General features: G+C 41.6%; 1 protein-coding gene across 3 annotated transcripts; it reads right to left on the reverse strand.

Moving 5' to 3' along the window:
* Positions 1–79,495: 79,495 nt before the first annotated feature.
* Positions 79,496–243,497, reverse strand: sncaip (synuclein, alpha interacting protein). Of its 3 annotated transcripts, XM_080188957.1 has the most exons (12): positions 243,438–243,496; positions 195,421–195,492; positions 186,150–186,257; positions 173,332–173,435; positions 147,596–147,668; positions 136,005–136,882; positions 112,432–112,611; positions 108,183–108,296; positions 99,291–99,416; positions 96,059–96,228; positions 93,082–93,171; positions 79,496–85,638 (listed from the first exon to the last, which is right to left on the reverse strand). In XM_080188957.1, the coding sequence occupies exons 4-12, from the start codon at positions 173,386–173,388 to the stop codon at positions 84,546–84,548; spliced, it is 2,781 nt and encodes a 926-aa protein (XP_080045083.1). In that variant the 5' UTR covers positions 173,389–173,435; positions 186,150–186,257; positions 195,421–195,492; positions 243,438–243,496; the 3' UTR covers positions 79,496–84,545. The 3 variants fall into 3 exon arrangements, with proteins under 3 accessions (XP_080045083.1, XP_080045085.1, XP_080045084.1); XM_080188959.1 differs by lacking the exons at positions 186,150–186,257; positions 195,421–195,492 and having other exon boundaries at positions 243,438–243,497; XM_080188958.1 differs by lacking the exons at positions 186,150–186,257; positions 195,421–195,492; positions 243,438–243,496 and adding an exon at positions 242,960–243,140.
* Positions 243,498–243,793: the final 296 nt, after the last annotated feature.

Raw genomic sequence — 243,793 nt, forward strand, 5'->3', positions numbered from 1 at the left:
CAAAAGGTCCCTCATGGCAGACTGGAGCAGAAGGTGAAGTTGCATGGGATCAGAAGTGAGCTGACAAGGTAGATACAAAACTGGCTCAGTCATAGAAGATAGAGGGTAGCTGTGGAAGGGTGCGTTTCTGAATGGAGGGCTGTGATAAGTGGCAATCCTCAGATTAATGCTGAGACCTTTCCTATTTATAATATGTATTTAAATGATTTGGAGGAAAATGTAACTGGTTTGATTAGTAAGTTTGCAGATGTCGCAAAGGTTGGTAGATTTGCAGATAGCGATGACGACCCGTCAGAGGATACAGCAGGATATAGATCGGTTGGACACTTGGGTGGAGCGATGCAGATGGAGTTTAATCCGGACAAGTGTGAGGTAATGCATTTTGGAAGGTCTAACACAGACAGGAAATAAACAGTAAATGGCAGAACCCTTAAGAGTATTGATAGGCAGAGATCTGGGTGTACAGATACACAAGTCACTGAAAATGGCATCACGGGTGGGGGGGGGGGGGGGCGGCGGGGGGAGGTAGTCAAGAAGGCAAACGGCATCAACGCTACTCCTTCATCAGGTGAGTCAGTCACCTGACTGACACCTGAGTGCATTAGCTATGAGGAGAGGTTGGAGAAGCTTAGTTTATTCTCACTGGAACGACTGAGGTTGAGGGGGTGACCTGATAAAAGTCTACAAGATTATGAGAGGCATGGACAGAGTGGAGAGTCAGAAGCGTTTTCCCAGGGTGGAAGAGTCAATTACTAGAGAGCTTTGGTTTAAGGTGTGAAGGGCAAGGTTTAAAGGAAATGTATGAGGCAAGGTTTTTTTCTCTACCACCCCCCCCAAACCCCCACAGAGGGTGGTGGGTACCTGGAACTCACTGATGGGGGAGGTAGTGGAAGCAGATACAATAGTGACTTTTAAGGGATGTCTTGACAAATACATGGATAGGCTGGGAATGGTGGGATATGGTCCCTGGAAAGGTAGGGGGTTTTAGTTCAGTCAGGCAGCATGGTCAGTGCAGGCTTGGAGGGCCTGTTCTTGTACCGTAATTTTCTTTGTTCTTTATCATGTTAAGGAGAGACATTTTAACCTGAATGATTGTGTTTATATCAGGAATTTTGGCAGTAGCCAGCACTGGCTACCTGGGCATATCCTTAACCAAAGTGGTCCACTACCTTTGGTGGTGAAATTGAACAACAGAAGAGTTTTTGCAGAGACCAAGATCGAATTGGTCTATGCCATGATTCAGACAGCAAAAGTTCCAGATAACACAACGGAAGGAAATGCTGCTGTGGAAATTAAGAAGTGGTTCCAATTGTACCAAGACTTCCAGTGCACTCATGCACTCAACCCACACCTGCATCCACAAGTTTAGCTGAATTAAGTCAAGCATCACCAGAGTTGAAAGAATCAGTGATACTGCACAGATCATAGCATCGTCACGAAGCTCCTGAAAAACTGACATATAATTAAGGCATTAGTTTCACTGTAATTTTCAGTCTTTAAGGTGGGGGGGGGGGTTGAAATTTAAGGCGGGGGGGGTGGGGAGAAAAAAGTGTTGTAGAATATTATTGCCATGTATCTTATTTAAATTTCATTGTTGGGGTCATCAATAAGTGCTGTGGTTTACAGCATGAAAATAGGCCCTTCAGCCCAACTTGTCCATGTCGCCCTTTTTTTTGAAACCCCAAAGCTAGTCCTAATTGCCCACATTTGGCCCATATCCCTCTATATCCATCTTCCCCATGTAACTGTCTAAGTGCTTTTTAAAAGACAATATTGTACCTGCCTCTACTACTACCTCTGGCAGTTTGTTCCAGACACTCACCATCCTGTGTGAGAGAAAATTGCCCCTCCGGACCCTTATGTATTTCTCCCCTCTCACCTTAAACCTATGCCCTCTAGTTTTAAACTTCCCTACCTTTGGGAAAGGATATTGACTATCTAGCTGATCTATGCCAGATCCCATTGGCTTCATATCATCCTTCAGCATCGTGCACAGCTCTAACACCGCCCGCCTGCACAAATGCTATCTTCGTACAGATTGAATACTCTGACAGTTCCATGAGGTACAGCCTGTAAGTCCATCACCTGAGTTATTTAAATTCCACTTAATGTCTCAGCTCAATGACTTCTTTTAAAACTGTTCAATTTAAATATTCTGTCCAAATTTGTGGAACTTCCAAAATCCAATTAAAAAGAAGTTTCCATCAATTCATTTTGGGAAATCTTTCAAATCTTAGTCCTAAAGAGTGACATTTTTTTTTCACTTTCTATATCCAGATCAGGCATTGCATGACCAAAATATTGCTAAAGTTCTACCTATTCTGGCTTAACAATATACCTTCACTTCAATGATAATAATGTTAACGCAAAATACTGTGGATGTTGGAAATCTGAAATAAGAACAGAAAATCCTGGATAAACTCAGCAGGGCTGGCAGCAGCAGCTATGGAGTGAGAAACAGACTTTAAAATTAACTCTGGATGTACAGGATCTAGGAAGATTCAGATGCTCGTCAGCTTTCAGTAGGTGAGAGCTTAGTGGTAGCTGAAGAGTCCGTTTGACTCTTCTTCAGAATCTTAAATTTATTTCAATATTCAAATTCCTTATGATATTATTTTATGTCAAATGATAGAACATTTTTGTGTGATGAACCCATCCCAGCGAGGAGCTCAGATAATGTTGCCCAAACCTATTCCAAATAAACCCCTTACCAGCCAAGAGGTATTGATAGATTGAACTGGATTAGAATCTAGAACCACTCTGTATAGTTTTTTTTTAAAACTAAATTGACTACACAATGTGGCACTTGCCATTCAAAGCAGGAAAGTCAGTGCAGATTAGCTGAAAGCAGTTGAAGCAACAGTGAGGGTTTAATTATCACTGGGTTAAGAGTTGGGGGCAGGGGGGGGAATGAGTTATTACTGTTTCCTATCCTCAATTGCTTTCCAATGGCCCTATTAAAAGGTGTGTAGATGATGTCAGATAAACGCAGGATTAAGCTCAGCTATGTATGCCTTACACATTTGAATAACTTAACAATATTAACAGCCTGGATTCACACAAAGAATAAATATTTAGTTTCCAGAGCTTATCCAGTTGACAGCTAAACTATACAGATCCTGAACTTCTATGTTTAAACTTTTATTTATACAGAATTTCCTAATCTCAGATCAGGCAGGACTCAGGTGCTGAAATTGGTCATGGAGCTCATAGGTTAGGAGAGAAAATTCTGATTACGTATTCTTAGCGAGGACCACTGTTTAAAGTGCTCTGGGCTGAACAAAAAATAAAGAAAGAAGGTTGTATGGTGATGGCTTCTTGCCCCACAATTACCCATGTTGACACTCACTGCCAAAAAACTCCAAAATAAATAATGACCACCAACCTGAGGGATCAAAGGGAATCTATCATCTCTAAAAATGTGCCCAAGCAAATGTTGTGTTTTATGATGAGTTACATTATATAAAAGTCTAGATGCATTGGTGAATATATATAGAAATCTTACGAAGACTTTAATTGAAGTACTGGATACAGCTTTTAGTTTCATATATGGGGAGAATGTTGCAGATCCACTTCAATGCTGCCTGTGTGACTAAATACAAAAGATAGAGAGACAATTGAAAAATGAGGCTGATTACTTAGATCTGGGACAATTACAGGACAATTTGATAGTATTATTTAAAATTATGAAGGAGTAAGTATGTAGAAACAGAGTTTCCAGCAGTTGAGAAAAATTGAGCAGAACCAGAAGCCACAGATTAAAGCTGTCAGCCTCGGCTTACAGGGAGAACTCTCAATCTTTGAATCAGGAGCTATACGTGTTCAACTCCCAAAATGTCTGTACACAAAATCTAGTCTGTCTCCTCAGCACAATTCTGAAGGAGTATCACATTGTCAAAGGTATCATCGTCTGAATTAAGAACCATATTGAACCACCAAGTCATGGTGATTCAATATGGCTAAAACGGTTGACTAACACCATAATTGGCAATGCTAAATTTCCCGTAGTGTCTCGGGATGCATAGGTTAGAGGGATTAACAAAGTAAATGTTTGGGGTTGCGAGGATAGGGCCTGGAGTGGGATTGTTGTCAGTGCAGACTCGATGGGCCAAATGGCCTCCTTCTACACTGTCATGTTTCTACGATTCTACAAAACACTGGAATGAAGTGCATAACTGCCGTCTGGATAGCGAGCATTCACTAACATGGTCACACGCCAACTGCAGGTTAAGGGAATGGGATGAATTGCAGTTAGAACATAAGAACATAAGAAATAGGAGCAGGAGTAGGCCATCTAGCCCCTCGAGCCTGCCCCGCCATTCAATAAGATCATGGCTGATCTGTCGTGGCTCAGTTCCACATTCCTGCCCTCTCCCCATAACCCTTAATCCCCTTGCTCATCAAAAACCCATCAACCCGCGTCTTAAAAATATTTAGCGAGGCAGCCTCCACCACCTCAACGGGCAGAGAATTCCAGAGATTCACCACCCTTTGAGTGAAGAAGCTCCTCCTCAACTCTGTTCTAAACCGCCCCCCCTTTATCTTGAGGCTGTGCCCCCTAGTCCTACTGTCCTTTCTGAGTGGGAAGTGTCTCTCCACCTCTATCCTATCCATCCCACTCATCATCTTATATGTCTCAATGAGATGTCCCCTCATTCTTCTAAACTCTAACGAGTACAAGCCTAGTTTATTCAGCCTCTCCTCATAGTTCAACCCCCTCAACTCCGGAATCAGCCTAGTAAGCCTCCTCTGCACTCCCTCCAAGGCCAAAATATCCTTGCGTAAGTGCGGCGACCAAAACTGCACACAGTACTCCAGCTGCGGCCTCACCAATGTCCTATACAGCCGCAGCAAGACCTCCCTACTTTTATATTCAATCCCCCTCGCTATGAAGGCCAGCATCCCATTAGCCTTCCTGACCACCTGCTGCACCTGTAGGCTGGGTTTTTGCGACTCATGCACAAGGACCCCGAGGTCCCTCTGCACCATCGCCTGCTGCACTTTTTCGCCACGTAAGTAATAGTCCTTCCTACCATTATTCCTACCAAACTGGACCACCTCGCACTTGCCAACATTAAATTCCATTTGCCAGTTCCTGGCCCATTCGCCCAGCCTATCTAGATCCTTCTGCAGACTCTCCACACCCTCCACGCAATTTGCCGTTCCACCAATCTTGGTGTCATCAGTAAATTTCGACACCATACACTCGGTTCCCTCCTCCAGATCATCTATATAAATGGTAAATAGCTGAGGCCCCAGCACTGACCCCTGGGGCATTCCACTAGTCACCAACCGCCAATCCGAATAGCACCCATTAACCCCCACTCTCTGCCTATTTGACAACCAATCCTCTATCCACACTAACACCCTACCCCCAACTCCATGCCCCCTTACCTTCTGCAATAACCTCCTGTGAGGCACCTTGTCAAACGCCTTCTGAAAATCAAGAAAGACCACATCCACCGGCTCTCCTCTATCCACCGCCCTAGACACATCCTCATAGAACTCCAATAAATTTGTCAGACACGACTTCCCCTTAACGAAGCCGTGCTGCGTCTGCTCTATCACGCAATTCCCCTCAAGATGCCTCGCTATTTCCTCCTTGATGACGGATTCTAACATTTTACCTACAACAGACGTTAAACTAACCAGCCTATAATTCCCTGCCTTTTGCCTGCCACCCTTCTTAAACAACGGCGTAACATTAGCCGTTTTCCAATCTTCCGGCACTTCCCCGGAATCCAGCAACGTTTGGAAAATAACCACCATGGCATCCACTATAACCTCCGCCATTTCTTTCAGTTCTGGTACATATGTGGGGCTGCAGAGTCACATTCATGCAGTCAATAGCTCCCTGCTCAAGGAGAATCCCACCACCATGTGTCCACTCATCCTACTAATAAAGTTCCCTCTCTTGGTGCACAGGGCCTCAGTTGCCCCCCTGGTGCAGTGATTCTTGGGAAACTATGATATATTGGCAATGTTGCCCACAACTCCAGAAGGTTCCACTTAGGTAGAAATTTAATGTTAAGATTTGCTCACTCTGCATGCTTCCAGTGCACAAGTGGCACCCTTGCACAAACACTCTTCTATGCATGGCTCACCAAGCCAAGAGAGGCGAAAGTAATTTGGGCACCATTTTCCAGTGTCTGGATTTCCTTAGCACCATCAGCAGCACAGACATGTGATTTGCGGCTTGAATCATTTCATCCACTGTGAACAACATGGGAAATATGCTGACACCATTTGGAAACCATACAATTAAAATATGAAATATATTTATGTAAAAAAGTAGGGGAATGTTATGGTGGATAATTAATGTTGAAAAATTCAACATAGTTTCTAAAGCTATGTTTGTGCAACATACAATGCTAAACAAGATCAGGCATGCTTAAGTGTACTTGATCAACAATATTGGCAGTTTTTTTTAAATGGAACAGTATGTTTTTTATAATAGCCACATGAGGTCAGTCAGAACAGATTAGAAAGTGAATCTGATTACATTGTCCATTATGTTCTCTAAACCTTAGTGTATAAAAAGGGAAAAACAAACTTTCATGAAGGTTCAGCAATGGATGATTGAGGAGACTAAATTACTACAGCCAAAAACCTTATAGTAAAACTTTCAAGATCAAGGCTTATGAATTTTACTGTGCAGTGCCAGTGTTCTGATGCCAATTGGCTTACTAAGATCCCAATCTAGACAGTAAACATGTACATGTTATCCAGTCCCAGAAGCCTGTCAGGGGCTAGTGATGGTGTCAGGATGGCCATCCTTATTATTTTATTTAAATGAGGATCGAGCTTCTCGTAGGACCCAGTACAATTTTTGAATGCTCTATCATCTGACTCGTTATGAGCAGAACTCACACAGCACATTGGATCCTTACCCAGCAGGATGGCCCCCTCATCAGTAATATTTAAAAGGATTAAGCAGTGCTTAATGCCTAGCTGCTAGTTTCTTCCTTCAGGCTGCTGGTAAGCATTAGTACATTTGCACGGCTGTTGTTGTGCTGAAAAGCAGAGCAGCATTTTTCCAATATTGCACTTCATTTTGGGCTGGCACCACTGGTATTCTGCTGCCTTTGAGGCTGAAGGATAGAACACGAGAACGACATCAAAGAACAGGAGCAGCTGCCAGAAGAGGGAGACGGGGGGCAACTTATAAGACGCCATAATCACAGTAAATATTCAGGGAGCACCTGTGCTACATTAACCTTACTCAGGAGCAATATCTCCATCACGTTCACTTTTCCAGGGAAGTTAATCACAGACATTGTTACATACCGCAGCCACAACTCAAGCCTTGAACTCAGGGCACGAGCAGAGGATGGGCAAATGAGGGTTGTAATTGTCTTGACTGCATGAGTATGAGAAGGAAATATGGTGAGGAGTGGTGCAGTGGTTGCTGGAGAGTGAAGGGAAGCAAAGGAGCAAAGGTTATCCCTTACAATTCTGGTGAAATTATTGAACATTTTCCTGCTTACATTCCTGGATGTTAGTCTCCTGGCAACACATACTTCTGCAATCTTTTCCCACTGTTACTGGAGCTGATACTTGAAGGGCTTCTTACATCCTGTGTGGAAGGAGGCACATCTCTTCCTCCTGTCACCTTCCTGCATCAAAGTCTCCAATGTCATATTTGATCATTATTGTGCTCTCTCAGTATTTGCTTCAGCCATGTTTCTACTTTCAAGCTGTTTCTTTGATGTCTGCAGAACGCACGTCCCTTTCACAAAATATGGCTGCCGTACTTTGCATAATACATGCTCGCCATTTATGTACCCTTTCAGCCAATCAGCAGCATGAGTAACAATAACTGCATGCCTGTGTAATTCTGATCAGCAAGCACAAATATTACATATGTCCGCTGTGATAGTATAATCCTGCTTTTACACACCACGAGACTCAAACATTAACAACTTAATGGCTCCCATTCACCTGTTCTGTTGACCCTCCATTTTACCTTCACGAAACTATCAATATGCTGGTGAGAAGGGAGGAGGTAAGTAGATGATGTAACAATTAAGAACGCTACAGTAAAGTATGTAACTGTCAAAACCATTCTGCATGGGGCCTGCTACTCCCAGCGTACCATCTCTAATTTATATCACCCTAAAGAAGAGGAAAGGTCTACAAAGAGTATTTCCTCTCCAAGGTAAATATATCTTTATGCATTATTGAAATAATATTGATTTTATGCATTACAATTCATCTGGATCAATGACATCTAGAGCACAGTGCTTCTTGTGGAACACAAAATGAACACAAGCGCACAGCTTATTGGTACATCTGATGTTGCTTTGTGGCAACACTGATTATCTAGAATTTTGCATGGTTTGGGCAAATGCGCACCTGACCCAGAAGCATGTGAAATCGCTCAAAAAGGCATCGGGTGTGCATCCAGGCATCATTGTGCACTCAATGTTTCATGTGATGGGCACGCACAAGAGTCAGAAGCATGCCCACTGATAACCAAACAGGCAATTTAACCCATTAGGGCACAAGTGAACACAATTTGACATGGCCCATCTACTTTTATAGTTGGCAGTGGGCCAATTGGCCAGACCGCCTTTATGTTTCAGCTTCAACCTCAATCCTGAAGGAACTGTCTAGGCTGAAGTAAAATTTAAAAACATGTCTGGGGACTGAGATTTCAGTTTGAGTGTGTTGCTTGGAAACTCTTTGCTTAGTTTTTCTATTACAATTTATTTTGTACAGGTCTGCAGCTTCCTGAGACAGCTCCACAGTGACCGTTCCCCTGAACGAGCACATTGCAAACATCAGCCTGCACATTCCCTTTTCTCAGCACATGCCCTCTTCCCAATCTCTCCAGCAGCTTTCAGTCCTTCCCAGCATGTTTCACCCTGGCTGCCTGTTAGCTTGCCAGCCAGTGCGAAATCAGTTTCCGAGGCCAACCCGAGTCGGAAGCATATTTTCACCTGCTTCCAGGTCTGCCGAGCGCCTGCAGCCAATGGACAAAAAAATTCAGGTCATGGGTCCTTCCAGGAGACTCGTAGGGACAGGTTAGATGTGTCCTTTTAGTTCAGATATCCTGAACCAACAATGGAGGTAGTACTTAATCCAGTTCAATGCAAAAATATATAATAAATGGGAAAAATTGAGAAATGTATTCTATACCAATGTAAAATTGCAATTTGTACATTAGCTCCTTACTTGCTGATTTTTTTTGCCTATTTTGTTTGCTCTCTTTATGTTAGCCAAAGTATCTGGTGTTAAAATTTGATCTAGGAGGACAGCTATTTTTCTTTTTATAGTCATGCTTTGAAAAGAACAGATAAGTATGTTTTGCTAGAGGTTTATCACCTGGTGTTAATACCTTTGGTTCTTGGGAATCCTAAAGAAGAGAAGAAAAACAGACTGGATGTTTAAATAACAGAATGTTTGATTTTCTGTGCAAAAAATCCAAGTGAAAGCTACCAAAGGGCTAGTGACTTTCTTCAAACATTTGCGACTTGATTAGAAAGAACTTAGCTGGGGTCACACAAATTGGCCCTGGAGCTTTATAAAACATGGGTGTAAAGGTTGATTTGCAGGACCAGTTATATACAGCTCAGTGATGACATTTTCATGTGTGTGTTTTGCATGTGTTTTCTCTTAACAAGCTGGACTAAATTCCCATGATTTGTGGAGGATATGGAATGAATACTTATAGAAATAAAGACCTATAAACAGAGTTATGATGCACTGTGAGGCACAGTTAGAAAACACTGTCCCACAGCCTATTGGGCTCACCTTTATGTGAGAACACCTTTAACCTCCATTAAGGATTTCCTGGCTATGGCTGCCTGGTTTTAACATCATCCAGATGTGGGATATATTAACTTGTTTAAATCTGATTTATGACACAAAGGCACCTTTGTAATCACCTGTGAGACCATAAATATTTAAAGAATGTTTTAGAAGCCTCCAAGAGCTGACAAAAATTCCCCAGTTTTTGAAACAAATTTGGCTTCAATTTTAGTAAACGGCAATTGTTATGGTTATTTGGGCATACATCAATAAAAGGACAAAAAATGTTACCATACCTTTAGTGATTATAGCACTTCCTTATTATCTTTGTTTGAAACTGCAGTGTTAATGTAGTTTATTATCTCCTGAATCAGACTTGCTAAGTGCTGAGTCGCATGCTGAGCAGAAAAGCTTCATCCACCTTCAGAAAAACAATTTCATTTTTAACATGCAAGAACAAACACAGATTCAATGGTTTCCAGAAGGATGTAACCGGTAGGAAAAATACTGAACGTTCTAAAAGGGTTAATTTATAGGCATCAACTTCAAAAATCTATGATCCAAATCAGTGCTTTTGCTCCTTTCCCAACACAAGAAATTATTTTATTTGCCATTTTAAAGGTAAGATTTTTTAGGAACAAGTAAGGGCCAAGAAGATTCACTTGCTTTTCAGAGATTAACAGTCTACCCAATTTCTCACTATACCCTCTTTCTTTCACCTCTTCCCATTATGATTTATGTTAGGACTTTATTAGCCTACGATTCATAAGAAATTCCACCTGACTTTACTTCTTATTCGTAATTTTCTAATTGTTAACATTTAGCCCGAGTATTTGCATCCTTCATCAAAGTGAACAATTTGCTTTATCTTTATCACTTTTCTTACTAATAATGAAAACATCAACTACCTTGAGAACTAAAAATCTCCTTTTTGAAAAGGGTCATTTATCGTAATTTAGTCAGAATCATTGCAAACTAAATTCTATAATGTTATAAAAACATTCAATTGCTATATAAAGATGCCTAGATCAGATCTGATTCACAATTTCTAGAACATATTCCCTATTCCAAAACCAAACAGATAATTAGCTCATGTATTAAATATCCATTTAGCATCAATTTCAAATATAAGCTAATTTTAATCACATGATGCTCATGTTAGTCATCTCATGGTGTGTTCTTAAATCAATAAGCATTCAAGAGTTAACATTTAATCATCAAATAGGGCCCGACTTTTGATTTAAGAAATTACTAGGATCGTTAGAAAACATACCCTTTCAGAAACCTCTTCATATTCAAACTCATCAAGTTCAGTCAGATGTTCTTCTTCTGACATGAAGAAACCTATATGCTTACTGAAAAACTGAAGGAAAACAAGAACAAAATAGTATTTGTTCGTATCTTGATCAAGATATTAATGGAGGAGCAGATTTCCCAATGCTGGATTGTCCGGATACAGTACACAAAAGGAAAACCAGGTAGGAAGGTGCATCCACCTGTAAAGGCAGGCTGTCTGGTTTTATGTCCATGCATACTTTACAGATAATAATACATGGTCCATGGGAAGATAAACAAAATAAAAATATGGAGGTTTAATTAAAAATGCAAAAAACAGCTGACGCCAAACTAACCTTCCCTATTTACACACTCTGTAAATTACATTATTCGGTCTATTAATTCTCCATTGAACATTTAGAACATTCATCTCATTTATAAACTTGAACTTCACCTAACACGTATAAGGAGAGATTTCCTGCGTTGGCACTCTGGGCACATATCAGGAACATAGCTCCAGTCTAGATCATGGACTTGGGTTATGCAATCTTCCAACAACCATTTCCTGTGTTCATCACAACCACTGAGAGAAAACATTTCTCCCTATAATAAATTACTTTGTGTACAGTATCATAAAAGTAGAGTGAAATTGCATACTTCTATTTATTACCTCAAAGATAAGAACATAAGAAATAGGAGCAGGAGTAGGCCATCTAGCCCTTTGAGCCTGCCCGCCATTCAATAAGATCATGGCTGATCTGTCGTGGCTCAGTTCCACATTCCCGCCCTCCCCCCATAACTCTTAATCCCCTCGCTCATCAAAAACCCATCAACCCGCGTCTTAAAAATATTTAGCGAGGCAGCCTCCACCACCTCAACGGGCAGAGAATTCCAGAGATTCACCACCCTTTGAGTGAAGAAGTTCCTCCTCAACTCCGTTCTAAACCGCCCCCCCACCTTTATCTTGAGGCTGTGCCCCCTAGTCCTACTGTCCTTTCTGAGTGGGAAGAGTCTCTCACTAGAAAGCTTTAGATTGGCTAGGAGGGAGTTGAAGAGTGAGTTGAGAAGGGCTAAAAGAGGACATGAGAAGACTTTGGCTGATAGGATTAAGGAGAATCCTAAGGCGTTCTATAGGTATGTCAAGAACAGAAGGTTGGTCAGGGCAAGATTAGGGCCAGTTACAGACAGCAGGGGGAAGTTGTGTGTGGAACCGGAGGAGATTGGAGAAGTATTGAACCAATATTTCTCTTCGGTGTTCACGCAGGGGGACATGAATATAGCTGAGGAGGACATTGGGTTGCAGGGGTGTAAAATAGACAGTATTACGGTTGATAAAGGGGATGTGCTGGAAATTCTTGAGGGGCTGAAAATAGATAAGTCCCCTGGTCCGGATGGGATCTACCCTAGGATTCTCTGGGAGGCTAGAGAGGTGATTGCAGAGCCTCTGGCTCAGATCTTCAGGTCGTCATTGGTCTCTGGTGTAGTCCCGGAGGATTGGAGGATAGTGAATGTTGTCCCATTGTTTAAGAAGGGGAACAGAGACTTTGCCGGGAATTATAGACCGGTGAGTCTTTCTTCTGTTGTGGGCAAGGTTTTAGAAAAAATTATTAGGGATAGGATTTATAGTTATTTGGAGTATAATGAATTGATTAGAAATAGTCAGCATGGTTTTGTAGCGGGTAGGTCATGCCTTACTAACCTTATTGAGTTTTTTGAGAAGGTGACCAAAGAGGTGGATGGGGGCAAGGCAGTTGACGTGGTATACATGGATTTTAGTAAGGCGTTCGATAAGGTTCACCATGGTAGGCTTCTGCAGAAAATGCAGATGTATGGGATTGTGGGTAATCTAGGAAGTTGGATCAGGAATTGGCTATCAGATAGGAGACAGAGGGTGGTGGTGGATGGTAAATATTCATCATGGAGTACAGTTACGAGTGGTGTGCCTCAGGGATCTGTTTTGGGGCCACTGTTGTTTGTAATTTTTATTAATGATCTGGATGAGGGTATAGTTGGGTGGATTAGTAAATTTGCTGATGACACCAAAATTGGAGGTGTGGTAGATTGTGAGGAAGGGTGTCATAGTCTGCAGGGAGACTTAGATAGGTTGCAGAGCTGGGCCGAGAGGTGGCGGATGGAATTTAATGCAGAGAAGTGTGAGGTAATTCACTTTGGTAGGAGCAACAGATGTGTCGAGTATAGGGCTAACGGGAGGACTTTGAATAGTGTGGATGAACAGAGGGATCTAGGTGTGTGTGTACATAGATCCCTGAAAGTTGGGAATCAAGTAGATAAGGTTGTTAAGAAGGCGTACGGTGTCTTGGCGTTTATTGGTAGGGGGATTGAATTTAGGAGTCGCAGTGTAATGTTGCAACTGTACACTACTCTAGTGCGGCCGCACTTGGAGTACTGTGTGCAGTTCTGGTCCCCGCATTACAAGAAGGATGTGGAGGCGTTGGAGAGGGTGCAGAGGAGGTTTACTAGGATGTTGCCTGGTATGGTGGGGAGGTCCTATGAGGAGAGACTGAGGGATTTAGGGTTGTTTTCGTTGGAAAGAAGGCGGCTAAGAGGGGATCTTATTGAAACATATAAGATGATTAGAGGTTTAGATAGGGTGGATAGTGATAGCCTTTTTCCTCGGATGGAGAAAGCTAGCACGAGGGGGCATGGCTTTAAATTAAGGGGGGGTAGCTACAGGACGGATGTCAGGGGTAGGTTCTTTACCCAGCGGGTGGTGAGGGATTGGAATGCCCTGCCTGCTGCAGTTGTAAATGCGTCTAGTTTGGGGGCGTTTAAGAGATCTCTGGATAGGTTTATGGACGAAAAGGGATTGGTATAGGCTAGTGGGTCATTGTTTTTGTAACTGGTCGGCGCAACATCGTGGGCCGAAGGGCCTGTTCTGCGCTGTAATGTTCTATGTTCTATGTTCTATCCTATCCATCCCATTCATCATCTTATACGTCTCAATGAGATCTCCCCTCATTCTTCTAAACTCTAACGAGTACAAGCCTAGTTTATTCAGCCTCTCCTCATAGTTCAACCCCCTCAACTCCAGTATCAGCCTAGTAAACCTCCTCTGCACTCCCTCCAAGGCCAAAATATCCTTGCGTAAGTGCGGCGACCAAAACTGCACACAGTACTCCAGCTGCGGCCTCACCAATGTCCTATACAGCCGCAGCAAGACCTCCCTACTTATATATTCAATCCCCCTCGCTATGAAGGCCAGCATCCCATTAGCCTTCCTGACCACCTGCTGGCTGGGTTTTTGCAACTCATGCACAAGGACCCCAAGGTCCCTCTGCACTGTCGCCTGCTGCACTTTTTCACCACTTAAGAAATAGTCCTTCCTACCATTATTCCTACCAAACTGGACCACCTCGCACTTGCCAACATTAAATTCCATTTGCCAGTTCCTGGCCCATTCGCCCAGCCTATCTAGATCCTTCTGCAGACTCTCCACACCCTCCGCACAATTTGCCATTCCACCAATCTTGGTGTCATCAGTAAATTTCGACACCATACACTCGGTTCCCTCCTCCAGATCATCTATATAAATGGTAAATAGCTGAGGCCCCAGCACCGACCCCTGGGGCACTCCACTAGTCACTAACCGCCAATCCGAATAGCACCCATTAACCCCCACTCTCTGCCTCCTATTTGACAACCAATCCTCTATCCACGCTAACACCCTACCCCCAACTCCATGCCCCCTTACCTTCTGCAATAACCTCTTGTGAGGTACCTTGGATTACAGGGGGCATTGAAGACTTGGTCAGGAAGAAGAGGGAGGCGTATGTTAGGTCGAAACGACTGGGTACGGAGAGTGCGCTGGAGGAATATAGAGAGAGCAGGAGGGAGCTAAAAAGGTGAATTAGAAGGGCATGAAATGGCTTTGGCTGGTAGGATTAAGGAAAATCCAAAGGCATTTTATTCCTATATTAGCAGCAAGAGAGTAGTTAGAGGGAAAATTGGTCCTCTTAGGGACAAAAGTGGGGAGTTATGTATTGAGTCGGAGGGAATGGGGGAGTTCCTGAATGAATACTTTGCATCGGTATTCACGAAGGAGAGGGGTTCGGAATCGTGCGGTCTCTTGGAGGGAGCTGAGGATCAGTTGCAGGAAATATCTATTACGAGGGAGGAAGTGCTAGGACTTTTAGGCAGCGTAAGGACGGATAAAGCTCCGGGGCCTGATGGTATTTATCCCAGGCTGCTTAGGGAGGTGAAAGATGAAATTGCTGGGCCTCTGGCGCAAATCTTTGTCTCTTCTTTGGACACAGGTGAGGTCCCAGAAGACTGGAGGGTAGCAAATGTGGTACTGCTGTTCAAAAAAGGTAGTAGGGATAACCCTGGAAATTATAGACCGGTGAGTTTGACATCGGTGGTAGGGAAATTAATGGAAAAAATACTTAGGTGTAGGATGTATGGGCATTTTGAGCGTTGCGATCTGATTAGGGATACGCAACATGGCTTTGTTAGAGGGAGGTCTTGCCTTACGAATCTTGTGGAATTCTTTGAGGAGGTGACAAAAACGGTTGACGATGGGAGAGCCGTTGATGTCATCTATATGGATTTCAGTAAGGCGTTTGACAAAGTCCCTCATGGTAGGCTGGTAGAAAAGGTAAAGGCGCATGGGATACGAGGTCAGGTAGCTAGGTGGATTGAGAACTGGCTGGGTAATAGGAGACAGAGGGTAGTTGTGGAGGGGACCTTTTCGGGCTGGAGGCCAGTGACCAGTGGTGTGCCGCAGGGCTCAGTACTGGGACCTCTCCTCTTTGTAGTATATATAAAATGACTTGGAAGAGAGCGTAGGTGGTGTGATCAGCAAGTTTGCAGATGACACCAAGATGGCAGGGTTGGCGGGTACTGAAGTGGAATGTCAGGTGATACAACAGGATATAGATAGGTTGGTACATTGGGCAGACAGGTGGCAGATGGAATTTAATCCTGACAAATGCGAGGTGATGCATTTTGGAAGGAATAATGCAGAGAGGAGCTATATGATAAAAGGTAGACAGATTAGGAGTATAGAAATACAGAGGGACCTGGGAGTGCAGGTTCACAAATCCATGAAGGTTGCGATACAAGTGGAGAAGGTTGTTAGGAAGGCTTATGGAAGGCTAGCCTTTATAGGAAGGGGTATAGAGTATAAAAGCTGCCGTCTAATGCTTCAGTTGTATAGAACGTTGGTTAGACCGCATTTGGAGTACTGCGTCCAGTTCTGGTCACCTTACTACCAGAAGGACGTGGAGTCTCTGGAAAGGGTGCAGAGGAGGTTTACCAGGATGTTGCCTGGCATGGAGGGGCTGGGTTACGAGGAAAGGTTGGAGAAACTGGGACTTTTCTCCTTGGAAAGACGGAGATCGAGGGGGGACATGATAGAGGTATATAAGATACTGAAGGGAATAGATAGAGTCAATCGTGAGAGACTGCTCCCTAGACTGGGTACAAATACGAGAGGTCATGATTTAAGGGCGAGGGGGGAGAGGTATAATTTGGATATGAGAGGAAGGTTCTTTACACAGAGAGTTGTGGGGGTATGAAACGCGCTACCGAGTAGGGTGGTGGAGGAAGGAACGTTGGACTCGTTTAAGGTTTAGTTAGATAGATACATAAGTGAAACGAGGATGGAGGGTTATGGTAGGGGCTATTAAATAAGGTCTGAACCTCGGGAGACACCGGAAATGCAGACTTGTAAGTTAACGTTTCTGTCTTTTTATTCCGCAGGTGGAGGTCCACCTCGTTGTCAAACGAGGGGCATGCACACGGTGGGTCGTGCGTGGGCTGCTCTTGGAGGTTCCGGGAGTGGCCTAGTACTTCGTGTCGGTGTGTGTGCTTGATGCTGGACCGGTAGACAGGCGCCGCAACAGCTCAGTGACTAGCACTGCTAGCTGTGCAGATACATGGATTTGGGCCTGTGTCTGTGGGAGTTTGTGCATTCTCCCTGTGGTTGCGTGGGTTTCCTCCGGGCGCTCCGGTTTCCTCCCACACCCCAAAGATGTGCTCTTAGGCTGATTGGTTTTACCAAATTGACACTATTCTCCCCTGAATCTGGCTAAGTTAGGGGTTCCATTCGTAGACACGCAAGGTAGAATAGGTGTAGGGTGATGCGGCGGCACGGGCTCGTTGGGCCGAAGGGCCTGTTTCCCGTGCTGGGTTGTTCTTTGTTTGTCAAACGCCTTCTGAAAATCAAGACCGACCACATCCATCGGCTCTCCTCTATCCACCGCCCTAGACACATCCTCATAGAACTCCAATAAATTTGTCAGACTCGACTTCCCCTTAACGAAACCGTGCTGCGTCTGCTCTATCAAGCAATTCCCCTCAAGATGCCTCGCTACTTCCTCCTTGATGACGGATTCTAACATTTTACCTACAACAGACGTTAAACTGGCCTATAATTCCCTGCCTTTTGCCTGCCACCCTTCTTAAACAACAGCGTAATATTAGCCGCTTTCCAATCTTCCGACACTTCCCCGGAATCCAGTGACGTCTGGAAAATAATCACCAAGGCATCCACTATCACCTCCGCCATTTCTTTCAGGACCCTCGGATGCATTCCGTCCGGTCCTGGGGACTTGTCCACAATCAGTCCCTCCAGTCTGTCGAGCACCACCTCTCGAGTAACAACAATGTCATTGAGACCCTCCAGTCCTACTACCTTTCCATCGCTAACACCCGGCAAATTATTCACGTCTTCCTCCGTGAAGACCGAAACAAAAAAGTTATTCAAGGCCTCAGCCATTTCCCCATCCCCTACCACCAAGTCCCCCCTCTCATCCCCTAAGGGTCCAACGTTCACCCTAGCCAGCCTCTTCCTTTTTATATATGAGACAGTATTAAACGTCTTTCACCACATGCTTTCTGATAGCCAAAAATAAAAATAGTCACTTGGTTTTGATACATTTGCCATTCAATTGAATCCAACAAAACTTCCTTCAGTTCGTCCTGAAATAAACATTTGAAAAGTTATACATTTTTCAATTGTTAAAAGTAAAGAATTTCATGCTTAATACCAAAAATGTCTACGTTTAAATGAAGTTAATGCATTTTTTTTCTTTACAGCACTTGCATTCAAGAGCTCCTGTGTGAATCTGTTTTTTGATCACTCCACTGATATAGTAATTCAAAGTCCAGTGACCCACAAACTGCATGATACCAAAGCAATGTCAGCAGGAGTTAAGCAAGGTAGGGCAGAGTCTGAATCCACTGGGTCCCACCCTTTTTAGAAAACTAGTACCATTCAGAAAAGGAACTAATTCTTCCCATTCCACTTACGGTACATTTGTGATACATTTGGAGGCAATCATGAGAACTCTACCCCCTGGTGCATTCCCTAAACTAAACTTGACCAATTTGAACTGACTTGTCTTTTTTGAATTTAAATACAAGCTTAGGGGATAACTGTTCCCTGTTACATTCATGGCTGCACCACAACTAGAGTCCATTTGTTAATCAATCAGCACCCATTTTGTATTGCAGAATAAATCGTTGCTTCCTTTGAAATTTGATATCCTTGCATCCGTCCTGATGAGTGCAAGACGAAAAATTTCAACAGCACTTGAGATACACATCCAGATAACTTTTAACGAGTTGAGGGTTTCTGCCTCTACTGTCCTATCAGGCAATGAATTCCAGACCCTCACAACGCTCTGGGTAAAAATATTTTTCATCTCCCTGCTAATTCTTCTGCCAATCAATTTAAATCTATGCTCCCTAGTTACTGACTTCTGCTGAATTAAATAGGTTCTTCCCATTCACTAATCAGGTTCGTCTCAATTTTGCACATCTTTGTCAAATCTTCTGTAAGCCTCCTCTGTTCCAAGGAGAATAATCCCAGCCAATCCAATCATTCCCCACGGCTGGAATTTTCCAGTCCTGGCAATATCCTCATAGATCTCCTCTGCACCCTCTCTAATGGAATCACATCCTTCCAGTAATGAGGTGACCAAAACCACACACAATATTCAAATGTAGTCTAAATAATGTTTCATATAGTTCCAGCAAAACCTCTGCTTGAATATTCTATACCTCAGCTAATGAGTTAAAGAATTCCACATATGCTTCCTTAACCACCTGATAAACTTGTACCGCTACCTTCAGGGATCTGTGGACATTCACTCCAAGGTCCGTCAGAAATTAGTGTTCAAAGTGCAGGTGGAGAAAGGTAGGCATTAAGTTGGAGAAACGTATTGTGTGTTTTACATGTTCTATTGTATGGTCTGGAGATGCACAAAAATCTAGGACAGGATTTTCTGTCGATCACCAGGAATGTCTGATCATGCTGAAAGTCAATTGACTTTTGACTGGGCCACTGAATCTCCTACAGTGAGTCCCACCATGACAAGGCAGGAAAATTCTGGACTTGGAAGCAGAGAGAGAGAGAAAGAGCAGCAGTAATGTTTGAGCTATTCAGCCTGATTATGAGGTGGACTGTTCTATCGTACATCATGCACGCTCTAGTTACAGATTATGAAATTGGAAGTGTTCAGCTAAATCAATATACTAGGGAAAGAAATCAGAGTTGGGAATCTGGCCAAGGACTGGTTAAGGGTAGTTATTGGGAAAGGATCAGTGGAAGCATGGATGTTGGTGTGGTTACAAGCCATTTTTCTCATCTAACCCAGATACTTGTCCCTGTGGGGGTCCTGTTCCCATATTTCCTTTTTCCACTTTAACTACTTATAAATGCTGTCATGAGTGCTGCTTCAATTATCAATTCATTTAAGGTAATCTATAAAGCGGAGCGTAGCACCTTGATTAATGTGATAAAGAACAATAATAATCATAACTTCAAGTATTATAAGTTCAAACTCACCACATCATCCACAGACTCCAACTTTGCTTGACAAAATACAGCTTGTACTGGTTTTTTTTTCTCTTTTATAATCATCCATGACCTACCAGTAATAAATAAAGGATTTGAGAAAATCGTTGACATGTTGTGAGATAATGACTAATCTAGTATCTGACTATTTCTAAGTATGCTCCTCCCGGTCACATTTGGATGAATACGGTGTAATTTCAGGTGTACATCAAAATGTGGTAATATAAGGTAGGAAGCGGATCATAATTGGACCCATGTATATTAAAAGGTGCAAGATTGAGAAGAAAGTTTGACATGTTTTAGATGGAAGGATAACACACAGTTCAACGAGAAGTCACATTTTGAGTGTGTCTGATATCGACTTACTCAAGGGTCTGGACAATCCCACTTTAAGGAGAAACTTCTTTACCCAAAGGGTTGTGAATCTGTGGATTTCCCTGCCCAGTGAAGCAGTTGAGGCTACCTCATTGAATGTTTTTAAGGCAATGATTAGATAAATTTTTGAACAGTAAAAGGAATGAAAGGTTATGGTGAGCGGGTGGGTAAGTGGAGCTGAGTCCATAAAAATATCAGCCATGACTTTATTGAATCGCAGAGCAGCTCGAGGAGCCAGATGACCTACTCCTGCTCCTAGTTCTTATATTCATATGACAAAAGTGAAAATTAGCAGCCTGGGGAGTGAAACTCTGTATTTGTATCATGAACAGACCACATTTGTTGCTGACGTCAGTGTAGATAACACATCTCCAGACAGCTGATTAAGATTTGCATTCCACGGGTACTGGCATAACCATGAGCTTACTAATCTGTACCATATTTGCAGTGATACAAAACAACTCAAATTACTTCACAGGAATGTTGTCAAATAAAATTTCATACCGAGCCAACTGAGGACAAAATCTTTTTATTATTCGTTCATGGGATACGGGCGCTGTTAACTAGGCCAGAATTTGATGTCCATCCCTAATTGCCCTTGAGAAGGTGATGCTGAGCTGCCTTCTTGAATTGCTGCAGTCTATGTTTTTTCCCCCTTAATTCATTTATGGGATGTGGGTGTCACTAGCTAGGCCAGAATTTATTGCTCATCCTAGTCACTCGAGGCAGTAGTGAGTGACCTTCTTGAACCACTGAAGTCATTTTTCCTTCTAGGAGCTAGCCTGATCTCCAGCCAACAGCACCATGCAACCCACCTGAGTTCCAGGGGCATGGTCTTCACCTAAAATGGCACGTTTGCAAAATCTTCTCATCTTGGTCTGAATGGTGTCGATCCACCAATATTTTCTTCAAGTAACAAGCAGCTACAGCAACTAAATCTTGCTTATTCTCAGCTTGTGGATTTAGCTTCCTTGTACTTCACCAATGAACTCATCAACTTCTCCTGAGCTCTGATAGTTCTGTCTCCTCTTATTTACTTTCAACCAGAAGTTTTGGCTTCCAATCTCAGTTTCATTCTTTGTTTCCTTAGCAACTGGGGAGATTCAGTTTCCCTTTTCAGTTAGGGTCTGTCTCAGAAAAATGCCCATAGGTTCTGTCACAAAAAATAGAATTGAGCATGGAATATTTGCCCAATTCCTAAATTCAGCGAGGAAGAGCTTGAAGTTTACTTTGTCACATTTGAAAAGGTTCCTACAAAGTTGGATAATTGGATTATGAAGTCATTTGGTAGGAAAGTGTCGGAGGTTTGTTTGACACTTTTGGATAGACAGTCCATAAGCAATTATACATTTCAGAGTACTATGCTCAGTCCAGAAATTTATAGCAAAAGTTTAGAAATCTGAGGAAGAGACATTTGTAGAATTTGCTAAAGAAAAACAATGTTTGATTGATGGCATTGGCTATGAAGTTTGATCAGGAGCTTGAAAACTTTTGAGAGGTGTTATTAATGTAGGAATAAAACAGTATTCCTTTAGGGCCATGTCCAAAGAAAACCATAATGTTTTCTAAATAAGGAAAATGACAGTTTTGCATTATAGTTATGGATTAGCCCAGAAACAAGTTGGTGGCAGCAGACTTTTGTTTGAAAAACAAAACAAAAACTGCAGATAAGAGAAGTGATAGGGAACAGGACACTAATGAGGGAGATGGCAGAAATGAAAAGGCAGATGCTTTTAGAATACTGCAAGAGGCAATGAGAGAGATAAAAATAATTCAAGAGGATCAACATGTTCCTTTTCTCATTAGAAGCAGCATGAGAAGGCAGACCGCAGGAAGCTGAAGCTAAGTAGGTTGTGGAGGGCATATCCATGTTTTTCCAGAAAATGAAGTTTGTAATAAAGTATTATAATCCAATGTAAGAACATAATAAGAACATAAGAAATAGGAGCAGGAGTAGGCCATCTAGCCCTTCGAGCCTGCCCCGCCATTCAATAAGATCATGGCTGATCTGAAGTGGATCAGTTCCACTTTCCCGTTTTCTCCCCATAACCCTTAATTCCCCTGTCTATCAAAAACCTATCTACCTGTGACTTAAATATATTTAGCGAGGTCGCCTCCACCACTTCAACGGGTAGAAAATTCCAGAGATTCACCACCCTTTGAGTGGGCGTAAAACAGAACATAAAAAGAGCATGGAATTTTAACATTTGAGTGAAGAAACTTCATTTTTGTCCAATAAAGGAGCCAAAAAGATCATTAGTCTAAGAGATACTGGGGAAATTTTCCTGTCTCATCTACTATGGAAATTGTAGCAGGCAGAGCAGACCGTGGAAAGGTCTGTGACCTCAGGCAGGATTTCCTGGTTTTGGGACAAGACCAACTGGAAAATCCCACCCACTGGGTCAGCTCAAACTTTTGTGTTTGGGAAAAAACATGAATTTCTCTGAGGCCGTTACTAAATAAGAGTATACTGATGGAAACTGTTTACCCATTCTGTAAAATGAATTTACACTGTCGTCAGTCGGTCTGTTACTTGGGAATGGCATCCAATTTGCCTATCGATAATGTTGATCTTATCTCGGGAAATAATCTAACTGGAGACCATGTCCTGCCTCTAGATGTTTCCACAAAACCCATTGAAATGGGTAAAGTTAAGTTAGGTCAGTGAACTTTGACAAACATACGATTGTCTTTTACGAAAGGTTCAGAGACAGTGGTTTAACTTAAGAGGTGCTGAAGGAATCAAGGCTCAAACTTTTGAAATTGAGAAACTGAGGGGGTTTGAGTTTAAGAGCCGTGGTGTTATGCTGCAACTAGTCAGGACCTTGGCAAGACCACATTTGGAATGTGTGTGCAGTTCTGGTCACCTCACTATAAGAAGGATGTGGAAGCATTAGAGAGCGTGCAGAGGACATTTACCAGGATCCTGCCCGGTTTGGAGTGCAAGTCTTATGAGGAAAGGTTGAGGGAGCGGGGGCTTTTCTCTTTAGAGTGGAAGAGGATGAGAAGTAACTTAGAGGTTTATAAGATGAGAGGGATAGATAGTCTCTGCACATCCACTATTTCCTTGGGTGGATGTAGCTGTTACTAGGGGGCATAACTATAAGGTTCATGGTGGGAGATATAGGAGGGATGTCTGAGGTAGATTCTTTACTCAGAGAGTGGTTGCTGTGTGGAATGCACTGCCTGCTATGATAGTGGAATCGGACACTTTAGGAACTTAAGAGGTTATTGGATAGGCACATGGAGCACACCAGAATGATAGGGAGTAGGATAGCTCGATCTTGGGTTTAGACATAGCTCGGCACAACATCGAGGGCCGAAGGGCCTGTACTGTGTCGTACTGTTCTATGAAACCCAAGGTTGCTAGTAAAAAGATAAAACCAACTGATAGAGGTGAATCTCCCTGAAGGCCTTAAACCACAGGTGTCAAAACAGAATACAGCAACAGAATTTCAGACTAACGAACAAACAAAAGAAATGGTGCTTTAAAGCAAAATGACTAGGTTTTAACTGAAACTGAAGGAAGCTTTGGCACTTTCTTGGAAGGAATCAAAGTTTGTACAGTTGGAAGACAAAAAGCAGAAATAATGTACAAGAATGCAGCAGTTGATTAAAAGTGATTAGGCTTTTTTATTGGAACATTGCATAACCTTAAACAAGATCCTTTAAAGCAAAGGAAAACTATAATCTTGAACTTGAAAAAAAGAAAAAAAAAACAACAGATGGTTGGTTAGGCTGAAGCATTTTTTTAAAAAAAAAATGGCCATTAAAGAACTTATAGCTCTAAAAGAGAAGGGTGATCCAAAAACAGTTTTTAAAATGTCAACATCCTAAATGACAATGTACATCCGTTTCTAAAGAACTTCCAAAGGAAATACCAAAAACAAGGGATAAGAAGCATTATGTCAGAGTATTTTTGATTGACAATTTACAGCTGGTCAGTTAGTATTCAAAAGAAAAAGGTACTATCAGAACTCTAACGTTGGTCTTGACAAAGTAAACCAAACCAGACCAAGGATACAATTGTCTAACCAAGCATGTGGAAACAGTGAAATTTAATCATCATGAGAAAGGATGTTTACTGCAATGCATCTTGAAAAAAGTCACTAATAGCAAAACAAATTCTCGTCGATACGAGAGGAAGGACTTTAAAAATCAACCACAAGTGGACTTTAAATCCTAACTATTATATTAATTTGGGTTGGTGAAAGGTAAACATAGTGATGCTGGCAAGACGGAAAATATGACAACGTGGGGCAAGCTCATTATTTCGAACACAGAACAGTATAGCACAGTACAGACCCTTCGGCCCTCAATGTTGTGCCGAGCTATATCCAAACCCAAGATCAAGCTATCTCACTCCCTATCATTCTGGTATGCTCCATGTGCCTATCCAATAACTGCTTGAAAGTTCCTAAAGTGTCCGACTCCACTATCACAGCAGGCAGTCTATTCCACACCCCAACCACTCTCTCAGTGAAGGATCTACCTTGGACATCCCTCCTATATCTCCCACCATGAACCTTATAGTTATGCCCCCTGGTAACAGCTACATCCACCCGAGGAAATAGACTCTATCCACTCTATCCATCCCTCTTATCATCTTATAAACTTCTATTAAGTTGCCTCGCATCCTCCTCTGCTCCAAAGAGAAAAGCCCCAGCTCCCTCAACCTTTCCTCATAAGGCCTACCCTCCAAACTAGGCAGCCTTCTGGTAAATCTCCTCTGCACTCTCTCCAATGCTTCCACATCCTTCTTATAGTGAGGTGACCAGAACTGAACACAATATTCCAAATGTTGTTTCACCAACGTTTGGTATAGTTGCGGCATACTCCCACTGCTCTTAAACTCAAGCCCCGTTAATAAACGCTAACACATTATAAGCCTTCTTCACGGCTCTATCCACTTGAGTGGCAACCTTCAGCGATCTGTAGATACGAACCCCAAGATCTCTCTGTTCCTCCACATTCCTTAGAACCCTGCCGTTGACCCTGTAATCTGCATTCGTTTGTCCTACCAAAAATGAATCACCTCACAATTATCAGGGTTAAACTCCATCTGCCACTTTTCAGCCCTGCTCTGCACTCTATCAATGTCTCTTTGCAGCCTGCAAGAGCCCTCCACCTCATCCACTACTCCACCAATCTTGGTGTCATCAACTTGTGCTCTGTGTGTGTGTATGTGTAAGATAATTCTTAGAATGTGCAGAATGTTATAAATTGTTATAATTTGGACAACGGTTACAAAAACTCACAGGGGTATGTTGTTTTGGGACTCTGTCTTGAAAGTACAATGAAATGGATTTCAAAGTTTACCTGGGTGATTTGATTTTTAGAGATTAAGGGGGACCTATATTGTTTTATTCAGAAGGTGCACAGCGTTTACACTTGGAGACAATGGCAGCAGCCTGTGTACTAACAGGACAGACAGTTTCCAATGGCTCAGCAAAGTATTGAATGTGTTGTGTTTTGAATTGTAAATTTCCTCCCAAGATAGAAAAGAGTTTGGGTCTCATAACAAATCATTTTTTTTTCCTGGATACAAGGCCTAGATGATTTACATTGCCATGGAGATGGACTTTAAGGGTTTTTAAAATATCCCTGAAAACTTTGCACATGTAGTTAGTCTGCTGAGAGAGAGAACTATTGGCAGCAAGACATTATGAGGGCTCACCATGCAAGATTGCAAATGATGCTTGTGCTCAGATTGGAAAGATCAAATTTGCAAGGGAGTGTTACAGTAATACAGTTTCTATGTTTTGGGACTGAGTCTTTAAAGTACAACAAAACAAGACTGGAAGATTTACCTTGCACCAGACGATGAAATTCTTGGTTGGGGTGAGAACCTTACTGTGAAAAACAGTTCTGAGATTAAAAATTCCCAGGCTGACAAAGAAAAAGAACAGAAATAAAACTTTTGGAATCATCTTGGGAGGGGGTCCAGGAGAATGGAATGTCTACTCAGAGAATGTCTATTCAATGTTTACTTGATAATGGCTTTTCTCAGTTATGTTAAAGTTCTGTTCTCCGGTTTATGGTATAAGTCACTTACACAAGTTCAGTTTAGTCAGTAATGTATTTAATCAGAGCAAACATCTTAAAAATGTGAAACCTTACCTTGTAATCCATTCAGTTATTAACTGGAAATTAGAATTTATTTTTAAAAATATTATTGGTCTGTGAAGAATTCATCACAGCAGAGATTCAAACATGGAACTGCAGGAGAGGGGATCCCAATTTGGGGGACTATAATACTTCCAAGAGTTTTGGGGAAGGAGGTTTTCAGGAGACAGAGGTTTGGAAAACCAGAGGATTCAGAGTGAGCTTTTTTTGAGGGCTAATGAAACCAGTTTTGAAAAGCAGAGGATTGTTCACAAGGGACCATTTTCTATGTCAGCTATCAGGAAAATGAAGGGAAGTTATGGGGTCTCAAATTTATTAGAAAGTTTGGTTAAGGAAGCGGGAGATATGTCTTGTGGGCAAAGTGAATTTGGAAAATGAGAGAGGGGAGGTAGCTCAAACTAGAAAAAGCAAGGGGTTCAGAAGTATGGCAACAAGAATCTTAAGAGAGATTTGGCTTGGTGTGCTCAGCGGAGGAGGTGTCCCACAGCAGAATTGAACACAACACTGGAAGTAAAATAATACCAGCAACCCTCTTGCACTTGTTGTTGATTCTCAGGGTGGAGGACAGGAGAAAGATTTTAAGGTGGTGCTGAAAAAAGCCAGGGTTATCATTGCATTCCAAGGTGACATTACCTACAGTACTTGATGCAATGTAGCCAGATCTAACATTGCCATATATAATTTAGCCACCCAATGTGTTCATGTTTGTGTCCCTTGACCTTGAGAAAGCAGGTCTAAACTGCTTGATTTTTGAAGTGCAGGACTTCACTGATGGAAACCACATAGCCAGCAAAATATCTGACACAATTTCAGCAGTAAATATGAATCATAAATGATTCCAGTCAGCTAACAAAAAGTAGATCATAGGCTACAATACAGAATAATAGGCAACTGCAGGATATACTGACAACAATCATAATGCTTTCATCTCACAGTGTTGTTGTCGGGTGTTTATGGGACATATAACTAACACGCACGCACAGGACAAAATCAACTAGATCACATGAATCTGAGTTCAAGTCTCAAATTGCCCTGGCTTGTGTAGTCTAATCCCACATTATGAAGTACATTTACAGAGAAACAAAGGAGCAAGTCTTCATTGTATACTATTATCATTGTCACAAAGAATATGATTATCAAATTAACAGAACATTGGAGAATTCTTACGAGTTTTCAATACTTACAAAGCCAACTCTCATCTTTATCCTCTCCAGTTCCTCCTTCAATTCTTCAACTTTCCTACACCTTTGAATATGTAGATGGAATGCAGCCCACGCTGGTTCATCTACTCTACATAAGAATTCAACCTCCTTCATGGACTTCTCCATAGTCACTAGTGATATGGTGGTGGGAGTGATGTGCTTTGAGCAATGTGCCTGTTTAAAAAAAAAATTAAGTAACTTATCATAATAGAATGAAAAGGCAAATACCGTAATTATATTTAGTTTTACTAAGAATGTCAGGGAAACCAACACAAAAAAAAAATCACAAACACATCTCTCTTCAGAGGCATCCCCTAATAGCTATGTTTAAGTACCTAATCTTGTTTCAATTTTACAGAATGCTGGTTGGCTCCTATCAGGGGGTTGCACAGATATAACTAAGAAGACAAGTGCCAAAAGCAACTTCAGTGCCTGCACTCAATTTTTAAAAAAGGTTTAACGACTTCAAAAGGAGAAATAAATATCATTGCACCCTAACATCTCTCACAATACCACTCCTGACTTCTCTACCATTTTCAACTGTTCCCTCTCCACGATCACATCCTTCAATATGCAATCACAAGGCCAAACAATAATGTCACTCTTGCTCCCTAAAAACACTTTTTTCCTTAATAGCACAAAATAACACCAGCGTCGCTGTGGAAGATGGTCTTGTTTCTGCATATAATCTGAACAAAGAAAAACTGAGTGAATTTAAAGACCACATTGAAAGGCAGAAGGGTAAATATCTAAGGTAAATGAATGGGATGTGTGAGGTTGGGAGGAAGTGGGTTGGTCAGGCTCAGTTGAGTCGGAGGTTGGCAAGTTGGTAGGGAATCCTGTGCAGGTGAGGGGTGGGGTACGGCCTGTGTGGGGCTCAGTTTGGGTCAATAAAATAGTTATTCTGCAGTTTGAAGTTTTTTTTCCCCTTTCTCTTTCAGAGATTAACTACAAGTGTAAAACTAGCAGAACTATCCAAAGTTATCAATTTAAAACTGCTCTATCAGATGTTCCCAGCTCAGCACAATTGTCCAAGGGAAATGTGTTCACATGGATTGAAAACTGGCTGTCACATAGAAAACAGAGTTGGAACAAATAGATCATTTTCAGAATGGAAAGATGTAATTAGTGGAGTACCACAGGGATCAGTTCTTAGCCTGCAACTATTCACTATTTACATTAATGACCTGGAGGAAAGAACAGAATGTAAGGCTTCCAAATTTGACGATGATACAAAGAAACGGGGGAGGGTATGTTGCGATGAGGATATTGTGATTCAGCAATGGGATATAGATAGATTGGTGAAAACCTGACAAATGAAATTTAATATGGGGAAATGTGAGGCCATGCATTTCAGGAGGAGGAATCAAAAGGCAGAATATCTAAATGAAGAGAGACTGGAGATGAGTGAACTACAGATGGATTTAGGTGTTTGTGTGCATGAATCACAATAAACCAGCAGGCAGGTCCAACATGTACTTAAGAAGGCAAGTGGCATTTTGGTCTTATTGCAAAGGGGCCAGAGTTTAAAAATAGGGATGTTTTGTTACAATTGTACAGGGTGTTGGTGAGACAACAACTGGAATACTGCATATAGTTTTGGTCCCCTTACCTTAAAAAAAAAGGTATAGTATCATTGCAGGCAGTCCAAAGGAGGTTCACCAGGATAATTCCTGGGATGAAAGGGTTATCCTATCATTCCTCAGAGTTTAGAAAATTGAGGGGTGACATTATTTAAACATATTAGATCCTTAGGCATCTTGACAGGGTGGATGGTAGGAGGTTTTCACTCGTGGGAGAGTCTTGAGCAAGGGGAATTAGCTACAAGTTAAAGATCATTTAAAACTGAGGTACATAGAAATTCCTTACATAAGAACATAAGAAATAGGAGCAGGAGTAGGCCATCTAGCCCCTCAAGCCTGCCCTGCCATTCAATAAGATCATGGCTGATCTGAAGTGGCTCAGTTCCACTTTCCCACTTTCCCCCCATAACCCTTAATCCCCTTGCCTACCAAAAACCTATCTACCCGCGTCTTAAATATATTTAGCGAGGTAGCCTCCACCACTTCAACGGGCAGAGAATTCCAGAGATTCACCACCCTTTGAGTGAAGAAGTTCTTCTTCTCACAGAAGTTCATGAATTTCTGAAATTCTTTGCCCCACTGAATGGTAGAGGCTGGATTATGAGTATTCAAAGTGAGGGCGAATAAATATTTGATAGAGTGAGGAATAGAGGACTATGGGGAAATGGCACAGAAAATGAGTTGAGGCCATCATAGATCAACTATGATCATATTGAATGGCAGGGCAGGCTTGAAGGGCTGATAGCCTACGCCTACTTCCATTTCTTATGTCATCCTTTAGTCACCAAAACTCAAGATTCAGCTGGACATTTCAGTACAGTACAGGTTGATCAATATTTCCTCCCTTTTCCCGATGGACGCTGTTAAAAACATATTTTGAAAAAACATTATTTGAGGGTTAAAAGTGGGTCTTCAAGACCTCCAAATTACATAAGACTGACTTTTCTGCTCCTCTATGAGGTCTAGGGTACAATACAGGGTGTAGCTCTCATTAACTGCGACTCTTATTTATTAAGGTTTCTTATTCAACTCTGTTGAATTTCATAATTCTCATACTGAAACTGGAAGAACTTCCAATTCACTCAAATCTCCCTTCATCTCCATAGAGCAGGTATGGAGATATTCAAATGAATACTGACTCACCCAACAGTCAATGTCTTGTACAAAATTGCAGACTGAAGTTTTTTTTGCTTTTATTTCATCTGCTGTCATTATAAGTGTTGCACTGAAGTGCCAACTTTGATTTTGTGCTCCAGTATTACAGTTAAATTTGAGCCAATAGCCTAACTCAGAGGTGAGTGTATTACCTAGTAAATCACGGTTTACAAAGATCTATGGTACTATCTAAAGAGGAGGAGGGGTGCTAACCTGGTATCTGGGTGAATATTTTATTTATCATCTACCAAGTGCAGATTATCTCCTGATCAGTGTGATAGAGAAAACAATTCCAAGCATCTCAATCATTACACAATTAGATGTGTGACAGGAATGACATGTATAATCCAATCACACTAAAGCCCTATCATGTGGGATCCACCGTGGGGATTTGCAGCAGGTCAACAAAAATTCCATTGACTTTTAGCAGGCTAGATGATTGCAATGGCAGGTCAAGCTAAAAATCCCACCTAAAGGCTATACTTTGTGTCAGAGATAGATCTGCATCCCTCCTAGATGAACAATCAAGCTGAGTTAATAGTTAACTCATTAAACGCACAAGATTCTAAATCATTCATTTTAATCCCATCGATTAAACTATCACTAAGCATATAGTTTGAGGTGAATTATAAGATGTTAACCTATCAAAGTGCATCATTAGCAACAAAGAACCCAAGCAGTTAATAACACCTGAACCCCATGCCAAGAATTTATTCTTCATTAAAGATAAAACTAACATTTCTTACCCTACCACAACCATATTGAAGAAAATTGGGCAAAGTAAATGACTCTGCATATTCATCATCTCCCACTTCATTTCCCAGAAATGAGTAATGGGACCCAATTTGCTATGGTAAGGCACATAATGTGTCTGCCATTAGTCAGGTTTAGTCTTGTCTGTTAAGTTTTTTTTTTAAATAGCAAGTTGCTGAAAGTACAAGTGGATAATATTGCAACAAGGAAAGTAGGACATCTGGGAATTGAGTGGGACAGAAAGCCACAAGTTACTTCCATAACCAATCATATATTGAAGGACTCTAAAGTGAACAGTGAACAATAAAGCGTACAGTCAGAATGGATGAATGCGATTGCAGGTCAAGCAAAGTGGTTTTGACAAAGACTACATTAAGAGAGGGGGAAACGTGACAGAAAGGAAAATAAGCTAAAATCTACGTGTTAAAAATCTCTAACACTATCTGCAAAAATTAATTTTCAGTGTCAGAGAGGTAACAATTAATATTTTTCACATAGTTAAAAGGGCTGACATTGGAAATGGCCAAGACAATGACAAGTTTAGTTTTTATCTTGTATGCAAATAGAGAATTTCCACATAATTTAGTGCATTTCAATGGTGAGGCAGACAGCAAAATGCCATTTTCACAAAATTAATGTGCAACTGCCCATCTCTGCCAATAATTTTTGGACTTCCATCTGTTTCTTTTAAGTTCCTGTATAACTAATAGCGAGCATCATTAGTGTCGCCATTATTTTGCTGGCAATGAGCCAATTTCTTAGAATACGCATTTAATGTAATTTTTTGATGCTTAATTTTTTTTTAAGCATATCCAATACTTTCAGATAAAACAATTACTAGATAGCAAGCTAATTTAGAAAACTCACTAGAATTGTTAAATATGGAAAAATATCAAACCTAATGGCCTGCACTTTATAGCAGTAATGAACTGTTAGCACTCACTATCATTACGGGACTGAAAATGACTGCATCTTTGGGAATCTGAACATGCACAGAATTATGAAAAAATCCAGAAGCTGTTGTCAGTGATTCAATACTACTCCAGAAGGTGCATTGATAAAGTCCCTCAAGAGTTCAATCCGTCAGCAGTAAGTCCATTCACAAAATCTTCCACTCTTATGCAATTAGTCACACAGTAAAAGCCCTCAAGAAAGTTATACATTGCTGATGAGATGGAACTGGCTTCTTAATAGTGTAATAGCTTCATAATTACTATTAAACATGCTCATTCACCCTGAAAAGCTAATTTTGATGTACGGAATATTGAACTTCTTCGTTGGGATAACAATTTGCACAAATTATAAAAAAGTTGTTTGAATTGATACTTAACCCTCTATTTATCTGAAATTTTAAGTTGAAAGTGAAGGACAATTAACTTGCTGGTCCACCTTGCTTGCTGTCAATGTTGTTACACACCCACAAATCTTTAGACTTGCCATTCATCTCAAACTGCTGTTGGGAAAGGAGAAGCCTGTGCCACAGTGATCACTAGATCTTTATGGATAGCTTTCTTCATGGGTCAGTGAGAGCATTGCTTCAGAGCTGATCTCAAAATCTAGCTCAAATACAAGATTACTGAGAAAAGATCAATGACCCAAAATGTTAATGTTATTTCATAGATGCTGCTTTACTTGCAGAGTATTTTCAATGTATTCTGTTTTTATTTATAATTCATATAAAGCATCCTTTCAAATGTTCAGAAATCTATTGAAACTTTGCTATTGTTTCTATAGAGAAACATAAAACCATTGTGCACATGGCAAATCTCACAAAAAGCATTTGAAACATAACCCCTAACCTGATTTTGCTGGCAATTGTTGAACAAAGAATTATGGTCAGGCCAACAAAAATACTCTCTGCTTTCTCCTGGATTGTTTTAGCTTATGTTTCAGATAAGGCACGTCTTACTCCTTTAAGTTCCATAGAGAATATTCTTACCTGGCCGTATCTTTAAGTTCGTAGAGTGGCGAAGGAAGGAAAAAAGTTTAGCTTTTATTTTATTTTAGCAACTGTTTTTTCACCTTATCCTCTTGATATTGCAAACAAAACAGACGATATTTGAGAAGTGGTTAGGAACTAGCTAAATCCATGTAATAGTTTGAAAGACAACCTTTACCGCAGATATAGCATTGTATTTACAAAGACAGCATTATTTGATTATTTACATTGTAGCCTGTGGGGAAATGGTGATGGCATCCTTTTGGTGATTTCAAACATAGAACATAGAACATTACAGCGCAGAACAGGCCCTTCGGCCCACGATGTTGCGCCGACCAGTTACAAAAACAATGACCCACTAGCCTATACCAATCCCTTTTCGTCCATAAACCTATCCACAGATCTCTTAAACGCCCCCAAACTAGGCGCATTTACAACTGCAGCAGGCAGGGCATTCCACTCCCTCACCACCCGCTGGGTAAAGAACCTACCCCTGACATCCGTCCTGTAGCTACCCCCCCTTAATTTAAAGCCATGCCCCCTCGTGCTAGCTTTCTCCATCCGAGGAAAAAGGCTATCACTATCCACCCTATCTAAACCTCTAATCATCTTATATGTTTCAATAAGATCCCCTCTTAGCCGCCTTCTTTCCAACAAAAACAACCCTAAATCCCTCAGTCTCTCCTCATAGGACCTCCCCACCATACCAGGCAACATCCTAGTAAACCTCCTCTGCACCCTCTCCAAAGCCTCCACATCCTTCTTGTAATGTGGGGACCAGAACTGCACACAGTACTCCAAGTGCGGCCACACCAGAGTAGTGTACAGTTGCAACATGACGCTGCGACTCCTAAATTCAATCCCCCTACCAATAAACGCCAAGACACCGTACGCCTTCTTAACAACCTTATCTACTTGATTCCCAACTTTCAGGGATCTATGTACACATACACCTAGATCCCTCTGTTCATCCACACTATTCAAAGTCCTCCCGTTAGCCCTATACTCGACACATCTGTTGCTCCTACCAAAGTGAATTACCTCACACTTCTCTGCATTAAATTCCATCCGCCACCTCTCGGCCCAGCTCTGCAACCTATCTAAGTCTCCCTGCAGACTATGACACCCTTCCTCACAATCTACCACACCTCCGACTTTGGTGTCATCAGCAAATTTACTAATCCACCCAACTATACCCTCATCCAGATCATTAATAAAGATTACAAACAACAGTGGCCCCAAGACAGATCCCTGAGGCACACCACTCGTAACCGAACTCCATGATGAATATTTACCATCAACCACCACCCTCTGTCTCCTATCTGATAGCCAATTCCTGATCCAACTTCTTAGATTACCCACAATCCCATACATCTGCATTTTCTGCAGAAGCCTACCATGGTGAACCTTATCGAACGCCTTACTAAAATCCATATATACCACGTCAACTGCCTTGCCCCCATCCACCTCTTTGGTCACCTTCTCAAAAAACTCAATAAGGTTAGTAAGGCATGACCTACCCGCTACAAAACCATGCTGACTATTTCTAATCAATTCATTACACTCCAAATAACTATAAATCCTATCCCTAATAATTTTTTCTAAAACCTTGCCCACAACAGAAGAAAGACTCACTGGTCTATAATTCCCGGCGAAGTTTCTGTTCCCCTTCTTAAACAACGGGACAACATTCGCTATCCTCCAATCCTCCGGGACTACACCAGAGACCAATGACGACCTGAAGATCAGAGCCAGAGGCTCTGCAATCACCTCTCTAGCCTCCCAGAGAATCCTAGGGTAGATCCCATCCGGACCAGGGGACTTATCTATTTTCAGCCCCTCAAGAATATCCAGCACATCCCCCTTATCAACCGTAATACTGTCTATTTTACACCCCGCAACCCAGTGTCCTCCTCAGCTATATTCATGTACCCCTGCGTGAACACCGAAGAGAAATATTGGTTCAATGCTTCTCCAATCTCCTCCGGTTCCACACACAACTTCCCTCTGCTGTCTGTAACTGGCCCTAACCTTGCCCTGACCAACGTTCTGTTCCTGACAGACCTATAGAATGCCTTAGGATTCTCCTTAATCCTATCAGCCAAGATCTTCTCATGTCCTCTTTTAGCCCTTCTTAACTCCCTCTTCAACTCCCTCCTAGCCAATCTAAAGCTTTCTAGTGCACTACCTGAGCCCTCAAATCTCATCCGAACATAAGCCTCCTTTTTCTTTTTAACCATCGACTCAACTCTTTTAGTGCACCACGGTTCCCTAGATCTACCAATTCCTCCGTGCCTGACAGGGACATACCTATCAAGGACTCGCAGTAGCTGCTCCTTGAAAAAACTCCACATTTCGGACATTCCCAGTCCCTGTAATCTCCTAGTCCAATCTATGCTTCCTAATTCACTCCTAATAGCCTCATAATTACCCTTACCCCAGCTAAAACTACTGACCCAAGGTTCATGCCTATCCCTTCCCATCACTAAGGTGAACGTAACCGAATTGTGGTCACTATCACCAAAATGCACACCAACGTCCAAGTCTAGCACCTGGTCTGGCTCATTTCCCAGCACCAAATCCAATATAGCCTCACCTCTAGTTGGCCTATCTACATACTGAGTCAAAAAACCTTCCTGCACGCTTTGTACAAACACTGACCCCTCTAACGAGCTAGAACTATAGCAATTCCAATCAATATTCGTAAAGTTAAAGTCCCCCATTTCATTCCACTTCAGCCCACAGAACGAACAGCAGAAGTCTGGTGAAAGGGAGAGTGGGATGGCTTAACAAAGTTCTTGTTATCTGCCGACCTTTTCAGTTAGTATCTTTTCAAATACCGATTCTACCCAAAATATCAAGGTAATATTGTTACTTACATTAAATTAACACGTACAATAATTATCGCGCAACATTTAGTGGGTCAGCTTCTTGGAAGAGTGTTTGTAAAGAAAAATTCTAATATCCACCATGTAATCAAAGTTACCATGACGATGCTTGTACATGCCATTAGGATAAATAATAGTCACTCTTTCTCCAAGAATTGCTTGCTAAACATTTATGAATTAAAACTACAACAGTGGATTAATTATTACGATAGATTAGAAAGTGTATTTTGATTCGTGTTTATTGTTTCTGTTCTCAGTCGGCGAGAGGTGCGTTTTACCCGCACTAAGCACCAGTCGCCAATTTAGGTTATACATGCTGTTCGTACTGTAGACAAAATATTGACATAAAACATTAATAGTCCTCGATATTACCATACATAGGGCCTAGACGTGGTTTGTAGGATGCTCAAACCTTAAACTAAGCTATAAATGGGTTACATTCGTCCACAGTAATTTTCCCCTGATTCTTAAAGCGAGTTTCTCTGCACAATGAACTTTGCTCATTATAAGTTTACTTTACAAGGTGTTGTAATAATTCTGCTCTTCAATCTAGTTAATAAGCTATTCTTCAAAACCGATCGTTTATCAAAGGCAGTAAGATTTACTGTTATTTGTGACGTTCTGTGAAAGCTCTTCCCCAAATCTGTGTACTCACCTAGCCGACTTCAGTGACTGGTGGCCGCCCCGTGACCCGTGTTGCTCAGTGACCAGATGCAGAATGAAGTGGTTGCTGGGGCGCGGTTACCTTCTTGCTGCTGTAGTTTCATTCACAACGCGGGGAAAATTTTTCATCGTTGTTTTGAGCAGGGTGGGTATGCTGACTCGTAATATCTTTATGTGTTAAAAACAAATCTGTTCGTTCCTTTGATATTTGTCTTAAATTTAAGCTCTGTCACAAACTCAACAACAGCTTGCATTTCTGACTTGATTTAAGGATTCCCTCCGAACTCTGCCGCAAGAGAATGTGCACCTCTTGTGAACAATGAGTGTGGTCGATAGTCACATTAATTAACTAAAAAGTTCAACAGATTTTCCTTAAACGAGTCGTTAGAGGGCATGGAAATTGAGGTTTCTGGAAGAATGTTCTAGTCTTTAATTGTTCTGGAGGCTGTGGACAACTTGCAATGCCGACTAGCTGTCCGTCATGGTGCTTAGTTGTTAGTACCTTGGCAGTTAAATATTAAATAACATGTTTGTTGTTGTTTGTTAAGTACATCTTTATAATTGAGATGACATTTCCTCTTAAATAGTGTAACTTCTGTATTTGTATTTTGTAACTTTTGTAATAAAATGACATCCTTAATTGTTCTGGGGGTAAGTGGCGAGGTGTTACTAAAGAAAGCATGTTGGGGTGTATGCAGTTACGAACTCTTCCATTTTGGTCATTTTTGGATAATGTGTTGCTTAGAAATATTTAATCGGCATTCAAAATTTTGGATAATCTGGTGGCAATTTGTTGACTTTGAACATTCCACTTTAAATTATTGTGGATTGGGACCCCTAAATAATAATATTCTTTAGAAACTTCCAGGAAAGATTGCCGCATATTGAGGCAGTAGCATTTTCAAATACTTTGGAGAGGAAAGGGAAATTAAGAGGGGGCAATGCTCTGCAAGGACATAAGGATCAGGGTTTCTTTTTGAGGAGAGATGGTAACAGATTCAAAGAAGAAGGAGGCAGTAACTGAAGAGAGAAAACGATGTCAGCTAATATCAGAGGCAGGAAGGGAAGTTGCTGATCAGTTTAGTGGGAATAGGCTTGAAGGAGCAGGAACTGAGAACCCACAGGTGATGTGAGAGTGACCACATGTGACACTGAATTAGCATGAGTGTGGTTTCAAGGAACCTTAGCAAAATTGGAATCAGTGAGGATTGGGGGAAAACTCTGTTGACTGGAGTCATACCTGGCTCAAAGGAAGATAGTAGTGTTTGTTGGAGGTCAGTAATTTTAGATCCAGGACATCACTGCAGGAGTTCCTCAGGGTAGTGTTGTAGGCCCAACCAACTTCAGCTATTTTATCAATGACCTTCCTTCCATCATAAGGTTGGAAGTGAGGATGTTCACTGATGACTGCACAATGTTCAGCACCATTCAAGAATCCTCAGATACTGAAGCAGTGCATGTCCAAATGCAGCAGGATCTGGATAATATCTAAGTTTGGGCTGATACATAACAAGTAACATTCATGCCTCACAGTTGCCAGGCAATAAGAGAGAATCTAACCATTTCCCCTTGACATTCAATGGCATTACCATGATATCTCCACTATTAAATGTCCTGGAGTGGTTACCATTGAGCAGAAACTTAACTAGCCATATAAATACCATGGCTACAAGAGCAGGTCAAAGGCTAGGAATCCTTTGGTGAGTGACTCATCTCCTGACTTCCCAAATTCTGTCCAGCATTTCCAAGGCACTAGTCAGGAATTAAAGGAACACTCATTACATGTCTGGCTGAGTGCAGCTCCAACAATACCAAGGAGGAGTGACCCCATTTAGGACAAAGCAACCTGCTTGATTGGCACCCCATTGACAAATATTCACTCTCTTCACCATTGATAAACAGTGTGTACCATCTACAAAATGCACTGCAGAAACTCACCAGTTGCTTAGGCAGATCCTTCCAAACCCATGACTACTATCATCTAGAAGGACAAAGGCAACGGAAACATGGGAACACCACCAACTAGAAAGTTCCCCTCCAAGTCACTCACTGTGCTTGGAAGCATATCTCCATTCCTTCACTGTCGCTGCATCAAAATCCTGGAATTCCCTTCCTAACAACATAATGGGAATACCTACACCACTAGGACTGCAGCAGTTTAAGAAGTCAGCTCACTAGCACTTTCTCTATGGCAATTAGAGACAGACACCAAATGCTGACCTCGTCAGCAACACACGCATCCCATGAACAAACAAAAGAAAGGTGAATCTCAAGGACCAGATGAAATCGGAGCGGGCACAAGGAGATATAACAGAGAAACTAGAGAAATATTTGTGTCCAAAGCTACAACAGAAGGGATTCTTTAAGCCAGTTTGGCCTGGTGGGCACAGAGAAGACAGTGAAGTGGTTGAGGCAACAGTTTGGATGGTCTCAGTCATAGTGACAGAGAAGTCCATGAGCTCTTCATGTAACGAAGGAAGTGAGGATGGAAGACATAGAAGAGGAACTTAACTTCATAGTTGAAGAAAGAAACTGTGGGGTTATTTTTTGCATTTCACTAAAATAATTTTTCCCAATTTACTTCATCAAAAGCTGGGGCAGATTTCCATCTTGTAAGACAATGGTATGTCCATGGTAGTCTAGTCTATGTTGAACATTACCTGGTGGTGCTCAAAGGAACCATATTCTAACATGGAAATCCAGACTTGTGTATACAAGTAGATGGAGAGCTGTTCAGAGCTTCTATTTCTGCTCAAAAATTCTAACTCAATTTAAGAAAATGTACAAAGGTTCTTCATTTTGGTACCATCATTCAATTGATAAGATTTATTCGGCAGAGAATACACATCATTAGGAATAATACTAAAAATAAAAAATTCTAATGCATTTCAAACATTCATTTTTATTAGAATGTACAATACAGACACTGAATGGATAAGCTTTATTCTGTATTATTGTAGTTTTAGGTATATTCACCAACAGAAGAATGATCAGTGGCCGGCAATTTTATAGACAAAATATCAAAGATATAGTCAGAAAACTTGACAATATTAATACACATTCTGATTTTAGTTCATTTACAAGAAAAACATTCAGATAATACCCAATAGATCAGGTAGTGCAACATTGTTACAAAGTTTTTAAAGATTATTTATTAGTCATAGGGAAGTTTTTATGTTAACACTACAATGAAATTACTGTGAAAATCCCCTAGTTGCCATACTCCTGCGCCTATTTGGGTGCACTGAGGGAGAATTTAGCATGGCAAATGCATCTAACCAGCACATCTTTTGGACTGTGGGAGGAAACTGGAGCACCCGGAGCAAACCCACGCAGACATGGGAAAAACGTGCAGACTCCGCACAGACAGTGACCCAAGCCAGGAATCGATCCCAGATCCCTGGTGCTGTGAGGCAACAGCGTTAACCACTGTGCCACCTTGCCACTTAATGATTGTGTGCATCATTATGGTCATTTTCTTCATATTGGTTTGATTATAGATTGCAGAACAAGATAATATACCGTTACAACCACAGCTAATGTCAATACTGAGCAAGCCAAACCCGAGTGAAGTCTGTCTCTCTGATCATAAACTTCCTTAATTGTGAAAATGAGGAGGAAGAGCTACTGATCCCAAAAGCATAGAATTCCAGTAAAACCTTTATTATTCTGAAAATTAAACTATCAACAAGAGAAAAAAATTGAAGCACACAAGGTAAAATTATACAGTTAAAGCAGTCATAGAACATTACAACGCAGTACAGGCCCTTCGGCCCTCGATGTTGCATCGACCAGTGGAACCAATCTAATGACCCTCTAACCTAAACTATTCCAATGTTATCCATATGCCTATCCACTGACCATTTGAACGCCCTTAAAGTTGGCGAGTCCACAACTGCTGCAAGCAGGGCATTCCACGCCCTTACTACCCTCTGAGTAAAGAACCTACCTCTGACATCCGTCCTATAACTACCACCCCTTAATTTAAAGCTATATCCCCTCGTGTTAGCCATCACCATCTGAGGAAAAAGGCTCTCACTGTCCACCCTATCCAATCCTTTGATCATCTTGTATGCTTCAATTAGGTCACCTCATAACCTTCTCTCTAATGAAAATAACCTCAAGTCCCTCAGCCTTTCCTCATAAAACCTTCCCACCGTACCAGGCAACATCGTGGTAAACTTTCTCTGCACCTTTTCCAATGCCTCCACATCTTTCTTATAATGCGGTGACCAGAACTGAACGCAATACTCCAAGTGCGGCCGCACCTGAGTTTTGTACAGTTGTAACTTGACCTCTCGGCTCTGGAATTCAATCCCTCTACTAATAAAAGCTAACATACCGTACGCCTTCTTAACAACCTTATCAACCTGGGTGCCAACTTTCAGGGAGCTATGCACATGTACCCCGAGATCTCTCTGCTCATCAACGCTACTAAGAGTCCTTCCATTAGCCCTATATTCTGTACTCCTGTTACTCTTACCAAAGTGAATCACCTCTCACTTTTCCGTATTAAACTCCATTTGCCACCTCTTGGCCCAGCTCTGCAGCTTATCTATGTCCCTCTGCAAACTGTAACATCCATCCTCACTGTCTACAACTCCTCCGACTTTGGTGTCGTCAGCAAATTTACTAATCCATCCTTCTACACCCTCAAACGGTCATTTATAAAAATGACAAACAGCAGTGGCCCCAAAACAGATCCTTGAGGTACACCACTTGTAACTGAACTCCAGGTTGAATATTTCCCATCAACCACCACCCTCTATCTTCTATCACCTAGCCAATTCCTGATCCAAACTGCTAAATCACCCTCAATCCCATGCATCTGCATTTTCTGCAGTAGCCTACCATGGGGAACCTTATCAAACGCTTTGCTAAAATCCATATACACCACGTCAACTGCCTTACCCTTATCCACCTCTTTGGTTACCTTTTCAAAAAACTCAATAAGGTTTGTGAGGCACGACCTACCCTTCACAAAACCGTGTTGACTATCCCTAATCAATTTATTTCCCTCTAGATGATTATAAATCCTATCCCTTATAATTCTTTCCAAAACTTTGCCCACAACAGAAGTAACGCTCACTGGTCTATAATTCCCAGGATGGTCTCTACTCCCCTTCTTGAACAAGGGGACAACATTTGCTATCCTCCAGTCTTCCAGCACTATACCTGTAGCCAATGACGACATGAAGATCAAAGCCAAAGGCTCTGCAATCTCGTCCCTAGCCTCCCAGAGAATCCTAGGGTAAATCCCATCCAGCCCATGGGATTTATCTATTTTCATACTCTCAAGAATTGCTAACACCTCCTCCTTATGTACCTCAATCGCATCTAGTCTACTACCTGGTATCGCAGTATTCTCCTCAGCTACACTGACTTTTTCCTGTGTGAATACTGACAAAAAATACTCATTCAGTGCCTCTCCTATCTCTTCAGGCTCCATGCACAACTTCCCACTACTGTCTCTGACTGGACCTAATCTTGCCCTAACCAATCTTTTATTCTTGACATACCTGTAGAAAGCTTTAGGGTTCACCTTGATCCTGTCTGCCAAAGTCATCTCATGTCCTCTTCTAGCTCTTCTTAACTCTCTCTTTAGCTCCTTCCTGGCTAATTTATAACTCTCCAGTGCCCTAACTGAGCCTTCACGTCTCATCTTTACATAAGCCTCCTTCTTCCTCTTCACCAGAGATTCAACTTCCTTAGAACACCACAGTTCCCTCGCTCGACCACTTCCTCCCTGCCTGACAGTATATATTTATCAAGGACTCGCAGTAGCTGCTCCTTGAATAAGCTCCACATTTCAGATGTTCCCAGCCCCTGCAATTTCCTACTCTACCCTTTGTATCCTAAATCTCGCCTAATATGGGGGATTTCAATCTACATATTGATTGGTCAACCCATGTTGGACGCGGTGGGCTTGAGGAAGAGTTCTTAGAATGCTGCCGGGATAGTTTCCTTGAACAGTGTGTGCTGGAGCCGACGAGGGAGCGAGCTATCTTAGATCTGGTGTTATGCAATGAGGCAGGTAGAATTAGGGACCTTGTGGTGAAGGATCCTCTTGGGAAGAGTGATCATTGTATGGTGGAGTTTTTGATGCAGATGGAGGATGAGAAAGTAGGATCCTGGACCTGTGTCCTTTGTTTGAACAGAGGGGAGTATGATAGGATGAGAGAGGAATTGGCGAATGTAGATTGGGGGCGCAGATTGGGAGGTAGGTCTGCTGAGGAACAGTGGAGGATCTTTAAGGAGATCTTTCTTGGTGCTCAGCAGAAATTTATTCCGATGGTAAAGAAGGATCGTAGGAGAAGAGATAATCAGCCGTGGATAACGAAGGAGATAAAGGAGAGTATTAAATTAAAAGCTGATGTGTTTAGAGTGGCTAAAAGTAGTGGGCGAGTAGAGGATTGGGAGTGGTTTAAATATCAACAAAGAATGACGAAGAAGTTGATAAAGAAAGGAAGGATAGACTATGGATCTAGGCTAGCACTAAATATAAAAAAGGATAGTAAGAGTTTTTATAAATATATAAAGAGGAGGAGGCTGGCTAGGGTGAATGTTGGACCCTTAGAGGATGAGAGGGGGGGATTTAGTGGTGGGGGATGAGGAAATGGCTGAGGCCTTGAATAAGTTTTTTCCTTCGGTCTTCATGGAGGAGGACACGAATAGTTTGCCAGGTGTTAACGATGGAAAGATGATAGAAGTTGAGGGCCTGAATGAGATCATTGTCACTAGAGAGGTAGTGCTCGACAGACTAGTGGGACTGATGGTGGACAAGTCCCCAGGACCGGATGGAATGCATCCAAGGGTTCTGAAGGAAATGGCGGAGGTGATAGTGGATGCCTTAGTGATTATTTTCCAGACCTCGCTGGATTCCGGGGAGGTGCCAGAAGATTAGAAAACGGCTAATGTTATGCCGCTGTTTAAAAAGGGTAGCAGGCAAAAGGCAGGGAATTATAGGCCGGTTAGTTTAACGTCTGTTGTAGGAAAAATGCTTGAATCCGTCATCAAAGAAGAAATTGCGAGGCATCTTGAGAAGAATTGTTTGATAGAGCAGACGCAGCATGGATTCGTTAAGGGTAAGTCGTGTCTGACGAATTTATTGGAATTCTATGAGGATGAGTCTAGTGCCGTGGATGGAGGGGAACCGGTGGATGTGGTGTTTCTTGATTTTCAGAAGGCGTTTGATAAGGTGCTGCACAAAAGGTTGTCACAGAAGGTTAGGGGGCATGGAGTTGGGGGTAAGGTGTTAGCATGGATAGGGGATTGGCTGTCAAATAGGAGGCAGAGAGTGGGTGTCAATGGGTGCTATTCGGATTGGCGGTTGGTGACTAGTGGAGTGCCCCAGGGATCGGTGCTGGGGCCTCAGGTATTTACCATTTATATAGATGATCTGGAGGAGGGAGCTGAGTGTAAGGTGTCAAAATTTGCTGATGACACAAAGATAAGTGGAACAGCAAATTGTGCGGAGGGTGTAGAAAGTCTGCAGAGGGATCTAGATAGGCTGAGCGAGTGGGCGAGGACCTGGCAGATGGAATACAATGTTGGCAAGTGTGAGGTTATCCACTTTGGCAGGAATAATAGTAGGAAGGACTACTACTTACAGGGCGAAAAGCTGCAGCATGCTACGGTGCAGAGGGACCTGGGGGTCCTTGTGCATGAGTCGCAAAAACCCAGCCTACAGGTGCAGCAGGTGGTCAGGAAGGCAAATGGGATGCTGGCCTTCATAGCGAGGGGGATTGAATATAAAAGTAGGGAGGTCTTGCTGCAACTGTACAGGGCACTGGTGAGGCCACAGCTGGAGTACTGTGTGCAGTTTTGGTCGCCGCTCTTGCGCAAGGATATTTTGGCCTTGGAGGGAGTGCAGAGGAGGTTTACTAGGCTGATACCGGAGTTGAGGGGGTTGAGCTATGAAGAGAGGCTGAATAGACTGGGCTTGTACTCGTTAAAGTTTAGAAGGATGAGGGGGGGATCTTATTGAGACATATAAGATGATGAAAGGGATGGATAGGATAGAGGTGGAGAGGTTCTTCCCGCTTAGAAAGGACAGCAGGACTAGAGGGCACAGCCTCAAGATAAGGGGGGAGCAGTTCAGAACAGAGTTGAGGAGGAGCTTCTTCACTCAAAGGGTGGTGAATCTTTGGAATTCTCTGCCCGTTGAAGTGGTGGAGGCTACCTCGCTAAATATATTTAAGACGCGGGTAGATAGGTTTTTGGTAGGCAAGGGAATTAAGGGTTATGGGGAGAAAGCGGGAAAGTGGAACTGAGCCACTTCAGATCAGCCATGATCTTATTGAATGGCGGGGCAGGCTCGAAGGGCTAGATGGCCTCCTCCTGCTCCTATTTCTTATGTTCTTATGTAATAGCCTCATAATTACCTTTCCCCCAGCTATAACTTCTGCCCTTCGGTATATGCCTATCCCTTTCCATCACTGAGGTAAACGTAACCGAATTGTGGTCACTATCACCAAAGTGCTCACCTACCTCCAAGTCTAACACCTGGTCTGGTTCATTACCCAGTACCAAATCCAATGTAGCCTCACCTCTTGTTGGCCTATCTACATACTGTGTCATGAAACCTTCCTGCACACATTGGACAAAAACTGACCCCTCTAACGTGCTTGACCTATAGCTTTTCCAACTGATATTTGTAAAGTTAAAGTCCCCCATAACAACTACCCTGTTACTTTCGCACCTATTCAGGATCACCTTTGCAATCCTTTCCTCTACACCTCTGGAACTTTTTGGAGGCCTATAAAAAACTCCCAACAGTGTGACCTCTCCTTTCCATCTCAGCCCATACTACCTCAATAGACAGGTCCACATCAAACATCCTTTCTGCCACCGTAATACAGTCCTTGACTAACAATGCCACGCCTCCCCCTCTTCTACCACCTTCTCTGCTCTGACTGAAACATCTGAACCCCGGAACCTGCAACAACCATTCCTGTCCCTGCTCTATCCATATCTCTGAAATGGCCACAACATCGAAGTCCTAGGCACCAATCCAGGCTGCAGGTTCGTCTACCTTATTGCGTATGCTCCTCGCATTAAAGTATACACACTTCAAACCACCCTCCTGCCTGCCAATACACTGCTGTGACCTAGAAACCTTATCCATGACCTCCCTATTCTCATCCTCCTGTACATTGGAGCTACAATTCAGGTTCCCTTCCCCCCTCTGAATCAGTTTAAACCCCCCTGAATAGCATTGGCAAATCTCCCCCCCAAGATATTAGTACCCCTCTGGTTCAGGTGCAGACCATCCCTCTTGTACAGGTCCCACCTACCCCAGAATGAGCCCCAATTGTCCAAGTATCTGAACCCTTCCCTCCTGCACCATCCCTTTAGCCACGAGTTCAAATGTTCTCTCTCTCTATTCTTCTCCATGCTATCCCACAGCACAGGTAACAAACCAGAGATAACCACTCTGTTTGTTTTACCACTAAGCTTCCACCCTAACTCTCTGAATTTCTGTTTTATATCCCCGTTCCTTTGCCTACCTATGTCACGGGTGCCTACATGAACCACAACTTGGGGCTGGTTCCCCTCCCCCTTAAGGATCTCGAACACTCGATCAGAGACATCATGGACCCTGGCACCTGGGAGGCAACATACCAACCGCGAGTCTCGCTCATTCCCACAGACTCTCCTATCAATTCCCTTAACTATGGAATCCCCAATCACTAATCCTGTTCTTTTCTTCCCCCTTCCCATCTGAGCATCAAGGACAGGCTCTACTCCTGAGACCTGTACTCCATGGCTTACCCCGGTTGAGTCTACCTCCCCAACAGCATCCAAAACAGAGTACTTATTTTGGAGAGGAACAGCCTCGGGGGTTCGCTGCTCTGACTGCTTCTTACCCCTTCTAGCAGTCACCCATGTATCACTTTTAGGAGTAACTATCTCCCTGTAACTTTTGTCCAGAGCTGCCTCTGCTTCCCGAAAGATTCTTAGTTCCTCCAGTTCCAGCTCCAGGTCCCTAACACGGTCCTCAAGGAGTTGGAAATGGATGCACTTCCTGCAGGTGTAATCAGCTGGGACACTACCAGTTTCCAATTTATGGGGGTCCAGAGGGAAAAAAAACTGCTACCCAGGCCTCCCTGTAACTACTTCCTGTATCCGGTTTAAAACTGAAAAAAGACTACAGACGTTAGTTAAAAAAAAACACAGTAACTTACTCACAAGCTCTCTTCTCACCAGTCGCTCCCTCTCTGATGCGCTCTCGAGGAACAATGAGGTCGATTCTCCAAGGTGAGTAACTTTTACAAGTGAAAAAAGATCTATTACCCAGGCCTCCCTGTGACTCTCACCAGTCGCTCCCTCTCTGATGTGCTTCCAAGGAACAATGAGCAATGAGTCCTACAGACCAACCCCAAAAACATGCTTAGTGAATAGCACACAATTAAACTGCCTATTTTGCAACAATCCCTTAGACGGTTTAACCATAACAATGAAATAAATATTGGCCAAGTCAAGGAATTGGTGTCAATTTAAAGGTATGCCTCTGGACTTCTCAGACACTTCCACTCTGATGTGAAATTCCAAAAGGAAGTTCAGAAACAAACTTTCTCTAAAACAAAGGCAGAATTCTCTATTTTGAGACTATTGGTGCAATCTTACCAGTCATTCATGCCACACTGCTGCTGCAGCGAAGGCGGAGAATTTTGGCACTCAGCCAAACCTCCATTCACTGCAGTAGGATTGGAAAATCCCACTTGCATGAATGGCTGTAACATTCTGCTCTAAGTTTGGTAGCAGGTGGTTTCACCAATGCCAGTCCTGTTGTCCAGAATGGTGATTCCCACACCAGACTCAGAACTTGGAACCTCAATAGCTATGCACAAGGCAGTGCCCATCCTACTCCCCTGGTGATCATCCACCCACCCTCAGCTGATGAGTTTGCCCACCATATTTAATCACCAGTCCAGTACACTCATATCGAGCTCTCCAGCCCATCTATCTTCACCAGACTGTGCAGAACATCAGCAATCCAAAGGGAAAAGGATAGCAGCCTCAATATTCTGTTCCTCCATTCAACTGCCAGATCAGCTGCCAGATGCCCATGCCCCACTTGCACATCAAAGTACAGTATCTGGAGTCTGTGTGCATCCTTTGCCAGTAAACAGTGTGGTATCCCTTTGAGCCCCTTGATTGTGAGTTTTCATGCAGCCCTGGTTGAGGTCCAGCTTCTCACCCCCTGGTCTTCCCTTTGCCTTTCATTGTTCAGCTTCTTTGTCTACCTCCTTACCCCTCTGCTTGTCATTGTGAGTCATCGCCCTTACTATTTCCACCCCCCCCCCCGTCACCTCCTTACACAGCTGTCCTTCCATATTGTCCTTATCTCTTCATCAGGCCACCAGAAATCCACATGAATCACCATCTTCTCGCACTACACCCTGGTCAAACTGTGGACCTTTGTTGCAGTGACTACATGAGTCCCACAGCACAGTTTAGTCCAGATAGACACTGGTGTGTGGCACCAGAGGATGAAGGAGACCCCTGTGATCCCTAACCCCAAACATAGCACTGATATGAGCCTTCAGCCTTTATCAGTTGAGTCTGACACTGGCCTTTTTGCCGCCAAGCAGCGGAGGTCTTCAGTGGAGGTCCCTCTACAGAGGGATCACCCCCAATTATCTTGGGGATTAGGGGTGGAGGGTGATGCAGGCAGCAGTTCTGTACAACTGTAGGTTACACGGGTTCATGGGCTCCCAAGACTGCCCTTTCTGTGGCCTTGTGGACTCCATGGATCATGTCTATGTTAAATGTTTTAGATTGCACACCCTTTTTGTTTTCCTGAAGAATCTTTTATTGATGTTTTGTTTGCACTTCAGTCCCACACTCCTGATCTATAGGCACCTGGTGCAGACAGGGGCAGGTCAGGATGGTGACCTCCTCGTGAATCTGCTCCTGGGCCTGGCAAAACATGCCATTAACAAATCCAGGCAGAGGACGATCAACGGGTCGTCCATCCTGACTGTCTGCCCCTCTACTACAGCTATGTTCGTGGCCAGGTGTTCCTGGAGTGGGAGCATGTGGTGTCCACATGCACAGTTGACGCCTTCCACAAACATTGGGCACTGCAGGGGCTGGGGTACATTATAGACCCCGATAATCACATTATGATTTGATGTTTTAAGTTTCCTTTGCACTTCTGTTTGGGCTACTCCCCCTCCTTTTGGGGAGCTGCCCCTTTTGCCTTATCCCTGAGTTAATTTGAGTTGGTTTATTTGGTTTGCCCTAAAAGAAGAATCGAGTCTGACACTGAAGTACGTTCCCGCTGATGGATGCAAGATTGGAAAGCCTGACAGCTCTTTTAATGAAAATTCATGAGATGCAAATAAACGAAACATCTTCACGTGAGCTACTTGTGGGAAGACTGACTCGCCATTGACCCGTCATTGAGAGAATTGCGACATAATTTTATACGGCAGATTTCCGACTTTATGGCTCCCGTCAGAGTCACCATACCTGCTTGTCAACAAACCTTCCACACCAGCTATGGGACAATTCTGACTATAGACAGTCCTGGCTGCCTGTGGTAGTCAGCAGAATGTGATATATGGCAGTAGACCCCGATCCGAGAGCACAAAGTGGCAGTTCAACATAAGTCCAATCTTGTGCCCTGTGATGGTGAGCATGAGTCCGAGTTCACGTTGCAGTTGTCGAAAAGCAGTGGTTGGAGATCAGCGGTCGAGCTCTGACATTTTACCCTTGGGATTTGAAGAGTGAAGAGGTCTTTGTTGTCTTCCTTTGTACATAGTTTCCTTTGAATAAATATTTCAATTACTTTGACCTGCCAAGTAATTGTACAGCTTCACGATTATTACATTTGCCAATGAGGTAAATCGGGATTACAGTCACCAGCTCCTGGTATCAAGGGGGAAAGATTTGACTATTATTTAAAAAAATCTCTTCAGCACAGGAAGTAAAACAAAATAATGCTCCTTTTTGGAAAAAATGATCCTTTTGACCCAGAGACTGAACACTGGGCTCAATATATCAAAAGACTCCACTATTTCTTTGCTGCTAAAGAAATTAAAGATAAGCAAAAAGTCATTCTACTTATGGTAAGTGGACCTCAGACTTGCAATTTTATTAGAAATTTAACATTCCCAGAAACTCTGGGTACTAAGTCTTTTGACTAACTTGTAAGTTTGGTTAAGGATCATTATAACCTCAGACTATCTATCATTATACAGCGTTTTAAATTTAACTTGCTGTAACAGACCCAGGGGAGTCGATTGTTACATACATGGCAAGGTTAAGAAAATTGGCAGAGCCATGTGAATTTGGATTAAATGACATGCTGCAAGACATTTTTTTATGGCGTAAATAACTTAAACATACAAAAATACTACTGGCAGAGGATGAAAATTCATCTCATGGAAATAGCTCAGGCGATTGAGCGCATGGAGAGAGGCGCTCACAAATTACAGTGTGTGCGTACCAGCAAGGTGAATCAGCCAAGGTGCAAAACTTTGGCAAGTTAGGAGGACAGGGTTGAGTGTGCAAAAGAGACAGAGCAGAAATTCAGTGAAGAAGACATGGCACAGAAGAAATAGAAGGTGAGTCAACAAACCAGAAATTCTGATGAATGTTATAGATGTGGGGGACATCAACCCCAGGAAAAATGTAATTAAGGGATTCTATGTGTTTTGATTGCAATCGGGAAGGCTACATCCAAATTAAGAGCTGAGCCAAACAGAATGCACCTAGCTTAAATTAAAAAAAATGTCCCGGAGCACAATTTTGAACATAATTCAAAATCTGAGATGTCAATTGAATAATGTAAAAAGGAGTAAATCAGATTCTACAGTGATACTGCCCTTGATAAAGTTTGGCCACTAAGTATGGAAGTTGATACCAGTGCTTCTGTTACCATTGTAGAGGAGCAGACATTTAAATACCTTCAAATTGAGTTCAACCCCTAAAGTTACGTATTTCAACAGCTAGGATGGCTACACATACAGGAGAAATCCTAAAAATTTTGGGAACTACATCCATGCCAGTGACTAATCAGCACTAGTCTACTCAACTACCCATCATTGTCACAAAAGGCCAGGGGCCTAGTCTCATGGGCCAAGATTGGTTACATCAGATAAAGTTAAATTTGCTAGATATCTTCAGTATATCCGATGATAGTTTACAAGAAGTTTATAAAAAATTCCCTGAGGCTTTTCAAAACAAATTAAGCAGAATTTGGGACATCAATTTTATATTAATTTGGATGCTATCCAAAAATCATTTAGCGCTCACCCAATGCCAAGACAGAGCTTAAATGTTTGGAAGAATTAAGAGTCATTAGGCCCATGTAGTTTCCTGAATGGGCTGCCCCTATTATACTCATACTGAAATCAGTTTAGCTCAGTTAGCCGGACAGCTGGTTAGTGATCAGATTGATGCCAACAGCACAGTTTCAATTCTTGTACTGGCTAAGGTTATTCATAAAAGCCTGCATTCTCAACCTTGTCCCCTTGCCTGAGGTATGGTGATCCTTAGTTAAACCACTGCCAGTCAGCTCTCCCCCTCAGAGGGAAGAGCACCTATGGACATCTGGGACTTTGGTGACTTTATCTTTTACTTTTATTGAAATCAAACAGGGCATCCACGTTTGTGGGGACTGCAAATTAACTATCAATCAAACAGCCAAGTTGGACAGATATCCAATTCCAAAAATTGAGGATCTTCACGCAAGGCTAGCGGAAAACGTATTAGATATGTGGGTTTCAGTCAAGATCTCCATTATCCCTGGTGACAGAAGACTCAATGAAAGCATTCTCCTCTTGCTTCCTGGCCTAAATTAGCTGTGAATGCGCACTGCTACACTTTTCTGTGTATAAAGATAGTTATGATGTGGAGATGCCGGCGTTGGGCTGGGGTAAATACAGTAATATCAAATAAATTGGTTGGCCACTTTAAGACTTGAATAGCAGGTTAGGTGTAAAGATTCACATTCTAATCAGTAATCTGTAAACTGTCTGTGCTGTTATATGCTCTGTCTGAGGCCAGAACTCTCCATTCGCCTGACGAAGGGGCAAACCCCGAAAGCTTGCGAATTTACTATCAAATAAATCAGTTGGACTTAAACCTGGTTTTAGAACATAGAACATAGAACATTACAGCGCAGAACTTGTCAGACTTCTTACTGTATAAAGATAGTTGCCACGCAAACATTTTGCTGCATGTTGCTCCCTCTTCCCCTCCCCCCAATAAAATGGCATTAATGCATACATTATACAGTGTTCTATAACACTGTGCTGTATAAAGATAGTGACCATTAGCCAAGGCCTGTCACTGGGAGAAGCCCCAAATTGTCACCCTACTTGGTGCAAATGCAGGACCAGTAGCTTCTCATTCAGGGCTTGTGGCCTATGTAAGATCTTTATCTTGCCCACCTGCTGGATCCATTGCTCTCCTCTGCCATGCCTCAGAGGAAGATCAAGGCAACGGAAGGCCCAAATGTGTGCCAGGGCCTCAGGATTGCTGTCGGCTGCAATCTCAGAGGAGGGAATGTCTGCAACCCCATCTGCTGTTTCTGCAATCCCACCAGAGATCGCAACCCACAGCATGTGAAGCATAGGTCAGAAAATTGAATAATAGACCTTTCTGCAGTCTACACTATAATCATCTCATCTGACAAAAGATGAATGACCTTATTTTTAAATCTTTAAAAGTAAAATAAGATATAGCTGTACTTTATTTAGATTAATGAACTACTCCTTCAGGAAGGACCTGAAGTGAAATGACCAAGCACAATTTCTCAGAGGTAATGATCCCCTAATTAAAATTCCAGAGTTCATTCATTCAATAATCTCAAGTTACCTCTTAAACAATTGAGCTTAAATGTGATTTTTTCCTTTCCTCCTGAATTTATTATTCTGTTGAATGATGGGGTTTAGTTCCGATGAAGAAGAAAAACCCCTGCTATATATTTACTAATTATAAAATGATATTACCTTAACCATGAACCTTTTGTCAAGGATCTTAATACTAAATAGTGTCCTGAATATCTTCAATGCCTCAAGCCTAGAGCTTCCAGAATGCTACAGTACACTGCACCATGAAGTTACAGAATTCTCTCCTCTGGAAGTTGCCACGTGGTGGTCAGTATTATCTTTAAGAAAAAGACCTTTTAAGATCAACAGTTGTCAGTCTCTCTGTGCTTTTTCACTTGCTGTGCTACCACTTGGAAAATCCAACTTCCCAATGGCAGTCTTTTGTCTCCATTTGCCAAAGAGCAAGTCATGTCTGCCTTTTACTTAACTCCCTCTCTGTGATTGACAAGGCATTCAAACGTGTCCTATCCATCTGCCACTCCTCTTCCTTTGCCCATTTCCCTCCATCCTAGAATCATGATAGGTCCCCCTTGTCTTTACTTTTCACTTCACCAGCCTTTGCATTCAAAGGATCTTATTCAATCCAGCCCATGATACCACTGTGAAACACATCTTCCCCTTATCACCTTTCCCCCCACCACCTGCTCCCTCAATGGTACCTTGGTCCACTCTTTCATCACCCTTACCTCTCATCCCCTTCTGACAGCATCTTCCCATGCAATCATAGACAGTGCAAAACCTGCCACCTTACTCTTCATGATCACAAACACTCCTTTCAGGTGAAGCAGCATTTCATTTGCACCTCCTTCAATTTGGTCTACTGTATTGCTGCTCCCAGTGTGATCTTCTCTATGCCAGGGAGATTAAACACAGGCTGGTGACCACTTCCAATCAGTCCACAAACTTGATCCCAAACTCCTTGCTACTTGACATTTCAACTCACTATCTTGTTCTCTTGCCTATAAAACTATGAGCCCCAGCTGATAGCAATAGAAACCCGTGTAACTTAATCAAAGATCCATTCCATCTAGTTTAAAGAAAACCATGCTAGTAAAGTAAAAATGCAACATGATATATAAAGAAAAATGGTACAGAAATGTGTAATGATACTGTGTTATTTTGATATCATTTAAGTTTAAGGTAGGGTTGCTTTAAAAGGCAGTGTTACAAAAGTTAGGTTTTCTGGTAAGCATGGCAACAGATGATAAGAAGGCTAATAATTGATTTTGCCAAGGGATATGTTTCTTTGTAGAGTTAATGTTTTGTTTCTTTAGGTTCCTCTGGCATTTCAGACTAGGTATACTGAGTCAAGTGGTTAATAGGAGGAGCTAGGTTTGCAGAGAAGAAATACTATTTTAGTTTCATTTTAACATACAAGCAGTTAGTGCTTGGGCTGCTGGAAGAAAACAGGTGGCTTTCTGTCTCTCTCTCCAGGACTGTAAACTTAAGACAAGCAAATGTACCTAAGTTTTGCTAACTAATTTTAAAAAAGTTAAATTTATAAGAGAAATATTGCTTGAATTGAAACTCATGGTGATAGGTTAACAGGAAAGAATTGTACATTTTATTGTTTATGTATTGTTCAGAAGTTGTTATTTCATTTGTTATACTTGAACTGTGTTGTTAAATAAAGTTTGCTTTGTTCAAAACTCAGTTTGTCAGTAGAATTGCGTTTGGACTGAAACATTTTATCCTCACACTAATGCCCAAAAAGAAAGTAAGTTATTAGGTTGTAGTCTGGCTGCATAATATATCTTGGGGTTTCTGATCAGGTATCCTAACAATTGGTTCTCTCAAAGAACAATCATCAAGCTCACTAAAGAATGTAGAAGAAATACTCAGGATCTTGCTGCTAAGTATAAAGGTCAGAATAGCTAGCTGCAAAGGCATAGAAAAAAATCTAGAAACACATGCTGACAAAAGGCAATATTTATTCTCTACTTCCTTTTATGGGAAACTAATTTCCAAGGAGAAAGGAATTAACAATCCTTAACTGCAAATCCTGATGCAAACTAAGGCCATCATGAAAATAATTAGTAAGGGGTTAGAGGTAAAGAGGTAGAGTGAATACTGGGGTCAGAACATTTGGTTTAGACCTTTGAATAGATATAGTGAATCATTTCAAAATGAATGTGACCCTACAATTGGGATATGTATATGTTGAACGCCACTGATGAAAGCACTGCTTCTATCAAACATGTTTATAATAGTTTCTTTACTTGCTTCATGCTGGAGTCACCCCTCTAGAGAGATGCTGCCAGCATAGGATGACTTATCCTAAAATTTTCATATCAAGCAAGGTCTAGTCAAAGCCTCATACCCTAGAGGCTGTAGGTAACAAAATATAGATGGGATCATATGATGGTGCACAAGTCACATATATGGAAACTGTAGAGAAGACCAACCATTGCATGAAGCCCAATGTTCTTTTGGATCATTGCCTTTCATAAACCAACAACACTGTCACTGCTTGTAATTATGTCATTGCATTAGAAAGGGTACGGAAGAGATTTACAAAGACACTTCCAGGAATGGAGAATTTGGAGGAAAAATTGGATTGGCTGTTTGTTTTCTTTAGAATACTGGAAGCTGAGATGATTTTAATTGGAATGTCTAAAGTTATGAAGGGGTTATAGTAGATAGGAAGAATTTATTTAATAACCGGGGGCACAAATTTGAAGTTATTAGTGGAAAGATTAAAGGGATGATAGGTATCTGAAATTCATTCCCTGATAAGGTGGTTCAAGCAGAATAGCTTCCTTCTGTTCTGTAAAGTTTTCTACATTTCTATATAGGGCGTATGGTGGCAGTGGTGACAGCACCAGGGAGCTGGGTTCAATTCCGTCCTTGGGTGACGGCCTGTGTGGAGTTTGCATGTTCATCCTGTGCTTGCATAGGTTTCCTCTGGGTGCTCTGGTTTCCTTCCACAATCTAATGATGTGCAAGTTAAGTGATTGGTCATACTAAATTATCCCTTAGTGTTCCAAGATATGTAGGATAGGGAGATTAGTGGGATAAATGTGTGGGGCTACAGGGATAGGGCCTGGATACTCTGTTGGAGAATCCGCACAGATGTGATGTGCTGAATGGCCTCCTTCTACACTGTAGGGATTTTATATGCCCTTTCTTCTCCATCAAATATCATTGAGACACTTGAACACAAATTTGCCTCAATATTTGTTGTGAGAATTCCAAAGAAAGCAGACATGATAGAAACATAGAAGATAGGAGGAGGCCATTTGGCCCTTCAAACCTGCACTGCTATTCACTACCATCATGGTTGATCATCCAACTCAATAGCCTAATCCTTCTTTCTCCCCATAACATTTGATCCCATTTGCCTCAAGTGCAATATCCAGCCACCTCTTGAATACATTCAGTGTTTTGGCATTAACTACTTCCTGTAGTTCAGCATTCTTTGGGTGAAGAAATGTCTCCTCACCTCCATCCTAAATGGTCTACCTTGAATCCTGACCCCTGGTTCTGGACTCCCCCACCATCGGAAATATCCTCCCTGCACCTACCCTGTCTAGTCCTGTTAGAATTTTACAACATAGAACACTACAGCACAAACAGGCCCTTCGGCCCACGAGTTGCGCCGATCACATCAACACCTACCAATCCATAGACCTATCTATAACCCCCAATCCCATTAAATCCCATATACTCATCCAGGAGTCTTTTAAAAGACCCCAGCGAGTTCGCCTCCACCACCACTGACAGGAGCCGATTCCATTCACTCACCACCCTCTGAGTGAAAAACTTACCCCAACATCACTTTTGTACTTGCCTCCCCGCACCTTAAAACTGTGTCCTCTCGTAGCGACCATTTCAACTCGGGGAAATAGCCTCTGAGAATCCACCCTATCTATTCCTCTCAACATTTTATAAACCTCTATCAGGTCGCCTCTCAACCTTCGTCTCTCCAGGGAGAAGAGTCCCAGCTCCCTCAACCTAACTTCATAAGGCATGCCTCCCAGTCCAGGCAACATCCTTGTAAATCTCCTCTGTACCCTTTCAATAGCTTCTACGTCCTTCCTATAGTGAGGCAACCAGAACTGCGCACAGTACTCCAAGCGAGGCCTGACAAGGGTCTTATAAAGTTGCAGCATTACCTCCCCATTCCTGAACTCAATCCCTCGATTAACGAAGGCCAGTACACCATACGCCTTCTTGACCACATCCTCCACCTGCGAGGCCGATTTAAGAGTCCTGTGGACCCGGACCCCAAGATCCTTCTGCTCTTCAACACTACTAAGACTCCTGCCCTTGATAGTGTACTCGTTCATCCCATTGGTCCTGCCAAAATGGACGACTACACATTTATCCGCGTTGAAGTCCATCTGCCACTTCTCCGCCCAGTCCTGCATCCTATTTATGTCCTGCTGCAACTTCTGACATCCTTCCAGACCATCCACAACACCACCGACCTTCGTGTCATCAGCGAACTTACTAACCCATCCCTCCACATCCTCATCTAGGTCATTTATGAAAATGACAAACAGCAAAGGTCCTAGAACAGATCCCTGGGGCACTCCACTGGTGACTGACCTTTTATAAGTCTTTATGAGATCTCTCCTCATTCATCTGAGCTTCAGCAAAAACAATCCTAACCTAGTCAATCTCTCCTCATACATCAGTCCCATCATTCCTGGAATCAGCCTGGTAAACTTTTGCTGCACTCCCATGAGAGCAAGAACATCCTTCCTCAGAAAATGAGACCAAAACTGTACACAATACCTAGGTTTGACCTCATCAAGGCCCTGTATAATTGCAGCAATACATCCCAGCTCTTGTACACAAAACCTCTCGCAATAAAGGCCAACATGCGATTTGCCTTCTTTACTGTCTACTGCACCTGCATGCTTATCTTCAGTGACTGGTGCACAAGGACACCCCGGTCCTGCTGCACACTTCCCTGTCTCAATTTGCAGCCACTCAAATAGTAAACTGCTTTCTTGTTTTTGCTTCCAAAGCGAATAACATCACATTTATCCAAATTATACTGCAGCTGCCATTGATTTACCCACTCACCCAACCTATCCAGAGCATTCTGAAGGATCTCTGCATCCTCGTCACAGTTCACCCTCCCACCCAACTTGGCATCGTCTGCAAACTTTGAGATGTTACATTTTGTTCCCTCATCCAAATCATTAATATATAAATAGCTGGGGTCCCAGCACCGATGCCTGTGGCATCCCACTAGTTACTGCCTGCCAATTTGAAAAGCATCCATTAATTCCTACTCTTTGTTTTCTCTCTGCCAACCAGTTTTCTATCCATCTCAATATGCTTCCCCCAATCCCGTGCGTTTTAATCTTGCACAATAATCTCTTGTGCAGGACTTTGTCAAAAGCTTTCTGAAAGTGAAAATGTGCCAGATCGACTAGCTCCCCCTTGTCAACTCTACTAGTTACATCTTCAAAGAACTCCAACAGATTTGTCAAGCATGATTTCCCCTTCATTATTCCATGCTGACTCTAGTCTGATCCTGCCAATGTTTTCTAAATGCTCTGCTATAAAGTCCTTGATAATGGGTTTGAAAATTTTCCCCACTACCGATGTTAAGCTGACTGGTCTATAATTCAGTTTTCTCTCTACCTCCCTTTTTGAATATTGAAATGACACCACATATCCTCCAATCTGCAGGGATTGTTCCAGAATCTATAGAATCCTGGAAGAAGATGATCACCAATGCATCCACTATTTCTACAGCCACTCCCTTAAGTACTCTAGGATGTAGATTATCAGGCCCTGGGGATCTATCCACCTTCAATCCCATCAATTTTCCCAGCACCATTATTCTACAAATATCGAACTCCCTCAGTTCTTCCCTGTCACTAAATCTTGCATTCTCCAATATTTCTGATGTTCATAAAGTGTCACATATTTGGCACACTTAAAAATATCCCCCTTGTAATGTATACCAAACATTGCTTATAGGTGTATATTACCATTCCCTTTGTCCCACCATTTGCAGCTGTGCCTTGAACCACCACTGTCCCACGCTCTGGAAATCCTTCTGTAATACTTTACATAAATTGCTACTGTACATAAGGAAGGAGGTTTCGTAGTGCATAGGTAGTACCCCTGCCTCTGAACCAGAAGCTCAGGGTTTGAGTCCCTTGCCAGGTTTTGATGGCCAAGGAAGGTGTGCTCATAATGCGGCCAACAAATTGAGTACCAACCCGCAAAATCTTTCCAACATACCAATACCAAGCAATAGCAGTGGCAAGAGTGGGAAACGTTCATGTTCAGTCATGCTTGATGTGGAGTGCCCCTGCCTTCACAAGCTACAAGCCTCTGGCAATGGACTAGTGACCTGTTCCAGGAAATATCTCGCAATGGGAACAAATAAAATCTGTCTTATACACCACTAAGTGCGGGAACAGAAACAACAACAAACTACATAACCTGTAGACAATAGTACAGCACGTTTAATGTGATAAAGTCGCAAGGCACTTCAAAGGCGAACAACATTAGAGCAGGTGATCCAAACCTTGGTCAAAATACTACTTTTTTAAGGGGCATGTAAAAGGAACAGAGATGTGAGGAGATTCTGAGAGGTAATTCCAGATGCCTGAAGTCACAACTAACAATGGGTAAAGTAAAATAAATAGATGATGTACAAGCACCTTGGACCAAAAAGTTATGAAAGGGCTATAGGACTGGAGGAAGTGTATACAATCTGAGACTTTGTATCGCACGACTATTGGGGGGTGGGGGAGGGGGGGGGGTGTTGGGGAAGAGAAGGGGTGGGGGAGTAGGGGGGAACGGGACCTTATTGCCCAAGGACATATATGAACCTTGTGCATGGTACACTATAGTTTCTTGTGAGATAAATAAAACAAAAGGCAAAATAATTCAGTAGTGAAATCATAAAAAGGAACATAAATTGAACTGGGAAGAAAAGTGGAGAAGATACAATGATGAATGATATATATAAATCATGCTTCATTTGTGCATCATCAGTGAGAATTCATGACGGCGCCTCCAAAGACATTATTGCATATTAATTTAAGAAAATCTGATCTTTCTTTGTTAGAGGCATTCCAAATGGTGGCTTTTGTTTATAAATCCTGGCAAATGGCAAGGATAGAGTAGTTGATCCTGCAGCAAAGCCTATACCTGGGATAGTGACAGGTCCCACACATTCTCGTGGTGTCCTCTCTACTGTGTTATCAATCACTTCTTCCCTGCTTTTGTGGTCAAGCATTCAAGGTTCTAGAAGTAACTGAGTTATCTTAAGGTTTCTTTTTGTATTCTATCTGTGCAAACAAAAGTAAAATCTCCTGAATTGTCATGTAACATCCACTTAACAAGGACGAGATTGAAAATTCAACAATTTTCTGGAATGTGAGAAACATGGGTGACCATTCCATGAGAATAATGGTTCGCAGAGTAGGGTATGGGTACATCTGGGGGTATGGCAGATATCTGTATGGGGTACTTAGGAGAAATCGTGTAATGGCAGATTTTGTTTTAAAACAATTTTTGTTTAATGATGTATCTCTTAGGTAGTAAATGTTTTATCAAATTCCTGATCAAAATTTTGTAATTAGCTTCTTCATCATAGCATGTAGCTTGATTTAATTTTAATTTCAAATGTACCAATAAGAGTACAGAAAATACACTAACTTGTTTCCCTGTTTTTGTTCAATGAGCATACAACATGGCGTCAAATTGTATACCCCTATTAGAGCTTTTCAGATGTAACTTTTCCACTTGTATAGAGTAAATTAAGGACATGGGAATGTAACCTTCCAACCTGGACAGTTGGCTAGTGTTTAAACAAAAACTGCCAGCCATGAGAATTGAACTATAAGCATCAATATGACTGCTGTGGATATTGCATAAGTAATGACTGATTCCATGTGTGAGATACACTGTGGACTTATTAAGTGAAATAGCTGAAGTAAAACAGGATGTATGTCAATGAAATGTAAGTATGATGAAAAGTACATTTGAGATTAAATTCACTTGGACGGTACCCAATGATTATCCTCAACCCCAGTGCATGCTAAGCAGAAAAATGCTTTAGAATAATAATTTAAAGTGATCACTTTTACGCAGACATTTGAAAATACAACACAAGAACATAAGAACATAAACATAAGAACATAAGAAATAGGAGCAGGAGTAGCCCCTTGAGCCTGCCCCGCCATTCAGTAAGATCATGGCTGATCTGATAGTGGTTCAGTTCCACTTACCCGCCCACTCCTCATAAACCTTAATTCCCTTATTGGTCAAAAATCTATCTACCTGTGACTTAAACATATTCAATGAGGTAGCCTCCACTGCTTCAATGGGCACGAATTCCAAAGATTCACTATCCTCTGGGAGAAGAAGCTCCTCAACTCTGTTCTAAATTGACTCCCCCTTATTTTGAGGCTGTGCCCTCTAGTTCTTGGTCTTTTCTAAGTGGAAATAATCTCTCTGCTTCTACCCTGTCTAGCCCCTTTATTATCTTATATGTCTCTATAAGATCTCCCCTCAGCCTTCTAAACTCCAACGAGTACAGGCCCAGTCTACTCAATCTCTCCTCATAAGCTAACCCCCTCATCACCAGCATCAACCTGGTGAACCTTCTCTGCACTCCCTCCAAAGCTAATATATCCTTTTGCAAATAAGGGGACCAAAATTGCACACAGTACTCTAGTTGTGGCCTCACCAGTGCCTTGTACAATTGCAGCAAGACCTCCCTGCTTTTCTATTCCATCCCCTTCGTGATAAAGGCCAACATTCCATTTGCCTTCTTGATCACCTGCTGCACCTGCAAACTGAGTTTTTATGATTCAAGCACAAGGACCCCCAGGTCCCTCTGCACAGTAGCATGTTGTATTTTTCACCATTTAAATAATAGTCCATTTTACTATTATTCCTTCCAAAGTGGATAACCTCACACTTGCCAACGTTATACTCCATCTGCTAGATCCTCACCCATTCACTTACCCTATCCAAATCTCTCTGCAGACTTTCCACGTCCTCCACGCAATTTGCTTTCCCACTCATCTTTGTGTCATCCGCAAACTTTGTTACCCTACACTTGGTCCCATCCTCCAGATCATCTATGTATATGGTAAACAGCTGAGGCCCCAGAACCAATCCCTGCAGCATGCCACTAGTCACCAACTGCCAACCGGAAAAGCACCCATTTATTCCAACTCTCTGCTTCCTGTTAGACAGCCTATCCTCAATCCATGCCAACACTTTACCCCCAATTCTGTGTACCTTAATCTTATGCAGCAACCTTTTGTGAGGCACCTTTATCGAACGCCTTTTGGAAATGTAAAAACACCACATCCACCAGTTCCCCTCTGTCAACTGCACTCATTACATCTTCATAAAAATCCAGTAAATTTGTCAAACATGACTTTCCCTCATGAATCCATGCTGCGTCTGCTTGATTGAACCATTCATTTCCAGATGTCCTGCTACTTTTTCCTTAATGATAGACTCCAGAATTTTCCCAACTACGGACATTAAGCTAACCGGCCTGTAGTTACCCGCCTTTTGTCTACCTCCTTTTTTAAACAGTGGCGTTACATTAGCTGTTTTCCAGTCTGCTGGCACCTCCCCAGAGTCCAGCGAATTTTGATGAATTACAACTAATGCATCTGCTATCACTTCTGCCATTTCTTTTAGTACTCTGGGATGCATTACATCCAGACCCGGGGACTTGTCTACCTTTAGTCCCATTAGCCTACCAAGCACTACCTCTTTTGTAATAGTAATCATTTTAAGGTCCTCACCCCCTACAGTCCCATGACCATCAATTATTGGCACGCTATTTGTGTCCTCTACCGTGAAGACCGACACAAAAAACTTGTTTAAGGCCTCGGCCATTTCCTCGTTTCCCATTATTAAATCCCCCTTCTCATCTTCTGAGGGTCCAACGTTTACTTTAGCCACTCTCTTCCATTTTATATATTTGTAAAAACTTTTACTATCAGTTTTTATATTTTGTGCTGGTTTAGTTTCATAATTTATCTTTCCTTTCTTTATCGCTTTCTTATTAGTTCTTTTTTAAAGCTTTCCCAATCTTCTAGTTCCCCACTAATTTTGGCCACTCTGTATGTATTGGTTTTTAATTTGATACTCTCCTTTATTTCCTTAGTTATCCACGGCTGGTTATCCCTTTTCTTACATTCCTTCTTTTTCATTGGAATATATTTTTGCTGAGTACTGAGAAAAATCTCCTTAAAAATCCTCCACTGTTTCTTAGCTGTCCTACCAACTAGTCTGCACTCCCAGTCCACATTAGCCAACTCTGCCCTCACCCTATTGTACTCCACTTTGTTCAAGCAGAGGACACTGGTTTGGGACCCTACTTTCTCACCCTCTATCTCTATTAGAAATTCAATCATGTTATGATCACTCATTCCAAGAGGATCCCTCTCAAGAAGATCATTAATTTTACCTGTCTCATTACAGAGGACCAGATCCAAGATAGCTCGCTCCCTCATTGGTTTTGTAAAGTACTGTTTGAGGAAACTATCCTGACAGCATTCTAAGAACTCTTTCTCAAGTCCACCGCATCTGACTTGAGTTGAACAATCAATATGTATGTTAAAATTCCCCATGATTATTGCTATTCCATTTTTACACACATCTGTTATTTGCTTGTTTATAACCCGCCCCACCTCGAAGTTATTATTTGGGGGCCTATAGACCACGCCCACCAGTGACTTTTTCCTTTTACTATTCCTTATCTCCACCCACATTGATTCCACATTTTGCTCCTAGAGCCTATATCGTCTCTCACTACCGCCCTGATGTTATCCTTAATTAACAGAGCTACTCTGCCTCCTTTTCCTTCCTGTCTATCCTTCCAAAATGTCTGATACCCCTGGATATTCAGTTCCCAGTCCTGGTCACCCTGTAACCACGTTTCTGTAATGGCCACTAGATCATACCCATTTGTATGGATTTGTGCCATCAACTCATTCTCTTTGTTTTGAAACTCATTCTCTTTGTTTTGAAACTCATTCTCTTTGAAGTAATACAAGATGTGGAGATGCCGGTGTTGGACTGGGGTGGCACAGTAAGAAGTCTCAGAAAACTAGGTTAAAGTCCAACAGAATTATTTGGAATCACGAGCTTTCAGGGCGTGCTCCTTCCTCAGGTGAGTCATTTAATCATTAAGTCAATTAAAAGCAATGCATGACAAACCTTCTATGTATTCTGTTTCATGGAGACGTGGCTCACTCCTGTTTCACAGGACAGTGCCCTACAACCAGAGGGCTTCTCAATCTGTCGCATGGACCATACAGTGGCCTCAGCAAGGCTAGGGGAAGTGGGGTCTGTTTCCTAATCAAAGCCTTGTGGTGCCTAGATATAGCAACACTGGCAACTTTCTGCTCCCTAGATTACCTGATGCTAAAATGTCATCTCGACTATCTTCCTTGGGAGTTCACCTTCATTATCTTGATGGCAGTTTACATCCCACTCCATGCCGATGTGAAGGTTGCACTGGACGAAATATACATCACTACGAATAGCCTTGAGACGAAACATCCTGAGGCCTTGTTCATTGTGGCTGGGGACTTCAATCAGGCCAAGCTCAAGAGCGTATTCCCAAGTTACCACCAACACGATCCTGCTCCACCAGAGGCCCAAACATCCTAGACCACTGCTACACAAATATCAAATATGCTTACTGCTTTATTGCCCGCCCACACTTTGGTACATCAGACCACAAGGCTGTGCTCCTGCTCCAGCTTACAAGCAAAAACTGAAGCGGGAGAATCCATCACAGAGAGTCGTGCAATGTTGGTCTGAGGAATTGGATGATCTCCTACGGGGCTGCTTGGAGTTAGTGGACTGGTCAGTATTTAAAAACCCTGCGACCAGCCTAAATGAGTACGCCACTACAGTAACTGACTTCATCAGTAAGTGTGTAGAAGACTGTGTGCCAAAGAAGCAAATCCGTGTGTTCCCCAGCCGGAAATCAGGGATTAACAGCGATATCCACCGCTTGCTGAAATCCAGGTCTGAGGCGTTCAAGTCAAGCGACACTGACCTATACAAGAAAGCCAGATACAATCTAAGGAGGTCCATCAAAGATGCCAAAAGACAGTACCGGTCTCAGGCTGGCCACAACAACCCCCGCCGACTATGGCAAGGTCTGCATGACATAACAGGCTACAAGGTGAAGGCAGGTAAAATCGCCCGCTCCAATGCAACTCTCCTTGATGAGCTCAATGCATTCAATGCCCATTTTCCTAGAGACCCTGATGAACCTGTATCTGGGGTCACCATTGCAGATATCAGAACAGCTTTCTCGAAGGTCAATCCATGGAAAGCAACTGGCCCAGATAGGGTTCCCAGACGTGCACTCAGATCTTGCACGGGTCAGCTGCGAAAGTATTCAGAAACATCTTCAACTTCTCTTTACAACAATCTAAGGTCCCTATCTGCTTCAAGAAGACGACCATCATCCCGGCACTTAAGAAAAACCAAGTAACGTGCTTTAATGACTATCGGCCGGTAGCTCTGACATCCATCATTATGAAGTGCTTCGAAAGGTTAGTTGTGGCACAGTCAATTCCAACCTCGCGGACTACCTGGATCCACTACAGTTGGCCTACTGCTGCAACAGATCCACAGCAGGTGCCATTTCCTTGTCCCTGCATTCAATCCTGGAACAGCAGGATAACAAGGACATAGAACATAGAACACTACAGCACAAACAGGCCCTTCGGCCCACGAGTTGCGCCGATCACATCAACACCTACCAATCCATAGACCTATCTATAACCCCCAATCCCATTAAATCCCATATACTCATCCAGAAGTCTTTTAAAAGACCCCAGCGAGTTTGCCTCCACCACCACTGACGGGAGCCGATTCCATTCACTCACCACCCTCTGAGTGAAAAACTTACCCCTAACATCACTTCTGTACTTGCCTCCCCGCACCTTAAATCTGTGTCCTCTCGTAGTGACCATTTCAACCCGGGGAAATAGCCTCTGAGAATCCACCCTATCTATTCCTCTCAACATTTTATAAACCTCTATCAGGTCGCCTCTCAACCTTCATCTCTCCAGGGAGAAGAGTCCCAGCTCCCTCAACCTATCTTCATAAGGCATGCCTCCCAATCCAGGCAACATCCTTGTAAATCTCCTCTGTACCCTTTCAATAGCTTCTACGTCCTTCCTATAGTGAGGCGACCAGAACTCCAAGCACAGTACTCCAAGTGAGGCCTGAGAAGGGCCTTATAAAGTTGCAGCATTACCTCCCGACTCCTAAACTCAATCCCTCGATTAATGAAGGCCAGTACACCATACGCCTTCTTGACCACATCCCCCACCTGCGAGGCCGATTTAAGAGTCCTGTGGACCCGGACCCCAAGATCCTTCTGCTCTTCAACACTACTAAGACTCCTGCCCTTGATAGTGTACTCGTTCATCCCATTGGTCCTGCCAAAATGGACGACTACACATTTATCCACGTTGAAGTCCATCTGCCACTTCTCCGCCCAGTCCTGCATCCTACTAATGTCCTGCTGCAACTTCTGACATCCTTCCAGACCATCCACAACACCACCGACCTTCGTGTCATCGGCGAACTTACTAACCCATCCCTCCACTTCCTCATCTAGGTCATTTATGAAAATGACAAACAGCAAAGGTCCTAGAACAGATCCCTGGGGCACTCCACTGGTGACTGACCTCCATGCAGAAAAAGACCCATCCACAACCACTCTCTGCCTTCTGCAGGCAAGCCAGTTCTGGATCCACAAGGCCAAAGCCCCTTGGACCCCATGCCCTCTCACCTTCTCAAGAAGTCTTGCATGGGGGACCTTATCAAACGCCTTGCTGAAGTCCATGTACACCACGTCCACTGCACTTCCTTCGTCAATGTGTTCAGTCACATTTTCAAAGAACTCAACTAGGCTCGTAAGGCACAACCTGCCCTTGACAAAACCATGCTGACTATTTCTGATCATGCCAGACCTCTCCAAATGCTCGTAAATCTTGTCCCTCAGAAGCCTCTCCATCAGCTTACCAACCACTGAGGTCAGACTCACCGGTCGGTAATTTCCTGGGCTATCTCTGTTCCCTTTCTTGAAAATAGGAACCACATCCGCAATCCTCCAATCTTCTGGAACCTCTCCCGTCTCCATTGACAACGCAAAGATCATCGCCAGGGGCTCTGCAATCACCTCCCTCACCTCCCACAGTAACCTGGGATACATCCCATCTGGTCCCGGCGACTTATCTATCTTGATAGAATTCAAAAGTTCTAACACATCCTCTTCCTTAATATCCACATACTCAATCTTTTCCATCTGCTGCAAATCTGTAGCAAAATCTCCCAGATCAGTTTCCACCGTGAATACTGAGGCAAAGTACTCATTAAGCACCTCTGCCATTTCTTCTGGTTCCACACAGACCTTTCCCCCTTCACCTTTTATAGGTCCTATCCCTTCTCTTCTCATCCTTTTACCTTTCACATATTTATAGAAGGCCTTGGGATTCTCCTTAATCTTACCCGCCAAGGCCTTCTCATGACCCCTTCTGGCTCTCCTAATTTCCCTTTTAAGCTCCTTTCTACAATCCTTATACTCCTCAAGATCCTTACCATCTCCTAGCTCCCTGAACCTTTTGTACACGTTCCTTTTCCTCATGCACCACGGTTCCCGCGACCTACCAAAACCTCCCTGTCTCATTGGAACGTTGTCATGCAGAGCTCCAGACAAACATTCCTTGAATATCCGCCACCTTCCTTCGGTACTTTTCCCTAAGAACGCCTCCTTCCACCTTATTTGTCCAATTATCTTCCTGATGTCTTCGTATTTCCTCTTACTCCAGACAAACACCTTCCTAGCCTGCCTGATCCTATCTCATTCCAATGCAATTGTGAAGGAGATAGAATTATGATCACCATTCCCAAGATGCTCTCCTACCGAGAGATCCGTCACCTGTCCTGGTTCATTCGCCAGTACCAGGTCAAGTACAGCCTCTCCTCTCGTAGGCTTGTCCGCGTACTGTGTCAGGAAACCTTCCTGAACACACCTAACAAACTCCTCCCCATCCAAACCCCTTACCCTTGGGATATTCCAATCGATGTTTGGGAAATTGAAGTCTCCCATCACGACAACTCTGTTATTACTACATCTCTCCAGAATCTGTTTCCCTATCTGCACCTCAACTTCCCTGTCACTATTGGGTGGCCTATAGAATACACCCAGCAAAGTTTTCGACCCTTTGCTGTTCCTAACTTCCACCCACAGAGACTCTGTAGATAGTCCCTCCACGACATCCTCTTTCTCTGCAGCCACGACACTGTCTCTGATCAACAGTGCCACTCCACCACCTCTTTTGCCTCCCTCCCTGTCCTTCCTGAAGCATGTGAATCCTGGCACCTGCAGTACCCAGTCCTGTCCCTGAGACATCCAAGTCTCCGTAATGGCCACCACATCTATGTGAGACTCCTAATTATTGACTACAGCTCAGCCTTCAATACTGTTATTCCCAAGAAACCCATCTCCAAACGCGTAATGTGGGCCTCAGCACCTCCCTCTGTTATTGGGTCTTGAAGTTCCTAACTCACAGACCACAATCAATAAGAATAGGCAACAACACCTCCTCCACGATAATCCTCAACACTGATGCCTCAACACTCAGCCCCTACTATACTTCTTGTACATCTATGACAACTGTGCGGCCAAAGTCTCCTCCGATTCGATTTTCAAGTTTGCTGACGACACCACCCTAGTGGGTCAGATCTCTAACAATGATGACACAGAGTACAGGAATGAGAGTCTGGTGATTCTGTTAACAATAATTTCTCCCTCAACGTCAACAAAAACGAAGGAGATTGTCATTGATTTCAGGAAGCATAAAGGAGAACATGCCCCTGTCTACATCAATGGGGACAAAGTAGAAGGAGTCGAGACCTTCAAGTTTTTAGGTGTCCAGATCACCAACAACCTGTCCTGGTCCCCCCATGCTGACACTATAATTAAGAAAGGCCGATGCCTATACTTTTTCAGAAGATGAAGGAAATTTGGCAATTCAGCTATGACTCTCACCAACTTTTACAGGTGCACCATAGAAAGCGGTCTTTCTGGTTGTATCACAGCTTGGTATGGCTTCTGCACTGCCCAGGACTGCAAGAAACTACAAAAGGTCGTGAATGAAGCCCAATCCATCAAGCAAACCAACCTCCCATCCATTGACTCTGTCTACACTTCCTGCTGCCTCGGCAAAGCAGCCAGCATAAATAAGGACCCCATGCACCTCGGATATTCTCTCTTCCACCTTCTTCCTTCGGGAGAAAGATACAAAAGTTTGAGGTCACATATCAACCAACTCAAGAACAACTTTTTCTCTGCTGCTTTCAGACTTTTGAATGGACTTACCTTGCATTAAGTTGATCTTTCTCTACATCCTAGCTATCTCTGTAATATTACATTCTGCACTCTCTTTTTTCCTTCTCTATGAACAGTATGCTTTGTCTGTATAGCGTGCAAAAAACAATACTTTTCACTGTAAATACATGTGACAATAATAAATCAAATCAAAATCAAATTTAAAAAAATCAAAAACCATGAGAATACTTCGATGAGCACTGTCACAAAGTTTGGCAGGCAAAAATTTTTCACAGTCATGTTTGGCAGATGACAATGCAAAGACGCTTGAAGAATAATACCTGGTAAGTTACAGAGTGGCAAGGTCAGGGAGGCTCCATACAAAAGGCAAAAAATTAATGCTATTTGTGGCTGCAGACATAGTTAGCATTATAATTGGGAAGAAAGCTGTAAAGGCCACTCAGATTGTACAATTGTCAAATAACACCATGACCTGTTACGCCAATGACATGGCCAACAATCTGACTCCTTACGATCCTAGATCATACCCCTCAAGCTCTTCGTATGATCTGGTTAGGGATCAGTAAGTTTTTGTTTGCAGTAGGCAAAGTCTGAGATTCAAGACAGCTGCTAAAAGAATACAGCCATAAGATTTCATCATTTTTGAACAAATAAACTATAAAAGATGAGAAAGATAAAACAACTTACAGTGGGTGGGACTCTTTGGCCTCCCAGCTGTGTGTTTCTTGGCAACAAGAGGCGGCATGCTGTTCACTGGCAGTGGGATTCTCTGGTGCCACCACTGTCAATGGGTTTCCATTGTAACCAGCCAATGCCACTGGGAAACCTATGAGTGGGGGTGTGCTGCCAGAGGGATCAAAGAAGTGCCACCTAATATCCAACTTATACCTTCAAAATCAGGGTTAATAAGTGGTAAATGTGAATTAACAGGCAAACTGTTTATATCTATCATCCATACTAAACATTAAACAGTAAATGCAACCAAGACAGATTTCTCAGCAACCCACCCAGACATCTGTAAACAGTATGAGTCAACCAATCTTCTTGAAACTCTTGCTGGAATTTTACCGATTCAGCCCCCCGAGGCTTGTAAGATCCCACCGGAGGCCAACGGAGAATGCCGTTGTGTGAGCTCGCCGACTGCAGTAAAATTCCAGCCTGTCTCTCTCACAAGAGCTTCTAGTCTTCACCTTCGCAGATCTAGACTTGGAATTCTCTCCAAAAGTTACTCTAACTTGGATGACTTCAATGATGGCCCACCTTGCAGGGTTTCAATCTCACATTCCATTCCCCTGGATTCCTGAGTCTGCACTCCAACACTTATTCACAAGCATCTTATTGGGATGTGTGTGGTTTTCTTTTTGTACAGGCGCACTGGATCTTTCCTCGGCCCAAAGAACTTCAAAATGCTGGATTCTACATGTGCCACTGCTCCAATGCTCTTGAGATCAGTTGAAACTTTAAATTCCCTACTTGTTGATAAGCTAATTTTGGATCTTATAACATCTGAATGAGTGAACCAAATAATTAGTAGCAATCATTTGCTCGGCAACTGGATGAGCTTACAGTTGTGGCAAACCTATCTCATTTCTTACTTTAAGTAAAGTATATTTTTGAATACATAAAAGGATATTTTATTTTGCAAATAACTACCTAATTGAACAATCGCTTGGAAATTCTCTGGTTGCTTGACAGCTTCAACACTGAACAAGGTCAAAATGTCTGACAATCTGCACTGATGAAGCTAAATCAATAATAGTGGATTGGTGACACATATGAGAGATTGCCTCAAATACAAAATGGGTGTATTGCAACATACAGTGGGAGGCACATGCATATCAACTTAAGGTAAGTGATGGACAATGCTGTGAGAATGGCTAGCTTTATAAAAATCTTCGTAAAAACCTGGGCAGCACAGTGGTTAGCACTGCTACCTCATAGCTCCAAGGACCTCAGTTTGATTCCCGGCTTGGGTCACTGTCTGTGTGGAATTTGTACATTCTCCCTGTGTCTGTGATGCTCCAGTTTCCTCCCACACTCCAAAGATATGCAGGTTAGGTTGATTGCCCATACTAAATTCCCCCTTAGTATCATGAGATGTGTAGGTTAGAGAGATTAGTGGGGTAAATGTGTGGGGTAATGGGGGTAAGGCCAAGGAGGGATTGTTGTTGGTGCAGATTTGATGGGCTGAATGGCCTCCTTCTGCACTGTAAGGTTTCTATGCTTCTGTCTCTTGAATTCACACCCTTTCTACTCTATAGAATGAAATGGGAAGTGTAATAACTCAAGAAGCCCATCTGGAAAGGAAAATATTTTATTGCAAAATGCAAAATAAAGCCACCACTGCAGTGTACACACACTCATCCCTGCCCTCTTTTGGGTTGAACCGAAGAAACTAAAGTAAATAATCTGAGGGACAAAGCAAAAAGGGCAGCATCTTAAAGAAGGACAGCCCAAAACAGAAACAAATAATAAATGAAACTTAAAACTTTAAATCAAACTGTGATTGAAAGGGTCAACAATGCACGCCAGATTTTGTGATGCCCAACATGCATGGAAAGCCTCAATGTTGTACATGCTCCCTTTCCAAGGATCCCAGCTATGAATTTAGCTGTGGTAGAGGAGCAAATTGTCTGGTCAGATAACACGCTCAGGCACCCACTGCCTGGGCCTATTGACGGTGAGTTTGGCCAGGTGCAGATTCACGAGGAGGTCCTCTTCCTTCCCTGCCCCCCCCTTTCGCACCAGGTGCCATATTCAGGAACATGGGTCTGAACTTCAAATTAAACAGCAACAAAAATATTTTTGAAATAACTAAAAAGGGAGTGCAGTCTAAAGCAATGTAAATGTGGTCCATAGACTCCACAAGATCTTAAAGCGGGCAGGTTTCTTGGGAGTATGTGAACTGTTGCAACCTGCAGTTGTGTGGTACTGCTGCACGCAACATCCTTCACCCCAGGTCCCCGGTGTTAAGGGGGAAGATCTCTCTGTAGATGGACCTCCGTGGACAGACAGCAACAATGCATGCCAAAGCATGTCGGGATAATGGGAGACTGCAAAGTGTGCAGCAGCAGCCCACACAGGAAACCCCACCATGCTGCAGCAAAGGTCACGGAGGGCATTTCCATGGGATGGCTCAGACTGCAGGGCTCCAGCCCCCTCAATTCCTGTCTAGGACTAACGTTCAGCAGGCCCAGTCCTGGTGAGCTTATAAAAAGCATAGGCAATGAATTCCTGCTGGGCAAGCCATTGTCTGTGTCCAGGGGAATTCATATTCAATGAGCCCATGGGAAGATCAATCAGGGATTCCCTGTGAATCACATGGGGGCTAGCACAGGAAGCAAACAAGTCAATCTATTGATCCAAGTGGATATTCATTGGCTGTCCCATAATCAAATGTTGTTTAGGCTCATTGAACTACACAGATCACCTATTCTCTCTTTGTGCAAGTCTGCATGATGTGGCCTGGCTGTCGTGTTTGAACTGCCATTGGATATTTCTTTCACCCAAGTGAACTAAATATAAAAGAGTCTAAGGCCTGAACATGACAATATTTATATGTCCAGGACTGCTGCCTCAGAGCGCCAGGGACCTGGTTCAATTCCTGGCTCAGATCACTGTCTACGTGGAATTTGCATGTTCTCCTTGTGTCTGTGTAAGTTTCTTCCAGCTGCTCTCGTTTCCTCCCACGGTCCAAAGATGTGTGGGTTCACTGGCCATGCTAAATTGACTCTAGTGTCAATGGATTAGCAGAGTAAATATGTGGGGTTATGAAAATAGGGCCTGGGTGGAATTGTGGGTGGTACAGCCTGGATGGGCCAAATGGCCTCCTTCTACACTGTAGGGATTCTAGGATAATATTGAGGCCATGGATAAAAAAGTTCATGATGTCGAAAGAAACACTCCACTGCTTCTAAGCTTGCAAATGTCTGATGACTAATGAACTAAACTTCAAGACAGCATTAAAGGTGACATCTAGCAACCTAACGTTGAAGTGGCACAACAATTACATAATTACTTCCCCCGGATGGACAACAAAAAAGATAGGTTCACTATCTTTCTGAATTTTTTCTGTCATTCTGTCATAAGAAGAGCTGACCATAGAAGAACTAGTGGACTTCTTAGACATAGCAACTAATGGCATGTTCAATGTTGAGTTCCAACAAAAGGAACTGATAGATTTTTGGATTCAAATACAAACAGAGTATATCCTCAGCTGACAGTGCTGTTGAATCTCTGATGCCATTCACCATAATGCACTTTTATGAAAGAGGATTTTGGCACTCACTTGAATAAAATTAAAGCATCATTATCATGTGTATGTTGAAAGTGGTTTGAAACTGAAACTGTCACCTATTTCCCTCAACTTCATGCACTTATGCTCCCACAAACTAGTGCATCCATCACATTAGTGGTAAGGAAAAAATTATTATAAACATATTTTTGCCTGTTATATGTAATTATATAATGATTTCATTAGTGGATCAGTTAAAAAGCAAACTGCCTATAGGAGTATGGAGGAAATGGATAAATTTGAATAAGGGTATTCAACCAAAAAGCTTAGGAGACTACAATACTAGAATAACCTCATGAATTTTCACATTACTCATGCATAAATTATAAATAGTATCCAGGGAGTTCATCAATCAAATAATTTACTGAATTATCCTTTCCCTCTTCAATTCTAGATATTTCAAGATTTCAATACTCAACTTTTTTTTACTATTTTTGGCTTTCCTTATCCATATTCTCCTTTCATGAATTGATCTATTATCTCAATAGCAATAAGCAAACGTGCAACTGAATTTTATGAAGTAATTAAAAATCTTGTGTCCTGCTGATTTTGTGCAAGTATAGCTGAAATCTGGTTATTAGCAGAATTATGCCTGGAACTGTGTTTTCTGAAAGCAGAAAATGAATCCAGTGGTGGCTGCATTCATAATATCACCCCCCCAAAAATAACAGATGTCAAGCTCAGTCCAACAATGCACATTATCTAGGGTAACCTCTGGTCAACTTAACTCCCCTAGCTCCCAGCCCTGAGCAACATCCCACTCCCTCGTATAAGGAGAGATTGCAACAAGAAAGCTCCTGGTGAAATTCTACATCCACCCAAGTGTGCCACAAGAATTTTACCAATCCACCCATAAGATTACAATGATCTAATTTTAACCTCAACTTCATATTCCTGCATGTCCCTAATAATCTTTCACCTCCTCACTTATCAAGAATCTATCTACTACTGTCTCAAAGATTCTGCCTCAACCACCTTTTGAAGAAGAGAATTCCAAAACTCTCGATCCTCAAGAAAAAAAAAATCCATATCTCTGTCTTAAGTGGGCGACCCCATATTTTAAACAGTGGCCCCTGGTTCTAGATTCCCCCAGAAAAAGAAACATCTTTGCACATACACCCTGTCAAGTTCCCTCAGGATCTTGGTTTTGATTAAGTCACTCTTAATCTTTTAAACTCAAGCGAATACAAGCCTAGCCTGTTCAACCTTTCCTCATAAGATAACGCACCTATTCCATTTAGCAAACCTTTTCTGAATTGTTTCCAATGTACTTACATCCTTCCTTAAACGAGAGCAGTGTTCTACACAGATGTGATCTCACCAATCCCTTGGAAAACTGAAACATAACCTCCCTAACTCTCCTATTCAATTCCCCTTGCAATAAATGATAACATTCTATTAGCTTTGTCTAATACTTGCTGCACCTGCATATTAATCTTTTGCAATTCAACCACTGGGACATTCAGATCCATCTCAAGAGCTCTTCAAACTCTCACCATTTAGGTAATATGCTTCTTTTTCATTTGTCGAGCCAGATACCCTCACATTTTTCCACATTATAATCCATTTGCCTAGTGGGTGGCACGGTGGCACAGTGGTTAGCACGGCTGCCTCACAGTGCCATGGACCTTGGTTCGATTCTTGGCTCGGGTCACTGTCTGTGTGGAGTTTGCACGTTCTCCCACGTCTGTGTGGGTTTTTCTTGGGTGCTAGTTAGGTGTATTGACACAAGCAGGCGCCGGAGCATGGAAACGAAGAAAATTTCACAGTGGCTTCACTGCAGTGTTAATGTAAGCCTTACTTGTGACTAATAAATAAACATTTAATTTTGCTCACTAACCTATTTCCTTTTGTAGCCTAAGTCTCCTCTAGAATTCATTTTCCCACCTATCTTTGTGTCATCAGCAAATTTAGCAACCATACCTCCAATCTTTAATGTAAAATGTAGAACTGAGGCTCCAGCCCTGATCCCTGCAGCACAGCACTCATCACATTAAATTTACAGTAATAAATACATTGTTTTGATATATTTGTTTCATCAGTGCACACATTATATTGCTGATCTTTTGTGGATAAATAGCTATAACATTTAGCTGTGAATTATCCTAAAGTTTGTGTTTTTTTGCATACAAATATTCATTGCTGACAGTTTAAAATATAAAACTTATTTTTCAAAAGATTGTGCTTTCATTTATTAATATTGCATATGGTGACTTGATTACCACAAATTTGGTGAGCATTGAAATTCTACTCAATACAACTAGCATCAATAGTCTTGAAGAGAAATGTGGTGTAATCTTCCTCTACCTGCAATTATTTATGCAAGCACTGAGTTTTCAGAAAATGACTTAACACTCTGATGGAAGATTAATATAAAATTCAATGCAACTTGTATATTATTCAAACCATTCTGTGCCATGCGTTCAAAAATGTTTTATCAAGTTAGGATAAAACCCCCTCACCTTTTAGTATAGTACAAACAGCTGACCATTGTCCTAAGCACAATATGTTGTCAAAGGCTAAATCAGTAACTACTAGTGTTTCTGCATCATAAGATGGCCGTCCACTCTTGGCTGCACTTACTACAGAAAGCACACCAATATAACTTAATCTTATTCAGGTGACAGGATTTATTAATTAACTCTTGTATTTAGGAATGCAGCATTAGCCTACAGGCTTCTCGCTGATCTTTTCACAGGCTACTGTTTGAAGATATAATTACTGTTGTTCTAGCTTTTGATTAAAAACCATCTTTTGAACAATTTGTTAAATTCTATGTTTGGTTCACATGAGGCTGAATTACAGACATCAGAATGCCGATGCTCCTCCATTGAATGGCATTTACAGGAAGAATTCTTGTAACTCTGTCATCTCAAAGATCAAAGACATTCTTCAGCATGGGATTCTTGAGCTGGTCACTAAAGTGACTTTGCCTACAACAACAAAATTATTAAAACACAGTTAGAAAGCTACACTTTTAATTTTCGCGAATAAAATTACTTTTCAAAAATATTTGCAAGATACAATATTATCGCACCATTCCTAAAAGAAACGAATTTAGTTGTTTTACAGCATTTTCATTGATTTTTTTCTTTTTCCCAGTTTACTATCCCCACCTTCTTTGTGCAAATTCTTGAACAATATTAATCCAACACAAAAGCAGAGAAAGCAAGTTGCCCATTTTAAGGCAGGCTAAGCTAATGCTCTGAGGAAAAAGTTATTTGCCTATTGGATTATTTTGCCTTTCAGCTTTAATGAAAAAAACCCAGATCTTTTCAAATGGATCTTGATCCATTCAAATTAACCTTCCACAATTTTTTTCACTAATATTAATGTTCTTTGGGATTTAACTATAATTTTAAAAATAAGGGGTCTCTTATTTAAGGTGGTGTTGAGAAGAAATTTTTTATTAAGGTCATGAATCTTTGGAACTTTCTTCCCCAAAGAGTGGTAAAGGCAGGGTCAATTAATATTTTAAAGGCAGAGATAGACTGACTGTTTTATTAGTCAACAACCTAAGGTTATCTGGGGTAGATGAAATATGGAGTTGAGCCCATAATCAGATCAGCAATGATCTTTTTGAACGGCAGATAGACTTGAGGGGCCAAATGGTCTACTCTTGCTCCTACTTTGTATGTTTGTAAAAGAGAAATCTGGAAATGAAGATAGAACATAATAATCATGTACTACAGTTTTTAAAAAAAAAGTTTCAGATTAATACATATCCTTTTTTTCCAGCAAAAAACAAATTGTACCCCATTGAAGACAGGGTATATTCAAACATACTGTTTGGAACAATCACTTCATTCATTTAAAACATCATTCTGTAGACTCTTGTTCATTACAGATTGTTAACAAAGTAATCTGATCGATACTGAAGAAAGATGTGTTTCAAATTCATTGGACAGCCGTGTCACAAAAGAATAGCAAAGAATATGTTCGAGTAATGTGCAATTTATCATGTGGAAAATTAGCAAATTTTTTATTATTCCATTGTCATGATTTATTGCAAACACCTAAATCAATGTAAATCTTTGTAGCCTATTCTGAAATTTTCAGTTGAAAAAGGTTTCCATATTACTTTAACTTTAATCATATTACATTTTTTCTTTTGTTTAACATTGCTGGAAGAAAACATTCAACTGGAAGTCATATTCTGAACGCAAGGGGGAGCATTTTATCAAAGGGTGGAAGTGATTATTAACTCTAACTTCTGATTAAATACTTAAAAATTGCAGAATAGATGATGCAGAAGAGAGGTTTTAGAAACTAGGATTTGTATGTTATAAATAATTAAACGGATTAAAGTTAGAATGGGCATTATTTAATTTAATTTAAGATTTCATGATGACTAAAGAGTTAATTCCACACTTGTTAGATTTATGACACAAAAGATGAAGTTAATGCATAATGTCCACCACACTTTATAGCATTAGCCAATGATCCACAAATCAAGTTTGTTCCTTTTGGGAGTATTCAAACATACCATATCCCAATTCCCTTGATCAGCAAATATGCCGAACGAATACTGTTGCTGTGAATGTCCTAGAACGGTGAATACTCATTCAGATATGCATGCAAATAGACAGGAATAAAATAAAACCCACAGTTACCAAAAGATGAATACATGCAAAATTATGAATATGCTATGATCATGCAACATAATTAGAAAATTATTTTTTAAAAATAAGCATTTCACATCTTTCCTCCCTTAAACCAAAAATAGACCAACAATTAACTGGTTTCCATCTTATAAATCAAGAACACCATGGCACTAATTTCTAGCTGTTCATATAAGATCTTATGGTGGCTGGCTCAACAACTGTTGCCTGGTGGCTGCTTTACAAAGGTCTGTGCATGGAACAATTACAACTATAGTACCGCATATTAATTTCTTTTTAAGTTCCAAAATAACAAAATAAAATCACAACCAAAAGCTATGTTCCCACCCCTGTTGTACTCAAAGTTTGTCATCCAATTTTAAGAAGCTAGACTTAATTTATATAACTATGATTCACATTGATCCTTAATGCTACTTAGATTTTTTATTCATCTATGGGATCTGAGTGACGCTGACTGACCAGCATTTATTGTTCATGAACTGATTGGCTTGCTGGGCCATTTCAGAGGGCAGTTGAGAATCAACCACATTGCTGTGGATCTGGAGTCACATGTAGGCCAGACTAGGTAAGGACAGCAGATTTCCTTTCCTAAAGGACATTAATGAACCAAATGGGGTTTTTTCTGAAAATTGACAATGATTTCATGGTCATCAGTAGATTCTTAATTCCAGATATTTTTCATTGAATTCAAATTCCACCATCTGCTATGCTGGTTTGAACCCGGGTCTCCACAACATTAGCTAAGTTTCTAGATTAATAGTATTGCGATAATGTCACTAGGCCTTTGCCTTCCCAGTGCCAACTCACAAAACATAACTATTCTTTAAACTCAGTCAGAGCAATAATTTTGTTGAGAAGCCATTTTGGAGAAATAGGAGTAGATGGTGTTGATGTTTTAATTAGTAATTAGCTGAATGATGGGTTAAGATGCGCTGAGGATCAAATGAGAAGATTCTTTGATATCAGAATTCCTGGTATGCATCATGATATAAACACATTTTCTAGCATGTCTTATGAAAAATTTGATCAATAATGCTGCTTGGGTTTTTGTAATAACACATTAGAAATTAATCACTTTGATATTTTTGAAAAAAGGCAAAACCTGAAAGAGGCATCTGCCAAAAAATTCTTAATAGATTATTACTAATAACACATTTCGAAGTGTGTTTCTGCAGCTTTACGTAATGGTTCATGCTTTCCTTTTAACCATATAGTGTATATTTTCAGCATAAACATAGTAAAAACTAAACAGAAATACCCTCATGGCTCAATGTTCACTCTGTACCTATTAAGCAACCACTGTCAAAATATGGGTAATTAATATAGAAGCAAATATTCTCTTGAGTAAAATCAGTTATTTTAAGTTCCTTTATTTATTAGTGTACATATTTTTAAACAAAGTGCATGGAGGATTTTATTCCTGGACCTATTACTATCCCAATTGTAAATGATGACCATTAACTTAATGAATTTCAATGACCTTGGAGGCAATTCTCCCAAAAAAATTCTAAGTGTTGAATTTGCACGAAGACTGGAATAACACCCGCCGATTCTTTTAGTACGATTTTGAAAATGAATCTCCCATATTCTGAGCACTGCAGAGGCCCTACTGAGATTCACATTGAAAAATGGGATGGGGCCCATTCCCGCCCAAGAGCCTGACAGTATAGGGCTAAGTGGGCCACTGTGCATGTACTGATCTCCTGATTGCTGGCTACTCCCATAACCTTGCATCACTGGCCTTGCAGATCCCTCCACTGTCCCCGATTGCTGGCCTCCTGAACGTCCTCAGGCCAACCCCAATGTCCCCCTCCCTACCCCCAGCCAGCCCCAATCTCCCCGACAGTGTAGCAGCAGGAACCCTAACCCCCACAGGTTGCCCCTTTAGGCCCTGTCCCTTGGCACTACGCAAATCCCCAGGGGGGACAGATACACTAGCTGGCCCAGAAACTTCAGTCCTGGGCCCGCTAATCGGATGTAAATTGGAATTAAATATGAAAATTATTGCGCTAAAAATCTTTGTTTGTGAGACACATGGAGGCCTTGGCACCGAGCACGTTAAATGGCCTGTGCTGACGTGTCCCAGCCCATTGCACTGCTAGTGTGCTACAGCACAGTGGGCTGGGACAATCACGTTTCAGTTTTATACCTTGCAATTTGAATCCATGGGAGTGCTGAATGCAAGGTTATTTTCTATCAACTTGTGCTAAATTAACAATCTTACAAGACAGATATCGCTGTTTAGTCAATTTGATCCAGACTATGTTTTGAGTTCTTTGACCAGCACAATACTGCCTTTTTCTGCTTTCTCTATTTCTCTCTCTTAAGTAAATTAGTCTATTTCACTTTCTGTAAATGCTAATTTTAAATTATGCTCAATAAAGAAGTTCTACTTTGAACCAGTTGTGCCTATGTCTTTTCTAAGGAAGAGAACAGACCTTACAGCAAGTATCCTTGCATTTCATCTGCCCATCCCTAGATGACCTTAGTCTTATTTACAAAAAAAAGAAAAATTGAAAAAAATTTTTTTAAAGAGACATACATTTGCTTTCTAAATGTTACAATGACATAGCCCCTCTCAAAAAACCCTTAATTTTCCAGTGTTAACTTCTGTAGCATTTGCTTGAACAGGAGTCTTTTATCCAATATTCAGGATTGCATTATCATTTTATTTGTATGAACAATAGTGCCATGGGATTCTAAAGAAAACATGACTAAACAAGTGCAAATCAAAGTTGTAACAGGAATTAAATTCAAATTCCAATCAAACAATAAGCAAAATAAAACTTCAAACATGAATAATGTTATCCAAATCACATGGAAGACATTTCAGGAAAAAAAGCGTTCTGATGAAATGGTTAACATTTGATTGCTGTTCCTGCATTAACAAACTAATTCAAAGAAAACAAACTTTCAGTTCATTTCAAATAAGATTTAAAACATTTTCATGACAGAAATAAAATCATTGTAGAGAAAAATTCATAGTATGAAGCTTTTAGATCTCCCTTCAGTGACAAATGTTATCAACCAATCATCTTATGTAATCATTAAAATTCATGACTTAGATTTTCATAAATTTACAAACCAAAAGGAAAATAAAATTTTGTGTACAATTGTGTAAACTTATATGGCACCTTCAGGATAAAAAAATTCCCAAAGCATTTCAGAAAGGCCCATGAAAAAAAAAATTGGTGTTGAACCTCAGAGATTGTTGGCCAAAAGCCTGGTCAAAGCTGTCTGTTTTCATGAGATTAGTAAATAATAGGTGAGGGTAAAGTGCAGAAGGGTTTAGAGAAGGAATCTCAGAGAGTACAACCTGAACAACTGAAGGCTTGGCATCATTGGTGAGGTGGAGGGAATGGGAAATGCACAAAATGCTAGTTACAAAGCTATGTCTTCAGGTGGGGCAGAGTGACTTTGGGCAGGAAGAGATTACAAAGTTAAAATGGAGTGAGACCATAGGGTTTTTTTTAAGTATTTAAACTTTAATGTTTTTGGAGGTAGGGAACCAATGTTGGTAAGAAAGCACAGGAATGAAAAGGGAATAGGGCCTATATAGGACAGGATGCCTACAACTGGGTTTGAAACAAATTGGACTTTATGAAAGATGCAGCCCACAAAGGGCAACATTACAGTATGCAGGTCTGGGGGATGCAGAGGCAGATATGAAGGTTTCAATATTGAAGTGGAAAATCCAGCCTTTAATCAAGTATAAATGGAATTGCATTTTACATACTCCCGCTGGGCATGTTTTCAATAGGAGAGGAAATGGATTGGCCAGTCGTTTCTGTGAGCTGGACCTCCTCCCACTGGAAGGGGGAAGTCCCATGCTCAACCAATTTAGCACTCCGCCAGTGCGTTATGGTTGCAGGATGGGCTTGTTCTGGTATGTTGGTTTCTGACCAACATTCCTTCCACGGTGATGTAAGCAGTCTAATCTGCCACCCTGTAATGTACAGCTCATGAAACCTGAAATAGCACTCATTGTTGAGCACTGCAAATCAAAGTTTTAACAGGAATTAAATTCAAATTCCAATCAAACAATAAGCAAAATAAAACTTAACATGAATAATGTTGTCCAAATCACACGGAAGACATTTCAATAAAAAAGTTGTTTTGATGAAATGGTTAATGTTTGATTGCTGTTCTTCCTCAAGTTACAAGAAATTTAGTTCAGCTCAAAGCACTAGTCGAGAAGTGGAATAGAATCAGTGATAAGAGAATGTAGTTTATGTGGGAACAAAGATGATGGCTATGATCATCCCAATTTTGAAGTAGCAGAGGGTTTGACTGACTCAACAGAAAGAGACAACACTGAGGGATTTTAAAGTTCATGCAAAACGGTGAGACTGAAGAGGTGAAGCAGAATGTCATCAGCATTCAGATGGAAGCTGCCCTAACGCTTGAGATGAGATCATCAAACATGTCACTGATGATGCAGGTGCGGCCATGAAAAGTTGCAGGGTACTCTGGGGTGATGGTGTGAGAAAGGAAGGTGGGAAAAAAAAACTCACTGCAAGGGAATCATGGCTATGTTTGGATAAGCAGGGGATGAACTATAAGAAAACTGTTCCTCAAAGCTGAAGAATAGAAGGGAGGGGTTGGAGAAGGAGCATGGTTGAACATTCTGAGATGCCAAATCAAGATAAAGGATTATGGTCACAGAATGTCATTCGTGACTTTAAAAAGGTTAATTCTGACATTGGAGTTAGAGGGTTTTGAGAAGAGAGAACCTGGTATTAACCTTGTAATCTAGGATAATCCTGAAACAATGGCTGACTTTGGTTCAGTTGGGTGCAGCATTATGGTATAGGTCAATTATATGTCGGGTAGACTCAAGTCTTTAATTAACAGACTTGGAGTGAAGAAAGCAGTTGCATTAAAGGAAATGCCAGAATGTACAGGCAGTTTTGCTGGGAGTGAGGGCAAAAATAGAAACAAGAGCATGGTTAAACAAGCTAATAGTAGCAGAGGATTGTGGCAAGTGACAGATCAAGTTTGAGCACCAGAATATAAGGGTCCTGCAGGAGTGTTTTGTCTCCATTGTCAGATACTGAAGGAATGTGGTTGAAGGGGGATGGTTATGCAGTGGTAATGCTACTGGATTAGTAATTCATGGCAAATGCTCTGGAGACATGGGTTCAAATGCCACACAGTTGGTGGAAACTAAATTCAATTAATAAATCTGGAAAAACCTTGTTTCAGAAATGCTGATCATGAAACCATCATTGATTGTCATAAAAATCTATTTGTTTTGCTAATGTCCTTTAGGGAAATCTCCCATCCTTATATGTGACTCCTGACCCACAGAAATGTAGTTTACGCTTGAATGCCCTCTGAAGTGGTTGAGCAAGCCACTCAATTCAAAGGCAATTAGGGATAGAATTACCATCTACGCACGCATCCCATGAAAGAATTAAAAAAGATGTCGTCAGAGATTGTGAGCATGGTGGAAAAGGGTCACAAGATACAGTGAGGTCAAGAGGTGTGCCAAAGACATGGGTTTAAGGGGAGTTTATACAAAGATTGAAAGTGGACAGGAGGGTGGTGGATTCAGATGCAAGGAGATTAGGGAGGTTGAGGTGAGATTGCAGGCACTGGGTTGTACTGCAATTCAACTAGGCCCAATGAACCATTAGAATATTTTAAAAATGTAACAATCATTTTGTGCTCTTTAATTTGAGGATGTCACTGTCGGGGAAATGGCAAACATTTCCACTTTTTCTACTTACTGATATCATGTCTCACTCTCTAGTCAGGTTCAAAGAAAACCTTCTTGAACATTATCTAAATACGCCTTAACTCCTACCTCAAAGAAGCTTTACTGAATATGCCTTGATCCTTATCTCAGAAAAGGTTTTCTTTTTGAGTACAAATTGAGTACAAATAATGATCTATAGCCAAAGGAAGTGTATTTTTTGAAGATCCTTGTATGTGCCATTGCTAGATATTAAATCTGTTCATAATCATTAGATTTACGTGGGGATGGCAGCAGAATTTAAATCTAGTCTCAGAAATACAAAGAAAAGTGTTTCTGTGCCAGTCCTTTACACAGTTCCTAAAAAGCTATCATTTCTGAGTTCCTTCAGTGGTTCAGCTAGATAAGGCATTTAATAGCTCACTCATATGAACAAGGTTCATATAAGCCAGGGTGCAATCGTACTTGGTAATTTTTGTCAAAAACATCATAGCCAGAATTCTCCAGCTGTTCGTGCCCTGCTGCCACTGCCAGTGAGAACAGAGAATTTGGCACTTTGCAGCAGGACCAGAGAATCCTGGCTGCAGGCAAGGTTGGAGAATCCGGCCCCATGTTAGGTTGATAAGGGGACAAAACAGCATTCAGCTCCTGTTCTCAACTTCTATCTGACAACTGGATATGGGTAAGGATGGGATCACATACAGTTTGCAGACAAATATTCTCAACCTTACATTTAAGAATACTTACTTGATCAAGATATTAATGCCATAAAAAATAGGGATGAAAATTGGCACAAGGGAGAAATCAAAGCAAAAAGATTTTCTAGTTTATCTAATTTTAGTAGTACAATTGATTTAATACAGAACATCAATCTCATAACCATTCATCTCTCACTCTCCTACTCTACACTTATATTATGAAATACCTGAATATTTATAATGCAGAAACAAATCACAGCATATCTGCAAGTGTTTTAAAAACTATTCTCTATCTCTTTTTAGTTTACATTAGGATCTTTTTAAAAAAAATGTAGAAAGAACAGTCAAAAATATTTTTAAATTTATTCAGCTAAGTTTCTTCTATACAAATGTACATATAATTAAATCTGGTAATATTTTGTATTTTTAAAATGTTAGATTGGATTTTTAGTATGCATCAAAAAACTGAAAAATGGATTGTTTAGTAGATTTACCACACTCACTGTCTTGGTATTATTGTTTAGTACATTTTACCACACTCATTATCTTGGTATTAACTTTTGTGGGAGTTACTAAACTTCCTTTTGAACCTCCAGGTTTCTTTGCTGTGGAATTCAGTGGTAAGTTTGGGGCAGATGTCATGGTTAAATGGATAGCTTGTGGATTATTGTTGTTCTGGTTATTGTTTATCGATTCCACTGGTGATCGAAACTGTCCAACATATCGCTTCAAAGGTTCACCCATTTCTAAACTAGATGGAGACTTTGGTAATGTTCCTTCGCTTTCCGTGCCCTTCCTGCTACCTATTTCACAAACTGTTTGTTCAATTTCCACAACAGGCTCCTCAAAAGTCACTCTCAGTTTTAAATTCTGAGCAGTTCTACTTTTTGAAGATGGGGACTTAAGAGCACTTTTAGGACTGTTAGTAGTTTTCTGTGTGGTAGAATTGTCAGCACAAGGCAGAAAATGTTCCTCAATAGACTGGGTTCTGGCTGGACTTCTTATCTGATTCTGACGGTCAGGAACTTTATCATTGCTTTCAGCAGTAGGAGAATAGCTCTGTTCCTCTGATGTACCAGAGGTTTTAAGGGAAAAAGGAAACATTCTCCCCACTGCTGAGGCATGCTTTTTAATCATGAAGTGTACTTTTGGAGTGTATTCCTCCTTTTCAACAATGGGCTCTGGTCGTGGTTTGTCAGCTCTTTTAATGGGAGTGTTCTTCTGATCTTCACTGATACAGGAGTCAGTGTCTGACTCACTAGAGGATCTCTGAGAATATCTCAGTCTGGTCAGTTTCAGTTCCCTTTTGTCTCTCAGGACTTTCCTTGCAGACCCTGTTACAACACTTGCCTCCTGCCCATCTTGAAATTCCAAGGAAAGTTTTTCTTGTGTGCACACATTTCCAGAAATTTCTTCTCCTAAGAGTTGGCGGAGAATTTTGTCTGCTTCATCACCTTTTTGTTTCAGCAATCCCTTTTTGGCAGTCTTTGGTTTGGTTTCAACATTGTAAGTAGCTGCATTCCCGTTTGCAGTTGTGCCAGTCATCTTTTGTTCACAGGATATCTGAATTTTCTTCTTATTGTTGTTTTCAGATGGTGTAGAGGAACTGGTTATAGTAGAAAATAACAAAACAAAACACAGGATACATAAGAATGAATTAAAGATGGGTTCTTAGCACTGTACTATACATTTCCAAAAGTTTTCAAACTGTCTTGTTGAGCTAATATTTAATCAATTTCATCTTTAAAATGCTAAAGTTATTTTAAAATTGCAACATTAATAGAAATAGCTGGTCAGCCTGCGAGAGCATATTTCTCACAAACAACCACAACATTGAGTCAGTTTTTCAATACTATTTTCCACTTTTTCAATGATTTTTAAAGAGTTCCTGGGTAACCTGAGAAATAGAGTGGATGAGAAATACTTCACCAAAGTGTGACTTGCAGTTTCCGTGAGATAATGTCAGAGCAGCACAAATGTCTATTGCAGAAAATCCACTGCTCCAGATTATCCCAGTTTCCCACCTGAATGGTAACAGATGGTGTGGAGTAATCCTCAAGGGTACTTTTTCTTTACATGGTTTATTTTTTGAATTTATTCAGTGAACAAATGTTCCCAACTCCCTTGATTACAGAGAATAATAGTCCCACCATTCAAAACTGCATTACATTATTTGTACAGATGTAGCAAAAAAGAATACAATAGTTGGAAAGTTACAAGAAAGTCAAGGTCTCATTAATCTGGCTGAGCAAATGCTTTTAGAATACAGCACTCTGTTCCTTCAAGTAAAGGCTATTTTTTATGTCTCCCAACAAAGTTAGCAATTTGGTACACATCTTGCATGCCAACAAATAGTTAAATATTAAAATTGCTTCTAAAAATACAGCCCATTAAAAAGAAAGAGATTTGGTCTATGCCACTGATGTGCACTGAGAATAGTATCTTTTTCATGGTTAGAAAATACAGGATTATAAAAAGAAATATGAAGCTAATGGAAGAAATTTGATCAATGGTACAGCATGCCTACAGTCAGATATTAATGTGTTTGAGTCCAAAGTTGGCTCTCTGTTTACTTGGGGATTGAATTATTCTGTTTTTTCTTTGGCCAGGATATAACTAAGATGCATTATTCTGTCTTACTGAAAATGAATGTATCGCAGCACAATGTTTATTGATGAAGGAGTCAAGATAATAGTTAGCAGATCCAATGGACGTACTACAGGTTTATAAGAAATGCCTTTTGAAAACTTTACCACAGTTTTAATTTACTGAATACTCCAGGATAAATATCCATAAGAGTTTTCTCCCAGAAATTGTTTTACCAAGGCTCAACTTCGGTTTTAAAAAATCTTGTACCATGAAATTGATTTTAAAATACAAGGACATTCACCTACCATGGTCTCTTAATGACAGTTATCATGTTCACTCCAACCCAAGCTCAAATGAAGGCACTAGGGGTGGGGAGAGGAGTGGGGGAGGTGGAAGGGGAGGAATTGCTTGGGGCATCAGATGGATTTGGAATAACTAGAACAACTTCTTTGTCAGCCAGCTGCCCGAAGCTTATTTTTTGCTCTTACTGCTGCCCCAGGGATATCAGCAAATTCAACACAAAAGGAAATCAAACTTAAGGTTTTCTCAGTCTATAGTGCAGAGCTATACAGTAATCAGTTCAGAAAGAAAGCCTCTATATGGAATAGAAATACATAATTTGCAACTCTAAAATTAACAAATTTCCTAAAATTTGCATGCAAAGAATTTCTGAAACTCAAATCGATTATTTTAACATTTATCTTTGCTGTATTTAGGTGTTAAACTTGACTCAACGGTAGCTTTCTCGCCCTGGTGGGAAGATTGTAGGTTCAAGCCTCAATTTAGAACTCAAATTCATAAGGTAAATTCACACCTCAGGGCAATACTGATGGAGTGCTGCACAGGTGCAGTCTTTCATGGTGAGCCATTTAACTAAGGTCCCGATCAAGTGGATACAGCCTTTTGGCTAAGATCAAATATAGGATCACACGCAATACCTGTTCTTGTCAGCTTGGATCTTTATGTCTCTGTTGTGGGGGGCTATGAATTGGATTGAATTTGAAGTGGTTTTGGAGCAAGCAAGGAGATGGATTAAGGGCTTGCCCTATCCTCACTGCGCATTGGCTTTGTAATTTTGAGAAAGTAATAAAATGTAAAATATCCCACAGCACTATTTGAAAAAGAGGAGGGGAGTTCTCCTGGTGTCCCAGCCAATATTTGTCCCTCAACGAACACTAAACGAAAATAACTCGCTGCAGGCTGCGAAGCTTGCTATGTGCAAATTGGCCACCAGTGGCAGAGCTTCCCCCCCAAAAAAACTAAGTGTCATAACGGCGAAAATACTGGTGCTAACTATGCTGGTCTGTCATGCGGCTCTGCATTACAATTGTCGCACTATCACACACTTTTTGGGAGAGTAGTGGGTTGCGAACATAAGAACATAAGAAATAGGAGCAGGAGTAGGCCATCTAGCCCTTCGAGCCTGCCCCGCCATTCAATAAGATCATGGCTGATCTGTCGTGGCTCAGTTCCACATTCCCATCCTCTCCCCATAACCCTTAATCCCCTTGCTTATCAAAAACCCATCAACCCGCGTCTTAAAAATATTTAGCGAAGCAGCCTCCACCACTTCAATGGTAGAGAATTCCAGAGATTCACCACCCTTTGAGTGAAGAAGTTCCTCCTCAACTCCGTTCTAAACCGCCCCCCCTTTATCTTGAGCCTGTGCCCCCTAGTCCTACTGTCCTTTCTGAGCGGGAAGAGTCTCTCCACCTCTATCCTATCCATCCCATTCATCATCTTATATGTCTCAATGAGATCGCCCCTCATTCTTCTAAACTCTAACAAGTACAAGCCTAGTTTATTCAGCCTCTCCTCATAGCTCAACCCCCTCAACTCCGGAATCAGCCTAGTAAACCTCCTCTGCACTCCCTCCAAGGCCAAAATATCCTTGCGTAAGTGCGGCGACCAAAACTGCACCCAGTACTCCAGCTGCGGCCTCACCAACGCCCTATACAGCTGCAGCAAGACCTCCCTACTTTTATATTCAATCCCCCTCGCTATGAAGGCCAGCATCCCATTAGCCTTCCTGACCACCTGCTGCACCTGCAGGCTGGGTTTTTGTGACTCATGCACAAGGACCCCGAGGTCCCTCTGCACCGTCGCCTGCTGCACTTTTTCGCCACGTAAGTAATAGTCCTTCCTATCATTATTCCTGCCAAAGTGGACCACCTCGCACTTGCCAACATTAAATTCCATTTGCCAGTTCCTGGCCCATTCGCCCAGCCTATCTAGATCCTTCTGCAGACTCTCCACACCCTCTGCGCAATTTGCCGTTCCACCAATCTTGGTGTCATCAGCAAATTTCGACACCACACACTCGGTTCCCTCCTCCAGATCATCTATATAAATGGTAAATAGCTGAGGCCCCAGCACCAACCCCTGGGGCACTCCACTAGTCACCAACAGCCAATCCGAATAGCACCCATTAACCCCCACTCTCTGCCTCCTATTTGACAACCAATCCTCTATCCATGCTAACACCCTACCCCCAACTCCATGCCCCCTTACCTTCTGCAATAACCTCTTGTGAGGTACCTTGTCAAACGCCTTCTGAAAATCAAGAAAGACCACATCTACCGGCTCTCCTCTATCCATTGCCCTAGACACATCCTCATAGAACTCCAGTAAATTTGTCAGACACGACTTCCCCTTAACGAAACCGTGCTGTGTCTGCTCTATCAAGCAATTCCCCTCAAGATGCCTCGCTATTTCCTCCTTGATGTCGGATTCTAACATTTTACCTACAACAGACGTTAAACTAACCGGCCTATAATTCCCTGCCTTTTGCCTGCCACCCTTCTTAAACAACGGCGTAACATTAGCTGTTTTCCAATCTTCCGGCACTTCCCCGGAATCCAGCGACATTTGGAAAATAACCACCAAGGCATCCACTATCAGCTCTGCCATTTCTTTCCGAACCCTCGGATGTATTCCATCCGGTCCTGGGGACTTGTCCACAATCAGTCCCTCCACTCTGTCGAGCACCGCCTCTCTAGTAACAATAATGTCATTGAGACCCTCCAGTCCTACCACCTTTCCATCGCTAACACCTGGCAAATTATTCACGTCCTCCTCCATGAAGACCGAAACGTACAAGTTATTCAAGACCTCAGCCATTTCCCCATCCCCTACCACTAAGTCCCCCTTCTCATCCTCTAAGGGTCCAACGTTCACCCTAGCCAGCCTCTTCCTTTTTATATATTTATAAAAACTCTTGCTATCCTTTTTTATGTTAAGCACTAGCCCAGCTTCATAGTTTCTCCTGCCCTTCTTTATCAACTTCTTTGTCAATCTTTGTTGACATTTAAACCTCTCCCAATCCTCTTCTCGCCCACTACTCTTAGCTACTCTAAATGCCTCTGCTTTTAATTTAACACTTTCCTTCACCTCCTTCGTTATCCACGGCTTATTACCTCTCCTCCTACGGTCCTTTTCAACCATCGGGATAAATTTCTGCTGAGCACCAAGAAAGATCTCCTTAAAGATCCTCCACAGCTCCTCAGCAGACCTACCTTCCAACGCGCTCCCCCAGTCAACATTCGCCAATTCTTCTCTCATCCTACCATACTCCCCTCTATTCAAACAAAGGACGCGTGTCCGGGAACCCACTTTCTCCTCCTCCATCTGCACCAGAAACTCCACCATACAACGATCACTCTCCCTAAGAGGATCCTTCACCACAAGGTCCCTAATTCTACTTGCCTCATTACATAACACCAGATCCAAGATAGCTCGCTCCCTCGTTGGCTCCAACACACACTGTTCAAGGAAACTATCCCGGCAGCATTCCAAGAACTCCTCCTCGAGCCCACCGCGTCCAACATGGGTCGACCAATATGTAGACTGAAATCCCCCATAATTATCGCCATTCCATTCCTGCACGCCGCACTTATTTGCGCGTTAACATCCTGCCCCACCTCCAGATCATTATTTGGGGGCCTATAGACGACACCCACCAGCGTCTTCCTCCCTTTGCTGTTCCTAATCTCCACCCACAACGATTCCACTTTCTGCTCTTTGGCTCCTATATCATCCCTTACTACAACCCTGATGCTATCCTTAATCAGCAGTGCTATGCCCCCCCCTTTTCCCTCCCGCCTATCCTTCCTAAACACGTGATACCCCTGGACATTCAGCTCCCAGTCCCTGTCACCTTGCAGCCACGTCTCTGTAATGGCCACCAGATCATATCCATTTGTGCTGATCTGCGCCACCAGCTCATCCACTTTATTCCGAATGCTTCGTGCATTCAGATAAAGTGCCTTCATCCCAGCCTTCACCTGGACCCTATTTGCCGTAACGCCACGAACCATACTCACGCCCCCTACTCCCTTTATTATTGGGACATCCTCGGCCTCTTCCCTTACCTGTACCCTCTCCTTAACTTTAGACCCCGTAATGTCGCCTACCCTCGCACCCTCCCACACTGGGAGGTGGTGCTAAACATGCTGGTGAGCCTAGCTGCAGAGTGCATAGGTGCCATTTTGCAACAGAGCCCCGATCTCACAGTGCTCTGAGAGACCTCCTCCCATCCCCTACCCATCAGTGGCATGTTCCCCCACCTCATTTTCAACAGGAGTGACCGATATTGAGGCCTTCCTGATGGGTTCCCTGAAATGCCCTCCAACAGGCCGTCCATCATGACCCCCCTTCATCATCCACCCCTGTACAACACCCCCTCTACGGCCCCCATTCAGGCCCCCCTCCATCACAGCTCCACTCAGGCCTCACCTCCTTAGCACTGCCCTGACATACTGGCAGTACCCAATTAGCAATATCAGGGTGTCCAGTGGGCACTGCCAAGGTGCCAGGTAGGCACTGCCAGATGGGCACTTCCCAGTCATATCCCTGACCACTTAGGCCTTCAATGGCCTCCGAGTACCTAGCATGGCCATTGCGCCAGTTTTCTTAGTGCAGACCAAAAGTGATTCTCGCCATTTTCTCGCTGCGCCCAAAGATTGGAAGATCTCAGGAGCTGGGAGAATCTGGTGTCGAATGTATGCATATTTAAATACTGCTTTAAATACACTAATCGACCTTGCAGCCTTTCTGGGTTCAACCCCATTCATTCCATTAGAAAGGGACTGGGACCATTGCAAATTTGGCATTAGCTTGGCACTAGGCACAGAACCAACTTTTAGACCCATACACTATTTTCTAGGATCCGTGCGATCTGTGCCAGGCAAGGTCGGAAAATCGCCCCTCCAGATTTCGCTATACTTCAAAAGTACTTAATTCTGCTTTTGGACATCCTGAGGTTAAGAAAGTCATCATGTAGATGGGAGTTAGTTTTTTCAAACTGGTTTTGACAATCACAGCTCTGACTAATTGTAAAGATATGTACCATGATTTTATCCCTAATGAATGGGCAAATTAACAAACTGCAAAAAAGAGAGAAAAATGTGGAGTATTGATGGATTAAAGGGCTGTACCAGAAGAAATAGAAGACTGAGAATAAAAAGACAAAACTATCCCAATCACTTAATTAGCAAAGGCAACATAGAGGATGGAAGTCTCTCAGATCTTTGCAAGGTGTGGCAGCAGGTGGGGAAAACAGCGTTGAAGCCACTGGCCTCAACAGCAGCTTCCTCTGCCATACTGATAAGGACTTAGTGTTAAAAAATCAAAGAGGTGGGTTTCACGATGTTACATTGGCAAGGCAGGCTTATTCCAGCCACTTAGGTTCTAAAAGGGCTCCCTGTTATCCTTTACTTTCAGCAGACTTATGCCTGTAGGTGAATTCCTTTCCATTCATTTTTACCCATCTCTTAGTAACTGTCTTTTCAGACTTTGCAACTGCAGCTGAAGAGTTGAGAAACTCCTTATAGCTTACCAAAAGCTATCAGAATGTTTGTAACTTTATTGTGACATTCATTTTTAAAAGCTTGTGTACTAATAAATCAATACACTTGCACACAATGGGCTGGAATGTATGTCCCCCTCCCATGCTGGGAATGTTTACGGAAGAGATGATCTCTGCCCACCGTATGTCAATAAATAATTATTCCATATTATAAAGAATATATTATAAATAATTATGCCAACATTACTCTGTCCACACCATAACACAGTTGGTATGGACATCCCATTCTTGGAGGGCAGGAAGGAAGTGGGGGTACTATCTCCAGGGAGTGCTTTTTGTGTATCTGGGCACCGCCCATGAGGGATTGCTGCGACTTTTTCTTCATCAGTTGATTTTTGACAGACCTTTTGGCTGGGGCAGAGTGGTGTATGTGTCAGCAGTGCACTCTCCAGTAAAATCCAGCACAATGTCAGATTTCACGCCTTCTGTGCTCTAATCCATCCAAATCTACACCTGAAATTATGCTAAGGTTATCAAGAAAGCAGCACACTTTCATTTTCAGTTTATCAAAATCCTGTCAATAGCTATTCAGGCCTATAATGTGTCAATAAAAGAAAAATAAAACAGCAAGCTCATGTCTCATCATGTTGGTACCTCGAAGATTGAGGGTCTGATCGTTCCGTCATCTGGTCTTGTAGGAAATGCTGAAGTTGGTTTTGCAAGCTGACTTGCTCTGCTGTTTGCCTGTGTGGAGAGACAGCCATATAACTACACTGGATTTTGCCTTTGCTATCAAGTTATATTTAATTATTTGAATAATGAATTATATTTATAGTAGAATAAAGTATAAATAATGAATGATTATTGCATTATAATCAATACCGATGTGCATATGAAAATTTTATACTTCCGGACGTATGTATGGCTCAAAATCTCCAGTATTTTTTAAACATAGATGTGAAAAGTCAGTACACATCTGGAAAAAACTGAAAATACGGTCACATCTGGTGAAGTATTACTTCAGAATTTCTACACATGTATGGGCTAAGTTGGCCACCACAGAAGATGAGCCTGGAATGAACAGCAGGACACTCGAGTGGAACAACTATTACTCATTTACCAAGCATTTTAAATAAGTGCAGCAACCATAAGTGTAGTGATTACCTCCCACAGAAAAAACACAGATCTTCCATACAGATGAATGAAAACTCCTGGAGGACATGTCGGGGGCGATTCTCCCAGCCGCTGCGCTGCTTTAGTAGCATTTTGCAGGCTCCCCACTGGGCACTACGGCTGCTGCGTATCTCCAGCACTGGATTTCCGGTGCCATCAGCTCTGGGCCAGAAATTGGCACAGAGCTGCATAAATTATGTAAATTGGCATATAAATCTATTTTAAATATCATTAGCAGGCCAGGAACTGAAATCAAGGCAGGCTGGGGGCAGGGGTCAAGGCTGGCCCAGGCACATCTGAAAGGCCAGCGGTCATGCTATGGTGGGGTCAGAGGGCCAGCTATGAGGGGTCACAGGGCTGGCCAGCAATCGAGCTACCAGCAATCAGGAGGCTGGCAGTCGGGCCACAGTGCATGCACGACCTTAGTGCTGACAGACTGGCACATATGCTGTTGGCCTCACCAGTGGGAATAGGCCCTGCCCACTGAATTTCAGCATGATTCACGCTCAGGCACTCTGCAGTGCACCGAGTGTGGGAGATTCATTTTAAAAGTCACACTGAAAAAAGCAGCGGAATTTACTTAAGTTTTTACATGAATTCGACACTTCAAATTTTTTTGGGAGAATTGTTCCCATCAGCTTTAAAATTTGACAATGTAAGTGGCAATATTTAGGACGAATAAATGATTGATTCTTCTTCCTTCATATGTTAATACATTGAAGTCTGCTTATATTGTATTGCAGCCTGACCAATATGTTGTATAAGCCAGCTAAATTAAAATAAATATTTCGGACTATTGCTACAATGAAATAGAAACTAAGAACAGGAGTAGGTCATTCAGCCCTTTGAACCTGTTCCACCATTCATTTTAATCATGGCTGATCCCGTTCAATATCCTGAACCCCCCCTTCTCCCTATATCCCTTGGTCCATTTAGCCCCAAGAGCTATATCTAATTTCTTCTTGAAATTAGACAATGTTTTGGCCTGAACTACTTTCTGTGGTAGTGAATTCCTCATATTCATCATTCTTCCGGTGAAGAAATTTCTCCTCACCTCAGTTCTAAAAGATTTACCCCTTATTGTCAAACTATGACCCCTAGTTCTGAACTCCCCAACCACTGGAAACATTCTTTCTGAATCTACCCTGTTAGAATTTTGTAAGTTTCTATGAAATCCCCTCTCTGTCTTCCTAAGTCCAGTAAATATAATCCCAAACAATTTAGTCTCTCCTCATATGAAATACCTGCCATCTCATGAAACAGTCCAGTAAACCTTTACTGTACTCCCCCTCTAGCAAGGACATCCCTCCTCAGATAAGGACACCAAAACTGCACACACCATTCCAGGTATAGCCTCACCAATATCCTATTCAATTGCAGCAAAATATCCTTATCCCATACTCAAATCCTCTCACTATGAAGGCCAACATACCATTTGCCTTCTTTACTGTCTGTTGTATCTGCGCACTTACTTTCCATGACTGATGCATGAGGACACGAAGGGCTCGTTGAGTATCCACCTCTCTCAATTTATACCCATTCAAGTAATACGCTGTCTTCCTATTAACACTACCAAAGTGGATAATCTCACATTTATCCACATTATACTGCATCTGTCATGCATATGCCCACACACACCAAATCACACTGAAGCATCTCTGCGTCTTCCTCGCAGCTCACTCTCCCACCCAATTTGTATCATCTGTAAATAACTGACTCTAATTTTACTGTGCAACCCAAGAAATAAAATGATTTTATATTTACAATGTTAGGTACTTATATCATATTACTGCAACAGTTGCTTGCAATATGCACAAACTGATCAAAATGTAAGCAATAGACAATGCTTTTTAGACAGGCGTAATTTACTACTGATTTTATTGACATTTTATATCAGTCAATTTGTAGTAATGAAGTAGAGACACATAATTTACAAATTTAGATCTATAGAATAAAGAATTAATGGAAACTAAGTAAACTGTATAACTCCAAGTCTATTTAAAATCTGTTAGAATGGTATCAAATCTCTAAATTGAGAGACTATACTAGGTATTGCAGAAGCAGTAAATCTGAAATGAAAATTTTAAAAAACTGGGAAACCCTGGTTCTGGCAGTCTTCCAGCATTTTTTGTCTTTATTCTGAATGGAGAATGCTGTTTTCTAGTGCTGAATGTATATCCTACTATACCACTTACTAATTTGATACATTGTACTTTTGGTCGTCTTTCTAAACTAAACTACTTCTAAAATACTGTGAAAGCTCTGAAGCTGAATTAAAATCATTAAATGCTGGAAATACTCAGCAGGTCTGGCAGCATTTGATATTTCAGGTCAATGATCTTTTATCAGAACAGTTATGTCATTAACTCTATTCCCCTTCACAAGCTAGTTACCTGACTTGTTGAGTATTTCTGCTTTTACTACTATATGTATTATTTTTGTAGCATTTATGACTTACTCCTTTAGTTGCTTTGTTAGCTTCACCACCTGTGATGCTAGAGACATGCAGGTTTCCACAACCACCAAATAACGTGAACAGGTGGTGTGTCCATGTCGTTCTGCACTCTGGGAAGGCTTCTCTCCTTCTTGGTTCTGTATTGTCACATTTGCTCCATATTCGACTAAAGTCTAAGGAAATAAACAAAAATACAAACCAAAAGTAGAAAAAAAATCCAATTTTGAACACTTAATCATTTAAACTTCTGTCCCAACATCCCAAAGAAAGGCAGAAGAAAGTCAAGGAATGAAAAGATCTAATTCCACTTATAAGACTTAATAGTTTCAACACATCACATATAACCATTTGTACTTTAACTACTTAAAAAAATACATAATGTAAATGTGATCTTGAGATTTCTGATTCTGTCCTTTTTTTGTCATTATTGTTTCAAATATAGAGGTACTAATTACATGACTGGTACAAGTATACCTGGATCTTATGTGCAGAATTCTGCCAACCAGACTGCAACTGGTTTAGTGGTGGCCAGGCACAGTGAATCTGGCAGAAGCCAAAAAGGAGACTCGCCAGTGTAAAAGAACAATGCAATTCCCTCAGTGATGGTTCGCTCTTTTGCTGGCAGCTGGTGCAAACGTCATTTGCATCTCATGAAGACTCAGTAAAACAGCTGCTTGCTGAATCCTGTCAGGCCTTTCAATGCTGCATCATACCCGCAGGGATTTACACTGGCGTCAAAGCCAATTGCTAATGAGTGGTGTATACAATGTGATCATCAGCTTGTCAGAGACTTAGGAATGAGTGCAACAAAGCCCTTCTGCCACAGTACTACACTGCTCCTGATGCGCTGTGCACCATTCTGTGGGGCCTGTTCCAAGACCAGCTTGGTGCTGCTGGACCCATGGACCCTTCCTGTGTCACTGAGTCAGATCAGTATTGTGTTGGGGTTGGGGAGTATAAGGGTTTCCTTTACCCAGATCCCACGCAGCAGCATTTATCTGGACAGAACTATGGTGCAGGACTCATACTTCTATTGCAATGTAAGTCCAAACATTGATTGGTGGGGGGGGAGGTGAGATGTCTCCATTGTGAGTTGGGCAGGGAGGGGGTATGGCCTAACAAAGGCGGGGGGGAGGGGGAGGCGGTGCAACGTGGAAGGATGGCTGAGCAAAGGATGGTGGGGGAAAGGGAGTGGTGGGCTGGTGATGGCAATGCAGAGGGGTAAGGAAGTAGATGAGGGTGACGAACAATAGAAGGCAGTGGGAAGACCAAGAAAAGTTGGGCCTTTAAAAAAGCTGCAGGAAAAGCTCACAAAGGAGTCAAAGGGATACCACAGTTTACTGGAAGGGGATGAATGAAGATTCCAGGTGTGATGGAAGTCCAAGTTGGGCATGAATGCCTAGCAGATGAGGGCTTTGGGATGGGAGGAGGAGGGAGGGAGGGTTGTTGAATTAGAAACAGACTTCTCATGAGGCTGTTAGCCCTTTCCCTCTGGGTTGCGAGCATCCTGCACAGTCTGTTGAAGACAGGTGGGATGGAGAGAGTGATATGAATGTGCTGGAACTGATATTTAAATATGGCACTGGAATCTTTGAACCCATCAGCTGAGGAGGTGAATGAATCAGCTGCCAGACCACCAGGAGAGTTGGAGGGAAACCCACTTGTGCATAATTAATGAGGTTCAAAGTGCAGGATCTAGTATGGGATCCCACTATTCTGGTCAGTGACAGAGGTGCCAGCTGAGCTCCAAAATGGGAGAATGGTGCCCTGTGCCTTTTGATACTGCAAAAAAATAGATCTCTCAGTTGATCTGTCCAATTTGAACAGCAGAACGTCGACCTTTACTTAAGGTGGAAAATGAGTAGGCGGCGTGTTGAATATATCTATTGGCCTATCTGTCATTGCTGTCATGAGCCTAAACCATTTTTGAAGGACAGGCCTCAATAACATGCGACTATTGAATTCAGATACCTAGCTGCAACTTATCAATTGTGGAAATGTAGTAAAACATACAGCTCCTATGCAGTGTGTATGCAGATCCTTCTGCAAAGTCTGCAGAGGGATCTAGATAGGCTAAAGTCTGCAGAGGGATCTAGATAGGCTGAGCGAGTGGGCGAGGACTTGGCAGATGGAATACAATGTTGGCAAGTGTGAGGTTATCCACTTTGGTAGGAATAATAGTAGGAAGGACTACTACTTACAGGGCGAAAAGCTGCAGCATGCTACGGTGCAGAGGGACTTGGGGGTCCTTGTGCATGAGTTGCAAAAACCCAGCCTACAGGTGCAGCAGGTGGTCAGGAAGGCAAATGGGATGCTGGCCTTCATAGCGAGGGGGATTGAATATAAAAGTAGGGAGGTCTTGCTGCAACTGTACAGGGCACTGGTGAGGCCGCAGCTGGAGTACTGTGTGCAGTTTTGGTCGCCGCACTTGCGCAAGGATATTTTGGCCTTGGAGGGAGTGCAGAGGAGGTTCACTAGGCTGATACCAGAGTTGAGGGGGTTGAGCTATGAGGAGAGGCTGAATAGACTGCGCTTGTACTCATTAGAGTTTAGAAGGATGAGGGGGGATCTTATTGAGATGTATAAGATGATGAAAGGGATGGATAGGGTAGAGGTGGAGAGGTTCTTCCTGCTCGGAAAGGACAGCAGGACTAGAGGGCACAGCCTCAAGATAAGGGGGGGCAGTTTAGAACGGAGTTGAGGAGGAACTTCTTCACTCAAAGGGTGGTGAATCTCTGCAATTCTCTGTCCGTTGAAGTGGTTGAGGCCACCTCGCTAAATATATTTAAGACGCGGGTAGATAGGTTTTTGGTAGGCAAGGGGATTAAGGGTTATGGGGAGAAAGCGGGAAAGTGGAACTGAGCCACTTCAGATCAGCCATGATCTTACTGAATGGCGGGGCAGGCTCGAAGGGCTAGATGGCCTACTCCTGCTCCTATTTCTTATGTTTTTATGTTCTTATGTGAGAGCTGAGCATTGGGACTCCTGACTATACAAGACCCAAACATTTCATGCAGGGCACTTATGACTGGCAAAAAGAGAAGAATTTTATGTTATTAATCTGGATGTTTCAAACCCAAGATTCTCAGATGAAAGGACTGCATTCAAATCCATTGTAACATTCACTCAAATTCTTTACTGCACGTTGCAAGTAAGTAAAATAATACATGGAAAATATACATATCTTATTCAAAGCCTGACAAAATCATGTTTATCATAAATCAATCAGCCATACCTGAAGGCAAGTCAGATGACCATGTTGGGTAGCAACATGAGCTGCAGTGTTTCCATACTGATCAACCTCATCTAAAGATATTCCTTGTTCCTGCATATATTGTAGAAGCCACAGAAGAACCTTTTCCTGGGGGAAAAGAAAACATTGTAGCAATTTCAGAATACAAGTGCCAATAATCACAATACCACAACCACTCCTGAAGAATGCCAAATATTTCAGCACTCAAAATGGCTTACTTTCCATACAAGCATTAAACATGAATCAATACATAGCAAATGGCTTAATCTTTAAAATGAAATTCTGCCACAACATTGGAACACTGAGTTGTTAAGTTATATTGCAGAACTGCTGGAATTGTACAAAAACTCACTATCGGACAGCTTTGACTGCCAATAATTAAGGACTTCATTAATCACATTTGAAACTATGATATTTTAAAAGGCACTATTTCTGTTTGATGACAGGAAGACATTAAAAAGTTGTATTAGGTGCAGTTAGGTCTATCTTTGGTTCATGAAGTACGCAAACAATTCTATTGTTACAAATCAAAAGAGGATCAATAATTAAGTAACAATGTTAATTTTCATAAATGGTGGAAATATAAAATAATGAGGAAACGGGAAGCCAATAGAAGCAGCCAAGAGAACAGAGTATTGGTTCCTCTCTAAATATAGTTCAATAAAGGATAATACGCAAGAGGTGGCATTTTGAGCCAGAGGTTACCGTAGAATGGAGCTGAGAGTGTAAATAATTACAGCACATTGAAGTTAAACACAGAGACATCAAAATTGTGGACCCAAGAATCTTGCCAGTCGTGGGTCTAAAGTAATAGTGAAGCAGTGAATGTCAACAGAATGGAAATATAATCTTGATTTGAGTGACATTTGTGACTTACAAAGAAAATTACAGCCCAGGAACGGGCTGTACGGCCCTCCAAGTCTGCACCGACCATGGTGCCTCACTGAAAAAAAGCCCCCTACCCTTCTGGGGACCATATTCCTCCATTCCCATCCTATTCATGTATTTGTCAAGGCACCCCTTAAAAGTCACTATCGTACCTGCTTCCACTACCTCCCCTGGCAGCGAGTTCCAGGCACCCACCACCCTCTGTGTAAAAAACTTGCCTCATACCTCTCCTTTAAATCTTGCCCCTTGCACCTTAAACCTATGCCACCTAGTAATTGCCCCTCGCACCTTAAACCTATGCTCCTCAGTAACTGACTCTTCCACCCTGGGAAAAAGCTTCTGACTATCCACTCTGTCCATGAACCTCATAATCTTGTGGACTTCTATCAGGTCGCCCCTCAACCTCCATGACTCCAGTGACAACAAACCAAATTTCTCCAACCTCTCCTCATAGCTAATGCCCTCCATACCAGGCAACATCCTGGTAAATCTTTTCTGTATCATCTTCAAAACCTCCACATCTTTCTGGTAGTGTGGTAACTAGAATTGAACAGTATATTCCAAGTGCGGCCTAACTAAGGTTTGATAAAGCTGCAACATGACTTGCCAATTTTTAAACGCAATGTCCAGGCCAATGAAGGCAAGCATGCCATATGCCTTCTTGACTACCTTCTCCACCTGCATTGCCACTTTCAGTGATCTGTACCAATATACCCAGATCCTTCTGCTATCTCTACTCTTAAGGGTTCTGCCATTTACTGTATATTTCCTATCTGTATTACACTTTCCAAAATGCATTACCTCGCACTTGTCCGGATTAAATTCCATCTGCCATCTCTCTGCCCAAGTCTCTAACCAATCTATATCATGTTGTATCCTCTGATGGTCCTCATTGCTATCCACATAGCCACCAATCTGTGTCATCCGCAAACATACTAATCAAACCAGTTACATTTTCCTCCAAATCATTTATATATATGACAAACAGCAAAGAACCCAGCACTGATCCCTGAAGAACGCCACTTGTCACAGCCCTCCATTCAGAAATGCACCCTTCCACTGCTATCCTCTGTCTTCTATGACTGAGCCAGTTTTGTATCCAACTTCCAGCTCACCTCTGATCTCATGCGGCTTCACCTTCTGCACCAGTCTGCCATTAAGGACCTTGTTAATGGCCTTACTGAAGTCCATGTAAACAACATCTACTGCCCTACCCTCATCAATCATCTTCTTCACTTCCTCAAAAAACTCAATCAAGTTTGTGAGACACGACCTCCCCTACACAAAGCCATGTTGCCTTTCGCTAATATGTCCACTTATTTCCAAATGGGAGTAAATCCTGTCTCAAAGAATCCTCTCTGATAATTTCCCTACCACTGATGTAAGGCTCACCAGCCTGTAATTACCTGGATTATTCTTGCTATCCTTCTTAAACAAAGGAACAACATTAGCTAATCTTCTGGGACCTCCCCTATAGCCAGTGAGAATACAAAAATTTCTCTCCAGGCCCCAGCAATTTTTCCCCTGCCCTTCTCAGTATTTTGGAGTATATCCCAACAGGCCCTGGGGCCTTGTCTACCTTGATATTTCTCAAAAGCCCCAATACCTCCTCCTTTTTGATCTCAACATGACTCAAATTATCTACACACCCTTTCCCAGACTCATCATCCACCAACCCCTTCTCTTTGGTGAACACTGATGCAAAGTACTCATTTAATACCTCACCCATTTCCTCTGGCCCCATGCACAGATTCCCTCCTTTGTCTTTTGAGTGGGCCAACCCTCTCCCTGGCTACCCTCTTGCTCTTTTTATATGTATAAGAAGCCTTGGGATTTTTCATGACCCCTTTTAGCCCTCCTTTCTCCTTGCTTAAGCTTCTTCCTACTTTCCTTGTATCCCACACATGCTTCGTGTGTACCCAGCCTCCTAGACTTGACAAATGCTTCCTTTTTCTTTTTGACTCAGCTCACAATATCTCTTGTTACCCAAAGCTCCCAAAATTTGCCATACTTATCCTTCATCCTTACAGGAATGTGCTGGACCTGAATCCCTATCAACTTACACTTGAAAGCCTCCCACATGCCAGATGTTGATTTGCCCTCAAACATCTGCCCTCAATCTACATTCTTCAGTTCCTGCTTAATATTGTAATTAACGTTCCCCAAATTTAGTACCTTTATATGATAGTTTCAAGTACTAATCCAAGCTCTAAGTTCATCTGCCTTACCGTTACACTTCTCGCATTGAAACAAATGCACTTCAGTCCACCAGACCCTCTTTGATTAGCAACCATACCCTGCCTGCTCTTTCTCTGAGTCTTACAGGCCCTACTCTCTGGTTCCCCTTTAGTTAATTCACCTTTGCTTTGGTTCCTACCCCCCTGCCAAACTGGTTTAAATCCTTCTGTGTGACACTAGCAAACTTTCCGGCCAGAATATTTATGCCATTCCAGTTTAGATGCAACTCATCCTTGTATAGGTCCCGCTTTCCCTGGAAGATCCCAATGGTCCAGATATTTGAAACCCTCACTCCTACACCAGCTGTTGAGCTGTACAATCTTCCTATTTCTAGTCTCAATGGCATGTTGCACAGGGAGTAATCCTGAGATTACAACCCCAGAGGTTCTGCTTTTTAGCTTTCTACCTAACTCCCTAAACTGTTGCTGCAGGACCTCATCACTCTTCCTACTTATGTCGTTCGTACCAATATGTACTACGACCTCTGGCTGTTCACCCTCTCCCTTCAGAATGATTTCTGCCCATTCAGAGACATCTTGAACCAGGCACCAGGGAGGCAATATACTATCCTGGAGTCTCTTACATGTCTTGCCAAAAGTAAGTCGCAAAACCCAGTTATATCCAAAAACCCGCACAGGCATCATGATGGACAATTCATCTATGCCCATTGTGTCTAATAAGCATGCAATCTTTGTGTAACTTGTTCATTTAAATGATTGCAACATGCAATCAATGCTAAGCACATTGTTGAACAGCTGCCAGCAGTAGGCACAAAGCTATAAGAGGCTAGCATGAGTTAAAGCCAGCTGGCATCAATTAAAGGGGTGCTGCATGTTGGCTGGGGCAGGTCTGAAACATAATCCTTCTCCACAAACCTAACCCCTGACACTCCATTCTCCCTTTTCAAACAGCTTGTCCTGCTGTGTGTCACTTCTGTTTATCATGTTGTAGTTTAAGGGGGATACAAACTTATACATGCAATCTTGCAGCAAGTGACTTGTAAAGAAACCATGTGTGCATGTGGCACACCATCTTCAGCAAATTTAAATAACTCTGGCAATAACCAAACATTCCTACAGTCACAGTAAGAGCCAGCAGAAATCAACAGCACTGTGGGCGTTCCTGCCACACATGGAATATATCAATTCAAGAGGGCAGCATACCACCACCTTCTCAAGGCAATTTAGGACAGGCAATAAATGTTGACCGAATCAGTGATGTCCAGATCCCATGAACCAATAAAAAAAAGTCAGTAATGAATCTGAATAAAGCTGATAATCTCTTTAAATTGCACTGGTGCTGGTGGGAAGTCTTCCTATTGCTGAATATGTATTCAGCTGTGCATGGTTAAGGGCACTGGTTAGATTAGTTAGAGCTTTGAATTCAAAAATGACATAACTAGGGTCAAATCAATGTTACATTTTGAGAGCTGCTGCTAACACAATGGACTGAAGGGCCTCATTCTGCACTGTAACAATTCTGTGATACATGCTGACTGATATCACAATTTGCCTACTCTAATGGACAATCCCTGCATGTGCCTTCACCAAAATTGAGTCTGTCACAGCCATTATTATAAGTGTACTGATCCCACAGATGCCATTTTGGAGGCAAAGGGGACGATTCTCCCATCCCACTGCACTAATTGTTTTAGCGCAGTGGGCCAGGAAAATCGCATGTCAGCCAATTCGAGGGGATGCTGGCTGAGGGTGGGTGGGAAATTGTCACTGCTTGAGGGGGGTGGGTGGTAGCTGAAGATTAGGTAGGCCGGGATGGACGGAGGGTTTGGGACTGGCCCATGAACAGATGGGGTGGGGGGGCTGCACTGCTGGAGTCATGGGCTGGCCAGCAATTCAGTGGCCAACAAAGGAGGATGATACTTCAGGGCAACTGCGCATGCGCAGAGGCCTGCTGGTTTCAGCCTCTCCAGTGTGAATAGACCCCGCCCCTTGAAAGCTAATAATATTCATGCATTGCACAGAATGTGGGCGATTCTTCTCTGAGCTCCCACTGAAAAAAAACAGGGTGAATTACTCCAGTTTTCCTGCAAATTCGACTTTTTTGGGAGAATCATCCCGAAAATGTCACCCGCAGAGAACACAGAGTCCCACATCAACAATGGTGGCTGGTGACCTTGCAACCCTAATGGCATTTTCAGATGAGTGCTTGGAGTACCATGGTAGTCAGGGAATCTGGCACTGTGCTTGGCTAGGCATCCACATGACTCCGGCTGAAGGCATCATTGGTGCATACTTGGTGGGTCGTAGGGCCCCTCTCGAGTTGAACAATACTCTGAGCCTCTTTGGGTACAGTTGGGGTTCGAGACTCCCTGTGGGAGGCGGTTCACAGACAGAGGAGTCACAGCTGTGGGGTGCAAGAACACTTAATAGTGATTGTTTATAGTACATATTACCCTATCCCTAACTACACTGACTGCCTTCACCGTGCCCTCTTGATAAACTTTTTAATCTTACACAACCTACCATTATGTCTAGGTGACCATCACCCAACTGCACCAGAGGTGGAGGTGTTCCGTGCTCCGTAGTCTGTGATGCCCTTGGCAGTTGTCCCCTGGTGGGCTGAGATCTGAAGAGCCTCATCCAACTTCAGCCCGCTGCCGGTGAGACGCACTGCTGTCAGGAAGGGGGGATTCGGAAGAGCTTAGGATGGCTGGAGCCTCCTGGCTGGAAGGCCCCGCATGGATTCCTCCTCCTTTAGGGTGTCTGTGGGCCCTTGGGACACTTCATGGGACAGAGGGGCAGCTGGAGTGAGCTTCAAAAGCCTCTGCGTCACCTGGTGCTGCAACCCCTGGAGGCCTAACCATGAATGCAGCATGATGTGCAAGTCCTCAGCAATAGCCCTGAGTTTGGTCCAACCTCTGGAATCCTTTAGCGATAGTACTCTGAGAATGGGTCAAACTCTGGAGCTCCTCAGCAATGGCCCATTGTGGCTGGGCCATGCTCTTGAAGTCCGCAGCCATGATCCTCTGTGTCTCCAGCATGCTCCTGGGGTCCTCAACAACTCAGCTTGCCTTGGACCTTGCCACCTATGTCTACCATTTCCTGCCCCAGGCTTTCCACTGCAGCCACTATCCTTGCAGTATTGGTCTGGGTGCCAAGCAATACCAGCACCAGCACCATCAATCTGTAGGCTCTGGAACTCCTCCAAACAGCCTGGTGTTTGCAAGAATGTTGCTGACACCCCCTCCTGCAATCCTCGGCTTTGTCTCTGCATCTCCAGCAGCTTTTTGAGAACTGGTCCCAGTGGTTTGGCAATTGGTTGGAGGCCAACTATTTCCTCAGCTCTGGCAAACCTCCACCTGCCTGAGCCCTCAGATGTTCCTGCCTCCACCTGCATCAATGGTGATGTGCTGCACACCAGAAAGTGTCCCAGAAGCCTCAGCACTAACATGTCCCACCATGGTCACTGTATCTCTGTTCGTGGATAGTGTGGGTGATGCCTGTGTCAACTGGTCAGTGCCTTCCTTGGAGTTGTTGATGGGGGGAGGTCTCAGTGGTGACTGCGGGGGGAGGGGGGGGGAGCCAGTCACACACTCGTGATGGCCCAGCCTCATCGGGTTTGTCTCCTGCAAAAGAAGACATATGGTTCAGTATCTGTCAGGGTTGGGGGCAATCGGGCGGGGCGGATATCAGGACCATGTCTCAGCAAGCAAGGGTTATGATAGTGGGTGCCAGGGGGATTGGAGGATGGCTCTAGAAGTTTGGATGCTGGAAGGTTGCGGGCTGTCAGGGAGAGGTCAACGTGGAGATTTCAGGTGTGATAGATGGGACTGTCAGATGCCACTACAGAATGGAGACTCACCCTTGCTGACCGAACGAGGTCGTACGTTTTCTAGCAGCACTGCCCATTGGCCCTCCATGTCAATGCACGAGCAGTGACTGCCGCTGCCACTGCTTCCCACGCCGCAATGCCAGCCTCACTTCTGGGCTGTCAAATCTCTCCTCTATGGTCCTTCAGTCATCCCAGTTCTCCCTCTGTGAAGCATTGGGCTGTTCTGGGGAGGTGCCATCTTCCTGGCCTGATTACCTGTGGCTGCAGTGGGAGCATTTAAATGCAGCTCCCCCTGCTTAACAGCGCACAGCTGTAGCCACTTCGGGTGAGTCATATACCTGGAGCCTCCATGATGACATGGAGTTTCTTTCATTGCATTGTTGAAAGATTGTGCTGTGGAGCGCACCTCAGAGACCTTCATGGTTCACTCCATTTTTCTCACCATTGTGAGACTTAGAAATATTTTGGGAAAATTCCACCCATTATCACCAAAAGTAACCAATTAATCAGCTGTACCTTTGAACATTTAATTGTAAATTACAATAATTTAGGGTGGCACAGAGGGCGGCACAGTGGGTAGCACGGCTGCCTCACCGCGACAGGGACCCGGGTTCAATTCCATCCTCGGGTCACTGTGTGTGTGGAGTTTGCACTTTCTCCCCATGTTTGCTCCGGTTTCCTCCCACAGTCCAAAGATGTGCGGGTTAGGTTGATTGGCCATGCTAAATTAACCCTAGTGTCAGAGGTATTAGTAGGGTAAATATGAGTGGTGATGCAGATAGGACCTAGGTGGGATTGAGGTCAGTGCAGACTTGGTGGGCCCAAGGCCTCTTTCTGCACTGTAGATTCTATGATCTATGTCCTATAATTTATTTATTTTGAAAATTACTATGAAATAATGTTGAATAGATTCAGAAAGCATAATTTTTAGTCTTCAAACCAAGGCAAGAACTGTGCTAATAGAACATAAAATTGTTGCATTGGAGTTTAGGCAAAAGGGACACAATGGACAGGATTTTCTGATCGTGTTTGCCCTGTCAACGAAAATGGAGAATTTGGCATTCAGCCAAAACTTCATACGCTGCAGAGGCACTGGAGAATACCAGCTGCAGGTGAGGTCAGAGGTTTGCAGCGAAGGTGAATCTTTAAAATATTCAAAAGCTGCTACCATGGACATATGCAGATTATTTTATTTGAATTTATTTCCATAAGGATCCAGGATAAATACTCATCAAAAAATAGTTAACACCAGACTGATCAACTCTTTAAAGACCTTATGATTGAAATATTAATTACATGGTAAAAGAAACATTTGCTAACTATGTACACTATCAAATTCCGTAACATATCCCCACACTTGCGATGGTATTCTGAACTATATTCCTGTATGGGGGCATAGCACTAAATTTTGTGTTAATTCCAAAACTAAAGATACACAGGCTGCATTTTAGAGTTATTTAGCTGATCCCACTGACCTCAGCAAGCCACTTTATTCAGGCAGGTACACACAGGATAGCTAAAATTGGTTATTATTTGCCACGTACCAGAAACAAGCCATAACGTTCCCTCACCTTCGTGCAGGGCATGAGGTAAACAGGAGTTTCAGTTTTAGCTTGGAGGTTTTACCTGTGGCAATTCACCTCTCTATGGAGGCTAAGTACTGAACAGTCACAACTATAGAAACTTCTATGGTCTATGCAAAGGGTCAGGCTCAAAAGCTCAAATTGCTTTTGTTTCACCATTTTTAATTTTACAAGCTTACAGCTTCCTTATGACCTAAGCACATTAATGGCTTTCTCTATAGCATGGCAAAAAGGAATAAACATATAAGTTTGGACAGTTACCCATTCATGTTAGAAAAATGTATATGTAACCTAAAATGGAATAGTAAAATTAATGGTATTCAATCAGAAACATTAACATTGACCTTTTATTTCCTGTATAGGTTTAGCTTACCTGTCCATAGCATGCAGCATAATGTATAAGGGCAGGGTAACCATCAGAAGGGCTCAGCTCAGCAATGGCTTCAGTCTCGCTCATCAACCAACGCAGACACTCAAGCTGCCCTTCCTGTAATCATATAATCAAAGAAAGATTAATTTTCAACACCTTAAGCATTCTGTAGTTATAAAACAAAACTACAGCCTTTTGAAAGACATGTGGTAGCAAATGTGCTTCAGTAGCTGACTTTAGACTTTTGTTGATGAACAAGGTTCATCTGAATGGCTTTAGGGGCTCCATATTAGTCTACTGGCAAAAAACATCAAGGAATAGAAGGACGTATCCTTTTTTGTCAGCAAACACTCCAAGGACAGAACATTTTTTGGAGTCTGCCCTATTTTTTTTAAAACAAGGAACTAATTGATGAGTTAGAATGTTCAACCTTGAAAAGAAACATGTCAGGTTACTGAACAGAGATATTCAAGATGCTTAATGAGATACAGAAAATAAACCAGAAAGTAATACTTTGAAATATTTAAGGGCAACAAGATCAAATAGGTTCGGAGCATATAATTGGGCGAGCTGAAAAGTAACATCTTTACAAAGAATGTGAATAACAGCTGACAAGACGCTAGGAAGAGTGGTTAAGGCATGAATTCATTTAACAAATTAAATGCAGTGTTAAAAACACAATGAACTATGCCCAATGACAATAAAGGCTCAAAGAGTTTCTTCCAAAACCAGTGTGTTCTATCCATTCTGACACTGACAACTGGAAGTGCAGCTCAGGAAGATTCTCCCACATCTTTTCTCATTCCTTGCCAGGAAAAAAAACCTAACATTCAGAAACTACATAGATGGATGAGCAAAATTCTAGAACAAATCCACCCGATACAATATTTTAGGGTACAATCAACATTTCTGTCAATTCTTACATTAACATTAAATTGTACTCTGGATCACACAGAGGTGGTAAGAGGAACACTTCTTCTGCCTATCTCACTTATAAGCTCTAGTATTTTGGCGCATCTAAGGGCTATCTCAAATTCCATGTAAAGCACCATTTATAGTCTCAGTGGGACCAAAATCCACTGGCAGCAGACTGGGGGCCTTTTCTGGGTCCAGAGAAAGCCACAACACTAAAGATGGAAACAGGAATCAATTCTGGAATTCTGACTCCCCTTGGCATTGCAAAAAGATGTGGAGATGCCGGTGTTGGACTGGCGTAAGCACAGTAAGAAGTCTCACAACACCAGATTAAAGTCCAACATCTCCTTAACCTCTGAGTGGTCTTGTGTTGGTTTGATTATTATTGTCTCAATGAAGGTACCTTCATCCTGGGCACCTCCATTGCTTGCGGTATTGGCGGTGTTAGCCATAGATCCTGTTCCCTTCATTAGGGTTTGGTAGGCTTTGTTGTAGAAGGTACAAGTAGTTATCACTACCTCCTTGGCTGGATGGGCAGTCCAAGCCGGCTCACCTACAACGGCCTTTTCGTCTGCACATATTGGGACGACAAGTTTCTCTGGCCTAGGACCCGAGTCTATCACTCAATAGTGCCCAGCGGTTAGGTTTTGCCTCAAGATCATCTCTTCTGTCTGGGTCGAGACTGATCTTGTTACTAACTCTTTTCAGTTAGTTACTGTGTAACCTAGCATTTTTAACTTTTCACAGAGAGCGGTTACGGACTCGTCTGCGGGGTTGTTGTTTGTCTGGTACGCAACCCATCCGATCACATGCCTTCTAGACAACACACTCATTTTTTTTGCTGATCTAGCCAGATCACAACCGCACATAGTTTTTCTCACTAGCTTTCGGAGTCTCAAGCTCCTTCATCAGGTGAGTGAGGACTTGTGTTCACAAACAGGGTATATACAGACACAAACTCAATTTACAAGATAATGGTTGGAATGCGAATCTTTACAGGTAATCAAGTCTTAAAGATACAGACAATGTGAGTGGAGGGAGGACCAAGTACAGGTTGAAGAGGTGTGTATTATCTCCAGCCAGGCCAATTAGTGAGATTTTGCAAGCCCAGGCAAGTAGTGGGGATTACAAATAGTGTGACATGAACCCAAGATTCCGATTGAGGCCGTCCTCATGTGTGCGGAACTTGCAAAATTTCACTAACTGTCCTGGCTGGAGACAATACACACCTCTTTAACCTTGCTTGGCCCTCTCTCCACTCACATTGTCTGTATCTTTAAGACTTGATAACCTGTAAACACTCGCATTCCAACCATTATCTTGTAAATTGAGTTTGTGTTTTTATATGCCCTGTTTGTGAACACAAGTCCTCACTCACCTGAAGGACCTTGAGACTCTGAAAGCTAGTGCTGCTACATAAACCTGTTGGACTTTAACCTGGTGTTGTGAGATTTCTTACATTGCAACAAGTACAGGCATCCTTCCAGAATAATAAAGTGATTTCCTCCATAGTATTTAAGAGGAAGCCAGTACAGGTAAAGATAATTGGGGGAGAGGGGATTTCTCTAGGCCCGCTAGCCCGGGCTGTGATTTGCGATGGCCTAGAGAATCAGGAGTCAGCGGGAAAGCAGGTTTTGCATCTGTTGCCAAAGCCAGCGCGACCCTCCCAGGCTGCGCTACTGTTCCCAATCAGGTTCCTGGCCAGAGTGGGCAGGAAGCCTATAAATATTTGAATACACCCATTTAAATGTCATTAGTGGGCTTGCAGCCTGATTCAAATGGCCCCCGCTATTCACCCACCTCATAAGCAAGAACCCCAAGGATCGAGGAAGCACCATCAACAATGAGAGACATCCTCCCCCCTACACCATACGAGTTTAAGGTTTGAGAGTGAGGACCCCCCACTTATCCCCTCTCCCCCATCAAACTCCCTCCCCGCTTAGGAGGCCAAATATCAATGACCCACTGTCAAAAAGTTGGGCCTCCTGAAGCAAGGAGTTGAGCTTTCTAAAGGAAAGTTAGGCCTCCTCAAGGAAGGAGTTGGGTCTCCTAAAGGAAGAAGATGGATATCCAGGAACATTCATGAGGCTGGAAGACGGACCTTCTTAATGACACTGAAGCTGGAAGATTTACCTGAGATGCTCTCCCTCCCACTGCACAGCCACCGCTATAGAGTTCCCTGGCAGGATTACTAGCTGCCTCCATCTAGATCACCAGAGGCAGCCCCAGGCTTTCTTCAATAAGTCTTGATTTCTGCACACCTCGTTGTTCCAGAAGCATTCTGGAGTGGCATGTTTTCCCACTGATGTTTCAGAGGATCGGGCGTTGGGCCTTTGTGGGATGCAAAACCACCAGCCACTAGCAGAAGATCCAGCAGGAAATTCATGTTGGCGTAAAACCAATTCCCCCCTCCCCACCATTGAGCTCATCATGGGAGCATGGAGAATTTGGTCTTTGATTTAAATATATGTGAGCACAAATTGATCAGTTGAGCTGTCTTTTCTAGGTGATACATTTCATTTAGTGACAATAATAAGTTGTCCAACCACACACTCAAGGTGATCGATGAAAAGCTCAAGTACTTGTACACTAACTTTAACTTGTACTGTATTATCAAAACTGCATTGAATCAAGGAAGAAGGACAATGTAATAGCATATGGAAAGTTAACATAAACTGGTCACTGAGTGATACAGTGGCAAACTTACAATTCTCCATTACATTGAGCTCATAATCTCAGCAATGTCAATGCAAAGAACAAAATGAGAGAATATAAATGTAATTCCTCACATTGAAAAAGGGGAAAATCAGAAGGAAATATTGAATTGTTCCAAATGGTAAAGGTCCAGATACCAGGTGGTGAAGGATTTAGCAAAATCAGAGGATAAAAAAGGAGAAAATTAAACGATAAGCATTCGAAAAACAGTGGATGGAGGGGGCAGGAGACACAGTTGGGATTAGTACCTAAAGTAAAATAGAGTTTATTTATTAATTGTAAGTAAGACTTATATTAACATTACAATGAAGTTACTGTGAAATTCCCCTACCCACTGTTTACCTATAAATTCACTATATACACCTACAACATCATGCTCTTTTGGTGCTGACAGCCAATAGAAAGAAAACCAAACTTATTTTAAAATATAATGGTGAGGAAGTAAAATACTTTGTTGTACAGATTTGCTCCATTTCACAAATTTACCACAAGACTGTAAGAAATAGGAACAGGAATAGACTGCCTTGACCCTGCTCCACCATTCAATAAGATCATGGCTGATCCATCACTTCTCAGTGCATTGTTCATGCAGCACTCACTGGTTAATTTTCATGCAACCTACCTTTACAGCTAATGAAGATGGGGTCAGTTTCTCATTATTCCGCTCCGTCAAGCATTCCTCTGCCATTAGGGTAGTCAGATGCTGCAAACACTCAAGGTGTCCTTGTGACGATGCAATGTGCAGTAGATTATTTCCTTTATCATCGTGAATCTTCTCCAGATTGTCAACAGTTAAATGTGGCTAATTTTTACATAAGAAACAGAAAGATCGACCAAATGAAACCTGGTGGATTTTATAATTTTTTTGACTCATAACTTTTCAGTTCAGCTTCATATTTTTGTGCATCTTAACAGCGTGTCAGATCAGAAATTCATGCAAATTGATTTGACTTCACCAGAATTTATTTGGCAACTACTTAAAACGAGTTATTTCAGATTGGCTCGGCGTGAATTAAACTTTAAATTATTTGAAATTTGTACCAAACAGCATAATTAAAAGTTGGCATATTTTGTACATATGAATATAAGAACTAGGAGCAGGAGTACGCCATCTGGCCCCTCGAGCCTGCTCTGCCTTTCAATAAGATCATGGTTGATCTTTTCATGGATTCAGCGCCACTTACCGCACCTGCCCAGTCACCATAACCCTTAATTCCTTTACTGTTCAAAAATTTATCTATCCTCGCCTTAAAAACATTCAATGAGATAGCCTCAACTGCTTCACTGGAAGAAATTCCCCCTCAATTCAACCCTAAGTCTGCTCCCCCTTATTTTGAGGCCATGCCCCCTAGTCCTAGTTTCACTTGCCAGTGGAAACAACTTCCCTGATTCTATCTTATCTATTCCCATCATAATCTTATATGTTTCTATAAAATCTCCCCTCATTCTTCTGAATTCCCATGAGTATAGTCCCAGTCTACTCAGTCTCTCCTCATATGCCAACCCTTTCAACTCTGAAATCAACCTAGTGAATCTCTTCTGTACCCCCTTCACTACCAGTATATCCTTTCTCCAGTGAGAAGACCAAAACTGTACACAGTAGTTCAAGTGTGGCCTCACCAGCAGCTTATACAGTTGCAACATAACCTTGTTGTTTTTAAACTCCATTCCTCTAGCCATGAATACCAATATGTATACCAATGGACATCAATCTGAATGATAGAGTCAGAGTTATTACAGCATAGGAGAAGATAATTCTGTCCATTAAATCCATGACAGCAATCTGTACAGCATTCTAATCAGTTCAATTCCCCATTTTATTCATGTAGTCTTCAAATTTATTTCCCTCAAGTGCCCATCCAATTTCATTTTGAAGTATTGAAAAAGCATTGGCCAGCAAGATTAAGGAAAATCCCAAGGCTTTTTATGCATATATAAAGAGCAAGAGGGTAGCCAGGGAGAAGTTGGCCCACTCAAGGACAAGGGAGGGAATCTATACATGGAGCGAGAGGAAATGGGCGAGGTATTAAATGAGTACTTTGTGTCAGTATTCAAGAAAGAGAAGAACTTGGTGGATGATGAGTCTGGGAAAGAATGTGTAAATAGTTTGAGTCATGTTGAAATCAAAAAGGAGGTATTGGAGTTTTTGAGAAACATTGAGGTAGGCAAGTCCCCAGGGCCTGATGTGATATACCCCAGGACACAGAGAGGCAAGGGAGGAAATTGCTGGGACCTTGAGAGAAATCTTTGTATCCTCACCGGCTACAGGGGATATCCCAACGGATTGGAGAATAGTCAATGTTGTTCCATTGTTTAAGAAGATTAGCAAGAATAATCCAGGTAATTACAGACCGGTGAGCCTTATATCAGCGGTAAGGAAATTATTGGAGAGGGTTCTTTGAGACAGGATTTATTTCTACTTGAAAATAAGTGGACGTATTATTGAGAGGCAACATGGTTTTGTAAAAGGGAGGTTGTGTCTCACAAACTTGATCAAGTTTTTCAAGGAAGTGACGAAGATGATTGATGAGGGTAGGGCAGTGGATGTTTCTACATGAATTTCAGTAAGGCCATTGACAAGATCCCTTATGGCAGACTGCTGCAGAGGTGAAATCACATGGAATCAGAGGGGAGCTGGCAAGTGGATACAAAACTGGCTAGGTCAAAGAAGACAGAGGATAGCAGTGGAAGGGTGTGTTTCTGAATGGACAGCAGTGATAAGAGGCATTCCTCAGGGATCAATGCTGGGACCTTTGCTATTTGTAATATATATATAAATGATTTGGAGGAAAATGTAATTCGTTTGATTAGTAAGTTTTCAGATGAGACAAAGGCTGGTGGATTTGCAGATAGCGATGAGGACCATCAGAGGAGACAGAGAATATAGATAGTTGGCAACATGGGCAGAGAGATGGCAGACAGAGTTTAATCCATACAAATGTGAGGTAATGCATTTTGGAAGGTCTAATACAGATAGGAAATATGCAGTAAATGGCAGAATACTTAAGAGTATTGACAGGCAAAGGAGTCTGGGTGTACAGGCACAAAGGTCACTGAAAGTGGCATTGCAGGTGGAGAATGTAGTCAAGAAGGCATAAGCCAACAGCCGGGGCATTGCATTTAAAAACTGGCAAGTCATGTTGCAGCTTTATCGAACCTTAGTTAGGCCGCACTTGGAATGTAAGTGTTCAATTCTGATCGCCACACTACCAGAAGGATGTGGAGGCTTTGGAGAGGGTACAGAAAAGATTTACCAGGATGTTGCCTAGTATGGAGGGCGTCAGCTATGAAGAGAGGTTGGAGAAACTTAATTTGTTCTCACTGGAACGACGGAGGTCGAGGGGTAGCCTGATAGAAGTCTACAAGATTATGAGAGGCGTGAACAGAGTGGATCATCAGAAGCTTTTTCCCAGGGTGGAAGAGTCAATTACTAGGGGGCACAGGTTTAACATGCGAGGGGCAAGGTTTAAAGGAGATATACAAGGCAGATTTTTTACACAGAGAGTAGTGGGTCCCTGGAATTTGTTGCTGGACAAGGTAGTGGAAGCAGATACAGTAGTGACTTTTAAGTGGTGTCTTGACAAATACATGAATAGCATGGGAATAGAGGGATATGGTCTCCGGAAGGGTAGGTGTTTTAGTTAAGTATGGCAGCATGGTCGGTACAGGTTTGGAGGGCCTAAGGGCCTGTTCTTGTGCTGTAATTTTCTTTGTTCTTTGATTGTCTCTGCTTCCATCACTCTCATAGGCAGCAGGTGCTGCTGAGAAAAGTTCTTCCCTGCATCTCTTGCCTTACATCTTAAATCTGTGTCCTCATCATTATTCAGCTCTCCTCAATCTCCTTTCCTCCAAAACAATTGTATTTTCTCCAACCTAACCTTCTAGCTAAAGTTCCTCATCCCTGGAACATTGTGGTAAATCTCCATGCCCAGCACTGATAGTAGACTGACTGGCTTGTTGTTACTAGTAATATTCTTACTCCCTTTCTCGAACAATGGTGTCTCACTTGTTACTAGAGAAGGTTGAAAGCTTCGTGAACGTCTTTTTAATATGCTACAGACTTTCCAAATAATAATCCATTTGCTCTCCTGTCCTGAATCTGTTATGATGTGGGTATGCCGGCGTTGGACTGGCGTAAACACAGTAAAAAGTCTGACAACACCAGGTTTTAGTCCAACCGATTTATTTGATAATAGACTCGCAAGCTTTCGAGGTTTCCCTCTTCGTCAGGTGAATGGAGAGTTCTGGCCTCAGAGCATATAAAGCACAGACAGTTTAGAGATTACTGATTAGAATGCGAATCCTTACACCTAACCTGCTGTTCAAGACCTGAAGCGGCTGACAATGTGAGTGGAAGGAGCACTGATCACAGGTTACAGAGACGTGTATTGTCTCCAGACAGTACAGTAAGTGAAGTTTTGCAAACCCAGGCAAGTCACGGGGGTTACAGATAGTGCGACATGAACCCAAGATCCCTGTTGAGACCGTCCATGTCGCACTATCTGTAACCCCCGTGACTTGCCTGGGTTTGCAAAACCTCACTTACTGTACTGTCTGGAGACAATACACATCTCTGTAACCTGTGATCAGTGCTCCTTCCACTCACATTGTCAGCCACTTCAGGTCTTGAACAGCAGGTTAGGTGTAAGGATTCGCATTCTAATCAGTAATCTCTAAACTGTCTGTGCTTTATATGCTCTGTCTGAGGCCAGAACGCTCCATTCACCTGATGAAGAGGGAAACCTCGAAAGCTTGTGAGTCTATTACCAAATAAATCGGTTGGACTAAAACCTGGTGTTGTCAGACTTTTTACTGAATCTGTTATGCCATAATATGTAATGCCTTTTATGGCATTAAAACTGTAGCTAACATTTTCTCTTCTATCCATATCTGACTTTAATTAATGCTTTACCATCAAAATGTCACTATAATCATTCTAAATAAATGATTCAGACAAATTCTATACTGTACAAAATGTCACCAAATTGGGGCTGAAGTATTAAATGATGAAATTGGTTGGCAAAAGATCACAAATACTTAAATTGCAACTCTAAGTTGTCTGAGCATAAAGTATTCTGCCAGCATGTCATTTTGTGCTCCATTTTCAATGTAATTTAACTTTGAATCCATACAGAGAATTTGCTGATTAATATAGCAAGATTTAACTAAAAAAACTTAATTTGTTGAATTATTTTTCAACACACTTCTGCAGTTCTTTGCTAAGTTATACGATGTGAATACACACTACCAGGAAATACTGAATGGTCTAAATATTTGGGTCGACCACATGCAAAGAGATTTCTCTAAATTTTGATTAAAATATGCATTGTGATAAAATGTACTTTTTAACACATCATAGAGAACATTCATCAACTTAATTTCTTTTAAAATAAAAATGATTTCTTTGGGCCATTAGTATCCCATGAATTGAAAGGAAAATTAGGTTCACATTAATGCCTTTTATCTTTGCATCTAGAACTTCAATTTAAAGGTAAAAGCATTCAAGGATAAAAGCTCTCTTTGAGATGTGTGTTTCATTGTGCCAAGAGCTTTGTAAAAGGAATTATTTTTAAAAGCAACAGTTAATAAATTCAGAAAGGTATATGTCCTATGGTAATTGACCCAGCAGATGTAGTTCGATATGAACAAGTAAAAAATATTTAGCATAAGAACAAGGAGTAGATGTTAAGTAAGATGAAATTATTTATAATATTCAACACAGAAACAGGCTATTCAGCATTCTCCCATCTGTCCTCATCTAACTCAAAATCATAGTTCTTCATAAGAACAGAATAAAGAGCAGAAATAGACCATACCATTCATCCATCCTTCAATATGATCATGGCTGATTGTGGGCTTGATCTCAAAATTTGCACCTGCTCTTGACAGTTCTTGCTTCCCTGAGAGATCAAAAATCTTTCTATCTCTGAATTAAATGTATCCAATGATAAGACATCCATAACGCTCTGGGATAGAGTTTTCCAACGACTACACCATTTGAATGAAGAAATTTCTCATCCTAAACCTAAGTGACAGGTCCCTTCATTCTGAAACTGTATCACCTTGTTCCCAATTCCCAAGCCAAGGGAAAAATCTTTCAGTTTCTACCCTGTCAAGTCCATTCAGAATTTTTAATGTTTCAATGATACCACCTATCATTTTTCTAAACTTGAAAGAATACAGACATAATTTACTCATCACTGGACAGTTCTCTCATTCCGGCACCAACGAACCTCTGCCTCCAATACAAATATATTCTTCCTTAAGTATGAAGCTTAAAACTGCATAATATTGTAGGTGCAGTCTCATCAAAGCCCCATACAATTGCATTCTTTATACTTTTCTCAGATCTCCTTGCAATAAAGGTTAACATGTCATTTGCTTTCCTAATTGCTTGTTGTATCAGCGTGCTCACTTTTTGTGTTTCTTATTCATGTATACCCCAAGTTTGTCTGAACATCAACAATTACAAGTTCTATGTCTTTTAAAAAATGTTCTGTTTTTCTATTCTTATGACTGAAGTGAATAACATCACATCCATATTACACTCCATTTGCCACCTTGTTGCCTACTCACTTAACCTGTCTATATCACTTTGCATCTGTGTCTCCATACAGCTTGCATTCTTAACCAGCTTTGTATCATCAGCAAACTTAGTATACATTATTGTGCCTCCTTGTCTAAATCATTGAAGTAGCTGAAGCCCCGACATGGATTCTTCTAACACTCCACTAGTCACAGTCTACCAACTTGAAAATGCTCCATTTTTCCCCACTCTGTGTCCTGCCTGTTAACCAATTTTCTACTTGTGCTAAACCATAAGACTATATCTTGTGTTAAACCTGTTGTCTAATGTCTTTTGGAAATTCAAGTATACCATATCTATTGGTTTTCGTTACAAGTTACATCCTCAAAAAACTTGATTATATTTGACAAACAGGATTTTCCTGTTGTAAAATCTAATCATAGTATGCTTTTCTAATTTACTACAGTAACGTATACCAGCTCTTTTCTGATTATTGATGTCAAGCTAACAGGCTTATTCTTCCCTGATTTCCCTCTCCCTCCTTTCTTGAATAGCAGTGTCACATTTGCTAAATTCCAATGTGCTGGGACCATGCCAGAGCCTCAAGAATCATGGATAATCATAGCCAGTGCATCCACTATCTCTTTTATATCCTTGGAATGTAGGCCATCAGGATCTATGCATTTGTCAGAATTTAGTGCCTTTAGTTTCTCCAGTACCTTTTCTCTGCTGATACTAATTACCTTATTTCCTCACTCTTATTAGTCCCTAAGGTTACCCTCTATTTATGGTATGTAACTTGAGAGTTCCATTCTGAAGACAGAAACAAAATATTTGTTCAATGACCCTGCCATTTCCATATTATCCATGATAGAAACAGAGACAGGAGAAACTCAGGGCCCAGCGCTTACTTTAGCTACTCTCTTCTGTTCTATATAGTTGTAAAAGCTCTCCCAATCTGTTCTTATAGTCCTTGGTACCCTTGTATTCTATTTTCTCTCTATCCCTTTTGGCAAACATTTTGGTTCTAAATAAGTCATATTGGACTTGAAACAATAACTCTCTCTCTCTACAGTCGCTGCCAGAGCTGCTGAGTTTTTTTGTTGATCATTAGCTAGTTTCTAAAACACTCCCAATCCTCAGACTTATTACCATACTTTGCAACATTATAAGCTTCTTCTTTTAATCTAATATTATCTTTAACTTCCTTAGTAAGCAACAGATGGATCTTCCTCACCAAGTTTTTGTTTCTCAATGGAATGTTATTTTTGTTGAACATTTTGAATTGTTTCTTTAAATGTTACCCACTGTTCATTTACCTCTGTACCTTCTAGTCTATTTACCCAAAAAACATTGGCTAGCTCTTCCCTCATACTTATGTAATTAGCTTTAAAGTTTAAAATTATTGTTTATGATAGGAATGTTTTGTTTTGAAACTTAACATGGAATTTTTGTTGTATTGTCACTATTTGCCAGTGGATGTTTTACTATGACATCATTAGTTAATCCTACCTCAGTGCACAATACCAGATCTAAATATCCATAGTTGGTTCCACAATGAATTGCTCCAAGAAATTGTCACAGAAGCATTCTATAAACTCATCTTCTAAACCATATTTGCCAATTTTATGGGCCTAGTCTATATGAAGATTAAAGTTCCCCACAACTATTACATTGCCTTTGTTACAAGCTCTAATGATTTCTTGTTTAATACTATACCCAACAGTATAACTATTTTTACAGAGTCTATAAATTACTTTTACTCGCATTTTCTGACCCTTGCTACTCTTATTCTTCACCCATACTGATTGTAATGTTGATTTTGAGTCAACATCCTTTGTCACTAATGTCCTTATGCTATCCTCTGTTACTAGGGCACCCATCTTCCTTTTCCATTCTGTCTGTATTTTTGAAATGCTGTGAACCCCAAAATATTTACTTACCAACTCTGATCATCTTGTAGCCATGTCTCTGTGATTAGATCCATCTGCGCCTTAAGATCATTTATCTTACTGGGGATTTTCCACGCGTTCAGATGAGTTGACTTCAATTTTTTTTATGCTATTCCATGCATAGATCTTTACTCGGATGCACTATTCTGTTCAACTCTCTGTCTCTTGTCAACAAGTTTTTACCCATATTGACATCACAGAATTATTATGGTGCAGGAAACCAGTTGACTCATTGAGCCTGTATCCACTCTCCAAATGAACATTATGACTTAGTGCCATTCTCCTGCCTTTTCTTCATACCCTCGCACATTGTTTCTATTCAAATAATCATCTATGCACTCTTGAATGCCTTGATTGAACCTGCCTCTACCATACATCAAGATCGTGCATTCCACATTCAAACCACTTGCTATTTTTTTCTCACATCACACTTACATTTGCAAATCACTTTAATCTGTGCCCTCTTGTTCTCGATCCTTTTATGAGCAGGAATAATTTCTCATTATCTATTCTGTCCAGCCTCCTCATGATTTTAAACATCTATCAAATCTCCATTTAGCCTTCTTCCTAGGAGAACAGTCCCATCCTTTCCAAACCACAATTCGGTTACGTTTACGTTAGTGATGGAAAGGGATAGGCATATGCCGAAGGGCAGAAGTTATAGCTGGGGGAAAGGTAATTATGAGGCTATTAGGCGAGATTTAGGATTCATAGGTTGGAGTAGGAAACTGCAGGGGCTGGGAACAATTGAAATGTGGAGCTTGTTCAAGGCGCAGCGACTGCGAGTCCTTGATAAAAACGTACCTGTCAGGCAGGGAGGAAGTGGTCGAGCGAGGGAACCGTGGTGTACTAAGGAAGTTGAATCTCTGGTGAAGAGGAAGAAGGAGGCTTATGTAAAGATGAGACGTGAAGGCTCAGTTCGGGCACTGGAGAGTTACAAATTAGCCAGGAAGGAGCTAAAGAGAGAGTTAAGAAGAGCAAGAAGAGGACATGAGAAGACTTTGGCAGGTAGGATCAAGGAGAACGCTAAAGCTTTCTACAGATATGTCAAGAATAAAAGATTGGTTCGGGCAAGATTAGGGCCAGGCAGGGACAGTAGTAGGAAGTTGTGCATGGAGCCTGAAGAGATAGGAGAGGCACTAAATGAATACTTTTCATCAGTATTCATGCAGGAAAAAGTCAATGTAGTCGAGGAGAATACTGAGATACAAGCTTTTAGACTAGGCGGGATTGAGGTACATAAGGATTGAGGTACATTAGAGGTTTAGACAGGGTGGACAGTGATAGCCTTTTTCCTCGGATGGAGAAAGCTAGCACGAGGGGGCATAGCTTTAAATTAAGGGGTGGTAGTTATAGGATGGATGTCAGGGGTAGGTTCTTTACCCAGAGGGTGGTGAGGGATTGGAATGCCCTGCCTGCTGCAGTTGTAAATGCGCCTAGTTTGGGGGCGTTTAAGAGATCCGTGGATAGGTTTATGGATGGTAAGGGTTTGGTTTAGGTTAGAGGGTCATTGTTTTTTAACTGGTCGGTGCAACATCGTGGGCCGAAGGGCCTGTTCTGCGCTGTAATGTTCCATGTTCTATAAGGAGGAGGTGTTAGCAATTCTTGAGGGTATGAAAATAGATAAGACCCCTGGGCCGGATGGGATTTATCCTAAGATTCTCTGGGAGACTAGGGAGGAGATTGCAGAGCCTTAGGCTTTGATCTTCATGTCGTCATTGGCTACAGGTATAGTGCCAGAAGACTGGAGGATAGCAAATGTTGTCCCCTTGTTCAAGAAGGGGAATAGAGACCATCCTGGGAATTATAGACCGGTGAGCCTTACTTCTGTTGCGGGCAAAGTTTTGGAAAGAATTATAAAAGATAGGATTTGTAATCATCTAGAGAGAAATAAATTGATTAGGGATAGTCAACACGGTTTTGTGAAGGATAGGTCATGCCTCACAAACCTTATCGAGTTCTTTGAGAAGGTGACCAAAGAGGTGGATAAGGGTAAGGCAGTTGACGTGGTGTATATGGATTTTAGCAAAGCGTTTGATAAGATTCCCCATGGTAGGCTACTGCAGAAAACGCAGATGCATGGGATTAAGGGTGATTTAGCAGATTGGATCAGGAATTGGCTAGCTGATAGAAGACAGAGGGTGGTGGTTGATGGGAAATATTCAACCTAGAGTTCAGTTACAAGTGGTGTGCCTCAGGGATCTGTTTTGGGACCACTGCTGTTTGTCATTTTTATAAATGACCCATTTGAGGGTGTAGAAGGATGGATTAGTAAATTTGCTGACGACATCAAAGTCGGAGGAGTTGTAGACAGTGAGGATGGATGTTACAGTTTGCAGAGGGACATAGATAAGCTGCAGAGCTGGGTTGAGAGGTGGCAGATGGAGTTTAATACGGAAAAGTGTGAGGTGATTCGCTTTGGTAAGAGTAACAGGAGTACAGAATATAGGGCTAATGGAAGGATTCTTGGTAGTGTTGACGAGCAGAGAGATCTCGGTGTACATGTGCATAGCTCCCTGAAAGTTGGCACCCAGGTTGATAAAGTTGTTAGAAAGGCATATGGTGTGTCAGCTTTTATTGGCAGAGGGATTGAATTTCGGAGCCGTGAGATCATGTTGCAACTGTACAAAACTCTGGTGCGGCCGCACTTGGAGTATTGCGTTCAGTTCTGGTCGTGGCATTATAAGAAAGATGTGGAAACACTGGAAAGGGTGCAGAGGAGGTTTACCAGGATGTTGCCTGCTATGGTGGGAAGGTCTTATGAGGAAAGGCTGGGTACTTGAAGTTATTTTCGTTAGAGAGAAGGTTAAGAGGTGACCTAATTGAGGCATACAAGATGATCAGAGGGTTAGATAGGGTGGACAGTGAGAGCCTTTTTCCTCGGATGGTGATGGCTAACGTGAGGGGACATAGCTTTAAATTGAGGGGTGATAATTATAGGACGGATGTCAGAGGTCGGTTCTTTACTCAGAGGGTAGTAAGGGCATGGAATGCCCTGCCTGCAGCAGTTGTGGACTCACCAACTTTAAGCGTGTTCAAATGGTCAGTGGATAGGCATATGGATAACACTGGAATAGTTTAGATTAGAGGGTCATTAGACTTGTTCCACTGGTCGGCGCAACATCGAGGGCTGAAGGGCCTGTACTGCGCTGTAATGTTCTGTGTTCTAATCTATCCTTATAACTGAAATTTCTCATCCCTGGAGCACATTTTATAAAGCTCCTCTCCAATATGTTCATATTCTGCTTATACCGTGGTGCCCAGAACTCTACTCAATACTCCAGCTGTAGTCTAACTGGTATCTTGTCAAAGTTCAAAATAACCTCTTTGTTCCTGTGCTATGTCCCTATTAATAAAGCCCAGGATACTGTATGCTTCATTAACTGCTCTCTCTCTCTCTGTTCATTAATTGTTGTCCTGCTACCTTCAATAATCTATGAACATTTATGCTCTTGAACTGCTTTAAGAATTCTGTATGTAAATATATTTTTTCTATTGTCTCAAATTTTATCTTGGATTTCCAAACTGTCCTTCACCCAAACTCTCTCCTCTCCCTCTGTTAGTTTTCGCCATTTCTCCCTGCTCTGGTCATAGTTGCTCGTGCACCCTAATGCCTGTATGCTGTAAAGCTGTCACTACAGCCTAGTTAAACAATTAGCCAGCATACTGGTCCCAGCATAGTTCTGGTGTAGACCATCTAGCAGTCATTACCTTTGTGGTTCTGCTTTTTAAATATAGGCCCTCACTATTCATACACTTCTCAGCAGAACTTCTTTGGGGTGTGTGCGTGTGCGTGCTTGTGCGTGTGCGTGCTTGTGCATGCTCGGGCATGTGTGGTGTGCGCGCGAGGAGTACAAAGAACAGTTCAGCACAGGATCAGGTCTTTCGGCCCTCCAAACCTGCGCCAATCATGATGCTGCCTAAACTAAACCCGTAGTTTAGGTCCATTTCCATTTCCATCCATTCATGTATTCATCTAGATGCCCCTTAAATGCTGTTATCGTACCTGCTCCCACACCTCCTCGAGCAGTGAGTTCCAGACATTCACTACCCACTGTGTAAAAAACTTGCCTTGCACATCTCCACTAAGCTTTTCCCAATGCACCTTAAACCTATGTCCCCTAGTACTTGACTTTTCTACCCTAGGAAAGAGCACCTGATTATTCACTCTATGCATGCCATTCATAATCTTGTAAACTTCTATCACGTCATCTCCGTCGTTCCAGTGAGAACAAACTGAATTCATCCAACCTCTCCTCATAGCTAATACCCTCCAGACCAGGCAACATCCTGGTAAACCTCTTCTGTACCCTCTCCAAAATATCCACATCCTTCTGGTATTGTAGCAATCAGAATTGTATACAATATTACAAATGATGCCTAAGGTTCTGTATAGCTGCAGTATGACCTGTCAATTTTTATACTCCAGGCCCCGATCGATGAAGACAAACAAGCCATATGCCTTCTTGATTACTATATCCACCTGCGTTGCCACTTTCAGTGATTGGTGGACATGTACACCCAGATCTCTTGGCCTGTCAATACTCCTAAGGGTTCTACCATTTACTGTATAATTCCTATATGCAATAGATTTTCCAAAATGCATTACCTCACGTTTGTCCAGATTAAATACCATCTGTCATTTCTCCATCCAAGTCTCCAACCATGTCTTGCTGTATCTTTGGATAATTCTCCTCACTATCCACAACTCCACCACTTTTGTGTCTGCAAACTTACTAATCAGACATTTTCTTCCAAATCACTTATATATAACATGAACAACAAAGGTCCCAGAACTGATCCCTGTGGAACATCGCTAGTCAGAGCCTTCTATTCAGAAAAGCACCCCTCTAATGCTATCCTCTGTCTTCTATGGCCAAGCCAGTTCTGTATCCATCTTGCCAGCTCTCCTCTGATCCCATGTGACTTCACCTTTCGTTCCAGTCTACCATGAGATATCTTGTCAAAGGCTTTACTGAAGTCCATGTATACAACATCCACTGGCTTTCCCTTAATATCATCTTCATCACTTCCTCAAAAAACTCGATCATGTTAGTGAGACACGACATCCCCTTCACAAAACCATGCTGTCTATTACTATTTTGTTTCCAAATGTGAATAAATCCTGTCCCTAAGAATCTTTCAAATAGTTTCCCTACCACTGACGTAAAGCTCACCGGCCTATAATTTCCCAGATTATTCCTGCTGCCCTTCTTAAACAACAGAACAACATTGGCCATTCTCCAGTCCTCTGGAACTTCACCTGTAGTCAATGAAGATACAAAGATTTCTGTCAAGACCCCAGCAATTTCTTCCCTTGCCTTCCTCAGTATTCTGGGATAGATCCCATCAGGTCCCGGGGACATATCTACTTTAATGTGTTTTAAGACACCCATCACCTCCTTTTTGATATCAACATGACCCAGAATATTTACACACACTAGCACAGGCTCCTCATCCGCTAAGTCTTTCTCTTTAGTGAATACCGAGGCAAAGTATTCATTTAATATCTCACCCATTTCCTCTGGTTCCATGCATAGATTCCCTCCACTATCCTTGAGTGGACTGGTATGGAAGGACTGGGTTATGAGGAAAGATTGGGCAAATTGCGCTGTTTTCCTTCGAAAGATGGAGAATGAGTGGAGATCTAATAGAGGTGTATAAGATTATGAAGGGTATAGATAGAGTAAACAGTAGTAAGCTTTTTCCTAGATTGGAAACAAATATTACGAGGGGCCACAGGCTTAGGGTGAGGGGGGCAAGGTATAATTCGGATGTTAGAGGGAGGTTTTTTACACAGAGGGTTGTGGGGGTACGGAATGCACTGCCAAGTAAGGTGGTGGAGGCAGGCACGCTGGAGTTGTCTAAGGGATACTTAGATAGGCACATGAGTGGAATAGGAATGGAGGGATATAGAAGACTGTTTTAAATAAGGATCAAGAGCCTTGGGACGTCCCTGGGAATCTATTGATTCCTATGGACCTTCCAACATATTTTCTGGCTCACTTGTTTTACTTTTGAGCTTCTGGGGATTCCCTTGAATGTTTGCATAAAATGTGCATGTTATTTAATCCACAGGTGCTTCGGTCCGCCTTGTTGTCCAACAAGGGGCATACACGCGGTGGGTCATGCGAGGGCTGCTCTTGGATGTTTCGAGAGTAGCCTAGTGCTTCATGTCGTTAGTGTACGCTTAAACTGGACCAGCTGATGGGCAACACGACAGCTCAGTGACTATCACTGTTTGCTGTGCAGATACATGGATTTGGGCCAGCGTCTGTGGGAGTTTGCGCATTCTTCCCATGCTTGCGTGAGTTTTCTCCGGGTGCTCTGGTTTCCTCCCACACACCAAAGATGTGCTCTTAGGCTGATTGGTGTGACAAATTGTCCCTAAATTAGTCTCCCCTCAATCTGGTTTCCAATGTGGAGTGCCATAAGCGCAGACAAGGGTCATGGGTGGAAGAGGGGACTCACAGTGTTGAAATGGCGGCGTGGGCTCGTTGGGCCGAAGGGCCTGTTTCCCATGCTGTGTTGTTCTTTGTTCTTTGGACCAACCCTTTCCCTGGTTACCCTCTTGTTCTTTACATATGTATAAAATGCCTTAGGATTTTCCTTACTCCTGTTTGCCAAGGACTTTTCATGACCCATTTTAGCCCTATTAACTCCTTCCTTAAGTTCCTTCCTGCATTCTTTATATTCTTCAAGAGTTTGGGAAACAGGTGATGGTGGTCAAAAAGTGAGAGGAAGAATTGGATGTTGGTCAAAGAAAGCCAACAGATTGTAGAGTTTGGGGAAGGGGTCTAACAAGTTGCTTGTTGGGCCAGAAGGAAGCACTCATTCTCCTCCTGTCTCAAAGCAGTGCAGTAAAGGCATGCATCTTATGAATTCAGTCGTTCTTACCACCTTTCAGCTGCTGGGGTTTCACTGAAGCATAGCTTGCACAACGTAAAAGTCAAACCATTGTCAAATTAAAGGCAGGCAGCCTTATTGTAATAATACAATATGAAAAATTGAAAAGCTGCTTTTCACAAGTGGACTGATCACTTACCCCTTAAGACCAGGAATGAACAGATAGTAGTCCTGGCAATATTCCCTCTAAGTTGCATGGATGTGTGACAAATCACACAAAGATCTTCGATAAAGATACATGTAATACGCTGTCGAATAATGTCAGAGCATGAAGAATGGGACAAGTAGCAAAATAGATAGCTATCCACTGAGGGAAGAGAATAGGGGTATACAGTAACTATTCAGAACTGCATAGAGTAACTATTCAGAACTGCAGAAAGTGAATGGATCACATGGATCAGTGCTGGGACTGCGGTTGCTTACAATTTATGTTAATAATTTTGACTCGGAGAGAAACACAATTTCTAAATTTGCAGAAGATGCCAAATTATTGTCGGGGCAGGATAGTCAATAATGAGGAAGAATGCAACAAATTACAAGATGTTAATGAAGATACAAAATGGACATATAATTGACAAATTAATTTTAATATAGATCAGCGAGGTATTACATTTTGGTATCTTCTGCAATTCTGAACAGTTACTCTTTACCCCTACTCTCTCCTATCAGTATTTCAGCCAGAAAACTATCCATTCTGATACTTGTCCCAACTCTTCATTAGGCTATTACGTGGAAACATTTCAAAACCCTTTTGTATGCTACACTTACTCTAGTATGCTTGTCTGTCATCTGTTAGCTCTTCAAAAAGTCAGTGAGGTAAATCAAGCAAGGCTTTCTCTTTTGAAATATGTGCTGACTATTCATTATTATATTTTTGGTTTCCATATGTGTTTATATTTTTTTCTTTAGTAGGAATTCCATTTTCTTTTCACGTTAAGTTGACTTGTCTATCATTCCCTGGATACGTTCTATTTCTCTTCATAAATATAAGTAGAATGTCAGCTATTTGTCAGTCTTCTGGAACTGCACCTTTTTCAAATGAATTACCAAATGTGTAATAGTGCCTTTTGGTTCTCAGAGTCATACAGGTTTACAACATGGAAACATGCCCTTCAGCCCAACTTGTCCATGCCGCCCTTTTTTTAAAAACCCTTAAGCTAATCCCAATTGCCCGCATCCCTCTATATCCATCATATCCATGTAACTAGCTTAATGCTTTTTAAAAGATAAAGTTGTACCTTTACTACTACCTCTGGCAGCTTGTTCCAGACACTCACCATCCTCTGTATGAAAAAACTGCCCCTCTGGACACTTCTGTATCTCTCCCCTCTCACCTTAAACCTATGCCCTCTAGTTTTAGATTCCCCTGCCTTTGGGAAAAGATACTGACTATCTACCTTGTCTGTGTCCCTCATTATTTTACAGACCTCTATAGGTCACCCCTCAGCCTACTAAGCTCCAGAGAAAAAAGTCCCAGTCATTTCAGCCTCTCCTTATAACTCAATCCATCAAGTCCCAGTAGCATCCTAGTAAATCTTTTCTGCACTCTTTTTAGTTTAATAATTTCCTTTCTATAATAGAGTGACCAGAATTGCACACAGTATTCCAAGTGCGGCCTTACCAGTATCTTGTACAACTTCAACAAGACGTCCAAGCTCCTGTATTCAATGTTCTGACCGAAGAAACTAAGCATGCTGAATGCTTTCTGTCCACCTGTGACTCCACTTTCAAGGGGCTATGAACTTGTACCCCTAGATCTCATTGTTCTGTAACTCTCCCCAGTGCCCTACCATTAACTAAGTCCTGTCCTGGTTCAATCCACCAAAATGCATCACCTCGCATTTGTCTAAATTAAACGGTCTCATGCCTTTTAAAAGGCATGGATGTAATCCAACCAAATCAGAGGTTTTATCTTCCTAGAGTTTGATTTGTTAATTTAATTTTTCTCCTCTTCAATTGAAATTGTAATATAATTTTGAATTTCATCTTCCATCTCCTTGGTAAATACAGAAGCAAAATAATTACTCAATATTTCTGTTATTTCACTACGACTGCCTGAGACTCTATCCTGGCTGTTCTTTTGGTGCTATTCCCATTCAAACTTTCCTTTATTTGTGTGTGTAGATTACCTCACCATTTTGTTTTATGTTCCTTCGTAAATGAAGTTCATAGTTCCTGTTTACTTTCTTCCTAATTTCTCTATTATTTCTTGTCATGCTCTCCCCTGCTGCCCATATACAAATTATATACAAGCAAATTACTGCCAATGCTGGAATCTGAATCTGAAACAAAAACAGAAAATGCTGGAAAACCTCAGTAGGTCTGACAGCATCTGTGGAGAGAGGACAGAGCTATTGTTTTGAGTCTGGATGACCCATCAATTGAAGAGCTCTTATCAAACCCTTGATTTTTCCTTCATACCTTCATTCATCCAAGGTGGCAGGATTTTGGTGCTGATAGTGACAGGAATGGAGGCAGGAAGATGGAGAATTTCCTGGTGCAGTGCCAAACCTTAGCTATTTTATTTGAAGCAGCAAATAATTTGTTACCTCAATTAAAAAAATCAGTTAAGTACATTAATCAACTGGAATTTTCCAGTCTGGCTGTGGGCTTCCTATAGTGTCTGGAGCCCAGCAGTTGTTTGGAAGTGGCCTGCTGGCACTAGACCAGTGGTAGGGTCAGTCCTCCAGCATCACTGAGGCTCGCTGCATCCATCATACCATGCTGCTCTCAGCGGCCAGTCACCCTGTGGAATGAATGGGGGGGAGAGTGGCAATGGAGGTGGGATCAGGATATAGATAAGTCATGATCAAAACGAACAGTGGAGCAGGCTTGAAGGGCCAAATGGTCTACTTCTGCTTCTATTTTCTATGTTTCGTACGTTTCAATGTTTCCTTTCCTCAATGCTGATCCAGAGACTGAGGCCATTACTTCACTTTTATAAGAAACAGTGAGAGTGCGCATCAAGATCAAGGTGCCATCTCTCTCTTCTGTTTACATGCAACTCCTGCTGCTGTTCCTTCAGTGCTGGAGGCCATGTTGTTAGTCCAACTTCGAGAGCTCACCCATTTTTCTTAATTTGATGGTGAATGCAAGCACTGCCAAATAATTGGCTAATCCAATAAACATCGCTGTTGGGTAGCTGTTCCTTTCACAGTGTGGGTGTCAGGAGTATTTGATTCCAGCTTCAGAGATCCTGATCCCAATTGAAAACCTACCAATGGACCAGAAGTTTACCGTCCCGCCTGCCACGGGAATCGGAGAGCAAGTGCGGGGTGGACCATGGAAAGTTCCATTGAGCTCGGGTGGGATTTTACAGTTTCGGAATGAGCGAAACTGTAAAATCTCGCTCCATGGTGTCTCATTTGTGTTTTCTTTGTTCATGTTTCTTAAGCAGAATTTGTGTTTTCTCTGTTCATGTTTCTTAAGCAGAATTTGTGTTTTCTCGTCTTTGTTACACTGTTTTAAAAGCTTCCCATTGCTATTCTACATCATTGGTTACCAATATTGTTGTCTGTTTTATTTTCATCCAAGTGAAAAGGGCAGCACGGTAGCACAGTGGTTAGCACCGCTACTTCATAGCTCCAGGGACCTGGGTTCAATTCCTGGCTTGGGTCACTGTCTGTGTGGAGTTTGCACATTCTCCTTGTGTCTGCGTAGGTTTCCTCTGGGTGCTCTGGTTTCCTCCCACAGTCCAAAGATGTGCAGGTTAGGTTGATTGGCCATGCTAATAAAATTGCCCCTTAGTGTCCTGAGACGCGGAGGTTAGAAAGATTAGGGGGTAAAATATGTAGGGATATGGGGGTAGGGCCTGGGTGGGATTGTGGTCAGTGCAGACTCGATGGGCCAAATGGCCTCTTTCTGTACTGTAGGATTTCTATGATTCTTAAGTCTCCATCAAGCTTCTTTCCTCAATTCTTATTCTCTCGTTCCTTAACTCTCAAAAATTAGCGTGCCTCTACTGATCTCTTAGTTATCTAGGTTGCTTCCTGGTGCTAGGGCTATTTACACTTGATCTTATCTAGATGTCTGCTATTCTTATTACTGGGTTTAAGGAGGCATCTCATTACCCTCTTTGAATGTTGGCTATAGCTGTCACCAGATCAGATGCAAGGTAGATTATGTATTATCATTCCCTTTATTAATTCTGGGTCCTGCTGTTACCAGCCAAATTCATTACATTACTACATTATCTTAAATCATACTGGTCACTACAACCTAGATATTTATCTACTTTTCAATAACCATTACTAGATGCAGCAATAAATCCTTCCTTGAAGGGATTCTTACATATTGAGTTAGAATGGAGTCCTATGCAAATTATGTGCACCATTGCCTTATTCCATTTACACAGCTCTGCTGGATAATGAATTCCAGGCTGATTGAAATTCCCCTAAAATTATCCTTTCTTTTTAAACTTATTTTCCTAATTTGGTTGCACATTTCTTGCTCTACCACCCTTTCACTAGTAGATGTTTTATACTCCACTCCTATTAATAGGTTTGATTTTTTATCTTTTTTTCTTCACATGCTATCTATTTTAGTCTTACTAATAGCTGTGCCACTTATTTCTTCTGTTATTGTTATTTCCATTAAATCATTTCAATTTTTCTTTTCTGAAGTTGCATGTCCTGCAATGTTTAGATCCCAGGTTTAACTTTTCTGCGGCCGTATCTCAGTAATCTTTACTGTATCTGCTTCCTCACAATATATCACTGTCTTGGATTTTCCTACTTTATTGCAGATATTGTATGCATTGTTGTAAATAGTTTAACTCATTCGTAATGGCAGTTCCTTCTACTTTATTTTTAACCTTTTTTTGATTCCTGTTCTATAACTATTATTTCCCTGGTAATTTTTGTTGAGCCTTCTGTTGATTGATAAGAGATCTTAGATGCATCACAATTAAACGTTTGCAACCTTTAGGCTAATGGTTGCCTGGAGTGAAAAAGGCAATGCTGATAAGAAATGTAAGTCGATTGATGTAAAACAAATTAAGAGATAACATTGTTTCCATACAAATTATCAGTCAGGCCTCCATCTGGAGCAGACCGTGCCAATCTGGTTACCTAACTAAAATTGTACTATTGCTTTCAAGGGAGCACAAAGACATGAAACCAGAATCATTGTGGCAACAGAATCAAATTGAGAAAGGTCAAAGAAATTGGGCTTATTTTCTTTGTAAAAAGAGTTCTGAATGACTTGAATGATACAGTCAAGATTATGAAAAGAATTAGCAAAATGAAACCCAGCAAATTGTTCAAAATTGTAAAAGGTTCAAATATTGGTGACACCGGTTAAAAGTAAGAAAGTTCAAAACGACTCCTGTTCACAAGTCAGGTTGTTGAGTGCTGAGTCTTCATTTTGGGTCCAAGGCGAACCATGGAAAAATACAATATCCTGGCTTTACCCAAGTTTATTTATTTAAAAAGTGGACCTTGCTGAACCAAATGATGGCTGCAACATGATTCACAAGTTGGCCAAAGTTTCCAGAAATTTCTAACAGCATTTACAGGACAAAAGTTCAACTGTCATCCTTGTGGAATCTCATTTTGAGGATATATTACAATCAAAGAGATCACAGGCCAGCAGACAAATTGTTTCGATAACAAAGGGACAGGCATTGAACCTTATTAAACCTGCAGAGGTGTTCAAAATCACCATCTATCTCCCAAGATAAACAATGGATTTTGACCAGAGGCACAAAAACTGCTTTCAACTCGTTAGCCTGCAACTGTCTAATTAATGGGCCACATCAAATGACTGAGAGTCTGGCCTTTGCAAAGTTTTAATGTTCCAGACTCACAACTGAGTCTGCTATTTAAACTCAAGCCTGCATCAAGACTATATTCCTTCCATTGCCTGTTGAATAGACTCCTTTGTCTGTCAAATATCTACCTAACTCATAAAATTAGGATGCCAACCTAATTTTGCTGTATCACCATCAACTTTAAAGGAATTCTGCAACGTTCTCTTTCAGCTAGCTAAACTGTTGCTCCTCCGTGAAAGAACCCTCACTGGACTTTTATTTTCTGCATTCTGGCAATCAAGTGAAATGAAAACCATATCTACCTATGGTGCGTTTTTAAAATTTACTCATAGGTGCAAAAACTCTTCTTTCTTCTCACTGTGTGTGTGTGTGTGTGTGTGTGTGTGTGTGTGTGTGTGTGTGTGTGTGTGTGTATGAAGTTGCAACCATTCCCCAGATTTGAATGTGTGAATAAACTTTACTTCTGAATTAAGTAAGTTTGAAAGAAAATAAAGGCATTCAGTTTTGTCCACGAATTGTGGCAATTTGAGCTTAAGTGAGCTACACGTGGAAATACATTGTGTGAAATTTTCTGTCCTCCAGAAGTCAAGGAAGAAGATGGGAGGGCCTGAAAATTAGGTTGATGTCTGGACCAATACCCAACACCTTCTTACCTTCTCTTGAAGTGTCGGGTTTTCCTTCCTTTAAGGAAGGGAGTCTGTTTTTCTTACCTGGTCTGGCCTACATGCAACCCCAAAGCCCACAGCAATGTGATTTACTCACAACTGCCCTTGGGCAACTAGGGATGGTGAATAAATTCTGGCCAGCCAGCAACGCCCATGTCCCATGAATGAATTGAAAAAAACTTGTGATTGGAAAGGTTCATGGTCAATTTTCTCGACTTGCTTTTACTCAAAGCCTTCAATGGGACAGAGGGTGGCCACTGACATCCACCTCCTGCCTTGCTGCTCACCCTCATGGCCCCCTCCACCCTGTGAGACCCACATATGGGATGGGGTGGGTGGATAAGAGAAGTCTGATTCCATTTCTCACCACTATACAGTTGACTCATTACTAACATTTTACTGAATATTTAAGGAACTATCTCACTGGAGTAATCAGACATATCCATCAAATGTCAAGGAAACTGCATTTCAATCACTGCTGAAACTTTAAAAACATTTTCACCAAGGTGAACAGTTAATCAATTTTGATAAGTGCATATTTTGAAATTAATGTTGATACGACAGAATTCAATATGCAATTACATACTGCCACAGAATCTATTGAATAATTACTATTTAAAACAAAGCAGAACACTATATCCAACTCATTACCTTATTTCAGCAGTGTACTATATATCAATTCAAAATCTATTTGGAAGCAGATTAACATGCTGCTTGATTGCATGGCTGGAACTGACAGATTATTGGACAAAGGTTAACTAATTGTGACACTGCCATAGTTCAGTATTAAGAACATAAGAACATAAGAAATAGGAGCAGGAGTAGGCCATCTAGCCCTTCGAGCCTGCCCCGCCATTCAATAAGATCATGGCTGATCTGTTGTGGCTCAGTTCCACTTTCCCGCCCTCTCCCCATAACCCTTAATCCCCTCTCTTATCAAGAACCCATCAACCCGCTTCTTAAAAATATTTAGCGAGGCAGCCTCCACCACTTCAACGGGCAGAGAATTCCAGAGATTCACCACCCTCTGAGTGAAGAAGTTCCTCCTCAACTCCGTTCTAAACCGCCTCCCCTTTATCTTGAGGCTGTGCCCCCTAGTCCTACTGTCATTTCCAACTCCTAGGGACAGGAGTAGGCCCTTTAGCCCTTGAAGCTTTCTCTGTCATTTAATAAGATCATATTTGTTCGGTTGCAACCTCAACTCCACTTTTCTGTTTGCCCCCAATAACCATTGACTCCTTTGTCTGTCAAATATCTACCTAACTCATAAATTCAATGATGCAACCTCCACTGCTTTCTAGGGAACAGAATTCCAGAGTAACAACCCTCCAGAAGAAAAAAAATCCCAACCTTATTCTGTCCCACAGTTCTAGTCTGCCCCACAAGAAAAATAATCTTCCCAGCATCTACCCTGTTAAAGTCTATCAGGATCTTTTTAATTAGATTACCTCCTATTCCTCTCAAGTCCAATAGATATACGTCCAACCTATTCAACATTTTTTCATAAGAACTTGATCTCAAGAATCAGTCGAGTGAACCTTCTCTGAACTGCTTTGAATGTAATTATATTATCTTTGAAGAGGAGTCCAAAATCATACACAGCATTCCAGATGTAGTCTCATCAAAGTCCTGTACAGATGCAGTAAAAATTCCCCATTTTTATATTCCATTCCCCTTGCAATAAATGGCAACACTCAATTTGTCTTCCTTATCACTTGCTGTATTTGCATACTAAAACTTTGTAATTCATGCACAAATTTCAATTCTTGTGAGTATTGAATAACAGAGGCCTTGTAGTGTTCTCTTCAATTTAGTCAGATTCACAACTGAAAATTAATTTGAAATAATTGAGGGTGAGTAAACCACAATGATGTCTTAAACTCTTAAGACTTTAATGCCAAGTGTTATCCTCTGAAAGTAACACAGTATTCTAAAGAAATGGAATCCTCTCCCTAAAAGGCTAATGTTCATTTGCAATTTTAAAAAAATGACTCACAACATACACAAGCTTCAGCTAACTTTTGTAACTATCGTAAAGCCTCACTGACCATCAAAAATGTTGCTTTCTCAACTGGATTTAGTGAAGCACACAAGGGTGCAGCATTTTCACATACAAATGCTAGGCAATCTGTTAGCTTTTTAAAAATTAATGATGAAATAGCTTTTAGCAATATAGTTTTGTTCTACAGCAAGACTGAAATTCCTTTGGAATCTCATTGGAAGAGAAGGCATAACAGGCATAAATTACTGTAAAAAAAAAGAGTAAATGAACAAAAATTTGACTCTGAAGTATGAAGAGAAAGTACCCAACCATTTTCCTTTTTTCCTAATCTCCATTTTTAAAACACTTATAAACGATTGCGATAGTTCACTTACCAGCAAAGAAATCTGTCCTTCTTTGACTATATTTAAAATGCTTTTAATCTTTTTTGCTTCATCACTGGTCTCTCCAGGTCGTCCCATACTAATTCCATTTTTATTGCTATTTCCTTCTTCTAGCTTGCTTTCTTTTGGGTTTTGCAGAGACAATGTCCTTGGTCGAGAGTTTGGCACTGTACCGCCAACCTTGTGTCCATGTGAATTAACAAACAAACTTGAAGTTCTGCTGGTCAAATTTTTACCCTCTACTTCAGCATTCTGTATTGTATCACAGCCATTTGTTGATTGGGAGTTCTCTACGCTGCCAGGTACATGTCTATGATGGTTTGTGACAACTGCTTTAGCTTTTTTTAACTCCAAGCTATTTACTGGTGACAGAATACAAAACTGTGTCAAGTTGGTTGGCGAGTTCCCATGTTTCACTGCTGAACAGATCCTGCTGCCATCATCTCTCATTTCCATGCCTGACTGATTCTCTGAGACAACCTTTGTTAAAGGACTACATCTCTGAGAAGGAAAGTGGTTTAATTTAATATAAGGCACATCCAAAATTTCATCCATATCCAAATCATAGTGCTCAAGTTCACCAAGCAAAGTGCTGCTGCCAGTGTCTTTGATCTTAAAACACTGTCCATTGTTGTGACACAAAGTCTGACGATCACTTGGATTTTCAGCATCATCTTGCTTTTTGTAGTCATCTTTGAGTTCATGCTGTTCAATATCTCTATCACTTTCAGTGGTTTCTGGTTGGTGCTTTAGAGGTGAAACTCTTTTCACAGGTCTGAATTTGCTATACACATCTGTGGTGCCTTTGGCTTTTATTCCACTGGTAATTGATGATGATGTACCTCCAGAAGGCCAGTTTGAACTAGAAACTTAACATGTGATCAAAATCATTAGTAAGCAAAAGAGTTCAGAAATGTTTTTTGGAATAATCCATTTTCACAAAGATTAAGCTCTCCCAGTGTTTTGTGTACAAAAGCCACTGCCTTTAACAACACTAAAAAAGATAAGTCTCTGCCAATATAAACCAAAGTTTCAATTTACATATATGAAATACTTAATATATTACATGTGTGAAATACTTAGGAAGCCACATAACACTTCCTGGCTCATCAGGCTGGTAGTGTCCTGAGCAATCTCAGCAAAAATTATATTTCTAATTGAATCAAAAGATTTAGTTAAGTTTATAACTGGATCATCTATTTTGTTAAACATTTGCGTCTCAACTGATAAAAAATATGATCTTCGGAAATGAGATCCAATTGAAACTACATATAAGCGTACAAAAGAAACAGGAAATCAAATAAAATATTGGAGTAAAACATAGAAAAAATAGATAGGTTTTTGGTGTCACTCTGTGAGCTGTAAGAGGTCCAACCTAGTCTTTTGTGTGGATCGATGACTTTTTATTAAGTAATTCTGCTCTAGCAACCCACTGCTGAGGTAATGGTGTGGTTAATGATTAGTAAATAAGCACTCTATTTTTGAACTTACGTGGAGTGCGTTTTCCACAAAATGTTTTCCTGGAGTTATGCTAAAATTATACAAGTTTTGTTGCTATAATTAACACCTGAAAAAAATAGTTTGTGTCTAAAATATAACTTTTTGCATGCACTTTAATGGATGTAGCATGAACAAATTAGCGCAAACAAAATATTTCAACAGATTTCTCCCATATGAATAAGAGATGGCACGGTGGCAGTGATCAGCATTGCTGCCTCATAGTGCCAGTGAGCAGGGTTTGATTCCCAGCTTGGATCACTGTCTGTATGGAGCTTGCACATTATGTGTCTGTGTGGGTTTCCTCCATGCGCTCCGGTTTCCTCCCACAGTTCAAAGATGTGCAGGTTAGATGGATTGGCCATGCTAAATTGTCCCTTACTGTCAGGGGAAGTAGCTAGGGTAAATGTAGGGGGTTATGGGGATTGGGTCTCAGTGGGATTGAGGTTGGTGCAGACTCGATGGGCAGAATGGCTACCTCTTGCAAAGTAGGATTCTATGAGAGGAATAACCATAATTCTAAGTCCTAATTGACTTGGCAAATATATCTATTTAAAAATGCAAAATACAGTATTGTATCTGAATTTTGTATTGGATGCAAGAATGAATGAATTGTCTTTTTAAACTTTTTATCAGCAGTTTTTAACTTAAAGCCAAATCTAAATACGGTCATAATGTATCAATGGACACTTGCCTACTGAACAAAATTTATCAGGTTATGGACAATAAATTGTCTAAATGTGTGCTTTAATATACCTCATAAACTATGCATCATTTCTTTTATAATGGAAAAATAACTTGCAGCTTACCAAACACATTGAAAAGTTATAGCTTACTAACAAATAAGTAACGTAGTAACTTTATACAAGGAATCCATTGTGGTTTTTAGATCTACAGTTCACAAGAACTATGGTTCATAGGGCTGTGCTTTTATGTTGGTTTTATTTACTTGTGAAATTCTTTCCTAGTGATATTGAAAAATGGATGCCAGATGTTTCCCAGCTGTTGTCTAATGACAGGAACCATTAAAGACCTTGATGCAGACAAATCCTGTCCAGGGTTTATGAAAACAATCCCTTGCAAAGGCAGGTCTAGACCTTTAAAAGCTGCCAACATTTTGAACTTTCTATTATGCTAGCATTGTTCTTTACCCTACCATATACAAACTGTTCAAAGAAAATCTTTGACATGTCTTCTGTAGTAAAATAGTTAAGAAACAATGGTCCACTACAAAACTGGCTCTTGAAAACTTATTTATTTATTCATTCAGCCATGGGATGTTTTGGCTAGCCAAAAAGTATTGCTCAGTCCTAGTTACCCTTAAAGTGGTGATGGTGAGCTGCCGTCTTGAAATGCCGCAGTCCACGTGCTGCGGTTTGACCCACAATGCCATTAGGGAGTGAACTCCAGGATTTTGGCCTAGTGACTAGAAAGGCTTTGATAACTAGACCAGGATTTATTGACCATTCTTAATTGTCCTTGAGAAGGTGGCAGTGAACTGTTGTCTTGAATTGCTACAGTCCACGTGGTGTAGGTACTTGGGATAGTGAGTGACATGAAGGCGAATTCCAGGTGGTGGTGTTCTCATGCATCTGCTGCTCTTGCCCTTCTAGGTGATAGCAGTCAAAGGTTTGGAACATGCTGTCTAGGGCACACTGGTGAGTTCCTACACTGCATCTTGTAGATGGTATACACTGTTGCTACTGCTACTAATATTTCCCAGATTAATAAGTGGGACAGATTTTATTTATTAAGATTGTATTTTATAGAAAAGTGGTTAGTCGTAGTCAAGAAATAGGACTAATATGACAACGTTAACCTGGTAAATTGGCTACATCACTTTCCTTCCATATTCTACTATTCATAATTGAGCATATAAACAATAGCTGAAAACACTAATATCCTTTTCCTTTTCACCTCAAGAGGTCTCAATCTCAGCTTCTGCATAACACTAGGACCAGGCTTTAATGGTCCTTCATGGGTGGGTTTGCAAGTTGTTGGGAGGGGGACGGCATAAAATACTGTGAGTGCTTTTCCCACTACCTACATGCCCATCAATCTAACCATGATTTAAGAGACAGTAGGCAAGTCCTCAGGCTGCCTTCCCACCCTGTGTCAATTGAGGCCTTTAAGTGGCCAATTAATAACAACTCAAAGGCCACTTCCCACCCAGTTGCAATTTTCGTGGCCAGAAGGTAGTGAGAGGTGGGAAGCTTGACAGGTGGAGCTTGGATGGGAATGAGGATGTGCCTCCTTCAAGGGTTCCCGTCTCCAAACACCTCCAAAGTGCTGTGTTTCTAGACTCATGGCACTACATAAATATCAGATTTTGAAGAGGAGTAATTCTATGAATTCAAAATTTCTTAAACTTCTCATTCTGCACAATCAAGATTTTGCAACTGTTGGATTACTATTTTTAAATCTTCCATGCAAAGTAGTTTGTTAGATTTGTCATCAAGCCCTTGAAAGTTTAACCTTAAAAAAGGCATATTTGAGATCAAACTCCATTTAAAGATAATTATTACTTTTCTGTATTAATCTACTACATCAGTGGTGGCAACCTCTAGCCCAGGAGTCACATACAATCCATCTGGGATCTGAGAACAGCCCGAGACGTTTTGCTGACTGTTGCCCATGCGCAGGGTTGCCATATTCCACTGATTTCCGTCTGTGTGAGTCTTTCCTGCCAGTATGACTGAAGTGATACGCACGTAAAGCAAGGACAAAGTGAAGTGAGATGCATGCTGATTGCCCACAACATTGAGTGTGAGAGTTACATCCAAAGTGCAAATAATTCTTTTGTTATTATGATTTGAAGTTGACGATAATCCTATCAATATATAAATGATTAAGCATTTTTGATAATTTGTTATTAAATATTCAGCGTCTATTAAATGTATTTAATCGTATTTAACCCTATTTAAGGGATCATAATTAATGAATAAACTTGATTTCAATTCTGTGGCTCACTGTGATGAAGGAAGGCCACTCACTAGCCTAAGTTGCCCATTACTGGTCTACATTTTACATGCAATTTTATACCTAACTTTTTTATGTGTAACTAAAACCAATTAAAAGACTGGCTTCCAATAATTCTTCTATTTTAATTGATTAGCCATTGTCAGCTAACCGAAGTATTGTAGAAAAGAACACCAATAATACCACATTAATTTGCATTGGACAGGTGTGTCATTGCACAAATGTCGTGAAGTACGTGAATTAAAAAATAATCATTAAACCACTTTATTTTATCACGAGAAAAGGCCACTCAAGTATCTGATCCCAATATAACTTCACAGAAGCTCTAAATGTCTTCCAAAATGCCATCCAATGTGGATAATGTTGATCATTGAGAATGTGCATCATTGATGATGTCCTACCAGAAGTTTCAACAACACAGTTTTGCAACTAAAGCTGGGATTTTCCAGCCTACCCGCAGTGGGTTTTCCGATGACGGAAGCGGCTTGCCATTGGTTGTTAGCTTTATAAGTCAATGGCCATTTCTGTTGATTACTGGCTACACTATTGGAAGATCCCACTGGTGGGAAGGGCAGAAAAATCCACTCTAAGAGGTTCTACAAATGAGTTAAGGTAATCTGAGTGGAAAACTTAACTGGCAAAATAAATTTCTTTATTAATACAATACTTTGCATTTTCCCTCACTTATTTTAAGATGATGCACCACAGCCTAGTCAATAATGAGTTAGAAAAGCTACTTACATAGATATTACTGGTTACAGTTGTGTGACCTTCCTGGTGATTTTAGTATCATCCAACCAGAAAAGATGGAAATTTATTTTAGTAGCACAATTATTAAACCAAGTTAAGTGAGTGCATTAGAAAAGATAGCATCTTGAATAAACATATATACTAAAAGGAATAATAGATAGTCAAAAGGGAGGGCAACTAAAGATCTTTAAGAAAATCTTCTGGTTGAGACAGAGGACAGGTTTTTTTTCATTTACTGGATGCGGGCATCGCTGCCTAGGTCAGCATTTATTGCCCATCCCGAGGTGCTCTTCAGAAGGAGATGGTGAGCTGCCTTCTTGAACTGCTGCAGTCCTTGAGGTGTAGGTATATCCTCAGTGCTGTTAGGCAGGGATCAAGGATTTTAACCCAGTGACATTGAAGGAAAAGTGATACATTTCATGTCAGGATAGTGAGCGACTTGGATGGAACCTTCAGATGGTGGTGTTCTTAGGCATCTGCTGCCCTTCCTCCTAGATGGTGTTGGTCATGGGGATAATAAATTTTGGGGTAATAAGGACTTTGCATCTACCTTCATAAAGGAGGAGGATGCTGCCAATATAACTGTAAATGAGGAGACAGAGTAGAAAATTGGAAAAATGAATAAATACAGATAAAGAAGGTACTTATAAAGTCAGCAGCTCTCAAGGTAGAAAGAACATCCAGTCCAGAAGGGGTCTGGGTGCAGAGGGAAGCAAGAGAAGAAATAGCAATGGCTGTCAATACAATCTTCCATATCTTCTTAGATATGGGAATGGTGCAGAGAATTGGAGGCTTACAAACTTCCAATCATGTACAAAATTCTATTGGCAATATCACTAGTTGTGCTGGCATTTTCTAATGGGACACCAATTCAAAATTGGCCTTCATTTCCCAGTTCTACTATGAGCTCCTGTTAGTGACTGGAGGGTTAAATCTGGTATCTGTAGGTCTGATATCCCAATGTCAGTGTGGGGAATCTTTTGAAGACAATAATCTGGTACATAATTAATTAGCATTTGAAAGAAATGAAATCTAGCAGATTTGTAAAAGTCAAATTATATCTGACAAACTTGATTGAGTCTTCATTGAAGTCATGGGGAAGATTGATGAGGATACTGTGGTTGATGTGTGTGTGAACTTTCAAAAGAGATTTGAAAAATGCCACATAATAGACCTCGTTAGCGAGATCGAATCTTCTGGTATTCAAGGGTCAGTGGCAGTTTATCTACAAAATTGGCTCTGAGACAGAAAGCAGAAAGTAGTGATAAACTGTTGTTTTTCAGGTGGAGGGAGCTATACAGTGATATTCCACAGTAGTTGATGCCAATGCTGCAAATCTTTTTGATAGACATTAATTAATTGAATGTGGGGAATAAAAGATATAATTTCAAAGTAAAGATACATGAGAAATGAGATTTGATGGATGCAAATGTTTTTGAAGGGAGAATGAGAAGCAAAATAATTTCCTCTACTTAAAATAGCCACGCTTGCAAAAATGCGAATTGCCTGCTATATGCAATTGCTGGTATAATGTTTGACAGACTTTTATGGTGAGCATTACTGTCATATACTAAAGAGCCATGAAATTAAAACTGATATACATATAACAAAATGAGAAATGCAAAAGATAAAACATTTCTGTAGGAGTGCATAGCTGACCAATCTTGGAGGTTCTGTATTTCATGCATGTTAGGAAAATTGTCATTTTTATCTGTATATGTAGCTCATCTGCTTTAATGCTGATTGAAAGAACTATTAACATGATCATTGAGCAACTAACAATCCTGTTCAAATTTGACCTGACATCACAATAGTAGCTCGTGTCCAGTGAGCTGACTCTTGCCTGGTTGAGTAAACTAGTGAGCAAGCACGACTACTCTGAACAAATGGAATATTTGAAATTGATGTTAATGTTGTTTTTGAAGGATATAAGTGATTGTCAATTTTAAATATGGATACTTTTATGGTGGGAACTGTAAAAAACAAAATGATATAACTTAAAAACAGTGAAGGAACAGAAAGACATAATATTTCACATACTCAAATCCCTGAAGCAGGCAGGAGAAGTTATCAGTACAAAAGCAAGAAGGTTATGCTAAAGCTTTATGCTGGAGCTTTTGTGTCCAATTCTTGGCATCACGCCTTAGGAATCAAATCAAGGTTTTGTAATGGGCCAAACTGGATCGACCAGAATGGCATCAGGGATGGGGGACCTCTGGCTATTTGACAAAATAAAGCAAGCTGTGACTGACTTCATTTTTGTTTGAGCAGAGGGGGGCTAAGAGAGGAGTTTGACATTATGAACTGCTTTGATAGAGTTGAAACTGTTTCTACTGGAGGGAAGGTGGGTAACCAAAGAATACAGGCCAATGATCGTTGGTAAAAGAACCAGGAAGAGATGAGTTTTCAATGCAGTGAGATTTTATGGTCTGGAATCCTGTGTCCAAAATAGTGGTGGATGCAACTTTTTTTAAAAAATTCTTTGATGGAATATGTATGCTGCTAGCTAAGCCAGCATTTAGTGCTCATCCTTAATTCCCATTGAGAAGGTGGTGGTGACCTGCCTTTTAGAACTGCCGCGGTAGTAGGCACTCCCACAGTATTGTTGGAAAGTGAATTGCAAAATTTTGAGCCAGTAACAGTGAAGGAACAGTGATATGCTTCCAAGTCAGGATGGTGTGTGGTTTAGAAGTAAATTTGCCTGGATGTTGGTATTCCCATGAATCTGCTCCCTATGTCCTTCTAGGTGGTAGAGGTCACAGGTTTGGAAGATGCTGTCAAAGGAATCTTGGTGAGTTGCTGCAGTGAATCTGTTGATGGTTGACACTACTGCCACTGTATGCCAGTGGTGGAGAGGTTGAATATTGAAAGTGGCGGATGGAGTGCCAATCAAATGGCTTCTTTGTCTTGGATGACGTTGAGACTCTTGAGTGTTGTTGGAAGTGCACTCATCCAGCTATATGGAGAGTTTTCCATCACGTTCCTGACTTGTGCCTTGGAGATGGTGGACAAGCTTTGGGGAGTGAGGAAATAAGTTGCTCAGTGCAAGATTCCCAGCCTCTGTCCTTCCCTTGTAGCCACTGTATTTATACAGCTTGTCCAGTTCAGTTTCTGATTAATAAGAAGCCTCAGGATGTCGATGGTGAGAGATCCAGCAACGTCATTGAATGTCATGGGGAGGTAGCGGAATTCCCTCTTGTTTGAGATGATTAGTGTGTGGTACTTGTATGCCGTGAATGTAATTTGCCATTTATCAACCCAAGCCCAAATGATTGAATTCTCCTACACATGGGTACAATCGGCTTCAGTAGCCGAGGAGCTGTGAAGGGAACAAAACACTGCAAATATTAGCCAACATGATACTTCTGACCTTATGACAGAGGGAAGGTCATTGATGAAGTAACTGGACTTGGTTTGGCTGAGGACACCACACAGAGGAACTCCTGTAGCAATGTCCTAGGACTGAGATGATTTATCTCCAACAACCACAATCAAATTCAGTTTTAACTTTGAAAAGGAAAACAATTGTAGAACTATGCAGAAGGAGATGAGCTGACAAGAGACCTCTTCCAAGGAGAGATGGCCTCCCTACTTTTGTGATATGATTCTATGATTCAAATCAACTATTAGCATTGCATGCTGCAATGCAGTTTGGCAGCACAGTCTACAATGATCTTAGAGAATTCGCTAAGATCATTGTGGACTAGGCCTTTTTCTATTCAACACTGCTAATGGTTAGGTGGATTGGCCATGCTGAAATTGCCCATTAGTGTTCCAAGATGTGTAGGTTAAATGAATTAACCATGGGAAATGTGTGACGTTATGGGGCTAGTGTGGGGAAGAGGGCCTGGGTAAGATACTCTGTCAGGAAGTTGATGCAGACCTGATGGTCTGAATAGCCTCTTCTGCACTGTAGGGATTCTTTGGGGCAATCCTACCTTCTCGTCCCACCAGAGGTTGGCAGACCAAGCTGGTAAGATCACATGACAGGCAAAAAAATCAGGTTGCACCTGATTTCTCACCTTGCTTGATATTACCAGCACTGGATATCCAATGAGATCAGCCTCATGACCAAAATGTGGAGGGGGGGGAGCTGGGAGGAGGGGGGAAAGATGGGCAATCAACTGGAACGGGAGGAGGAGTGACTGGCCGGTCCCTGTAGTATTGGCTTTTGGAGGCCAGCAATAGTTCTGGCGGAGAAGGCGGTGTGGATAGTGACAGATCTCTCTGTTCTATGCAATGTGCAATCTGCCATGAATTGCTGGCTTTCAGAGAGCTTAGGCCTCATCCCCTCCCCCTACTGATGGGAAACAGGTTTAACAATATTTAAAGATTATTTATTAGTCATAAGTAAACTTACATCAACACTGCAATGATGTTACGGTGACAATTCGCCAGTTGCCACCCTCCGACACCTGTTCTGTACAGAGAGAATTTAACATGGCCAATCCACCTAACCTGCACATCTTTGGACTGTGGGAGGAAACTGGAGCACCTGGAGGAAACCCATGCAGACATGGGGGAACGTTCAGTTTAAGAAGGCAGGTCACAGAGTCACTTAAGCCGGGAATTGAACCTGGGTCCTTGGCGCTGTGAGGTAACAGTGCTAGCCACTGTGACACCATGCCAACCTATATTTTTTGCTCAGCGTGTGGTAAGATTGAATTTTTAACTCGCCCAAAATAATTGGTGCAATTATCACCCATTTTCACATTCTTTTGGCACTTTGAACTTTTTTGATAGGATCACCCCCTATAATTCTATGCATTTCCAACCATTCAATACATAATCGAAGTTACATGTGAAAGCAGAAGCTCTCTCCTTTAGCATTCAAAAGCCTGATTTTCAAGCAACAGCAGCAATCAGGCAAAAGCAACTAGGAATATAGAGAGAAGACCAAAAAAGGTGATGTCAAGAGCAGTGATTTGATTTGGGAAAGGATAGCACCACTATTTACAATGCAAAGAGAGAGACAGATAATATTAAAGTTAGGAAGTGGTAAAAAAAACAGCGCCTAAAAGGGATGAGGAGAACTGAGTGACAGGGAAGAGAACAGGAGTACTTGCGTAACAGAAAACGTGACAGTTAAACTGAGGGAACTCAGGTGGGGTGCAAGGAGGTGGACAGTGTTCAAATTACACATTGGCAATAGGCAAATTTGCTCCAGAAAGTCTCCCAAAAAGGCTGAGACAAATTCAAACATTGAGCAACTAATGAAAAAAAGGTAAACCCCTCCCCCTATTCTGTACTAGTGAGAGACAGAAGCCACGAGGAGCTGGTCCTCCAATGGCAGAGGAAATAGGGTGAAGAGCATCAGTGTGGAATGGGAGATGTGACAGAGGATGATGAGTTGGATGAGAGACTGTACCTGTGAACTAGGTTGAAGGAATTAGAGTAACTGTGTTACGAGAGGAGTAGTGGTATGGGGAAAACATATTGATCATAGAAAAGTGACTTTTGAGGCAACTGGTAACTTTTCGTATGTTAGTTGAAAATACAATTTTCCTTTCTTTTTTAAAAATTTATTTAAAAGCTCATTGACCTGTTAAATGCTTTGGATGCAAAAAGGGTGCACAAGCATGCAATACATCAAGCAGACATAGGCAAGCACATCCCCTGCCAAAATTACATCATCCATCATTTTGGTAAAGGCTGAAGTATACATGTCTAGGGCCCAAGCCTGAAACAATCATTAAGCTTTTTTCCTACGGGGGGTGTTTATGGGGTAGTGTGTTGCAGAGGCAAGGATCTAATCGCTCCTTCAGGATCCCTTCTTGATGATGGCTGTCTCGAACGCAGCCAGCAGGAGGCCTGCTGCATTCAGGATAATCAAGCCTACTCACAATCTTAAAAGGACCATTCGAGGCTGTCACTGAAAAAGTAACTTCATTTTTTAAAAATGATTGTGGAACGAGGCAGAGTGCTCTTTTAGGTTCCACAGCAGCCATGAAGACCATTGCTGATCTCTTACAAATAACTCCTCCGCTCCAGAGACCAGCGAAGAATTAGACCAAAATTTAAATTCCATTCCAACGCAGGAGGTAGCATCCTTAGCTCACTGGAATGATGTAAATGAGGCCCTAGATTGTGTGCGCCTCAGGTCTAAACTGTGCCAAGTTTGTACCAGCAGGCTAGCACTGTTTTCAATCCCTTTGGCTCTTATTTTCTGTTGTCTTTGTAATCACTCAGCAGGACAGATGGATGTCTTGTGAGAATTTTAAATGCAAATATTTACGTTTGGAGTAATATATAGGATTAACATATTTTACCTAATTAATTTTTAATTTCAATCAACTACATATACACAACACAAACTAGGCAAAGCCAAAAATACATAAAATGAATATATGGAATACCTATTCGGCCTTCATTTTGCAAATCAGATCTCTTGTATAGTTCAGGAAGAGCTTTTGCTGAAGAGTTTCCAAACTAGAGAGACATAAAATGAGGAGAAAAATTAGAGAAACACATATTGTATGCATCAACTATTTTCCCCAGCTGCAAGAGTAAATAGTCCCTGCACACTGTAAGCTGAGTTTGAAGCCAGATATCCAGAATGTAGAATCTGCTTTTACAGGTTTCATTTCAAGATCAAAAGGCAGAAATGTTCTGCAGTAAATCATATCTCAACATCACTGAAAGTAAAAATATTAAACAAAACCTTTCAACATTTTGTATAATTTACCAAGAATGAGATACTTCAGGAGCAGCAGTCAAATTATCTGAATGCTGAACCAGCAATGCCTTTCCAAGTGAACTGTCAAAAATGCTTGAAGCATTGTCCACCACATTTAAGAGTGTTTGTCAAACTTCCAACTATGTACAAAATTCACCTGACTTGCCTCAAGTTAATCATGACTCTGAAATCTGTGCTCAGCATGCTCAAAACTCCCACGTTTGAATCCTTCTCAATCAAGTTTTCACCCATCACATCTGTGGAACAGTCTTTAAGGTTATAAATTATATCGTACATGTGTCCGTCTCACCCTCATCAACCTTCTTTATTCATCGATATAACAGACCACACCATCCGCCTACAAAACTTCTCCTCAGTCGTCCAGTTGGGTGGGACTGGATTTGACCAGTTCTTTTCTTATCTACCGAGTCGGAGCCACCTTCAATGGCATATTTGCCCACTCCTGCACTGCTATCTATGGAGGGTTGTAACCTTGTCTACACATGGCCCTTTGGCAACATCATACTAAAATATGTCAGGTACCATAAATTCACTAATAACACCTTGTACTATTTCACTATCAACACTCTTTACCTATTGATTGCCTCAAATTTGCCTTGCTATTCATCACAAGTATTGGATCAGCAGAAATTTACTCCAAAATATTGGATCAATTAAATTCTCTTAGTCTCTGTCACAAATTCTATTGCCTAGCCACCCCATCTCTCTACCTGATCACTCTCTGAGACTGAATAAGATCTTTCTCAATCCTGCTGCCCTATTAGATCTTGAGCTGAAATATTATCCCACAGCCTCTCCATTACTAAGACTACTTTTGGCTCACTACCAGCCTCATTTCATCTGATACAGAAACATTCATCCATGCATCTATTATTACCTCTAGATTTAACCGTGCTCATGTTTTAGCTAGCCTTTCATCCCGTATCCTCTGCAACTTTCAACATGGAAGTGAGAGAAAGGTAGAGAGAATACATGGTGTGCGAGAGAGAAACAGACGTGAGGGAAAGGGAAACATTGCCAATGCAAATCAGTCACTCTAAACCCATCCTCGCACCAGTGAAATTCATAATAGAGACTGCCTTTGTCCATATTTAGGATAGAATTCTTACAATCAGTACATAATGTACTACTTTAGGACAGCACAGTGGCACAATGGTTAGCACTGCTGCCTCACAGCGCCAGGGAACTGTTTGACAAACACTCTTTGAATGTGGTGGACAATGTTTCAAGCATTTTTGACAATTCACTTGGGAAGGCATTACCTGGATCAGCATTCAGATAATTTGACTGCTGCTCCTGAAGTATCTCATTCTTGGTAAATTATACAAAATGTTGAAAGGTTTTGTTCCTGGCTTAGGTCACTGTGTGGAGTTTACACTTTCTCCCTGTGTATGCATGCATTTCGTCTGGGTGTTCCAGTTTCCTTCCATAGTCCAAAGATGTGCAGATTAGGTGCATTGACCATGCTAAATTCTCCCTTGGTGTACCTGAACAGGTGCCAGAGTGTGGCTACTAGGAGATTCTCACAGTAACTTCACTGTGGTGTGAATGTAAGCCTACTTGTGACGAATAAATAAACTTAAAAAAAACTTTTCAGAATTGAGACGGAATTACATTTACATTCTCTTGAATGATCTTCTGAATTTTTATCCTGCTTCACCCGAAGACTACAAATAACCTTGAAGTTATGTGAAATGCAGTCAGAAGGCAACAAGCAGTTTATTTATTCCACAAGATATCTATTAGATACATCGACGGCATTTTCTTCCTTTAGACTCATGGCGAACAATCACTGAAACAACTATATGATGACATCAACAAGTTCCATCGCACCATCAGACTCACCATCAGACTGTGTAGCCAGTAGTATCTAGCTTTCTAGCTAGATACTGGCTACACTCCAGAATCGGTTGCACTCTTGGACACAATCATCTCCATCAAGGACGGTCACCTCAGCACTTCACTGTACTACAAGCTCACGGATAACCTCATGATGCTCCACTTCACCAGTTTCCATCCTAAACATGTTAAAGATGCCATCCCCTAGCGACAAGCCCTCTGTAAGCACAGGATCTGCTCAGATGAGGAGGATCGCAACTCTCACCTACAGACGCTGAAAGACGCCCTTGTAAGAACAGGATATGGCGCTCGACTCATCGATTGACAATTCCGACATGCTACAGCGAAAAACCTCACCGACCTCCTCAGAAGACAAACACGGAACACGGCAGACAAAATACCCTTCCTCATCCAATACTTCCCTGGAGCGGAGAAGCTACGACATCTTCGAGCCTTTACACGTCATCGATGAAGACGAACACCTCGACAAGGCTATCCCCACATCACCATTACTTACCTTCAGACACATGCGCAACCTCAAAACAGACCATTGTCTGCAGCAAACTATCCAGTCTTCAGGAGAACAATGACCACAACACCACACAACCCTGCCATAGCAACTTCTGCGAGACATGCCGGATCATCGACATGGATACCATCATCTCACGCGAGAACACCATCCGCCAGGTACATGGTACATATTCTTGCAACTCGGCCAATATTGTCTACCTGATACACTGCAGGAAAGGATGTCCTGAGGCATGGTACATTGGGGAGACCATGCAGATGCTATGACAATGGATAAATGGACACCACTCGACAATCACCAAGCAGGAGTGTTCCCTTCCTGCTGGGGAACACTTCAGTACTCAAGGGCATTCAGCCTCTGATCTTCGGGTAAGCGTTTCCAAGGAGGTCTTCAAGGCACACAACAACGCAGAATTGCTGAGCAGAAACTGATAGCCAAGTCCCGCTCACATGAGGACAGCTTCAACTGGGATCTTGGGATTCATATTGATTCAAATAGCGAGGCACCTAGAAAGGAATGGTTTGATACAACAGACGCAGCACGGATTCGTTAAGGGGAAGTCGTGTTTAACAAATTTTTGGATTTCTATGAGGATGTGACTAGTGCGGTAGATAGAAGGGAACCGGTGGATGTGGTGTTTCTAGATTTTCAAAAGGTGTTTGATAAGGTGCCTCACAAAAGGTTGCTTCAGAAGGTTAGGGGGCACGAAGTTGGGGGTAAGGTGTTAGCATGGATAGAGGATTAGTTGTCTAATAGGAGGCAGAGAGTTGGTATCAATGGGTGCTACTGTGATTGGTGGTTGGTGACTAGTGGAGTGCCACAGGGATCGGTGCTGGGGCCTCAGCTATTTACCATTTATATAGATGATCTGGAGTAGGGGGCTGAGTGTAGGGTGACGAAATTTGCTGATGACATGAAGATGAATGGAAAAGCAAATTGCACAGAGGGTGTGGAAAGTCTGCAGAGGGATCTGGATAGGCTGAGTGAGTGGGCGAGGACCTGGCAGATGGAGTATAATGTTAGCAAGTGTGAGGTTATTCACTTTGGCAGAAATAATAGTAGGAGGGATTACTATTTAAAGGGAGAAAAACTGCAGCATGCTACGGCGCAGAGGGACCTGGGGGTCCTTGTGCATGAGTCGCAAAAACCCAGTCTGCAGGTGCAGCAGGTGATCAAGAAGGCGAATGGGATGCTGGCCTTTATAGCGAGGGGGATAGAACATAAAAGCAGGGAGGTCTTGCTGCAACTGTACAGGGTACTGGTGAGGCTGCAGCTGGAGTACTGTGTGTAGTTTTGGTCACCACACTTGCGCAAGGATATTTTGGCCTTGGAGGGAGTGCAGAGGAGGTTCACTAGGCTGATACCGGAGATGAGGGGGTTGGACTACAAAGAGAGACTAAATAGACTGGGTCTGTACTTGTTGGAGTTTAGAAGGATGAGGGGGGATCTTATAGAGATGTATAAGATAATGAAGGGGATGGATAGGGTAGAGGTAGCAGGACTAGAGGACACAGCCTCAAGATAAGGGGTGGGCAGTTTAGATCGGAGTTGGGGAGGAACTTCTTCATTCAAAGGGTGGTGAATCTCTGGAATTCTCTGCCCGTTGAAGTGATGGAGGCTACCTCGCTAAATATATTTAATTCATGGGTAGATAGGTTTTTGACAGACAAGGGAATTAAGGGTTATGGGGAGAGAGCGGGAAAGTGGAACTGATCCACTTCAGATCAGCCATGATCTTATTGAATGGCGGGGCAGGCTCGAAGGGCTAGATGGCCTACTCCTGCTCCTATTTCTTATGTTCTTATGTCACACTATCTGTAACCCACACGGATTGCCTAGGCTTGCAAAATCTCACTAACTGTCCTGGATTGAGACAATTCACACCTCTTTAACCTGTCCTTAACCCTCTCTCCACTTGCATAGACTTGATTATGTGTTAAGACTCACATTCCAACCATTATCTTGTAAATTGAGTCTGCGTCTATATATGTCCTGTTTGTGAACCCAATCCTCCACTCACCTGATGAAGGGGCAGCACTCTGAAAGCTTGTGCTACTAAATAAACCTGTTGGACTTTAACCTGGTGTTGTGAGACTTCTTACTGTATCTATAAGAAGCTAGCAACTACCACAAACTAAATCAATCATTCAAAAATAAATTCTTCATTCCTTTCAGCAGTAATGCAATTTTTCAGTTAGCCAATATATACGGATGAAAGGTACAAATTATAATTCGACCTGAGTGTTTAAATAATTGGCAAAAAACTAGTCAATCTACAGTGATTTAAGACAAAGTAGGCAAAATGGAGTTAGAGAGTTAGGGATAATTGGGCTTGGGTGCATGTTAGAACTTGTTTGAGTCCTATCAAATGTAATTACATCTCAATGATTTGCGTTGACATCAGGGATTACTCAAAATTGTTGGAAATAGCAACTAGCTGCTTTCTAGCTAGATACTACTGGCTACTACTAAATAGTACGATTGATGGCAAAGAGAGAGGCACAGTTGATTGACTTAATAATTGGTAATTAGCCATAGTCCATGAAGGACCATAGGTACCCCTATGCATTCAAGGAAGACAATTGCTTACATAACTTGAGGGGTACCACTCCACTTCAAGTGTGGGAAAGGTAAGGAGGCAGGCCTCCATGAAATACTACAGAGAAATAAAGAAATGGCAAGGAATGAAATTTGTACTTTGCTTCAATCTTCACAAAGGAAGAAATGACTAATGTACCAGAAGTGCTGAGAGAAACATGTTTTGGTGGGGAGCTGAACAAAATCAGCATTAGTAGAGAAATAATTTTGTGGAAATTGATGGGAATGAAGGTGGATAAATCTCCAGGACCTGATAATCTTCATCCCAGGGTATTTAAGGAAGTGGCGTTGGAAATAGTAAATCCATTGTTGATTATTTTCCAAAATTCTTTGGACTCTGGAATAATTCCTACAGATTACAGGGTAGCTAATGTAAGCCTTCTATTCAAAAAGGGAGTTAGAGAGAAAAAAGTGAACTATAGACCAGTTAGACTAATGTCGGTACTGGGGCAGTTGCTAGAGTCTATTGTCAAGGATTTCATAACTCGGCATTTGGAAGGCAATGGTATAATCAGTCAGCATGGATTTACAAAAGGAAGATTTAAGCTTTGTGCACGTGAAGTGGGAGACAGCCTGAGTGAGGCAGCCAAAGTGGGATTGAAATTTGGCAATTTGGAGCTGTATAATCATTAAAGAGGTAAGTGGGAAATCTGTTTTTTTGGGTTTTTTTCAGTTATAAGTTTAGTGGTCTAGTTAGTTGGTAAAAGAGTAGCCCACACCCAAATATCTGTGCGCCAGTTCTCTGTCAATCACCTGAAGCCTGATCAGAGGCAAAAGCCGTAAATTGCATTCTTCTGTTTGAAGCCTAACTGGTGTGTGAACCATCTCAGTTAGCTGAGCTCTATATAAGAGAGATGCATAAGCGCACTTTTAGTGAGCTTTGCGCACCTGAAGTGGGAGACAGCCAGAGTGAGACAGCCAGAGTGGGATCGAAACTTGGTAATTTATAGTGCGGTAATTTGGTGCAGAGTGAGAGGAGGTGCTTTTTTCCTTTTTTATTTGTTTTCTTTCTTCTTGCTTTGTAACTGTTAATCTGCAGGGAGAGATCCAGACAGCATCCTGGGTAGGTAAGTGGTAATAAGACCTACCTCATGTATGTGCAGTGGCAAGTGAAGATAACAGGTCAATAAATTTTCTTTAAAAAATTAATTGGTGATAGAAATGTTAATCAGTGAGGTTAAGTGCTACGCTTGTGAGATGTGGGAGATCTGTGATACTTCCAGTGTCTCGGGCAACTACATCTGCAAGAAATGCACCCAATTGTAGCTCCTCACAGACCGCATGGTTGGGTTGGAGCAGCAGTTGGAAGCTCTTAGGAGCATGAAGGTGGTGGATACAGTCACAGACAGGAGTTTTATTGATGTGGTGACACCCAAAGTGCAGGCAGATGGATGGATGACCGCTAGAAGGGGATGCAGGAATCCCCTGTGGTTGTTCCCCTCCTCCCCAAATGTATATCGTTTTGGGGATAACAGCAGCAGCAGCTACAGCAGTGGCATCATGTCTGGCCATGTTGTTAAGCAGAAAAGGACAAAGAGCAATAGTCATAGGGGACTCTATAGTTAGGGGTACAAACAGGTGCTTCTGTGGATGTGAAAGAGACTCCAGGATGGTATGTTGCCTCTCTGGTGCCAGGGTCCAAGATGTCTCTGAATGGGCAGAAAGCATTCTGAAGGAAGAGGGTGAACAGCCAGGCATCATGGTGCATATTGGTACTAACGACATAGGTAGGAAGAGTGATGAGGTCCTGCAGCAGCAGTTTAGGGATGTAGATAGGAAGTTAAAAAGCAGGCCCTCTCAGCTTGTAATCTCAGGAGCAATTGTGGCCAGGAATACGAAGATAGTACAGCTCAACACATGGCTAAATAGCTGGTATAGGAGGGAGGGTCTCAGATATGTGGACCAATGGGATTTCTTCCGGGGCAGGTGGGACCTGCACAAGGAAGATGGGTTGCACCTAAACTGGAGCGGCATATATCTTCTAGCCAGGAAGTTTGCGTGTGTCACATGGGAGGATTTAAATTAGTTTGGCATGGGGAACCAAAGGTGAATTAACTGAAGGGGAACTAGAGAGTAGGGTCAATCAGACTAAGTAGAAGAGCAGCTGGGTGTGGTTGCTGGTCAAACAGGGTCTTGTGGACTGAAGTGCATTTGTTTCAATGCGAGAATTGTAACAGGTAAGGCAGATGAATTTAGAGCTTGGATTCGTACTTGGAACTATGATGTTGTTGCTGTTTCCGAGGCTTGGTTAAGGAAAGGACAGAATTGGCAACGTAACGTTCCAGGATACAGATGTTTCAGGTGGGATAGAGGGGTTTTTTTATTCATTCGTGGGACATGGGTGTCGCTGGCTGGCCAGCATTTATTGCCCATCCCTAGTTGCCCTTGAGAAGCAGGTGGTGAAAAGACGCAGGGGAGTTGCACTACTGGCTAAGAAGAATATCACAGCTCGACTGCAAGGGGACACCTCAGAGGGCTCATACAGCAACGCAATGTGGGCAGATCTCAGAAATGGGAAGGATGTCGTCACAATGTTGGGGGTTTACTATAGGCCTCTCAAGAGCCAGCGGGAGATAGAGGAACAAATATGTAGACAGGTTTTGGCAAGTAAAAGTAACAGGGCAAGTAAAAGTAACTGGGCAAGTAAAAGTAACTTCCCCTATATTGACTGGGAATCACTCCATGCTAGGGGGTGGATGAGGCAGAGTTTGTAAGGAGCATCCAGGAAGGCTTCTTGAAACACTATGTAGATAGTCCAGCTGGTCGACATTTCAGCAGGGGAGCAGTTCGGGAACAGTGACCACAATTCAGTCAGCTTTAAGGTACTGATAGATAAAGATGTGTAGTCATCAGGTGAAGATGCTAAATTGGGGGAAGACTAATTACAACAATATTAGGCAGGAACTGCAGAATATAAATTGGGGCAGATGTTTGAGGGCAAATCAATAAGTTGATAGGAATTCAGGACAGGCACATTCTTGTAAGGATGAAGAATAAGTATGGCAAGTTTTGGGAACCTTGGATAATGAGAGATATTGTGAGCCCAGTCAAAGAGAAAAAGGAAGCATTTGTCAAGGCTAGGAGGCTGGGAACACACAAAGCAAGTGTGGAATACAAGGAAAATAGAAAGAAACTTAAGCAAGGAGTCAGGATGGCTATGAGGGGGTCACAAAAAGTTATTAGTAAGTTTGCGAATGACACAAAGGTTGGCAGAATTGTGGATAATGATGAGGACCATCAGAGGATACAACAGGATATAAGTCAATTAGAGACTTGGGCAGAGAAATGGCAGATGGAGTTTAATCTGGAGAAATGTGAGGTAATGTATATTTCTCATCTGTATTAGATCTTCCAAAATACAGTAAATAGCAGAAACTTTAAGACTTTTGTTAGGCAGAGGGTTCTGAACGTACAGGTACACAGGTCACTGAACATGGTAAGGCAGATGGAGAAGGTATTCAAGAAAGCATATGGCAAGCTTGCCTTCATTAGGTGGGGCACTGAGTTTAAAAATTGGCAAGTCATGTTGCAACTTTATAGAACCTTAGTTAGGTCACATTATATAGTGTTCAATTCTGGTTGCCACACTACCAGAAGGATGTGGAGGCTTTGGAAAGGGTGCAGGCTTGGAAGGCTGAAGAGCCTGTTCCTGTGCTGTAATTTTCTTTGTTCTATTGGAACTTTTTGAAGATGTAACTAGTGGAGTTGACTGAGGAGAACCATGGATGTGGTTTTAGGCTTTCAGAAGTCTTACGAAAAGGTCTCAGATGACAGACTACTATGTAAAGTTAAAGCAAATGGGATTACAGGTAATGTCTTGAGATGGACAGAAAACCGGTTAGCAGGTAGGAAGCAAAGAGTTGGCATAAATGGGTCTTTTTCTGATTAACAGTCAGTGACTAGTGGGGTTCTGCAGGAATCTGTGCCAGGACTCCAACTGTTCACATTACATATTAATGATTTGGAAGAGGGAACTGAATGTATTCTCCAAATTTGCAGATGATACAACATTGGGTGGGAGGGTGAGCTGTGAGGAGGATGCAGAGATGCTTCGTCATTTGTACAGGCTGAATGTGTGGGCATCTGCATGGCAGATGCAGTATTACATGGATGAACGTGAGGTTATCCGCTTTGGTAGCATTAGTAGGAAGACAGATTGTTCCTTGAATAGCTGTAAATTGAGAGAGGTGGATACTCAATGACACCATAGAGTCCTTGTGCATCAGTCACTAAAAGTAAGCATGCAGGTACAGCACACAGTAAAGAAGGCAAATGGTATGTTGTTCTTCATAGCGAGAGGATTTGAGTATCGGGGTATTTTGTGGCAACTGGATAGGGTGTTGGTAGGCCACACCTGGAGTAGTGTGGGCAGTTTTGGTATCCTTGCCTGAGGAGGGATGTCCTTGTTATAGAGAGAGTACAGCGAAGGTTTCCCAGGCTGATTCCTGGGACGACAGGACTATTACATGAGGAGAGTCTAAATTGGTTAGGATTATATTCACTGAAGCTTAGAAGAGTGAGACGGGATCTCATAGAAACTTATAAAATTCTAATACGGTAGATTCAGAAAAAATGTTCCCAATGGTGAGGAAGTCCAGAACTTGGAATTATCGTTTGAGGTTAAGGGGTAAACTTTTTAGAACCGAGGTGAGCAGAAATTTCTTCATCCAAAAATTATTATCTGTATTGCTTTAGTGATCCTTAAAGGGGAGGGGAACCAGCTACAAATCATGGTCCACATAGGCAACAAATACATAGATAGAAAAAGGGATGGGGATGTAAGGCAGAAATCCAGAGAGTTAGGGTGGAAGCTTAGAGCTGGAACAAACAGAGTTGTTATCTCTGGTTTGTTACTCGTGCCACATGTCAGTGAGGTGAGGAATAGGGAGAGAGAGCAGTTGAACGTGTGGCTACAGGGGTGATGCAGGAGGGAGGGATTCAGATAACTGGATAATTGAGGCTCATTCTGGGGTAGGTGGGACCTCTACAAATGGGATGGTCTATATCTGAACCAGAGGGGTACCAATATCCTTGGGGGGGTGGGGGTGCGGAATTTGCTAATGCTCTGCGGGACGGTTTAAACTAATTCAGCAGGGGGATGGGAACCTGAATTGTAGCTCCAGTGGACAGGAGATTGAGAGTAGTGAGGTCATGAATAAGGTTTCAAGGTTGCAGGAGTGTATCGGCTGGCAGGACGGTGGTTTGAAGTGTGTCTGCTTCAACGCCAAGAGCATCCGGAATAAGGTGGGTGAATTTGCAGCATGGGTTGGTACTTGGGACTTCGATGTTGAGGCCATTTCGGAGATCTGGATAGAGCAGGGATAGGAATGGTTGTTGCAGGTTCTGGGGTTTAGATGTTTCAGTAAGATCAGGGAAGGTGGTAAGAGAGGGGGAGGTGCGACATTGTTAGTCAAGGACAGTATTACGGTGGCAGAAAGGACGTTTGAGGACTCATCTATTGAGGTAGTATGGGCTGAGATTAGGAAAGGAGGTCATCCTGTTGGGAGTTTTCTATAGGCCTCTGAAAAGTTCCAGAGATGTAGAGGAAAGAACTGCAATGATGATTCTGGATAGGAGCAAAAGTAACAGCGTGGCTGTTACAGGGGACTTTAGCTTTACAAATATTGACTGGAAATGCTATAGTTTGAATACTTTAGATGGGTCAGTTTTTGTCCAATGTGTGCAGAAAGGTTTCCTGATACACGATGTAGATAGGCCAACAAGAGGCAAGGCCACATTGGATTTGGTACTGGGTAATGAACCAGGCCACGTGTTAGATTTGGAGGTAGGTGAACACTTTGGTGATAGAAACCACAATTTGGTTACGTTTAGCGATGGAAAGGGATAGGTATATATCTTTAGCAAGAGTTACAGCTGGGGGAAAGGAAATTATGATGCGATTAGGCGAGATTTAGGATGCATAGGATATCGAAGGAAACTGCAGGGGAAGGGCACAATTGAAATGTGGAGCATGTTAAAGGAACAGCTACAGCATGTCCTTGATAAGTATGTACCTGTCAGGCAGAGAGGAAATGGTCAAGCGAGGGAGCCATGGTTTACTAAAGAAGTTGAATCTCTTGTGAAGAGGAAGAAAAAAACTTATGCAAAGATGAGACGTAAAGGCTCAGTTAGGGCTCTTGAGAGTTACAAGTTAGCCAGGAAGGACCTAAAGGGAGAGCTAAGAAGAGCCAGGAGGGGACATGAGAAGTCTTTGGTGGGTAGGATCAAGGAAAATCCTAAAGCTTTCTATAGGTATGTCAGGAATAAAAGATTGACTAGGGTAAGATTAGGGCCAGTCAAGGACCGTAGTGGGAAGGTGTGTGGAGTCCAAAGAGATAGGAGAGGCGCTAAATGAATATTTTTCATCAGTATTCACACAGGAAAAAGACAACGTTGGCAAGGAGAATACTGAGATATAGGCCAATAGACTAGATGGGATTGAGGTTCATAGGAGGAGGTGTTAGCAATTCTGGAAAGTGTGAAAATAGATAAGTCCCCTGGGCCGGACGAGATTTATCCTAGGATTCTCTGGGAAACTAGGGAGGAGATTGCAAAGCCTTTGGCTTTGATCTTTATGTTGTCATTGTCTACAGGAATTGTGCCAGAAGACTGGAAGATAGCAAATGTTGTCCCTTGTTTAAGAAGGGGAGTAGAGACAGCCCTGGTAATTATAGACCAGTGAGCCTTACATCTGTTGTGTGCAAAGTTTTGGAAAGGATTATAAGAGATAGGATTTATAATCATCTGGACAGGAATAATTTGATTAGGGATAGTCAGCACAGTTTTGTGAAGGGTAGGTCGTGCCTCATAAACCTTATTGAATTCTTTCAGAAGATGACATTTTTATAAATAACCTGGATGGGGGCGTAGAAGGATGGGTTAGTAAATTTGCGGATGACACTAAAGTCAGTGGAGTTGTGGACCGTGCGGAAGGATGTTGGAGGTTACAGAGGGACACAGATAAGCTGCAGAGCTGGGCTGAGAGGTGGCAAATGGAATTTAATGTGGAAAAGTATCAGGTGATTCACTTTGGAAGGAGTAACACGAATATAGAGTTCTGGGCTAATGGTGAGATACTTGGTAGTGTGGATGAGCAGAGAGATCTGTGTCCATGTGCATAGATCCCTAAAAGTTGGCACGCAGGTTGATAGGGTTGTTAAGAAGGTGTACAGTGTACTAGCTTTTATTGGTAGAGGGATTGAGTTTCGGAACCACGAGGTCATGTTGCAGCTGTGCAAAACACTGGTGCGGCTGCACTTGGAGTATTACGTACAGTTCTGGTCACCGCATTGGAGGAAGGATGTGCAAGCATTGGAAAGGGTGCAGAGGAGATTTACCAGGATGTTGCCTGGTATGGTGGGAAGGTCTTATGAAGAAAGGCTGAGGGACTTGAGGCTGTTTTTGTTAGAGAGAAGGTTAAGAGGTGACTTAATAGAGGCAAACAAGATGATCAGAGAATTAGATAGAGTGGACAGTGAGAGCCTTTTTCCTTGGATGGTGATGGCTAGCATGAGGGGACATAGCTTTAAATTGAGGTTGATAAATGTAGGACAGATGCCAGAGGGAGGTTCTTTATTCAGAGTAGTAAGGGCAAGGAATGCTTTGCCTGCAACAGTTCTGGACTGGCCAACATTAAGGACATTTAAATAGTCATTGGATAAACATATGGATGATATTGGAATAGTGTAGGTTAGATGGGGTTTAGATTGGTTTCACAAGTCGGCGCAACATCGAAGGCCAAAGGGCCTGTACTGCACTATAATGTTCTATGTTCTAGAGGGTAGTGAATGTGTGGAATTCACTACCACAAAATGTAGTTGAGGCAAACTTCTTGGCTGATTTGAAGAAGAAATTTGACATAGCTCTTGGGGCTAAAGGGATCAAGGCATATGGGGGGGAAGTGGGAATCAGGATATTGAATTCTATGATCAGTCATGATCAAGGTGAATGGTGGGACAAGCTCGAACGGCCGAATGACTTACTTCTGCCTCTAGTTTCAACGTAATCTGACTGCTATCTCACTCGGTATCCATTCAGGTTCCAAAACAGAGTGTCTGTTAATGTTTTAGCTAATACAAGGGACCAATTTACCAACTGTTTGTTCAGTCTTAGTAAGATATGTGATAATTACAGTTACATTGAAATGGCACTTTGCTTCTGCCTACACAGTCTTAACCTTTCAATGCCAAATATGTTAATATTACTTCTACTCATTCAACTTTTTAAAAAAATTACTATAACCTATATTTGCTCCTTTAAATATTTTATATGCAAAACACTCTCTTCACCTGATATTCTTCTCAGTTAATTGCAGTTTGAAAGGGAGGAGGAAGCAACTTTGGAAACACTAGCCACTGAAAACTGGATTCAAATGCTGGTCCATTATTAAAGCACAAAAATTACCTGGTCTTGTAATTTTTAATATATTTTTAAGCATTAGAAAGCCTAATGCAGAAAGTGTTGACTTGTGATTCTAGTGACATAGAACATAGAACATAGAACACTACAGCACAAACAGGCCCTTCGGCCCACAAGTTGCGCTGATCACATCTATACCTACCAAGCCATAGAACTGTCTGTAACTTCCAATCCCATTAGATCCCATATACTCATCTTTTAAAAGACCCCAGCTATATCGCCTCTACCACCACCGATGGCAGCCGATTCCACTCACTCACCACCCTCTGAGTGAAAAACTTACCCCAACATCTCCTCTGTACTTGCTTCCCAGTACCTTAAACCTGTGTCCTCTCGTAGCAACCATTTCAGCCCTGGGAAATAGCCTCCGAGAATCCACCCTATCTATTCCTCTCAACATTTTATAAACCTCTATCAGGTCGCCTGTCAACCTTCGTCTCTCCAGGGAGAAGAGACCTAGCTCCCTCAACCTAAGGCATGCCTCCCAATCCAGGCAACATCCTTGTAAATCTCCTCTGCACCCTCTCAATAGCTTCCACATCCTTCCTGTAGTGAGGCGACCAGATTGTTCCAAATGAAATCATTTTTTGCAACCCATGAGTAGTTAATATGCTGAACCATCTAATTTAACAAGTAATTGTTTGGCACAAGAAAATGTTTTCAAGTTTTGTATAAATTTTGGTGTTCTTTTAAGTAATAGACATCTACTACGCATACATTTTTATGCACTCACTGTAGAAGAGAAGCTTTATATGCTTTAATGATAGTAATCTAAATACACACTTTACCAAGTTTATCGCACTAAACCGGAAGCTGAAAGAACACATCAGTTGCCTTCTGCTTCACATCATGAATATCGAAAATATAAAAAAAGTTGACTTAAACAAACTTATGTTTCCAAACTGTGAAGATACCAAATGTGACCACTGATTTTCTTGCTACCATAAACTTCTGTGAAATTGAAAGTAAGGTTGATGCTACGCAGACTGCATTATGTATCTCACCATATGATAATTGAAGTGGTTTTAGCAATATAATACACACATCCCCCCCTAAAAGATACACACCACACACACAAAATAAACACATATACATTTCTGCCATAAAAGTTTGGGTGACTAGAATGTTTTATAAAGCTTTTTATTTTTCTATATTTAATCAGAACAATAAACTTCATATTGTTTCCAAAAGGAGTTCAGAATAATGTATGAATAATAAAAATTTCTGGATGCCTGTAGTTGAAAGATTACAATGATTGATTTTGTGATATTAAAAATAACTAGATAACATTTCAAGTTGGGATAGTAATCATCAGTTATGTATAAAATATGACTGATTACATTTGTTGGTTCAAGAAACTTATACAATAGGAGTCAATCTGAATTTTCTGGATAATTGCATAACTAATCCAAGTAAAGCCCAGAAAGAATGCAACTTTCAATTGGCCCATTTAGGGGATTTAACATGGTGGCCAAAATTCTTACATTACAGGAAAATCTTGTAATGGCAAGAGCATTAAACTACCCTCCATGGTTATAATAATCCCCAGTGAGGGTGGAGTTGAAGAAAAATATAGACAATATCAAGGTAAGGAAGTTGAAGATTTAAGATTATGAAGGAGATGGACAAAATATTATTTAGAAAAATATTTACAAAAGAAAATTACATGGATATAAGAAATTGCAGAGGAATAGGATTTTAAGTGGATATCTCTTCACGATCAGGCATAGACATGATGGATGCAATCTTATGACTCATGCCAATTAATTATTATTGTTTAGAATTCAAATTATAAATTAGTAAGTTAGAGGTAAACCAACAAATACTTCTAAAAAGTAACAGCAGAATAATTTTAGCTAGGAAATTAAATGAGCAATATAAATAGCTTGAAGGCAAGTGGAAAGAGAAGGGACTGAGGGATACACTACAAAAGAGGAAAGACTCATAGGGCAAAAACTTGATATACAGATACCCTAATTCTTTATCGAATTAGTACCCCTTAGTTAAGCTATAGTCTGAACTGAATATACAATAATTTGAAAGTATCATGAAATTTATTGCTGAGAAATATGAAGTGGGCAGATTAAATTTAATGCAGACAGGTGTGAAAAGTATGAAACTCACTTATCTAAAGCAAATGTATTGCCTAGATAGCACCGTTTTCAACCTAAGAAGATGGTAAGAAATAGCGATGGCATTAGTGTCAAGGAAGCAGATAGAATATAGTTCATCATATTCTGTTTAAGATGAAGATAATTGCACCTTCTCCACAATCAGATGTCAGACTGAGAACATGGAAATGTTTTTGAGGTTGGAAAAAGTGGTGGGGAGATGGAACTACATGTCATTAGCATGCAATTGGGAGATGGCCTTGATTCTGAATTTAATGTCACTAAGAAACAGCATACGAATGAAGTAATAAAAGTAAGCAAATTGGGAAAAGGAAATAAAATTAATGTGAGGGACGTCATTTAATAGCATTCTTAAATAAGCATACTTTTTTGTTAAAGGGCAGAAACGAATTGGTGACCACCAGGCACAGTAGAGGGAAGCAGACAGTGCGGGAGTCCCCTGTGGCCACCCCCCCTTTCTAACAGACATACTGTTTTGGATAATGTTGGGGGAGATGACCGTGCAGGGGAAAGCAGTGGTAGCCAAGTTCATGGCACATAGGTTGATCTGCTGCACAGGAGGGGAGGAGGAAGAACGACAGGGCTATAGTAGTAAGGGATTCGATTGTACATTTCTGTGGCCACTAAGGGGACGGCACAGTAGCACAGTGGTTAGCACTGCTGCTTCACAGCTCCAGGGACCTGGGTTCGATTCCCGGCTTGGGTTACTGTCTGTGTGGAGTTTGCACATTCTCCTTGTGTCTGCATGAGTTTCCTCCGGGTGCTCCGCTTTCCTCCCACAGTCCAAAGATGTGTGGCTAAAAACTATGCTAAAAATTGCCCCTTAGTGTCCTGAGATGCGTAGGTTAGACGGATTAGCAAGTAAATATGTAGGGATATGGGGGTAGGGCCTGGGTGGGATTGTGGTCGGTGCAGACTCAATGGGTCAGATGGCCTCTTTCTACACTGTAGGGATTCTATGATTTCAAGATGGTACGTTGCCTCCCTGGTTCCAGAGCATGGATGTCACTGAACAGCTGAAGGGGGGAGGGCAAACAGACAGAAATCATGGTATATATTGATACCAACAATACAGGTAGGAAAAGGAATGTGGTCCTGTACGCAAAATTTAGGGAGGTAAGAAATGGATTAAAAAACAGGACCCAGAGAATAGTAATCTTTGGATTACTTCTGGTGCCACGTGCTCATGAGTTTCATTACAGAGTTTAGAATCTGACGAACACAGCAGACGAATCTAGGGCACAATTTAAAACTTGGGGATACTATGTAATTGCTGTCTCTGAGACACAACTGAGAGAGGGGCGGGATTGGCAACTGAATATTCCAGGATGTAGAATCTTCAGATGAGACAGGGAAGGAGATAAAAGAGGAGGTGGTGCAATTTTGATCAGGGAATCAATTACAGTAGCAAGGAGAGACAACATCATACAAGGTTCTTCTAATGAAGTCATATGGATAGAACTTAAAAACTAGAAGGAAGCAATCGCATTGCTGGAAGTGTTTTATTGGCCCTCTAACAGTCTGAGGGAAATAGAAGAGCAGATATGTAGGCAAATTTTAGAGGAAAGTAATAGGGTCACGATTGTAGAGAATTTCAACTTCTCCAACATTAACTGATAGTTATAGTGTGAAAGGTTTAGAGGGAGCAGAATTCTTAAAATGCATCTAGGAGAACTTTGGAAGCCAGTATGTAGAAGGTCCTGGAGCTCATTTTCAGTAATGAAGCTGGGAAAGTGGTTGAAGTTTTCAGTGGGATAGCATTTTGCAAACAGCAATCATAACTCCATTAGATTCAAGATTGTTATGGAAAAGGACAAAAATGGGCCAGAAACCAAAGTTCTAAACTGGGGGAAGGCTGATTTTAATAACATCAGATACCATTTGGCCAGAGTGGACTTACACTTTTAGGTAAATCTGTGACAGAACAGTGGAACGTATTCAAGAAGGAAATAAGAACTGTACAGGGCTAATATGTTCCAATAAAGAAAATGGGGGGTGGGGGGGAAATCGACAAATCCAGTGAACCCTGGTTAGCGAGGGACACACAGCACTGATAAAGTTAAAAAGGGATGTATATAACAGACATCGAGGGCTCAAAATAGCAGAAGCCCCAGAGGAGTGTAGAATATGCAAGAGAGAACTTAAAAAGGAAATTAGGAGCACAAAAAGGGGACATTAAAAGATACCGGCAGGTAGAATAAAGAAAAAATCTAAGTTGTTTTACAAGTACATTAAAGGGCAAAAGGATATCTAGCAAAAGAGTAGGGCCCATTGAAGACCACAGTGGTAATTTGTGTGTACAGCCAGAGAACGAAGGTAGAGTTCTAAATAAATACTTTGTGTCAGTGTTCACTAATGAGTGGGACGAGAGGGTATAGAAATCAGGGAGAAGGATTGTAATACAATAAATTAACAGAGAGGAGATTCTGAATGGTTTGGCAGGCTTAAAAGTAGATAAATCTCCAGGACCAGATGAAATGTATCCCAAGCTGTTGAGTGAGGCAAGGGAGGAAATAACAGGGGCGCTGGCAACAATTTTCAATTCTTCTCTGGCCACAGGAGAGGTACTGAAGGACTTGAAGACAGCCAATGTGATACCATTATTTAAGAAAGGAGAAAGGGATAAATCAGGAAACTACAGGCCAATCAGTCTAAACTCAATGGTGGGGAAACTATTGGAAGCAATTCTGAGAAACAGGATTAGTCTGAATTTGGAGACACAGGGATTAATCAAGAACAGTCAGCATGGCTTTGTTAAGGGTAGGTCATGTCTGACTGACTTGATTGAATTTTTTGAAGGGATGACCAGGTGTATAGATGAGGGAAATGCATTTGATGTAGTCTTCTTAGTCTACAGAAGATTTTTGACAAAGTTCCACATGGGAGACCAGTAGCAAAGGTAAGGGCCCATGTAATCCAAGGAAATTTGGCAAATTGGATCCAGAATTGGCTGAGTGGCAGGAAGCAAAGCGTGATGTTTGAGGGGTATTTTCAGACTGGAAGACTGTGTCCAGTAAGATCCTGTAGGGATTAGTCTTGAGGCCCCTCCTGTTTGTGGTTTATATAAATGATTTAGATTTGAATGGAAAAGGGTTGATCAGTAAGTTTGTGGATGACAAGAAAATGGGTAGGATAGTAAATAGTGAGGAGGATAGCCTTAGGTTACAGGAGGATGTAGACTGGCTGGAGAGATGGGCTGATTGCTGGCAAATAGAATTCAATCCAGGTAACTGTGAAGTAAGGCACTTAGGCAGGACAAACAAGACAAGGGAATACATTAAGAGTGGCAGGACCCTGGGAAGCAGGGAGAATCAGAAGGACCAGTTATTTAAGGTAGTAGGACATGTGGATAAAGTGGTTAAGGAGGCATATGATATTCTTGCCTTTAGTAGCAGAGGCATAGGGTTTAAGAGCAGGGAGGTTCTGCTGGAGCTTTATAAAATGGTGGTTAGGCCATAACTAGAGTACTGTGTTCAATCTAGACATTCAAGAGGGAATTAGATGATTACTTGAATAGAAACAATATGCAAGGGTACAGGGAAAAGGTAGGGAAATTGCATGAAGCCATAATGCTCATTTGAAGAGCTGGTACAGACATGATGGGTCAAATGGCCTCCTTCTGCACTGTAACAATTCTGTGAAGTATCCATATCCATTGGTCAAAAGCAAATTATTTAACCCTTTCAAACCTATTGCAAGTTAGCTTGGGCAATTTTTGGAACATTTGGATTTTTTGGTGGTACACCTCAGTTTATATGCATTTAAGATGGCGTTTTTGGTTAATCTTTCAGTTGGATGAATTCTCATTAGAGTATAAGGAATAAACCTCATGGGCTTTTCACGTTTAATAAACCTCACGCTTTTCAAATAAGACAAAAAAATGCTTCCATAGCACCTTTCATTAAACATTGGCATCAATTGTGAGTACTTGAAGAACTTAACACTTGGTCCTGAGATAGGGTGATTTTCCTCTCTAGCAGTTCTTCACTGAGCACAGGGGACCTTTTCCTATTTAGTTTAACTTGCCCTTTGTCCCTTTCCTACTTTTCTTTCCATTTCCTGGAATTCTCTTCATCCTTTTATTCCTGTCTCACTCTTCTTTAGCACTTTAAACCACAAGAAAGTTTGTGTGGAAATTACTAAAATACTTCATGGAATCAATTTGACGTAATTATGGATGCAGCCCCCATATTTCAGTTATGAGCAGGTAATTGCAACAGGCTTTGATTGCTATTTCAATGACTGTTTAACTGTCTACATGCTGCGACTGTAAAAGACACAGACAGGTTTCCTTAGTTTTTTATAAAGAGAGCATTTCTTGTACTTAACCATCCAACTTTCAGACTCAAGTTTACATATAAATAAATTATAAATAGGGGAGACAGATAATGCAATTTATAGTCGCGTAAAATTAACAAAATATATGGTCCTGAAGATTGGTGACTTGGTTGGCTTCCGACTGAACTCGATTGACTTTCTGGATTTAATGTCGAGGTGAAGACGTTGATGGTTGATTTATCTTTCCTTCTAGTGACAACAGCTGCTAGGTTGACTCTTTACTCTGCCTGCTGCACACGGATAGTTAACAGCAGACAGGGCTTAAAATTTGTAAATTTGCTAGATAGAGAGAGTGCATGAGAGAAAGTACGCGTGAAAAAATGCGCTCAAGATTGTCCAGATGCTTTGCTAATGGGATAAATGACCCCATTCATACTCCTTCAAGGAAGTTGTTCCTGATGAGGCTTTGCTGACAGGTTGTCTCCATTTCAATTATTTTGGAATATAGAAGGTACAATGATCGTAACTGTTTTGGAGTTCAAAGGATCCTGCTGGACTACTCCCTTGGAATCACGCAGGTTTGCAATGACAGCTTGCAACTGCAGAAGTTATGGATGAGGCACTTTTGAGTGCTCACACTTGGAAATGTTTCAAGTGAAACAGAATGTCGCAAGTTATTAAGGATATGTACGCAAGGATCTTCAGACCAGCCCTGTGGTCAGCTCATTTCACCTGCTGTACATTGTGATGACCTGCTAAAGCTGCCAAGATGCAGCCATCTACATGGCTCGCTGAAGTGGATCTTTGCCCGTGAATGAATACTGTATGGATCCTCTACATATGTGTTAGTTCCAAACCTTCCTATGGAAGGCCCATGGGTGGACTATCTCTTGCAGCATTAACAACCAGTTGACCAACATTTACAACATTTTTTCAGATGACAGTATTTTAAAGTCACCTCCTACACAGCCTTGTAACCTTTTACCTTCATTTTTTCACACTGAGTGACTGGTGTCATTTTATATAGGGTCGAAGTTGTGAAAAGCTCGCCTCCACATTTGGGCCAGCCTTCACACTGTTTCCAGGGTTGGCATGTCCGACTCCAGCCTGTACCTGCCCCCACCCAAATGAAAACTGCTCCTCTTACACCTACTTTTTACTGAGGCAGCTTTGTGGAATCAGGATTTGTCCTGACTCCCGCTACCTACCTCAAAGATGAAAATCCAATCTATTTAATTCTCTGGGTCTTCTCTGCTTTTAAAGTTCCTATTGTATTTAGCTGCTACCATGCAAAAAAAAAATTCTCTGGTGCACAAAATTGTGCTGGGTTGATTCCAATTTCTTTGTTCCACAAATGCTTAGCAACCAACAAATTTTGCAGCTGTAAACAATCTTAGGAAGTCTGACCATTCCACAGACTTGTAAAATATAAACAATTCGCACTGCTGAATCGAAGGACGGACTGGTTTGATTTTTTTTGGGTATGGAAGCAGCTGCCCATTAAATCATTAAGTTTCAGCAATTATGAACTTAGCATACTGCTCCTTAAACATAGAAGTTGGGGTAGGCCATTCAGCCCACTCCGCCATTCAATAAGATCATATCTCATCTGGTAGTGGTCTTAATTTACCTGTCTGCTCCCCATAACCCTCAACTCCTTTGTCCATTAAAAATCTGAACCTATACAACGTAAAACTAGACAATGTTCAAGTTCCATTGCTTTCTGGGGAAGTCAATTCCACATACTAACAATCCTCAGAGAAACTAATTCTCTCCATGTCATCATATTCTTAAACTGTCTCCTCTAGTTCTATACTATTCCGTAAGTGGACAGATCCTCCTGGCATCTATCTATCAAGTACCCGGAGGATCTTACATATTCCGAAAATCACTTCTCACTTTTCTAAACCTCAAAGGGAGTAAGTCAACCTGTTCAACCTTTCTTCATGAGATAAGCCCCTTTCGCAGGAATGAGTCAAGTGAACATACTCTGAACTATTTCTAACTTTTTTTTCAAATAAGAAGACCAAACTGTATACAGTATTCCAGATTCTCACCAAAGCCCTATAAAACTTCCCAACTTCTATATTCCATTCACCTTATAAAACATTTATTGTCCTAATCACTTGCTGTACCTGCATATGAACACTTTGTGATTCATGTACCAGGATACCCAAATCCCTTTGTGCTACTGAGTTTTGCAATCTCTCTCCATTTATATGGTACACTGCTTTACTACTCACCTTGACAAGTTCTTATTTTCCTACATAATATCAATCTACTAATTATTTTCCCACTAACTTAACCTGTCTCTCCCTTTGCAGACTCTCTGTCTCTTCTTGATAACTTCTTTCCCTGTCTATCTAGGCGTCATTTAGCTACCATACTTTCAGTCCCTTCATCCGAGTCAGTGACGTAGATTGTAAATAGTTGAGAACCCAACATTGATCCCTGTGGTATTCCATGAGTTACAGGTTGCCAACCCAAAAATGGCCCATTTAGCCCTAGTCTCTGACTCTTGTTCACAATCAAACCTTTATCCATGCTGATGTGTTACCTCCTACGCCACGTAATCTTTACCTTGTGCAGTAACATTTGATGTGATGCCTTATCAAATGCTTCCTAAAAAAATCCATGTACGCCACATCTACAGGTTACCCTTTACCCACTTTGTTTATTATTTCCTCAAATTTCTGATAAATTTAGCTAAACGCGATTTCCCTTTCATAAAGCCATGTTGACTCTACCTGATCACTTTATGATTTTCTAAGTATTCTGTTGTAATATCCTTAATAAAGAACTCCAACAATTTCTTTGTAATAGATGTTAGGCTAACTAGCAGTTTTCTGCTTTCTATCTCCTTTTTTTGAATAAAGGTGTTACATGAGTTACTTTCCAATCTACCTAGGTCATTCCAGAATCTAAGGGATTTTGAAAGGTTATAACCAATGCATCCACTATCTCTGCAGCCACTTTTTTTGATATGAAAATAAAACTCCATCAATCCTCACTATGTGCACAAATCATTAAAGAGATCAGAGTAGATTGAGAAAGTAATGTTTGAAGCATACAGGATCCTGGCCTTCATAAGGAAGAGCACAAACAACAAAAACAAGACATCATGATAACCTTATATAAAACACTGGCTTGCCGTCAACTGGAGTGTCATGGACTCCAGGAAGGATGTAAAAGCCTTAAGATAAGTTGCAGAAAAGGATCACAAGAATGGTTCCAGGGTTGAAGAAGTTCAGCTCCAGGGACAGACTGGACAGGTTGGGGCTGTTCTTAAAGAAAAGAAGATTAAGAGGAGATTTGATAGAAGTGTTCAAAATCATGAGGGTTCTCGACACAGTAAATGGGAATATGCCCACTGGCCGAAGAGCCAGAGGACACTGAGTTAAGGTGATTTGTAAAACAGACAATGATGTAACGAGGAAAAACTCCTTATGCAACAAGTGGTTAGGATTTGGAATGTGCTGTATTGGGAAGGTGGTGAAGGCAGATTCAATCATGGTTTCTAAAAGGGAATTGGATAATTATCTGAAGAGAAGAGAAAAACAAAACAAGATGGGCAGAACAGCCTCTTTTAGTGCTGTAAACATTCTGTAACTCTACTGTTTACTAGAAATCTCTAGCTACAATGATCTTGAAGTCAATTCCACTCATTCTCCAATCCACCTTTATTTAAAACATAAACGTCAACATTACTTATCCATCATACAAAAAGAATACACAGGTCCACTTATGATATCAAATCAAACAACCTGTGGACAAGGTAGACATGTAAACATACAACTCTGTTACTGATAGATTACATACTTGAGTCTGCTTAGTATTTCAATGCATCTTCACACCAGGACCAAGTTTAGGGAAATTTCACAGCTCACTCCTGGACTCTGCTCATAGCTCTCTTGCTGTTGCTAAAGGTTGCAGCTAAACAATGGAATTGAGACTCTGATATTTACTTTGACTATGAAGAAAGCAGGAGTCATGATTTCCAGATGGGAAACCTGGTAGTATGGTTTTTCCAGATATCCTGTTGAAGTTAACTACTGAATATCTTTCAAACTTTTCTGAACAGGTTCGCCCCGATAGGCATAGAGATTAATAACCAAGGTTGGGGGAGGGGAACTAGGGGGTGGGGGCATGCAGAGATAGAGAACCACAGATCGCATGAGAAAGGAAAATGTCAAAGATTGTGCAGGGAGTGAAGTTAGTGATCATGGGTGTGTAAATATATTAGTTTTACCTGAACAACGCAGACACACTTAAACCAGGTTATTAGAATATTCTCAGCTCAAGAACAACTCAGAGAGATGATGCAATGCACTAACAAGAGGAATTGTTTCACTTCTATGGTATAGTTCCTTAAGAAAACTTATATTTACTATAATTGAGCAGGTATTAACATAATGGGTGAATTTCCTGATTTCATCTGTGGTTGTCCTGCTGCGAGTGAGAACGAAAAATTTAGCGATTCTGCTAAAACGCCATTCATTTTCAGTGGCACCAGAGAATCCCAACCATGAACAAGGACAGAGGGTTTTGGTGAATAATTCAAATATATATATTCCAAATTCTACCAATGTTATCCAGTCTGGTCTACATGTGACTCCAGATCCACAGCAGTGTAGTTGACTCTTAAATTCTCTCTGAAATGGTCTAGTTAAGCCACTTAGTTGATGGGCAATAAATCCTGGCCCAGCTAAACCAATCAGCACCCCTTTCTCCTTTTGTATAAATTGTGATCATTTGAAATTTGGTATTCTTGTATTTATATTAATAACTACAAGGCAAAATGCTTTGGTAACAGGTCTCTCATTCTAGTAAGATACTTACGTCTAGGCCTAGTACCCGAGACAGAAACTATATTTTCTTCATGCAAGTTGAAGTAAGAAATTCTTTACCGTTGAGGATAAAGGGAATAATTTATTCCTCATTAGCACAATCAAGCACTTAAAAAGAAAAACCTGAAATTACTGATCAAAAACCCTAAGGCAAATTTGTCTTTCACTTATAGGACTAATGATTTTGCAAATTTAAAATAAACCCATGAGAAATAATTATAGCACAATTGGTATTCCAGCTTTTGTGAAAAGAACAGAACATGCATTGACTATTCAATAACAAATTGCACAAATATTCCATGAAAATCTGACATTTGACCAATATCTTGTGCGTATGGATTCAAATGTCAGAATGACATCTTTAAGATCATGATCTGTAAAACCGTGAAGCATTTTTAAAACTACCTGGTTCCTGTTAAGTTTCAAGTATTTTAAGATAAATAATCAAAACTTTAAAAGTTGAAGCTGTCATTAATGCATCTTGCAGATCCTGAAAAATTATGGTTTTAAGACTTATTTTGTTAGTTTAGCAGTTTTACTTAATCCAGCATGAGTTGTGAATGATAAATGAACTCTGCAGATTTTAAATGAATTTGAGAAAAAGATAGTTGTACGCAAATAATGACATACCACTTTTCTGACCAAAATTTAAAAATAAAACTGATGACAAGCCCACCTTAATGTTCAAGTATTTCTGACAATGTAGTATTTTAAAACAGGATAAACATTATACAATAATGAAAATATTACTTACATTTACATCATCACTAAAATCTATTGCATCCAAATCTAAATACTCTGGAGTATCCATTTTTCGTCAAAGCACATTTTGGGCAACTTCTTACTGAGTACAATATCCTGGAAATACAAAAATCATACTGTAAGAACACAATTACAGATACATGACTAATCTTACTTTTTCTAAGATTTCGTGCGACCCAAAAATATTAATACATTTGAATGAAGTTAGGAGTTACAAACTGCAGACAATTCTAATTTTTTTCCAAGTATGAAGTATTTTTAGTTACTTGAAGGAATAAACATTGGCCAGGCCAAAAAGAGTTTCTTGCTATCCAAAAAACATGGAGCTGGACCCTTCATGTCCAACTGGGTAGGCAGGTGGGAGCTGGATTCAAGTTTCTTTCAAAGACATTGTAGATCTGTTGTGTGTAGAAATTTATTGTTGCTTAAAAGATGGCTATAAAACTTCAGTAAAAGACTAATTTAAATTTCCTCCTGTAGAAAATACATTCTCACTGTGCTTAAAAAATTAGTGGAGCAGGATGGGAGAATTGCAGCCATTGTATCTATCTTCATAGCAGAAGACACAAGTTTCATAGCAAAATAACCTCAAGGCAATAGAGAATGAGGAAAGTAAGGAAAGAAGTATCAGCAGAAAAAAAGCATTTGAGAAACTTAAGGACGAACATCTGACAAATCCTTGGGATCTGATGGTCTACACCCTAGGTTCTAAAACAGATGGCTGAAGGGAAGTGGATGTGCTAGCTACAATTTCCAAAATTCCTTAGATTCAAGAATGGTCCAATCAGATTGAAGGCTGACAAATGTTAAATGGTATTTTGAGGAAGGAGAGAGAGACAAAATAATGAGTTATGGGCCAATTAGCCTAAGATCAGTTGCTGGGAAAATCATTGAATCTATTATTAGAAAATTTTAACAATGCACTCAGTAAAGCATACTATGCTTAGAATAAGTCAACATGGTTTTACTAAAGGATATCTTGTCTGACAAATTTATTACAAGTTTTTTGAAGGTGTGACTAGTAGGATAAAGGGAAATGAGTAGGTGTAGTCTACCTGGATTCTCGAAAGGCATTTGGTAAGGTGCCAAATCAAAGATTAACAGACAAGAGCTCACGGAGTTGGGAAGCATTTTGGTATGGATAAGAGGGCAGGTTAAGGTATACAAAACACATAGTGGGCATAGATGGGACTTTTTCAAGTTGACAGACAGTGGATAGTGGAATGCTGGAGCCTCAGTGTTGGGTCCATTCATTCATTTGCACAGACAAGAGGACAGCACTTGGTATGAGTTTTAAAATAGTTTTCTTTTATTGAAAAAAACTTTAAAAAATTAACATGACAGAAGCAAAAGAAAAGTGAACTTGGAGACTGGCTTCTGAGCAGGCCCTCGAACTGTACTGAACTGAACTAAAACAAACAGTGCACTGAAATCCAAACGCTGTGTTTTTCGCAGGCTGTGTCCACCTAGAAAAACAATCCTTGCAGCTGCTGTTATGCTATTATTTGCCTGTATTGCGTACTATTCAGGATTACAGTCAATTTTTAGCTAACCTATCATGCCTTCTGATTCTGCCTGTAGTCAAGCCAACTACAATTAGTCAGCTTAGCAGAGTTGGTTAACCCCTACAGTCTAGCATTTGACTGTAATTGTGCATAGGCAGGAATATTTTAAAATTAAATCTTTGCATAGATTGAAGCAAACATGCACAGGATGCATGCATGCTCACTCAGCTATTTACAATCTTTATTTATGATTTATATCAGGGTTGGCAACCTATGGTATGAGTCCAATTAATGGCACAATTTGTTCTAAATCTAATATTTTGTCACTTATTTATCCTGAAAAGGTATTTTACATTTATAAAAGATGTATAGAATTTCAACAGTAAATGCTTGTGTTTTATTTATGTTCTATTTATATCATGTAATGCAGAACAGCACACTGTGTTTGACGTTGTCTGTCATTATCTTTTCCACTGTAAATTGAGGGGCACAATTGACAATATGTCAGCTCCTAAGAAAGCAAAGTTAGTTACCTAGTCAGCCTTCTTAGAATAATAAATTCAGATTGATTCAAAAGCAGAACCGTGCTGCTTGTGCTTTTCATTGTGAAAGTGTTGTTTGTCACACATCATGTATTCGATAACATTTTCAAACAAAGCAAGTGAAAACTTTTCTTGACAAAGTATATTCAAAGTTTAGAGATCTGCAGAAACTTGAAACTACGAGAGAGTGCATGAGGCCTCTATTCTGACCTGCTGGATGACCCCATCAGTGAAAGTTAACTACTATGCTGCTCTGTTGATGTTTAGTTTTTGCAGGACTAGGATCACATTAATTTACAGGACTTTTTTCATATACATATTCAATAACAGGGTGTGGTCGTCACTAGCAACTTGTTGCCCATCCCTAAATGCCTTGAGAAATGGGGAGTTAAAATGCAGTCAATTGAAAAATGGTTTGTAAAGACCTGCCATTGTCCTTTGCTTTGCATGTACACAATCCATTAAGGTTAAGTTTGGTTGCTCGTATGGACTTCATCCTGTATTACATGCACTAATTATACTAAATGCTGAGATTACTTTGGTGATTTTATGCAATGCATTGGTCCATAGTCTTGATGGTATCAGAAGGTAAACAAATGGAAGCTAATGTTTCTACCCACTTGAAGTCTAATAATCACACCCACTTGAAGTAACGTAGAAATATTTTCATAGCTGTATAAAGAAGTGCTTAGTTACATGACTTCCTGTCACAAAATAATTCAGGCCTTTCTGTCATTGGCCACTCTCATCCCTCTACATTATCCTCAGTCCCATAATCTGTGTCACTGATACACATTGTAAACATCAGGCAGCACAGTGGTTAGCATTGCTGCCTCACTGTCCAAAGATCTGGGTTCAGTTCTGCCCTCAGGTCACTATCTGTGTGGATTTTGCATTTTCTCCTTGTGTCTGCGTGGGTTTCCTCCAGGTGCTCCAGTTTCCTCCCACAGTCCAAAGACGTGTGGCTTAGGTTGATTGACCATGCTAAATTAACCCTAGTGTCAAGGGGATTAGTAGGATAAATAGGTGGGGCTATGAGAATAGGGTTTGGGTGGGATAGTGGTCGGTGCTGACTCAATAGGCTGAATGACCTCGTTCTGCATTGCAGAGATTCTGTAACCTGTGGTCTAAGCTCTGATCCTGACAATACTACACTAGTTACGCCCTGCCAACACAAAAATTACCCTTTTACTTCTATTCTGCTCACTGTCTTTCAACATAATCCTCAACCAATGCAAATATATTATGCCTAATCCTATGAATTCATAATGATTATTAGCTCAACCCACTCATTTCTGTATTATTAGCTCATCTATTTTACTTTGAATGCTTTGCATGTTAAGGTGCATTGTAATACCTTTCACTTCAATGTCTTTCCCGTCTGCAGCTTGGATGTTAATGCTTCATTACTTTTATTAAGGATTCTGACCCTTTCTCTCCCATTGTGCTTATTTTCACCTAAACCACTAAAAATCTCTACAGCCTTGAAATTTCTCTTGCTGTTTTTGAATTCACTCTTTGCTGAATCTTCCTCTCTCCCAACACCTCTCCCCCACCAATTTCCTTCATGAGTTTAAACCCTTATCGACTACAGTGATCATTCAATTCACTAGGATACAGATCCCAGCCCTGATTTTGTGGAGCATGTCCCATGGGAGCAGTTCTCTATTTCCCGAGTAGTAGTGCCAATGCCCAATAAATCAAAACTCCCATACTATTTCAGTTATTTTGACCTCCTATTCCTATTTCTGTCTTTTGTCAATGGGTCTCATATGAAAGACAACATGTGGATCTTGCTCAAGTGGATCAAGTTCTTCACCAGCAACAAGTCCTTAATCCTAGCAGGGTAATCTTCAGAACTTTTGGTCATGGCGAGGGACTCCCCAGAAAGTCACGAGCAAACCCAGCAGGGTTACTGATTGAAGACAATCCCGAATATACACAATCACGACCATGAGAACACACACACACATCATCATCATAAAGGTAGCATGCGTTTATGTTTTATGATTTCAAGCGTTTTTACTACACATGCTTTTCCTCAGGCTGAAGAATTGAAATAGTACAAGCCCGTAATCCTTTTAGCACACTGAAAAAAAATGTCTGGTAGTTTAGTGGAATTAATTTGTTGTTGCTTTAACGTCCACAGTATCCGATTTCTCTTGTTATACTATAGTAAAAGTGCAGAGCAGAGCTTTTCAGATAGAATGTTCAGGGCCAATCTTCACCTATATGTGGCTTAAGAGCAGATGTTCTTAGGCAATGTGTTTTCTCCTTGATAGCATAGATGTGTGTCTGTCTGACCAGACTATGCCTTATTAAACTTCTCATCAGAAACCTTGGGTGGAATTCTCCCAGCTGGGACTAAGTCTGCAGCAGGGGTAGGGCAGGGAGTGTTTCCCACTGCAGAGGCCAACCGGAAACAATGTCATATCTTCTATATCTGGCACAATTAATTAGGATGAAATTGTTATTCATCAAGTCCCTGGCTGTTGCCATCTTAAGGGTCAACAGGCTCAGAGCCAGGCAGTCTCCCGTCGTTTGTGTCCATGCTTTGTCAATGCTGGAGGTACTGCAAAGCCTCTGCTCACACAAGTTGATTGCCAAAGATAACAACTATGATGACCCATGCGCTTTGGGAAAATCCAGTAATTTTCATTTGTGCAACGTTCCCTTTTAAGATAAACTTCTTAAGATTTAAAGTTTATTTATTAGTGTTACAAGTGGACTTACAACAACACTGCAATGAAGTTACTGTGAAAATCCCCTAGTTGCCACACTCCGGCAACTGTTTGGGTATACTGAGGGAGAATTTAGTATGGCTAATGCACCTAACCGACACATTTTTCACATGGGAGGAAACCAGAGCACCTGGAGGAAACCTGTGCAGACACAGGAAAACATGCATACTCCACACAAAGTGTTCCAAGCCAGGAAACGAAGCCAAGTCCTCGGCGCTGTGCAGTGCTAAGCACTGTGCCGCCCATCAAAGTGTATGGGGAAGTATTTTGAAAGCACGTTAATTGGTTTGCTGAGTATGACATCAATAGGTTCCTGGAATTGCCATGGGGATAAACAACTAGGAAACAACAGGTAAACAGAAAGCCAATGGCAATGGGGTCCAGTTTTGTGGCAGACAATTCAGAAAACCAAATCTTAGTGAGAGGAAGCAAACCTCTCTCAGGAAAAGGTCAGTTTTTCTGTTTGGAGACAAGGAGACTTGGAGACCCTGTGCAAGTGGGTTAAAATGGTCTAAATTCTGGAAAGCTGTACGAGTAGCTAGAGACAATAAACAGCTGGGTAGATTTACCAGGAGTGCTCAAACAAAAAACCAGTGTGTTTCTCAGTCATTTGTTAAGTAGAAACTCTAGAAAGTTATGTCATCAGGACTGTTGTGATCCGAATGAGAAATGTGCACTTTATTATGCAACCAAATATGTATGTGTGTGTGCATTTTGTGTTAAGGAAGGTGGAGTAGTTTCAGTCCCAAGTAGGTAGGTAGCTTTGGTGCCCAAAAGTTTGGATGGCCCTGTGGCTGAAATGGGTTGAAAAGTGGTTAAACTGTTCAGTGATTTTGATTAAAAAAAACGAAGTAGAAAAAGCTGGGCTGTTGCCTAGACACAGTAGCCCAAGTGACACAGAAATACAGAGAAATACAGGGAAGAGTTCAGTGCATATCAGAGAAAGAAGGCAAGAATTTTTCAGCTTTCTCAGGAAAGTACAAGGTTAGTGGAATAGTAGTTAACAGAAGTTAGCTATAGGACTGAACAATACGATCAATTTAGTGGTGTTGCCATTGAAACGGTGAACTTAATGTGTGGAAGAAAACCATTTGCATGTGAAGCAGTCCCAGGCAGGATGCCTTTGTGTCAAGCTTAGTGGTAACTCTTCACTGGGTTATGTGTCTATAAAGATACTGCTGGGTAAAAGTAATATTAGGAAATTGAATCATCTCCTTGTGGTTTTATTGAAGTCTCTCTCCAACATTTTTGATTGGTATAATATAGTTCATTCATAAATATTTTAATCTCCAAGTTAAAAGTTCATCAACAGATTCTGATGAATTTGTTCAGTAAGTTACCTCCATGATTTCTAAAAATAAAATCTATCAAGCCATGTTTCACTCTGGGATCTGACTTGCCCAGTATTAACATCAACTGGGATCTCGTTGGCAATAACCATGTCTGCAAACTTCAGATGGAATAAGGCTGCTGCTGAATATGTGTTTGGATGATAAATATGAGATCCAAAACAAAGGTCTTGTCAGAAACGCTGAGATTTCTCGTGGTGCCACATTTGTGCAGGAAGTAATGTGAAAGTTTTTTTTAACTACACAGGGCATAAATGTAATTTTGTGGATTGACTATTTTTATTTGAAATATCTTTCACCTATTAATGAACTTTTGAATTATACTGGTTACAGAAAAAGTTTGGTAAAAATTAAATCTTGTCCAATAGTTTTCTTTCTAATAGCATTACAAGGATTTTTTTTTTAAAAGGTATCGGTCCTGATGGGGATCATAATGCCACTCACAAACACGTAAATTGTTGTCATCTTCTCCATCAGATGTTCCATGTTTCTGATCTGTAAATCTCTCTCATTGTGGTACCTGTTTTGGAAGTTCATTTTCTATTGTGACCCAAGGCTCAGATAATTCCAAGCAGAATCTTTTTCACTTATCCTGTCATAGCACATTTCATCCATCACCTACAAACCCAGGGGCTAAATGCAGAGGCTGTCAAGAAAGAGGTCAGACAGATGAATAATTACATATCCAAGAACTTACTAAGAGGCCAAGATCTGACAAAATGTCTAATATGTAAATAATGGGAATTTGTATTTTCTAGATAAAACAGATTACAGCTGTATTTTAACAGCTTTTTTAATGTGTGCAATTTAACTGTGCTTAAGCATTGTAACTTTTTACTTAGTTGCTTCAAACACCTAACCCACCCAAATCACACGCAGACACAAATATTTTTCCCTCTTTCGTACACCATTCTGATGTCTATTAGTGGTACTTATATGAATATAACGGAATGGAAGAGTTAAGTTTCTAGATTTCCCCTTTTGCAAGTTTTGAATTTGATATTGCCAAAGTTGAACAAGTTGATCTGGTCTGCAACGAATCTGCTAGTATCCAGCTGTCCCAATTCCCAGATGACAATGGCTCATGTTTTCCTACTTTGTTGTATTTTAATTAAGTTTTCCACACTTAGAACATTACAGCACAGTACAGGCCCTTCGGCCCTCAATGTTGTGCCGAGAAACACAAGGATTATCTATACAAACAAAGTGTTATAAAAGCAAATCCTTCAATTTCACATTTCAGTGAAGTACAAAACTAGACTGTTAAAAGGAGTAAGCAAGTACAAAGTCAAGCAATAACATTTTAAAGCAACATTTCTTCTAGAATTCCACATAAACGCAAGTCCTTGAGACAAGGTAGCACTTAGGCTGACAACCAAATTGAACAGATCTACCTTGTAAAGTTGGCCAGTTAACAAAATGATTTCAACAATTACTAAGTAGCAGAAGACAAAACAAAACATTCATCACAGAAAGAAAGCTTATAACTATAACTGAAACACACTTACAGCATAAAGTACATACAAATAGCTACTTTAGATAAACTGCAGAATCTCAATGCAAACAGCTGTCTTTATTCTTACTGCAAAATCTTCTGAACCCCATATAGTATGCATTCTAACCTACCAATTTTACTTGATAAGCATGATAGACGGGAAAGTTTTTTGAACTAAATGCTTTTATGCTTCAGTAAGTAAATGCCAAAGAAATGACTGAGAATCGACTAGGCTCCCAAAATGAATAACCACAATAATTTTGTTATTGCTCATTCAGAATAATGAAAAAATGAAACAAAGTTAGATTGCATTCAAGAGATGAAGCTAAACATAAGAACATAAGAAATAGGAGCAGGAGTAGGCCATCTAGCCCTTCGAGCCTGCCCTGCCATTCAATAAGATCATGGCTGATCTGTCGTGGCTCAGTTCCACTTTCCCGCCTTCTCCCCATAACCCTTAATCCCCTTGCCTATCAAAAACCTATCTACCCGCGTCTTACATATATTTAGCGAGGCAGCCTCCAACACTTCAACGGGCAGAGAATTCCAGAGATTCACCACCCTTTGAGTGAAGAAGTTCTTCCTCAACTCCGTTCTAAACTGCCCCCCCGCCCTTATCTTGAGGCTGTGCCCTCTAGTCCTACTGTCCTTTGAGCGGGAAGAGCCTCGCCACCTCTATCCTATCCATCCCATTCATCATCTTATATGTCTCAATGAGATCTCCCCTCATTCTTCTAAACTCTAACGAGTACAAGCCTAGTTTATTCAGCCTCTCCTCATAGTTCAACCCCCTCAACTCCGGTATCAGCCTAGTAAACCTCCTCTGCACTCCCTCCAAGGCCAAAATATCCTTGCGTAAGTGCGGCAACCAAAACTGCACACAGTACTCCAGCTGCGGCCTCACCAGTGCCCTGTACAATTGCAGCAAGACCTCCCTACTTTTATATTCAATCCCCCTCGCTATGAAGGCCAGTATCCCATTCGCCTTCCTGACCACCTGCTGCACCTGCAGGCTGGGTTTTTGCGACTCATGCACAAGGACCCCGAGGTCCCTCTGCACCGTTGCATGCTGCAGTTTTTCGCCATGTAAGTAATAGTCCTTCCTACCATTATTCCTACCAAAGTGGACAACTTCACACTTGCCAACATTAAATTCCATTTGCCAGTTCCTGGCCCATTCGCCCAGCCTATCTAGATCTTTCTGCAGACTTTCCACACCCTCCGCACAATTTGCCGTTCCACCAATCTTGGTGTCATCAGCAAATTTCAACACCATACACTCGGTTCCCTCCTCCAGATCATCTATATAAATGGTAAATAGCTGAGGCCCCAGCACCAATCCCTGGGGCACTCCACTAGTCACCAACCGCCAATCCGAATAGCACCCACTGACCCCCCACTCTCTGCCTCCTATTTGACAGCCAATCCCCTTTCCACGCTAACACCCTACCCCCAACTCCATGGCCCCTAACCTTCTGTAATAACCTCTTGTGCGGCACCTTATCAAACGCCTTCCGAAAATCAAGAAACACCACATCTAACGGCTCTCCTCTATCCACCGCCCTAGACACATCCTCATAGAACTCCAATAAATTCGTCAGACACGACTGCCCCTTAACGAAACCGTGCTGCGTCTGCTCTATCAAACAATTCTCAAGATGCCTCGCTATTTTCTCCTTGATCACGGATTCGAGCATTTTACCTACAACAGACGTTAAACTAACCGGCCTATAATTTCCTGCCTTTTGCCTGCTACCCTTCTTAAACAACGGCGTAACATTAGCCGTTTTCCAATCTTCCGGCACTTCCCCAGAATCTAGCGATGTTTGGAAAATAATCATCAAGGCATCCACTATCACCTCCGCCATTTCTTTCAGAACCCTCGGATGCATTCCATCCGGTCCTGGGGACTTGTCCACAATCGGTCCCTCCAGTCTGTCGAGCACCGCCTCTCTAGTAACAATAATGTCATTCAGGCCCTCCACTCCTACCATCTTTCCATCGCTAACACCCGGCAAACTATTCATGTCCTCCTCCGTGAAGACCGAAACAAAAAGTTATTCAAGGCCTCAGCCATTTCCCTATCCCCTACCACTAAGCCCCCTCTCTCATCCTCCAAGGGTCCAATGTTCACCCTAGTCAGCCTCTTCCTTTATATATATTTATAAAAACTCTTACTATCCTTTTTTATATTTAGCGCTAGCCCAGTTTCATAGTTTATCCTACCCTTCTTTATCAACTTCTTCGTCATTGTTTGTTGATGTTCAAACCTCTCCCAATCCTCTTCTCGCCCACTACTCTTAGTAGTGAGCTGAGAAGGAAGAAATGCGAGGTGTGAGAGGAACCAAGTGGAACAGAGTCACCAATAACCAGCTTGTCAATACTATTAGCAGTACAGCATTTAAATTTAAAGATGGATGTAAGAGTTGAAAGCCAGAAGAGTGATATCAACACAGCAATTATATGAACAAGAACAGGATCTACAGGCATTTAGAAAGGCAAGAAATGATTAGGGACAGTCAGCATGGCTTTGTGAGTGGAAAATCATGTCTCACAAATCTGAGTTTTTCGAAGGGGTAACAAAGACGTTTTGCAAACCCAGGCAAGTCACGGGGGTTACAGATAGTGCGACATGAACCCAAGATCCCTGTTGAGACCGTCCTCATGTGTGCGGAACTTGGCTATCAGTCTCTGTTCAGCGACTCTGCGCTGTCGTGTGTCGTGAAGGCCACCTTGGAGAATGCTTACCCGAAGGTCAGAGGCTGAATGCCCGTGACCACTGAAGTGTTCACCAACAGGAAGGGAACAGTCTTGCCTGGTAATTGTCGAGTGATGTTCATTCATCCGTTGTCGTAGCGTCTGCATGGTCTCCCCAATGTACCATGCTTCTGGACATCCTTTCTTGCAACGTGTCAGGTAGACAATGTTGGCCGAGTTGCAAGAGTATTTACCGTGTACCTGGTGGATGGTATTCTCACGTGTGATGATGGTATCCATGTCGATGATCCGGCATGTCTTGCAGAGGTTGCTGTGGCAGGGTTGTGTGGTATTGTGGTCACTGTTCTCCTGAAGGCTGGGTAGTTTGCTGCGAACAATGGTCTGTTTGAGGTTGTGTGGTTGTCTGAAGGCAAGAAGTGGGGGTGTGGGGATAGCCCTGGCGAGATGTTCGTCTTCATCAATGATATGTTGAAGACTCCGGAGAAGATGTCGTAGCTTCTCAACACCAGGGAAGTACTGGACGACGAAGGGTACCCTGTCCACTGTGTCCCGTGTTTGCCTTCTGAGGAGATCAGTGCTCCTTCCACTCACATTGTCAGCACTTCAGGTCTTGAACAGCAGGTTAGGTGTAAGGATTCGCATTCTAATCAGTAATCTCTAAACTGTCTGCGCTTTATATGCTCTGTCTGAGGCCAGAACTCTCCATTCACCTGACGAAGGGGCTAACCCCGAAAGCTTGTGAGTCTATTATCAAATAAATCGGTTGGACTAAAACCTGGTGTTGTCAGACTTTTTACTGTGTTTACGCCAGTCCAACGCCGGCATACCCACATCACGAGTCACATGTAGCCAGAGTGGTGAAGAAGACATTCAGTATGCTTGGTTTCATTGGTCAGAACACTGAATACAGGAGTTAGGACATCTTGTTGAAGCTGTACAGGACATTAGTAAGGCCATACTTGGAATAATGTATACAGTTCTGGTCACCCTAATGTAAAAAGGATATTATTAAAAGAGAAAATGCAGAAAATATTTACTAGGATGCTCTTGGGACTTGATGGTTTGAATTATAAGGAGAGACTGGATAGACTAGGACTTTTTCTCTGGAGCAAAGGAGGCTGAAGAGTGATCTTACAGAGGTCTATAAAGTAATGATGGGCATAGGTCATCTAGATAGTCGATATCTTTTCCCAAAGGTAGGGGAATCTAAAACTAGAGGGCATAGGTTTAAAGTGAGAGGGGAGAGATACAAAGGAGTCCAGAGGGGCAATTTTTTCACACAGAGGGTGGTGAATGTCTGGAACAAGTTGCCAGAGGTAATAGCAGAGGCAGGTACAATTTTGTCTTTTTAAAAAGTGTTTAGACAGTTACATGGGTAAGATGGGTATAGAGGGATATGGGCCAAACACAGGCAATTGGGGCTAGCTTAATGGTTAAAAAAGAGTGGTGTGGACAAGTTTGGTCAAAGGGCCTGTTTCCATGCTGTAAACCTCTATGACTAGTAATTCTGACAAGCAGCCCTGACAACAATGAAGTCCAAGACCCTGGAGATAACTTAAAAAATCATGGTGGCTGAAGTCATTCAATAAAACAAAAGGAAGTTAGCCCCAGGCATTTGCTACAAAAGCTCCTTAGGGCATTTATTAATGATCATCCTTCCATCATATGATTAAAAGTGGACCAATCCTGACCATTCCAGTGTTCAGCTCCAGGAAAAATTGTACTGATAAAGTACAATTCAAAATGTAAATGGCAATTTCCTGTTATATTGAATGAAGCCAAATTTCAAATAATAATTTCAATATTTTATCTACCAATAATCTACTGCACAGGATACCTTAAGGAATATATAACTTTGCTGCACAGCGTGTGAAATCAGGTGTTTGGGGAGTGAAGAAGTTTTTAAGGGCTCATTTCTCTCAAAAGTCTACTTTTTTCTTTAATTTAGCAATTAAGAGATCAGTTAAGTTTATTTCAATCCTAAGCAGGGCTATACAAAGCCTCAGAGTAGATGTAACTAGGTAATTAGGTAGTTGGCTTAAACTGTTTAGCAGAGCTTGTGGAAGTTGGAACCAGCTGTTAGCAGGTGAAGGGCCTGAGTCTGTTTTGCAGCATGAGTGGGTCTTTGAGAAAAACAGAATGTTCCAAGTGCTGATTGCTCTTGAAGGAAATCGATGTTTATTGAACAGTGCCTACTAAAAATGTCAAGAATTCTGTGCAGTTTGTGTACATGAATGATAAGGATGCAAATGAAGGATTGAAATAGCGCTCATTTCTATTGGTTCAAAGTGCACACCCAAATGTAAAGCTTTTTGGTGCTTTAACTGGCATGTTCTCTCTCACTAGCTAAAAAACGCTAGAACTGACACTGTTTGTAGAACTCTTGTTAGAACATCAATGAAATTCACGTCTGTTCTACTTGCTAGCAAGTAATAAAGCCTGGAAAGATTGAGTACTCACTGTGCATTGTCTGGTTAATTCTCAACAGCTTCACACATTTGTTTTCAGAAAGTTTCTCAGCACTGCTTGGTCTGCATTGAATGCTGCTTGAGTGCACTGGGTGTCAAGCTGGGAATTTGATAATTGAAGGAATTTGGTGAAAAGGAGAAGTATAAATTAATTCAGAGAAACAAATGTAATTAACACAATAAAAATAACAGGATAGATGAAGTGACAGGGTTGAACACATATGGGGGCTCTTGGGTGCCAATGCAAGCTACAGCAACCAGATCTATAGTAAGTATCTACAGTTTGAGAAGATTTAGCTCAAGAGTTAATGAGCTGCAGACATTGCGATATATCAGCAAGGGGTAAGGTGCCTAGTCATTTTGTTCCAAAAGGCAGTTATAGCCTTTAGGTTAGCATCATCCACTTTGGTCAGTAGTCAGGGACAGGAAGGTGTGACTGCAAGACAAGCTAGTAAGGGGATCAAGAGGGTGGGAGTAGAGGAGCCTGAGCCTTTGCCATTGAGAAACAAGTCCAAGGTACTTGCAGCTTGTATGGACAATAGCGAGGGCTGCACTGTGGATGAGCAAGCTGACCATAGCACCATAGTACAGGAAGCCATTCAAACGGGGTTAGTTAAAAGGAATGTAATGGTAGTAGGGAATGTAGTAATAGTAAGGGAGATGGACACTATTTAAAACAAAGAGGGAGAATCCAGAAGGCTGTGATATCTGCCTTGATTCAGGATGTTTGATCATGGCTGGAGAAGAACATGGAGTGGGTGAGGAAGGATCCAGTTGTTGTGGTCCATGTGAGTACCTACAACATAGATAGAACTAGGAAAGAGGTTCTGCATGGACAGTATAAAAGAGCTAAATTTAAAAACAGAACCTGAAAGGGAGTATTCACTGGATTATTACTTGGGCACCTTGCAAGTTGGCATAGGGTAAATAAAATTAATGATGAATGCATGGCTCAAAGACTGGAGTGGGAGTAGTGGATTCAGATTCATGAGGCATGGCCCCAGTATTGGAGAAAGTGGGGGCTGTATCATTGGGATGAACTTCACCTGAACCATGCTGGTTCTAGTGAGGTGTATAACCAGGGAAGTAGAGAGGGCTTTAAACTAAATAAAGGGGGAAAGGAATCATGTAGAGGAAGACTAAATAATTTTAAAGGGAAATAATAGATGGTAATAGATCAAGGTAGCAATAAAGGTAATGATAATCAGGGTATGGCAGGAAGGGACAGTGATTACAAACTTAAAAGATTGTGCCAGCCACAGTTCACAAAAACACTAAAAAAACTGAATTAAAAACTCTGCACCTGAATACCTACAGCATTCGGAATAAAACAAACGAACTGTCAGTTCAAATAGAAATTCATACTTATGGCTGGATAGCCACTGCAGAGACATGACTACAAAGAAGCCAAAATTGGGACCTGAATATCCAAAGGTATACAACATTCAGGAATGACAGAAAGCTGGGAAAGGTTGGTGGAGTTGCTCTGTTTATAGAAGAGGACATTAGAGCTGTAGTAATAACAATCGTTATAATGATCAATAGGCTGGAATTCCATGCCCCACTCCCCACCCTTCTGAGTGAAAGTCTGAAAAATTCCAGCCACAGAATCCCAATGTGAATCAGGAAATTACAGGTGCATGTTACAAGGGCAGTACAGTAATCGTGGGAAATTTCAATCTACATATAGTGTGGGTAATCCTTATTAGTACTTGGTTGTGGAGGATGAATTCTTGCAATATATGCAAAATGGTTTTCTATAGCAGTATGACTAGGAACCAACTAGGGAACAGGTTATTTTAGATTTATATTCTGCAATGAAAAATTGCTAATTAATAATCTTGTTGTAAAGGAGTCTTAATGAAAGACTAATCATAATATGGACATTTACATCAAATTTGAAAATGGTATCATTTAATCAGAGTCCAGTGTCTTAAATCTAAACAAAAGAAACTATGAGGAATGAGGGGTAAAGTGGAAATGGTTGATTAGGAAACTACAGTAAAAGGTATGATAATAGACAGGCAATGGCAAATATATAAAGAAGTAAGCCATAGTGTACAACAAAAATACAGTCCTTTAATGCGTAAAACCCCAGAAAGGATTTTGAAAGAAAATAAGGATTATATTGGATCAAAGGAAGAGGCATATAATGTTGCCAAAACAAATGGTAACCCTGGGAATTGGGGCATTTTAGAATTCTGCAAATGAGGACAAAGAAAAAGAAAATTAAGAAAATGTAAAATAGGAGAGTAAACAAGCGAAAAATATAAAATCAGACTATTAAAGCTTTGAAGGGTAAGTAAAAAGGAAAAGATTAGCAAAAAACTAATGTGGGCCCATTACAAGTAGAGTTGGAAGAATATTTAATGAAGAATAAGGAAATAGCAGAGAAACTAAACAAATATTGTATTTTTTTGCATAAAGGAAAATACTAGAAGCCTCTTGGAAATAAGAGAATCAAGTGAATAGTGGATATGAGGAACTGCAATATATTAATATTCGTCAAAAAAAAGGTACTGGAGGAATTAATGGGACTTACAAGTGGATAAGTATTTTGGATCTGATCATCTACATGCCAAATTGTTGGAAGAGGTGGCTGTACAGGTGGTAGATACATTAGTGGTCATCTTTCCAAATTCTAGACTGTGGAATAGTTCCTGAAGATTGGAAGCTGGCAAATGTGACCCTACTACTTAAGAAAGGAGGGAGACAGAAAACAGAAAACTACAGACCTGTCACTTTGACATCAGTGATAGGAAAAATGCTGGAGTCTTATCAAAGGATGTGCCAACAGGACACTGAGGAAACAATGGCAGGATTGGACAGAATCAACATGGATTTATAAAGGATGTAACTCGCAGCATAGATAAGGAAGAACTGGTGGACGTGGTATATTTAGATTTTCAGAAAACCTTCAATAAGGTCTCGTACAAGGGGTTAGTAAACAAAATTAGAGCACATGGAATTGGAGGGAATGCATTGGCATGGTGGTGGATGTTGTCTGCATGGACTTTAGTGAGGCTTTTGACAAGGTCCCTCATGGCAGGCTGATACAGAAGATGAAGTCACATGGAATCTGCAATGAATACAACAATATAAGAACTAGGAGCAGGAGTAGGCCATCTAGCCCCTTGAGCCTGCTCCACCATTCAATATAATCATGGCTGATCTTTTCGTGGACTCCACTTACCCGCCCGCTCACCATAACCCTTAATTCCTTTACTGTTCAAAAATTTATCTATCCTTGCCTTAAAAACATTCAATGAGATTGCCTCAACTGCTTCACTGTGCAGTGAATTCCACAGATTCACAACCCTTTGTATGAAGAAGTTCCTCCTCAACTCAGTCCTAAATCTGCTCCCCCTCGTTTTGAGGTCATGCCCCCTAGTTCTGGTTTCACCCACCAGTGGAAACAACTTCTCCGCTTCTATTTTATCTATTACCTTCATAATCTTATATGTTTCTATAAGATCTCCCCTCATTCTTCTGAATTCCAACGAGTATAGTCCCAGTCTACTCAGTCTCTCCTCATCAGCCAACCCTCAACTCCAGAATCAACCAAGTGAATCTCCTCTGCACCCCTCCAGTGCCAGTACATCCTTTCTCAAGTGAGGAGACCAAAACTGTTGACAGTAATCTAGGTGTGGCCTCACCAGCACCTTATAAAACTGCAACATAACCTCCCTGTTTTTAAACTCCATCCCTCTAGCAATGAAGGACAAAATACCATTTGCCTTCTTAATTACCTGCTGCACCTGCAAACCAACTCCTTGAAATTCTTGCACAAGGCCACCCAGGTCCCTCTGCACAGCAGCATGCTGCAATTTTTTTACCATTTAAATAATAGTCCATTTTGCTGTTATTCCTACCAAAATGGATGACCTCACATTCAGCAACATTGTACTCCATCTGCCAGACCTTCGCCCATTCACTTAGACTATCTATATCCCTTTGCAGACTTTCAGTGTCCTCTGCACTTTGCTCAGCCATTCACCTTAGCATCACCTGCGAATTTTGACACAGTACCTTGATCCCCAACTCCAAATCATCTCTGTAAATCATAAACAATTGCAGTCCCAACACTGAGCCCTGAGGCACACTACTAGTCACTGATCGCCAACCAGAAAAACACCTATTTACCCCCACTCTTTGCTTTTTGCTATTTAACCAATCCTCTATCCATGCTAATACATTACCCATAACACTGTGCAACTTTATATTATGCAGCAGCCTTTGGTGCGGCACCTTGTCAAATGCCTTCTGGAAATGAAATGAGATGGATGTAGAACTGGCTTGGTCATAGAAGACAGAGAGTGGCGGTGGAAGGGTCTTTTTGTGTTTGGAGACCTATGACCAGTGGTGTTCAGCAGGGATCAGTGCTGGTACTCCTGTTGCTTGTAATATGTATACATGATTTGGAGGAGAACGTAGGTGGTCCGATTAGTAAGTTTCCAGGTGACACAAAGATTGGGGGAGCTGTGAATAGTGAGGATAATTGCCAAAGAATACAGCAGAATATAGATAGGCTGAGGACTTGGACAGAAAAATGGCAGGTTGAACTTAATAAGAAGTCTCACAACACCAGGTTAAAGTCCAACAGGTTTATTTGGTGGCAAAACGCCACTAGCTTTCGGAGCACTGCTCCTTCGTCAGGTAAGTGGGAGTTCTGTTCACAAAGACACAAACTCAATTTACAGAATAATGATTGGAATGGAAATCTTTACAGCTAATCAAGTCTTAGAGGTACAGACAATGTGACTGGAGAGAGCATTAAACACAGGTTAAAAGAAATGTGTATTGTCTCCAGACAGGACAATTAGTGAGATTTTGAAAATCCAGGCAAGTGGTGGGGGGTTACAGATAGTGTGACATGAGCCAAAGATCCCGGTTGAGGCTATCCTCATGTGTGCGGGACTTTGCTATCAGTCTCTGCTCAGTGACTCTGCACTGAGTTGTGTGTCATGAAGGCCGCCCTGGAGAACGCTTATCCGAAGATCAGAGGCCAAATGCCCGTGACTGCTGAAGTGTTCCCCAACTGAAAGAGAACAGTTTTGCCTGGTGACTGTCAAGCGGTGTTCATTCATCCGTTGTCATAGTGTTTGCATGGTCTCCCCAATGTACAGTGCCTCGGGACATCCTTTCCTGCAGCGTATCAGGTAGACAACGTTGGCCGAGTTGCTAGAGTATGTACCACGTACCTGGTGAATGGTGTTCTCACGTGAGATAATGGCATCTGTGTCGATGATCCAGCACGTCTTGCAGAAGTTGCAGTGGCAGGGTTGTGTGGTGTTGTGGTCACTGTTCTCCTGAAGGCTGGGTAGTTTGCTGCAGACAATGATCTGTTTGAGGTTTGGCAGTTGATTGAAGGCAAGAAGTGGAGGTGTGGGGATGGCCTTGGCAAATGTTCTTCTGTATCAGTGACATGTTGAAGGCTCTGGAGATGTCATAGCTTCTCCCCAGCGGGGAAGTACTGGATGACAAAGGGTACTCTGTCCACCATGTCCCATGTTTGTCTTCTGAGGAGGTTGGTGCGGTTTTTTGCTGTGGCACGTTGGAATTGCCGATTGATGAGTTGAGTGCCATATCCTGTTCTTATGAGGGCAACTTTCAGCATCTGGAGGTGTCTGTTACGATCCTCCTCATCTGAGCAGATCCTGTATATATGGAGGGCTTGTCCATAGAACATAAGAAATAGGAGCAGGAGTAGGCCATCTAGCCCTTCGAGCCTGCCCCGCCATTCAACAAGATCATGGCTGATCTGAAGTGGCTCAGTTCCACATTCCCGCTTTCTCCCCATAACCCTTAATCCCCTTGCCTATCAAAAACCTATCTACCCGCGTCTTAAATATATATAGCGAGGTAGCCTCAACCACTTCAACAGGCAGAGAATTCCAGAGATTCACCACCCTTTGAGTGAACAAGTTCCTCCTCAACTCCGTTCTAAACTGCTCCCCGCCCTTATCTTGAGGCTGTGCCCTCTAGTCCTGCTGTCCTTTCTGAGCGGGAAGAACCTCTCCACCTCTACCCTATCCATCCCTTTCATCATCTTATACATCTCAATGAGATTTCCCCTCATCCTTCTAAACTCTAACGAGTACAAGCCCAGTCTATTCAACCTCTCCTCATAGCTCAACCCCCTCAACTCCGGTATCAGCCTAGTGAACCTCCTCTGCACTCCCTCCAAGGCCAAAATATCCTTGCGCAGGTGCGGCAACCAAAACTGCACACAGTACTCCAGCTGCGGCCTCACCAGTGCCCCGTACAGTTGCAGCAAGACCTCCCTACTTTTATATTCAATCCCCCTCGCTATGAAGGCCAGCATCCCATTTGCCTTCCTAACCATCTGCTGCACCTGTAGGCTGGGTTTTTGCGACTCATGCACAAGGACCCCCAGGTCCCTCTGCACCGTAGCATGCTGCAGCTTTTCGCTCTGTAAGTAGTAGTCCTTCCTACCATTATTCCTACCAAAGTGGATAACCTCACGCTTGCCAACATTGTATGCCATGTGCCAGGTCCTCGCCCACTCACTCAGCCTATCTAGATCCCTCTGCAGACTCTCCACACCCTCCACCCAATTTGCCGTTCCACCTATCTTTGTGTCATCGGCAAATTTCGACACCTTACACTCGGTTCCCTCCTCCAGATTATCTATAATAAATGGTAAATAGCTGAGGCCCCAGCACTGATCCCTGGGGCACTCCACTAGTCACCAACCGCCAATCCGAATAGCACCCATTGACACCCACTCTCTGCCTCCTATTTGACAGGGATGGCTTCTTTAATGTGTAGCTGGAGAAATGGAGCATTGTGAGGTTACCCGTGGGCTTGTGGTACAGCGAGGTGCTGAGATGACCATCCTTGATGGAGGTGTGTGTGTCCAAGAATGCAACCGATTCCGGAGAATTGTCCATGGTGAGTCTGATGGTGGGATGGAACTTGTTGATGTCATCATATAGTTGTTTCAGTGACTGTTCACCATCAGTCCAAAGAAAGAAAATGTCATTGATGTCTCTAGTGTATAGCATCGGTTGACGGTTCTGTGCGGTGAAGAAATCTTGATCGAACCTGTGCATGAAGATGTTGGCATATTGAGGTGTGAATTTGATCCCCATGGCTGAACTGGTTGCTGAAGGTGAAGTCATTGTGGTCCAGGATGAAGCAGATGAGTTGTAAAATTGCATTTGGAAACTGGCAGTTGTCAGTGTTGAGAACTCAGGCAGTTGCAGCAATGCCATTGTCGTGGGGGATGCTGGTGTAGAGTGCTGAGACATGCATTGTGACAAGAGTGCTCCCAGTTCAACTGCTCCATGTATGCTGTGTAGGAAGTCTGCAGTGTTGCGACAAAAGCTAGGGGTTCTTTGTACAATGGGTTTCAGGATGCCCTCGACGTAGCCGGAGAGGTTGTCACACAGGGTTCCATTGCCCAAACAATGGGACAGCCAGGTGTGTTTGCCTTGTGTATCTTCGGGAGGTAGTAGAGATCTCCAACGTGGGGAATACATGGAATGAGAGCACGGAGGGTGCTCTGAAGGTCCGGATGAAAGGTCTTGGTCAGAGTGTTGAGTTGACGGGTGCGTTCTTTGGTCAGATCTGCGGGTAGCTGTCTGTAGTGTTCCTCGTTGTTCAGCTGACGGTACACTTCTTTGCAGCAATCTATTCTGTTCAGTATGACGACAGCTCCTCTTTTGTCTGCTGGTTTGATGACAATGTTGCGGTTGGCCTTGAGAGCATGCTTGGCGCTGCGTTGTGCTTGGGTGATGTTCGGGGCTGTCTTGTGAGTGCGGCTGATGAATTTGGTGTTGACACACCTCCTGATAGCTTGGGCATACATGTCAAGTCAAGGGCAGTGGCCTTCTGGAAGAGTTAAATTTGACTTTTTCCTCTTCGATTGCTGCACTGCAGACCTTTCTGTTGGCTGTTCCGGTTCATTGCCTGTCTCATTGTGTTCACTGTTGACCTCTTGCGGTTTGTGGAAGAACTCTCGCAGCCTCATTCGCCTGATGAATTCCTCTGTCTGCTGCTAGACTGATGGGGTCTATTCTGGTGATGGGGCAGAAATTGAGCCCTCGGCTGAGAACTTCAATTTCATCTGGCTGGTGTGTAGTCCGACAAGTTGACAATGGACTTCCCTGTAGAAGGTACTGTCTTCTATTGTGGTACCAGCGAAGGCTTGGTTGCTGCTGGTGGTGATGCTGAGTTTCTCAAGCTTCCTGTTCTTGGTGTGCATGTAGATGGTGTAGTTCCTTTGTCTCATCTGCTTGGCAGAGTTTCGCAGCATGTCTGCGTCCTGAGCGCAAGTTGAGAAAATGGATTCTATCTTGGTTTCTGGATGTGGCGTTTGTTAGAACTTAATCCAGAAAAATGCGAGGTGATGAATTTTGGAAGGTCTAAGGCAGAAGGGAAGTATATAGTAAATGGCAGGACCCTTAGAAGCATTAACATACAGATGGATCTAGACGTACAAGTTCACAGTTTCCTGAAAGTCACAATACAAATGGATAAGGTGGTCAAGAAGGCATATGGCATGCTTGCCTTCAGTGGTCAGGGCATGGAGTATAAATATTGGCAAGTCATGTTGCAGCTGTACAGAACTTTAATTAGAACACATTTGGAATATCAGTACAATTCTGGTTGCCTCACTATCAGAAGGAAGTGAAGGCTTTGGAGAGGGTACCAAGAATGTTTACTAGGATGTTGCCTGATTTGGAGGGTGTTAGCTATAAGAAGAGATTGGACAAACTCGGTTTGCTTTCTCTTGAACGCTGGAGGCTGAGGGGTGACCTAATAGAAGTTTATAAAATTGTGAGAGGCATGGATAGAATGAATAGTCTTTTTCCAAAGGTAGAAATGTCAATTATTGAGGAACATAGGTAAAAGGGGGAAAATTTAAAGGAGATGTGAAAGGCAAGTTTTTTTTATATAGAGGATGTTAAGTGCCTGCGATACCACTGTCATAGGAGATGGTAGAAGCAACGTTTAAGACGCATCTTGACAGATACACAAATAGGCAGGGAATACAGGAATATGGACGGCATAGTTAAGAAAAGCATCATCTGTTCTGCAGCTTGGTGGGCCGAATGGGCTGTCCCTGTGCTGTACTGTTCTTTGTTCTTTAAAGAGATTTGGGTGTCCCTGTTCATTAATGACTGAAAGCTAACATGCAGATAGAAGAAACAATTAAGAAGGCAAGTGGTATATTAGATATTATTACAAGAGGATTTGTGTATAGAAAGAAATATATCTTATTGCAAGAGTCTTACCTAGAGTCTTAGTGAGACTGTACCTGGAGCTTCATGTGCAGTTTTGGTCTCTTTACCCAAGCAAAGATATACCTGCCATAGACAGAGTGCAATAAACGTTCACTAAGTTAATTCCTAGAATGGTGAGATTGTCCTATGAGGATTGATTAAACAGGCTGGGCCTTTATTCTCTGAAGCTTAGAAGAATGGAGGTGATTTCACTCAAAGATACAAAATTCTTACAGGATTTGACAGGATAAATGCAGGAAGGTTGCCAGGCTGGGGTGTCCAGAATCAGAGGACAAGTCTCAAGATAATGGGCAGATCATTTAGGACCAAGATAAGGAGCAATTTCTTCTCTAAGAGGGTGATGAATCTTTGGAATTCTCTGCCCCAGAGTGCAGTGGAGGCTCAATCATTGAGAATGTTCAAGATTCAGATTGATAGACTGTACATATTAAAAAGCACCAAGGAATATGGGAATAGGACAAGAACCGTGATCTCAGTGATTGGTGAAGCAGGCTTGAAAGGCTGAATGGCCTGCTCCTATTACTCATATTTTCATGTTTTTATTTCATTGTTTTGTTATTTTTTACTTGCAGCTGACTTAATGTAGAGGAACATTTCCAGAAAATTTCCTCCAGCTGGGATCATTTTTGCTCTTACCAAAAACTCCAACCACAAATAAGCCAGTTTGTATGCTGAAAGACAGCAAAATATTACAGCCCATGAAATTAAAACAAAAATGTCGTTAGAGTAATGCTAGCTTTGTCCCCCCCCCCAATGTGAACTCTAGTGGTGGGATTTTCCGGCCACGCTCGTCCCAAGATCGGAAAATCCCGCCCAAGGTCAACAGACCTTTGCAATGGTCCATATTCCGCCTGCTACGATTCCTGTGGCAGATGGGGCGAAAGATTCCGCCCCTCAATCTCATTTATTATACAATGATATAAGTAAAATCTGATTCCACTATAGAGGAGCTATGAACAATGGAAGAATAAGACGGCTGATCCAAGTGTAGTCTCAATTCCACCTTCCTGTCTGTCCCCCACAATCTTTAACTCCTTCTCTACCAAAAATCTAACTCAGCCTTGAACAAGTTCAATAACGCTGCCTCAGCTGCTTTGTGGAAGAAAATTTCGCAGACTTCCTCATCTTAAAAAGGGGATCTCTTTTTGTGTGTTGATAATGTCACTGGAATAGTAGTCACAGGCTTATGCTCTGGGCACACAGGTTCAATTCCTACCACGACAGCTGATGGAATTTGAAATCAATTAATAAATTGGAGTTGAAAGGTAATCTCAGCAATGCTGACTGTGATTGTCATAAAAACACGTCTGGTTCGCTAGTGTCCTTTAAAGAAGGAAATCTGCCATAGACAACAAATACTTGGCTTGCCAGCAGCATCCACATTCCATTAAATAATTTTTATTTTACAGCCATCCGTTCAAAATTCTACAATCTCCTTCCCCTGTGCCCACCCCATCAGAGCCAAAAAATTCAGCATAAAAAAAAGTCTTTAAAGTGAAACCTGGCAAAGATGGTCAAACGGGCAGATAAGTGACAGATGAAATTTAACCCTGAAATGTGTGAGGTGATGCACTTTGGAAAGAGTAATTTGACAAACAAGTATACTGACACTGGGAAGTTCCGAAGAACAAAGGGACCTCGGTATGTTTGTCCATAGATTTCTGAAGGCGGAAAGGCAGGTAGATATGGTGGTGAAAAAGGCATATGGCACACTCACCTCTATCAATTAGGGTATAGATTATAAAAGCAGAGAGGTCATGATGGAATTGTATAGAACTTTGGTGAGGCCACAGCTGGAGTACTGTGTGAAGTTCTGGTCACCGTATTATAGGAAGGATATGAACATACTGGAGGGGATGCAGAGGAGTTTCACCAGGGTGCTGCCTGGGATGGAACATTTAAGCTATGAAGAGAAATTGGATAGGCTTGGATTGTTTTTGCTGGAGCAGAGAAGACTGAGGGGCGACCTGATTGAAGTGTTCAAGATTATGAGGGGCATGGTCAGGGTGGATAGAGAACAACTGTTCTCCTTAGTTGACGGGTCAGTTACAAGTTAAAAGTGAGGGGTTGGAGGTTTAGCGGGATTTGAGGGAAACCTTGTTACTCATTGGCGGTGATGGTCTGGAATGCACTGTCTGAGAGGATGATGGATGATGCCTCACATCTTTTAAGAAAGTACCTGGATGAGTACTTGGCACGTCTTAACATTCAAGGCTATGGGCCAAGTGCTGGCAAGTAGGATTAGGGCATTTCATGCGTTGGTGCAGACTCAATGGACCAAAGGGCCTCATTCTGCATTATGGTAATCTGTGATTCTGATTCTGGCAAAGAAAAAGATCTATAAATCAGGGAAACTGAGAAAGGAGTTGAGTTCCACACAAAAAGGGCAAGTTTGCCCAGAAACAGCAGTGGAAAGCCACAAAGCAACAGTCAGCAAGACAAGCTGAAATAGGATCAGGAACAGAGGAGAGGGATACCAGCCACGCATCTTAAGAAGACAAAATAAATATTGGAGAAATCATTAAAGGGAAGCAGCTTTAGAAAAGAACCTGTGACAAGAAGTAGTAGCAGGTTAGTGATCAGTTGACCCATTACAAATTCACATCAGTTACCATTACAAGGGAACGTAACAGTCAAGTATAACAATTGGGTATTGACATTGTAACATTGGAATTTCCACAGGAAGCATTTTAATGGCTGTTGGCAATGGAATTGGTGACTCAAAGACTTTTTTTAAAGTGTTATGTATATACAAAATACTTTAAAAATTACCCATTTGAATTTCGTATGCGGCTTTAACAGAACTAAATCAAAGTAGATTTTTGCAACACAACACATTTGAAGTGTAGTCACTATTGTAATATGGGAAACACAGCAACCAATTTATGCACAGCAAGCTTCCATAAACAGCAACGTGATAGTGGTTACATAATCTGCTTTATTGAAGTTGACTAGCAGATGAACACCGAGATAACTCACCTATTCTTCCTTGAACCTTTTTGCCTACCTGAGAAGGCAGACTTGGTTTATCGTCTAATCTGAAAGACAACTCCTCCAATACTGCAGCACTTTCTCAGCGCTTTACTAGAGCATCAGCCTTGATGTTTGTGTAAAACCTGGAGTGGAACCTGAACCCAAAACCTTTTGATCCACAAACTGAGTCAAGGGTGACACCTAATAATATCCTAATCATAATTACATTAATTTTAGGTTAAAACTACATTCATGGGCTTCACAGCTTCAGGTGATTCTGCCAGTGTTACGAAAAATAAAAGCACTTCAAATTTCAGTTTCATTCTATTCAGCACCCAGACCAAATCCCACACGAGAAACTGCCAACAGCCCTGACCTCCCCAAGCATTCCATTGTATACCCACTCCTCTCCCATTCTTAAGGAATTTCCTAAACACCCGCCCCACCCACAAACTGAACACCCTCGCCACCTCCCCAACCAATACTCTCTGATGTCTGACTCCCCCTCTTCCCACCACGTCCAGCTCCCTCCTCACTCCAATGTCCAACTTCGCTCCCCCCATCCCCAATCTCTCAGCCCTCACACACAGCCCTTCTCCCGACCCCCTAACCTCTCCCCCAACTCCCTGACCCCTCATACATTCTCCCTCTTCCCTCATCAACACAATCATCCTGACCAGCTAATTTCCATTCACTTAACTTCTCGATAGCCTATGAATTACACTAGGCCCTTTAAACAAATCTGCTTTTCAGCAGCCAATGCAGTTTTAAAAAGGAGTGTGACCTCCCTGACTTCGCTAGAGTTGTACCACACTGTGGGCTTTGGGTGCTCTTTCACTGTAGGCTTCAAACAACTCCAGCCAACAAAATTTTCTAAAACAAACCAGTGTATTTTAAACTCTTGTAATTCCAATGGGGCAAGACTTTACATCATTGTAAGACTAATGTAAGACTTTACATCCTTTACATAAGGATGACATCAGGGCGTAGTGAGAGATGACATAGGTTCTATGGAAAAAAAGATTGAATCCATTTGGGCGGAAATTGGAAATAGTAAGGAGAAAAAGTTACTGATAGGCATAGTCTATAGGCCACCAAATAATTACATCATGGTGAGGCAAGAAATGAACAAAGAAACAACTGATGCATGTAAAAATGATACAGCAATTACCATGGGGGATTTTAATCTACATATCAATTGGTCAAACCAGGTCGGTCAAGGCAACCTTGAGGAGGAGTTCATAGAATGTATCCGCGATAGCTTCCTTGAATAGTGTGTAATGGAACGTACAAGGGAGCAAACTATCCTTGATCTGGTCCTGTGTAGTGAGAGAGGAATTATTAATGATCTTGCAGTTAGAGATCCTCTTGGAAGAAGTGGTCACAGTATGGTTGAATTTAAAATACAGATGGAGTGTGAGAAGGTAAAATCCAATACCAGTTTCTTGTGCTTAAACAAAGGATATTACAAAGGATGAGAGAGGAGTTGACTAAAGTAGACTGGGAGCAAATTCTTTATGGTGGGACAATTGAGGAACAGTGGAGGGCTTTCAAAGCAATGTTTCACAGTACTCAGCAAAAGTATATACCAGTGAAAAGGAAGGACTGAAGAAAAAGAGATAGTCAGCCATGGATATCAAAAGGAAGGTATCAAATTGAAAGAAAATGCATACAAAGTGGCAAAGATTAGTGGGAACATAGAGGATTGGGAAATCTTTAAATGTCAGCAGAAAGCCACAGAAAAAGCTATAAAAAGAAAAGATGGATTATGAGAGTAAACTAGCTTAGAATATAAAAACAGATAGCAAAAGTTTCTACAAATATATAAAACGAAAAAGGGTGGTTAAAGTAAACACTGATTCTTTAGAGGATGAGGAGGATATAATAACAGGAAATGAGAAAATGGCTGAGGCATTGAACAGGTATTTTGTGTCGGTCTTCACAGTGGAAGACATAAATAACATGCCAAAAATTGATGACAGGAAGGCTATGGCAGGTGAGAACCTAGAAACTATTATCATGAAAGAGGTAGCATTGGGCAAGTTAATGGGGCTAAAGGTAGACAAGTCTCCTGGCCCTGATGGAATGTATCCCATGGTACTACAAGAGATGGCGGGAGAAATAGCAAATGCACTAGTGGTAATTTACCAAAATTTGTTGGACTCTGGGGTGGTTCCCACAGACTGGAAAACATCAAATGTGATTCCACTGTTTAAAAAAGGAGGTAGACAAAAGGCGAGTAACTATAGGCCAGTTAGCTTAACTTCTGTAGTAGGGAAAATGCTTGTATCTATCATCAAGGAAGAAATAGCAAGACATCTGAATATAAATTGTCCCTTGGTAAGACGCAGCATGGGTTCATGAAAGGAAAATTGACTAATTTGGTGGAAATCTTTGCAGTGGACAATGGGGAACCTGTGGATGTGGTGTATCTGAATTTCCAGAAGGCATTTGACAAGGTGCCGCACCAAAGACTGCTACATAAGATAAAGGTGCCCAGCATTACGGGTAATGTATTAGCATGGATAGAGGATTGGTTAACTAACCAAAAGCAAACAGTGGGAGTAAATAGATGTTTTTCTGGTTGGTGATTAGTGACTAGTGGTGTACCTCAGGGATCGGTGTTGGGACTGCAATTGTTTACATTTTACATAAATGATTTGAAGTTGGGGACCAAGTGTAGTGTGTCAAAATTCGCAGATGACACTAAGATAGGTGGCAGAGCAAAGTGTGCAGAGGATGCTGAAAGGGATATAGATAATCTAAGTGAGTGGGTGAGGGTCTGGCAGATGGAGTACAATGTTGCTAAATGTGACGCCATCCACTTTGGTAGGAATAACAGCAAAATGGACTATTATTTAAATGGTAAGAATTGTAGCATGTTGGTATGCAGAGGGACCTGGGTTCCCTGTGCAGGAATCTCAAGGAGTTAGTTTGCAGGTGCAGGAGGTAATTAAGAAGGCAAATAGAATTTTGTCTTTCATTGCTACAAGAATGTAGTTTAAAAACAGCAATCTTACTTTGCAGCTGTATAAGGTGCTGAGGAGACCACACCTGGAGTATTATGTACAGTTTTGGTCTTCTTACTTGAGAAAGGATATACTGGCATTGGAGGGGGTGCAGAGGAGATTCACTAGATTGATTCCAGAATTGAGAGGGTTGGGTTATGAGGAAAGACTGAGTAGACTGGGGCTAAACTCATTGGAATTCAGAAGAATGAGGGGAGATCTTATAGAAATGTATAAGATAGAAGCAGGGAAGTTGTCTCCATTGGGGATGAAAACGTAGAACGAGGGGGCATGGCCTCAAATTAAGGGGCAGTGGATTTAGGACTGAGTTGAGGAGGAACTTCTTCACACAAAGGGTTGTGAATCTGGAATTCCCTGCCCAGTAAAACAGTTGAGGCTAACTCATTGACTGTTTTTAAGGCAAGGATAGATAATTTTTTGAATAGTAAAGGAATTAAGGGTTATGACAAGTGGGCGGGTAAGTGGAGCCCAGTCCACAAAGATCAGCCATGATCTTATTGAATGGTGCAGCAGACTGGAGGAGCCAGATGGCCTACTCCTGCTCCTAGTTCTTATGTTCATCATTAGGTGGAAGCTATGGCCCACTTTTTGTACTGTCTTACTTATCCTAGTGAAACGGCTTGCCCCAGATTTTGCTTTGGATGTGATATTGGAAATATCAAAATTCATTGTCATTATTTCACTGAAGCTTCTGGAGTTTGCATATGCACAAATTAATGCAGTAATCCAGAAGAATCTACCTCCTCCACAGGATGCACAGTAGAGGCTCCCACACATTGCAAACTCCCTTGCAATCCTGAATTGACAACTTCCACTCTAATGTTGATAAAAACTCTAGAAAAAAGTTGCAACTTGTTGAAAGAAGTGTAGCTGGGTTTTTAGACTGCATACTAACTTCATAATTATTGCTAAACAGTCTTACTGGCACTGAAAAGCTAAGATTTTACTTACAGAATATCAAATTTATCCACAATGATAAGAAGTCCACATATGTTTTTAAAAATTCTTAAAAGTCTGTTTATCTTTTTATTTGCTATCTTAATACAATTATTCTACAATTTAGAAATTAAAAGTGAATTATTTTAAGTGTTGTGTTTGAATACTTCAGTCTGATTGGGTACTTAATATAAAAGCGAAATACTGCTGATGCTGAACCTGAAATGAAAACAGGAAGTGCTGGAATAACTCAGCTGGTCTGGTAGCATCTGTAGAGAGAGAAACAGAGTTTACATTTCAAGTCCAATATGATGATTCTTTGAAACTGGTATTTATACCTGCTTGCTGACATAATTACTACTGCATACCAAGACACTCCTTGATTCAGCACCAGATTTACACTGCTGTGGTAAAATAGGAACTTCCCACTTAGAGATAATTAGATCTTTTTAGTAGGTTTCTTCCAAATCAGAGGTGAGCACTCTTGCACTGCTGACTGCAAAATCCATGCTTACGTTTATTAATATTTATGGCATCTACAAACAACTCGGTTCACAATAAATGTTATGCTGCAGGAGAATTATTTTGACAACATTGTTTTTACCGAAGTTTGCAGTGTGAAAAATGGGGTTTAATTCAAACGATGAGACAGGCAAATAGAAATAGTAGGTAGGTTTATACTAGCTTGGGTTGAAATAACTTGGTCAAATGTTCAACAGCATAGAGCTAATTTTAATATTCTAAAAGTGAAGTTTATGTGGGAAATTAATTTATAATTTTGGAAGCATTAACAAGGATATATCCAGGAATTCTAAGATAAATAACGTTTATTGCATCACTAACCAAGTTCAGATAAAATTTAAGAAATAAGGCATCTGCAACTCTCCCAATAATTAGAAGGTCAATCCAGTGAAGAACTACTGTTTTAAAAATTAATGAAATGTGGAGAATAGTTTCAAAGGCATATTTATTATCAGTTTCTCAATGAGCTATTCTGGTGAATGTCTCCTTGAGGTGCTGCTGTCATTATAGCAGTACAGCCTTCATGATACTTAGGTATGAAATTCCAGGATTTTGACTAGTAATCATGAAGGATTGGCAATATTCCAAATCAGGACGTTGGAAGGATACCTGGCTAAGTCCTATATACCAGCTCAGTCTCAAGTTTCATCTCTGGTTTCTGCCAAGTTAGTTGACAGTTACAGGAATTGGCAAGGAGGCCTGCTCCCGATTACTGTTCATTGATCTTTACTGAAAGTGCATGAGTGTGAAAATCAGCAGAGAACAAATTCACACTTGGCTATAATGTCCCATCCACAGCGATAGCCTACTGAGGCAGCCCATGCTCACACATAACGATCAGCAACGTGAGCGAAGGAAGACTAGTTCTTATATTAGCAAAATACAAAACTGAAACGCTAAATGGCAGTATAAAAGAAAGAGAGAAGCTAAAAATAACTAGAAATAAAAAACCAAAAATGTAAGCTTATCCAACAAGAATGTCACTATTGAAAGGTTTAATTCACTGCTTTTATTTGTTTTGGCATACTGCTGTTTCATGCTGAAAGTACATAAGTGTGGCAAAGTTATTCTTGCATTATTATTTAAATATAACCTCTTCCATTTTGCTTGGTATCTATAAAAGTGCAGATTTAAGGAAGAAGATATTTGCATTGGAAACAGCGCAGCCAATTTTCACCCCAGGAGGAGAAGGTTGTCCTCCAATAAGGCGCTGAGTAAATTGGGCCTATACTCGTCAGAGTTTACAAGAGTAAGCAGTGATCTCATTGAAACAACAAGATTCTGAAGGGGCTTGACAGGATAGACAGAAATTATTGCCGCTGGCAGGGGAATATAGAACACAGACAGTGTCAGGATAAGTGGTCAATCATTTAGAACAGGTAAGGAGAAATTACTTCTTGCAAAAAAAGTGTTGTGAATCTTTGGAATTTTCTACCCTCAAGGGCTGTCGATGCCCCATCATTGAATATATTTCAGGCTGAGCTTGATTTTTCATCTCTCAGAGTAACAAGGAATGTGAGCAGTGAGTGAAAAATTGGAATTAAAGCCAAGTTCAGCCACAATCATTTGAATAGCAGTGTAGGCTCGAGGGGGTGTACAGTCTACATCTTCTCCTGTTCTTAAGTTTGCCATGCACTTCTCTACATTATCAAATGTTGCTTTTACAAAATTGTGTATTCTAGACTTGTTGTAGCATTGCTCAGTGAGTTGCAGGGACTCTATAAACCAGAAGAATGTTATGCCTATAATGTTTTAATTAATGGCAGAGATTGATTACTTGAGAAATATTAAAATGAGGTAAATAAAGAGAGAGCGATGTGGAAATTAATTTAGATGGCGTATTTCAGGATTTAAAAGTGGACATAGAGAAAGATGGGAAAATGGAGATGAAGACATTAATGAATAAATAAAAATGAAAAAAGACAGGAAAGCAACCTTAAACAGAAATTTGGTCCAAAAATACAAATTTCGTATTGGATAAAACTCAGTAAAAAGGTATGAGATTCATGAAAACTTCTAAAGAGGCAATGACAGTACTAGCATAAACAATGGATGGAATTTAATGTGTGCAATGAGGATCCCACCCTCTGGTTGGAAGACTTAAGGAACCCCTTGTCACAAAGATACCCAATTCCCAGGAAATCAGGTGTTTATGTGGTCTTTCTGGATTTTCAGAAGGCGTTTGACAAAGTACCTCACAAGAGGTTATTGCAGAAGGTCGAGGGACATGGAGTTGGGGGTAGGGTGTTAGCGTGGATAGAGGATTGGTTGTCAAATAGGAGGCAGAGAGTGGGGGTCAACGGGTGCTATTCGGATTGGCGGATGGTGACTAGTGGAGTGCCCCAGGGGTCGGTGCTGGGGCCTCAGCTTTTTACCATTTATATAGATGATCTGGAGGAGGGAACCGAGTGTAGGGTGTCGAAATTTGCTGATGACACCAAGATTGGGGGAACGGCAAATTGTGCAGAGGGTGTGGAGAGTCTGCAGAAGGATCTAGATAGGCTGGGCGAATGGGCCAGGAAATGGCAAATGGAATTTAATGTTGGCAAGTGTGAGGTGGTCCACTTTGGTAGGAATAATGGTAGGAAGGACTATTACTTACGTGGCGAAAAACTGCAGCAGGCGACAGTGCAGAGGGACCTCGGGGTCCTTGTGCATGAGTCGCAAAAACCCAGCTTGCAGGTGCAGCATGTGGTCAGGAAGGCGAATGGGATGCTGGCCTTCATAGCGAGGGGGATTGAATATAAAAGTAGGGAGGTCTTGCTGCAGCTGTATAGAACATAGAACATTACAGCGCAGAACAGGCCCTTCGGCCCACGATGTTGCGCCGACCAGTTTTTTAAAAAAAAACACTGACCCACTAATCTAAACCAATCCCTTTTTGTCCATAAACCTATCCACAGATCTCTTAAACACCCCCAAACTAGGCGCATTTACAACTGCAGCAGGCAGGGCATTCCAGTCCCTCACCACCCTCTGGGTAAAGAACCAACCCCTGACATCCGTCCTATAACTACCCCCCCTTAATTTAAAGCCATGCCCCCTCGTGCTAGCTTTCTCCATCCGAGGAAAAAGGCTATCACTATCCACCCTATCTAAACCTCTAATCATCTTGTACGTTTCAATAAGATCCCCTCTTAGCCTCCTTCTTTCCAGCGAAAACAACCCCAAATCCCTCAGTCTCTCCTCATAGGACCTCCCCTCCATACCAGGCAACATCCTGGTAAACCTCCTCTGCACCCTCTCCAAAGCCTCCACGTCCTTCCTGTAATGTGGGGACCAGAACTGCACACAGTACTCCAAGTGCGGCCGCACCAGAGTTGTGTACAGTTGCAACATGACGCTGCGACTCCTAAATTCAATCCCCCTACCAATAAACACCAAGACACCGTATGCCTTCTTAACAACCTTATCTACTTGATTCCCAACTTTCAGGGATCTATGTACACATACACCTAGATCCCTCTGCTCCTCCACACTATTCAAAGTCCTCCCGTTAGCCCTATACTCAACACATCTGTTACTCCTACCGAAATGAATTACCTCACACTTCTCCGCATTAAACTCCATCCGCCGCCTCGCGGCCCAGCTCTGCAACCTGTCTAAGTCACCCTGCAAACTATGACACCCTTCCTCACAATCTACCACACCTCCGACTTTGGTGTCATCAGCAAACTTACTAATCCACCCAACTATACCCTCATCCAGATCATTAATAAAAATTACAAACAGCAGTGGCCCCAAAACAGATCCCTGAGGCACACCACTCGTAACCGAACTCCATGACGAATATTTACCATCAACCACCACCCTCTGTCTCCTATCTGCTAGCCAATTCCTGATCCAAGTACCTAGATTACCCCCAATCCCATACATCTGCATTTTCTGCAGAAGCCTACCATGGTGAACCTTATCAAACGCCTTACTAAAATCCATATATACCACGTCAACTGCCTTACCCCTATCCACCTCTTTGGTCACTTTCTCAAAGAACTCAATAAGGTTAGTAAGGCACGACCTACCTGCTACAAAACCATGCTTTCTAATCAATTCATTACTCTCCAAATAACTATAAATCCTATCCCTAATAATTCTTTCTAAAACCTTGCCCACAACAGAAGTAAGACTCACCGGTCTATAATTCCCAGGGAAGTCTCTGTTCCCCTTCTTAAACAATGGGACAACATTCGCTGTCCTCCAATCTTCCGGTACTATACCAGAGACCAACGATGACCTGAAGATCAGAGCCAGAGGCTCTGCAATCACCTCTCTTGCCTCCCAGAGAATCCTAGGGTAAATCCCGTCCGGACCAGGGGACTTATCTATTTTCAAGCCCTCTAGAATATCCAGCACATCCCCGGTATCAACTGCAATACTGTCTATTTTACACCCCTGCACCCCAGTGTCCTCCTCAGCTACATTCATGTCCCCCTGCGTGAACACCAAAGAGAAATATTGGTTCAATGCCTCTCCAATCTCTTCCGGTTCCACACACAACTTCCCTCTACTGTCTGTAACTGGCCCTAATCTTGCCCTAACCAACCTTCTGTTCTTGACATACCTATAGAACGCCTTAGGATTAAGGAGAATCCTATCAGCCAAAGTCATCTCCTGTCCTCTTTTAGCCCTTCTTAACTCTCTCTTCAACTCCCTCCTAGCCAATCTAAAGCTTTCTAATGCACTACCTGAGCCCTCAAGCCTCATCCGAACATAAGCCTCCTTTTTCTTCCTAACCAACGAATCAACTTTTTTAGTACACCACGGTTCCCTAGCCCTACCAAATCCTCCTTGCCTGACAGGGACATACCTATCACAGACCCTCAGTAGCTGCTCCTTGAAAAAACTCCACATTTTGGACGTTCCCAGTCCCTGTAATCTCCTAGTCCAACCTATGCTTCCTAATTCTCTCCTAATAGCCTCATAATTACCCTTCCCCCAGCTAAAACTACTGACCCGAGGTTCCTACTCATTGTTCCTGAGGAGCAGTATCCAGAGGCAGCGATTTTTGGGCGCGTGAAGAGGCAGCAAAAAAGGTGCATTTTTCTGTTTATTTTGTTTAACTGTTTATTTCTAGTTTAAGTCGCGAGTTTTTCGGCGGTTTTTTTTAAATTAGTTAGAAACCGGAAGTCGTCACTAGGACACTTACCGGTAGTTGTAGTTTTTTTTTCGGGTTTATAAGCACCTACCTCCGTGAACCGGCCTCATTGTTCCTGAGGAGCAGTATCCAGAGGCAGCGATTTTTGGGCGTGTGAAGAGGCAGCAAAAAAGGTGCATTTTTCTGTTTATTTTGTTTAACTGTTTATTTCTAGTTTAAGTCGCGAGTTTTTCGGCGGTTTTTTTTAAATTAGTTAGAAACCGGAAGTCGTCACTAGGACGCTTACCGGTAGTTATAGTTTTTTTTTCCTGAGCCCCTAATCCTATAAATTAGCGCAGAGAGGATACCCGATCCTCTACACTGGTAGAGAATCCCACCCTCCCACCTCCTCTAACCTAAATTATAAGTGTGGGAAAGTTTTTTTTTCTGCTGGTAATTGTTTCAGGGATGGCAGTTCAGGCAGTGTGCTGCATCTCCTGTGGGATGTATGTGGTGAGGGACTCCAGTAGTGTTTCAGGGGATTTTACTTGTAAGAAGTGTGTTAGATTGAAGCTTCTGGAGGAGCGTGTAAAGGAGCTGGAGGTGGAATTAGAGGAACTCCGCATAATTCGGGAGGCAGAGGTGGATATTGATAGGAGTTATAAGGAGATAGTCACTCCTAGAAATCAGTCTTGGGTCACTGCCAAGTGGAGGGGAAAGAAGCAAGTGGGGGGACAATCCCCTGGGGCTGTTCCCCTCCAAAATAGGTTTTCGGTCCTGGAGGCTACAGTTGAGGAGGAATCAACTGGGGATAGCCAAAGGGAGCAGGTCTCTGGAGGTGAGCCTATTGTAAAAGCTCAGGTGGTTAGGGGATGCAAAAGATTGGGCCTCGTGATTGGGGACTCCACAGTTAAGGGGACGGATAGGAGAGTCGGTAGTAATGGTAGGGACTCAGGGCTGGTGTGTTGCCTACCAGGGGCTGGGGTCTGGGATGTATCAGAGAGGATATTCAAGACTCTTAGGGGAGAGGGAGATCAACCCCAAGTTATAATTCATGTGGGGACACATGACATAGGGAGGCTAAGGGAAGGGGATATTAAGCAGAGATTCATGGAGTTGGGGTGGAAACTAAAGGCCAAGTCAGACAGAGTGGTTATCTCTGGACTCTTGCCTGTGCCACGGGATAGTTTAGAGAGGAATAGAGAGAGGGAACGTTTGAACTTGTGGCTGAGGGGATGGTGCAGGAGGGAGGGGTTCAAGTACTTGAGCAATTGGGGCTCATTCTGGGGAAGGTGGGACCTCTATAAGAGTGATGGTTTACACCTGAACCAGAGGGGAACAAATATCCTGGGGGGGTAAATTTGTGAAGGCTTTGCGGAGTGGTTTAAACTGATTCAGAGGGGGGGTGGGATCCTGAGTAGAGGGGGTGAAAGTGAGGGGGGCATAGATGGGGACTGCAATGCATGGCATTGTGGGGGTGGGGCGGAGCAGGGTTTGAAATGCGTATACTTTAATGCGAGGAGTATTCGCAATAAAGTGGATGAACTTGCAGCGTGGATCAGTACCTGGGACTTTGATGTTGTGGCCATTTCAGAGACATGGATAGAGCAGGGTCAGGAATGGATGTTGCAGGTCCCGGGGTACAAATGCTTTAGTCGGAGTAGAGAAGGAGGTAGAAGGCGGGGTGGGGTAGCATTATTGGTCAAGGACTGTATCACAGTGTCAGAGAGGAAGTTTGATGAGGACTTGTCTGTTGAGGTAGTATGGGTGGAGATTAGAAATAGGAGAGGAGAGGTCACCCTGCTGGGAGTCTTTTATAGACCTCCAAAAAGTTCTAGAGAGGTTGAGGAAAGGATTGCGGAGACGATCCTGGTTAGGAGTGAAAGTAATAGGGTAATTGTTATGGGGGACTTTAACTTTACTAATATTGATTGGAATTGCTATAGCTCTAGCTCGTTAGAGGGATCAGTTTTTGTTCAAAGTGTGCAGGAAGGTTTTTTGACTCAGTATGTAGATAGGCCAACTAGAGGTGAGGCTATATTGGATTTGGTGCTGGGTAATGAGCCAGACCAGGTGCTAGACTTGGAAGTTGGTGTGCATTTTGGTGATAGTGACCACAATTCGGTTACGTTCACCTTAGTGATGGAAAGGGGTAGGTATAGGGCATTGGTGAGGCCGCAGCTGGAGTACTGTGTGCAGTTTTGGGCACCGCACCTGCGCAAAGATATTTTGGCCTTGGAGGGAGTGCAGAGGAGGTTTACTAGGCTGATACCAGAGTTGAGGGGGTTGAGCTATGAGGAGAGGCTGAATAAACTAGGCTTATACTCGTTAGAGTTTAGAAGAATGAGGGGAGATCGCATTGAGACGTATAAGATGATGAATGGGATGGACAGGATAGAGGTGGAGAGACTCTTCCTGCTCAAAAAAGACAGTAGGACTAGGGGGCACAGCCTCAAGATAAAGGGGGGGCGGTTTAGAACGGAGTTGAGGAGGAACTTCTTCACTCAAAGGGTGGTGAATCTCTGGAATTCTCTGCCCGTTGAAGTGGTGGAGGCTGCCTCGCTAAATATTTTTAAGACGCGGGTTGATGGGTTTTTGATAAGAGAGGGGATTAAGGGTTATGGGGAGAGGGCGGGAAAGTGGAACTGAGCCACGACAGATCAGCCATGATCTTATTGAATGGCGGGGTAGGCTCGAAGGGCTAGATGGCCTACTCCTGCTCCTATTTCTTATGTTCTTATGTTCTTATTACCTGGATAGCATCAGACCTCCCACGTAAGCAAGTTTACTGTAGGGTGGGAATCCCCCCTTTGGCCAATCTCCAGTACCAGAAATGCCACTGGGAGTAGTAGTCACTGCTAGTACTATATTTTGACCTTTCTTGAGGATTGCTGCTGGACCTCCACATAGAAGTAAGTCTGGCAGGGAGGAGGTCACCAGTGAGGAGGATCAGAACATGGGCAGGGAGTTGAATTTTAGCAGGCCCCCACTTCCCTAGATCAATCACAGGGTGGCTGTGAACTAGGGATGCCAATCCCCACTACCAGGTCACAAGCAAATATGACAAGGTTTTCTGGGTCTTCCTGGTGCCCCATCTGCCAAAAGGTTGAATACCAATGACTGAAGGATGAAGCTCTTAACTAATGGCTATTTAAGGGTCTCAACTGGCCTTCAGGCCAGGTCCCCATCCTTCATCCTTCCTCCATCCAAACGCAACCCCCACCCCCTCAATCTTTGGAAGGGGTCATTAAATTCTGCTCAATGTCAGGGGAGTATGACTCTAAGAAGGGGAATAAACAATTTAATATATAGAAAAACTAAATGGAAAGCTTGGATATAGGAAATTACAATCAAGAAGAATTAACAGATTATGACAAGAAACTACAACATAGACCATTCTTCAAAAGCACTTCTGTTGCAGCATCTTATTTTTCTTTGCAACATTTAAACTCTTACCCTGCAGCTCCAGCCATTTGCCCAGTGAGTACGTCAGTTTCAATCGTGTTCAGCTGAAGCCTAAGAGTCCTTTACAAGCAAACTCTGATCTCATCATCTAAGAATCTGAACCCTCTTACTCTTGCCATCTTCCATTTAAACAGTAACTACACTTAAAGTAAACTAATTGGTTGCAAATTATTCTGGGCAGTGAGAGATCATGAAAGGTGTTACATAAATGCAAGTTATTTGTCCCAATGCAGAACATAACACAATAACATCGGAATACTGTAATTACATTCTTAACTCATTCAATCATTGGGGTTTGGTTGAGAAACTCACTCAACCCTGTTTTTATGGGGTCAGTGTAAGTATTTGTTATTCTCCACCAATGACTGAAGTTTCGGATTTTGCTAAGTGTGGCAAAATCTATTTAATCTGCTACATTGTTTTTCTGTGTTGCTCTTGGACTGCTTCTGATGATTTCTGCATTATTCAAGGCATTTCCCAACTGCCATCTTTTCCATCAACAATGTTCCCAGCTCCAATCTCTTGAACTTATTGATGCACTGTACAAGATGGTCCTTCACTTTCTGTGGCCCCTGAACATCTATGCTTATTTAACAACTTTGCAAAATTGAAGAGATAAATCAAGCGTGTAAGACTTTTGGCTCAACTACAAGCTCCTTCAGCTAGTCCTGATCAAAATCTCTGAGAATGCTTCATATGACAGATTACCTTTGGAGTGCAAATGATTGTTAGATAGGAAAACAAATGTCACACTGAGTCAATGGCAAGCTTATGTCAAAATCAATTGTGTTGCCATATTCAATTATATACAGATGTAGGTCTTTAAACTCAGTGTCAAATCTAAATATCAGCTGGAATCATCACTAAGCTAGTTTGTAGTTGAAGTCCAGATAATTAAAATTGATACCAAACATGCATCTTACAGGTGGGTCTATGACTTTTCCTTTCCTTTTAGGATCGATGCTTTGCACATGTGGAATCCATCGGCTAAAAAAAAATTAACTGACTGTTCACAGTTCACTCAATACATTTTATCATATTAAAATGTTTTTTAAAGATTTAAACTTCAGGTATCAGCATCAAAAATGTTAGATTGCCTCACATTACATCCACAAAGGTAAAATACAAAAAGTACTGCAACGTACATTAACAAATGAATAAAATTTTAAATGTTCTGTATGACTAAACCTATTGTTAAGAAAAAGCTTTGCAATTTGTCATTGTAACTGCCATAACGCTGAGGTTAACATATTACTGCCTAATCTTCAAAGGAATAAAGGATGCAGATAAAAATCCAAAGAGTGAGGTGCAGAAACAGAAAAGTATTCAATTCCAATTTTGCAAATTGTCCCATGCCAAATCGGTCAAAATAGGAGAAAGACATTTAATTAAGCTACATCTTCAGGAATGGTCAGAGATTCTTGCAAGACATTGTGAAAGAGAAAATGATTGAGGCTGGCAAGATGAATATTTTGCTTCCAGTATACCACGCCAGAGTGTCAGTAGAATGGGCACCACCAGACAGAACATAAGAACATAAGAAATAGGAGCAGGAGTAGGCCATCAAGCCCTTCGAGCCTGCCCCGCCATTCAATAAGATCATGGCTGATCTGTCGTAGCTCAGTTCCACATTCCCGCCCTCTCCCCATAACCTTTAATCCCCTCTCTTATCAAAAACCCATCAACCCGCGTCTTAAAAATATTTAGCGAGGTAGCCTCCACCACTTCAACGGGCAGAGAATTCCAGAGATTCACCACCCTTTGAGTGAAGAAGTTCTTCCTCAACTCCGTTCTAAACCGTCCCCCCTTTATCTTGAGGCTGTGCCCCCTAGTCCTACTGTCCTTTCTGAGCGGGAAGAGTCTCTCCACCTCTATCCTATCCATCCCATTCATCATCTTATACGTCTCAATGAGATCTCCCCTCATTCTTCTAAACTCTAACGAGTACAAGCCTAGTTTATTCAGCCACTCCTCATAGCTCAACCCCCTCAACTCCGGTATCAGCCTAGTAAACCTCCTCTGCACTCTCTTCAAGGCCAAAATATCCTTACGTAAGTACGGCGCCCAAAACTGCACACAGTACTCCAGCTGTGGCCTCACCAATGCCCTATACAGCCGCAACAAGACCTCCCTACTTTTATATTCAATCCCCCTCGCTATGAAGGCCAGCATCCCATTCGCCTTCCTGACCACCTGCTGCACCTGCAAGCTGGGTTTTTGTGACTCATGCACAAGGACCCCGAGGTCCCTCTGCACCGTCGCCTGCTGCACTTTTTCGCTACGTAAGTAATAATCCCTCCTACCATTATTCCTACCAAAGTGGACCACCTCGCACTTGCCAACATTAAATTCCATTTGCCAGTTCCTGGCCCATTCACCCAGCTTATCTAGATCCTTCTGCAGACTCTCCACACCCTCCGCGCAATTTGCCGTTCCACCAATCTTGGTGTCATCAGCAAATTTCGACACCATACACTCGGTTCCCTCCTCCAGATCATCTATATAAATGGTAAATAGCTGAGGCCCCAGCACTGACCCCTGGGGCACTCCACTAGTCACCAACCGCCAATCCGAATAGCACCCATTGACCCCCACTCTCTGCCTCCTATTTGACAACCATTCCTCCATTCACGCTAACACCCTACCCCCAACTCCATGTCCCCTTACCTTCTGCAATAACCTCTTGTGAGGTACCTTGTCAAACGCCTTCTGAAAAATCAAGAAAGACCACATCCACCGGCTCTCCTCTATCCACCGCCCTAGACACATCCTCATAGAACTCCAGTAAATTTGTTAGACACGACTTCCCTTTAATGAAACCGTGCTGCGTCTGCTCTATCAAGCAATTCCCCTCAAGATGCCTCGCTATTTCCTCCTTGATGACGGATTCTAACATTTTACCTACAACAGACGTTAAACTAACCGGCCTATAATTTCCTGCCTTTTGCCTGGCACCCTTCTTAAACAACGGCATAACATTAGCCGTTTTCCAATCTTCCGGCACTTCCCCGGAATCCAGTGACGTCTGGAAAATAACCACCAAGGCATCCATTATCACCTCCGCCATTTCTTTCAGAACCCTCGGATGCATTCCATCCGGTCCTGGGGACTTGTCCACAATCAGCCCCTCCAGTCTGTCGAGCACCGCCTCTCTAGTAACAGTAATGTCATTGAGACCCTCCAGTCCTACCACCTTTCCATCTCTAACACCCGGCAAATTATTCACATCCTCCTCCGTGAAGACCGAAACAAAAAAGTTATTCAAGACCTCAGCCATATCCCCATCCCCTACCACTAAGTCCCCCTTCTCATCCTCTAAGGGTCCAACGTTCACCCTAGCCAGCCTCTTCCTTTTTATATATTTATAAAAACTCTTGCTATCCTTTTTTATATTAAGCGCTAGCCCAGCTTCATAGTTTAGTAGGTTTAGACAGTGCAGTAGGTGGTAAAGAAAGAAATGATATGTTTTCCTTCATAGCGAAAGGATTCAAGCACAGGAACAGGGATGTCTTGTTCCAATTATACAAGGCCTTGGTGAGGCCACACTTGCAATACTGTGTTTAGTTTTGGCCTCCTTATCTGAGGAACAATGTTTTTGCTCTACAGGGAGTGCAGTGAAGGCTTACCAGAGTGGTTCCTGGGCTGGTGGGATTGATGTACGAGGAGAGATAGTCAGTAAGGATATTTGCTGGAGTTCAGAAGAATGAGGGTGGATCTCTTAGAAACCGATAAAATTCTAACAGGACTGGACAGGGTAGAAGCTACAGACAGGATGTTCCTGATGGTGGGAGCATCCAGAACTAGGAGTCAGAGTCTGAGAATAAGGTGTAGATCATTTAGCACTGAGATGAGAGGGAGTTCTTTCATCCAGAGGGTGATGAGTCTGTGGAATTCGCCATCACAAAAACTGTTGAGGCCAAAATATTCTATGTTTTTAAGAAGAAGTTAGATGTATAGCTCTTGGGACAAAAGGGATCGAAGAATTCGGGGGGGGGGGGGGGGGGGGGGGGGGGGGGGGGAGTCCTGAAAAAGATGGAATCAAGCTATTGAATTGGATGATCAGCCGTGATAATGACTGGCAGAGCAAGCTCAAAACTGCGTGGAGTTTGCATGCTCTCTCCATGTCTTGTGTCAATTTCCTCCGGGTGCTCTGGTTTCCTTCCAGATCCCAAAGATGTGTGGGTTAAGTTGATTGGCTATGATGGCCATTAGACAGGGGTCGTGGGTGGAGAGGGGGACGAGATGGCGGTGCGGGCTCGTTAGGCCAAAGGGCCTGTTTCCCGGGCTAATTTTGTTCTTTGTAAATTGCCCCTTAGTGTCAGGGGGACTAGCAAGGTAAATACATGAGATTAAGGGGGTAGAGCCTGGGTAGGATTATGGTTGGTGCAGACTTGATGGGCCAAACGGCCTCATTCTGCACCATCGGGGTTCTATGAAAGGCCTGATTGGCTTCCTCCTACTCCTATTTTATATGTTTCTAAGATGGCAGTGCTGGCCAAAGAAGACCTGGCAAAATACATTTAAGGAGGACCCTAAAAAGGTGGGCCACTACCTGGACTGCAGTGGAAGAGATTGTAATGGACAAGAGCCAGTGGCAGAGTCTTGCCATTCACTTTCCTGCATATGTCCAAGTCTAAATAAGTCAGTCAAGATTTACTAAGAGGTTCCAATACAAGTCACTCTAAATGTGCAATTTGCTGAATGTCTGGTTGTAAGCAGCTCAATTTCGGAAGGTTGCCTGCTGTCACCAGATGAATGTGCACATTCTAACTGAATTTAAAAAGACTGATTATCTCCATCTGCATAAGACAGAAACTTTGTACCAGTATTCTGCAAACATCTTGGTGAACCCAATGTTAGTACAATTAGATATAGTCATTTCTAGGGTTACCTAACAATCATAGGACATGTCTTAAACTCAGCAGTATTCACAAATGCAAAATATGTTTTCATGCTTCTCTTACAATCCCTCCATAAAATAATAGAAGTGGCTGATTCTGCCTAAGAGGCCAAATTATGGAATAGATAGAAAAACATCCACCTAAGGATTCTCTCAATCTTTGCAAACTGGTGCCAATTGATGGATAAATCTACATTGATGACAGTACCAAAGGACTGGAAATAGTGGTGATGTGGACAAGAAAGGTTTGGAACATTTCTGCTCCAAATTCATGCAAGACAATCAGTATGAGTATTAATTCACAGATTTAAAACACTAACCATGCTACGGTGCAGAGGGACCTGGGGGTCCTTGTGCACAAGTCGCAAAAACCCAGTCTGCAGGTGCAGCAGGTGATCAAGAAGGTGAATGGAATGTTGGCCTTCATAGCGAGGGGGATAGAATATAAAAGCAAGGAGGTCTTGCTGCAACTGTACAGAGCACTGGTCAGGCTGCAGCTAGAGTACTGTGTGCAGTTTTGGTCGCCGCATTTGCGAAAGGATATACTGGCCTTGGAGGGAGTGCAGAGAAGGTTCACTAGGCTGATACCGGAGATGAGGGGGCTAGCCTATGAGGAGAGATTGAATAGACTGGGTCTGTACTCGTTGGAGTTTAGAAGGCTGAGGGGTGAATCTTATAGAGACACATAAGATAATGAAGGGGATAGATAGGGTAGAGGTAGAGAGATTCTTCCCGCTTAGAAAGGATAGCAGAACTAGCGGGCACAGCCTCAAAATAAAGGGGGGAGCCGTTTAGATTGGAGTTGAGGAACTTCTTCAGTCAAAGGGTGGTGAGTCTCTGGAATTCTCTGCCCATTGAAGTGGTGGAGGCTACCTCGCTGAATATATTTAAGTCATGGGTAGATAAGTTTCTGATAGATAACGGAATTAAGGGTTATGGGGAGAAAGCGGGTAGTGGCCACTTCAGATCAGCCATGATCTTGTTGAATGGCGGGGCAGGCTCGAGGGCCTACTCCTGCTCCTATTTCTTAAGTTCTTAACCAGCCTGACAACGTGGAGTTAAGAGATGGAGGGGTGCCTAGTTAGACCATATCTTGGATTTTGATGTTGGAATAATGATGAAACTGCATTTGCCACCATGACATAAAAGTCACAGCAATTTCTATTATCTGCACAAGCAGATTTTCTGCTCTTCCACAAGGATTTTTATACCCCATTTGAGTTGATGCAAGCTTTCACTTTTTTTGCACCCTAATTCCAATGTGGACCCCCACCCTCCCCCAAAAGACTATGCTTTACTGACTGAGGTGCGACTGGGATTTTTAATGACATATTAAGTCATAACTACTGCTAAATAACCTAACTTCAAAAAATGAAACGCATGTGTGAAATATCAATTTATCCCAATATGATTAGAATCCTATTGTTTTTGAATAAAAGGCGATTTTTGAATTTATACTTCAGTTTTTGCCTTGATCTATGTGTGTATTTCAATCTTTATTTCATTTTCTGTAAAAGTCATAAGATGTAAATGATAAATCACTCTTTTTTAACTTCCTGGTTTGCTGAGAAAATTGATCAATGTGATTGGCTGACTATCCTGCTTCAGTGTTACTGGATGCCTGAAGATCGCTATGGTTTGGCTTCAGAAAGAAGTTAATATCAGGAAAGGTGAAATCCACACTGCAGAGGTCATTAAACCTTTGCAGGCAGCTTTCTTTATAGTCAATGGCAAACAACTTAATTTCACCGATGACTGCAAAGTCCAGGCCTATAACTTCCTAGAAGGAACCAAATGGAGGTAAATAGTGGAAACGTGAAAATGTAGTGATAATTGGGGACTTAAATGTCCCAATATAGATCATGAAAATAACAGTGTAAAAGACATCTGGTTTCAGATTCTAGCATCCACAGTAATTTGCTTTTATCCAGTGTAAAAGACAACACAGGGAAGAAATTCCCAAAATGTATACAAGAAAACATTCTTGATCTATAAGTTTCCAGCTTAACAAGGAAGGAAACTAGGCTGTATCTGATTTTGAGGAATGAAGTAAAATCAGGGGGAGGCATTTGAAAAACAGAGATCATAATATCTTGTTTTGGAGTAGGTATAGAAAACATAAGAAATAGGAGCAAGAACAATGCGTCCCCTCAATTCTGCTCCACCATTCAGTACAATCATAGTTGAGCTTCTGCCTCAACTTCACTTTCTAACCTGCTCTCCACATCCTTCAATTCCCTGAAATATTAAAAAAATTACCCACCCAGCCTTTGATGTCATCAACAATGGAGTACCCACAATTCTCTGCAGTAAAAAATTCCAAAGATACACAAACTTAAGTGAAAAAATTGCTCATCTCAATCCAAAAGAAATTAGTCCCTTATCCTGAGACTGTGACCCTCATGTTCTACATTCCCCAGGCAGGGGAAATAACCATTCCAGTACTGACCATGTTAAGTCACTTCAGAGTCAGTTTACGAAGCTTCTCGGTGAACAATCCTCTCATCCTAGGAACCAATATAGTGAAACTTTGTTGTACTGCCAAGGAAGTGCGCCCTTCCTTAGATATAGGTTGGACAACTGCACATAGTACCCTAGCTCGATCATCTGGACTCGAAACATCAGCTCTTTTCTCTCCTTACAGATGTTGCCATACCCGCTGAGATTTTCCAACATTTCCTCTTATAGTCTCACCAAGACTATAATTTATCAAGACTCTTTATTCTTGTATCAATATTGAAAGATTTCAGTTACAAGAGAAACTAGAGGAACCAGAATGTTCTCCTTAAAGGAAAAAAGATCAAGGAGAGATTTTTTTTCTGGGTGTTCAAAACTTTGAAAAATTTTGGAGTAAATAAAGAGAAACTGTTTCCCTTGGTAGAAGGGTCAATAATCAAAAGGGCAGAAGTTTAAAGGAGAAGGGAAGAGAACCAGTGACGGAATGAGAAGCAAAAAAATTACATAGCGAATTGTTATGACTTGAATGCACTTTTTAAAGAGGGTGATGGAAGCAGATTCAATAATAATTTTTTAAAGGGAAGTGGATAAATATTTGAAAAAAGGAAAAAAAAAGTGCTGAGCCATTGGGAAAGAGTGGGGGAGTACAACAAATTAGAAAGTCCTCTCCAAAGAGCCAGCACAAACAAACTGGGTAGAATGGTCTTTTTGTTCCATGATTCTGTAATTCTGAGGGAAATTTGCTTCATATGGATCTTAAATAGTTTCATTTTTATCCAGAGTCTGCCATTATGTCATAGTAAGAACTCTCACAACACTAGGTTAAAGTCCAACAGGTTTATTTGGCAGCACTAGCTTTCTGAGTCTCAAGCTCCTTCGTCAGGTGGGTGAGGACTTGTGTTCTCAAGCAGGTCATATATAGACACAAACTAAATTTACAAGATAATGGTTGGAAAGCAAGCCTTTACATGTAATCAAGTCTTAAAAAGGTACAGACAATGAGTGGAGAGAGGGCCAAGCACAGGTTAAAGAGGTGTGTATTGTCTCCAGCCAGGACAGTTAATGAGATTTTGTGAGCCCAGGCAAGTCATGGGGGTTACAGATAGTGTGATATGAATCCAAGATCCCAGTTGAGGCCATCCTCGTGTATGGCACTTGGCTATCAGTTTCTGCTCAGCGATTCTGCGTTGTTGTGCATCGTGAAGGCCCCCTTAGAGAATGCTTACCCAAAGGTCAGAGGCTGAATGCCCGTGACTGCTGAAGTGTTCCCCGACTGGAAGAGAACACTTCTGCCTGGTGATTGTCGAGCGGTGTTCATTCATTCATTGTCGCAGCATCTGCATGGTCTCCCCAATGTACTATGCCGCGGGGCATCCTTTCCTGCAGCGTATCTGGTGGATAACATTGGCTGAGCCGCAAGAGTATGTACTGTGTACCTGGTGGATGGTGTTCTCACATGAGATGATGGCATCCATGTCAATGCTCTGGCACGTCTTGCAGAGGTTGCTGTGACAGGGTTGTGTGGTGTCATGGTCACTGTTCTCCTGAAGGCTGGGTAGTTTGCTGAGGACAATGGTCTGTGTGAGGTTGTGCGGTTGTTTACAGGCAAGAAGTGGGGGTGTGGGGATAGCCTTGGCAAGATGTTTGTCTTCATTGATGACATGCTGAAGGCTCCGGAGAAGATGTTGTAGCTTCTCTGCTCCGAGGAAGTACTAGACGACAAAGGGTACTCTGTTCGCCATGTTCCGTGTATGTTTTCTACGGAGGTTGGTGCGGTTTTTCACTGTGGCACGTTGGAATTGTTGATCGATGAGTCGAGCACCATATCCTGTTCTTATGAGGGCATCTTCCAGCGTCTGTAGGTGTCTGTTGCGATCCTCCTCATCTGAGCAGATCCTGTGTATACAGAGGGCTTGTCTGTAGGGGGTGGCTTCTTTGACGTGTTTAGGGTGGAAGCTGGAAAAGTGGAGCATCATGAGGTTATCATGGGCTTGTGTTACAGTGAAGTGCTGAGGGGACCATCCTTGATGGAGATGCGTGTCCAAAAAAATGCAACTGACTCTGGAGAGTAGTCCATGGTGAGTCTGATGGTGGGATGGAACTTGATGTTATCACATAGTTGTTTCAGTGATTGTTCACCATGAGTCCAAAAGGAAGAAAATGTCATCAATGTATCTAATGTATAGCATCGGTTGAAGGTCCTGTGCGGTGAAGAGGTCTTGTTCAAACATACATAAAGATGTTGGCATATTGAGGTGTGAATTTGGTCCCCATGGCTGTTGTGTGTCTGAATGAAGAACTGGTTATTGAAGATGAAGACGTTGTGGTCCAGGATGAAGCAGATGAGTTGTAGAATTGCATCTGGAGATTGGCAGTTGTTGGCATTGAGTGCTGAGGCAATTTCAGGAATCCCATCATCGTGGGGGATGCTGGTGCAGAGTGCTGAGACATCCATTGCAATGAGGAGTGCTCTTGGTTCACCTGCTCCATGTGTGCTGAGTTTCTGTAGGAAGTCCATAGTGTCACAACAGAAGCTGGGGGTTCTTCGTACAATGGGTTTCAGGACACCCTCGACATAGCAAGAGAGATTCTTGCACAGGGTCCCACACGATGGGACGGCCAGGTATGTTGGCCTTTGGGAGGCAGTAGAGATCTCCAACGTGGGGAGTATGTGAGATGAGAGTACGGAGGGTGTTCTGAAGGTCTGGATTAAAGGTCTTGGTCAGCCTGTTGAGTTGATGGGTATGTTCTTTTGATCGGATCTGCGGGTAACTGTCCGTAATGTTCCTGATTGTTCAGTTGTTGGTACGCTTCTTTGCAGTATTCCGTTCTGTTCAGTATGACAGTGGCCCCTCCTTTGTCTGCTGGTTTGATGATGATTTTGCAATTGGTCTTGAGGGCACGGATGGCGTTGCATTGTGCTTGGGTGACATTCTGGGCTGTCTTATGAATGCGGCTAATGAATCTGGCATTGCGCACCTCCTGATGGCTTGGGCATATGTATTGAGTCGAGGGCAGCAGCCTTCCAGAGAAGTCCAATTCGACTCTTTATTCTTTGGTTGCTGCACTGTGAATTCCTCTGTCGGCTGTTCCGGTTCATTGGCTGTCTCACTGTTTTTGCTGTTGGCCTCTTGGGGTTTGCTGAAGAACTCCTGCAGCCTCATTCGACTGATGAATTCCTCTGTGTCTGCTGCAAGGCTGATGGGGTCCATTTTAGCGGTGGGGCAGAAATTGAGCCGTCAGCTGTCTCAACTACTCTCTGGAATCAGTTGCATTTTTGGATACACACATCTCCATCAAGAACAGTCACCTCAGCACTTCACTGTACAGCGAGCCCATGGATTATCTCAATGCTCCACTTCTTCAGCTTCCACTCGTAACACATTAAAGAGGCCATCCCCTACAGACAAGCCCTCCGTATACACAGGATCTGCTCAGATGAGGAGGATCACAACATACACATCCAGACGCTGGAAGATGCCCTCATAGGAACAGGATATGGCGCTTGACTCATCAATTGACACGTCCGACGCACCAATCTCCTCAGAAGACAAACACGGGTCACGGTGGTCAGAGTACCTTCGTCATCCAGTTCTTCCCCAAAGCGGAGAAGCTATGACATCTTCTCCAGAGTCTTCAATATGTCATCGATAAAGACAAAATAAGGCCATCCCCACCTCCCACTTCTTGCCTTCAAACAACTGCACAACCTCAAGCAGACCACTGTCTGCAGCAAACTACCCAGCCTTCAGGAAAACAATGACCATGACACCACACAACCCTGCCACAACAACCTCTGCAAGATGTGCCAGATCATTGACATGGATGCCATCATCTCACATGAGAACACCATCCATTAGGTACATGGTACATACTTTTGTGAGTCAGCCAACGTTGTCTACCTGATACGTTGCAGGAAAGTATGTCCTGTGGCAATGGTACATTGGGGAAACCATGCAGACGCTACAACAATGAATGAATGAACACCGCTCGACAATCACCAGGCAGAAGTGTTCGCTTCCAGTCAGTAAACACTTCAACATTCATGGGCATTCAGCCTCTGATCTTTGGGTAAGCGTTCTCCAAGGCAGCCTTCACGACAACGCAGAATCGCTGAGCATAAACTGATAGCCAAGTTCCGCACATATGAGGACGGCCTCAACTGGGTTCTTGGATTCATGTCAGATTATCTGTAACTCCCACAACTTGCCTGGGCTTGCAAAATCTCACCTACTGTCCTGGCTGGAGATAATACACCTCTTTAACCTGTGCTTAGCCCTCTCTCCACTCACTTGTCTGTACCTTTAAGACTTGCATTTCAATCGTTATCTTGTAAATTGAGATTGTGTCTATATATGCCTTGTTTGAGAACACAAGTCCTCACTCACCTGAGAGTCTGGACTCCTAAAGCTAGTGCAATGCCAAATAAACCTGTTGGACTTTAACCTGGTATTGTGAGACTTGTTACTGTGCTTACCCCAGTCCAACTCCAGCATCTCCACATTATGTCATACCCATGGAGATGTACTTGTGGATACGTGAAAAATGAACATTTTATTTTCTTTAAACGTGAAGAATGAACGATCTGCATTGTAACAAGATAAAGTCAAGGGGGTCAAGTGACCTCGCTCCTGGTCTGCAAATATACAAGAAACTGCCCACGGTTAGAGTAGCCCTCTTGTCCGCTACTATTCCTTTTACCCATAAACTATAAACTTTGCTCATAAGACTGTTGTTTGGCACTGCATCAAAAGTTTTTTGAAACTCCATATTTCTCACATCAACAAAATTGCATTTAAACCTGTTACCTCTTCCAAAAATGCGAGCAAATTAGTTAAGAAATGATTTTCCTTGAAGAAATCCATGCTGGCTTTTCTACTTACCTACATCTGTCTGTGACTATTAATTTTGTCCTAACTTATTGTTTCTAGAAGTTTCCCTACTACCAAAGTTAAACTGACTGATCTGCAGTTGCTAGGCTAATATTTATATAACTTTCTGAACAAGAGTGTAACATTTGCAATTCTCCAGTCCTCTTCCTCAAATGATCCACTGTTTTTTCGGATGGCACCTTGTACTTCTAACACGTACAAAACTGGTTGCGTCCTCTCTACAGTACTTCCTGGCGCCCAGGTTGGTCCACCACCAAAGTTCCTCACCGTGACTAGGTCATCGACCTTGAACACTCTGCATCCTTTCTTCGAGTCTTGGTGTTTTTTTATGGGAGGCTCGCCTAGCCTCCACCCACCCTGACAAATCTGGAAACACCAAACCCAAGTAGATTTGTTGGCGGCTAATTAATAATTCAGCTCTTGAAACCTTAACGGTGGGGTTCGGTGTAGTTCATACGATAACAAGAAAGTCGCCAACCGTAAGATCAGTGGCCTCAGAGCTTTCTTTTCATAGAAGCTTAAAATGCTTGCATGACTCGGTCTGCCAAGCCATTAAAGACTGGGTGGTAAGGGGCTGATCAAACATGGTGTATACCATCTGACAAACTGGCAGAACTCCTCACTCCCAATTGGCCCAATTTCCCATGCCTCTGTTCCATAGGGTCCAACCAGATCTCTTGGCCTACATGATGCCTTAAAGGAGGCAAGTTACCACAACCTTTTTGTTAGCTGCCGGTCTTCTTTGCTTCTCATCTTTGCTTTTTCACCTCCCCAGTGTACATTCTATATTCAGCCTGATTTTCAACTGTATTATCTACCTGACATCTGTCATAAACACACTTTTTTCTTCATTTTCTTAATTTCTACCTCTTTTGTCATCCAGGATGCTCTGGATTTGCTTACTCTCCCTTTCCCTTTCAGGAGAATGTAACTTTGATTCTGCCTGAAACCTCTCTTCTTTGAAGATAACCCATTATTTGGCCACCATTCTCCCAATGCAAAATCTAGCTATTCCTTAAGGCTAGTGTCCCCTGGAATATTTACACCAAATGTTGATCATTCCCTGATGACCTTCCTGATTCTACCCCAACAATTTATTTGAAAGATTTACTTTTTCCAGACCAAGTTACCATCTTGCATATCTCTACAAAATTACCACTCAGATGCATAATTTTCAGCTTCTAAAGCCAATTCTCCTCAGTGTTCAGCATTGCTTAGACTGCATGGTTTGTAGCTGTTGAATATCTCCCTTGCATCTCAGTTAATTGCTGCTTTGCATTGACTGTACAGGTTTAAACTGAATTTACTTAACAACTTGTCATTAATCATTCTTAAAGGTACAATCATTATGCCACTACCTTTTCTAGTTATTTAATTTTATCACTTTGCATTGAATTTCTAAGTCTAGGTCATATGGAGAAATGAGTGATCCTGACACTAAGCCATGGGAAACTCCCATTTTCTACTCTCCCCACCTCACCTTTGCTCCTCTAATTAGGACACATTGCTTTCTATCTGTCAATCAGTTTCATTTTGCTATTTTCAATGTTAATCCTGATTTTCCCCCATCTTTGAGTTTAAGTAAAAGCCATTCATGAGAATTTTATCAAATGCCTGTGGAAAGTGTAGTTGCACTGTATAATTTTTCCAGATGTGAAACAGCATGCTCAAAGTCAGAAATGTTAGGCATAATCTCCTTTTCTGAATCTACACTAATTTGTTTACTACGTTACTGTTATTCAGATCTTCCCGTTTACTCCTGACTATTCAGTACAAATGAATGGAATCCAGAGTGAGACTGATAGATCTGTGATGCATTCTGTCCCTCTTTTTAAATATGGCATCACACTGTTCATTGACTGCTTTACTGACCACCTTTCTTCTATCCCCAAGCTTCATTGCTTCCCATTTCAACTCTCCATTCTCCTGACCACTTGGGTATTGTTGTCTTCTATATTGTTCCATTGAAAATTAATGCAAGCTTGAGGAATACTTAATTTTTCAGCTGGGTATTGAGTAACCCTCTGGTTTGAATAATGCCTTTAGTAAACAGATGTTAACTTTAACCCTACTTCCTCTTCAGCAGGAAATGTTGTCAATATAGGATGAGCATTTTGGTATTTTTGGTCAATGCCGAAGAGAATGGAGATGTTGGTGGCTGCTTAGCAGACAAACAGAGAAAAGAATGAACATTCAAACTGCTGACAACAGTAGTTTTAAAAATCAGTAGAATCAGCAGAGTGGAGGTTCCAATCCCTGTTACTTCATCATTTTAATGAGAGGCAGATCTCACCTGGCAACTTAATATTCTCTGAAACATGAACATGTCACTGTTTGGCACTGGTTCACTGAAACACAACTGCAACATTATTTGGCAAATTTGAAAAAGATTCATGGGAACAAGAAAAAGTAGAAAACAAGATATCTACACCTTTACCCTGTGTCAAGTTGCTAAGTTTGTGGATACAAAGATATGTAGAGGGACAGGTAGGGGGACTGCAGAAGGACTTGGATAGGTTAGGAGCGTGGGCAAAGAAGTGGCAGATGGAATACAATGTGGAAGAGTGTGAGGTTTTGCACTTTGGAAGGAGGAATGGAGGCACAGACTATTTACTAAATGGGAAAATGCTTAGGAAATCAGAAACACAAAAAGGACTTGGCACTCTTGTTCAAGATTCTCAAGGTTAATGTGCAGGTTCATTTGGTAGTTAGAAAGGTAAATGCGATGTTAGCATTCATGTCAAGAGGGCTATAATACAACAGCAGGGATGTACTTCTGAGGCTGTAAAAGGGTCTGGTCAGACCCCATCTGGAGTATTGTGAACAGTTTTGGGCCTTATATCTAAGGAAGGATGTGCTGGCCTTGGAAAGGTCCAGAGGAGGTTCACAAGAATGATCCCTGGAATGAAGAGCTTGTCATATGATGGTCTGTACTCGTTGGAGTTTAGAAGGATGAGGGAGGATCTTATTGAAACTTACAGGATATTGCGAGGCCTGGATAGGGTGGACATGGAGAGGATGTTTCCACTAATAGGAAAAACTAGAACCAGACAGTACAACCTCAGTCTTAAGGGACAATCCTTTAAAACAGAGATGAGGAGGAATTTCTTCAGTCAGAGAATGGTGAATCTGTGGAAGTCTTTGTCACAGAAGGCTGTGGAGACCAGATCATTGACTGTCTTTAAGAAAGAGACAGATAAGTTCTTGATTAATAAGAGGATCAGGGGTTAGGGGAAAAGAGAATGAAGATGAGAAAAGTATCAGCCATGATTGAATGGCGGAGCAGACTCAATGGGCCAAATGGTCTAATTCTGCTCCAACGTCTTATGGTCTAAGCAAGAGTATTGTAAGATTACCAATTGGTCACTACTGTATAGTTTAAAGATGCAATAAGGTATATCACTACCTGTATATGCACATTTTGTAGCTCGAAAAAGATATGAAAAATGGCAGAATATAATGAGGATATGGATTCCAAGGGTTTAATTAACCTGGGGTCAACCAAAGCTGTAAGGTATTATATAAAAGTGTTTTCTTATATATTGGAGTGTCAGCCAAAGTTTTCTGCTCTAATCTCCAGAGAGGGACTTGAACTTGTAACCTTCTGACTCAGAGATGAGAATGCTGCCATCAAGCCATAATTTACATTTTGGAAATATTCTCTACAACTTTGTGTAGCAATGATCCTATAAACTGAAGCACATGATAACTAACTCTGATCATGTTTTAAACAAATTTGAATGATCTCAAATTACATAGGTGTTTTAACTATAAAGTTTCAAAACAATCAGTATATTTTGGATAGGAGATATAGAGCTCCATTGTATAAAACATCCCTTTACTATTTATATCTGAACAGATGTTTTTGCTTATCTTGCAAAAGTATCTATCTTCAATGAATAAAATGAATTGGAGAAGTATCAAACCATTGATGTTATTTACTCTAAATACAACAAGCTCTGCATGTATTTAATTTTATTTACTTGCTGATTAATCTTCCATTTGACCAGCTGGGAGTCCAATGTATGCAAATTAGGGGCCATGGAGTTGTGAACCAAGCACATCTGAATTGCTCATCCATAGCCTAGAGGATTATTATGCTCTAACAGTTGTAGATTTAATCATTCACTGCCATTTTACCACTCATTTCCATCAGTAGTGTTTTAAAACCAATACATTACCTGAGACTATACTAGAATAGTTTATACTGGCAGGTAGTTTCTTCATGTATCAATAATATACTGCTGAAAGGAAGATACGCACATCTAAATTTAACTATTATGACCTTGCCATCAAACATTCACTGGCATATTTATGGAGGATTCAGTCTTGATGCAAAAGTGGCATGTATGAATTTCAAGATTAGTTGATCTTGCATTTTTCTGTGATAAAATTGAATTTACCAATCCATTTGGAGCAGACTAATCACTTACTCTAATCATAAACACAGTCTTCAATTTTACATTCAGTTCTCCATTTAAAAAAAAACTCTGGAGGATATTTTGCACACAAAAATAAAAAGTATTACACTGACCATTCATTCGGATGATGGAAGGTCATTGACTTAAAACTTAAATTTTGTTTCGTTCCACAAATGTTACCAGATCTGCTCAGTATTTCCACCAAGTTCTGTTTTTATTTCAGCATGAAGATACATTTACTGTAGTAAAAGCAAACAGACCTTATGTATTTCAGGTCAAGCATACTGAATGCCAAACTCCCAGATTAAGTTGGTGTGCCTGCAACCCATACTATAGGATGCTCAGAGAGTTACTTTACTCAGCTCACATTAAAATAACATGAAAATACCCAACAAATGCAACCAAGCAAGATGAAAAGGGATGTGCTATCTCTTAAACACTGACAGAAAAAGTAGAATGGAATTTCGGAAAATATCAAGCTTTTTCCCAGGGTGGAAGAATCAATTATTGGGGGCATAGGTTTAAGATGTGAGAGGCAAAGTTTAAAAGGAGTGTACGAGGCAAGATTTTTTTTTACACAGAGGGTGGTGGGTGTCTGGAACTCGCTGCCAGGGGAGGTAGTGGAAGCAGATTTTAAGGGGCATCTTGATAAATATATGAATAGTTTGGGAATAGAGGGATATGGTCCACGGAAGAGTAAGGGGTTTTCGTTCAGTCGGGCAGCATGTTTGGTGATGGCTTGAAGGACCAAAGGTCTTGTTTCTGTGCTGTAATTTTCTTTGTTCTAACATCAGGCAATATCTCAGACAATTACAGATATAAGCTAAGAAATTTACAGGCATCATTTAAAGGGCCATTTACAGTACAAAAATTGTGCTATTGCAAAGTGAAATCACCTTAGTTCAAAGTAAACCATTTAATGTAACGCAAGCGCCATCATATATGTCTTACTCTGTACATGTAACTCAAAACATTTTACAGTAAGGAGGGCAATGGTGAACATTTAAGAAGAAAGAAAAACAAAATATAAATTATGACAGGAATTGAAACGTGTTGAAAAGACAGATTTTGAAAGTAACTGGGCATTTTGCAAGATGGACAGTCAATGGTATAATGACTGAAAAAGTACTACCGAGAGATCTAGACATGATGCATTACATTTGCACTTGCCAAAGGACTTTCCATAGGATTCTGTGCTGGGAGTTCATGGATTTTTGTACTGGAAGCTCATGTCAGCCAACTGTCAATGGACTGCAGTATCCTTGCAGAGCACCTGGACCTAAGTGAACATTGTAAGCACTGTGTAACTCCCAACCAATTAGAGTGAAGAATTATTAATAAGTAGCAACAAGTCCAAACCAAGATGTTCAATGTCAAATCAGATAAAGAGAGCAAAATAGGGGGAAAGAAAGATGGGATTAAGAAAGAGATAACAGAGACAAAGGGTAAATATTCATTTAAATCTTAAATGTTAATTAAAAGCTATTAAATGAGATGCCTTGCTTGTTAAATTTTGCATTAATACATCAGGTAACTAAAGCAACATTATCAGGTATTGTGCATATAAAGCCATACAAGTTAATCTAGAGTGAAGGCTCACTTACAGAAGTTGCCATTTTTGACATAAAGTATGAGAAATATTGGGAATAGGCTAAGAAATAAAGGGAGAGAACATTTTGTAAGTTAACTGCATTCACTATTAGTCATGTTAACATGTATTACTTGTGAAAGACATGTGACCACTTACAGGAAATCTATTTTGTACTGTTTTGATTTCAGTAGACCTTGAATAGGTTGTCTCAGAGAACAATACTTTACAAGAATGGGAAATAACGTAATGACTTACTTTTAGTTGGTTTTAAAATTTTACTGTAGTTTGTTAACAGAAATAAAGTGTTTTTAAGCTTCAAAATGAAACTTTTCCTAATTTTAGAAGTGTTTATTTAGCAAAAGATATGCTGGAACAAAGTAAACTAAAGCAGGAAGGGGAACTAAAGAGATCCAAAGTTCTCAAGTTCAACCCAAAGTTTTATAAAGTGGATACTGGGAAGTTATTTTGGCTATTCTACAAGCTGACAAGCAGTGACACTCAGTAGGGTAAATGGGTATAAGCAGCAGGAGCTTAATTTCCCAAGTAGAAACATGAATGGCAGTGGGCTCACAAATCTAAGTGAGCTATTTTCACTTATGAAACATATAGGAGATATTACCTCTCTCTAATGTAGCCTTAATAATTGTCTCCACATCACAACAGATTCTCTTTCCAACAAGAAGCATTATATTTAAATGTGAAAGACTATAATGCATAAATAACCAACTTAATTACTTTTCACTTGCATTTCTTATCAATGTAGAATAAGATAAAGACCATGTCAGCAATATTTCCAATCTTTATTTGAAAGTCACAAAAATAACTTTTACAGCAGGCTTTCATAAAAATGTGGTTTTCAAATAGTTACTCCAAACTATATATAATGAGTTACTCCAAGCAGTTAATGTGTTTGGTTTCTCTTCTGTCGTGCTCCACTTTCTGTAACTGTATTTTGCTTAACCTTTATATTTCTGCCAAGAGACTTATTTATCATACTTAACTATATTAAAACAACTGCATAGCGTGCAACATTTTCCACAGAGTATATTTGTTGCAGATGCATGCAATACCTTCAAGTATGGTACAGTTAGGAATGTACTGTAAGTATTTCCTGTGTAAACTGTGCATTTGCCAACATTGTGCTATAGTTTTAAGATCATGGCATTTTATGAGGAACAAAATAACAGCCTGCCATCAGCAAGAAATAAATCATACACTTTCAAATATCCAAATTTAGACCTATATATTTGATTGCAAATTATAAAAAGTTTGAAATTAAGCAAAGAGCAAGGAAAGTAACTATTAAACTGAAAATAAACTGCACAAAATACTGGGTTTACTTTCCATACCAGTATTTTGTAGAAACAAAATAACCTCTGCAATTCATTATTCAATCCAAGCAAAGAAATGTTTAATCGTACAGAAAGGCATCTAACAAATACTGAGTACAAGCAAGGCTTGCAGATTTAAAATGCTACTTAAAATGTTAAACAGGAAATTACAATCTATAGTACAAAGGCAATATTTTAAATGTTCCACTTCATTCAAAACAAAAGGTTCAGTATGAATGAGTAAAGTTAGATCAGGATCCAATAAAGAACCTGAATTAAGTGGATAATGCTGCCAATCTAAACTCCTGATGGCTGCCATGCTAATGAACTGGGTGTTCAACATCTGCTTCCCAAAGATCAAGGTTATATCCAGAGAATTAAAAAGCCTAAAGGATATAGGCACTTATGGTGAGGAGCATAAAGGAAAGGAAAGAATAAAGATTTATATCTGGAAATTTAAGTATGCAGAAAAGGTAATGTAAGAAGTAGCAAAAATAATTGTTTAATTAAAATCAAAAGTGTGTTAGAAATGCTCAGCAGGTCAGACAGCATCTGTGGAGAGAAACAGAATTAACATTTCAGATCACTGAAATGCAGTTTCTCTCAACAGATGCTGCTTGACATGCTCAGCAGTTTCAGTAAATTTTCTTTTATTGCAGATTTTCAAAGCCTGCAGTATTTCATTTTAGTAAAAGTAACTGTTGTTTTAGTTCAAAGAGTTTTTGACACATAGACCATTCCGAAACAGAAGCTGTGAATCAATAAATGTGTAAGACAATCCAGTTAACATGTAGATATATCTCTGACAAACTCCTTGAAGGTTGGGTGCTAATATAACATGTGCATAGAGGATGTTGGGCATTAGCCAGAATCATAGAAGAAGTCCTGTATGCAGTTATAAGTATACTGTATTTCAGTCAGAAAGCTGTAACGGACTGAAGTCTGGTAACTGTCAAGAGGTGATACAATGGGTATCAGTTGGCAAAAAGATTGCCCAAAGTTGAAATGGTAAATGCAATAGAGACAACTAATAGTGAGATTTAAGAACTGGCTGGGAAGGACCACAACGGTAAGATACTGGGCCATTTATGGTCCAGCATCATGTCTGCTGAAAACATCCGGCACATCCACATCATGAAAACACAAGGACCAAGTTTCCTCCAATACTTCAAATTCAGCACCTAGTCTGTGTTGCATTAGGAGATATCAGCCAACTTGCAAGGAGCAGCTATAAAGGATTATTTAAGAGGTGGTTAGATACACTAGACCCTCTACAAAAGTCTTGAGAGCCTAAAAGTATTAGCCAGATGCAATGCAGATCAGGAATTTATATCTGCACTTAGTGCAACTATAGTTTCACGACAAACTAGTTTGTAGTGAACTGTAAAGTACAAGTCTAATGTGGTGTTAAAGAATGCTGAGGGGATGTCCCTTGGATCCACTTAGCAATTTTTTTGGAATCATCCAGAATTCTATGAAATGTTTACAGTACATCAACCCATGGACTGTGTACATGCATTTTAGTTCAAATTAGACCGTGAGCTGTAATTTGCCATAGAAGATCATCTAACAGCTGTCATTAATTAGGCTAGCCTACACACTTCTAGATTTTAACATTTGCTGTGTGGCAAGTTGATAAGCACCAAGGGAAACTGTGTAACTGGAGCCTCAGCAACCAACTGTGCGTCCCTTTAACCAATTAAATTGCAGATTGTGAAATTGATTGTCAAACATTGAATTAATGCATTCTTTACACTTCTGCTCAAATGTCAACTCAAGCACAAAAAGAGAAAGGGAAAGAAAGATTAGATTAAGAAATAAAAATGTTTTTTAATTAAAATTTGAAATAACTATATTCTGTAGGAATGTGCCTCCACATTTGTAATTGTTAATTTTCAGAGTTGAGACGTTGAACAGTAATAGTTAGCATGTTGTTAAAGTGGTACCTACAACCCAGACTGAAATTGACACGACTTAACTTCTCATGAGAAGTGTAGTTTGTAACTATTCAGCAAATACAACTACACACTGTTCAACTGTGAGTGAAATACTGTTTTCACAAAGCTAATGGTGGAGAATTACAACTCAAGTTGTAGCACTACTTCCACACAAATCAGTGAGAGTGATTAACCTCACCATTATAATGGCAGCAAATTATGGCCCAATATAAAATTGGTGCTGCTTGATCATAGTATCAATAACATTAAAAACAAATTGAAGAGATGATAAGGAAATATGCTTTGTACGCTGAGGTACCCCAGCCTTTATTATAAAAACTTATACTGTACTGAAGTCATTTGCAAAACTAAATTAGAGGCACCAATTAAAAGTTACTATAAAAAGTCAAATAATAATGTGGACTAACTAACTCCGCAAAATTCCATTATCTTGGACCATATGTAGATTTAGATTTCCTATGAAAATAAAGTTATCAGTAACGAAATAATTTCTTAAATCATTCAATAAATCAATACAGTACGAGTGAACAATGAGGAGAACCATTTGCCAGCTTAGCATGTAGGCCCTGATGGTAGTGGTTGGTGCTGGAATCAACAGTAGCTGCAAAATGAAAACTACAGCCTCTCTGGTGAAAGTGTGCATTCTGTTGCTTTGTTACTTACATTTGATTTCTTCATATAATCAGCCTCAAACTGAAGGAAGGAGGGATGGGAAACGTGGGCTTGCTGTCATTATTCTTTACAGCTGGGACAAGTAAAAAGAAAACATGTATTGTCTGATTTATGAGGTGCATAAACCATTGCCGTATTTTCTCAGGGCTTCAGTGTACAGTCCCTTAACACTCATATGGAACAGAACTGGAGCATTATGCAAGAGAGACTCAGGATTAATTTCAAGTGGCAAAGAATCCCCAATTGACATTATAAACTTATATATCAAATTCTTTTATTGTATTTGACCCTCTTTTTGCAACTTAACAGTAGAGTTCTGTTAAAAGGGCAATAAAGCATTTGGACCACTACTTATATATCTGACCGTACAAACCATCAGTCCTTCATGGAAAATGATAGGTAATATCATGCTCAACTGTACTGGCCACAAAACCAAATAAGAGTTCCCTGAACTTCAGAAACAAAGTTTGGAGATGCTAGAGGTAATGCCTCAGCTGTGAGACATGTAATATCCTCCTTATTATTATGCCTGTGAACTCAGAACCTTCAGAGAGTGGACTTGACAAATTCCATAAAAACTAACGGCTGTGTTTGGGTTTGAAATGCAATCATTACTACAGTCCTGCCTGGCTTGCCACTTTCACATGACTACTATCATGAGGGAATGTCTGGAGGGCAGCCATGTTACATTAAGTTCAATACAGACACTACTAGAGGGATTGTCATATTTGAACTCAGCATGGTGTCAAGAGTGAATCCAAGATTGAGTTTTTAAAGGCTGGAAGAGAAGCCACAGTCACTGAAAGAGGAACACTGAAATGGTCCAATCTTCTACAAGCTGCTCAGAAACACAGAAAGGAAAAGCTAACACAAACTGAAAGTTGCAAGTAAACTACTGGGCTAGACAAAAATAGATGTAAATTTTTCTGTCCCGACTCCTGTTAAAACGAAAGGACATATGCAACCAAATTGGCAATGGCAAAACAATGAGATTACAACAGATTTAATTAACAAGCCGGAGCCGATACGTGTAGCAACACTTTTAACATTGCTTGTGAGGCTGTTTTGTGACAGTGAACTTCTGCTTCCCAAATCGAGGACAAACACCAACAACACCTCAACAGTCCTTGTGGTAGTTCTGACACATTTGGGAAGCCATCTTCACTATTACTAGAAAGTTCTAGAAGTGCCCCTTCCTAACACAAGCTCTAGTATTTATGCCACTGGGACATCCTGGAGAGACTGTTACAAATTGTATTTCACCCTAAATCTATCTGAACAACAGAAAAAAGATGGAAGAAAGTTTGAAAACCTTGAAAGCACAGTTTGAACACCAAGTGACCGCAACCTATAAATGTGTTCAACATTTGGGTTCAAGGTGACAAAAAGTCCATTGATCAGTATGTGACTGTCGTAAAACAGCTCACAGAATCATGCAAGTTCAGGCAACTGAAAAATGATCTCATTAAAAATAGAATAATCTAAGGCATCAGAGAACTAACTTAGAGTATAACTATGAGAGGAGAAACCTACTAGTTATTATCTGCTCCAAAGTGTCAGCAAAAAACAATTTCATTTACAATATTATCTAGATGTGACATGCAAGCAAGGGGAACAGATTATATTGCTGACATACAGTCAAGAGCAGTATTTCCCATGAAGAAAGTTAAGCATGCTATAACAGAATGTGAAATCTTCCAGATTCAACATGAAGAAGCAGTTTGACATGCTCGGGAAGTCTTCAACCCAATCTGACTGGCAGGCACTTTGCTCATATCAAGCGAACTACCCAACAAGATGTAACTCTCCGAGTGCTGCAAGAGGAAGTCATGAAATGATGGCCTGAGAGCATCAAGGACACATCTGTGGTCACAAAAGCATATTATGTATACCATTATTAATTCTCAGCCCAAGACAGCATCTTGAACAAAGGAAATAGAGTCATCATCCCTAAGGAGATGAGAGGGGGGATGCTGAAGCCCATCCATACAACCCATCAAGGAACTGAACTGAATTTGAGAAAGACAACTGCTTTCCTGACCAAATATGAATAATGAATTTAAAGACCACATTGGCCAGTGTGTGTTTGTTCTAATCACCAAGCTAAACAAGCTAGAGAGCCTTTGATGACGCATGACATCCCAGGCAGACCATGGATGAAGCTGGGCGTACCTCTCCACTATCACACAAACACTATCTTGTCACTGTAGACTACTATGAGATAGACCAGACTACATCAATTACAACAGGACATACAGTAGGATGCTTGACACTTCAGTTACTATGGCATTTCAGACTTTGTGATGAGTAACAATGGTCCTTAATTCATGAGTGAAGAATTGAGCCACGTCACAAAGAATTTTGAAATTCAACACTATACATCATTTCTGCACTATCCCCAGTCAAATGGAAAAGCTGAGGTAGCAGTGAAAAATTACGAAAGGATCATCAAGAAATTGCACAAATCTAGCACAAATGTATACAAGGCAATTCTCAAGTGGGGGACCACACCAAAGGAAGGCATGGGAAGTAGTCCAGTCAAAGACTAATGTCACATTGCACCAAAGCTACTCTTTCAGTAGTAAGCAGTACTATTACTGAAGCAGTAATTGCCATGAGTGAAGAAAAACAAAGACAAATTTCATTTTGATAAGACTGCCAAATCATTACCAGGGTTGAGCACTGGAGAGCCAGTCAGGGTGCAAAATTCAACACTCTCAGCAGGAGTCACCTTATGTCACAACTTGGGCCATGCATAGAACAATTGTTGCCTAGATTGTACATGATGGATGTGAGTGACCAAATATACCAGTGCGACCACAGGCATGTACAAACAAGGGAATCTGGCTGTTCCTTCACAACAAGTGACTGATCAGGAAAATAGGAGCTCACCACCTGCACAGAGTACAGAATGATCCTCACTACCAGACATCCACTGGTCCCCAACAACTGAAATGAAACAACAAGTGCCACAGGAACAACACTCCCCGGACAGGAAGCACTACCCAGATAAAGAGCTAATGACAATGTATATCTGTATAATAAAGGGACCTGAAGAATTTAACGGTTACACATGCAATATATTTGCAGAGATTAAGGAGAATACCAAACAGCTTATTAGTGCATGAGAACAGTTGTTGTAGTGGATAACTTGGGTAACTCACAATTACATATGACAGACAAATCTGTTGATGCACTGTTGATCACTGTGAAAAGGTGCAAAAAATTATGGATTTTGAAATGCAATTATTACCACGTGCCCCGCCTGATGTGCCAGTCACATAATCTCGACCATGAGGGAATGCCTGGGGGCAGCCATTTACATTCTGTTTAATAAAGATGTCACAGTAGAAAGACTGTAGTCTTTTGATTTCATAACAGGCAGCTTTGCAAAATCTTCAGTGGGATTCTGCCATGATACATCCATGTCTGGTTACAGAAGCACTGAGTCTCAAAAGAAGTTAGCATTCTAATCAAACATGTGTTCAAAATTCATGAAAAGCTGCCCTCACATTCTGGTAACTGAACAATCTCTGGAGCAACTTCCTTGGGATTTGCTAACAAAATAACAAGTGTGGTCATACTATTAATTCACAAGTAGAACTGTAATGCCAAAGCAGGTCATCAGGTGACATCATTATGTAAACACCCGTTTTCGAAGGGATTTTGAGGCTTCAAAGGTCATCTCATACATCAATATCTTCAGTTCAAACAATCTAATGAAATTTATCAACACATAAGGCAGCAATTTAGATCGCTGGGCTGATTTTTCCTGTCTCATGGAAAAATATACACCCAGTAGCCAACCACGTGTTTCTGCGTCTGAATGATCTTGCCACAATGGGGTGAGCACACTGGCTACCTGCACAGCAATGATGGGTAGTTAATCAGGCTCGTTATTGGGTTAATTAGTAAAAAAAGTCACCAAAACCAACCCCTATGCCAGCTGAGTCTCCCCCATAGAGGCCAAGGCCCACCGTTTAACTTGGGATAGTGTCCCAGCACCTGGTCGAAAAGCCACCAAAGTGTCCTTCATCATCACCTCAAATTAAACCTTTTGGGATGAAACAGCCACAGACGAGGCTTCAGACAATCCTACAAAGAGGTTCCCCAATGTTGCAGAAGAGAGCATCTCTATTTTGATTGGAGATAAATGCAATGAAATCAGCTTGGAATCTTAAAAGATTCGGGCCGCATTGAGCTAAACCATAGAATGCTTACAGTGCAGGAGGAGGCCATTCGGCCCATTGAATTTGCACCGACTATCCAATACAGCATCATATCCAGGCCCTATCCCCTTAACCCCACATATTTACTCCGTTAATCCCCACATCATGGGACACGAAGGAGAAATTTACTATAACCATATCTTTGGACTCTGGAAGCACCCGGAGGAAATCCCTGCAGACACGGGAAGGAAATGCAAACTCCACACAAAAAGTCACCCAAAGCCAGGATTGAACTTGGGCCACTGAAGCTGTGAGGCAGCAGTGCTAACCACTCTGCCAAGGGGTTAAAAGCTAGGAAGACAAGTTCCTAAAACAGCAAGTGAGCTTACTTAGCTGCAGTCATGATGTCTACACTGCTTGAAAGAAATACAGCCAGAGGGGTGTTTTGTTTTGGGAGTTGGAGCTAATTAGCTTGTAACCTTTCAGAGTTTGCTGAACGTATCTGTGATCTTAAAAACGGGTGCAGCTTAAGATGGTTCTCTGGATTCAATGTATTAGACTTCTGCAGCAGGAGAAGAATCTTTACTGAAAGCTATGCTGATGGCAGGTTTCAGATGTATAGAGTTCAAAGAAACCCTAGGAGCTTTTGGTGCAGCTGTTGATTCAGTTTGGACCATGTGTGATTTGCAGCCTTAGGAACTGTTCAGTGAAGTTAGGGCTTCATGAAGTCTTGGGGAGCCAAAAAGATGATTGGTTCTGTGCTAGGCAGTTAGGGCTCAAGTCCAGAGCATCCATGAGACTGGAGTTCAGAGAGATCTAGGGCAGCAACAGCTTAGTGAAGCTAGTTGCAAAAGATATTGTGACTCAAAGTGGTCTCTGACATCTGGGTAGGTTGCTAAGAAATCCGTGGGATCTGTCTTGATTGCATCTGCTATCAATGTGCAGTGTGGTGTGTTTATCACAGATTGCTGTTAATTCATATTTACCTCATGTACTCTAAGATTCAAAATTTACATAATTGACATGGTCGATTGTTTTAATTTGCTGACTTTGTATAGTAATGTTTATTATGTTTCTTTAAAACTATAGAACCTAGACATTTTGTTCTCTTTGTGAGTACCTGGGATTTCAAATTTTGTCCACTTTAAACTAAAATGTTACTGATTCCCTAACCAGATCGTAACAAACCAGATATTCCAACACTGAAAAAGAGCTTTTAATAGCTGTGCATGCATTTAAGGAATTCCATACATATCTCTATGGGAGAAAGTTCATAGTGGACAGCAATCAACAGCCGCTGCAGCATATTGACAAGAAAAATTTGTGTGGAATTCCAGCAAGACTGCATAGGTTACTCTTCTGACTTCAAGTGAGGATTGTACTCTGAAAGACAAGCCAGGAATAGAAATGGTTCTAGCAGATGTCCTATCTCGGTTATCATTACAGGAGGAACATGAGACAAAAGATCTAGATATAAAGATCCAAAACCTATTGAAATGTAACACCAACAAAACACATTCACATTACAGAACATGAAGAGTTACAGATGCTTTTTCAGTAAATGTTCCTGTGATGGTCTGATAAAATACAGCAAACACAGTCAGCAAAACGACAATACTGGTCTACCAGAAATTACATCTCACCAGAAGATGGTGCCCTACCAGCCAGATTCAGAATAACCATATCCAAAGTGATGCAGGAAGAACTTCTCCGCAAGGTACATGAAGTCCACATGGTAAGCTCAGAGTCAGGTTAGCTGTTTAAAGGATAGGCATCTATAATTATATCAAAAGAATGGTGTCCAGATGCATTGCTTATCAGAAGCACATAAATACTCAGCAGAAAAGTAGGTGACAACTACTAAGGTACCAGCCAGACCTTGGCATACTGTGACAGCCGATTTATTCTCACACAATCAAGAATCTCTCATAGTGGAGGCTACTGCCAAAGTTCCCCTTTCTCTGAAAAGCAAAAGGTTTGAAAGCTACAGCAATCATCTCAACATTGAGAGTTCTGTTTGCTGTACAAGGGATTCCTGAAAGAATAATATATGAAAATGGAACCCAATTCACCTCCAGAGAATTCACAAAATTTGCTGAACTGTTTGGATCAACATCGTTACCCATACCATATTACTCAAGGGACACAGGTTTTGACAGGTCAAGGCAATCAAGAGAACCATCACAAAATACCGAGAGATGTGGAAAAACCCTAACCTTGCCTTATCGACATTCCAATCTGCACATCTCAAGGCTGACATGAAATCGCCTGCAGGGCTGTCAAACGAAGAAAGTGTAAGACAATTCTGCGAAGCAAGACATTATCTCCAAGTGACCAGGGGAAAGTGAAGCCACACCTCACTGATGCATATGTAGGAGGAGGTCAACATTTAAACAACATCTCAAATTCCTGCCTGAGTTGATGTGGAGATAAAGTGTACATATAAAGAATCCAATCATGAAAACCTGAAACTCAGCAAGAATTGTTGTTGTAGTTGAGATTCCAAAGGCACATGGAGACTAAAACTGGAAGCAAATCAAAAGAAATAGAATCTATATTCAACCTACACCAGAGCTGGGCAGTAGTAATGGTCAACACCACCAACATCACTAACAATTGAATAAGCGGTAAGTGACAACACTAACATCAAGCACACCCTGAAGCAACACACACTTTGCCTGTGCAGCAGGTCAATTCAGCACAGAGTGTTGATATAAAAGCATAAGATCCCACCATCTAAACGATACCGTGAATATTTTTAGAAAAGGAAACAAGCTATAAAAGATGAAGGGATTCAGTTTATTGATGAAAGTCAATTGTTGACCTTCAGTTTATGATTGCAACAGTTATCTTGATATAGAGGCATTATATATACATTTTAAATAAAGAGGGCGTAATATTGTTAGATTATTTGTAAAGGGCTAGAAATTAATTGTTATCCAAATATGTATCCTAGTGTGCCATATTGATTGCTGCACTGCAATCATGTGCAGGGTTCCATTAGTCTATAGCCACATGGAGATGCAAGAAATACACTCATTGAAGCTCCAGGATTTTGAGTCTAGAGAGTGATTATATTTAACTCATGAAAACCAGAAAGACATAACAATTCATAAATTTCTCTTTTTGTATTGTCATTAAGTGTACATTTTGCCCAACATCTACTTGCCCAATTTACCAACTTATTTACAGCCCTTAATCATTAATCAAATTTCAAATTTTTGGCACAGCTGCAATCACTGAACAAAAATGAAGTTTGATAGTGAAAAATTGAGACAATAACAACTATGACTCTACATTTGTGAAAAGTGCTGGAATGCACCTCACAGAGTAGCACACTATCAAATCATGATTTTCAATCCAATAATTTTACATTGCAAGGTAGTATCAAGGGAGTACTACTTTGACAGAAATGGGAAGCAGAGTAAACTGAAGTCCCATCTGACTAAATGTAAAAGATCCCACTGCACTTTAAATTGGTTTTAAAGGAGCTTGGAACATCTTGAGATTGTGAAAGGTGCTTGCTAAGTACAAGACATTCATTCAATTTCAAGGATGTGCCTTGTCCAGCAGTTTTAGTCAACCACCAAAATAGATTGACTAGCGTTCATATCTAGTGTTTGCAGAACTTTGCTCAAACTTAACTTAATTTAGGAAGCAACAATAACCATATTTTACATGAAATTACATAGAAATTGTAACAGCATCAGGCCCATTTGTCCTAACCGTACCACGTTGGCATTCATCCTCCACACAAGTCATAGTCCATCCATATCACTTAATTTCAATCATATACTTAACCTATTCTGAAATGCTGATTATGGTTGTTGCTTCAATTACTAAGCACATTTCAAAGCCTCGCAAGCGTCTCAAAATAAAATCTGTCTATATGTTTAGTCTATGTCCCATCACTCTACACCTCTCAAAGCACTAGAAACATTCTATGTTCTCTGTCCCATCCATTCACTATTTTAAACACTAATCAATCAATTCTTAATTTTCTCTGTTCTAATGAAAACATGTCCAACTTTTAAATAGAAACAGAACATTGGATACAATCAACAGGTCAAGCAGTATTTTTGTGGAAGAAAGTTCACAATTTCAGAACTAACGAATGGTGACCAATACAAAACCTTAACAACCTCTCTCCAAAGATGCTGTCTGACAAGCTGAGTATTTTAAGCATTTAGCTTCTGAGGTTTCTAGCATTCAGTGTTATGCTTTTCTCATTTCCTTTTTGTACTTGTATATCCTGACACCAGGCATTATTCTAATAAAGTGCCATGTGCTCCGTATTATCAACATCTTTTTACCATCCAAGGAGACAAAACGGCATACTGTGCCTCAACTGTGATCTTATTGAAATTTATACAGGCTCACCACTACATTTTTATTTGTTCTGCATACTTTGCCTTAAACTAAGTATTTCATTAACTTTGTGTGGACTTTTTCAATTTTAGACCCTTTTTCAATGTCTTGCATGTGAATCCCCAAATCTCTATGTTCTTCCAGGTCATCTAACTTTCTCCCAAAGTATAGCTATTTTAATATTATACTATCTCAAGTATTAATATTGCTCCATTTATTTGTCAACTATACCGTGATATCAATATCCTTTGGTTCTTAGCATTACTCACTTTAAGTCTTACATTTCGTATTATCTGAAGAAGTGGACTCCTCTGGCTTCCTTACCTAAATCATTAAGTGGCTGCCTACCTTTGGGGTGGCCTGAGGACATTACAAGTAGACTTTATTAGTATATGTGAAGCATTTCTTACCTCGGTTCCTCAGTCAGACACAGCACTTTTTACACATAAATGGGGTCATTAACATGACAATTACCAATGTCAGAAGTGTTTGTACATTTGCCTTCTGCAGAGCGATGATTCCAGATACCAGGCGAAGGCAAAAGGCAAAGTGGACAGAGAAAGGGGCAAGATTTCCAATCACTGCTACAACAACTCAGCCTGCAACTTACCAGCTCTAATCAATACTGCTTCACCTGACGCTAGCACAGTCCTAGCACCGTGCGGGGAGGGGGGCAGCATGCTCAGGGGCATGGCATTAGTGAGGGGGGGGGCACAGCACCAGCGCCATAGGTGGGGGGCACGGCACCAGTTTGCTCCCCTCTTAGACTTACCGCCAGCTGCAGCCTCCCGTTCCCAGTCTCTCACCGTTCCAAGCTGGACATTGCTCTTTGTGGTCCGCTGTTGTCCGGAAAAGTCCCGCTGCCGCCTATCTGTCAGTCACTCTGCCTGCCTGCCCGACTGCCGTCGATTTGTCAGTCTGCCTGCCTACCCAACTGCCGTCTATCTGTCTGCCCGAACGGCCGAGCAGACGCTGCACCTTTCCCACAACAACAACTTCAACCCCCAGCCCCGGCTGACTGACAGGCCGGCCAGCCAACCTCTGGCCGAGGTGGTCACCCGCTAACCAATGGGAAGAGCGTGCGGGACACGCGCAGGGTGACAGCTCCCGCCCCTGCTCCTTTGTTTGAAGTGAATTTCTCTCCGGTTCATAACGGCCAACGGTTCCAACCGTAACGGCAAAGATCCAGAACCCCCATTCAAATCCCCCAGAGCTCCCTATCGCTCATCTCGCTAACGAAGGGAACTTACCGGCCCAGGTGAGCTCCGGACTGGGGGAGCTGCCCGCCACTGTCAGCGAGATTCTTCTGCCCCTGCTCGGCTCTCGAGTCCTGTCGCCGCCCCGGCCCGGCGCTGTGCTGCCCGAGCCCCGCCTCAGGGCCAGCCTCCACTCCGGTTCCTGCCCAGCCCAGCTCCACCCCCGCTCCTAGCGCCAGCTTGAGCAGGGTTCCCGCAGCAAAGTGGATACCCTGCAGCTGTGAAACTTCTTAATCAAGAATTTTTTTAAACGGGTGTTTTTATGCGTAACACCAGGAATGTTCAAAGAACGCATATTTGTCTCGTGTTTCAGGTTTCTAATGAACTCAGTTTGGAGACGGGATTTTTTA

This window comes from Carcharhinus amblyrhynchos, chromosome 5 (assembly GCF_965287045.1).
Source record: "Carcharhinus amblyrhynchos chromosome 5, sCarAmb.v2.hapA, whole genome shotgun sequence".
NCBI classification, from domain to species: domain Eukaryota; kingdom Metazoa; phylum Chordata; class Chondrichthyes; order Carcharhiniformes; family Carcharhinidae; genus Carcharhinus; species Carcharhinus amblyrhynchos.

What these genes read in the sequence shown, in the direction of transcription:
- sncaip (XM_080188959.1), bottom strand. Translation starts at nt 173,388, where the DNA reads ATGGATACTCCAGAGTATTTAGATTTGGATGCAATAGATTTTAGTGAT. An exon ending in GTCATCTGACTTGCCTTCAG is followed by an intron (nt 96,229 to 99,290) that starts GTATGGCTGATT and finishes TTATTTCCTTAG; the next exon opens with ACTTTAGTCGAATATGGAGC. An exon ending in CTAACAAAGCAACTAAAGGA is followed by an intron (nt 93,172 to 96,058) that starts GTAAGTCATAAA and finishes CTCTCCACACAG; the next exon opens with GCAAACAGCAGAGCAAGTCA.